Source organism: Trachemys scripta, chromosome 11, assembly GCF_013100865.1.
Source record: "Trachemys scripta elegans isolate TJP31775 chromosome 11, CAS_Tse_1.0, whole genome shotgun sequence".
NCBI lineage: Eukaryota > Metazoa > Chordata > Testudines > Emydidae > Trachemys > Trachemys scripta.
In genome coordinates, this window is record NC_048308.1 from 38,440,926 (window position 1) to 38,729,283 (window position 288,358).

The 288,358-nt window shown below is 40.7% G+C and overlaps 2 protein-coding genes and 2 long non-coding RNA genes across 10 annotated transcripts in view; all 4 read left to right on the plus strand.

Moving 5' to 3' along the window:
- Positions 1–12,231, plus strand: part of LOC117885092 — a 74,918-nt gene extending 62,687 nt beyond the window's left edge. For both annotated transcript variants that reach the window (XR_004647709.1, XR_004647708.1), the window contains one exon: positions 9,958–12,231. This is a non-coding gene — a long non-coding RNA (uncharacterized LOC117885092). The remainder of the gene's footprint in view (positions 1–9,957) is intronic.
- A 15,610-nt stretch (positions 12,232–27,841) lies between these two features.
- RAPGEF4 (Rap guanine nucleotide exchange factor 4) lies at positions 27,842–241,243 on the plus strand. 4 transcript variants are annotated; one of them, XM_034785742.1, is made up of 31 exons: positions 27,842–27,944; positions 52,168–52,310; positions 53,966–54,054; positions 70,232–70,378; positions 143,428–143,500; positions 144,536–144,600; positions 166,833–166,886; positions 167,197–167,303; positions 171,134–171,255; positions 172,980–173,163; positions 179,228–179,312; positions 179,772–179,832; positions 180,490–180,566; positions 186,178–186,324; positions 187,498–187,613; positions 194,221–194,309; positions 196,721–196,799; positions 204,637–204,787; positions 205,892–205,980; positions 206,836–206,866; positions 207,120–207,198; positions 216,688–216,834; positions 217,536–217,633; positions 220,939–221,064; positions 221,530–221,708; positions 226,007–226,097; positions 228,325–228,375; positions 228,942–229,029; positions 229,386–229,450; positions 238,052–238,106; positions 239,967–241,243. In XM_034785742.1, exons 1-31 carry the CDS (start codon positions 27,880–27,882, stop codon positions 240,092–240,094), a joined length of 3,081 nt encoding a protein of 1,026 aa, XP_034641633.1. In that variant the 5' UTR covers positions 27,842–27,879; the 3' UTR covers positions 240,095–241,243. The 4 variants fall into 4 exon arrangements, with proteins under 4 accessions (XP_034641633.1, XP_034641634.1, XP_034641635.1 ...); XM_034785743.1 differs by lacking the exon at positions 166,833–166,886; XM_034785744.1 differs by lacking the exons at positions 27,842–27,944; positions 52,168–52,310; positions 53,966–54,054; positions 70,232–70,378 and adding an exon at positions 73,747–74,087.
- On the plus strand, positions 82,380–114,395 carry LOC117884860. Its single transcript, XR_004647675.1, has 2 exons — positions 82,380–82,435; positions 113,951–114,395. It is a non-coding gene; the product is annotated as an uncharacterized LOC117884860 (long non-coding RNA).
- Positions 241,244–266,852: 25,609 nt separating the features above from the next.
- Positions 266,853–288,358, plus strand: part of MAP3K20 (mitogen-activated protein kinase kinase kinase 20) — a 129,977-nt gene continuing 108,471 nt past the window's right edge. Inside the window, exons 1-2 of one of the 3 annotated variants that reach the window (XM_034785402.1) lie at positions 266,853–267,053; positions 274,517–274,706. In XM_034785402.1, coding sequence (XP_034641293.1) covers positions 274,548–274,706 — 159 coding nt within the window. In that variant the 5' untranslated portion in view covers positions 266,853–267,053; positions 274,517–274,547. Of the gene's footprint in view, positions 267,054–273,962; positions 274,359–274,516; positions 274,707–288,358 lie in introns of those variants that run through there. The other 2 variants (XM_034785401.1, XM_034785403.1) reach the window with 2 other exon arrangements.

Genomic DNA, 288,358 nt, shown 5'->3' on the forward strand with positions numbered 1-288,358 from the left:
GATGAGCTTTTCACAAAAGAGTTTGTAACTGATGATCTGTTTTAATGCCCCAAATCTGCAAAGACTTTAGTAAGTGTTTAAGAACATGAGTGGTCCCAGTGACACTACTCATCTGCTGAAAGCTAAACATGTTTATATCTTTGCGGGATTGGGGCCTTTGTAAATTAAGTGAACTTTCCCCCCCATAGTAGATAAAATATTGTTACTTACTGATTTCACCAAATGTACAATCTTTTATTTTTACCAAGATATTTTTGGTGTTCTAGACAAAAGTTAATTATTCATCCATGATCCTTAATAGCTCTGGCCCTAGTAAAATTAATAATAATAATGAGAGGAGAGCTAAATCCCTCCAGCTCCTCCCTGTTGTTGTTGCTGTTTTGTTTTGGGGGCTTTTAAAGTTTTTTTTTTTTTTAGAGAAATCAAAACTGGAAAAGAAATCAGAAAAATAGAAATTAAGGCCCTGATCCTGCAAAGACATAAGCATATGCATAAATTACTCATCCGAGTAATTCCATTTACTTCAGTGAAACTGGTCAAGTGAGTAATGATGCTCATAAGTATTTTCAGGACTGGGGCCCTTAGATATTAGACGTATTCTGTCTTCCTTGTAAAATACCATGTCTTAACTGAGAATGGAAACAGTGTTAGGTAGATTAACAGTATCTGGTTTAAAATAATCCAGAATATGAATATTTTTCCATAGTACCATACAATTTTTAGCAGGACATTCCCCCTCTCCCCCTCAAATTTAGGCCCTGATCATGCAAACTGTTCCACACTGTTTGCAGCATTGTAGATTTATTTTTAAAAGCATCTTTTTTTTTTTTTTTTTTTTTGGTCATTCTTTTGTGGTTAGCTGGTCCCATTTAATCCCATTGGATGGTAGCCAGATACATCTATTATCTCAAGAGAGCCAGGGTTCATTGGCTTCAGGGTCCAAAGTACTGTTTCATCCACAACAAAAGCTGTTTTTCAGTTTCACTTGTCTAGTAATGGATAATAAAAATCTAATTCTGCCAGTCTAGCACTTGCCATTTTGTAGCAGAAATGTAAAAGCCTGACTTAATAAGTGGAGGTATTCAAATATTTTGTTCTGAAGTGGATTTTTGTAACTTTCACCATGCACATTTCAACATGCTCATTCTGTCACTGATTAGGGATTTTAAACAGTCTTTTTATTTTTGTTTTATAGGAAGTTGTGCGGTTCACCTTTTAAATGATCTATTTCTGTATCTACCATGTGGGAGGCAGAATTTAATTACATTCACCAAGTGGGGAATAAAAGCGTGGAACGTGGCATATGTTCATAGGTGACTCTGTAGTTCACTAGAAAATTGTTTTTTATGGTAATTTGGTAGGCTAATGTAGGAAGTGCTCAGTCTGCAATGTCACAGGCATAGGATGGTTCAAATGAATAATGGAGTTCTATTTATTTAATTGAAATACACCTCTACCACGATATAACGTGACCCGATATAACACGAATTTGGATATAACGCGGTAAAGCAGCGCTCCGGTGGATCAAAGCAAGTTTGATAGAACGCGGTTTCACCTATAACGCAATAAGATTTTTTGGCTCCCGAGGACAGCATTATATCGGGGTAGAGGTGTATCAAACAGCTAAAAACTTAGAGCAGTATATTATTTTTCTCAACTTTCTACAAAGCAGCACCAGACATGTAAGGTCTGTTGGCTATTTTCCCTCAAAACTAATTCACATTAACTTATGAGAAATATAAAAAGCTTTTTTTTTTTTTTCCAACTGCAGTGCACAAAGCAGGATTTTTTGCCCAAGGAGATACATGAGTAGTTCCCCTTAAAACTGGAGCTAGAATAATCAAAACATGTAAAACAAAAAGGCAAGAATTTAAATCTTTAGACTCCGATGTAGCACAAAAAGATTTGGCGAAAGCATTCGGAGAACAAATACAAATCTGGTAAGCTTCTTGCGCAACAAATTTAAGACAAATGAAGTGCAGAAACATATTATTGGTGTCAAATCCCTTTAGTATATTGTCTTATAAGTGAGGTGTCTGTTATGGCATAAAATCTTCTTCTGCAGAAAAATGTGTCATTCTTTAAAATTGTGCATCTGAAATAATTGAAAACTAAGAATAAATTAGATCAGTGTCACTCAATCTGAATTTGCATTTTAAATGTTGCAAGTGTGAAAGCTCCATGTAATTGGAGTATTAACATTCAGTTCCCCACACCCTGCAAACTGGTAAACTCCATGCTGGTGATTTTTGTACTGGGGAGGGAGTGCAGAAAGAGGGAGAAGAAGGAGAGAGAGAGAGAGCATCGTATTTTTCCCACCACCCCAGTGTGCAGGATTGCAGAAAGCTCCATATCTCTTTCTCCACAACTTTAAGCATTGTAATTAATATTGTGTGTGTGTTGGTGAAACTCACCCCTGTGCTGAGGGCCTACACAAGGCCCTTCTTCGTCAATTCAGCCCCACTAAAGCTCCGCATTTAGCTCCATTAATGTGCTTCCACTGAATTCAATGGCAAAAGCCTCATTGCCTTTTGTGGGACTAGGATTTGGCCCTTAACACCAGGCTGAAGCAATGCAAATGGATTGACACAGCTAAGGAGTCATATAGCACCCCAGGTTTTGCAATAAGTTGCTCCCCCTCCCTCTGTATATGAATAGTTGTATCCCTTTAAATAGCTTGTGATAGTGCTCATTGTGTTCTATTTTACAAACCAGTCAGAGCAGCAATGTGCATTTGTAGCTGATCTGGCATATTGTGCATATATAATAAACAGGGTGATTTTAACCCCACCATCCCCACGTGGTTCCTTCATATTACGTAATATAAAGGGCAAAAGATGACAGCAGTGAATGTTGTTTCACACCCTCTTAGGCGGCACAACTTCTCTTTCCTTCTGGAACTATGCTGACTTTGTGCCACTCTACCCTCCATCCTCCTGTAATTAGAGATTCAGGCAAAAGAGGCTTTTCCCCCTCTCCAATCTTCTTTATCTTGCTACTGCTTGAAGGAGCAGTTTCTTGTCTGGAGGTAGAAGTGGTTACAAAGGTTCTGCTGTTCACTCTACCCTCTGCTGCTGATGTGTAGTGCTGTCTGAGCAGCTTGTGTTTTTTTTTTTTTTTTTAAAGTGTGTAAACTTATTACAACTTTCAAGCATAAAATAAACTGAATTGTACTCCTAATGTAACCAACCAACCAACCAACCAAAGCTAGACAGGGCGTTCAGGTGGGTTTATAATATACAGCTGGGTGACATTCTTTTAGTTGAATAGTTTATTTGCCAAAAAATGTAGCATAGGAGGTGAACAGTTCCAGCCAAAAAGTGTTTGGTTTAGAAATTTAGCTTGATTTGTTTCCTTTAAAATATATATATATGGGTAAAAAAAACCTGAAACAAAAACTAAAACCAACATTTTTCAGGTGAAAGTCAAACTGCAAATGTAGGTTAGTTGTTGAGTGTGGAGCTGTATAATTTTATCTGGGTCTAAATCTGCAACATGCTGAGCCAGGTCAGCATCTCTTTTGAGGCACTGAGCACTTCAAAGAAATGGGCCTTCAATCCAGAAGTGAGACCCAATTTCCAAACTACTAATGCCAGCTGTCGGGCGAGCAAAGTGTTAACAGGGATCACAGGTCAGTGCATTTTGCCCCTTGAAAGGACTGTCTGCATATTCCCATATAGAAAATGCAAAGTTACAGCACATGTAAATAGTTTCTTTTCACATCCCTTCTTTTCCATGGATAAGCAGTATTTAAAGAGCAGTGAATGTTTTTCTAGGTGTATGACAGAAATTATTTTTTTGATAATTTTATAACACCTGTTAAAATATTTTTACTATGAATCAATATAGTAATTAATGTTGTGTTATCATCATAGCCTTCTCTCCTAGAGGCCTCAACCCCACACCTGTACAGTACACACCTTTATGAGGTAGCCTGAAACTTTTAACTGATGTACAGGGTTCCTGGTTTAGCTTCAGTTTAAATAATTTTTTTTAAAGGACCCTGGAAGCATAGGGACTGCAATTCATACCTTGTCCTGGTTTCTCTGCTAAAGAAGATTAACTGATGCCGCCACCTTTATGGACTTACATCTTCAACACGAAGAGATGCTGCTAGGGAAAAGACAACCTACAGGGATCCAATCTGTCTCCAAAACTGGGTGGTGTTGGCCAGGAAGGGGGTGTGGCTGGTCCAAGAGAATGTGTTCATTCCGTATACTTGCTCAGGAGCCTCAATCATCAGGAACCTCAGCTGAAAACTAAAACTGCTCCCCTCTATTCCTCCCAGAAGACCCTGAGGGTATGTCTACACTGAAATTAAAAACCTGCGGCTGGCCTGTGCCAGCTGACTCGGGGTCATGGGGATCAGGCTAAGGGTCTGTTTAATGGTGGTGTAGATGTTCAGGCTTGAGCTGGAGCTGGGATCTAGGACCCTGTGAGGTGGCAGGGCCCCAGGGCTTGGGCTCCCCCTGAGCATGAACATCTACACCATAATTAAACAGCCAGTAAATTCATTCTGTAGCACTTATTTTACTATGTTAAAAAGGCCCTAGCAGAATAACATAAATATTACAAAAAACAGATTTAGAATCTATTCTGGTAAAGCTAGTTAATAGACTGCTAACATTACAAGGATCTGGGTTACAAAGGAAAGCATATACATGTATTTTGGGCATTTTCTCTAAGTCATATATTACTTACAAAAAACTATATTGAAAGAACATTATTCTGGCTTCAAAGTCACTAACTTAAAAGTTAGGAAATGCTAGTGTTAAGGTTGCCTGTGCAACCTTAATTTGGTTTCTTTGTGCATATGCATTATGATATAGTCTCTAATTACATGATTAGATACTATATTTTCCATAGGACCCCTGTTTCATTCAGTACACAGAATGGAAGGCAGTCACTGGATGAGCAGCTATTCAATATTTTTCCCTCCTTACTGTTCAGGGTATGGCCTCAGGCCTTATCCACTGCACACTATTCAAAGACCTCTGAAGACAGAATTATTGACATCCTCATGAGCTTCTTTGTGTTGCTCCTCACTGTGGTATATAAGTGCTTCACAGACATGTTTTCACTACACCCTAGGAGGTTAGGAGGTAGCCCAATTTTTACAGATGGGGAGCTGAGGCCCAAAGAGATTAAAATTAAAAGTATCCACTAATTTTGCATGCCCAATCTGACACATCCAGGGACCTGATTTTTTTTCAGAGTAGTTAGCAGGGTGGATTGGCTTTAAATCTAGGTGATTTAAATCACCAAGTGGAAAGCCTCAATTTTAATTCACTTTTTCATTTATACTTCAGTTATTTGCTAAAGAAAGGTACATTCTCATTGGTTGATATAAACACTAAAACATGTTGATTTAAAACTAGATAGAGCCTTTACATTGGATTTGGTATATCTTTTTGCTATGTAGAAGGGTATACTAACTATATACATTTATTTAAGCAATTTTCAGATTCATATTGTACACTTTTAGTATGTTAGAAAATAGTGACCTGATAGTCTTATTTACTAGATAATTAACTTTTTGTTCCTGATTTGTGTCAAGCTGCATTAGGATGGTAACTGGAATTAAATACACACAACAGAATATAAGGTTTATTTTTATTAAGCAAAAATCCTTCAATGTTTTGGATACATAAACATCTCTTATCAAAACATGTTTCACATTTACCACTAACTGATTTACTAAACACAGGGATTAACTGTAGTCAGTGAATTAAACTGGTTGTTTCAGGTCAGCCTGGGAAAATTTACAAATATGCCTGTGAGGCTGTGTCTAGACTTAAAATGCTATAGTGGCATAGCTGCAGTGCTTCAGCTGTGCTGCTATAATGCTTTAGTGTAGATAGTCACTGCAGTGATGGGAGGGTTTCTTCAGTCACTGTACTTAATCCACCTCCCTGAGAGACAGTAGCTAGGTCAACAGAAGAAGAATTCTTGATTGATTTAGTGCTGATTGCATTAGGGGTTGGATCAGCATAGTTATGCCTCTCTCGGGGTATGGATAGCAGTAGTAGGTTCTCATCCTGTATGTGAACCAGCACTAGAGGAAGACGGGACACATTTTCAGTGGATTTCACAGCTATTTGCTTACAGCAGAGGAATGGTGAGACTCAGGAATCCTGGCTTTGCCCAACCATATTCAGTTCTCCCTCAACCTCCAAGCTCCTTGTCAGATATGTTTCCCTCCTCCCCTTCCCAACACCCCTGTTCTCTCCCAATCTCACTGGTTCTCATTGTGCAGCTAGTCCCAGTCATCCCCTTTCCTTCCTCCACACAACAAGCTGCCAGTGCCCCTCCCCCTTCCTTCAGTGGCTTTCATTCCCAGTCTCCCCTCTCTGACTCACTCTCCTTGCCCAGTCAAACCCACTCCCTCCCCCTACTCCAATCCCAGTCTTCTCTCCTCCTCCCCTGATCCCTCAGTCCCCGTGTCACCAGACTCCTTGTCCCCATCTACTACTTTTCCTTCCCCCTGGCCTGGATTTTGTTTCCTCTGGATTTGAGTCTGGAGGCTTCCTCTTCCGTGATGTCTCGTTGTCAGTGAGGGGTGCCATTGGGTGCACAGAAGAGACAGATTCCCTGCTCTCAGTTCCAGTGTCTGGCTCACCTTATCCTTGAGCAGCTGTGAGCAGCCATTACAAGGAAACTTCCTTGTCTGGTCAGCACAAGAAGCTGTGAGAGGCTGGAGCATGCTCAGTGAGGAGAGAATCTTAGAGATTTTAGCGCTAATCTCTAAAATGTCTCTAAGCATGTGAGAATTGTGGGGATTCCCTCTCTCCCCTCCCCCCAAAGCTTTATAACTTGGCCAAATTTGGGCATATTTTCACAGGACCAATAAAAGACAAATCCCTGACACAAAGGCTACCCTCCTGCCAAATTTCCTGTCCCTGTCCAAAGCATGAGGGTGTTAGAACTGTTCATATAAAAGGCTGCCAAACTATTTTTAAATGGCAAAATAGATTTTATTTTTCTCTAGCCTCATTAGTAGAAACAACCAAACTCTTTTGACTGGTACTTTACAATAAAAGTCAGCCTGAGGCAGACATCAGACATGGAAAATTTAACCTGGATGGAAGTTTGACAAAATTATAAGCAACTGAAAACAGGATCTTGTGAAGTGTTAGGCAACTTTGATAAGGCAGCCTATATTATCGCAAGCAGTCATAGGAGCTGGAATCTCAGAGAGTGAAAGCTGATTGTATGGGGTTCCCTATTTATGCCTTCAGTCTTCATCATTTCCTCTTTTTTCCTGTTTTCTCTGGAGTGCTCCAAAAAGTAATTCATGATAGGCTTCCCAAGAATAGTTAATCTAAAATGACCTCATTTTTAGGCATACCTTGTTGGTAGCAGAATATGTGGCATGATGTCACGGAATTTTGCCTTTCCTGTTGGGAGTTGAATGTTCCCTCCTTTATTTGTAGACAATCTGGTCAAAAGATTTAGCTTTGGAATAACAAAAGATCTATTACAACTTATTTTCAGTTTAAATGGATCATCTCGGTTGTTAAGTCATCTCAGTCGCTCTTAGGAGTTCAGAAAAAACGTATTCCTTTTTCCACTTTCAGATACGTTTCCAGTTCAGTAAGACTGCTAACATCAAAATGATAGAAATCAGGAATAGCAAAAACTGTATCCTTTCTGGGCTATGTTATGACAAGACAATGCTAGTACTGAAAGTTGAAAATGACACAATAAACCTTCTCTATAACTTAATCACTTACATTTCTAGTTACTTTTCAGGAACATTTTCATAAGAACATAAGAATGGCCATACTGGGTCAGACCAAAGGTGCATCTAGCCCAGTATCCTGTCTACCAACAGTGGCCAATGCCAGGTGCCCCAGAGGTAGTGAACCTAACAGGTAATGATCAAGTGATCTCTCTCCTGCCATCCTTCTCCACCCTCTGATAAACAGAGGCTAGGGACACCATTCCTTACCCATTTCAACTACCAAATGTCTGAAAAGCCAAGACAGCAATGAAGAGACTTGCACAATAGAATCTCTGCCACTACATCTGAGAGTCAAACTTTTGGCACAAGGTTAAGTGAATATCTAAGAAATAACTGTGATGCTGGCAGGCCAGATGCCAGCTCATTCCTAGGCTGCAGACATTAGCTAAGAACTGACAACCTTGTAGCTGAAGACCAGACTAGATCATCTGTATGTTAGTTTTGCTCAAAATAGGTATTAGTCTTAAAAGAATGTATTTAGTGTTTAGACTCTATGAAATGTTTGTATGTTGCTGCATGCATTAATCTCACTTATAATATCTGTATCCCATCTTATAAGATAATATTTACGTGTTTTGCTCTGAAACTGTAAAACCCAGTCAGGAGAGAAACATTACTAAGTGTGAAATACTAGTGTACCACAAGAGGTGTTATCTCCTGCCCAATAAAAGACCCATAGACACCAGACAAACCATTGTGGAACATCAGAGGACAAAATACTTTGATAGTTCCCCCTCTCCCCCCCCCCCTCCCGCCCCCCCCCCCCCCCCGCCACCCCAGGAAGAGGAGACGTACAAGTGAACTCATCCCATCATCTTGAACTCTGGGGGAAGAGAATAAAAATCCTGGAGAAGAAGAAACTGCGTCTTTTTGGCTGTTTGAACTCCGAAGGGCCAGAGACTGTAAACTGAAGTCAGAGATCCCAAGGGGGCTGCTTCCAGGGGCTGCCCTAAAAGACTCCTTGAATAGACAGATCACCACAACTCTGTCACTCTTAGGATTTAGAGGGTAACTGATTGGTGTGTATATTTTTTGCTTGCTTTAACCTCTAAAATCACTCTCTTACTCCTTATTGCTAGTTAATAAACCTTTAAATAGTTTATTACAGGATCCATTGGAAAAACAGACATTTTTAGATAATTTAAAAGCTATTGTCAAGCATGAATCTTGTTAATTTCAGGGGACCAGAGAGACCTTGAAATGGAAAAACTCACATCAGGAAAATAAGAGACCACTGAAAATAAGTGAAGGTTTCTGAAGAGTTTGGCTATACACAATATAGCGCAGTGGTCCCCAACCTTTTTTGTCTGGCGGGTGCCAGACAACGAGCCACGGAGGACCGTGGCGGTGGACGAGCATCCGCCAAAATGCCGCCAACAAGCGACAACGTCAATAGGTGTTGCCACCAAAATGCCGCCGACAAGCAGCGTCATCCAGAGACATCGCCGCTGAAAATCGGCGGCATTTTGGCGGCGACGCCTCTGGATGACGCTGCTTGTCGGCGGCATTTCGGCAGATGCTCGTCCACTGGCCACGCGGATGCACTTAGATGCCCCAGCGGGCACCATGGCGCCCGCGGGCACCACATTGGGGACCCCTGATATAGCGTATCTTGAAGCTTGTAGATTTGTTCACAATTTCCTCTAGCACTAATAGGAATTCTATGTGGAAATCTCTGTGCAGCAAAATGGGTGTTTATTGCATCATTTATTTTGTGATGTCTTATCACTAACATGTTTTAATTCATTCAGACTCCTCTCTTTGCTTGTACAAGCAGGTAGCACCTGATGGGTGCTGTTTTACTACAGGGCAGATTGTGTTGCACAACAGCACTCTACGGTCTGTTTGCTACCAATAAATGCCATCTGTTTGTGGCAGCCAGAACGAAGCCCTCAGCTGTGGCGTTTCTTAGTATTTATCCAGCAGCTCACCTTTGTTCTTCTTGGCTAGAACACTTTTCCCTCAGGGCTGTCTATGCTATAAACAGCTCACTCCTTAATCATTTAGTTTGACCATAACGTAAATGATTTTTGTACACAAGCCTGTAAGTGTTTGATTGTGAAAAATATTTAAGATTATAAAAAGAATCCTGTAAATATTAGTGTAAAATTTATTTTTAAGTCTAGTGTGTACAGTGTATGATTTTATCAGATGTAAATGTTGGTGTTTGTTTCTTTAGTTTTATTTACCCAGTTTCACTATTTGTTTTTAAGGATGTGTTGGTGCCCCCAGCAGGCTCTGAGGGAAATAAAACGTCTACCAAGAGGCTAAAGTTGGTTCCTTACTCCAATTCCTTATTTGTGGCTCCCAAAGGCCAAAATTATTTTAAGAATATCGGTGTAAGATTAAATTTCTAGAAACTTCATCAAATTAATGTGATTGTGACAAATGTTAATTACTAATTAATTAAATAAGAAGCTGAGTTTTGATAGACAGTATATGACAACATAAGTTTCTGATCACTTTTCTTGATTGTGGAAGCACAGCTCTTCGTACATCCAAAAAAGCTCCTCTTAAAGAACTCTCAATTTTCATTTACATTTTTCTGTCTAATTTTTCTCCCAATCAATTTCATTCATAATTTTCCTCAGCTTTGGGAGATTAGCCCTCTTGTAGAACCAAGTCTATATATATTACTGGTTGGGACTGTTCTCTGTGTTTGCCTATATTGAATGTAATCAGGTCATGATCACTGGTCCCCTACCACCAACATCCAGTGCAGTGATTAATTCACCATTACCTGTCATAATGACACCCAAAATGGAGCTACCTCCTGCTGTATGCAGTACCTCATGTGTTAGAAAGTTATCTATAATTTCTAATAACTGGAATGATGTTTTATTAGTGGCTGCATGAGGCCTCCAGCGTGTCTCCTAAATTGAATTCCCCCATAACAGCACCATTTCTGTCAACACATTAAGCATTGGTCTGTAAGGAGTAACTCATATTGTTCTCAGGTTTGATTTAGTGGCCTGTAACAGACCCTATCCTAGGCTTTATTAATTAGCACATTGATCCATGTACATGCAAGACCCTGTGGTTCTGAATTATTCTAAAACAGATAATGGTGTTTTTAAATTAAGGTGCTACTCCCCCCCTCCCTCCAAAACCCAACATATACCTCTTTTACCCACTCTATTCTTCCTAAACAGGTTAAAACCAATCATTTGGTGAATTGTGAATTGTTCAACCAGGTTTCTGTAATGCTAATTATATAAAAACATTTTTCTCATAGACTTTAAGGCCAGAATGATCATCTAGTATGACTTCCTGCACATCACTGGCCACAGAACCTCACCAACCTACTCCTGCAATAGGTCCATAACCTCTGACTGCGGTACTGAAGTTCGCAAATCTTGATTTTTAAAGACTTCAAGCTACACAGAATCCACCATTTACTTTAGTTAAAACCAGCAAGTAACCCATGCTGCAAGAATGAGAATTTGTAATTCTTCTTTTTTGATAGCTAGAAAGCATTGGTATATAAGCAATTGAAAAATTCCTCTTTGTGTTTTTTGCCATATCAGTTCAATTTGCTCATGACCTCTTAAGTTTGAGTTCTCCTTGCACTGGTAGTTTAATGTCTTCCTTGCTGCTCCAGGTAGTCTCCAGCCAAGAATGTCAGCCCCCTACCTGTGACATGCAGGCCCATACAGTTGTACAGTCACCTCTCCCAAGGGAATGTGGACCAATGTTCCACAAAATCAAAACCTTCAGTCTCAGACCAATTGTGCAGCCAACAGTTCACCTCCAGTATTTTCTTCCTTCCCTCACTCATTGGACCTGTAGGATCTACAAGACCATGTGAACTTTCCTTTTCTTCCACTCCATTCCAAGATGCTAGAGGTCTTCTATAATCTGTGTATTCCATGGGATACTCTGTCATTGGTTCCAATGTGTATCGCTGTCAGTGGAGACTTGCAAGACAACTTCATAAACCTATCTAATCCTGTGGTTACAACTCAGGGAGACAGCATGCCATCCTATTGTCCTTGTGTCCCTTACTGAATTCTCTGTCCACCCTTCTCAATATGTAATCGCTAGTGTCGATTGTCTGCATTCTTAGGATGACTGAAGAAAACCTCTTGACTGCTGCTTATTTCACACTGAAAGAACACACATCAGGTATGTTGCTGGCAGCTTTCTGTTCCATTCCTCCAGAGACAGATTCTTCCATAGCTGACTTGCTGAGTACTTGAAAATGTTTTGATACTTTTTGTTGAGTTAAATGTCTCCTGGCTCTCTTTCCTCTCTTGGTCACAATTGCTTGTCCACTTCTTTGGTTTCTACTTTCTCTAATTCTCTTATTGCCGATCTTTCCCCTGGAGGTATCTGTGATAATGATTTCCATATCTGGTTAAGAACATAATAATGGCCATACTGGGTCAGACCAATGGTCCATCTTGCCCAGTATCCTGTCTTCTGACAGTGGCCAATGACAGGTGCTTCAGAGGGAATGAACAGAACAGGCAATCAAGTGATCCATCCCCTGTCGTCCACTCCCAACTTCTGGCAAACAGAGGGTAGGGACGCTCAGAGCATGGGGTTACATCCCTGCCCAGTCACCCAGTTTTGTGAAATCCCTTTGTAACTCTTTGCAGTCTGCTTTGTCCAAGAAGTATTCATTTTCTCAGATGCTGCACAAGGTTGCAACTTATGCTTTCAGACCACATAACTTCTCCTTAAGTATGGCCACCAACTTGTAGAAATTTATTCTGTCTTCCAGAAGAAAGGAAAACATAGCACATCCAAGGCAGGTCACAGTAGTTTTTCTCTCACCATCCATCTCTCCCACTTGGTATAGCGACATACCTAAAACAGGAATAGTCTGCCCTCTGTAAACCTCCACTGAAACTCATCTAGTTTGCCAGTCCTGTTCACCTGGCAATTGACTAAGCCTCAATGCTCAGTTCCCACCCTCACAAACAGAGAGGGAACAACCACTCTGAGGGTATGTCTACACTACGGGATTAATCCGAATTTAGATAATTCGGATTTGAGAAACAGGTTGTATAAAGTCGAAATGAGTGCGGCCACACTAGCACAGTAATTCGGTGGTGTGCGTCCAAGTACCGGGGCTAGCGTCGATTTCTGCACCGTTGCACTGTGGGTAGCAATTCCATAGCTATCCCATAGTTCCCGCAGTCTCCCGCGCCCATTGGGATTGTGGGTTAAGATCCCAGTGCCTGATGGGACAAAAAACATCGTCGCAGGTGGTTCTGGGTACAGCCTCACTTCCTCCCTCCCTCCCTCCCTGCATGAAAGCAACGGACGGCAGACAACCATTTTCGCGCCTTTTTTCCTGGGTGGGTGAACACTGCAGACTCCATACCACGGCAAGCATGGAGCCCGCTGAGGTCAAGACAGCACTCATGAATATTGTAACCACCTCGCGCGTTCTCGTGGAGTTTATGCTCAGCCAGGACCAGAAAAACGAGGAGAGGAGGCAGCGGCGGCGGCAGCGCAGCGACAAGCATGATGAGGACATGGACACGGACACAGAATTAAGTGAAACCACAGGCCCCGGTGCTTTGGAGATCATGTTGTTAATGGGGCAGATTCTATCCATGGAACGCCAATTCTGGGCAAGGGAAACAAGCACAGACTGGTGGGACCGCATAGTGTTGCAGGTCTGGGATGATTCCCAGTGGCTGCGGAACTTTCGCATGCGTAAGGGCACTTTCATGGAACTTTGTGACTTGCTGTCCCCTGCCCTGAAACGCCAGAATACCAAGATGAGAGCAGCCCTCACAGTTGAGAAGCGCGTGGCGATAGCCCTGTGGAAGCTTGCAACGCCAGACAGCTACCGGTCAGTCGGGAATCAATTTGGAGTGGGCAAATCTACTGTGGGGGCTGCTGTGATGCAAGTAGCCAAAGCAATCACTCAGGTGCTGCTACGAAAGTTAGTGACTCTGGGAAATGTGCAGGCTATAGTGGATGGTTTTGCTGCAATGGGATTCCCTAACTGTGGTGGGGCAATAGACGGAACCCATATCCCTATCTTGGCACCGGAGCACCAAGCCACCGAGTACATAAACCGCAAGGGGTACTTTTCAATGGTGCTGCAAGCACTTGTGGATCACAAGGGACGTTTCACCAACATCAACACGGGCTGGGCGGGAAGGGTTCATGACGCTCGCGTCTTCAGGAACACTACTCTGTTTAAAGGGCTGCAGCAAGGGACTTACTTTCCGGACCAGAAAATAACCGTTGGGGATGTTGAAATGCCCATAGTTATTCTTGGGGACCCAGCCTACCCCTTAATGCCATGGCTTATGAAGCCATACACAGGCAGCCTGGACAGGAGTCAGGAGCTGTTTAACTACAGGCTAAGCAAGTGCAGAATGGTGGTAGAATGTGCATTTGGCCGTTTAAAAGGTCGCTGGCGTTCATTATTGACTCGCTCTGACCTCAGCCAAAGAAATCTCCCCATTGTTATTTCTGCTTGCTGTGTGCTCCACAATCTCTGTGAAAGTAAGGGGGAGACCTTTATGGCGGGGTGGGAGGCTGAGGCAAATCACCTGGCTGCTGATTACGCGCAGCCAGACACCAGGGCGATTAGAAGATCACACCATGAAGCGCTGTGCATCAGAGAAGCTTTGAAAACCAGTTTCATGGCTGGACAGGCTACAGTGTGAAATATCTGTTTGTTTCTCCTTCATGAAAACCCTCCCCCTTTACTGACTGATTTTCTGTAAGGAACCCACCCTGCCCCTTCCCCCAGCTTTCTTTCAAACCAAATAAAGTCACTATCATTTAAAAATCATTTATTCTTTATTAATAGATTAGAAAAAGAGGGAGGGAACCCGGGTGGTATTTGGGAGGAGGATTGCTGGGAAGGAAAAAGCCACAAAGAAAAGGTTAAAAAAATGACAGCCTTTTGCTTGGGCAGTCTACTGGGGTGGAATGGGAAGGTGTACGGAGCCTCCCCCCCCCCGCGTTCTTACACGTCTGGGTGAGGAGGATACGGAACATGGGGAGGGGGGAGGGTGGAACAGGGGCTGAAGCGGCAGTCTGTTTTCCAGCAGCCGTTCCTGAACCTCCACCAGACGCCGGAGCAGCCCCAGCGTTGCATCCTTCATCCTCTGGTCTTCCTGCCGCCATCTCTCATCTCGATCGTCCCTCCTCTCCTCACGTTGGTCCCTCCTCTCCTCACGTTGGTCCCTCCTCTCCTCACGTTCACTGACTTCTTTCCTATACTTTGAAACTGTTTCCTTCCACTCATTCAGATGAGCTCTGTCACTCCTGCTGGATTGCATAATTTCAGAAAACATGTCCTCCCGCGTCTTCTTCTTACGACGCCTTATCTGTGATAACCTTCGGGATGGAGGAGGGAGGCTTAAGGAATTTGCAGCTGCTGTAGGGAGGGGAAAAAAGAGAGAATTGTTTTAAAAGCTACATTTTGCAGAACAATGCTTATACTCTTTCACGGTGACCAACACTGTTCACATTACATAGCACATGTGATTTCTGTGCAAGGTCGCATTTTGCCTCTTAATGCTGAGTGCCTGTGGCTTTGCTGCTAGAGATCAATCACAGGTCTGGGCAACAGAATTCGGCTTGCATGCGGCCATGGTAAGCTTCTGCGCCGTGCTTTCCAACATACAAAGCATAGCTTGTAGAGTGCTGCAGAAGCCTGGCCAATCTCAGCCAGTTGGGGGGGGGCAGTGTGGTGGGGCTTGTCTGGGCCCCTTCAGGCAAGTAGAGTGCTGCGGTTTTTCTGTTAACATTCAGCAGCACCAGAAAACAAACTAACCCTGCAGGAAGATCCCTGCAGGCACCAAACTACCCACCCCCCCCCCCTCGCCGAACCCCCCCCCCCCCCATGAATTCTCTGGGATGATCACGGTACCCTCCCCCCACCGCGTGGCTGGTAACAGGGAAGATCCCTGCTAGCCAAACGCGAAAAACTCAGGGCCAATTTCCCATCTGCGCTTGGCTAACTGCAGGGAAGGATTTATTTTCCGCCACAGGCAAACAGCCCAGTAGGAACGGCCACCTCTGTCCCCTTAATTAAGTTCCCGTATTTCAACCAGGTTACCAGGAGTGATATCACTCTCCTGAGGATTACACAACAAGATAAAGAACGGATGTTGCTTGAATGCCAGCAAACACCGGGACCATACGCTGCCAGGCTTTGTCAGGCAATGATACCAGATTACTTGCTGCAAGCATGGCGTGGTCAAGTGTCCTACCATGGAGGAGGGAATAAAGATGCACTGCCCAGAAACCTTCTGGCAAGGCTTTCGGAGTACCTCCAGGAGAGCTTCATTGAGATGTCCCTGGAGGATTTCCGCTCCATCCCCATACACGTTAACAGACTTTTCCAGTAGCTGAACTGACCGCGAATGCAAAGTCAGGCAAAGTAATCATTAAAAACCGTTTGCTTTTAAAACAAGTTTTATATTTTAAAAGGTAAACTCACCTGAGGTCCCTTCCATGGGGTCAGAGTCTTGGGTACTGGCTTGGGAGGGTACTTCAGTCGGGGTGATAAAAAGATCCTGGCTGTTGGGGAGAAGGGAGTGCTGTGTGCTCTCTGCAAGCTCATCCTCCTCCTCCTCCTCCTCCTCTACCCCATCGGCAGAATCCTCAGGCGTCGAGACTATCCCCGACCCAGAATCCACGAACAAAGGTGGGGTAGTGGTGGCAGCCCCCCCTAGAATTGCATGCAGCTCGGCGTAGTAGCGGCATGTCCGCGGCTCTGACCCGGAGCGACCGTTTGCCTCCTTTGTTTTTTGATAGGCTTGTCTGAGCTCCTTGACCTTCACGCGGCACTGCTCAGAGTCCCTATTGTGGCCTCTCTCCATCATGCCCTTGGAAATTTTTTCAAAAGTTTTTGCATTTCGTCTTTTAGAACGAAGTTCTGCAAGCACTGAATCCTCTCCCCATACAGCGATCAGATCCAGTACCTCCCTCACGGTCCATGCTGGTGCTCTTTTTCGATTATCAGCCTGCATGGTTACCTGTGCTGATGAGGTATCTGTGGTCACCTGTGCTCTCCACGCTGGGCAAACAGGAAATGAAGTTCAAATGTTCGCGGGGCTTTTCCTGTCTACCTGGCCAGTGCATCCGAGTTCGGATTGCTGTCCAGAGCGGTCACAATGATGCACTGTGGGATAGCTCCCGGAGGCCAATACCATCGAATTGCGGCCACACTAACCCTAATTCGAATTGCTAAAATCGATTTTGGCGCTACTCCGCTCGTTGGGGTGGAGTACAGAAATCGATTTAAAGGGCCCTTTACATCGAATTAAATGGCGTCGTTGTGTGAACGGTTACAGGGTTAATTCGAATTAAAGCTGATAAATCCGAATTAAAGTCGTAGTGTAGACCAGGCCAGAGACTTGAAACACTGGTTCTGTTCAAAGGCCTTCACTGAGGCATAAACAGATCTGTCTCACTGGCCAGTTCAGGGGCACGTAGCCCAGCCACACAACCTTCGTGAAGAAAAATACAAACAGGGAAGAAACACAACACACACCAAGTCCCTCTATCTGCAAATGCAGAATCCACAGCTTCACCCTCTGAAACATCCCTGTTTTGCTAGCTCATGTTAGCCCTGCTAAAGGGTGTATATGTGTCATTGGGCCACCATTTTTCACAAATAAAGTTTCAAGTAAGGGAGTTCCATGTCTCAGATAATTCAAAACAGATACGAGTTGGGGGGATGTCACTTGGGGTGACCTGAGACTTATTTTGGCTATGTCTACACTAGCACTTACTGTGGTATAACTTATGTCAGTCGGGGGGGTGAATAAATCACCCCTTTGAGTGACATAAGTCACACCAACATAAGTGCTGGTGTGGACAGCGCTATGTCAGTGGGAGAGCTCGCGGGGGCTGGAGTTAGGTAAGCCAATGGAAGAGCTCTCTCCTGTCGGCTTAGAATGGCTATATTAGAGAGTTTACGATGGCGCAGCTGCAGCCCTTTGTCACACACACAGACAAGGTGGATGAGGCAATCTCTTTTATTGGAGTAACTTCTCTTGGTGTGAGAGAGAAGCTTTCGAACTACACAGAGCTCTTCCTCAGGTCTGGAAAAGGTACTCTGAGTGTCAGAGCTAAATACAAGATCAAACAGGCAGCTTGGAATAAGTAGTTAGCACATATTCTAAGGGACCATTCAAGGTGAAGTGGCCCATTAACACCCCTGTAGTCATAGGATAAAAAGGAAGGTTATTGGGTTACAGATTATTGTAATATGTCATAAATCCAATGTCTTTATTAAGACCATGATTTGTAGTGTCTAGCAAAGTTATGAATTTAAGCTCTGCACCTTGAATAGTCCCTTAGATGTGTGAAGGGTCACATTCAAATCCGTTCAGTGCAAGTTTTGCCTGAGCTGCTATTGTATAAGAATGTCAGGATTGGATTTAGCAAAAGTTAAAGGCTATCAACACTATGATCATAACAGCCCCTCAGTGCCCACAGGAGGAGGCCCCCTATACTGTAACTCATATCAGGCCTGACACTACCCCTCAAAATACTGTCATAATATGTATACAAAAGGTATCTTGTAATGTATCATATGTAAATGGTGAAATACTGGTCATGAATATCATTGTGTGATGTTTGTATGGGTTGTGTATAAATAATTATGTATGCTGGAAATATGTTCTTAAAATGTGTTTTGGAGGCACTGTATAAATCAAGCCCACTCTAAACAAAGGAATGTGGATTTCCCTGTCTGCCTGGCTTGATTGTCTGGAAGAAGACAATGAAAGTACATTGGCATACAAGGTAAACAAAGCAATCAAGCTAACAAGCAGGGGAGGAAACAGCAGGACACAGACTGAGCCCCCAGGAAGCCTTCCTGGTTCTGGAAGCAAAGGCAATGGACTTCGGATAATATAAAGAGAGAGAGTAAAAAGACATTTTAGTTATTTATCACTTAGGATACAAATTTCTGTGGAAAAGGGACTCTCCTACCTGAATGGATGGAGTTGCCGATAACTTGATGTAAGTTAAAAACCTCCTTAGGTAAAGAATGTAACTTGCTAAAATTAAGTTTTAGTCACTGGAAAGTGTGTAATAGTTTAGTTTCTAACCATAACTGTCTTGTTTTCTCCTTCTTAATATGACTTAAATCTCTGTTCTCTTTTAATAAACGTATTCTTTTTTATTACAAAACCACTTCAGTGCTGCGCATTAAAGTGAAGTGTGAGTCCTCAGCTAAACTAACAGGCCAAGGTTTGTGCTGCCTCTAAAGAGGCAGCACATTTAATTTCTGTGACTGTCCAGTGACAGGGACTGGATACTGCAGAGAAATGTCTCTGAGGAACTCGAACTAGAGTGCACTGTAGGTTACCAGCAAGTCAAAGTTTGAACTGGCAATCTTGAGGCGTTTGTTGGTGAGGTGGACAGACTGTGTGGTACGGATCTGACACAGTGCAAGTGCCAGCAAAGCTCTCTCTTGCTAAGGCAGAGGAGTAACACAGTGGCTTATGGTTCTGAATATCCTTTGGGGAACATCACAGGATTGGACACTTAATCCTATTTCTTCTAGATAGGCTCTTAAAATGGAATTTGCTAATTGGAAATTGAAAGTTGTGGGTTTTTTAAAGTAGTGCAGCGCATAAGATCATCATTGTATATAAGATACTTAGGACTTTTAATCTTCAGAGTGGTTTGAAAACACTAATTATTACAGCATCTGACTCAGATATGTGAGTTATCCATTTTACAGATGAGGAAGCTGAGGGACAGAAGGGAGCAACTTTAACTATTTAGAAGCAGCAGAGATGTGGAGAATACAGCTGGGCAGAGAGCAATACTGAGGACCTAATAGACCATAAAGATGTCAAATCATCTGTAGAGGGGGAACCCTCCTTTCTCACAACTCTGAGAACCCCATCCTCTCTGCACATCTCTTGAGAGTTTCTGTAGGGTGCTCTGGATGGTCCTCTACATAGAATTCTCCACATATCTCCTCCCTGCAGTGAGTTTTTTTCATGACCGGAGAGAATATAGTTACATATAAATCATCATAGGGAGGTGTGATTGCAGCCAGGCAGGGGTGTGCACCACACGCATCTTTTTAGCAATACAGAAATGTAAATAAGTAGAAGAATCTTGAAGTGAAGATTAGTGCATTTGCTTTTAAATGCTTATATATCAGTATGTTGTTTGGAAATAGAATTGCAGACCAAATGTTCTTGAATTCCTGAGCTTACTGCTGGCAGAGTGGGGGAATACTACACTTATGTCAAACTTATTTACAGTGAAGAAGGCCCCATTTTATTAAGATTAAAGTCAAATATATTTCTTAACTTAATAAAATGTATTTGAGGATGAAATCAATTTGAATTAAGTTTGAAAACAATATTGTAAAGATAATGAAATACATTCCTTGCTTTTTAACCATCTCATACTGTATAATATCTGTTAGTGACCCAATAGCTAAGAGGAGGCATAGTGAACAATAGGACCTTTCATGGAGGTATATAATGGACTCCCATTCTTGAACATAGTAAAGGTCTGCCCCACTACAATGAGACCCAAGCAACTGAAGGTACTTAACGCACTGATGTGGTGCTTCCGTGTAGACACTCATGACAGCAATGGGAGGGGTGCGCCCATCACTGTAGTAAACAGTCGCTAGGAAGATGTAAGAATTCTTCCGTTGACCTAGCACGGTCTATACCAGGGGTTAGGTTGATGTAGGTATGTCCCTGGGGGTGTGGATTTTTCACACACTTGACAGATGTAGCTATGCTGATGAAAGTTTTCAGTGTAGACCAGCCCTTAATTGCCTAATTTATTTTAAATGGTCACCTACAGCATGTGTAAACTCTTTATGCAAAACAGTCTAATTGGCTACTACAGCTTAAATTAATTCTATTTAACAATCTGTCCCAACTTGTATTTAGCTCAGTCCTCGTCTACACTAAAAAGTTAGGTCAACCCAGCTGCATCATTCACCTAAGTCTCTATGTAAACAGCTCCAGGTCAACAGAAGAATTCTTCCATTAACCTAGCTACCGCCTCTCAGGGAGCTGGATTACCTATGCCGACAGGAGAACCCTCTTATAGGCATAGGTAGTGTAGCACTGTCGTGTTTCTACAGTAGATAAGCCTCAGACACTCTGGTTTCCTTCTCCCAACCTGAAGCAGAGCTGTGTGTAGCACAAAAGCTTGTCCCTTCCACCAACGGAAGTTGGTCCTGTGACGGGTTGGATCACAGAAACCCCTTGGGAACTGCCACCTGATGTACCAATACTACCCCTGCTCCTGTTTTCCCTGCCAGCTCAGGACTCCAGCACCCTGTCTTGCTGAGCCAGACACTCCCGTCTCCTCCAACACAGACCCAGGGTCTGAATCACTTGCCCCAAAACTGCAAGTTTCCCTGAAAACAGCTCACAGAAGTGTGCTTGTCTTTAGCACTCAGATGCCCAACTCCCAATGGGGTCTAAACCCAAATAAATCCGTTTTACCCTGCATAAAGCTTATGCAGGGCAAACTCACAAATTGTTCACCCTCTATAACACTGATAGGGTGATATGCACAGTTGTTTGCTCCCCCAGGTATTAATACATACTCTGAGTTAATTAATAAAAAGTGATTTTATTAGATATAGAAAGTAAGATTTAAGTGGTTCCAAGTAGTAACAGACAGAACAAAGTAAGTCACCAAACAAAATGAAATAAAATGCACAAATCTATGTCTAATCAAACTGAATACAGATAATGTCACCCTCAGAGATGCTTCAGTAAGCTTTTTCTCAGACTGGACACCTTCCAGGCCTGGGCACAATTCTTTCCCTTGGTACAGCTCTTGTTGCAGCTCAGGTGATAACTAGGGGATTCTTCATGATGGCTCCTCTCCCTCCTTGTTCTCTTCCACCCCTTTATATATCTTTTGCATAAGGCGGGAACCCTTTGTCCCTCTGGGTTTCCACCCCCGCTCACTGGAAAAGCACCCACGTTAAAGATGGATTCCAGGTCAGGTGACATGATCACATGTCACTGCAAGACTTCATTACCCACTTGCCAGCACACACATATACAGGAAGACTAACAGGTAAACACAGCCATCTGCAGACAATGGTTCTGGTTAATGGGAGTCATCCAGATTCCAAACCACTATTAATGGCCCACACTTTGCATAATTACGATAGGCCCTCAGAGTTATATTTCTAGTTTTAGATACAGATAGAGTGGTACATTTATACAAATAGGATGATCACACTCAGTAGATTATAAGCTTTGTAATGATACCTTACAAGAGACCTTTTGCATGAAGCATATTCCAGTTACATTATATTCACTTATCATATTTTTATAAAACTATTCCAGTTACATTATATTCACTTCTTATTATGTTTTTATAAAACCATATAGACTGCACAATGTCACAGGTCCAATAAAAGATATTATTTCACTTAGCTTGTCTCATATCCTGGGATAAACACAGCCACAATACTGCAAACATAAAGTTATGGAAGCCTGGTAGTGTCTCCTTAGTCAATGTTGTTTTAAGGGCTTCTCTGTCTTATAATCCTTATTGTGACACCCACCCACCGTATCTTTAACCTTAGATCTGAGTGAATGATTTTGTTTTGTGCATAACATACATTAGGGGGAAACTTTTTCCAGAAAATTTCATAACTCTAGGAGAGCATTTTTACATATTAATTAATAAAAATTAGCACTTTTCAACATTTTGTTGCAATGCCTGATTTTTTTCATCCTCTTGTTTTCTCAGCATGACACATTTAACATCCCATATTGGCAGATGTATAGTTTAGTTTGCACACTTGGTCATAGCATTCTTTGTAAAGCTATTGCATTAGAGAAATAACCAAATTGTTGTGATTAAATGGATTTCTGTTATAGGAGCCAGTTTGTAAAGGTAAATATATGAGTCAACTGGCATTCAGGCAGCTCTAAATTGTGCTTGGGAAGTGACTGACATACTGCTGAATTCTGATCAGAGGTGCACAAAGATGACAAAAGTCTCCCTGGCACCTTCCCGCGCACTCCTCTATCCCCAAGTTGCCCTTTACTGTCCTTAGCTGCAGCTGTGAATTTGGGCTATATGTTTCAGTGAGAATTTTTCTGTTGGTCTGTTTTTTGTGAACTGCATGTAAAGGTTGATGTGAGAATTTATTTTTGTCACTGTAGGTTATTTCCCTAATTCTTAATGTTTGCAGGGGTTTGGTTGTGATGTTTTGTGGTTCTTTTATAAAGAAGTGTTTTAATATCTTGTCTTAATTTGTACTTATTTAGCAACCTTAACGGTAACCCTAAAAGGATTTTCTTTATTTGGGAATATACCACATATAAAAATACACTTTACTAACCTATATAGCATTCCTTATAGCATCCACTGTCAAAGGGTAAAGACACTGCAGGTGTGTATTTAGTGTGAAACTCTGTTCTTTCAGAAAACCATGAAATTTGTCTTTGTAATCTTCTGCAAACTAAATAATAATACTTGGTATCTAGAGTTATCCTGATAATGTGTTGTTTTTATTTACTAATAAATAACATTATAGCATTGGTGTTTGCCTGCCATGCATAAAGGGCCAGATCCTGCAACCGTTACATAAAAAAAGAAGAGTAAACAACAATTGACTGGTTGTATTCTATCTTATGTATCTGTTTATTGGTAAGTCTTTATCCACTATGGTAGCTAGAATAGATGAGTCCTGGAATTCATCTTTATATAACTTGCTGTCCATTTGAAAATTATGAAAGCACAAACCTACCTAATCCTGGATCTAATTATCATGCACCTTTATGTGTGGTCATATTATATTTTCTAAGTCATGGAATTCTGAAAATAATTAGGAGACATTTTATGCAAAATATGATAATAGAATAAAAAATTAGGAGTGTGACTGAAAATGAGCATATATGTTGTATAATAAAATCTTCACATAAACATTTTTTACTTTAATCGCCTGCTTCATTTAAAAAATAGAAACCCCCTCCCTTATCCAAAGTGGTTTAGCTTGCAGATTATTTCAGTGCAGCAGAGAGCTTTTTCTTTCCTTATAAGAACTGGTACCATCAATTAACCAGGAGACTTTACCCATGGATCCAAAGCTAAATGATATGATATTCCAATTATTCTTAGTTTCAAGATTGCTTTCCATAATAGCTGTGTGTTGTTACAAATACTGACTTTTAGCACATGATGACTGAAAGGTAAAAGTAATAATGGTACAAATTCAGTGCTTTTAACACTTAAATATTTAATGTTGTAAATGATTTTCCTGTTGTCATTCAACATGTGTTTAGGTAGGGCTGTGCATTTGAATTTCTGCCTACACCTATATAAACCCAAATGTGTTGATATTTGTGTAGATCCCAATAACAAAATAGTCATATTTATGTAGTGCCTTTCATCTCCAAAGCACTGTTCTCCAACTGTTTAATATTCATAACATCCCATGAGGTATGTAACTATGGATTATTAAGCATGACTCTAAATATTATGTAACTTTTTGTATTTATGGGCTCTTTTTTCTTCTCCATTTTAAAGGGGCCAAAATAATAGGACATCTAGCCTTTCTATCATAGTTCCATCATCCAGGGACTGAAATAGCCTGAGAAGACCCAAACCCACTTGGCTTTTTCTTCTCTATTCTATAAGGCTGTATCGAGGAGTTAAAAAATTCAAACAAAAAAATACAAAATTTGAAATAAAAATACTAAAACTCATGCATTTCCTCCATGTTGTCAATGTGTGAATATCAACATTATTAGTAGAAGCTCATTTCTTACCTTAATGTGGTTTCTCTAAGTTCTTTTATAACCCAGGATATGGGCTCAGTTCATGTGTAGAAATCAGATAACCCTCTGTTCAAAATGATACTTTACACAAAGGCTTTGATATTGGGCATCCAAAACTTTTGGCAAGAATGTCTATGAAATATCCTGTTAAAGTTCCTTCTGCCAAGTAATAATGCAAAAGGTGGTTCTGAGAACAGTTTTTGTTACTGAGGAATGACATCACAAACTTGATTTTAATCAGATGCTAAATATCTGAGAGATGATTTTGGTATTAAGGCATATTAGCTAAACATAGCCTTCTGTTGTGATTGGCCTCACTGACTATTGCATGAGCAAAACCCCTGAAGTTTTTAATTCATTTTCATTAGAAAGGGCAACATCAAATTAGGACAGGTAAAATTACTGCAGAACTCTACATAGCATAAGATCTGTATGAACAAGAAGTCCTCCTCTGCTCAGGAAAGCTGTACAAGCTGGGCGTATAGAAAATTACAGCCACAATACAACTCAGTTTAGGTTCTCCAGTTTCAGGAACATTCCAGGTCCCATTGAAGTCAATACTAAAATGCCCAATGATTTCACTGGCCAGGATGTCACAATTCTGGTTTAAATAGCTAATGAGAGATACACTATGCCATCCTTCCCCCCAGCATGACAGAGGCTGGAGCAGGCAGAGGGGGGCACTGGGGCAGCTCAGCTCTGCAGGCTGTCGTCCTCTCCAGCCACCCACGCACAAGGGGAGCAGGAGCAGGGACCAGCCAAGGACCAAGGGGGCAGGAGCACAGGTGCCTGAGGCCGAGCTGTGTCAGGGGGGGGTGCAAGGTGAAAGTTTCGCCTAGGGCGCAAAATATCCTTGCACCGGCTCTGCTCCTAGGCAGGAGAAATTTGCAATTGCTCTCATTAAACCAAGGATAGGGCTGCTAAGTGTCACACCTCTCACAGATCTGTCAAGCGCAGAGCTCTCAGGTGTGCCAGATTTGACAGGACATTCTGTATTTCAGCTGACTCAACCATCTGTAGAGTTGTTATGGAGGTTTGCAAGGCAATTGCGACTGTGAAGGTTGCTAATGTGTCTGAAATAATAGCAGTCTTTGAGTGAATGGGCTTCCCAAACTGTACTGGTGCCACTGATGGCACACACATGCCCATTGTCTAAACCACTCCCCAAGGTGTACATGAATATGTAAACTGTTGATTGATCTTCCTGCTGGAGTTGTCAGTCCTGCTCCCTCATGGCATGGTCGCAATGTTCTCTTTAATTTTTCCCATGCATGTGCAGAATGAATTTTATTTGCACCAATATGGAGGTGATGTGTGGTGAGGGGTGGGGCCGCGGGGTTTGGAGTATGGGAGGGGGCTCAGGGCTGGGGCAGAGGGTTGGGGTGTGTGTGGGGTGGTGAGAACTCTGGCTGGAGATGCAGGCTTGGGGGTGGGGCCAGGGATGAGGAGTTCAGGATTTGGGAGGGAGCCAGGAGCCGTGCCAGGGTTTTTGGCGCCCTAAGAGGGGGTCTTTCCGCGCTCCCGGTCTTCAGGGCACTTCGGCAGCGGGTCCTGGAGTGAGTGAAGGACCCGCCGCAGAATTGCCCCCGAAGACCTGGAGCGCGGAAGGACCCCCCACTGCTGAATTGCCGCCGAGGGCGGCAAAATGCCGCCCCCCCAAATCCTGGTGCCCTAGGCGACCGCCTAGGTCGCCTAAATGGAAGTGCTGGCCCTGGAGGGAGCTCAGAGCTGAGGCTGAGGATTGGGACACAAGAGGGTGAGGGCTCAGGCTGGGGCTGAGGGGTTCAGGGTGTGGGTGGGGGCTCCAGCTGGGAGTGTGGTCTCTGGGGTGGGGCTGGGGATGAGAGGGGTTTGGGGTGCAGGCTGCCCTGGGGCCGCAGCCAGGAGAGAGGACTCCCTCCAGCCCTCTCTCGCTGCAGCAGCGCTGGGGCTGAGGGGGAAGGGGGCCAGAGCCACGGGAGAGGCCCTTGATAGGTTGCTATGCGGCTGTGCAGCTTAGAGGGAACTTAGGTCATGGGCAATGTATTTGGCTACCGTTCTCTCATCCCTCTCCAACATCCTCTCAGTTGCAGCTGCTTCTGTTGGTCCTGTTCCAGCATCTCCTTCTACATTTCCAAGAACTATTATGATCTGCTGGCAAAGTCCCTCTGCATCTCCTGGAGCAGTTTGTCTCAGGCCCTCCTTTTCCCTTGGAGGTTTGGGGCCCTCTTGCTGACAGTCCATGACATCCTGGGGGACAGCCTCACCTCCACCGGAGAGAAGGCTCTGAAATGAAGTGCAACACTCCATTGCTTTTCTGTCTGGGGGGAAAAATGAAAAACTTCTCTCCTTTAACTTTCTGCCTCACACCGAAGAGAGCATTTCTCTGCTCAGAAACTGCTGTTTCCCAGTTCCTCCTGACTAAAACAATGGTGAATGCTTTACACTATATTTATGTACACACTTCCCCAACCCCATGGAAGCCAATTTTATTGTTAGATATAGCTCTATAAATAAACTGGCTTTTATGGGTTGGGGATGTGTATGATACCTCTCCCAGCTTTGGGCTCTCTAGCTGGACTGGCTCAGGTTACTTGACTCGCTTTCCCCTGACTTGGGGCAGGGGGAGGAGGATGACTTGCCAGATGTGAGGGGCTCTTCTGAGAAGGGGGGGGGTGACATGAGAGAGACTGTGGGGAAGGGTTGCCTGTGCAGTGGAGTGAGAGAGCAGATGCCCTCAGGAGGCGTGGGTGGGGCGCTGGAATGATTTATAGAATGGGGATACTGAGAGCCACTGACCCTAACTGTAAACCCGGTAGATCATAGACACACAGGCCTGGAACGGAGCTGGAGGGGGCAGCTACTCCAGACCCCTGCTCTCAGGGCAGGGCTGAGTATTCCCTAGACCGTCCCTGGCAGGTGTCTGTCTAACCTGCTCTTAACAATCTCCAGTGATGGAGATTCCACCTGGCCCCTAGTTCCAGCACCTCTGTTGCTGGGACTGGAGCGTCCAGGGCTGCGCTTGGCCCGTCTCGGGCCCCACACAGCCCTGCAGCGTCTGGCCGTATGACGCTGGTGTCGGCGCTATAGGGAGGCTCGGTCCTGTCCCCGGAGGTTTTCTCACGCAAGGTGACCCCCCCGCCCCCAGCTGTGCCTTTCCCGCCTGCTGGCTCCCAGCCAGCTCCGCTCTGCCGTGACCCACGGGCCCGCCCTGCGCAGAGCCAGCACCTGAGCCGCGGGGAGCCCGGGAGCGCTGGGCCAGGTGGCTTTGCCCACGCGGAGGCAGCGGGAGCCTGTGGCTGGGAGAGCCCATTGCTCAGCGCGGGGGGGCGGCAGCCGCAGGCGGGGGGGAGGAGGCAGGGAGCAGGGGAGGGGGCAGAGCAGCCGCCGCCTGGGTACGCAGGGAGCCGGGCAAACATGGTCGCTGCTCACGCTTCCCATTCGTCCTCCTCCAGCGAGTGGATCGCTTGCCTGGATAAAAGGTACCAGCATCTTCCCGGGAGCGGCGGCAGGAGGGCTGGAGCGGGCGTGCGAGGGGGGCCCGCTGTGCCTGCGGCCCCAGCTCCCCCCGATAAGCCCGGCTTACATAAGCAGCGTGCTGGTCGTAGGCAACCTGCCTGGGGGGAGCAGTGGGGCCGCTCGGGGGCTGAAAATGCCCATAGGAGGGGTACATGCACCGGCAGGAGAGGGGGTTTAGTGCCATTGTAAGAGCCCAGCGGGTCTCGTTGCCGTGGGATTCTGGTGCCTTGGAAATATTGCACGTGGTGGAGGTGAAATGTATCAAAGAACCGCCCCCCCACCCCCGTTCCTGATGGGTGTTGGTTTAGGGCTGCTGCTGGCTTTGCATAGGTTGCCGATAGGTGCAGGAGGCAGAGGAATCAGTAAGCAGCACACAAGCATACGTCCAGCACTGATGATAAAACTACTGTGGACATTATGGGAGAGGTTAAATCCTGCATTGATGGGGAATGGGACTGTGGTCTAGGTCTTTTCTAGCTCTAACTTCTCTGATCCTAAATAACATCAGGGTTGGTGCACTCTGGGTTAATAGCTCCAGTGGATGCTTTGAATGACTGCATATTGGGATTACAGCATAAACCTTTTTGTGAAGCTTTCAGTTAATAGACTGTAATGGTCTAAAAGTCAATTCCACCTACTTGCCTTTTGAATGCCTAGGATAGGTGAAACCCATCCATTCGGTTTGTTGGGTTCATAGGCCCTGTTCCACATCTAGATGTAGGTTTGCATGAAGGAACCCCATCAAGATCATCCTTCTCTCCCCACAGATCTCCCTTCCATCATCCATGTGGGGGGAGAAAAGGAGACCCCCCATTCTGCTACCCCTTTCACCAGGATGAAAAAAAAAAAAGATCCTCACCATCCTACACAGGCAGATGAAGGACCCTTGGCTTGTAGAGACTTGTTTAAATACAAGTTTTCTCTGCAGTCTCTTTAAAGAGCACATCAATGGACTGTAATTGTTCCCAAAACACTGACAAGATAATTTTCTGTTGGATCAGATTGTAGGCCTAGTAGTAAACATTAAAACGGTTAGTATTTATAGTTTAACATGGATTAAAAGGTGATATGTTAAAACTTTATAAAATGTAAATAAATAGTTATTAAAAAAACATTTTTGTATTTCACACTGGGTGTTGGTGGAGGGAAAAACGTAAGTCCTATGCTGTCAGCAGCTGTGTGATGTCTGATTATATGGTAGGTGTGGGATGTTATACATTCCTTACTATATTATCTTCAGATTTAATTGATCGGATTACACTGCAAGCTTTAAAGATATCCAAGAGAATATACTGCACTTAACAATATAGCAGATTATTGAATGCTTTTGTCAGTAGGAGTCATTTGGGCTATATTTTGGTTGGTCTTTTGTGTGTGCGCAAGGAATCTTCTTGTCCCTTCTACCCTTGTGCAGGTGCAAGCCATGGTGTCATTGGTATTAAAATCCCAAAGGAGAGATGGTTGGAGCACAAGTTGAGAGGATAGTAGATCTCCCAGTCCAGTGTAGACTCCTCAGATCCCATAGAAGAATTCTGGCTGAAACAGCCTCCCTGAGCCCACCACACCTACACAGTGCAGGCTGTTACTCAAAAGTATAACTCTCTTAAAAAATAATATACAGTATCTGTGAAAATTAGAACTACTGAGACAGAAATACAGATAAAACTGGAGTAGGTTGGTCAGACATATAAAATTATGGGCTACTTAAACTGAAAGAACATAAGAACGGCCGTACTGGGTGAGACCAAAGGTCTATCTAGCCCAGTATCCTGTCTACCAACAGTGGTCAATGCCAAGTGCTCCAGAGGGAGTGAACCTAACAGGTAATGATCAAGTGATCTCTCTCCTGCCATCCATCTCCACGCTCTGACAAACAGAGTCTAGGGACACCATTCCTTACCCATCGTGGCTAATAGCCATCGATGGACTTAACCTCCATGAATTTATCCAGTTCTCTTTTAAACGCTGTTATATCCTAGCCTTCACAACTCCTCAGGTAAGGAGTTCCACAAGTTGACTGTGCGCTGTGTGAAGAAGAACTTCTTTTTATTTGTTTTAAACCTGCTGCCTATTAATTTCATTTGGTGACCCCTAGTTCTTGTATTATGGGAATAAGTAAATAACTTTTCCTTATCTACTTTCTCTACATCACTCATAATTTTATATACCTCTATCATATCCCCCCTTAGTCTCCTCTTTTCCAAGCTGAAAAGTCCTAGCCTCTTTAATCTCTCCTCATATGGGACTCTCTCCAAACCCCTAATCATTTTAGTTGCCCTTTTCTGAACCTTTTCTAGTGCCAGTATATCTTTTTTGAGATGAGGAGACCACATCTGTACGCAGTATTCAAGATGTGGGCGTACCATCGATTTATATAAGGGCAATAATATATTATCCGTCTTATTCTCTATCCCCTTTTTAATGATTCCTAACATCCTGTTTGCTTTTTTGACTGCCTCTGCACACTGCGTGGACATCTTCAGAGAACTATCCACGATGACTCTAAGAACTTTTTCCTGATTTGTTTTAGCTAAATTAGTCCCCATCATATTGTATGCATAGTTGGGGTTATTTTTTCCAATGTGCATTACTTTACATTTATCCACATTAAATTTCATTTGCCATTTTGTTGCCCAATCACTTAGTTTTGTGAGATCTTTTTGAAGTTCTTCACAGTCTGCTTTGGTCTTAACTATCTTGAGCAGTTTAGTATCATCTGCAAACTTTGCCCTTTTTACCCCTTTCTCGAGATCATTTATGAATAAGTTGAATAGGATTGGTCCTAGGAGAACACCACTTGGAGAACACCACTAGTTACCCCTCTCCATTCTGAGAATTTACCATTAATTCCTACCCTTTGTTCCCTGTCTTTTAACCAGTTCTCAGTCCATGAAAGGACCTTCCCTTTTATCCCATGACAACTTAAAGCATGGGCCTGATTCTCTACTCTGATATTAACAGCAAGGGGGAAGGAATGCAAGCCAAAATAGGGAAAGAATAGATTAAATAATATTGAAAAAAAATTAGATGTATTCAAATTGTCAGAGCCTGCTGAAACTCATCCTAGGGTACTTAAGGAACTAGCAGAATCAAGCTTGGAACAGTTAGCAGTTATCTTTGAGAACTCCTGGAGGATGGGTGAGGTCCCAGAAGACTGGGGAAGGACAAACTTAGGACCCACCTTTAAAAAGGGGAATTTATAGATGAGTCAGCCTAATTTTGAAAGCTGGAAAGATACTTGGGCAAATTATGAAACTATTGGTTTGTAAATACCTAGAGGATAATAGGGTTATAAGGACAAATCCATTCGGGCTATTGAAGAATAAATCAAGCCAAACCAACCTTATTTCCTTTTTGACAGGGTTACTGGCCTAGGGGATAGGGGAGAAGCAGTTGATGCAGTCCTAAATTACATTCTCGTAAGCAAACTACGGCAATGTGGTCTAGATGAAATTACTATAAAATGGGTGCACAACTAATTTCCCTCTAATTTCTGTGGCTGCGCAGCAGGCTATCAAGGGCTGCGCAGGGGCAAGAGGCACCTTTCCTCTGGCCCCAGAGCTGCTGCGGCGAGAGAGGGCTGTGGGGTGTCCTCCCTACCCACAGCAGCCCCGGGGCAGCCTGCATGCCAAACCCCTCATCTCTGGCCACACCCCAGAGCCTTTATCTCCCAGCCAGACCCCTCACCCTCCACACCCCAACCCTCTGCCCTAGCTCTGAGCCCCATCCCACACTTTAAACCCCCACCCTCACCACACATCCCCTCCATATTGGTGCACATAACAAAATTCATTCCGCACATGGGTGTAAAAAATTAGAGAGAACATTGGTGCACAACTGGTTGAAAGATGGTACCCAAAGCATAGTTATCAATGTTTTTTTTTTTTTGTCAAACTGGGAGGACATATCTAGTGGGATGCTGCAGGGGTCAGTCCTGGGTCTAATACTAGTCAATATTTTCATTAATGACGTGAATAATGAAGTGGAGAGTACGTTTATAACATTTGTGATGACACTAACGTGGGAGAGGTTGCTAGAACTTTAGAAGCCAGAATTAAAATTCAAAACAACCTTGACAAATTGGAGAATTGGTCTGAAATTAACAAGATACAATTCAATACAGATAAGTGCAGAATACTTCACTTAGGAAGAATAAATTAAATGTACAACTAAAGAATAACTGGCTAGGCAGTAGTACTGCTGGAAAGGATCTGAGTTATAGTAGATCACAATTTGAATGAGTCAACAATTTATTGCAGTTGCGAAAAAAGCGAATATCATTCTGGGGTGTATTAAGACGCTTCTGTTATTTAAGACATGGGAGGTAATTGTCCTCTACTCAGCACTGGTGAGGCCTCAGCTGGAGTACTATGACAAGTTCTGGGCACCATACTTTAGGAAAGATGTGGACAAACTGGAGAGATTCCAGAGGAGAGCAACAAAAATCGTAAAAGGTTTTAAAAAAAACCAAACAACCCCTGACATATGAGGAAAAGTTAAAAAACAGGGCATATAGAGTCTTGAGAAAGGAAGCCTGAGAGGAGGAAGGGGGGTCTTCAAATATGTTAAGGGCTGTTATAAAGAGAATTCATCAATTGTTTTCTGTGTCCACTGACCGTAGGACAAGTAGTAATGGAGCTTAAGCTTAAGCAAGGGAAAATTAAGTTAGAAAGTTTTTCCTAATATCTAACGATCAGGATAGGTAGGTACTGAAATAGGTTATCAATGGAGGTTTTTAAGAATAGTTTAGACCAGTGGTTCCCAAACTTGTTCCGTTGCTAGTGCAGGGAAAGCCCCTGGCAGGCCGGGCCGGTTTGTGTACCTGCTGCACGGCCAAGCCGCTGCTTCCAGCAGCTCCCATTGGCCCGGAGCAGTGAACCGCTGCCACTGGGAGCCGCAATCGGCTGAATTTGCGGATGCAGCAGGTACACAAAAGCGGCCCGGCCTGCCAGGGGCTTTCCCTGCACAAGCGGCGGAACAAGTATGGGAACCACTGGTTTAGACAAACACCTGTCAGGGAAGGTCTAGGTTTACTTGGTCCTGCCTGACTGCAGGGGGCTGAACTTGAAAACTTCTCAAGATCTCTTTCAGCCCTACATTTCTGTGATTCTATGGTATGTTGACATTAGGTTGACATCGAAGTTAATGCGCTACACTACCACTGGTGTGAGGAAGTTGAGAATCAGGGCCAGAATTTTTAAATGAATAGTCTGACATTTATCAAGTAATTTAACCATAATAGTTTATGAATAGTTTATGTATAAAAGTACAAATTTCAAGTTTGACTAAATCTGAGGGCCTGAATTTTATTTCAGTGCGTGAAGAATAAATGTGGGTGGGGAATGGTAGTTTCTAGGAAATACACATTTTGGGTAGTAGGTTTTCAATTTATATCTATTATTATGTATGTTTCTTATTGGCAGCTTGGCTGGTACTTTATTTTGTGTTTGTTGCTCATTTAGAATAACTTAGCAACAGGTGTTTGACAGTTGAACAGTTTAGATTAAAACTGCTTTTTGAAGTAATTGTTTGAGAAGTGCACTTTCTACAGAGGCAGTGTTATTTAGTGGATATGTCACGAATCTGGAGGTGAGAAACATGGATTTTCTTCCTGGCTCTGCTACTGACTTCCTGCGTGACCTTGAAAAAACATTAATATTTCTTTTCCTCATCCCATCTGTAACTAAGAATAACACTATTTTAGTAAAGTGCATTGAAAACTACAGAGGAAAATGCTGCGAGATTATAAGTATTATATAGTATCAGAGGGGTAGCCGTGTTAGTCTGTAAAAAGCAACAGAGAATCCTGTGGCACCTTTAAGACTAACAGATGTATTGGAGCATAAGCTTTCGTGGATGAATACACTTCGTCAGACGCATGTAATGGAAATTTCCAGAGGCAGGTATAAATATGCAGGCAAGAATCAGTCTGGAGATAATGAGGTTAGTTCAGTCAGGGAGGGTGAGGTGCTCTGCTAGCAGTTGAGGTGTGAACACCAAGGGAGGAGAAACTGCTTTTGTAGTTGGCTAGCCATTCACAGTCTTTGTTTAATCCTGATCTGATGGTGTCAAATTTGCAAATGAACTGGAGCTCAGCAGTTTCTCTTTGGAGTCTGGTCCTGAAGTTTTTTTGCTGTAAGATGGCTACCTTTACATCTGCTATTGTGTGGCCAGGGAGGTTAAAGTGTTCTGCTACAGGTTTTTGTACATTGCCATTCCTGTTATCTGACTTGTGTCCATTTATCCTCTTGCGTAGTGACTGTCCAGTTTGGCCAGACTCTGTACATAGCAGAGGGGCATTGCTGGTACATGATGGCATATATAACATTGGTGGACGTGCAGGTGAATGAACCGGTGATGTTGTAGCTGATCTGGTTAGGTCCTGTGATGGTGTTGCTGGTGTAGATATGTGGGCAGAGTTGGCATCAAGGTTTGTTGCACGGATTGGTTCCTGCGTTAGAGTTGTTATGGTGCGGTGTGTGGTTGCTGGTGAGAATATCCTTAAGGTTTGCGGGTTGTCTGTGGGCGAGGACTGGCCTGCTTCCTAAGGTCTGTGAAAGCGAGGGATCATTGTCCAGGATGGGTTATAGATCACTGATGATGCGTTGGAGAGGTTTAAGCTGAGGACTGTAGGTGATGGACCTGTGGAGTTCTGATGGTTTCTTTCTTGGACTTGTCTTGAAGCAGGAGGCTTCTGGGTACACGTCTGGCTCTGTTGATTGTTTCCTTATTTCCTTGTGTGGATATCGTAGTTTTGAGAATGCTTGGTGAAGATCTTGTAGGTGTTTGACAGTTGAACAGTTTAGGTTAAAACTGCTTTTTGAAGTAATTGTTTGAGAAGTGCACTTTCTACAGAGGCAGTGTTATTTAGTGGCTATGTCACGAACCTGTCTGAGGGGTTGGAGCAGATGCGGTTGTACCTCAGCACTTGGCTGTAGACGATGGATCGTGTGCTGTGTCTGGGGTGGAAGCTGGAGGCATGAAGGTAGGCATACCGGTCGGTGGGTTTTTGGTATAGGGTGGTGTTAACGTGACCATCACTTATTTGTACTGTGGTGTCTAGGAAGTGGACCTCCCGTGTAGATTGTTCCAGCTGAGGTTGATGGTGGGGTGGAAGCTGTTGAAATCCAGGAAAAACATGACAGAGAGACGACAAAAAAAAAAAAGTCACAAAACCCTGTTGTGTTAAGAATTTTTCATTGTTACTGGACAGAATAGATCCTCAAGAGGAGGTGAACCCACATTCTTGTTGGGTACTGAAATAATTTATCTTTTAAGGAGCCTGATCCTGCTGTCATTGAAGTCAGTGAGAGTCTTGCCATTAACTTCTATGGGAGCAGAAGCAGGCCCACTCTCTTAGCATTTTTCCATATGTCTTATCTGCATACATCTCAGTAAAAGGTTGCTAAATCTGTTCAAATATATTTAATGTAGTCAGGCTATGGGCAGTCCTCCTGATTTCTTTTAACCCAATGTGTGTCGGTGAGAGAGAGAGAGAGAGTTCTATACTAACATTTTTTTTCAAATCTTTAATTTTAAATGAATATACAGTATGTGTTCAGGGCAGGCCGAGCATCTTTTACAGAATTCTATCAGTTCACAAAACCAGAGTACAGCTTTTATTCTGCGGGTTTTAATTTGATTCAGACATCAACTCTTTTTAATGATGTACAATGCTCACAACAATTAGATAACCCAGAGATTTCAGCTCTGTCATTATAATTCTGTGCTTTCCTACGTGTTCGATATAACCTGCAGTGCCTTAGCTGACTGGTATGTTTGACTGCAGGAGCAGATCACAGAGGAAATCATGTAACTTTGCTATCCTGGTGTGTCAAGAATGTAATGATCTTGGCTAAGCTGTTTATGAATTATTTAGATATGAATGGGTGTTTTGAGGGCATATTGTACATAGTTACTTTCTGTATCTTTTGTTACCCTGATAGACTTTAGGCCTCCATTATTTAGATCTAACAAGAATAAAATACCACATGTGGAACACTGATCTTGCAGTCCTTAATCAGGCAACATTTTCATTTACAGGCAAGTCTCATCTTACGCGGGGGTTCCGTTCCGTGGTTAGCGCGTAAAGGGAAAACTGCGTGTAGTGAAACACTCATTGAGTTCAATGGCGGGCAGAATTGCCCGCACTACAGATGCAGTTTTTATATTGTTGTTTTTCGTTTTTTCCCCCGTTTTTGCCGACCGCGCAAAGCTGAATTCGCGCATGTTAAATGCGCCTAAGATGCGACTTGCCTGTATTTCATTAGACTAAGACTGGACTATAGGGATCAGGCCAAACATTTGATTCAGGCTTTCCCATCTGGCTCATTATATTTATGTTTGGGACCTAGCCAGCTCTTTATACCATTAGTGAGAATTGCAAACAGGAGTAGCGCTGATAGTGATTGTGCAGACAAACTAAAGTGGAGAGCTGGGATTTTGAAAGGGGAATACATGGTGTTAGAAAGAAGGTAGTAGGAAGAAGAATGATCTCACTGATTGCCATCCTGGGCAATGTATCATTGCCTCAAGGAAGTAAGAACTTGATTGGCTTGTACTTAACCTGCCTGATCTATTTATACTATTGCTTATGACAACCATGTTTTATTTCTTTTAAAAATATATATTTTATAAGACTATAAGGAAGCACTTTGCTTTCTGTGTATTTGTCTCTAATCCAGTTTTATATTTATAATAATTCCTTGGAAGCAACATCACCATGTTTTGCCCAGTGTTTTCTAGTTTCTTGTTTAATACTCAGTCTTCTGACAGTGATAAATAAAAACAACTTTTCCTGTCTGTCACCTGACTAAGGTCATTTTACAACAACGGTAATTAATATTAATATAGGTTTCAGAGTAGCAGCCGTGTTAGTCTGTATCCGCAAAAAGAACAGGAGTACTTGTGGCACCTTAGAGACTAACAAATTTATTAGAGCATAAGCTTTCGTGGACAACAGCCCACTTCTTCGGTGGGCTGTAGTCCACGAAAGCTTATGTTCTAATAAATTTGTTAGTCTCTAAGGTGCCACAAGTACTTCTGTTCTTCTTTTAACATTTGAAAGGTCATTTGCATCCTGGGAAGGAAAATGCATTGGCCCGTATTATTCTATGCAGGAATAAACACTGCCCTAGAGCATTCCCTCAGCCTAGGAAGTGTAGAATGGACCCCTCCATGGGCAGATCTCCCTGCCTATGAGGAAGGTGTGTGCATACAGGCAGGGAGNAAAGAAGAACAGAAGTACTTGTGGCACCTTAGAGACTAACAAATTTATTAGAACATAAGCTTTCGTGGACTACAGCCCACCGAAGAAGTGGGCTGTTGTCCACGAAAGCTTATGCTCTAATAAATTTGTTAGTCTCTAAGGTGCCACAAGTACTCCTGTTCTTTTTGCTAATATTAATATAGGCATACTTTAATGTTGTAGCCTCTTTGCATTTTATAAGGTGCTGTGCTTGAAAATACCCATACCAAAGGCAGGAGTAGCAAGGTACTTCAGGTAAACTCAAGAAGGTTTGTTTTTTGTAATCACAAGATTAGGACTTTCATTTGCATCATCTTCAATTTTTGCACATACAGGATTACTAGTCTTCCTTTCTACCTTCCCTTCTTTACGCACCTACATAGGCAAAGTGAGTGCACAAGCATTATTGCCTTATGCATCTATTTAGGGCCCACGAGTACACTAGCAAATGATGTGTGGTGTCTTCTCCTGCAACACCAGGGTTTTTCTTTTCTGAATACATCTGGAAACCTGTCTGCACTGGATGCATCTGCAGTTGTCTGTGTTGCTTCTTGCATATTGATAGGATTTGACCATTGAAGTCTTGTATTCCAAGCAAAAATCCACATAATTTTATGTCATCTTGTTTGCTATTGCTCTCACCTTTCCCTTTGTCCTTGATACCGATGGCCTGGTTGTCTTTTATAGTAAGGTTTGTTTTACGCTGCCCTCGCAAACATGTTGGCATTGTCAGAGCAATATAAAGGGTAGCGTTGGCTGGAACATGAACTTTATTCCTTTTAATAAATTATTTTTTGGACTGTCAAAAACAAAATAAAAAAACTAAAATGTTTCATTTTTCATATTTTTGGGTTTTTAAAAAAATCCCAAATACTTTCATTTTTTCATTGAAAATGAAAAAAGTGACAAATTTCAGTTTTGATTAAACCACATTTTCCAACAAATTGTAATTGGAAAAGTTTTAACCAAATCTAGTTAAGGAGTCTTAGCAGAACTGAAAGTTGTGTCCTCAAAAACAAAGTGGCCATCAATGATCTTTATTTTTCACTATTCTAGATGGCATTATTTTTGTAATCATAGGAATGCAGGGCTGGAAGGGATCTCAAGAGGTAATCTAGTCTGTCCCCCATACTGAGCAATACCAAGTATTCCTAGACCATCCTTGACACGTGTTTGTCCAACCTGTTCTTAAAAACCTCCAAGAATGGGGATTCCAGAGAAAGGTTAACTGTTTTTTCAAGATCACACAGCAAGTCAGTGGCAGAGACAGGAAGAAAACCCATGTCCCTCAGCAATCAGGTTTGTGCCATCTCCACGAGCTATAGAAAGTGCACTTCTCAAACACTTACTTCAGAAAGTAGTTCTGTTCAACTGCCAAACACCTATTGCTAAATTATTTTAAATGAGCAACAGGGACAAAATAAAATACCAGCCCAGCTGCCAATAAGAAACATACATAATAGCTGATATAAATTGGAAATCTACTACCCAAAATACAAATTGGACATTGTAGGCCTGAATAAAGACTGGGAGTGGATGAGTCACTACAAAAACTAATTTCCCCTTGCTGATACTCACACGTTCTTGTCAACTGTTTGAAATGGGCCACCTTGATTACATTGAACTCATTAGCACTACAAAAGTGATTTTTCCTCCCTTCTTGTCACCTGTTGAGAATAGCCCACTTCTACCTTAATTGAATTGGCTCGTTAGCACTGACACCCTCCCCACTTGGTAAGGCAACTCCCATCTTTTCATATGCTTTGTATTTATACCTCTCTACTGTATTTTCCACTCCATGCATCTGTTGAAGTGGGTTTTAGCCCACGAAAACTTATGCCCAAATAAATTTGTTAGTCTCTAAGGTGCCACAAGGACTCCTTGTTGTTTTTGCTGAAACAGACTAACCCGGCTACCACTCTGAAACCTACCCAAAATATGTATTTCCTAGAAGCTACCATTCCCTACCCACGTTTATTCTTCATGCATTGAAATAAAATTCAGGCTCTCAGGTTTAGTCAAACTTGAAATTTGTACTTCATAAACTATTACATTTAAATTACTTGATAAATGTCAGACTGTTCATTTAAAAATACTGGCCCTGATTCTCAACTTCCTGACACCAGTGGCAGTGTAGTGCATTGACTTCAATGGATGTCTAAGCACACTATAGAATCACAGATATGTAGGGTGGAAAGGGACCTCGGGACGTTTTCGCGTCTAGCCCCCTGCAGTGAGGCCAGACAAAGTAAACCTAGACCTTCCCTGACAGGTGTTTGTCCAACCTGTTCTTAAAAACGTCCAATGGTGAGGATTCCACAACCTTCCTTGGAAACCTATTTCAGTACTTAACACCTCGATGGTTAGAAAGCTTTTATCTCCCTTGCTTCAGAATATGCTGATTACTTCTTGTCTGACCTGTGACTATCGAGAACAATTGATCACCATCCTTTTTTACATATGGTAAAACACCATCCTTAACATACTTGAAAACTGTTATTGGGTCCCCTCACAGCTTCTTTTCTCAAGACTAAACATGTCCAGTTTTTTAAACCTTTCCTCATAGGTCAGGTTTTTTTAAACCTTTTATTATTTTTGTTGCTCTCCTCTGGATTCTTTCCAGTTTGTCCACATCTTTTCAAACGTGTGGTGCCCAGAATTGGACATAGTACTCAGCTGAGGCCTCACCAGTGCCAACTAGAGTGGGACAATTACCTCCTGTGTCTTACATGTTGACATTCTTGTTAATACACCCCAGAATACTAGCCTATTTTGCAACCGAATTACATTGTTAACTGGTATTCAGTTTGTGGTACACTATAAGCTCCAGGTCCTTTTCAGCCGTACTACTACCTAGCTAGTTGTTCCCCATTTTGTATTTGTGCATTTGATTTTTCCTTATCTTCATTTCATCTTGTTGATTTCAGACCAATTCTCCAATTTATTAAGGTCATTTTGAATTCTTATCCTGTCATCCAGTGTGCTTGCAACCCCTCCCAGCTTGGTGTCATCTGCAAATGTTATAAGTGTACTTTCTACTCCATTATCCAAGTCATTAATGAAAATATTGAAGAGCACTGGACCATGCAAGACCCTTGCGGGACTCCATAAGATAAATCCTCCCAGTTTGACAACAAACTATTCATAACTACCTTGAGTATTTTCTTTCAACCTGTTATGCACCCATCGTATAATAATTTTATCTAGACCACATTTCCCTAGTTTGCTTATGAGAATATTATTTAGGACTGATACAAAATGCAAGTTGTAATTTTCTCTTTGTTTTTGCATCTTGATACTTATTGTACATTACAGCTCATTTTGTGTTACTCCCTTTATTCTGTTATCATTCTAACTGTATTTTGCATTATAGCAACTCTTAGTATTCTTACTAATTTTTTCAATAGAGTTAATCCACATTAACGTTAATGGCTTTAGTGGATGATCTTTGAATTAAACAGCTGTCAAAATTTATATATGGCAATGTAATCTTCCAGAAGTGATCTCATAGTTTCTGTAAAGTTAAAATATTTATTAACTCCAGCATTAAGCTAGACTATATATGGGTACAAGTGCAATGAGGATAAAGCTCTGTTCATGGATTCTCATGGCTAGAGTTTATATCGGGATATTTTTGTCACTAAATCATATTGTTTTGTTGTACAGTTCAAACAATGTTTATCTCCACGAGTCTTCACATTAAAGTCCTCAAAATGTCTCTTACATTAAATGGCACATTTGCTTTATAATATTATCTAGCTCCACTCCGATCAGAAGGAATGGTAACTGTCTTTGCAAGCTCTAGTTCACATTTATGAGAGCTCGTGTTTAATTCAATGACATTTGATCTGTATTTTAGTTCTAAAGTGTGCATTATGTGGAAAGGATATTTTCACAAATGAAACAGATAAGTTTCCTTATAATTTTAATCTCTCTTTAATATGGAGTATATTTGTGTTTTTCTTAAAGGTAATCTTATTATGAAAAAATAAAACAGATTTATATTTTCCTGTGCTTGAAACTCTTTTCCTGTAACTGCTGCACTATTCAAATAATGAATTTCTACCTGGAGATAAATCTCTATGAATGTCATTACTCAACAAATCTATTTTTCTCTCACAATTGTTACAGCTTGAATGCTGACCTTTGTGTTGGAAGAAAATTCTGTTTGTTTTTCAGCAGAATTGCTTGAGTGTATACAGTGTTTGTTTCTATGCCAAATGTTTTTTCAAGGGACACTGCCAAGTAGTTGGAGCTTAAAATGAGTGTGTTTAAGTTTTGCAATGTTAAAGGTGTTTGATACAAAATATTGTTTTTTATTGTACTATTCCCATTCAGTGTTGCAAATCCCAACACTTGAGTCCCGTGCTAGTGCTGATAAATCATTAAGTGAAAGGGGTTATAAAGAGACCCGTCTTGCTTTACTTATCTCATTGAGTCAAATGGAAAACATAAGTAAACAAACAGCATACATGGAAAAGAGTGTTTTTTTTCAGAAAGACAGTCTCTGCTATGAAATGCTTACATCTAAACAACTGAGCATACTGGTGTTTCCAATTCTCATGCGTTTATTGCAATTCTTGTGATATTTCATGTTTTTCATAAAGTTACAGCTCCTGGAGTCATGTGATGGATGATAATCTTAGGGTGGTTTTTTTGTTTTGTTTTTTTGTTTCCTGGTGACGCGGGGAAGGGAAAAGCTTGAAAACATGAACCCTAAAGACTCAGAAACTGAATGCAAATTACCCCCCCCCCACGCTTTGTTATTTTAAGAACATCTGATGATTTTGGGAGGCCAAACTCATCACTTTTTTTAGTGCTTGGGATTGGCAGTACTGCCACACTAGGTGCTGTGCACCTCCTGGGAGAGGCTGAGTGCCCTCCATTATGTTAAAGTTAACACCATCTCCTGACATGACATATTTCAAGTCCCTTCTTTCATTCTGTCCTCGTATACCTCCCTCTCCCAGAGCATTTATATATCCGAGAGCCAAAGGGAAAAATTAGCAGCCAGTCAATGAGCCCCAAAACTGTCTGGAAGAGAAACGTGCTTCATTGTTCTCCTACTCCCATGTGATGTAGGGGACGGAGAGCATTCTCCTACTGCTGAGATTCTGCTGCTGTTTCCTCCTTCCCTTCTCCCTGCCAGAAGGTGGTGGAAGTGGGTACGCAGGGCACAGAGAGCCGCATCTGGTAGAAAAGACTACCTTTTTGCAGCTACTTCAAAACAAAATACACCGCTACCCCGATATAACGCGACCCGATATAACACGAATTCGGATATAACGCGGTAAAGCAGCGCTCCGGGGGCGGGGTGGGGCTGCGCACTCTGGTGGATCAAAGCAAGTTCGATATAACGTGGTTTCACCAATAACGCGGTAAAATTTTTTGGCTCCCGAGGACAGCGTTATATGGGGTAGAGGTGTATATATTCTAATATACCAATAAAATGAGCAGGGTTTTCAGCTGTAGTGGTTAGTTGTACATGTCAGCTCATTCAGTTTGTGTTTATAGTGTTGGAAATAACTGTTGCAATTTTAGCCCATGGAAGGACTAGTTGTATTTGTGAAGGACCCTGTTGTGTCATTTTTCTGTGTCTAACAGATTGTAGACTCTTAAGGGCAAGGACTCTGATGATTTCTGTGTCTTGTACAGCACTGAGCAACATACAAATAATTAATAACAACACAGCCAAAATATTAAAATCTGTTTTATGAAAAGTGATACATGCTGTACACTAAGGGAAATACTCTCCCAGATTATGTACAGCTGAGTAGGAGCATCAACTCTCCCTTTTTGTGTGTTTTTTTTTAACCTTGAACTTGTGTAGCTGTTTTTGAAAATATAAAATATTCTCCTTAAGTTATGCTTCTAGAGTGCTTTTTCTAATGTCTGTTATATAAACTTCCTTGCAAGGAGAAATGTCAGGTATGTTACCTGAGATCCTGATGATCAAATAAATCAAGGCTAAAATGTTCTTTAGAGAAGAGAGATTGACATAATTGAGCAGGGTTATGTCATTAGTAATGCTGCTGTCACATGTGTATGCATGCTGTGAAGTGGTTATGCAGTCTAACCAGGCAAGAAACGGGGGGAGAGAGGAATAAGAGGATGCAGGATATGAAAATGTTACTGTCAGATAAAATCTGTGCCATTGTTATAAGAGGCAAATTAATTATGTAATATAAATAAATAACAATTAAAGTGTTCAGTGGATAAGCAAGGCAAGAGAGTGTATAGTGGACTGATAGGAAAATACAAAATTCTGACAATGTAAGTTTCATCATCTTGTGATGGTGTTTTTTTTTTTTTTAAACAATAATGTTCATATTGAAAAATTGCATGCATGGATCAGGGGTAGTCCTCTGACAGCCTTTTCCAGATTTACTCCCTTTGCCCGATCTTCAGGATCTAATAATATGAAGGAAGAACATCAAGGAGGCCTACATGCAATTTCCCTCATTTTCCATAACGCTGTTCCTGAACTGATCCAGAGAAGTTGTTACAGGATGGCACAAGATACTTTCTCTCGCCCCACCCCTCCAGGCCTAGGAGCAAAGAACCAAACCCAAATCTTGAACTGGGATGCATCCCTTAGTGGTGTGTTATTGCATGATCTGTAGACTACCAGCCTGATTTTTAGTATACGTTTTTTTATACTTTTCTATTAATGCTGAACAGTGTTAGCCTTCTCTGCCCATTTGTGGCTTCTGGGCTTTCAAGAGAAGTCTTTATCCCATCCATGATGTGCTGTTGCTCAGTTGTAAAGTTCCTTACTGGGAAGTCCCCTGCACACCCCCCCCCCCCCCGAGATGTTCCACTTGGGAGATGAAAAGCTGTATTGTTAAGCTAGCAATGAAGACAAACTTCAACATTTCTTCATTTATATAACTTACATTTTATTTTCCCTGTTTTCTCTAAGTGGGGCAACAGCTCAGCACTTCCATTGCATCTTGGATATTCCCAAAGTTGGAAATAATCCTAGAAGCTACTATACTGTTATCGTCAAAATAGAACAAGATTTATTGTTTGCTTTGTTTTGAACAAACAATTGGGCAGTATGAAGAATTGGACAATAGTAATAGGCAAACTACTAAAACGATTAGGGTTTTTAATTTCACTGTTAGATACAAATTGCAGAAATGCCTTGGATAGCTTCAGTCCATTTTCTGGGAGTGAAAACAGTATGTGAATTTGCAAATGCATTAAACTTTATTTTTAAGTGAAATTTTGTGTCAGAATCCTATGGTACATGTCAATGTGTAACCTAGTGTAGAATCAGAACTAATAGTTTGGAAGTTAGAACAACAAATATCGGAAAGAATCAATATTCAAACTTAATTCAGTTTTTAATGTCAGAAGATAACCTTCTCACCGATCTGAATTGTAATTACTTCTACACATTTAGACATGCTCTTTCTGGCTGTTTTTCATTTTCTTCCATGAGAAGTGCCAGAAATTGGCTGAGAAATACTATGTGCAAAATATAATTTCTGCTATGCCCAGTCTGCGCATTGACGCCACACAACTAGACGTAACTGAAAAATACTGTATGAAGAACCAGACTCCTGCTTTTTCTGGCTGTGATGTTTTATCATCCTAGAAATAGATTGTGTCAATAAATATTGGCTGCTAATGATCACAAATTCTCCTTTGTGGACTTAGCCAAGCATTTTTCAGGTGGCAATTTCTAAATTGTGCTACCGCCACCTTTTTTGTTTGTTTGTTTTGTTTTGTTTTACTGCTTTGCTTTGTGACCACAGTTAAAGTTAGGATGCCCTTATAGAAGTAAAGCACTGCTAGAGTCTGTCATGTGAAGTGTTTCTATTGCATGTCTTGCAATGGTGGAATGAAACGTATGCAGAACATGCTGTGCTTCAGAACTGTAGTTATTGCACTGTGTATATTGTAATACTCCTCTTCATTTGCCTTTTCGGGGAGGGGGAGAGGAGAGGAGAGCGTATCATATTCTCATTATAGCATTTACATTGTTTTTTCTATTTCTCACTTCACTCCATTAAATTCTTTAAAGCAGTGGTTTGTGGACAACCAATGGTCAACAGTGCATTGCTAGATGGTCCATAGGCCTTCTTTCTCTCACATCGGTTGAAGAGTCTGTCTTCAAGTGGTGATGCTATCTGATAGTTTTAGCCCAGTACAGGACTCTTTAAGGTTTGTTTAACACAAAGAAATACTATTCTGTATGTTGTATGGGTGTTATGTCTTTTCTGTGCTGTGTTTCTTTGGTATAAATTCAGACAATCAATTCATAGACAGCACCAATGCTTGTAGATGTCAAGGCCAGGAGGAAACCACTGTTATAATCTAGTTTAGTATAACACACTATAGTATAGAACTTTCCCAAAAGAATTCCTAGAGCATATCTAGGAAGAGCAGCAAACACACTAAAAGATAGAGACAAATGCAAAGTGACATGAACAGATTGGAATGCAGAGACTGTGAGGAGTATTGATTAAATGTGAAGACCAACATCCTGGTAGAGGAAATAAACAGCACATAGATACAAAATGGGGGAAACATAACCAAGCAGCTGGGACACCATAATAACACCCAGATACCATGGTGATGAACATGGTATAAAAATTCAGGAAGACGGAGTACATATCTCATTAGAGCAAGATTATTTTCATATTGTTGCCTTAAGAGCATTTTAATTTTACCCTCATGTAATCAAGCACCATAGTTACCTCAGGGAAAGGATGGAACTGGAATTGATGGAGGGGAAGAGAGGTTGGAGAGTATGTGGCATTTGGCTGCCTAGATTCATGGATTTTAAGGCCAGAGGGACCATTAGGATCATCTAGTACAGTGGTTCTCAACTAGGAGTAGTCTTACCCCTGGGGGTATGCAGAAGTCTTATAGGGGGTACATCAACTCATCTAGATATTTACCTAGTTTTACAACAGGCTACGTAAAAAGCATTAGCAAAATCAGTACAAACTCAAATTTTTATACAGACAATGACTTGTTTATACTGCTCTATGTACTATATACTGAAGTGTAAGTACAATATTTATATTCCAATTGATTTATTTTATAATTGTATGGTAAAATGAGAAAGTAAGCAATTTTTCAGTAATAGTGTGCTGTGACATTTTTATGTCTGATTTTGTAGGCAAGTAGTTTTTAAGCGAGGTATAACTTGGGGGTATGCAAGACAAATCAGGCTCCTGAAAGGGGTACAGTAGTCTGGAAAGGTTGAGAGCCACTGATCTAGTCTGACCTCCTGCATAACACAGGCCACAGAACCTCATTTAGTAATTCTTGCATCAAGTCCATAACTTTTGTTTGAGCTATAATGTGTATCTTTTAGTATCCAGTGTCAATTTACTTCTTAACCTTCACTGAAATGCCTTTTTATCAGTACTACTCTCCTCATCAGTTCACAACACTATGGCTTCAACAGCAGGGGGAATATTTTCACTTCAGCAGTGGAAGAACATCGATGTCACAATACACAACTAAATTATCAGTGCTCAGGGTGGATTTGATTTAAATCAAATTTATTTAAATCATGATTTACATCGCTAGTCAGGAAGACTCGATTTAATCATGATTTTCTACATAAAAGTGCATTCTTGTTGGTTGTCATAACCTTAATACGTATTCTTCACAACTCCGAGATGTAGGTTTAATTTTTAGAAGGTACACACTATACATTTTTAAATGGTGATTTATTTTGAAAACTTTTCAGATTAGTTTTACAGCTATATCAGAAAATGACTGATTGTTTGGTTATTTCATTTAATGAAGCAGATATTTATGAAGTCATTGGGAGGTGAACTATCTCCAATTCAACAGGTTAATCATTAATATTTGGAGGATTTTTTTGCCATGCTATATTAGGAGGAGAACATCACGAGACAGACATTTAAATTGTTTTATTTAACTAAAACAACAATGTTAAGTATTCTGGATTTTTTTTCTTCAACAGCAAACATATAATATTTTAACAAAACAAGCATATGTTCCTCGTTTCTCACATTTATTTCCAGACCTCTTCTCCTTGTCCAGATCTATTCCGTCCCCAACAATCTTCTATTCACTGAACTTTTTGAAACTTTGCACTTTTAGAGAGAGGTAAGGGATTGACTGATTGACTCTGTGTACACAAATTTGTAGAGGGACAATAGAGTTGAGGTCTGTTATTTCTCGCCTCTATATATTTATTTATTTAATGTATTTATTTATTTAAAAACATGTTTGCTGTTAACAAGCATGTTACCTCTGGAGACACAAATCCAGTCTGAGAACTACAAAACTAAGCATCTCTGATGGTATCTTCTAGACTGAGCACTGAGTCCATTGGGTGGATAGAAAGATTAACCTAAATAATCTATACAGAAGCCTGTGGAACCCCATAAAATTGGGTCCCTAATCCATGAACTATTGGAACTCACTCACAAAACTTTTCTTAAACATTACATTAATATATTGTCTCATACTATAGAATTAGAATTTATAATCCCTATTCCATTATGAGATATATTAGAGCTACAATGAATCTTAATTAAAACTATATTTAGATATGGTTTTTCCTCAAGAAGCATTTTATCAAAAAAAATCCAAATTTATTTATTTATTTTAAATCATTGATTTTTATCCACCCCGTCAGTGTTCCTTTTTAGATTGATATGAATGAGCCCCGCACTTGAAGCATAGTGCTAAACGTGATTGGACTCACATCTGCCATTAGTTTTTGCTTTCTAATTACTGGATCAATTATTAACTTTCTAAAGACAATGTCACAATAGTATTTAGTTAGATCCAACATTAAAATTTGCTTTATTTATTAAAATCAAATCAAATCTTCAACTCCTTAATAAGATAGCTTGAGAAAGGAAGTTAATTTATTTTATACTGTATTGACATTGTTCCTTGCTAGGCGGCTTGTACTTAGAGAATAGAAAACACTTGGTCATACATAGATTGTTAATATTTAATTTCATGATGATGATGATTTTGTTAAAAGACTTAAATGGTCAGTGTGATCAAACCTGAGTTTCACTAGTGTTTTAAGGAATAAGTAATTGAAGGTATGGCACTTAACTAGCTCCATTACAATTTGCTATTAAGTCAAACCATTCTTCCTTCAAAAATGAGTGCTATTGTTATAGTTTATAAATGCTTAATAAAATTAGCTTAAGTAAAACTATCATTCTTGTTATTGGACTGAAAACTGCAGAGACGTACTAAAGCTGCGGTGGAGCCCGCCATGCTTATCCTTGCCTCACTGCTACAGAGGCCCCTCTGTAGAATGGGCACTGTACAGAAATTTGGGTGCAGTTACAGGGGAGGGTTTAGTTAAGGCAGACCCCTCACATCCGAAGTAATATATCAAAAGCAATGCATGCAGACTATGCCTCCAGAATAGGGGACTGTATTCTGGAAAGTAGCGATTCTGGCATGGTGAATAAGCAGCTCGACTATCAGCTCCCAGTCCTTAGCTGTGTCAAAAAGAGCTAATGTGATCTTTGGATATATAAATGGGAGTAGTGAACAGGAGCAGAGAGGTGAACAGCATTGGTGAGACTGATACTGGAATGCTGCATACAGTTCTCGTGTCCACATTTTAAAAAGGATTTGGAAAAACTGGAGAAGGTGAAGAAAAGATCTACAAAAATGGTCTGAGGCTGAAGGAAATGCCTTGAGCCTTAAAGAACTCAGTCTGTTTGTCTTATCAAAAAGAAGATTGAACAGGTACTGACCATTGCTGCCTCAGAGTTCCTCTCCTTCCGTGACGATGACCTTTTGAGGTATAGTATGATGACCTTATGAAGCAACAGGCAAAGACTAGCTTTGTTGGAGAGAGAACTTTCACTGGAACTGGTCCAAGCCTATGGCATTCATAGCCAGACAGAATAAGAGAGACCCCCACTCATTGCATTCTTAGCCAAATGTAAAACCCATCTCTTTGGCTTGTGGCAACCCTTTTCAACAAATGAGCATTCTCACGCGTTGTCTTTAAAAAAGCCCAACAAAGCTGTTAAGCTTGTTCCTGCTACCGGGGCTGGAAGAAAGATGTTTCTTCTTACTTTTCATGAAAGGTGCTCAGATAACAAAGGTCGGCAATTTAAAAAAACCTAGATTGTCTGCTAACCCTTCTTACTTGCGTCTTCTCCCTTGATATCAACAACAACAAAATAAGGCTGCTGGTCCCATATGGAGCCCACGGCACTTCAGTGGGGCTCTCCAGGGATGCAACAGTCAACTTACATATAGCAAATTGTGGGATCAAGGCATTAAATATTTTGAAGTACCTTGTTCCCAGCACTATGCTTTCCCAACCCCCCAATACCGTCCTCTGATTTGTAAGTAGAACTGGGTGAATGCTGCAAAAAATATAATAAAATATTAATTTGACTTTTCAAGCACGTTTGCTTTGATTTGGTGTTTATTTTTTTGTGCCTGTGTAACCTACCAGTGTTTCCAACACGGAAGGAAGCAAACTACTGGAGGCAAAATTACACACATTTATTTTAAAAATTGAGAAAGTAACTTTGACATGAAGAGTTTAGGGCTTCTGTGGGGAAAGTGTGCTGTGCTGAGAATTATTATCATTGTCTTCCCTTTCCTTGTCAAACTTTGCTGTTAATGTTGGGGTACATGAAAGAAGTGAGTTGGTGTTCCAAGTGCCAGCAGAGTGTAGGTAGGGATCTAGTATAAATGGATTTTAATTCTGTTTTCAAGCTGCACTTCCTAATATTCTTAAAAGCATTTTGACAAGAGAATTAATACTTATTAATAACTGGCAGCTAGTGCAAAGATTAAAAAAAATAAGGAGGGTGAAAACCTTGCTTGAAAGAATTTAAAAGGGAGCAATTGTAATTGACTGTGGTTTGAAGAAGGTAAGAGGCTATACCTATGGTAGTAGGTAAGAGGATATTGCTATTATGTAGAAGCAACTGTATACACCAGGGGTGGCCAGAAGTTAATATGCGTCTCTTTGCATAGGCACTGACTCCATGGCTGGAGCTACAGGTGCCAACTTTCCAATGTGCTGGGGGGTGCTCACTGCTCAACCCCTAGCTCTGCCACAGCCCTGCCCCCACTCCACCCCTTCCAAATCCCTCCCCTGAGCCTGCCATGCCCTCGCTCCTCCTCCTCCTCCACAGAGCTTCCTGAACACCACGAAACAGCTGAGGGGGAGGTGCTGATCGGCGGGGCTGCCAGTGGGCAGGAGGCACTGGGAGTGGGGGGTGGGGAGCTGATGGGGGGCTGCTGACGTATTACTGTGGCTCTTTGGCAATGTACATTGGTAAATTCTGGCTCCTTCTCAGGCTCAGGTTGGCCACCCCTGGTATACACCATAGAATTATTACTCTCATCTGTATTAATAAAGGTAAATTGGAATGTAAATGAGGATAAAGGATTTAATCCCTCCCAGACACATTTAATAAGAAATGGAGGGCCAGTGAGACAATCTGAGAGGAGAGGGATATGGTATTCCTCACTGGGGCAAGCACTGGTGCCAGCATTGAATGACCAAAGAGGAACACCAGAAATCTCTTTGGAGGAAGAGCACTTAGAGTGTGCACATTGCATTGTGGTGAAAGACGGAAACAAATACATATATATAAATTAAGCTAAACTTTGTCCCTTTTTAGTCATGCTATTTCCATGTATTTAAAAGAAATTAGCATTTTGATCAGTTAAATTAACTGATTTGTGGAAGCACTAGATTCAGCGGGTAGACATGAAGGGCACTGAAAACGATTTAAATTTTCCAGACCTCTTTGTACAAGAATAATTTCAGCACCTGAATTTCCAACATAATTTCATAGAAACATTAAAATTGCCATACTATAGCATACCAGTGGTCCATCTATTGCAGTATCCCACTCTAAAAGTGGTCAGTTTCAGTAGTTCCACAAGAAGATGCAAGAAACCTTATACTGAATCTTCCATAATTGTCCTTCCTAATGCCTTCAATTAGTGGTCAGTTTATTCTCTGAATTACAGAGTTTTATAACTACATTTTAAAATGCTCTAGTTAAGTAACTATGGATGTTCACATTACCCATGTAAATGTCAAATTGTTTTTTGAACTTACTAAGCTGTTGGGCTCAATGCCATCTTGTGCCAGTGAGTGCAACAGTCTTGCCCTACCCTCCAATTATTTTCACTCCCCGTTGTAGGATACCTGTTATTTATGCTGTATCTGTTTAGAGATAGGAGCACTTTCATTTTTTTTCTTTTTAATGAAGTTGTTCATATCCAGCTTGCATAACTTGCATGCTTTTATACAACAGCATTTTATTTTTCTTATACAAAGAAAAGGACAGAAGTGGTGGAGCAGAGGAATGGGTTTGTTGGAATCATTTGTGTTTCTATATGTATGCAGAAAACTGAGTTGGAGATTCAGAAGTGCCCTGTAAAATCTAAAAGAGCGGGGTGGGTGTAATAGTTACTGAGCATGCTTACTAGCATTCCTTAAAGTAATATAGAAAACCTCCATTATGGCAAGCAGTTCTGTATGTCTGATGTATCCTCAGTCTTCAGAGCTGGGCCAGGACTCTAGGTTTATAGGTTTCAATGCCATGTTTACCCCTTGTTCCTCACATTGTGGTGTGGTTTTGGTTTTGCTCTTTGTTTTAGTTTTAAGATTGCAAGTTCTTTCGGGCAGGGACCATATCTTCATAAATATTTATACAGTGCTTGAGACAATGGGGATTCAGTTGTGACTGGGGTTGCCAGGCTCTATGATAATAATAATAATAAAGTTGGATATAGTGTTTAGGTGTTTTGATTATTTGGAATGTCAGCAAGGTTGTTGCATGCACCTACAACTTGCATTTAATGGGCTCACAAATATTAAACATTTTTTAACTAATAATCTTAGTTTTGGTGTATGTGGGTGGGAATTACTTGTTTCTGTGATAAAGCCTTTGTGAGCCATTCTTTTTCTCTTCATGCAGACCATTGGAACGTTCCAGTGAAGATGTAGATATTATATTCACCCGACTGAAAGAAGTGAAAGCTTTTGAGAAATTTCATCCAAACCTTCTCCAGCAGATATGTCTCTGTGGATACTATGAAAATCTGGAAAAGGGAATCACATGTAAGTTGTTTCATAATATATTAGACCAGGATTCCCTTCTAGGGACAGATAAGGCAACAGTATATATGGGGAATCCTGTTGAAGAAATCTACATTGCTGGGACAGAGTTGACTGAACTTCTATATGACATAATGCAGTTCTACTCTGAGTCCCTGGAGGCAGTGTTCCCTAGTGGATAGAACATTGGACCAGGACTCTGCCACTGGTTGGCTGGGTGGCCTTGAGCAAGTCCTGTCTCCTTCTGATGTCTCCATTATCCTGTCTGTAATTGGGGATAATGATGCTTACCTCCTTTGTAAAGTGCTTTGAGATGTACGGATGAAAGGCAGTGCATAACAGCTATGTATTAGTATGTGACCTGTAGTCTCCCTTGTTAATACAGAAGCCTTCAATCTTGCAGCAAGTTGCCAATGCAGCATTAGCTTGCGCAGACTTTTAGAACAGAAAAGATGCCACAAAAATACCAAAACAGCAAGCAGTAAAAATAAGTTATTTGTCTAAAATTACTTTCAGAGAATTACATATCCGATAGATTTATAATGTGTACACAGTATGAACACCATTTAAAGTAGGTATTAACACAAAAATGGTGATCTGTGCTACAGAAATTATTCACACAAACATTGACCTATTGCTTTTGCAGGCTTGTGTGCCTTTGCTTGGTCTTTTACAGTCATAAGATGGATTTTTTGTGTTTTGTTTTTGGTATACATCTAGTTAATGTATCTAGACCCATTCTAAAGCACACATCAATATAGTACATACATCCTCTATATTTTACTTTAATATTAAATAGCATGAAATAAAGTTGATTCTCAGCATAAACTTTATTAAAGCACAAGAGGAATCCACAAAAGTAGCATTGTAGATAAATATTTTAACAGTCTTTTCTGAAACAGAGTTATAGGGACCATCCCCAGAAAGAGAGAAGTGAATTATCTCCTTGTATTTCTCCTGATAAGGGTATTTTCTAAATATCTTTGGTTTCTATTCTCTATTATTTTTCCTGATGGGAATCAGATAATAGTAGCAACATAACAAAGACGTGTGGATCTCACTGTAATATAAAGTTCCATTTAGGAATGGTTAATAAAGGGTTAGCAAATGATCAATAGATGTTATAAGCATATTACAGATATAAATAGAATGTGTTATAAATTATTATACGCCATGGCTATAAGCAACCTGCTGATCTGTTGGACTGTATAACTATCTAAAAAAATTGATTAAGCATTTATTAAACATCTGTTAATAATTTATTAACCTTTTATAAAAATAATTTTCATATAAAATGTGACTGATGAGGGAAGTCAATAAATATTTCAAATTTCAGAGGCACCATGGTAAACGCAAGTTCAGAGGACCTTTTTATTAACTAGGATAGCAGAAAAAAGAAAAGCAAACAAGAAAGGTGGCCTGAAATATTGCTATCTATTTTCATTTGTACTGAGATTCTATGTATGGATACCCTAAAGCTGGTATGCTGCGGTTTCACTGGGTTTCTTAGCAGATAGATAAATAATCCGATATGGTATGGCGAATCCTATGGTGCTAGCAGTCTGTACAGTAATACATCAACATGAAAACAACGTTTGTCAGCATTGTTAGATATGTTTACAATAACAGTGTTTATTTACAATATTTCATCTTTCTAGTATTTCGTCAGGGTGATATCGGAACAAATTGGTATGCTGTTTTGGCAGGATCACTGGATGTTAAAGTTTCTGATACGAGCAACTACCAGGTAAAAATACAACTGTTCTTTAAAACAACCCAGTTGCATGGCACAAAGAAATATCACGACCTACATAAAAGGGCTAGATGAAAATGGTCTGCATAGTGTCAATACTTTGCTCTTTTGTCCATCATAAGCATGCTGGTGTTAGCCGCGTTTTCTTCTGTTTAAATTTACTTTTTGTCTTTTTTCTCCTATAAAAGGCAACCCATGTTCTTGATTTAGGGGAACTGAAATTTAATAATCTGGATCTGAATGTAAAATAGGAATCACCAGTCTGTCATATTGTGGGTTCGCATGAAGTGCAGCTCAAGGTCTAACTTTTTGAATTGAATTCCATGGAAAAAATGTATTTTTGTCCTTTACTTAAGAGGTTTAAACTGAAGCCCCAGCCATTGCAGTTTGCTGATCCTGACTGTCAGGAAGCAAGGCCTGCAGAGCCGCACCCTAATGAGCACAGCTGGCCTGTAGTAGGCTGCCTGATTGGTTGGAAGAGTCAGCAGACCAGCTCTTAAGCCTAGCAGCAGTTTAGTGGCTGCTCAAAGCATTTGCCCATGGCTGTGCTAGCAAGTCTGCTTGCTCACAGCCGTGTTCCTGCTTTATTCCAGCCTTGATTTAGTTTTTCCTTGGATCCAGTCCTGCTCCTGCCTTGGCCTTAGCATTGCCCCTGCTTTACCTTGCTCCAAGTAACCTGGTCTTAACCCTCAGCTTGGGTTGCCAACTTTCTGATTTGCAGAAAACCGAATACCCTTGCCCTACCCCTGCCCTGAGGCCCTGCCCCCTGCTCACTCCATCCCCACACCCGCGTCGCTCACTCTCTCCCACCCTTGCTCACTTGCTCATTTTCACTGACAGAGGTTGGGGTGCAGGAGGGGGCGAGGGCTCCGTCTGGAGGTGTGGGCTCCAGGCTGGGGCCAGGGATGAGGGGTTTGGAGTGTAGGAGGGGGCTCAAGGCTGGGGCAGGGAGTTGGGGTGTGGGCTGTGGACTGGGGATGCGGGCTCTGGGGTGGGTCCAGAAATGAGGGGTTCAGGCTGTGGGAGGGGGCTCAGGGCTGGGGCAGGGGTTGGGGTGCATGCTCCAGGAGGGAGTTTGGGTATGGAAGGAGGCTCAGGATTGGAGTTTGGGAGGGGGCTCAGGGCTGGGGCAGGGAGTTGGGGTGTGGGCTCTGGGTGGCGCTTACCTCAAGCGCTTATCTCAGGTGGTGGGAAGCGGCGACATGTTCCTCTGACTCCTAGGCGCAGGGGTGGCCAGGGGTCTCCGCACGCTGCCCCTGTCCGCAAGCACCGCCCCCGCAGCTTCCATTGGCTGCAGTTCCTGGTTGGCTGCAGCGGCCGGCTCTGCGTGGCTCCCGGAAGCGGCCGGCATGTCCCATTGGCTCCTAGGCACAGGAGCGGCCAGGGTGGCTCTGCGTGCTGTCCCAGGCACAGGCGCTGCCTTGAGCCCCGGCTCCGCAGCTCCCTCTGGCCGGGAACTGTGGCTAATGGGAGCTGTGGGGGCAGTGCCTCTGGACGGGGGCAGCATGCGGAGACCCCTAGCCGCTCCTGTGCCTAGGAGCCAGTGGAACGTGCTGGCCGATTCCAGGAGCTGCGCGGAACCGTCTGCTGCGGCAAACTGGACTTTTAGTGGCCCATTCAGCTGTGCTGACCAGAGCTGCCAGGGTCCTTTTTTGACTGGGCGTTCCGGTTGAAAACCGGATGCCTGGCGATGCTACCCTCAGCTCTGATTCCAGACTTCTGGCTCTGGCATCTGACCTCTGACTCTGACCATGGGCTCTGATTCCTGGCTACCGATTCGAGCGGTCCTGACTCCAGCTCCATCTGCTAGACATGACCACCCATGTGTCTGGTCTCTGACACTAATAGCACACTGCAGCCTTCACTGTAAGATGAGAAAGGTAGTGTAATAACATCAAAGTATTAAGACTGCTGGTGTGCTAGGCCAGGCACCAAGAAATAATGTATGTGCAAGACATGGAGAGAGGAGAAGCAGTAAAACACTAGGTAAACTTAGTAAATTCTCAATAACTTGGCACTCCTGGAAATTGCAAAATCTAAAGTTTATATTAAACACATAAAGGGGACCTTTTCTTCCAGAGTGTAATCAACACATTGAATTCTCTGCCTGAGGAGATACTGGAAAAAGCCACATATAGAGCTTATTTGTATTTGTTTTTTGGATTTGTTGCTCCTTTGTAGATACACTGACATAGAGACACTACACCAGTGTAACAAGTTCCTTGAGCCTGTGTAGCTTTCCCCAGTTTGAAACCCATCTGAAACCAGTTCAGGTCACTTTTTGCAGCAATGTGTCATGTACTCTAGACGTTTGCACCAATATAGCTACATCAGTGTAGCTACACTAGTGTAAAAATTTTAGTGTAAACAAGCCTGTGAGAGCTGGGATTCAAGAAAAAAAAAATCACCTGACAGTTACCTCCATATTTCCATATTCAATATAAAAGTGACAAATATAGAAACAGCTTTTCTTTCACTATTTTTAGTAACTTCTTAACTGTACGGAGTATAGAATGAGAGGGAGAACAATTAGCCTAATTTGAGCAAGTTGCTGCTCGGCTCTATCGGCAGCAGTATTCTCACAATACAGAATGATAATGTGCTCCTAGCTGTCCCCTTTCTGTGCACCTCTAGTGGATGCCCAGGTAAAAAAGATCAGTTTATACTTCCCAAAAGATGAGATTACTCCAGTGTTGAGGACAAAATTTCTTATCCTCTCAGTAAAATATTGAAAGATGGATCTGAACCAGAATCTTAGATATAGACACACTTTAAATGTGGACTCCGAATGTTCTGGCTCAATCTTATCTCTAGTGCCAATACCACTTAGGGTGGTACCACCTGAAAAATTCAGGATTTTAAAAATCTAATGTAAGTAATATTCCTGTGCATTCTAGCTGACTGGCTTCCCCTATCAAGACAATCAAATGGCAGATACTAGTAAACTTACATGATGCACTTATGATTTGGGATTATGTTTTTCTCATTTCTGATTATGACCTTTAAATGTGAACTGGAAAGTTTTTTGATTAAAAACAACAAACCATTTATTATCCCAGATCACTAACAGAATATAGATCCATAGATTCCAAGCGCGAAAGAGACCATTGTGATCATCTAGTTCAGTGGTTTTCAACCTGTGGTCTGCAGACTATCTAAGACTTCCAAAGGGGTGTGCACCACTATTTGAAATGTATTAGGTGTCCACAAATGAAAAAAGGTTGAAAATCAATGATCTACTCTGACCTTTGGTATAACATAAGTCATAGAACTTCCCCCAAATAATTCCGAGAATGTATCTTTCAGAAAAAAAATCCAATCTTGATTTTTAAAATTGCCAGTGATGGTGAATCCACTATGACCCTTGGTAAATTATTACAATGTTAATTACTTGCACTGTTAAAAATTTGTCTTCTTTCCAGGCTGAATTTGTCTAGCTTCAATCTTCAGCCATTGGATCGTGTTTATACCTTTCTCTGCTCGACTGAAGAGACCATTATTAAATATTTGTTCCCCATGTAGATTCATATAGACTCTGATCTAGTCACCCCTTAACCTTCTCTTTGTTAAGCTAAATAGATTGAGCTTCTTTGATTGTCACTATAAGGCAGTGATGGGCAATCTGCGGCCCGTGGGCCGCATGCAGCCCATCAGGGTAATCCGCTGGTGGGTGCCAGACCGTTGGTTTACATTTGCACATCCTCCCGCAGCTCCCAGTGGCTGTGGTTCGCTGCTCCCGGCCAATGGGAGCAGTGGGAAGCAGCAGCCAGGCCCATGCCACTTCCCGCAGTTCCCATTGGCTGGGAGTGGTGAGCTGTGGCCACTGGGAGCTGCGGGTGGATGTACAAATTTAAAGATTATCCTGACGAGCTGCAGGTTGCCCACTACTGCTATAAGGTATGTTTTCTAATCCTTTAAACATTCTCGAGGCTCTTCTCTGAATCCTCTCCAATTTATCAACATCCTTCTTGAATTGTGGAAACCATATTCCAGCAGCAATCGCACCAGTGCCAAATACAGAGATAAATAACTTCCCTATTCCTGCTTAATATTCCCCTGCTTATGCATCCAAGGATCACATTAGCACTTTTGGCCACAACGTTGCATTGGGAAAGCCTGTTCAACTGATTATCCACCAGAGCCCCTATATCTTTTTCAGAGTAACTGCTTCCCACGATAGAGTCCCCCATGCCATAAGCATGGCCTACATTCTTTGTTCCTAAATGTATGCATTTACTTTAGCTGCATTAAAATGTTTGCTTGCACCCAGCTACTAAGTGATCTGGATTGCTCTATATCAGTGACCTGTCCTCTTCATTATGTACCATTTTCCCCAATTTTTCTGTCATTTACAAACATTATCAGTGGTGATTTACGTTTTCTTCCTGGACATTAATAAAATTGTTAAGTAACATAGCGCTAAGAACCAGTTCCTGTAGGACCCCTCAGAAAAACACCTGTTGGATGATGATTCTCCCATTTACAATGACTTTTGAGACCTATCAATTAGCAAACTTTTAATTGTTTAATATGTGCCAGGTTAACGTTATATTCTAGTTTTTTAATCAAAATGTTGTGTGGTTCCAAGTCAAACACCTTACAGAAATCTAAATGCACTACATCAACATAATTCCCTTTTATCAACCAAACTTGTAATCTCATTGGAAAAAGATATCAGCATAGACTTAAACATGGCAAATCAACAATTTTAATTTAAAATGGGATAATCAGCTCTTCTTTTTACTTAGTTAACACCGGAACAGGCTCTGTGTTTCTTTTGTATTAGGCACTGATGATGTTAACTACTATCAGCAAGACGGGAACGGAACTGTATGGCGTTGAAATGCTTGATTCTTTTCTATTTTATTAAAACAAGATATTTCCCACATTGATTTAGACCTTTAGAGATAACAGGGAAAACACAAATTTAGGATTTGACAGGTAAAACATCTTGTTTTACCTGAGTTGGGATAATATTAAGCTATCTTAATATGTGCAGAACTCTAGTATATCACAAGGGGGCAGTGTTAGAATACCGAAGAAACAAGAAAAATTAGCTTCTGAGGGAACCTAGACTATTTCATACCAAAATGACTACCGGTAGTTTAAAAATCTCATCCAGCTATTTAATCTGTTCATTTTTTGAGTTTTAACCAGAATAGATTTCTCTGTTAATAGTAATTCTGTCCCTGTGAGACAGAGAAAGATGCTAGCTGCTCCCTACTTCTGCAATAATTTCACTTGCCATTGAAATGGGGCAAGACAATTATAATGCAGAAAAGTGACAGAATTACATGTCCAGTAAATTTTGAGTGGTGTATGGGCATTTCCATACAAATTGTTTAAGTGTTGACTCTGTATTTAGCAATGTGTAAGAAACGGAAGAAGATGTTTCTGTTTTAGTGATAAAAGTATTACACTGGAAGGCATGGAAGAATTTTCAGTGGATTTTCTTGCCCCTGTTCCTACTCCATTTATTCCCTTCTTTTATGGATTAGGTAGTTGCACCTACCCTGATAACACTTGTACATGGGATTTGTACATGGAACTCAGCGAAGACTCCTCCTGATAAACAACTTCCTTGCCCTTTTATGACTTCGGTAGAATAAGGTCCTTACTCACTGTTGTAAATGGATTCTGTTTACAATTTTTTTTTCTACAGTGTTTTTAAGTTGTACTGTGATAGCACCCAAAGGCCCCCATCATAATCAAGGCCCTATTTAGCTGGGTGCTATAGAAACACACAGGAAACCTCCACTTCTATAAATTTGTTAACTCCCCTTTGAAAATAGGCAAGTGTTTTTCAAGTGTCACAACTGTAATGCCTCAAAATGAAGCTGCGAGTAAGTGTTTGGTAAGAGAAGGCCTCTAAGCAGCCGTTTAGGATCATCTTTATTATTATTTTGTTTTTTATCGCCACAAAGTGTGCTAGACTTATAACAGCAGACATAAAAAGATACTAGGCCGGCCTGATCCTGCACCATTGAGCTTTGTCATTGACTTCAGTGGACACAGGATTGGACCCACTATCTCTTCCCACAAATGCTTACAATTTTAATGTGGACAAGACACAATGGAGGAAATGGGGCAGTGAAGGGCTAAGATATCTGCAAAAGAGTCACATAGGCCCTGATCCTGCTGCAGACCATGGGCATGAATCAGAATGCAGGACTGGGCCACAGTTACTAAGTTTAAGGCTTGTATACGTTTTGGTGGAAATTTAAAGACCATATGCAGATAACATCGATCAAGTTAAAAATAGTGAAAATAACTCAGTTGCTTATTGTAGGCATCAGAGAAGTGAATTTACAGGTGGGATTTAAATGATGAGGGATGGGGGCTTGGCAGACCAAAGTAGGGGAGGCACATCGATCATAAGCACCTAGAGAATAATAGGGCTGTAAGGAATAGCCAGCATGGCTTTGCCAAGAACAAATCATGCCAAACCAACCTAATTTCCTTCTTTCACAGGGTCACTGGCTTAGTGAATAGGGGAAAGCAATAGATGATATGTCTTGATTTTTAGAAAGGCCTTACATGACATTCTCAAAGCAAACTATGGAAATGTGGTCTAGATGAAATTACTATAATGGGGGTGAAAGACGGTACTCAAAGAATAGTGCTCAATGGTTCTATGTCAAACTGGGAGGTTGTATCTAATGGGGTTCCACAGTCGTGGATCCAGTACTCATCAATATATTCATTAATTATTTGGATAATGGAGTGGAGAGTATGCATAGAAAATTTGCAGATGATACCAAGTTGGGAGAAGTTACAAGGACTTTGGAGGACAGGATTAGAATTTAAAATGACCTGGATGAATTGGAGAATTGGTCTGAAATCTACAAGATGAAGTTAGATAAAGAAAAGTGCAAAGCACTTAGGAAGGAAAAATCAAATGCACAGCTACAAAATGGGGAATAGTTGTCTAGGTGGTATTACTGCTGAAAAGGATCTGGAGTTTATAGTGGATCACAAATTGAATATGAGTCACAATGTGATGTATTGTGAAAATGGCTAATACCATTCTGGGTTGTATGTAAGACAAGGGCGATAATTGTCAGTGTACAGTTCTGGGCCCCCCACTGTAGGAAAGATGTGGACAAACTGAAAAGAGGCCAGAGAAGAGCAACAAAAATGATCAAAGGTTTAGAAAACCTGACCTATGAGGAAAGGTTTAAAAAAAATAAAAAACTGGGCATGCTTAGTCTACAGACCTAAGTCTAAGACCAGAGCGGGAGTCTTCAACTATGTTAAGGGCTGTTATAAAGAGGACAGTGATCAATGGTTCTCCATGTCCACTGAAAGTAAGACAAGAAGTAATAGATTTAATCTGAAGCCAGGAAAATTCAGGTTAGATAACAGGAAAAATGTTTTGACTATAAGGGTAGTTAATCTTTGGAATGGGCTTCAAAGGTTGTGGAATCCCCATCACTGGAGGTTTTTAAGAACAGGTTGGACAAACACCTGTCAGGAGTGGTTTAGGTTTACTTCTTCCTGCCTCAGTGTAGGGGCTGGACTTGATTTTTTTTTTCCTCCAGGTCCCTTTTAGTGCTACATTTTTATAATTCTTTGATTTTTATAAGAGACTGCTTGCTCCAGTGTAAATGAAACAGTCATTATGTGATATATATATAAATGTATATCTGTGTGTGTGTCTATATGTGTATATATATATGTATGTGATAACAGACTATTTGGAACTACAAGAAACTTTCATGCAGTTTCTATTTAAATGTGAATTTTTACACATTTGCTGATCTGTGCATTACCAGAATTTTAGGACTGTTAGACTTCCATTTAAACCATGCTTGTTACACTTGAGCAAAGTGTATGAGATCTTTGCCTAATTTTCCTATGAAATATCAAAACTATCTCCTCAAGCCATCTTTCTTTGGAAAATATGATTATGCATATGTGACACAAGCCCTTTGCTGGATTCTATGTTAACTATGTAAGTAGCCCAATTGGTGTGGTATGTAAATACTTTAATTGGAAACTATAAGAGAAGTAGTGCTTCTAACAAACATATGATTATCTCCCAAAGCAAATTACCTTTCCCCATATAAAGAGTATTTCCCTAACAGTTTTTTCACAATGACCATATACTGTTTGAACTGCTATTCTAATATGGAAAATCATTGCCACCTTAGCTCTTACAGATAAGCCAGTAACTTGGTAAGAGCTTCTTTTCTTAGCAGTTTAAATGTATTCTTATGTGGATGATACTACAGGAACGTTTCTTCGTAATACTGATTCTTCTGGTTCATTTATATCCTTTTGTTTCTGTGATTTTATAAGGGAACTTGGCTTGAAGTAAACCTGAAATGCTACCTGAAATAGTCAGCAAGCCATGGTGTTTTTAACACATCACCTTTAAAAATATAAATATTTGTACATTTGTCAGAATGATATGTAGCATCCAAAGGGTTTAGGTATGGGATGAAGGTGCAAAGGGTGGGGAAATAATCCAAATTTTTTTAACTGAAACAACCAAATCACCTTTCCATCACAGATTCAAAACACTGAATAAACTTAACTTTCTAATTTAAAAAAAACCCTTCTGCCCCCGCAAAATTCTTTTTCTCTCTCTCATTCTCTCTCCTTCTGTGAGATTGCTCACCGAGAAAGGCACTACTCCATATGAATGAGGGTGCAGAATTTGGACCTTAGGGAATAAGTAATTCCCTTGTGCACACTACAGTCTGCCATGTTTGAAAAAGAGTGTTTCAGAAGAAGGGGAGGAGCATACATTGTGGATGTCTGGTGTTTGATGGTTTAAATTTGTGATTCTGATCGGTTCCATTGGATGTTACTACAGCTCTCTTATAACTGAGGATTTTTGAAACAACATCTTTCATCACATGAATCTTAAACCTGCCACTGAAATGCAGTGAACTTAAGTACATAGTCTGCGACCTGAACTCTCTATGATTTTACAGTGTGTGCAAAGAACATACAGCAATGGGAACAAACATATCTTTCCAAGTCCTTAATGCTTCTTCTTTTTAAATAACGATGTGAACCTTGGCTGGTACCTGGCAGATAGAACCTCCTGCTGCTTTTGGGATTTCAGAGGGGAACAGCAGCCTGAACTTCTAGCTGCCAGCAATCCTCAAGATAGTCTACATGAACAGCAGGAGATCCTTGAGTGTAACATTAACAGGCCCTAATAGGAAGCATTCCTAGGGGGTGGGAGATATATAAACAGAGAGAAGGGGGGGAAAATGGGACTCTGAAGCCTTGAAGAAGCAAGATGGGCTTGCTCTCTAACTGGCTCAGGGAAACCACTTCTCATGTAGAGAAATGATGGCTAGAAAAAAGCTGAAAGAACTTTCACTTGACAGAATCCTGGACTTTTCTTTTATGAACACATGATTCCTCAGGCTCCTTGACCTGAAAACCTATGGTGTTAATTTATTTCTTAGGTTGAACAGCTGCCTCATCAAAAGGTCTCTTAGAAAGTGACTCCTTAACAAACACATGTCCCTGTCTATCCTTCATCTATTCTGGTTTTAACAAGTCTTTCCTTTCATTGCTAAAACCCTCAAAATGTGGAGAGGTTTTTTACCCTATTTTTGGGAGGTAAAGAGAGAGTAATAGATGTAAAAGTTGCTCATAATCTGCCTAATTGGAAAGTTTCTATTTCTTCCATTCCATGAATTTATTTCTGCAGTAAGGACAAAACAGAAGCCATTTACTGAATTTAATAAATAAAGCTGAGAATATCAGAGTCCTTGAGAACAAAATCAGTATGGATAATAAAGGCATTTCTTTGTACCCTCATTTGAGTGCATTGTTTGATAATGGTTGGATAGTTACAGGACGTCACCTCTAAAAACATCATACAAAGCTTTCTCTAGGGAGAAATGTTGTCTCTGGGTATAATGGGACTGCTGTGTAACCGCTATCTATAGAATCCTATATGCTCCCCCCCCCCCCCCCCAAAATGCTCACAATTGCCTTCCTGGAAAATTTAGTACCAACAATTGTTAAATTTTTCCTAGATCCTTAATTCTTTTCCAAGGCTATACTTATTTTATTTTTCTGACTGTATAATTTTATATGGAAATATCTGTACAAAAGCAATTTGCCATGGTTCAGGGAGCTGGACTATTATGGATATTTGTCTTTGTAATGCGATTACAGAACCACTTACTTGGTCTTAATAACATTTGCCTATTATCACGTATTGGATGCATGAAAGGAAAACAATGCAATTTTAAGCACAGAGAATGATGCTGAAATATGCTCATGAATCTCCTCTGGTTTATGAGCCATGGGCAAGAAGTAGGTACATTGCCAGAAATTACTGATTATATTTTGTGGCCATTTCAAGAATCCTAAATTTTAGAATTAAATCAAACCGTGTTACTAATGTTATATCAAGTAAAATGAGCTTACATTTTCTGTTTCCCCAGTAAACTACAATATATGCATTTTTTTTATCAGACTATTGGGTGATTTGGGGCCTTCATTTCTAGTACTCTGCTTTTGTTTGGCTGCAGTAATGTCATTTATTTCAGAACTGTCCCAGGGAACTGGATGGTTAAGGAGACTGGACTATGGGTCTTTTCATTTCTAAGGGCCTGATCTTACAATGAGATCCATGTGAGTGGATTCCTGTGCTCATGTAGAATCTCACCCACTGAAGTCATTGAAGTGGATTTCACTGCAGGTTGGGGACCATAGTTATTAATCTGAATCCATTCCCAATTGTTCTGGACTTGTTACCTTAAAATGCCTGATCTGTGTAAAATGAGTTTATAGTTTTAGTACACTTCCTAATGTACTAAACCATTGGCAGATTTACTGGAAGTCTCAGTCGAAAGGCCAAGAATTGATTTGATTTAGAGTGCACTGCCATCAGACCTTGAAAGATAGACAAATATATTATACATACAAGAAGATATAAATCCATTATTATTGAAAGATGACTTTGTTGAGAAAAAAGTTGCAGTCAAATATTCCTTCTGTTCACAGCAGCCTAGAAAGGGCAGAAACTTTATATACAAGAATTGTCTTTTCTCTCCTAGTCACCTTCTGATCACCCCAGTCATTTTTAAAGGATCTCATTGTGACAGGTTGCCCCTCTTTAAGGTACCACCTGATGTATTGGGATACCACTGAGCCCGCCTGTTCCAGCAGCCTGGGCCCCCTTCTAGGGCACACACCCCTGTGCTCCCTAGAATGGAATCTGTCCCCTGTCAGCTGTGGGCTCACAACTAACAGCCAGAACAGACCCTTCACTGGAAGCTTTGTACCCTCCTCTTTCCTCGAATTGGGTTTGCCTCCAGTTAGAGTCCATGGAATCTGCACCCACCGCAGCGGTCTCTAGGATTCCAACACTTTTTTTCTTTGGGTTTTCTGCTAGGACACATTTTCCTATGCATTTTAGAGTGAGTTCTGTTCCTTGCTTAACTGCCACTTCCTGGCAGCCAGCAACCTGGACAGATTCTTTATCGTCAGGCAAAACACTCCCATCCCTTGAGGGGATAGCCACCAGACAGGAACTGGTTTTACCCACCCCCATTCCTTTGTAGCAAACTGCTTTGCAGGGCTGCAGAGGAATTAGAGAAACTCTCCCATTTCCTCAGCAGTTTCTGTAGCTTGGTTCTTTCCCTCTGGGGCTTCAGCACAAGATTCTTTCTTGCTGCTGACAGAGCTCTGGACAGCCTGAGCCACATTAAAAAAATCGTTACCCAAAAGAATTAGTGTAAGATTATGAGGAACCACGGCAACAGTTACTTCAGCTTGCAGATCCCCAGTTTCCATGTGCACGTTAGCCAAAGGCACAAGGATTTTGTGACCTCCTACTAACAAAAGCTCTGCCAGCTGTCCTGGCAGTATGTCTTTCTGTTGAACCAGGTCTCTCCTGACCACAGAAATTTCTGCACCAGTATCTCTCCATTCAGGGAATTCTGTGCCATTTACTCTAAAGGCTGTCAGGTGCTTACTGCCTGGCTGTGCAGTGTCAATCTTTAAAAACCCTGTATGATAAGTGGCAATTGCCTGGGGTGCCTCTGTGCTCTGGAAAAACAACGAGGAGTCCAGTGGCACCTTAAAGACTAACAGATTTATTTGGGCATAAGCTTTCGTGGGTAAAAACCCCACTTCTTCAGATGCATGGAGTGAAAATTACAGATACAGGCATAAATATATATTGGCACATGAAGAGAGTGGAGTTACCTTACAAGTGGAGAACCAATGTTGAAGGCCAATTTAGTCAGGGTTGGATGTAGTCCACTCCCAATAACTGATGAAGAGATTGCCTTCTCTTTCCTCATATCTACTCTAGCGACACCATCATAGGACCCAGCCACACCATCAGAGGCTCCTTCACTTGCACATCTACTAGTGTGATATATGCCATCATGTGCCAGCAATGCCCCTCTGCCATGTACATTGGCTAAACCGGACAGTCTCTACATAAAAGGATAAATGGATACAAATCAGACATCAGGAATGGTAACATACAAAAGCCAGTAGGAGAACACGTCAGTCTCCCTGTACACTCAATAACAGATTTAAAAGGAGCCATGCTTCCAAAAAACAAACAAAAAAACCCTTCAAAAACAGACTTCAAAGAGAAACTGCTGAGCTACTATTCATTTACATACTTAACATCATCAATTTGGGCTTGAAGCATCACTAATTGGCACCTTATTGAATATGTCCAGAGCCCTCCCAGTCAATTTTGCAACCAAAGTCATCATCCTTTGATCCTCAGGAATTGCATGGAGCATGCACGGCCTCTCAAAGGTGATGAAGTATTCAGCAATGTCCCCAGATTTGCTGTATGCCAGACACAAGCGCTTCCACTTGTGAATTTTTGGAGAGGTGGAGCCCCATGGGGGGGTTCTGTCTCCTCCACTCCATTACGGCCAGTTCATGCTTCATTTCTTTGTCTTTCAGTTCCAGGGCATTTTTCTGCCTGGCTGCTTCTGCTTCCATGGCTCTCGGGTGGTCTGCCTCTTGCTCATCAATTTCCATCTGTTTCAATTCTAGCTGTCTTTTATGCATTTTTTGCTTTCTTCTACTTGCAATCTGTAGAGCTCCAACTTTTTGGTAGCTTCACTTTCACTCATTTTTATGCTTTTCTTTTCCTTACTTCTCTTGCCCGAAATAAGCAAACAGAAAATAACAAACCAGTAACCACTTTCATAGACTATCAGGGTTGGAAGGTGTGACGTTGTGCAGTCTATATGGTTTTATAAAAACTTGATAATAAGTCAATATAATGTAACTGAGATGGTTTTAGAGAAAATACGGTAATAAGTGAATGTAATGTAACTGGGATATGCTTCATGCAAAAGGTCTCTTGTAAGGTATCATTACAAAGCTTATAATCTACTGAGTATGATAATCTGATTTGTATAAATGTACCACTCTTGTATCCAAAACTAGAAATATAAAATGTAACTCTGAGGGCCTATTGTAATTGTGTAAAGTATGGACCATTAATGATGGTTTGGAATCTTGATGACTCCCATTGTCTGCAGATGGCTGTATTTACCTGTGAGTCTTTCTGTATATGTGTGTGCTGGCAAGTGAGTAATGAAGTCTTGCAGTGACATGTGATCATGTCACCTGAACTGGAATCCATCTTTAACCTGGTGCTTTTCCAGTGAGGTGGGGGTGGAAACCCAGATAGACAAAGAGTTCCCGCCTTATGCAAAAGATATATAAAGGGGGGAAGAGAACAGAGAGGGAGAGAAGCCATCATGAAGAATCCCCTAGCTATCACCTGAGCTGCAACAAGAGCTGCACCAGGGGAAAGAATTGTGCCCAGGCCTGGAAGGTGTCCAGTCTGAGAAAAACTTACTGAAGCATCTCTGAGGGTGAGATTATCTGTATTCAGTTTGATTAGGCATAGATTTGCGCATTTTATTTTATTTTGCTTGTGACTTACTTTGTTCTGTCTGTTACTACTTTGAACCACTTAAATCCTACTGTCTGTATTTAACAAAATCGCTTTCTATTTAGTAATTCACTCAGAGTATGTATTAATACCTGGGGGAGCAAACAACTGTGCATATCTCTCTATCAGTGTTATAGAGGGCGAACAATTTATGAGTTTGCCCTGCATAAACTTTATGCAGGGTAAAATGGATTTATCTGGGTTTAGACCCCATTGGGAGTTGGGCATCTGAGTGCTAAAGACAAGCACACTACTGCGAGCTGTTTTCAGGTAAACTTGCAGCTTTGGGACAAGTGATTCAGACCCTGGGTCTGTGTCTGGAGCCAGACGGGAGTGTCTGGCTCAGCAAGACAGGGTGCTGGAGTCCTGAGCTGGCAGGGAAAACAGGAGCAGGGGTAGTCTTTGCACATCTGGTGGCAGCTCCCAAGGGGGTTTCTGTGATCCAACCCGTCACAGAAGGGACCTCAGGAGGTCATCTAGTCCAACCCCCTGCTCAAAGCAGGACAAATCCCCAGACAGATATTTGCCCTGATTGCTAAATGGCCCCCTCAAGGATTGAGCTCACAACTCTGGGTTTAGGAGGCCAATGCTTAAACCACTGAGCTATCTGTTCCCCCTTTGTCTGTTCGCTAGCCAGCACACTTCAAACTTACTTAAAATCACCACCAGTGTCTCATAGCAATAAACTGCGCATATAATCCTGCTTGACTACGCCTCAGTGATAGGTTTTCCCCCCTTTAAGGTGCCACCTGATGTACTGAGATACCACTGAGCCTGCCTGTTCTGCCAGCCTGGGCCCCCTTTACCCTGTCTTGCTGAGCCGGGCTCTTAAGCCTCCACTAGCACACGCACAGGCAGGGCCAGAGCCGGCTCCAGGCACCAGCTGAGCAAGCTGGTGCTTGGGGTGGCAGATTGTTGGAGGCGGCATTCTGCCCAATCCTAGGGCGGCACGGCCGCTTTTTGTTTGTTTGTTTGTTTGTTTGTTCTTGTTCCGCTCCGGCTGCCCTGTAGGGGGCGGCGGTGCGGAGAACCAGAGCGCCCTGCAGGGCAGTCCTCTTCCTTCCCTCCCCGCCGACCGGAGCAGCGGCAGGCGGCAGGAGGCGGTGCAGCGGGAGGGGCCGCGTGGCAGTGCCCCTGCTGTAGCCCTGTCCACCCCCTTCCTGCCCGCTCCCTCTCCCTCCCCCTAGTCCCCTCCCCTGCACCCGCGCTGCAGGTTTTTTTTTTTGCTTTGCTGTTCTGGCCGCCTGGGTTTTTTTTTTTTTTTTTTGTTTGGGGCGGCCAAAAAGCCAGAACCGGCCCTGGGCAGGGCCACACCCAGCTGCAGAAAGATACAGACACTGAGATCAGCTCTGGGAAGGCTCAGTTTAAGGGACTTGCCCCAGCACTCAAGTGCCCACCTCCCTTGGAGTGCAGACCCAAAGTTTTTGTTTTCTTGCGCTGTATAGAAAAATCTGCAGGATTACCTAAGGCAGGAATCCTTCGTTTGATCCCCACCCCCCTACAGAGGAAAAAGTACCAGCAGTGTCTAAGGTGGTACGTTGTATCAAGTGATCTTATCACCTGACCTGGTAGTGTCACAGCTACATCTCTTAGGAAGGAGAGAGATTAGTAGCCTGCCACAGTCTTTTTGTTTCTTCCTAATGGATCATTGAGGGTGATTGCCTACTGTCTGGTGGGTGTCCCCCCCAAGTACACACACACAATTGTAATTGTTACATAGTCAATATTCCTAAGTCTAGATACAGAAATGATACATGCATACAAATTGGATAATCACATTCAGTAAATCATAACCTTTCCAATGATACCTTAAATGAGCCATCTTGTAAAAAGTATATCTTAGTTATGCCATATTCATATCATACACCCCATATTCTTCATAGAAATATGGTTAACCTCACACTCATCATCACAGCTGCCTAAAGGGATACATGACCAGAGATCATGACTTTTTCTTCCAAAGATGGTGGTGACTCCTGTGCTGTGTAGTTTACAGCAAGGCAGATCTGATCCAGCTAGTGACAGGGAAAACAGAAGTCCTAAGCACATTCTGAAATCAAGGCTTCCTGCACCACTGGACCAACCCAGCCCTATCCTCCCACTCCAATGTTAAAATGCTTATCCTAGAAAATTAATTAAGACTCTAAGTCTGTGCTGTGTAGCATAATCAGCTGATAAGTGAAATGAAACTACAGACCCCTTCAAAAGCCAGGAATTTAATACATGTCCTTTTTTATTTTTGATTCAAAGGATGCTGTGACAATATGTACCCTGGGAATAGGAACCGCTTTTGGAGAGTCAATTTTGGATAACACCCCTCGCCATGCTACTATTGTTACCAGGGAATACAGTGAGCTCCTTCGAATTGAGCAGAAGGATTTCAAAGCACTTTGGGAGGTAAAGCCAAAAGACTTATTGAACAATTAATATAGTTAGAGAAAAGTGAAATGTATGTATATAATGACATCATGATTGTGTCTTAATGTGTTCAGTTTTAGCAGAGGAATATAATTTTGTAAACATTTTTTTGGAGAGTGAGTTAAATCCACTTGTCCCTTTTTGATACTTCATCTTCTGCAAGATTACATATCCTTATTAATATTTCTTCAAAGACCATCCTGTTTTTTTGTCTTGACAACTTTGCTTAATAAGTTACTCCACAAATGCATTAGTCAGAACTTACTTTAACTGCTGTTTACTTCTCTCCTTAACTTATTTCATAAAATGAAACTAACTCAGATTAACATATTCATTTGAGCCCTCCATTTGCTGGTTTGTCAGATTTATATTTACATTTGACACCAGCTAGTCGAATGACATAGAGCCAGGCCCCGGCTCTGCAGCTGCACTGCCCCTGGAGCTCGCAGCCCCGCCGCCCACAGCATTGCGCTGGAGGCGAGGCGAGCTGAGGCTGCGGGGGAGGGGGAACAGCAGGAGAGGGGCCAGAGAGTAGCCTCCTGGGGCTGGCACTCAGGGGCTGGGCAGGAGGGTCCCGCGGGCCGTAGTTTGCCCACCTTTGTACTATAGAATGGGCAGGGCATCAGAGTGCCAAGGTACTGTTGAAACATGTCTGCCGCTGAACACACTGATAGTGGCAGACTTTGCTTCATTGGTTGTGCTTCTGTAACTTACAGCAGAATTTGGCCCAACGTCTTCAGCTCAAATAGAGCTGTAGGAAAATACTTGAGCAAATATGTGAAGAATGCTGTTCCTGCAATACTCTAGGCTCCATCTCACTACAGATTTTACAGTGTTTAAGTGCCTTGCTTAACTACCGCATGCTTTGACCGTCTTGTAACTTGGTTTAGTGTTACGTTTACAGATGGCAAAACTTGTAATGCAGATGGAGTCTTGGATGTTAGTGATGGAAGAAAACAAACCTGGGCTCAGGTTTTGTCAGTTAAAATGTTTTTAGTTCACCTTTCCCTAGATGTAGGACAAGAGGTGTCATCTGTGGTATCCAAGGGATTTCCTTTCTAAAAACAAAGTAATTGGATCTCATCTTTGATAAATGGAAAAAAACCCCAAACCTTTAGCATATGTTTGCTTTTTTCGATTCTGAACGTTGCATGCTTTTAAAAATATTTTCCTCTGTCAGAAACACCTTAAAGATGTTCTAACGAGAATTACAAAGCACTGTAAAAATGTTTTTCCTTTGACTACTCTTACTTAAATGGTTGATACAATGCTGTTTATTTTTACAGAGCAACTTTTATTTTTTATAATGTTTAAATTATAACAACCCAATACAAAAATGGTAGCTGCCATCAAGAGAGAGCTGTCTTGGGAGCGTTTAGCAGTCACTTTTCAGTGTATTTCTGACTTGTCAAAATTTTATACAAAGAATACTGGACATGCTGCAGGTGTCACTCATAGACTGTAGGTCGACTGGCATGTGCTTTCTGTGCGCTTTGCAGTCAAATTCTTTCTGAATCTTTGTGAAGTCTCTCTTGTGGGCAATATTCCTGAACATCCTGTTCAACAAGAATGCTGAAGAAGTTAGCACTAGTTGGTAGTTTAGGATGTATTAGCAGGACTTGAAAGGGGTATTTGGGTTTTGCAAGGCTGCTTTTGTCTCTATGCAGTACATTAATTCCAAAGCCACAACATATGTGGCAGCTAAAAAATAAAAATATTCTTTACAAAGAAGATAGATATTCAAAATATATGTGACTTCTTTATGAAAATCTCTGAAAATATTAGTAATATTATAATGATATTTTCATTGTACCATAAGTGCACATCTTTCCTTTTACAGTACCTTTTTCATGAGTTGTGGGATTGGTGTTGTTCAGGGCTTGTTCTAAGATCAGGTCACCTTTGTTTAGCCAAAGCAGATTTTGGCAAACTTATTCTGACCATGCCGTTCCATAACTTCTATATTTGCATTTATTAAAATGATCTACATAACTAAGAATGGTCTACAGATTAGTTTTCAGTGGTGTCCTGGGAAAGACAAAAGAGGGCACCACGTCAGCATCATTACAGCAAATATCTTCAGGAAATTAATATTAAAATCCACTACATACCATTTTCAGCCCTCTGGATAACTAGAGCTGAACTGCAGGGGTGGGATGGGAGAAACTGTTTAATTTCCTTAACAAATTCAGGAAGAATTTTAAAGTAAGGCTATCTTTATAAAATCACACCGTGGTGCCAATTTTGAATCAGTGCTATTTTTGTACAATTTTCTCTGTATATTTGTTTAAATCAAATTGTAAATTGGCTCTATGCCTGTATAAAGTTATACCACTGTAAAAAACAGTATTATTGATCTTCTATATTGCTTCATATCCCAGGACACACACAACCTGATAACATAGTTAATGTGTATTTGGCTTAATACAGAACCTGTCTTATTTTAATTAGTGTAGGACTTCATTGAGAATACTTGACCTGAAAAGTAATAGATTTACTTCTATACAGATTTGGGGGGGGGGGTCTTTTTTTCCTCCCTGAATTTTATAGACTTTGTATATATGGAAATACAGTAGTTCTACCAGATATGTGTAGGAGGAAAGGCAGCTTGTGTTTCTTGGGAAAGAATATTTGAAAAAAAAAAAAAAGGATATTCTTTCTGCCCTTTAAATACGGACAGGATCTTCTATGACCTCCATTTTTAATACTCAGGGAATAAGCCAGTCAAAACAGATGATATCATCCTGATAAGAGCAATTACCAGTGAAAATGGTCTAGTCTTTTCTCTAATGACTATGTCTGTTTAAGCAGCACCCTGTTCATGAACATCTGCTCAGCCTCAGAGTGTGCTCCTCAGAGACGTCTAGTTTTACACCAACAGCTGCTGCAGCACATTGGAGAAGATGAAATCTCTGGCTAAGTTCTTACAGTGATCTGAACATTATTGCTTGACAAAGAAGCTCTAGGAGGAGTCCAGAATCTCCAGTCATGCTTTTGTGCACTGGCTTATCTCTGGTCTTCCTCTTTAAGGAGTGTTAACACAGTCAAAAAATATTCTTCATGTGAGAACTTATTAGTCGCTCTGTTAGCACTAGACTTACATGGTGTTTTATGAACGTATACTAAGAGACATTCCCTATCCCAAAAAGAACTTACTTTTCCCCTTTGGCATTATCAAGTTAGTACAGAGATACTTCCTAGCCCTGAATACTGCAAAGGACTAAGAAAACCATATCCAAAAATAAACATAGAAGCAGAAACTACACACCAGGAGCTCTGGTCACGCATATCCTGTTGGGTCTGTGGTTCACTCCGCCTCCAATGTTCTGATTCTTTTAGACAGACAAGGAAAGAACTACATTTATTTGTATGGTGTTATAGGAGTTCTATATCTGTTATAGGAGTTCTCACTACTCTGTCCTCAAGCTTTGTTCTTTCATGCAGTTACGAACTGACTCAAACTAAGACAGGAAGGAAGTGCATCTGCTGGGAGGTGACTTATTTTTAGAAGTCTTTCCTACTACTGTGAATTGCTCAAGCTTCTTGGATAATGCACAAACAGCTAGTTTCCTCTTCTGTGGAATAACATACATTCCCTGAGAGATATTTGATCATGATTAAATGAAGAACTGATCTTTACTTGGCGTGCAGTAACGTTGGAGAGAGAAAGAGAGCTGGCCTCTACAAGGTCAGAATGAATACTTTTATTCTTTTTATTTGCATTCAGCAGCATTATACACATTACAGCCTGATAAATAATAGTGTAACTTGTGTCCTGCTGTTGCCCTTCCGATGGTATTCTAGCGGACCTCAGTGTGTCTCACTGCATTGAAATCAGAACTTCTGAAAAAAAATGCTTTCTCTTGGAAAGTGCTAATGTTACCATTTAATGAGCTGGTCAAAAATGGATCCTCTGTGAAAACACAGGAATTTACAAGTAGATGCAGTGGAAATTTGTTTAAGAAATACAAATATTGAACTGTGTAGTGACTTGAATGTTCCATAGTATTAGATGTGAACTTTTTGAAAGGGTTGGTTAAGTTCTCAAATAATCAGATTAACGGCAATTACTTTGCCCTCAGTGCACATGTACATGATGTCTGTCTGACCTTTCTAATGCAGTCTTCATTTTAGGATGTAGGCACCAATTTTATGTCAGTGGGCCTTCTGTGTGGATCTTAACAACAGGCTGGATGTGTAAAGATTTTCATTCATTTATATTTTCCATTTGATCATTCTTCTTAAACACAGCAAATGAGTTATTTATCTAAACAGTACTGTGTCATTATTAATTGCATTTAAGTGTTTTGGAATTAAATACAGTAGGCTATTTCTGAGAGGTAGGATTTCCCTTTCCTCTTGATAAGTGGAGAACATACATTAAATATTGGTACAGAAGAAGCTTATGTTTTCTCTGTAGTAGAACCTTTATCAGAATACTGTTTCTTGTGTAAGGAATACTGGGAATCTCGAGTCAGTATCAGCACTTTCTAATTCACCTTTTCACCATTGAGTATTGCATAGCTGATATGTTTCACAGTTAATTTGAGAGGGAGAGTAAACTAGATACAGGAAATGAAATATTGAAATAAAAATGCAAGAGAAAAATCAGATTCAAGTCCAGACACTAAATGATTTGGTTGATTTATGGTATACTATTTTGACAGTTTATTGCTCAGTAATCAGTTGCATAAATCATTACTATAATTTATTAATTTCCACTATGCAAGTACAGTACAGATATAAAACCATATAATTAATAAAGTGAAGAATATTTAGCTTAATGGGATGATCGGGTGATTTAAAACAGTGAAGTGTTGAGACCCACATAAGTATAAAAAATATATGTATGGAATACTCAGCTACATGTAACCACTTAATGGCATCCTCTTCATTAGCTGCTGAAACTCTACTTGGATAGTTCATTTCTCTCATATGGGTTTATTTAAGAAATGGAAAGGAGATCAGGTTATAGTAGATTGCCGTCTGAGCATAGCATCGGGCAACCTGTCAAATACTTGTTTCATCAGACTGAAGAAGAAACAGTCCATGTAATAAGGCAGACAACACACATTACAGGAAAATAAAAATATGGAGAAGTACAAGCTTGTAAAATCTAGTGTCTTGTGTAGTTCAGAAATACACACTTGACCATGAGATGCTTGTGCAAAGGAACAGAGCTAGTGTGAGAGATGCTGAGAAATGTAGTGGTGATTGGCAGACAGAAGATTGTTGCTGGAGTAACACATTAAAAAAGTCAGAGCATAAGCTAATTAATAATATGACAGTAGACACAGATTTGGCAGAAAGTGGGGGAAAAGCTTCTTAGGCAGCCAACAGCTCACCTTCGTATCTTGCATAGTACGCCTCTTATGTGTTTTACCAACATGAACAAGGAGAGCTTCCGAAATATTTATTACACTCAAATTAGTGTCAGATTTTGCTCTCGGTTACACTGGTATAAATTCAGAGTTACTCCCATGAAGATGGTGAAATAATGCTGGATTTACATAGGTATGACTGAGAGCAGAACTGGCCCAAAGTGTTGCTGTTACTCTGGATTTGATTATTTTGCAATATGCTTTTACAGTTTGTTCTTTAGTTTAAATGTTTATTTTCAAAGAAAAATTCTTAACTTTAATAAATGATGCTCTGTCTGGTAGTGCAGATGTAAATTAATATGGAATGAAATTCTCGCCAAGTAGGTGAATTGAAGAGTACACCAGAAGAAGCTGAAATTGTGTAAGAACACAGCAATAATGGAGCTGTGCTGGTGGAAGGTGGAATGCTGAATACTTGCCCAGCTTTTGTGGCTTTGTGGCAGGCCATAATGGGTCATAAGAGTGTACCTCAGTGAGGGGCTTTGCTTAAGCAAAAGTCTCTCTAGCAGTATTTGTTCCCAAGCCCTCCTCAACTGCTTTTGAGATAAGTTAAGAGACTTTTAGTAAGGGAGCAGACATAAGATGGAATCTTTCTTTTATAAAATCCGTGAGAATGGCAGGAAAAAAATAGGCATCTATTTGAGGTTGGGATGTTTTCTTTATGTCTGAGGAGACAGTACATGACAGATATCAGATGTAGTTTTGTTTGCAATCAGAGAACTATATGGAGTCCTATCACATGTACTATGTATATATTTATGGCTGTTTCACCTGAAAGGTGGTTTAATACTCTTTACCTCTATTTATGGCTTGAATTAAATGTTAACAGATGAATTTTTATTTCCGGTCATCGATCTGTCATCTCATTAGATTTCATTAACAAAGTAAGGTCAGGTCTGGTCAGTTCTTGAGTGGGAGACCTCCAGGGAAAACCTAAGGTGCTATCCAGAAATGGTTCGGAGTATCTTAATATTGTCCCTCTGAGACTTTAGCAAACCAGAGGTGCCTTTATAGTGCTCTTTCAGATCTATAAAGATATAAAGCTGAAGCACTGACCACTGTGGTTATGATAGATCACATGGCACATTTGAAAGAGTGGGCAAATTATATTCTGCCTTCCTGGGTAGTTTTATTTGGATGTATTCATCACTTCTTGTAACAAAATTGCTGTATATTATATAACACTCTTTATGACAAATCTATCTTCTTCTGTGAGGACTTTACTGGTAATTGTCTTAGAAGAGAAATCACCAACTGTTCAGAATTTCCATGGCAGTCATCCAGAGGAATTTTTCTGTTGGAGCTGATGGTGCTGGTGAACATGCTGAACTGATTTTGTAAATGCTTACAAATAATGTAGTGGGATTATGTTCAGTAAGATCATAATCAATGGTGATCTACTCTATTTCAATTGATGCGCTGTGTCCTTATGTATGATATGGAGTATTGCCATGCAGATACAATTTATGCGAAAGACTAAAGGGGCCAAGTGGCATTAAATCCACTTGTCTACACAAACATTTTAGTTTGTGGCAAACTGGGGTGTAAATTTACCCCACTCTAGCCTGCCATGCACTGTCTGTGTGGGCCCTGCTACTGCACACTAATAGTTACTTAGGCACTTTGAGCTACTTCCATTTCAAAGCAGAGTTTCCATTTCACTTTAGTTATCCTTGGTTTAAGGTGACAGAGTCTTGGGAATCTCCTTAAGCAATTAAAAGGGTGGTCTCTGCAGATGTTTTGAGGCTGCTATTTCTCCTGGAATTTGTACAGCTAAAGTTGCATTTTACCCAATGAACTTGTTTTATTTTTAATTAATGCTAAAAGCACTTTTGATCCTGAGCAGCCAGCTAATATTTGTAAAATGGCATTTCTATCATTGTATGTTATTCCTTCATTTAACATATGACACAATTCCCATTTTGAGAAGCATAGTTGTGGACTTCAGTTGATAGAAAGTAATGAATGAAAGAAAGATTTGCAAGACTCACAAGAGACTTTCAAGATTTGCAAAACAGTCTCTCTCTTTCTTGCCAAATGTTAACTTTTTTTGTTAAATGTTTGCTTCAGTGACAAACAATGCAGCACCATGCGTACACAAGAAAATCGCTGTATTAAAATTTAATTAATCTTGTCCAGAATTTGTGTTAAATTGACTGGAGCTTTGGTTCTGACTGGATTTGTAGTCGGTGAGGACTTTCATCGCCTTAGAACGGATACCAAAGTAATCAACTGCGAAAGCTGTGCTTATACTTCTGGACCTTTTGATTTAACACAGTTTATCCATTCTTCTGCTCAAGCTCATGGTTATGGGGATGAGGTTATTTTGGGCATTGACACTTCCTAATCTCTCAGTCAATGTTGCCATCTCAGTTTTTGGTTTCTTTACAAATGAATCTTTCTTTTTCATCTTGCACAAAAGATTAATCTGTTATCCACCCCAGAGACAGTTCAATTCCTTCAGGGTCTCAAGTAAAATATATTCATTGCTTAGTTAGAGCATTCCTTTTAATAATGAGATATATTGCTGTTTTATGTAACTCTACAGTACTGGGTATTTCAATGTGTCCCTTAAAGGCATTGCTTTAAAGAGCATACTACATCTGTGCGCTTGGTGCTTATGCTTATAATGGACAAGACAAATAATAATATCATTTATTACATCAATATATGTTTTAACATTTACATTTTTAATTCATCAGTTTCAGATACTGGTAGTTAAAAAAATTAATATACAGGTCCTTGATAATAAACAGTGAAAGATCTTTTTGCAGATTAATGAGCAATCAAGCAAACAGAAAAGCAGTGATAGTGCATCAGATTGTACCCTGTTCACTTTTCTGATTTTTTTTTAGTTTTTTTAAATATTTTTATAAATTTTTGTAACACATAAGACATGCCTTATAAAACCTACTTATTGTTGGTTTCCCCTACCGAGAGGCTTGAGTAGCCAGCATCTAAACAAATCCAACTATTTAAATCTAGTCTAGGTGTGCAGTATAAGAAATGGTCTAATTTTTTTGTTAAAGATCTTGGTCTGTGTAGGGTATAACAGTTGAGTTAAAAGCCTTTCCTTTCCCCAGAATATATTCCAAGTTTTAAAATAGAAGTGCTCCCCTTCTAGGGTATAAGCAGGAGACCCTTTGCCCTTTCCATGAGGCTAGTTTCTCCCACTACCATGGGTGAAAACCTGACCTTATTGAAGTCCATCGGAGTTACTCCATTTCAGTTGGGCGAGGATTTCATCCCAGATTACCACTTCTTGTTTCCTTTTAGGACCTGCAGTTTGGCCATCTCATCATCTATGAGGTTTATGTTCTCTACATCTTTTGCCACTTCTTTGCTGTTTCCACATCTTTACCTAGGTGACAGGAAATGAGAGGGTTGGGCTGTCAAGTAGATTTGAGGGCCAGTTGTTCAGGGGCTCCATGTAAATCAGACAGGTATAGGCATAGATAGATAGATAGATAGATATAAATTAAAAGCAATAGATATGCTCAGGTAAGTCAAATTAAAGATTTACAAATTATACAAATTCCATATGCACCAGAATAATCTAACATTTAGAAATGAAATTATATCAAAGTTAAAAGCAAATCTCTTCTTAATAGAAAGATAATTGCTATACAGGATCCATCCAGCGGGCCATATTCCAGTATTCTGTCTCCAATTCTGCCCTGTACCAAATGCTTCAGGAAAAGGTTCAAGAATCCTTGTGTAACAAGGCATGCTGGCACTATTCTGTTCCTGTTTCAGCCCAAATAAGAAGGTAATTCTGAGACTTGTAGTTTCCAGGGTTGATGGGAGATAGAGGAACAGCAAGAAATGCTGGGGAGACATGCAGTGGGATAAAAGAGTTATATGTCATAGTCATTTGTTTGAGGGCAGTTATATAATCGGAGTTTAAAATTGCCATCCTGCGTTTAGTATTTATTAATATAAATTCAGACTGCTTATATATCAGCCTCCAGTCTTCTCCTGAGTAATCTGTCTTTAATTTTACATTCCACCTCCTGGTTGAACTTTGAAAATATCCCTTTGACTACCAATCAAAAACATCATCTTGGAGTATTAATCACTCAACTTTCCAAATATAGCTGAGACTCATTCAGTTATTTTCCCAAACTGTATTAAGATATCGTTTGAGTAACAAAAATGGGCAGAAATGACCAGCTGTAATATCATATGTTTTGTTTTATCATTGAAAAAGATATTGATATTTCTTTATCAAACACATCAGTCAACCTAATTATGCCTTTTCTACACACAGTTTAAAATAGATACCTAAATAATATACTAGTTGATCTAGAGTTTATATTAGATATGATGTTATGTAACATAACATTACATAACTATAATTATTACTATTGGGTTGTATAATCTAATTTTGATGAGTTAATCTTTCATATTGGAAAATTTTAATATGTTTAAAAAAATAAAATCAACATGATGAATCCTCACTACAGCATTCCGCTAATAATATTTTGTTGAGAAGTAGGCAAAGTCCACCTTCTGTATCAGGAGTTTGATTTGTCTTGTGCACCCCAAGTTTCACCTCACTTAAAAATTACTTGCTTACAAAATCAGACACAGCACACTATTACTGAAAAATTGCTTATTTTCTCATTTTTGCCATATAGTTATAAAATAAATCAAATGAAATATAAATATTGTAATTACATTTCAGTTATAGTATATAGAGCAGTATAAGCAAGTCAATGTCTGTAAGAAATTTTAGTTTATACTGACTTAGCTAGTGCTTGTTATGTAGCCTGTTGTAAAACTAGGCAAATATCTAGATGAGTTGATGTACCCACTGGAAGACCTCAGCGTACCCCCCAGGGGTACACATACTCTTGGTTGAAAACCACTGTTCTATATGATGTATTGGATCTGGGATTAGCCTGGTGTACAGTCTTCAAAAAATATATATTCCTTCGTTATCCCATGTAACCATGTGTGTAATATCTATATGTATTGTGTGTGCACACGTGTGTGATTAATACAATATGCATGTTAAATATAAATATAACTATACATATATATATGTATGTTAAATGATATAGCTTATGCTTGCTCTCACCAACTGATACTGGAAACCATAAGCATGAAAGGAAATAATCCTTATTGGACACCTGACATGTAGCTTTGCAAAAACTGGAACCAGCAGTTGGAATCTGCAGGATGAAAAACAGCTCCAGCTCTTCATTCCACCAGCAAAATGTAGAGCACCATTATCAGAAGATGCCACCCATCTGCCAAGTGATTCCAGCACTGTAGACTGACTCTCTTAGAGCACTGGGAAATAATAAACCAAAATGAACATTGTCCTCAAGTAAAAATAAACCCTCAGCCTTTGGCTATCTTACTGCTGTTGCCCCAGACCAATCATTTATTTTTTTTTATTCTGTACACATTCATATGTGTACATATTCAGAGGCATGTTTTGGGCTGTGCAGTCTGACTTATCTGAATTGGATCCTGGCCAACTAAATCTTCCTATGGCACTACAAAATATTGTATTTTTCTTAAATTTAATTTTCGGGAATTTTTTTTTTTTTTTTTGGCTGTGTATGCTCTTTTGTTTAATTATCTCTGGAGGTAATGCTATAATCTCTATCTAATCTATCTATTTTAACTATCTAATCTATCTACACACACTCAAAAGCCTGTTTCCTTTCTGCCTCCATTTCCTAGACAACCATTTTATTGGTTCATTTTTCTTCCCCAAATGAATAAATTTGATTTTTAACTTTGAAGTCAAAGCCAAAATTCCCATTGACTTCAGTGGTGCAGGAGCATGCCCTGAGCTCTCTGGCAATCCCTGGCTGCTGGAAATGCCCTTTGGAACCAGTAAATGGGTGTACAGCAGTACAGTCCTGAGGGCTGAAAAAGTCCCTTAATTGTCCCAGGATTCACACTCCCCCACCGGTTAGACAAACCCTTGCACTCTTTCAGCTGTGTTGCCTGTGGGAGCAAAAAGTAGTAAAAGTTTAGTCGCTTAAGTAAGCAGACATGACAATGAATACACAGAAGTAGCAGATTTGATTATTTAGATTATTTATTATTTTACATAGTGCCTTTTCAGAGTAGAATCACATCTTACACTATCCTAGAGCATAGAATGGCTGGAGCATTTATCTTTGAGTTGCTGTATTACTGTGAGCTGTGCAGAGTGCTTTGAGCCATATCAAGTATGACATGAAACCTATGATAGAAAACCAAATTCTATTCTATAAATAACATTAAAGTTTACCAGTAAATGCTGGCAATATGAATGAATCACAGCTCCAATTTCTTTACATAAATGTGACCCAATTCTAAAATATATCAGATGTATATCAGCGTGTGTTATTTTTTCGAGTTGTTAGTGCCTGAGGTATGGTTGTTTAAAATATTATATATTGTCAGATGATGGTAGAAACTCACATTGAAACTCTTAGCAGGATATTTCTGTCAGATGTGATTATATTCATTTTGTACTGGGAGTTGCCCCATGAAGAATGATAACCCGTTTTAATAAATAAATATCTTACACTGAGACACGGACTTCTTTTGTTTTTCCTCAACAAAATGAAGGGTTTCCTGCCTCTGTGCCTTTCTGATGAATAATATAATGAGACTTCAGGAAGTGACAGATGATACCAGTCAGGTTGTAAGTATTTGTATTTTAACTGAATTATTGACAACTTTGTGCTCTCAAATCATATCTAATTTCTATACAGTTGAGACCTGCAGGACATACTGGAAATATCTCAGGAATCTAGCAGAGCAATCATAATCTTACATGATGGTACTTGTTGGACCCAGATGCCCTATATTATAATATCACCTACTTTTTATATAGCACCTTTAATCAGTAGACCTCTAAGCACTTTACAAAGGAGGTCAATATCGTTATCCCTATTTCTACACATGAGGAAAACGAGGCACAGAGAGGAGAAGTGACTTTCTCAGGATCGCTCTGCAGGCCCATGAAGCCCAGTCCAGTGCTCCATCTACTATGTTGCTGGTATCCATTAACTGGGCAGTGTCTTTGGGCAGGATTGTCAATTAATCTCTCTTGAGTAGTGCATAGATGTGCTGCACAGGAGCAGACAAGAGCCCATATGGTTCCAAGGGGAAAGTGATCTGCTGTGCTGACTAGTTTATTGCGTGCGGGATAGTAGCCCAGCAGAAACTACTCCCCAGAGAAAGTGCTCCTGTTGCCCAGTCTGTGCCCATTTGAAGTCAATAGGAGTGACAGGTGCTCAGCATCACTCAAGATTAGACCCTTTCATTGTAAACTGTCTCTGGAGCAGTGATTGCATATATCCATAAAGTACTACATACACTGTTGCTGTATACGTGTTGGCTATTATTCTCTGCATCCAACCTGTGTGCTATGTTTCTATCTTGTTTCAGAGTAAAAAATATCCTGCATAAAGATTCTCTCTGTGTGGTTAAAGATTTATATCGTTCTTTCAGTGTTCATGGCATGCATAAAGTTCCATTAACATTTTAAGGGCCAAATTCATACTTGGCATAAAAGTCTGTCTCAGTTACACTGGGACTCAGTTTGGCCCATAAAGCGTTAGTTATGACTAGTTCTTTTGTGCAAGGGAAACACATGTTTAAAGGTCAATGGAGCCTTTTAAGAAAGATCAATATCTATATAAGCCAGATTCTAAGATGGTGTAAATAGCTTGTTACATGATGTTGTTCTAATTTTTATATTATCTCACTTCTTGGGATTTCACTTTCACTGCGGAAGTCAGAGAATTCCCTTGCTTTAGTCTAGGAAATTTGCTGCAGTTTTCTGTATGTACAGAAAAGCTTTCTTCCCCCTCCCCCTGCTCCCACCCTCCGCTCCCCATAAGAAGTGAAAGAGGTCACTCTTCCTGAGTTTATTTTGGAAAGTTTTTGATGGACCAACTTAACCTGTGGTTTACTTAGAAAATAGCAGTCCTACTGTGGGGATTAGGCCGATTTCCATGGACCTTCGTAACGACTAGAGCTAGGTCTGAATTGAGGAGTGGAGGCACAGCCAGCATCATTACATAGCATGGGGCTTTTATACCAACCCTGAACTTCTAAAGGTCAAATTCTGCTTTCAGATACATATGAACAGCTTCTAGTTGAAGCCAATAGGTCAAATGGAATTATGTTTGCTTACGCCAGTGGTGGCTTTAGCCCAATGGTTGCTGCTCATGTGTCCAAGGCAGAATTTGTCCCATACTGTTTGCAGGGTTCTAGTGATGAATTTCAATTGTGAAGGATTGATTACAACTCTTTGAAAAATGGATCCCATATCATAGTGATTTTTTATTTATCCATTTTCGTATTATCTATCCTATGTTTTTATAAAATCTTATAGACGGAATAATTGTATAGTGCTTTTTTGGTGGTTTTTTTTTTTTTGCTTAAAAATGTAGCCAAAATTCTATTAAATTACCTTTGTAACAGGCAGCTAAATGTCCAAATTTAGCTAAAATTAACAGAAAATCTTGCAAAATTCAGGTATTTTTATTTAAGTTGTCCAATACTTCATTTATGAAAAGGATGTGTGGGGGCAACAGAATACTGACAAAATTATTGCCACATTGCAGAAATGCAGTATAAATCATATAGTCTAAAATCCAAAAAAGCTTTTATAGTAAAAAGAAAAAGCAACCCTGTTTTGAAAACTGTTAAAGAATAATGAATAGTGTCTGTATATTAAATATATTCCTTTTTAAATGAACACATTTGAATGGCTTTCTTTGTATAAGAATGATTTGCTGTAATAGAAAACTCTAACCATGTGACACTCCCCAAAATCAGGACTCCTCAGTATGAAGAAAATAAATAGAAATATATATGGAAGTTTTTCATAACCAGCATTTTCTTCTGAATAGTATCTTAACTAAAAGATTAACTATAAAGATTCTGCTGGGTTAGAAGGACTTGAATCTCCTGCATTGTGGACCTGCGTCTTGTCATTTTTACTGCCACATCAAGGCTCTTCTTTTGCACTTGGCATTAATCAGACTACTCCATCAGGAGAAGTGGGATAGAATTCTTATATTGTCAGTTGCTCTGAGTGGCAAGTTAAGGAGCAGCAGCAAATATCCAAGGCTTCTTGGACTGCGCAGGCTGGGTTCTGGCAAATTACATCATCTTAAAAACTGTCTTCCCAGTAGAAGCATAGGGTGACATTCTTCATTTACAGTACATCCATGCAATCCTCTTGATTTCATTGTGACTGGTGATGTAACTGAGGGTACAATTTGGTCCATAGTGTTTACTCTAGCACAGCGGTTCTCAAAATGTACGTCGGGACTCCAAAGTGGGTTGCGACCCCGTTTTAATGAGGTCGCTAGGGCTGGCAATACACTTGCTGGCCAAAGCCTGAGCGCTACTGCCCAGGGCCCGAATCCGAAGCCCAGGGGCTTCAGCCACAGGTGGTGGCACTCAGGTTATAGCAACCCCCGCCTGGGGCTGAAGCCCTTGGTCTTTGACTTTGCCCCCCACCCCCACCTGACGCAGTGGGGCTTGGGCGGGCTCAGGCTTCAATCCCCCCTCCTGGGGTCATGTAGTAATTTTTGTTGTCAGAATGCTGTTGCAGTGAGAACCCCTGCTAGCACATCATACAAAGACTTCATCTAGTCCTGTGTCCAATCTCCAGCAGCGATCAATATCTGATAGCTTAGAGAGGGGGGGGGGGGGGGGGGAGGGACCTTTAATGAACCTTGCCATTTATTTATGCAGTACTAAATACAGAGGGAAACAACATGCTGAGAGAGAATCCTGGAATTGGATAAACAAAAAGACTGGCATGTTTCTTTCCTCTCAGCCCTCAGGACTTGATTCGGCCTTATCCTGACTTGTAGAACTAGAATACAATTTTTTTTTAAATCAGACTTGTAATTAATTGAAAACAAAGAGGATCATAGCACAGAAGATTGAAATGGAAATGAAAAAGGCCTATTAGATCATGCTTTCCATCTCCCTGCCAGAGGGGGATTGTTTCATATATAGTTCACTTTCTAGTGTTTAGTTTAGTCTAATTTTAAATATCATAAGTGATGGGAGCTGCACTTGGGCGAATATTCCACAGTCAAATGCATCTCACATTATTTAAGAAATTTATTCTGATATTCAGACTAAATTTTCTTTTTTAAAATTTCATCCTATTATTCCTACTTATATCACCTTATGGTTCCTCTCTGTCATCATTTACGGCCTTCAAGTATTTGTATACTGTTGTCTCCGTTTTGTCATCTCTCAACAAATTTTACACGTGTGTTTTAATTTTACTGAAAAGCTAATTCCTCCAGCTCTGGATAATTTTTGTTGATGTATCCTGAACTCTCTTCAATTTGTCACTGTCTTTGTTAATATGGTGCCTAGCAATTAACACAGCATTCCAGATATGGTCATAACAGAGCCACAAGGAGTGTGATTGTTACTGCCCTACTCTGTGACATGATGCTTCTTTGAATACAGCCCAATATTGCATTGGCCTATTTGCAGCCATATCTGCAACACGTCTGATTTGCTGTCTACTATCTCCCCTGCAGTGGTCACCATTAAGCAGTCGTTATTTGCCAACAGTTACCATTCACTAGTGTTTAAGATGATAGCATTTGCCCCTTATATTTAGAAAGGCTATAGTTTGGTAACTGTTGTGTCTGATAGTAAAGGTAGAAATTTGAATGGTGACCGATGCACTTTAGTTCTTTTTCAACATTACTGCTTCCCAGGTTTCTCTTTCCCATTGAGTATCTCTTTCAGATTGTTTGTTTCTCCAGAAAAAATGTATTTTTCCAAGTTGAACCTCAATTTTGTTGTTTTCTCCCAAGGTTTTTGATCTCTCTAGGTTCCTTTTTATTATTTTCCTGTCCTGATAGGTGTTCACAACTCCTCCTAATTTAGGATAATTTGTATTTCATTAACAAACATGTTGTTTACTCTCTCTTGATAAATTATTAATGAAAATATTAAATGGGACAGGATCGAAAACTAATCCATTTGGTACTCTGTTAGATACCCTATCCCCCACACTCCGTATCTATATGTTGCCATGTTTAATCACCTTTCGTTTTTGTTCATTTAGTCAGTTTTTAATCCCGATAGTGCTTCTCTCCAAATCCTTGTCAGTTAATTTTTCAGATGAGATTTCATGATATTAAATATCAGATACCTTAATGAAATGCAAATATATTATATCTACTGCATTTTCTTAATCCACTAATTTGGTGATGGATTTTTATAAAAGAATCTCTCTTTCCCCAACAAGTTTGTCGGTAAGATTTATTTAACTGGTTTATGAATTAATTAACATCAAGGCAATGTGGAGGAACCTAAGTCTAAATGCAATGGTATCCGTAAATATTCACCCATTAGATAATTTAAATACTTTCTTGTTTGTTTTTATGTTTACTGTAAGGTGCCTAGACATCTTAAGTCAAATGCAGCCTGGAGTGAACTGGTGTCATTTCCATAGAAGTCTTTCGGCCAAATCTTTTAGTGCCAGCATTGGTGGTGTAAATTACTTTTGGCTGTAAACTGTTAGAAAATGGGTGTAAGTGGGGAATTTTCACTGATTTGGCATTTGAAGATGTGCAAAAGTGAGTGTAACGTCATCCATGGGGTGGAGGGAAAGGTGCAGAAAAAGCTGTTGACAGAAGTGCATAATAAAAGCAGCCCCACTGATCTCTTTCCCTCCCAACACATGCTTTACCCTATCCCTGCATTACCCCCAACAGTCCCAGAACCAAATTCAACCCTGGCATAAGCTGAAACAACTTTTATTGCATTCTTGTTTTGCACTCCCACCGAGTTCCAAATTAAAGCAAGTTACACTGTTTTGACACTTACCCCTGTTTCCCAATCACCTTCCATTATGAATTTGGTTCCTTGGCAACAGGTGTGCTGTATAAACTTTTAAATAAGTAAACTAAATTAAATTTACTAACTGATCTTCTGTGGCAGTGAATTCCACTGATTAACTGTAGGCTGCATTACAGGTTACAGATGTATTGCCTGGCAATTGAATGTTCTCTTGTTTCCATGTTTCAGGGCTGGGTAAAGAGGAGGGAATGATCAATTTCTATTATACCTCTTCTTCATTTGGCATGACCTTAAGTTCACCTTCAAAGTTTCCCTTTTTTGCGTCATTGCCTGATTTTTGTTCTCCTACTGAAAATTTGTCTTGGCTTTTGCAAATAAGCATTTAAAGGTCTGGAATATAAACAGAAATAGAACAATTGCAGCCTGTACACTGGAGAAGCTGTGATTTTTAATGCATACGTAGTGGATTTGAGTGAACAGCTGAAATTTATTTTCGAAAACATAAATTTGCTAAAAAAAAACAACCCCTACACTCCATCCCCTTTTGTTTGATTTCTGTAAATATTCATGTGAAAGTTTATTAAACAAGATTGTTCACCAAAACAGTGAATTTAGAACTCATAAATGGGAACATGCTCCCCAGAAGCCAGATTATAAATGTTGCACCCATCTGTCTCTATTACTGACATAGCTGAAACAAACAAGTCCATTCTCTGTGTTCTAGCCTGAGGGTCTCCATAGTGCTAGCTGTTCCACTTCCTCCCAATTGCCTTGCTTCCCTAAAAGCAACAAAAATAAGCCACAGAAGCAAGGAAACTTCTTCAATCTGACAAGAATGGCAAAATGCAGGGGTTTGCTCAGGCTGGGACAGCAAAGAAGAGGACAAGGTCACAGTAGGGAAGAGTTGGAGGCCTGGATCCATAGAGCTTTAGCAGCTCTTAAACTTTACTGTATAGCAATATCACAGGTTGGGTGTGGAGCCGGGCCCTTGTTCCAGCCTGCCTTAGCCTTTTGCAATGCACCTCCCTTGGGAGAGAACACTAAAGCCCCAAGCTCATTGACTCTGAAACTAGAGTGAGGGTTTAGGTTCCAGAAACTTTTACCACTTTAGTATCTCTCCTTAGAAGTTGCGGGATGCAGTTTTCCTCTCAGATGGACTGAGTGAGAATCCCCCCCACAATATTAAATCTCTTAGTAAAAAGTTTTATTGGGGAAAAAAATGGAGTAAAATAAAAAAAAATCTAGATTTTATGCTTAGTGACAGAGTGCTGGGCAACAGCAATTGAGCCAGCACTCTGTTCACTGCAACTCTAATTAATTACTCTAGAGCAGACCTCAATAAGAAGAGCTGTGCCTAACTGATGGGCTGAGGAGATCTAATTAGGCCATTAGGCTGATTGTAGGAAAGGCACAGGAGGGAAGTAGGAGAGGGAGAATGCAGAAAGAGAAATGAGGAAAGGAAGAGAGTCATTGCTCTTCCCTTCTTGTCTCAAGAATGGAGGGCTCCCTTGGACTATAGGGGTGAGGCTAGAGAGTATAAGGGTGATGGACACTAATATTGTAAATAAACCACACCAGGCTTTTTACCAGCAAAAAAGGTCTCGGAGACATTTGTGAACTTGAATAGAGGCAGGAGCAAGCAGGCCCCACCACAAGCTTTTCATAAATTAGACAAGAACTCTAAGATATAGAAAAACATGCATTCACATATGTAAAGAACTTTTCCTGGCATTCATCTCCCAGTCAGAGTTCCAGCCACATGCTGTCCAGAGTGACAGATATCCCCCCTCCATCCCCCGCCCTCTTTTGCTGTGCCCAGAAGATCTCTCTTTGGGTTAGCCTGCAGGCCAAGACATGCCATTTTTCACAGCAGGACATCAAAGTGCACCATGGAACTTCTAGTGCACGGTAGCAGGGTCAATACAGCTAGTTAGCATGAGGTGGGCTAGAGTGCTATAGTGCGTTGTGCACTAACAGATTGTGTCGATAAGCTCTTGGGCAGTTTATCCCAGTTTCCTACACCCACAATGGGGTTTTGGACTCGCTGCTTTCTTTGAGGCTTCGTCTAAACAAGACTCATAGACTCATAGACTTTAAGGTCAGAAGGGACCATTATGATCATCTGGTCTGACCCCCTGCATGCTGCAGGCCACAAAACCGTCCCTACCTCTTCCCTTGACTCTGCTGTTGAAGTCCCCAAATCCTGTGTTAAGCTAAGAGCTAAGAGGTGGCCCATTAAGGATAAAGTGGCCTTTAGTATCTGACTTTCAAAGACTTAACATCTCTTATCTCAGAGACCACTTTTCACAGAGCAGTGTGTTCATCAGAGTGGTTGCTGATGGGCCATGCTCACCTTCCATGGAGAAAGGTAGTTTTATTTGACTGTGTGGAGGATTTTAAAGCTGAACTCATGTCCTTTGATTATTAAATATAAATTTAATGATGGATCAGGTTCAATCTGTCACAGATTCTTTAAGGGAAAGTTTAGGGGAAAACTCATATTGTTATGTTATGTGATATTTTATGTTGTGATGCATCCTGATAAGTTGCATCTGTCATATCATGTTTTATCTGTCTTTAACCTTCGACATGGACTTATGCAACCTAATATGACATGAGAGGTTAAAAAAAAAATGTTTTCCAAAACTGCCATTAAAAAAGAAGCAGACTTACAGGACAGTTTTGGGAAAAGCAAAGCTTTAGCTTGGTTTACACTAACAAATATGTTTCAGACTAGACATTAGCTGCCCAAAGGGTAAAAGCCAATAGTGATAGCAGAATGAGATTGACTAATATTGCATCTTATTTCAGTAGTTCTCAGTATTTCACTGTTTTGGCACAAAGTGGCTTCCGTGATCCATGTGACAACATACTAGCTTTCCTGTTATGGTCACATTTCATCCTTAGCTCTACAGAGACATCTTTGTGACCCATGAAATCTGCAGCTGCCAGTCTCCCTTGATTTCATTCAGAAAAATGTTCTTGCCAGTTTCCTCGCAAGGAAAGTCTGGAAAATGTAAACTGATCCCTGAGAGTTGAAATGTTGTTACTAATTGATTTCCCTTAAACATCACTGATTATTCGTGCTCTTCCTAAAGTCACCTAGGTCTGGTTTACTTGTAAAAGTTTTGTCGGCATAGCTGCATCTCCACTACGAGGATTTGGTAGTATAACCATTCTGATAATTCCTTCTAGTATAGGCAAGGCCTGTGGCTGCCCTTTGGGACCAGTGAAACCCATGGTTATAATCCCTTGATTTTCTGGGGGACTTCAAACTAATTCATGGCTGTTTTGGTAGTACTGTCTGGGCTGTCACTGGTAGTGTGAACTTCCTCTCACCTCCCAGGCAGTTGCTTGCAGTTTAGTTGGCTCTTCTGCTGAGAAGATCCCTGGCCACAAGGAGAAAGGTGGTCTAATATGATTCCTGGCTCTGATGTGGTCTCCCTCTGTGACCTTAGTCAAGTCAATTAACCTTTCCCGCATTACTTTCTCCTCAACAAGTAGAAAGTACTTTCTCTACCTTCTAGGGGTGATGGTGGGTTCATTTTGCAAATGCTGTAAGTGTTAGAAATCAGTGTATGCAAACACACAGCTCTTAAATAGGCCACAAACTCCAATCCTCTGTGGCAAGTTATCATTTGGACATTTTTAAGTGTTGGCCCCCATGCCACGTACCCAGCAAAAGCAGCTGGGTTCCATTTCTGTGGCAGGAGTCTGATTATAGCCTGAAGAATCTGTGCATTTTTGAAATATGATGAAGAGGTCCCAAAGAATCATTTCACTGGTCCCTTTACCCCAAAACTTCCTGCCTGTCTGTATATATCTAATATTTGATCTTGACAGCAAGCCCGTCACCTTTTTATAAGCACTGTTGTGTCTTAGGGATTTGGTTTTGTGAATCAAGAATAAGTTGGAAAAAAACCTGAAATGTGGGTTTTTATTTTAATTATTATTTTTTCATGCAGCCAAGCTTGCTTGTTTTCTCAGTTGGCCAACTTCTTCTGTTATGAGATTTTAATGTTTTTCTTTTCAGCAGAGAAGTCATGTTTAATTAAAGCTTACTTGCATGCATTCAATTATAGATGATAATTTGTTTGACTTTACACTCAAAATTGCCTTGAGTAATTTCCTGTAGATGTACATATAATCTATATACATGTTAGAAGTATTAGTGCTATATGCATTTGCATAGCTTGTGTGTAACAAATCACTGGGGCTTAGAAAGGACAGATGACTCTTTTTGGGACAATTGGTGATGCGATGGTCTTTCTTTCTGCTCCTTGCTATACGTATGTGGAACAATATTTCTTTATCCAAACCAACTTTTCAGTAAAAGATTAAAGCCTTCAAAGGAAATTTTTAATAAATAATTAGGAATTAAGCAAACCGGAGATCGGATGGCTCAAAGCAGTGGTAATGTGATACAAATTTTTTTACATGTAGTCAATTTGCTTCAATGCATGCTGGGGTGTGTAATGAGATACTGGGATTTTAAGGCCAGAGGAGGTTGTTTGAGAGGCCAGTTACCCCATTCTAGGTGTCTGAGGAAGGTGAATGAAGGCTGAAAGAATAACCAAAACGTACACTGGTTGAGAGGAAGATAGTCTCAAGGAATAGTTAGTGTCTGGGATAGGGATGATATAGGAAAACCAGGCCATTGTTCCTTTAAAGGACCAGGAACCTTGTAGAGTGGACTGAGCAAGGCTCCCCTTCTCCCAGCTGGCTCAGACAGGAGTTTGGGGTACTGTAGAACCTTAGAGTTACAAACACCAGAGTTACGAACTGACCAGTCAACCACACGTCTCATTTGGAATCAGAAGTATGCATAAAGGCAGCAGCAGAGACCAAAAAAAAAAAAAAAAAAAAAAAAAAAGAGTGGAGGGACACAGTACTGTGTTAAATGTAAACTACTAAAAAAATAAAGGGAAAGTTTTAAAAAAAAAGATTTGACAAAGTAAGGAAACTTTCTGTGCTTGTTTCATTTTAATTAAGATAGTTAAAAGCTGCATTTTCTTCTGGATAATAAAGTTGCAAAGCTGTATTAAATCAATGTTCAGTTATAAACTTTTAAGAGAACAACCATAATGTTATGTTCAGAGTTAGGAACATTTCAGAGTTACAAACAATCTCCATTCCTGAGACGATGGTAATTCTGAGGTTCTACTGTAATTAGAACCACCTCGGAAGGGTCAGGGGAGTTGTCAAGTAATGAATGGGAAGAGAGTGGTGACTCAAAAGGAGTCTCCACACTCTGTCAGGAAAAGCTTGCTGAGAGGAGGACTCTACCACAACAAAGTCCCAAAAGGAGGGCTGTGGCAATCCTGAACCTCAGGTTGAGTGAAAGAATCTCTCTCTTGGGAGCTGGACTATATAGAACAGGGGCGGGCAAACTTTTTGGCCTGAGGGCCGCATCGGATTTCGTAAATTGTATGGAGGGCTGGTTAGGGGAGGGGGTCGTGGCCCGGCCCCCACTTCCTATCTGCCACCCTGCCCAGGACTCCTGCCCCATCCAACCCCCCCCCCCGCTCCCTGTCCCCTGACTGCCCCCGGACCCCTGCTGCCCCATCCAACCCCTCCACTCATTCCTGACGACCCCCCCAGGACCCCAGCCCCATCCAACCACCCCTTCTCCCTGTCCCCTGACTGCCCCTGGAACCCCTACCCCTGACTGCCCCTTGCCACCCCATCCAACCCCCGCTCCTTCCTGACTGCACCCCCAGGATCCCTGCCCCCATTCAACCCCCTGTTTCCCTCCTGACCGCCCCAACCCCTATCCGCCCCCCTGCCCACCACCCTGAACTCCCCTGCCCTCTATCCAACTGCGCCCCCCTCGCTCCCTGCTCCCTTACTTCACTTCCTGGAGCACCGGTGACTGGTGGAGCTAAAGCCACGACTCCTGGCAAGAGCTGGGCCATGCCGCCGCCGCCACAACGCAGCACAAAGACCGGGTCAGGCAGGGCTCTGCAGCTGTGCTGCCCCAGGAGCTCACAGCCCTGCCACCCAGAGCATTGCGCTGGCAGCGGAGTGAGTGAGCTGAGGCTGCGGGGGAGGGAGAACAGCAGGGGAAGGGCCGGGGGCGAGCGACCTGGGCCAGGAGCTTGGGGGCCGGGCGGGACAGTCCCGTGGGCCATAGTTTGCCCACCTCTAATATAGAATAAATTAGACTCCAAGAGAGGGGAATATTATTTTAAGGATTTTTGGATTTGAGTGGATTATTTCCATGAACCTGAAGGGAAACTGAGGCAGGCAACTGCAGCGGCACACAAGGCCACAAGGAGGATACATGTTTGGAAACTGCATCCTTTCTACAGATAGTAACAATGACTGAGTCAATCTGATACCTAGTCTACGACCTACATTATGGCCATGTCTATTGTACAAAAAAAGGTGTGTATTTAACGTGTTGAAATACTAATGTAGACAAGATAGTTGTAGTTTTAATGCATGTTAGCTTGTTGAGCTAAACCTAGTGGGAAGCCTAGGATTTATCTCGACCAGCTCACAAATGTTAAAACTTGTCATGTCTACACTACAGTTTCAGCATGTGTTGTTTAACACACCATTTTTCCTAATGAAGACAAGGCCTATATGAAATTTAGATTCTGGTCTCAGTCCACTTCCTAATGAAAAGGTGTTTACATCACCATAATTGTCAGTAATTGGCACCCTTGTTGGCAGTATTAAACCAAGGACCTAATGGGCCTGGAGCCTTATCTACCATCTCATCCCAAGTGGTGATTTCTCCAGACCAGTTTTGGGATACAGAGATAGGTCAGTATCAGAAAACCTACACCACAGTTTCCTGTGCTGTACTAGTACTGTGGTTAGGTAGAATGCTCAAACTCCAAGGCTGTAAATCCAGTATAAATCACAAACACTGAATTCATTTTTAAGCTGAAAAAGAGTTAACCTAAGAAGTACCATTATTTGGTCAGAAATTGGGTAGAGGTGTAGTAAATCATGTAAACTTCCTTTGGTGCTGTACCGGCCTAGTGTACACTAGAAAATTTTGCTGGTAATAACTATAGCAGCAAACCCTTTGTGTAGTCACAGTTTATACTAGCATAAAAGTGCTTTTGTTGGTATAGCGCGTATTGGTTCAGTCAACAAAATAACTTGTGCTGGCAAAAGCACTGTTATACCAGTGTAATTGCATTTACACAAAGGTGTATGGCTGTATACATCCCTACCCATGGTGCAATACCTGCATAAATTTCTAATGTAGATATGCCTGAAAGCTTTTTCTAATTTAGTTTGTGGTCCTGTAGTAATTTGAGTTCACTGAGTGTCAATTAGCTCAAATTAACTAACACCTTTGTAGATTCCCCTCCCCCCCCACAATATTTATTCCAGGAGTATCTAAATTAGCATTTACAAAGGAGTTAGGAGCTACCCCCCGGCTCCTCCCCTGCTGTTCCCCCTCCCCCGCAGCCTCAGCTCGCTCGCTCCGCCACCGGTGCAATGCTCTGGGCGGCGGGGCTGCGAGCTTCTGGGGCGGCGCAGCTGCAGAGCCTGGCCTGACCCGATGCTGCGCGGTGGTGACGGCAGGGCTGGTTCCAGCCAGACAGCGCAGCTGTAGCGCCACCAGCCACTGGTGCTCCCGGCAGCACAGTAAGGGAGCGGGGGAGCAGGGTTGGATAGAGGGCAGGGGAGTTCAGGGGGTGGATATGGGTCGGGGCGGTCAGAGGGCGGGGAACAGGGGGGTTGAATGGGGGCAGGGGTCCCGGGGGGGGGGCTGTCAGGAATGAGAGGAGGGGTTGGATGGGGCGGCAGGGGGCAGTCAGGGGCAGAGGTTCCGGGGGTGGTCAGGGGACAGGGAGCGGGGGGGAGGGTGGATGAAGCAGGGGTCTCGGGGGGGGGGCAGATAGAAGATGGGGGGCGGGCCACAACCCCCTTCCCTAACTGGCTCTCCATGCAATTTCCGAAACCAACTGTGGCCCTCAGGCCAAAAAGTTTGCCCACCCCTGGTGTAGAGATACCCTAAAGGACCACACTTCTGGTAGGTAAAGATGTATTGTATAACACTTTCATTCCAAAGAGTCTGCAAGTGTTGTACTGTATTTGTGCAGGTGAATAACTATGGATATAATTTGGACTTAATGCACCACTGCAATGCAATAGTAACTGGACTCTGTTTTTAGTTTTGCACAATACTTGTATGGAAGAACTTCCAATGAAATCTTAAGTGCTGAAGAGAGTGGTATTGGTGATTCTTTTGAATCAATATTAAATCAGTGCCCTATTAAGTTTGAGTGCGCTTGTCGCTGAAGGATACCATTTTTCAAAGGGGGAGGGCCTGTTTACTTGTGGCCATTAAAAATTCTACCATGCCTTTTTGCAAGGGTAGAAGTGTTTATCTGTCCAGGACAAATTCCAATTTGGATAACCACATTGTGCCTGCTTAAAATTCCTCCATCCGTTTCAGCTGGATATAGTCTTCTTCTGTATTTCCTGTCCTAAAGCGTTGTTTAGTGTTGCTGCATGCTTTTGAACCATTGTTACATCCATCGGTGTACGGGCTGCACTTCATTGGTGGGTGAATATATAAAATCTGTGTATATATAAAATCTGTAAAGCACTTTGAGAAGATGAAAGGTGCTGCATTTTTAATTGCTATTATTATTTAAATAAGTGAACTAAAATAGCAGCTTTTTATGTTTTGTTTTAGGGCTTATCATAAAATAGTAAATGAACAGTAAAAGAATTGTAAATCCTTTTTTGGTGTTTCATGCTTAGCCTAGAAAGCTCCATATAACTTGTATTTAAAGTTAATGCTGGTAATAATCAGAGATTAGGGCTCCAAGAATCTTGTCTGCTACTCAGATATTCCTAGTGTTTAAGTGACATGAATTGGATGCTTATTTAATAATATTCAAGAACCATGTTTGTTTCTTAAGGGCAGAAAGGAATACTAATCCTTTTCTGCATTCAAGAGGAGAAACCATCTAGGAAGAGCAGTGATATGAGCAAACTTGTCAGCATGTTCAAAATTTCCATGAATAAATGTTCTCAGACATTTACTTTTTTCCTAAACAGTTTTAAAAGTCTTTATGGAAATTTAAACTATTGTGTCTCAGGGTGGCTTGAACTGAAAACTTCATGAATTAAAAATGGTGTTTTATTGATAAAATACTACTTGTTTACTGGAAAGACAAAACCGGTCATTCAGTTTGTTCTTACAACATTTTATAGCGAAGTATGCTGATTTCATCATTTCCACAGTGTAAAATATTCCTAACCTAAGGGACAACATGAGAAAAAATGTGGGGGCAAATGTTTAAAAAATACCATTTTAGAAACAAAAAAGGAGCAAGAGAAAGAGAGTTTATAACAAGCACATATATTGTAATATAGTGAAATCTCCCTTATTCACATGAGTTCATTTCTCCCCAGCATCCTTGATATTTTAAAAAACCTTGTTTGTCTAAATTTCATGTTGGCCATGTCCTCTGGATAAACTAGATTTCACTGTATATGTACATATTGTGTTACAAATAGTGAAAATCCTATGTTTCTATATTGCAGCTGTTCCGTTGTTTGGGGCAATCTGCACAAGAATATATTCCTTGTAATAGAATAAATCATAAAAAGACCTTTGGACTACAGCAGTCTTATTGGACCCACCCTTCTATGTCTCTGACTGCCATTCTCAGCAGGGATATTGAAAAGGAGGTTCAATAGATTAAACAGCGGTATTCTTGTGTGAGGCTAACTGCCTAGCAGTTGTTTCACAGGAAAAAAAAGTCTGGGCTACATTTACTGGCTCTTTAATTTGGATTGCCAATGATAACGCAGAGCCTACTGCTAAAGAAAGGTAGGATGCAGAAGCAGAAACATTAGTGCTAATCTGCTGCAGAAAGACTAGATAAATCAGCACAGCTCTCATACATCACTAAGAGAGAAGCTGATTGCAACTTGACCATGTGCCTGAATAGTCACATCAGAGAGAAGAACAGAGCATGGATAAAAAATCTAAAATGTACCCTTAGGGCTACTTGCTGTGCTGGACTTATGATAACCCATCATTGTAAGTTTAAGATTTCTTAATTTTTTTTCTCTGTGTTGTAATTACAGGTTTGAGCCTGTGATTTACAAGCCCGTGTTTTTAGTTTACACAAATTTAGGGTAAATGTCCTGGAGTAAAGTATAGTACTTACTAGATAATAGTTTGATGTTGTGTATGTCTGTAAACGATAAATACTTTAGTGTTGCTGTCTGTTTCAATACACAGCTCACTTAGAGGTTACTTGGACATTTTTCATTAGCAGCTCAGTCTTTTAATATATTTTAGGGGTACCTCATTTTCACCATTGTTGTGTTATATTTTAAAATGACTTAAAATACAAGTAGAATGTCTCAAATGTATTCTACTTTTACTGTGAGAGTGTTTGTATTGTTTTATTTTTGCTATTAGGAAAAATAATCATTGAAGGGTGTTTTCTAAGAACCTTTTTGAATTCCAGAATTAAGTGTGGATGGTAATTTTCCTGCAGTTCTTAAATTTTGTGCAATTGTTTAATTTAACGTCACTTGAGCATCTGCAAAGCGAGAAGACAGAGATGACATGGAAACTGAATAAGCATTGATTGCTAGGCTGAAAATTACATTTAAAAAGTTTTTGCAGCAGATCTGATTTCAGTTCATTTTTCACCAAATTGGATTATCATATTTAATTGTTGGGGATGAACATAGCAAACAAATGTGTGAAACTATCCTGCATATCCCGTGTTTCCTGCTGTACCAGACTATAAAGCTGTTGTTGATTGTTGCTCCATGGAAAACCCTAATGCTAGAATTCAGAGCAGCATGCTTAAATAATGCATAGGCAAGTGAAAAGGGAAGGATGAATTTTACTGTTCAGATGTTGAGGTGGTGCTTTTGTTCAAAGATAGAAGTATGAACTTAAAAAGGTACAGAAATGTAAACTTAGAGTTTCCCTTACTATTTCAGAGAAAGATGAGGGAAAGTCTATAGATGATTTTGCTGTGCACCTCAAGGGTGGAGACATTTTTGAAATGTATTTAAGAAACCGTTTGAATGATGTGTTGAAATATTCTTTTAGGGTGGGGTAGTGGTTCAGGGAAGCTAATGTATGGAGTGTAAAAAGTAGAACTGAGGGGGAATTCATGCTTTTCTGGGCTTCTGTGGAAGGGAATTATTTTTAAATAATTGCATTATCCTTTTTAATATGAAATTGGGACTACTGTTTTTATTATTTAGTAAAAAAACAAACCTTCATCCAGCTAAAATATATTCAATGCCTTTGATTCTGCAGACATATGCTTCCTAATTTTTGGAACTGTTGATGAAGTAAGCCCGGAGTTATCTAAAAATACACGAGAGTGTCCATTTATTTTACAATGGTATGAGTGTTGCCAAATATAATAAACAAAGAAAGCTTAGAAACAGAGAGAGCCTAAATGTATACACCTTTACCCCGATATAACGCGACCCGATATAACACGAATTCGGATATAATGTGGTAAAGCAGTGCTCCGGGGGAGGGGGGGCGGGGCTGCGCACTCTGGCGGATCAAAGCAAGTTCGATATAACGTGGTTTCACCTATAATGCGGTAAGATTTTTTGGCTCCTGAGGACAGCGTTATATCGGGGTAGAGTTGTATTTTCTAAAATTGGCTTCTCTCTGAAGCAGTTGGAAATGTTGTGGATGGTTGTGAAGCTGTTGCCCTATTCACTTTCAGCAACTGCATTTTAGCCTCCCATCTTCTCTGTCTTGTGTTTGGTTTGGGCTAAGCGTTAAGCAAAGTGAAGGTGCTGCTTTTGATATTTTCACCATATTTACTAAAACTAGAATGGACAAGGGGGAAGTAATGTGCTATAACATAGTGGTAGCTTGTTCTCCTTCCCAGCAGAGTAAATGGCCAACTTGGGGCAAATGTCGAATGAGGTATGCATCAAGTTAGGAAATTGGCTTTAAAAAGTGTGTGTGTGTGTGTGTGTGTGTGTGTGTGAGAGAGAGAGAGAGAGAGAGAGAGCGAGACCGAGAGAGAGATCATCAGTTGCCTTAATCCCTTTTCACTGTCATTCTGATGCTCTAATGAGGTATTAAATTAATAACTCCATGGGGCAGTCCTCTATTTTTATTTCTTCTTTGAACTGCCATATAAATCTGTGGCATAACATCAAATATATAATAATGGGTTAGACTTGTTTTGTCAAGTAAAGAACAGAACTAGGGCTGGTTGAAAATTTTCTGTTCTTGAATGGAAAATTAGATTAAATTATTTTTTTGTGAACAGTGTCTGCTTTCTTTGGAATTTGTTGTTGAAAAACTGCAACCTGAAAATTGAAACTAGAGCATCATAGAGGATTCCGTTTGACCAGGTAGCCTGGCCTATCGAGGAGAGCAGGAGAATAAGGCAGGATGATGGTTTTTCTGAATGGCAATATTTTGATAAACTTTTTACCAAAAAGTCGGGAAAAAAATTATGGGGAAATATTTATTTTCTGATCAGCTTCCTCAGCAACAAACAAGGGACCGTGCTGTTACTCAGTCACAGTATGGCCAATTTGGCCTTCTACTGACACTGCCAGAACAGTGCCAGTTAATGCCAATAGTGATGGTGTTTTAATAATGTTCATACAGTTCCTTCTTGTTGGGAATGGCCCGAGAAGGACACATTTCACATAGGCCAGTTAGTATTAATTTTTAACATGCATCAGTAGTATCCCAATACCAGCCCCTGAGTTATTCCATCATCCCCTGAGTTACCCATTTCTCTAGGAGCTACAGAATTAAGCCAAGGATTGCCTAACAGAATGAACAAGAGATCAGCCACAACACTGGCGTGACCAGTCTTGTGGACTCTCAGTTCAAGATTCAAGTATATAACATACAGGTATAGAGCATTATTAGGCAGATCCTGACCTCTACTTGGACTGTTTTGCGCTGCTCCAGCAACACAGAGCCAATTGTAAAACTGGTTTAAACTGCTGTCTGAAGAATCCCCCTGCCTAGGCGAATCCCTGGATGGCATAGAGCCCTGGCTGGCTTATATGTAGCAGCTTCCCATGCTATCCTTTCCTGGCCCCTGGAGCAAAAGGCACAGAAGGGGTGCCAGCCCCTATGCCTGACTGATCCCTGGCTTCTGGAAAAGCCCCAGGGCTGCTCTGACTATAAGGTGGGAACAGACCCACTCACTTCCTGGCTTTTGGATCAGGGGAGCCTGAAGGTGGCTAACCATAAAGTCACCTTTTTTCTCCTCTTCTGTCGAGTACAGTTCAGGCAGTGCCCCCCAAGCTCGGCACCCCAGGCAGTCACCTGGTTCGCCTGCCCCAAAATTTAGCCCTGGGTGTAGATGTGCTTGCACTAGCTCTGTTCCACCTACCTCCTAAAAATAGCAATGTGTCTGTAATGGTACAGTTGGCGGCTTAAGCTAGCTGCCATGAGTACAGTCCTGCCCGACCTGGCTAAGTACTCAGACAGCTTGGGCTGCCAGGTCCATGCTGCTGTATTGAGGCGCTAGCACAGAAATGTCTTCGTGAGCTGGGGGTCTCATCTCTCAGATCAAATGTAGAAAACCCCTCTATTGTAAAGGATTAGATTCACTAAGCAAACATATGCTGAATGTAGTGTACCTCATGCAGTCTATGCTGAGTGCACAAGTGACTCTGAGGGTATGTCTACACTATGGGATTAATCCGAATTTACATAATTCGAATTTTGGAAACAGATTGTATAAAGTCGAATGTATGCGGCCACACTAAGCACATTAATTCCTCAGTGTGCGTCCATGTACCAGGGCTAGCGTCGATTTCTGGAGCGTTGCACTCTGGGTAGCTATCCCATAGCTATCCCATAGTTCCCGCAGTCTCCTCTGCCCATTTGAATTCTGGGTTGAGATCCCAATGCCTGATGGGCCAAAAACATTGTCGCGGGTGGTTCTGGGTACATCCTCCCCCCTCTCCAGGGAAGCAACGGCAGACAACCGTTCCGTGCCTTTTTCCTGGGTGAACAGTGCAGACGCCATACCACAGCAAGCATGGAGCCCGCTCAGCTCAAGACAGCAGTCATGAATATTGTAAACACCTCATGTGTTATCGTGCAGTTTATGCTGAACCAGAACCTGCAAAACCAGGTGGCGAGGAGTAGGCTACGGCAGTGCGGCGGCGAGAGTGATGAGGACATGGACATGGAATTCTATCAGACCTTGGGCCCTGGTGCTTTGGAGATCATGGTGTTAATGGGGCAGGTTATAGCCAAGGAACGCCGATTCTGGGCCCGGGAAACAAGCACAGACTGGTGGGACCGCATCGTGTTGCAGGTGTGGGATGATTACCAGTGGCTGCAAAACTTTCGCATGTGTAAGGGCACTTTCATGGAACTTTGTGATTTGCTTTCCCCTGCCCTGAAGCGCCAGAATACCAAGATGAGAGCAGCCCTCACAGTTGAGAAGCGAGTGGCGATAGCCCTGTGGAAGCTTGCAATGCCAGACAGCTACCGGTCAGTCGGGAATCAATTTGGAGTGGGCAAATCTACTGTGGGTGCTGCTGTGATGCAAAGCAATCACTGAGCTACTGCTACGAAAGATAGTGACTCTGGGAAATGTGCAGGTCATAGTGGATGGCTTTGCTGCAATGGGATTCCCTAACTGTGGTGGGGCGATAGATGGAACCCATATCCCTACCTTGGCACCGGAGCACCAGGGTACCCAGTACATAAACCGCAAGGGGTACTTTTCAATCGTGCTGCAAGCACTTGTGAATCACAAGGGACATTTCACCAACATCAACGTGGGCTGGCCAGGAAGGGTTCATGACGCTCGCATCTTCAGGAACACTAATCTGTTTAAACGGCTGCAGCAAGGGACTTAGTTCCCGGACCAGAAAATAACTGTTGGGGATGTTGAAATGCCTATAGTTATCCTTGGGGACCCAGCCTACCCCTTAATGTCATGGCTCATGAAGCCATACACAGGCAGCCTGGACAGGAGTCAGGAGCTGTTCAACTACAGGCTGAGCAAGTGCAGAATGGTGGTACCCTGTTTCCCCGAAAATAAGACATCCTCCGAAAATAAGGCCTACTTACAGTTTTGCCTCTCGTTGTAATATAAAGCATCCCCCCGATAATAAGACCTCCCCGATAATAAGGCATCCACCGATAATAAGGCATTTTTCATTTCTGAAAAATAAGACATCCCCTGAAAATAAGACCTAGCGCATCTTTGGGAGCAAAAATTAATATAAGACACTGTCTTATTTTCGGGGAAACAGGGTAGAATGTGCATTTGGCCGTTTAAAAGGTCGCTGGCGCTCGTTACTGACTCGGTCAGACCTCAGCCAAACCAATATCCCCATTGTTACTGCTGCTTGCTGTGTGCTCCACAATCTCTGTGAGAGTAAGGGGGAGACCTTTATGGCGGGGTGGGAGGCTGAGGCAAATCGCCTGGCTGCTGATTATGCGCAGCCAGACACCAGGGCGATTAGAAGATCACACCAGGAAGTGCTGCGCATCAGAGAAGCTTTGAAAACCAGTTTCATGACTGGCCAGGCTACGGTATGAAAGTTCTGTTTGTTGAAAACCCGCCCCCTTGATTGACTCATTCCCTCTAAGCAAACCACCCTCCCCCCTTAAATCACAGCTTGCTTTTAAAGGAAATAAAGTCACTATCATTTAAAAATCATGTATTCTTTATTAATTGATTATAAACATAGGGAAAGAACCAACAAGGTAACCTGGGTGAGGTTTGGGAAGAGGATAGGAGGGAAGTAAAAGGCCACTGAAAAAATTCAATATAATGACAGCCTTTTGGTTGGGCTGTCCACTGGGGTGGAGTGGGAGGGTGCACGGAGCCTCCCCCCCCCCGCGTTCTTACACGTCTGGGTGAGGAGGATATGAAACATGGTGAGGGAGGAGGGAGGTTATACAGTGGCTGCAGCGGCAGTCTATTATCCTGCTGCCATTCCTGAAGCTCCACCAGACGCCGGAGCATGTCCGTTTGATCACGCAGCAGCCCCAGCGTTGCAGCCTGCCACCTCTCATCTCGAGCGTCCCTCATGACCTCACGTTCACTGGCAACTTTCCTGTATTTAGATACCGTGTCCTTCCACTCATTCAAATGAGCTGTTTCATTGCGGGTGCATTCCATTTTTTCCGAGAACATCTCGTCTCGCGTCCTCTTTCTCCGCCGCCTTATCTGAGATAGCCTTCGGGACGGAGGAGGGAGGCTTGAAAAATGTATAGCTGCTGGAGGGATGAAAAAAAGGAGAGAAGTTTTTAAAATGATACATTTTATAAAACAATGCTTATACTCTTTCATGGTGAACAACACTATTCACGTTACAAAGCACATGTGATTTCAGTACAAGGTCGCATTTTCCATCTTAATATTGAGTGCCTGTGGCTTTGGTGTTAGAGATCACAGACACAGGCCCGGGCAACAGAATTCAGCTTGCATGCAGCCATGGTAAGCCATTGTCTTTCGGCTTCTGCGCTCTCCTTTCCCACATACCAAGCAAAGCCCATTGACTGCTGCGGATTTCCTGTTAACCTTCAGCAGCAGAAAACAAACTAACCCCCCCCCACCATCCAATTCTCTGGGATGATCGCTTTATCCCTCCCCCCCACCGCGTGGCTGGTGTCAGGGAAGATCCCTGCAGAAACCAAACTAACCCCCCGCCCCTCCCCCTCCAGCCATGAATTATCTGGGATGATCGCTGTACCCCTCCCCCCACCATGTGGCTGGTATCAGGGAAGATCCCTGCTAGCCAAAGGCGAAAAGCTCAGCGCCAATTCTCCCCCGCACCCCCACCGCGCTTGGCTAACTGCAGGGAAGGATTTCTTTTCAGCCACAGGCAAATAGCCCAATAGGAACGGCCACCTCTGTCCCCTTAATTAAATTCCCTTATTTCAACCAGGTTACCATGAGCGATATCACTCTCCTGAGGATTACACAGCGAGATAAAGAACGGATGTTGCTTGAATGCCAGCAAACACCGGGACCATACGCTGCCAGGCTTTGTCATGCAATGATACCAGATTACTTGCTACTAGCATGGTGTGGTCAAGTGTCCTACCATGGAGGACGGAATAAGGCTGCACTGCCCAGAAACCTTCTGCAAAGGCTTTTGGAGTACCTCCAGGAGAGCTTCATGGAGATGTCCCTGGAGGATTTCCGCTCCAGCCCAGACATGTTAATAGACTTTTCCAGTAGCTGTACTGGCTGCGAATGCATCCCAAGTCCTCAGGGCAAATTAATCATTAAAAAACCCTTGCTTTTAAACCATGTTTTATTTTTTAAAAGGTAAACTCACCTGAGGTCCCTTCCATGGGGTCATGGTCTTGGGTACTGGCTTGGGAGGGTACTTCAGTCAGGCTGAGAAAAAGATCCTGGCTGTTGGGGAGAACGGAGTGCTGGGTGCTCTCCGCAAGCTCGTCCTCCTCCTCCTCCTCTTCCCCATCCGCAGAATCCTCAGGTGTGGCTGATGAGATTACCCCTGCCTCGGAATCCACGGTCAGAGGTGGGGTAGTGGTGGCAGCCCCCCCTAGAATTGCATGCAGCGCAGCGTAGAAGCGGCATGTCTGCGGCTCTGACCCGGAGTGACCGTTTGCCTTCTTTTGTTTTCTGTTAGGCTTGTCTGAGCTCCTTGACTTTCACGCGGCACTGCTCTGAGTCCCTATTGTGGCCTCTCTCCATCATGCCCTTGGAGATTTTTTCAAAAGTTTTGGCATTTCGTCTTTTCGAACGAAGTTCTGCTAGCACTGAATCCTCTCCCCATATAGCGATCAGATCCAGTACCTCCCGTACGGTCCATGCTGGTGCTCTTTTTCGATTATCGGCCTGCATGGTTATCTGTGTTGATGAGCTCTCTGTGGTCACCTATGCTCTCCTGTGCTGCGCAAACAGGAAATTAAATTCAAATGTTCACGGGGCTTTTCCTGTCTACCTGGCCAGTGCATCCGAGTTCAGATTGCTGTCCAGAGCGGTCACAATGGTGCACTGTGCGATAGCTCCCGGAGGCCAATACCATCGCATTGCAGCCACACTAACCCTAATTCGAAATGACAATATCGATTTTGGTGCTACTCCACTCGTTGGGGAGGAGTACAGAAATCGATTTTAAGAGCCCTTTGGCTTCGTTGTGTGGACGGGTGCAGGGTTAATTCGATTTAACGCTGCTAAATTTGAATTAAACTCATAGTGTAGACCAGGCCTAAGAAACTAAAATAAACAGTACTGTTACTGGTAAGGTTTCTGATTTTACAGTTTTACTTGGCTTTTATTTACTGTTATTCCTATAGTACTCATCTCCTCATAGTATCATAACATGTTATAGATCTGTGAGTCTCAGAACCCAGTTGTGCATACCTTGCCGACCCAAAATTCCCCTTTATTTCAAAGGGAGTTGTGGCTATGTAAGGCCTGGTCCACACTAACCCCCCACTTCAAACTAAGATACGCAACTTCAGCTACGTTATTCACGTAGCTGAAGTCGAAGTACCTTAGTTCGAACTTACTGCGGGTCCAGACGTGGCAGGCAGTCTCCCCCGTCGACTCTGCGTACTCCTCTCGCGGAGCAGGAGTACCGGCGTCGACGGCAAGCACTTCCGGGATCGATTTATCACATCTAGACAAGACGTGATAAATCGATCCCAGAAGATCGACTGCTTACCGCCGGACCCGGAGGTAAGTATAGACCTACCCTAAGGCATGCTGAATCATGAAGGTTGTAGTAGCATCCTCCATTCAGTCCAGAGTTAGGGTTAGAAAAGAGAACTTTAACATTTTTTTGGGGAAACATGACTTTGTTTTGAAGTGACCTGTTTGGACCTATAATATCAGTGTACAGTATATGAGTATACTGCACTACTTTTAGAGGAGAGTCAGAAAACACTGCAATATTCCCCTTTTGCAGACACAACAGTAGTATAATCAATCCTGGTTTACATTGATGGAACAGGGTTCTGTTAGTAAAGTAAAGCAATCCTACTTTCTGTGACCTGCATTCACTTAAACTTTGGGAGATTATGCTGGCTTTTAAAACGTACCGCAACAATTAAAAGCTTTATCTTCTCTTTTTAGTTCTGTAATCAGCCACAATGTGTTTAGATTTCTGCCAGGATTATTATTTTTAATGGGTCAGCAATTCTGCATTCTCCAAAGTGGAATACAGCTGCTTTCACAATGAGATTTTTAAATAAATGTTTGCCACTGTGGGTTTTCTACAAAGCTTCATAAAATAAGTGGACTTCAGTTAGAGCCACTAACTAACAATGTACTGCTTTGCACATTGAGAAAGCTGGTATTCAATTGCTTTCCCACCAGATTTCAGGGATTTTATTTTCTAACCCAAGAGACTGGAGTTTACTGACTTTTTTTTTTAAATAAGATGCCTGTCTGTGGGCCAGTTTTGACCTTGGAATGAGTGTGTGCACTCCCATTAGTGAATGAGAGGCACATCCTCTTCCTTCAAAGCTGAACTCTGGCCCATGTATTTATTTATTATGCTGAGTGTTTGAGTGTAAACAGTGGCTATTTCGCTAGACGCACACATGGCTTTTATTTCTGTTTTCTGTTTTCTCAATACTTGAATATTATCTAAATATAGTTTTGCGTACAGTGTAGAAAAGAGAGAAAACGTGGTAATGGACATTTATTGCAGTTTCAGAGCAGCAGGTGACTTATTGATGTAGCTTTTGCATATAAAATTTGCTTATATCTGTGCTATTCATCCAAACAGTCTACAGAACATTCCTGCTCCCACTGAGCTTAATGGAAATGCTGGCATTGACTATAGTGGAATCAAGAGGGCCCAGAATCTTAAAGGAGCACATGTCCCACACCAATAGATCCTGTGACCAAAGGGCTTTATAGTGAAAAATGTATAATAATAATCGAAGTTCAGACTATAATTGTGAAGCATGTTTTGGTTACACAGCATTTCTTACACATTTCTGTCTACAAAAAAATCAACAGTTTCATTTTAAAATTGAATCCATGAAGGTCTAACCTGTACCATTTTAGGCTCTTGAGGGGGCCTTGCATTGGAGGTCCCTCCTGCACAAATGGAGTGTTTGCACTGCTACTCTGTTTGAGGGGCACAGCATGTTCCCATCATGCAGCCAATCAACTCTGCTAGCCAGCAAGGGGGGGTGCAGAAGCATGGTTTTGTCTACTTTCTCCCTCTCCCTGCCTCTTTTGGGCAGTGGGCCTGATGGACTAGTTGGGGAGCAGTCCCTGTTCTTAGGGGAGTCAGGGGCTGCAATACTTTCCAGCCCTTGTATGTACAAGGTGTGGGGAAGTCTCCTTACTCCTTCTTTTCTCCCCTTCTCCTCCATGCACACACAAAAGAGGAAGGCAGAATCCAGGCCATAATGACTATCATTTATTAGGTTTCAGAGTAGCAGCCGTGTTAGTCTGTATCCGCAAAAAGAAGAACAGGAGTACTTGTGGCACCTTAGAGACTAACAAAGAAGTGGGCTGTAGTCCACGAAAGCTTATGCTCTAATAAATTTGTTAGTCTCTAAGGTGCCACAAGTACTCCTGTTCTTCTTTTTATCATTTATTATTGATGCAGCAGTAGTCTCTTGGGGCACTAGCCAAGGATGAGGACCCGATTGGGCTAGGAAACATATGGACACGCAGAAGATACAGACAGTCCCTGACCCCAGATACTCAGTCTAGATTATGACAAGGTGGGGCAGGAAGGAAGTAGGACAAAGCAACAATAAAGCATGTAAGTTATTGTTCATTGAGCAGGGGCTGGGACTCACTGTCTGCCTCACCATTGTCCCTTTCCCCTGTTGGTCTGTGATATAATCTCGAATTTGTTAACCTTCAGGGCATGTGGCAAGGCCCATCTATTACTGGGGATGGGTGTTGGGTAGGGCTGGATAGTGGCGCTGGAACTCAAGTGGGGATTCTGTGAGGAAGTTAACTCAGTTTTGTTATCTGTATGTTGTCAGTGGGTGTTGATTTAAGCTGGGGTACTTGGTGGGTCAGTTTGTTTATTAGTGTATTTTAAAAGATTGTTGAGAGGACCCAGAGCACTAGATCCGTACGCCGTTATAGTAGAATTGCAAAAATCCAAATAAATATCTAAAGTAGGGTGACCAGACAGCAAATGTGAAAAATCGGGACGGGGGTGAGGGGTAATAGGCGCCTATATAAGAAAAAGACCCAAAAATCGGGACTGTCCCTATAAAATCGAGACATCTGGTCACCCTAATCTCAAGAATGAGAGAGGGAAAACTACAGTAGAAAGAAGAGGAGAGTTCAACATAAGTGTCTGTGCTGGGGATCAATACTGACTTGGAATTTGGAATATGCAATGTGTGTCAGAGCTTTACGCTGCTGCAAGAGAATGCAGTGTGGCACTGGGTACTGAATTTGAATAATGGCCCACTTAAATTCCCCATTGAGGACCACAGGTGCTGTGCTGTCAAAAGTTCTTTATTTGCCATAGCAGCAAAACTACCAGATGACCAGTGCTCAGTTTACATGCATTATCTGTATGTGCTTTTTGTTGTGTTAGTGCTCGTAGGTGAAACTCTTAGGAGAAGTTTCAGAGTAGCAGCCGTGTTAGTCTGTATCCGCAAAAAGAACAGGAGTACTTGTGGCACCTTAGAGACTAACAAATTTATTAGAGCATAAGCTTTCGTGGGCAACAGCCCACTTCTTCGGAAGTGGAGCAGAAGGTCCTTCACTGTAGAAGCCCAAGTTTGAGGATTTTTTCAGATCTCCACACAACCACCTTGCCTCCTTTTGTAAAAAAAACCTTGTGTTAGCAAGGGCTGATGAATAGCCTGGCATCATTCTCCCTGGATAGGCAACGATGGAGGGAGCAGGAGGAGGAAGATGCAGAGAGAAAGTGGGTGGGGCTTGAAGAAGACAAGGGGAAATATCACTTCTCAGTAACAGTGGCAAAATTCAGGGAGTGGTGAACTTTAATGGACAGTTCTCTTGCATTTCTTGTTTGGTGCTTAGCTACTTTGGTGACAGGTACATTAGCAATACCAGCGAGAGAGAGAATGAGAACCCTGTAATACCAGTACAGGGATACTGAGGCATTAATGTAACTATGCTGAACTGTATCAGTGTTACAGTAGAAATCTGGGAACAGTTTGAAATCCTAAGGCTCTTTCTTTTAAAGGCTCATGTTTTTTGTCATAAGCTATAAAGTCTCTAATAATCAAAACAAGAAAGATTCAGATGTTTTAAGTGCCAGAATTTTTTATCCAGCATGGGGACTTGAGAAATGCCTAGGGGGCAACCCTACTCAGAGTAGAGTTGGCTATTTTATTGTCAGAGGTTACGTTTCTCATTTTGCTCTGCTTGCCAGAAATTCTTTAAAGATCTAGTAAATTGGAAACTCTGTCATTTGAGCATTTCTCTGTTTCTGATGGGAAGGAAGTTAGCCATCCTAGTAACATCACCATCCTAACAACAGCAGCAGCAGCAACCACCACCTGCAGACAGTGCAATTTAGGGAAAACTGATAATTGCACACAAATGCATGTCTTCCCTAGGCCATGATAAGCAGAAGGAGAATTGCCAACTCCATTTTACACTGGAATGTTACTTCATTCCAGACCCATGTCTGTAATATTAATAGTTGGTGGACAATTCAGAATTAGCTAGCTGTTATATATTTATTTTATGTTTTTACTGCTTTTTGGTGCATTATGCATATACAGTTGATTGTTATGATCAGTATAAAAACCCTAAGTCTGCTCATTAATTGATGAAACTACCTCTGAGAAGGTGCTGTCAAATCTGGGTTAGATTATTCAAATATTCAGCTACAGGTGGCCAGATTCTGTCCTTATTTATGCAAATATATATGCACAACTCCCATGGTCTTTAGTGGAAGTTGTACTTCGATTGTAAGTTCTTGGGGGCTGTTCTGTGTTTGTACAGTGAGGTCTTGGTCCATGACCAGGCACTATGATGATACAAATAATAAATAATGTGTGCATATCTGAGTGCAGAATTTGGCCCAGTATGTTTTTGACTTATCAAACAATCTGGACTTGTCTTACACACTTACCACTGCTCTAATACAGATAAGACTGAGCACACTTCTTTGTACATTATGAAAGCAGTATTTTAAATTGATGAATTCTTTATTCCATATACAGAGTATGCTGTAATAATGAGCTTTTGAATATAAACATGGAGTTCAGCTTTCGGGGCGGGGGGGAAATAGTATGCATTGCCCAGTACTCAAAGAGATCTCTTTTTAGTTCCTGTTGTTGCTGGCTATTTCGAGAATTACTGCTGTGGTGAATGGCATCATTCCAGATTGCATCTTAGTCAGATGGATTATTCTTCAGAGTAGTAGTTTCCTGGCGAAAGGCACACCCAGAGGGCAGGATCTGAAGGTGGTTTTTTTTTTTTTTTGCAATTTCAAGAGACTCAGATCTGGATAACAGCCAATATTTTATAAAAATTTCATTGACAAAAGTCTGTAATGCACATGCAATCTACTCCAAAAGAAGTCTGGTGAAAACTAACACTAAGTATTATAGGTGGAGAGTAGAGCTGTGAGAATAACTGATTTTTTGTTTCACTGACAGTTCTGAAAAAAATGAAAAAAAAATCAGTTTTGGATCAATATTTTAGAAACTTTGGATAAATGAATAATTTAATATTCATTAGAAAAGGGACTGGAACATATTCCCACTGTTCCACTTTGTATAAATTAAATATTACTTTAATTAATAATTGAAAGCAAAATGAGAAACGATTATGCTAAGGATCAAAATAGTTAACATATATATATTTCAAATTAAGGTCCAGATCTTGCAGATAATACAGTTATTGTGCTACAATAAATATTTTATTGTGAAGCATTGAGATAAATATTATGACCACTTTCAAAAGTGCTGAGCAGTTAACAGATTCCATAGATGTGAAGATAGCTTCAGTAATGGCGTTTCAAAGTATTTTGAAACAATCTGGCTGAACTTAAGGTGAACCATTTAGTTTCAGGAAGAGCAGACACAGTGGAAGAATAACAGAAAGTTATCAATGAAATATAAGTTTCCTCACAGAGGGAGTGCTCAAAGGTACAGACCTGCATTATTTTCCAACATGGGAGCATTTGTTTCCAACTGAACATACTCCTCTAGGATAGCAATACTGTTTTCTACACAAATATTCTATTTCCAACTCACTGGATTTTTATTCACACAAATATATAAATAAATCTGTGCAGAAAGTTTTATTTTTTTAATTTTAAATAACGATTCAAAGGAGACTATGGGATCTCCTGGGATTAATGAGTGGCTGGGAGGAGTTGATAGCCTGAGGCACAACCACTGACCCTTAATTCCAGCCAGTCATTAATCCCTATGTAAGGCCCTAGGCTGAGGTCATTGTTGCTATTATATGATGGAAATGAAAAAAAAAAATCATAGATGTGTGGATTTTGATGGATAATATTCTTATGATGATTACATACATTTCTAAATTCTCCATCACCCTAGTGTCTGATATATTTTCTGTTGATATGCTGAGTGCCGTTCTAGAGAGGTAATGCCATGTATGTTACTCATTCAGGAGGCTTGAATGGCTCTTCTATTCTAGGCTTTAAACACAAACCGTGCAAAACATTCCAACCCATTTGAAAGATGTCTGATGTAGTGACTCTTGTGAAAAAAGCAATTTGATGTTGGTAGCCTATAAAGATAATTTAGATACATATTTTCAAAACAGTATCCAGGGAAAACAGAGAAATTGGACCTATGGTTCATCTGCTGTGTATTTGACGTGAAAGATACTTACGATGTGTGCAATTTCAACTGAATTTATTTTATAAAAACTAAAATGAACCTGACATTTTGAATAACATATTCATATCGAAACATGAATAGTGATAGCAGATTTGGCTAATTATTAAGTAGTATTTGAAACCAAAGACTGCCCATGCACAGTACTTTCATGAAGCCATAATGCACATGATAACATACCCTGGTCTCATATAACGGTGGGAAGAGGCACCATCTCGATTCTCACCCTTCAGACCATTTGAACAGGCATGACAGTTAGCCACCTCAGGGGTTAGCTTTCAAACTGCAACTGAAGAAAAGGTTTGCAGAAAGCCAGAGACTGAAAACTCTGGCTTAAATTGTACTCTAACATTTCTCAAAAAGATGGTTAATAATATTGTCTTTGTATAGCACCTTTCATTATAAAGGATCCCAAAGCACTGACATCCCTACTGGGTAGTGGTGGGATGATGGACCAGTTGATGTTTGTACAGCACACTGAAAATGCAGAAAGTGCTAACTATTGTTGCTATTATACCTTGGGTTATATTATTATGTATCTACCACTGAAATGAGATATGGCCACTGTTTAAGAGCACACAATAATACTACATAAAAATTTAGGCTGGGAAGTGAAGAATACTGTATCCAGCTGAAACTACAGCAGAATTAGCCAAGTTTATATTTCTCTAAGACATGGTAAACTAGTCTAAAAAGAACAAAAAGGAGTTGGGGTGGGGATAGCCATAGTATCTCTAATTACCACTGGTTCTCAAGACATAAATCATACATGCCAACTGAAAAAGTCATCCCCAACACTACAGCAACCCCTAAAACCATGATGAGGTGGTTTCAGTACTGATGCAGAAGGAAGGATGTTATCCATAAATTACACTTCCTACAATGCTCTAAGCATTCAACGTTGACTCCTCTGGACCATGTTTAGCTTACAAGTTCCAAGTGGCTCACAGCACAGGGTCCTATAGCTGCAAGTTTAAGAACAAATCTCAGACAAATGTTTAGATCCTACAATGATAGAAGAGAAGTCTTGGGTAGACTGATCTTGGTGTCAGTCAAACAAATAAATTACAACCTCACACCTCAGAAAAGATTTTCACAGGAGCACTCCCTTCCCTAGTATTTAAAAATTCTTGAGAGTATGAAAAGGACAAGTTAGTTCGTTCATCTCTTTTTCCTCTATAGATGTAACTCCCATTGACATTAGTGATAGTTTTATTTAGGCATAGGGAGAGAAGCATAGATGGATGGTGAACAGTCGGGTGTGTTGGAGCCTAGCTCCAAGGCTCATTATTATGATAGAGTTTGAGTATCTCATACAAAAGCAAGCCTGAGGTACCATGCACAAGCAGTCCATGTAAGAGTGACTGGGAACCACTGCTTTAGAGCAACCAAAGGATGCATGAGACCCATCATTTCATGTTCTGTGTTCCATGGAGGGACTAGGGATCTGTATATTGTTTCTAAAGCAGCATGATACTTAAATATGATTGTTAATTTACTATTATTCTAATGTATCTGACTTGAGTTTCCTTTTTCTTTTAAAGGATTTTTTTCCAAACATATTTTTTAAAATTTCCTTCCTGATGTCTGTCTTTTTTCCAGATTCCAAAATTAGAACAAGTCACATTTCCTCATGGAACTTCTGGTGCCAGGAGACATTGAGTTTTTGCAGCCCCTAGTCTGAAGGTGCCTGCGCCGGCGGATGACCTGCGCTGTCACACATGCTAGCTGTCCCTAAATTTGACAATGGCAAACTTTAAAAAGTTAATGCATGTCCCTTTGCCCCCTCATCTCACCCCCCATCCCCGGAAGAATCGTTGTCTGTACATTTTGAGTCTTGCTGAATCTTCTTTAAGAACCTATTTAATCTATTATTTGCTTGCTATTTATACTTTTAAGATGTTAACTGTTAAATCAAGCAAAGTTTTGTTTTGTTTATTTAAGAATGGGCTTGTCAAAGTGATAATATCTTCCTTGAAGCCTAAGGGTCAGTGTTTGATTAAAAGGGTCAGTGTTTGATTAAAAATGACAGCAGTGTTAAAATTGGTGCCCTGTGTCTGCCTCTTTATAAATGACTGACTAGTGAACTTGTGGATGGGCTAGTTTTTAACTGGTGGATTGTTTTATCATTGTTTTGGTGGGTTGATGGAGGGGGAATGGGGAACCATTTTATTAATAAATTCATTATTATCTTTGACATAATGTCAAGATTAACAAGATGCAGTTTGGGGGGAAATAAACTAAAGATACACATTAAATGTGTGGTTTTAAAATTTCTTTCCAGTAATGGGAAAAACTCAGACCAACATCAAAAGAGGATGCTGGGTTTGTGGTGAGCTTAGTCATGAGTGTATGTACAATATGAACATGCAGTTGTCACACCATTCCTCTGCTCTATCTGCCCCTTTCTTTCTGAACCCCTGTGTCCTGAAACTGATGGAAATCTGATCTTGAAAGAGCCCAGAGACTTAAATTCTTGTCCATTTCAATACTTGTATGGCTCACAAGGACAGAGTGGTGCTTACACACAGTGATTTGCTCTATAGAAAGCGCTAAAATAGAGCAGGCAGAGGAAATGGTTGCTAGATTTGTTGTCTTACAGTGCAACTGGGACTTTAACTCTGTTGCAGCCCACTTTAGGGGCTGATCGTGGTGTGGAATTTAACTGTTGGGCCAGTCTAGAAACAAAAGTATAACTGGAATCTATTCACCTCTCCATTTTTGTAACTCCCAATAGCATGAATGGTTTTGAATTTATGTAAAATACATATGTCAAGAGGAGAATATCTCCTTTTCATGTGTGCCTGGGCCCAATTTTATAATCATTGTTCACATGAGAGGGATTCCTTTCAGGAGTAAGAGTTCCATAATTGGGCCCTGTGGTTGTGTGTGTGGCAAAGAATGCTGGGTTTGTCAACCTTGAATGTGTCATTTGAAACATTTTGTTTTCTGAATATATTTCTGCTGTTGAGTTGATACAGAGCGATGTAGACTACTACGAAATAGAAGACTTAAAACTAAAGGACAGCTGCCAATTCCTAGGTGCTCTTGATCCAGAATCTGAGCACTTCTTGGAAGTGACATATTCAGTCTCTGGGAAGAAAGGAGGCAACATACAGTACCTAAACACTCCTCATGAGAAGGCCATGGAACGGTAGTGCCAGCCAGAGTCTGAGGCACTTGTGTGCTCTGTAAGGTGGAAGAAAGCCAGTTGGTCTTGGCAGTCCGTGTTCATGTGTGTACAAATTGGTGAAAATTAGATGTTGTGGGACAATTCAAAGAGATGGGAGAGTCAACTATTTCCTTAGCTTTTCTTTCAGTGGCAAGGGGCCTCTATTTTAATAGAAGGAAAGACCATTCAATCAAATTATTATATTAAGCAATAATCACATACTCCATGTTGTGGCACTGGAAATACCTTTTCCTTTCCTGGCTGCTAGTTATCAGATTGTTTCATTGAATGATATGAATGTTCAGTGAGAGATTCTAAAATGTTACACGTATTGCCAAAGAAGCCTGCACTCCAAGAGCTAGGTAATGGAGAGCTGTTTTAATTTCCCAATGGGTATTTTTTCACTGAAAGAATTTTTATGGGTCTGTTGTTAGATATAAGTTGTAAAAACCATGTGCTATCATGGAATCTGCTGCCAGGGACTCTGTTTTTATTAATTTTATAATCTGTGTATTACTTTCATTTATTATTTATGCAGAACCATAGCTGGGCCAAATTCAGAGGTAATGTGTAAGGGCACTGCAATGGAGGCAAGCTGGTATAATGTATACCATCCGGTGGTCCTTCTGCATGTAAGTTACACAAATTGAGACTGATAGACCCACTTACAATGTTGCACTTCATCACAGAATTTGGTCAAATTCTTTGCTGCAAATAGATTGTAGCCTAAATTTAGAAATTATATGCTGAGGGAAGGTAAGAAACTTTTCAGGGGAGAGGAAGTGATTGCCAGGGTTATGGGATCCTGTAGCAGCTTCAGTTCTTAATGTGTGTGTTCTTGAAGAGTAAGGGAGGTTTGTTTCTCTTTAAGCTATTTCTCAGAGAAAGGCTAGAGTTTGGAAATGTTGCTGAAGAAGGCCCTATTCTGTGATGGGGGATAGGTATTTTTAAAAATTTATTTAAGTGATATTATTCATGGTACAGGATAGGACATGGTACAGAACTTCTATTGCCAGACTTACATGATGTTATTCAGTACTGCTCTGATGACCTTGTCCAGTTAACGCTGCGTTATGAAAAGTCCATATGTTTGTTCCAGGAGCAGTCAATCCCCTAGTACTCCCTGATCCTAGCAATCAGCTTTTGATATTCTCACAGCTTATGACCTGTGACCTTCTCGCAGAGTGACATTGGACAGCCAGGAATGAGTTTTCCAGCAACCCATCAAGGTTTGTCTGAAACTCACCTCAGGATTGGCATTGTGAATCGCAGCAACCCTTTTTCAGCAGACTCAGCTTGACTTTAAGATAGGTAACAAAATCCCAAATCAGGCCAGTTGGGCTTCATTATTGAAGACTTGCACAGTTCTATGGTAGTTTTTGATTCTCCTGGAAATCTCAAGGGTTTCACCTATGGTCCTTGGATGGCAGCAGGATGTATGATATAGTGTCCAGTGCAGAATAGCCTCAATAGTTTTGGTGCATCATTGGGTGTGTCTGACATTGGGTATGAAGTGTTCCCTTTCTTAATTTTGTAAAACTTTGTAACAGGGATGTTCGACTCACCACCGCGGCACTGCCTGCTGGCCATCTTGGGAATTAGGTCAGGGTTGTCCGTGCACCTTCCTCAGGTGGTGTCTCACCCATCATCACTTCTGTCTCCATCTCCGGGACCCGCATCACTCCCCGGACCACGTTGTCCTCTTCTGGACACAGCCCTGTGGCTGTGCCTTCCAGGGGACCGACAGTCCTCAGTCCAACCACTTGCCTCAGTGGCAAACTGCAGTCCATACACTGGCCACTCCCCTCTCGGTGGCAAGTGTGGGGGTGGGACCCAGGCCCGCCTGCTACTCCGGGTTCCGACTCAGGGACCCTATAGCTGGCAGCCGCGGGCTGCCCCTCCTCCAACTCCACCGTCTCCTTCCCTGGGCCACTTCCCTGCAGCCCCGACACCTCTCCTCTGCCCTTGTATCCAGGCCTCAGTCAGGCAGCCATCAGCCTGGAGCTTCCTCATACGCTGCTGACCCTGCCTAGCACTGCTCTGTCCATGGTGCTCCAGCCCTCTAGGTAGCCAGTTCTCCTCCCTCAAACTTCAGGGAGCGACTACCTTCTGCTCTGCTCAGCAGCCCCTTCTTATATGGGCCAGCCTGGCCTGATTGGCTCGTCCAAAAAACCTTCTCCTAATTGGCTAGCACTCCAAGCTTTTTCTTTATTGGCAGTCTCCCGTGCAACCTCCCCAGGGTTGCTTTACAAGTGAGGGGCAGCCATCCCATCACAAACTTAAAAAAAAATCACACCTCAACAAACAATGAAACTATATTAGGAATAAAATACATTGTAGAATAAGTTACTAGATTAATTTAAATTCCCAGATATGTCTACTATAGATTTTGAATTCTGAACAAATGATGGAGATGGGGAGGGGAGGTTGGGAGGAATGTGAAGGCCTAGAAATGTTGGCCTAAGAAGCTGAACAAAACTTGTTTCCGCTGTAATAGAACTGTCACTTATAGAAACTTCTTCTAGTGTCTCCTCAATGTTCCTGGGCAGGGCACTCCTTTCTGTGCAGAACTCTTCTGAACTTTGATTTGCCCAAGTCAAACTAGGTTTCTCTGACTTTCCAACAGCTGACCCAGTAATGGGGACAGGTCTCCCAGTCATGCTAAAGGTCCTAGTCATCTCCCTGCCCTCAATAGTTCCTGTGACTCACTCCCTATTTTTGCTTCTAGAGTCAGATTTCTTGCCCTCATGCTCATAATTACCAAAGTGCAGGTCTGCCAGATGGGAGTCACAATGAACAGCTCTTCCACGTTGGAGGTGGGATTTGCAAAAGCTCTCAGCTTTAGGTTAACTCTGCTCCCATTGAAATCAGTGGGAACCAAGTTAGCTAATGCTGAGCACTTTGGAACCTCCAGACCCCTCCAAGTATATCTTTCATTGAACTTCCCTGTGAATAAAACATTAAATTTGCTTCTAGGTCCTGAATATGACTATATTGCACTTAACCAAACACCAGTACCAACAAAGTAACCTCATTCTTTCATGGCCCTTCACAGGCACACCGTGAAGTTCCAGTATTTCCAAAAGTTCCTAAGCGGTAGGTTTTTAAAGGTGAAGTTAGGTGCCTAGTGGGATTTTCAGAAACACCTGGGAGTTAGGTGCTTCATGGCTTTTGAAAATTCTACTAGGAACCTGTCTGTATCTTATGGCACCTTTGAAAATCTGTCTCTAAGTGACTTAAGAACCTGAGCCCCATTTTCAAAAGTGACTTCGTCACATAGGAGATTCATTAATGTTCAATGAGACTTACATCCCTGAGTGCCTGAGTCACTTTTGAAAATGGGGCTTAGGTTCCTATAGCATTCAGGTGTTTTTGGAAATTTTACCCTTTCTTCTTGTTTGCCATGTACTCGTGGAAGGTTATTTGTTGAAAAATTTTGTGTATGTTATTATTCAGTATATTTGGATTAGGAAGCCTCCTGCCAGATTTCCCTTGACAGTTTGCATTTAATGCAGAGAGAAGCAGATTGAGGTTCATCATTCAGTATTTGTTGGAAGGCTCCATCACTCAGTGCTCTATATCTGTACAGCAAACCAATCCTGCATACAGTATTGTATTCTGCTAAGAAATCTGCTAACCTTTTATTTAATATTTAATAGGTTTTATAGTCAATGCTGCAAAAGCCTTTCATACAGAACGATATTCAGCTATTTTTCTGCTGTCTCTGATGGGATTTGCAGTGGTTCTCACTACCACGCCAGATGTGTAGGTAAAGCAGGACATTATATAGTCACTTCTTGCTTATCCTGCAGGAGAAGAGTATCTTTCTTTTAAAACCTATTTGGACAAGTTTTATAGACGTGAGATTAAGTAGGCAGATGAAGTGTGGGAGATAGGGAGCAGTCAAGACAAACATTCCTGAATGTGATAATGAATAGTAAGTCTCAGACCATGTGCTGACATTACAGTGAATACACTGAATGTATAATCATCATAGATATATGTATGCATTTTTGTATTATTTGAGAATCAAATGAATAGCTCTTTGTACATACATTCACTGACACTGATGTGTATCTCACTGGAGTTCTATGATGTATATTTAAAAGGATATCACTCCAATTATATATTTTTGTGTATGTCTGTCCCCTAAGAAATTCAGTATCATCATAATAGTATTTTGCTTAGCACTTCTGCTAGCACCCTTCATCCAAAGAAGTTGGAGTATTTTACAAATATCAAGCTAGCCAGCACCCTCAAAAAAATTCCCTAGGTGATGATCCATAGACAGACAAGTGCTTTAGTCAAGTGTTTGCTTCTTTGTAGGTCATCACTAGGGAAGTTTTTCTTATGGTGTGTTTGGGAAAGGTTTCCATTGACTGTTTTGGGGAGGTTATTTTAATCAGCCAAATTCATTCTAGTATAAAACCATTTAAATCAATAGAATTACACTGAGATGTATTTGGTCCAATGTATTGCTTATTTTTAGTGTATGTCATGCAACCAGATATCATGGGGAAGGGCACATAAATATGATTATACTAAATAAAAACTTGATTCCCCAGGGTAATTATTATACACAAATGCTGGAGCTAGAATCCAAGAGTCCTACCTCCCAACCCCTTGCGTTAACCGCATCCAGCACTCTTCCGTGTGTGTCATGAAAGAAGAGTCCTGATGGTGCTCATCAAAGCAAAAAGTAACCATTGAGAAATTGCAAACTAAGGATGTGTTATCGTTGAGACTGTCTGATGGATACTCTTATAGTTTAGAGGGTTTGGGAGGACCACAGCTAACAAGATGACAGTAATGTCTTTGCTATGTGTGCATTAGTACTGACCATATGTGAGCAGGTCAGGCTTTTGACTATAGCTTTCCAGTGTTACAATACTACATGGCAAGTATTTATGAAGCCATTAGTTCTTCCTTAAAGAAGTGAAATGAACATCCTCACTGAGAATTCATTTCCCTCTAAATTAAAAATTGGTTGCATGTATGGTGATGCAGTACCCTGGGATCTTCTCATAAGATCACTGTATTCTACAGCTTTCTCCCTCCAAACAGAGTGTAGCTCTGTCCTACAACGAAGCCTCCCTCCTCTTGTGAGAACTCATAGAATATGCTGATAAATATCTTAATTTCAGAGAAGCTCCAGCACCTTATTACACAAGCTTTTTCTCAGCCATACTGAGAACTGACTATGTAGCTCTGATAAGTAAACAGAGAGATATGTATATTTGTCATAGCCATTTTATTATCCTTTATTCACGCAGGTTAGATTTTTTAATAGAACACAGTTGTAAGGAAAAGGCCTTTGACTTATTTCCACAAGATCTGCTCCTCCAACAAAGGCACACGAAGCTACATAGTCCATTTCAGTGTCTTGTTTCTGACACACACCCTTTTGTTTATTAGCTTAAAACAGTTCCTCTTGCCATCGCCACCTCTCTGCTCCCAGTATGCACTCTAGATGTAGGAAATCTCTTCTTTCCAATTAAAGGCTCAATGTATCTAATTAGCCTGACGTATTAGTGGCTTGATTCATCTCTGTGTTGCTTGAGTTGTATACCAGTGCGGCTCCAAAAGAAATGGGAAGAAGTTTACATTGGTGTAAAACTGGATGAACACATTGATATACCAGGCCCTTAGTTTCTGTCGGTTGGAAAAGCAGAGAAACAGACTGTTATATTGGTGATTTATGAAGATTGTGCATTATAGTTAATTTCCACCTTCTCTTCATTGCCCACTGCTTTGTTGAAATGGAACTTTTGGACACTGTCTACTATCTATTAGAAATTCTGTTTTTCCTAAGAGGACTTGTTTTATCCTTGCCACCATTAATGGGTTTCTGTTCACTATGCAATATCCTAAAACCACCGCCTTTTTCTACATCCTTAATCTACCTACTTGTTTCTGTTTGTTTAAATGAATAAACATATCTAAAGTTGACCTCACTGACACTCTGGTCAGACAATGTGGTCTTTCATAAATCAGTAGGCCTCCCAATTCACTGTGCTCTTTGCATTTTTTATGACATCAAGTTTGTGATACCTACCAAATTCATTAAGCTTTGCTCTTATATTGATTATGCTAAATCACTGCATTCTGCTGCCAGGCAAGGTTGCTGTATAAGCTCCTCATCTGAACCAGAGTCAGAAGTATTTTTAATACTTGTTCCATAGAGATTGATAATGGCCTGATTTTGGAACCTGCCATGATTACCTAAATTGCTGAAGAGTTAGCACAGATGAAAGTAATACCTGACACTTTTATGTAGTACCTTTCACCTAACACAAAGAGTGAATTCTTCACTCCACTGAAGTCAGTGATGAAAACTCCTAGTGACTTCAGTGGAGCCAGGATTTCACCCTGATCATCACAACAGCCATTTAAAGTAGGTCTATATTAATATACCTATTTTGTTTTGGTACAAGTGCAGACATGTGTAGCCAGTGTTTTTATTATTCATTTATTGTGTAATGATATGATTATTCAACATGTTATATCATATACACCTCTACCCCGATATAACGCAACCTGATATAACACGAATTCAGATATAATGCAGTAAAGCAGTGCTCTGGGGGGGTGGGACTGTGCACTCTGGCGGATCAAAGCAAGTTCGATATAATGCAGTTTCACCTATAACACGGTAAGATTTTTTGGCTCCCAAGGACAGCGTTATATCGGGGTAGAGTTGTATATTCATTGTATGTGAATTAATTTGTAGAGTTATAGAAGTAAAAGACTGATCAGTATTCAGAAGAATCATGTAATAGACATAAGTAAAACAAGCTGAAATACAAGAACTTGTAGGCTGAGGGCTGAACGATTTTAGCTTAGCTAATTTAGGCCTTGGCGACAAGAAATGCTGACATAAGTTAATGACCAACAAATAACCCAGTGCTCTAAGATTATGAAAAAAGAAGTACCATCTGGTAATATTGCAAAAGTCTAGCTGGAAGATTAAATTTTAAATTATAAAGTGCTATAACAGCAAATATCGTCTCCAACATATGTCTTAACCACAGGATAAAGGTGATACATCAATGTTAATGAGAACCTACACTGCCTATAGAATTCAGGGTCCCTTATGTTTCTAGGGGACACGGACCAACAAAAATAGAGGGTTGACACTTTCAAGTACATGCGCAGAATGCACGTATAGACAGAATTACATTCTAAAAAAGGGTGCCCAAAGCAGAAAAATTGAGCTTCCTATGGGAAACCTCCAGCAGGAACCCCTCCTGTATTGATGATCAATCCATAAGAAGGCCATCAGACTCTAACACCATCTAGGAGGATGTGAGTATGTCTGTAGTTATAACTGGTACATGGATATATTTAGGAATTGTATATGCTGTGACATTTATAACTTTGTTGGTAACTTTAATAAAACTACTAAAAGATAGTGAACCTTGGTCTTGTGATTGTATGTGTTACCTGTCTCTGGTTTCATGTGTTCCTATGGGCTCTAGATCCAGAACAAACAGAGATAACTCTATTGAACTTAAGTCTGGAGCTGCCAGAGCCAAACCCACTGTGGTATAATTAACATTAAATAAAATAAAAGGCTACATATGATTTACACAGGGTTAGGCTCAATCAGTGGCACACTTGGGAATAGAATGCAGAAGTCTAGATGCATAGTCCTCTGTTCTAATCATTAGACGATGCTCCTTCCCACTCAGATGACTAATTATTTAGCTTCTTTGGGCCAGATTCTCAGTGTAAATCAGTATAGGTCCATTGATCAATAAAGCTATGCCAATTTACACCAGCTAAGGGTCTGGTCTGGTTTACCTATACGTAATGGAATTTGCTTTTATTGATGAGATTTTAAGGTGTTAGACAAATTAACTTGTTTATAAGATCAGATAAAACTGTGACAATCGTATCTAAAAGCTATCAATGTTTGTCATGAAATCCATAAAGTTACAGTTTCAAAATGTTACAAAGTTGGAGAGACAGGTAGAATTGTGGTGATGATATTTAGAAAAAAAAACCCATGAGTTGGAAACATGATGTGTGTATTCATATAGCTCTTCTTCAGACACATTCGCTTTTTCTTTCCTGTGTTATCAAAGGAAAACAAACAGACTTCATAAACGACAGTTACCATGCAATAAGCTCTTCTTTAAATATATATATATATATAAAACCCCTTCAAATGTATAACATGAGAAACATTCTTGTCTTACTTTCAGTATTACACTGGCATTTTTTTGATAAATACATACTAGAAACATTGTAATTTTAAAATTGTGCTAGAAACTAATATCTTTGGCAGAACAATTATGTAAGAGTGTGTGTAAGATAGATTTAAACATGAAGGAAACATTTTGTCTCTTTTGATTAAACCTTTCTTTGAGGCCATTTCATAATTACACTTGAGGCCTGATGAATAATGCCTCTTTCTCACAGGCAACTCATCTGATTCCTCTTGTGCCTCATAATGCACAAAAAGCATAGATTCTCTTGCAGCATGACGCATGCTGTAGTTTATTTACTGCATATTCTTTACAAAGACTTTCTTTGAACAGTAAGTGGATACTTGATATCAAAATCTGTTAACTTGCTCTGTCAGTCCTGAGTCACTACAGGGAGGAAAGCTAATAAAAAATAAATTGGCATTTTGTTCATTTGAAATTGAGCCACCATTTAGCTCAAGAAGCATTCTGATATTGTATTATCATTGGCTTCCTCTTATACTGCCTTCCAGAAAGAAGAAAATTCACATCTCAATGTATCTTGCTAGAAGTATTAATAATATTATAATTTCTTTTTGCTGTCAGTTACTTTAGAGAAAGTATGTATTAAATTACTTGACTGAGAGGCACTATATATCTTGGAGATTACATCCATGAATATATAAGAATGTCCATGTATATGTTTTATTACAGCAATAACAGACAACAGAAGACTATGCTCTTGATCCAGAACTGCATACCTCAGGTGCCCAATCCCTTCAGGAACCCGAGAAGTGTGACTATAGGACAATAGTACCTGGTGACAAGTGCCTTATTGCTGCTCTAAAATGGATCCTGGATATAAAAAAGAAAAAATGACTAATGAAGATTATAAAAATAAATTCAAAGTCTCTATGCAGAGAGTCAAATTCAGGAGATTCTAGCCAGTCAGGTACAGCATTATAACTGCATATGTAAAACTCATCATAGTCACCTAGGTCACTCTAATTCCTAATGCCAATTTATAATAAAATAAAAAGACCCAATCTCCAAGTCCATGTAAGTTGCAATTAGTGTAAAACCAAAGGTGGGGGAGAGGGAGGGGAGTAATGACTGTATGTCATCATTACAACCTGCTGATCTTGGATTGTTGGGCAGTTGAGCCCTTGGTGCAAGCGCAGCTTCAGGGCTGCTCCAAGTTTCACCCAGCTATTCCAAGTTACATCCAGCTGTAAAGGTAGCAGTGCTCTGGCTCCTCCACCGGTCCCCAACTAGTTTATCTGTGCTTTGGATGTGATAGGGTTAATATAGGGCTAACTAATCCATTTCTGTGCCACTAGAGGACTTCTCTATACAATGGAATCTCAGCTAGCCAATTAGGTCAGTTTCAAGTCTGAAGCATCACAGATATAATGAGTTTGGATCCAGCCCTATAATTTTTTTTGTACTAACATGCATAGGCCCTGAGTTTTCTTTTTTGTCAGGAGTGTTCCACACCTGCTCTGCTACAAGGCCCTGCCCCATTCTGCCCCTCCCCTGAAGCCCTGCCCTCACTCCACCACATCCCCGAGGCCCCGCCCTCACTCCACCTCTTCCCGCCCTGTTCCAACCCCTCCCCCGAGGCCCTGCCCACCTGCTGTTTGCTGTTCTCTGCCCTTCTCCAAGCACCTCCCCCGATCTGCTGTGGCTGGTGGGTGCTGAGCTCCCACTCCTTTTTTTTTTTTCTGTGGGTGCCCCCACCCCGGAGCGCTGATGGAGTCCGCATCTATGCTAACATGTATTTATTCATAGATTCTAAGGCCAGAAGGGTCTATTGTGATCATCTAGTCTGACTTCCTGTATTACACAGACCACAGAACTTCCCCAAAATAATTCCTAGCGCAGATATTTAAAAAAAAACAACATCCTATCTTGTTTTAAAAATTGTCAGTGATGGAGAATCTGCTACAACACTTAGTAAATTGTTCCAGTATTTAATTACTCTCGCTGGGTTTTTTTAAAAAAAAGTATGCCTTTTTTACCGTCTGAATTTTTCTAGCTTCAACTTCCAGCCATTGGATCATGTTATACCTTTCTCTGCTAGATTGATGAGCCCATTATTAAATATTCCTCCTAGTACTTATAAATTGTGATCGAGTCATGCTTTAACTTTCTTTTTGTTAAGTTAGACTCGAGGAGCTCAATTTATTTATCATTATAAGGCATGTTTTCTAAATCTTAATCATTCTTGTGGTTCTTCTCTGAACCCTCTCCGATTTATTAATACCCGTCTTGAATTGTGAGCACTGGAACTGAACACAGTATTACAACTATGGTCACACCAATGGCAAATATAGAGGTAAAATAACCTCTCTATTCCTACTTGAGATTCCTCTGTTTATGCATTCTAGGATTGCATTAGCTCTTTTGTCCATAGCATTATCCATCATGACGCCCAATTTTTTTCATAGTCACTGCTTCCCAGGATAGAATCCCCCATCCTGCAAGTACGGCCTATATTCTTTGTTCCCAGATGTATAAGTTTACATTTAGCTGTGTTAAAATAATATTTGCTTGTGCCCAGTGTATCAAGTGATATAGATTATTCTGAATCAATGACGCGTCCTCTACATTATTTACCACTCGCAAATTTTGGTGTCATCTGCAGACTTTATCGTTGATTATTTTATGTTGTGTTTATTGTTTTTTTTTTTTTCTTGAAAAGCATCACCTTTTGAAAATGTCTTTTTTGCTAGGACAATAATTAGTCTGAATGTGTGTAACACAGAGTGTACATCAAGAAAGGATCTCCTGGTAGCAAATATCTAGTCACTAAGTCTTAAGAATGCTGTGATGTCATTAGAAATTGTTCTGATAGGCAAATTCAGCTCTGGATTCAAATTTCTCCGAAGTATGATTATATTTGGTTAGGGGGCCGTGGTGGAGACCGTTATACAAAGAAAGGATTGTGATGAAGTTTGGGTCCAAATCAGAACTTGCTCAAAGTTCAGGAGAGTTGGGATTTAATATTTTGGTTGAGGCCATAAGTTGAGTTTATAAGATACAGATTCAGGTTTTAAAATACAAAGAAGTGCACTAATAAAGGTAGGTAAACACCACTGACGTTAGAGCCAAAAGATGCAAGCATCATTAGTGTCTTTGTAATTTAAAAACTCTCTTCTGAGACTCTGAACAGTTCATACTCACATTTGGTAGTGGTAGTGGTGGCTCTGATGTGTGGAGTAAAAGCTCATTGTGGCAAAGAAATGAAGTGACCCTATCTAAGGTCAGACACTGAGTCTGTAGCCAAGGAAGGATTAGAACTCAGGATTTCCTGAACCTGAAGCTCATAGGTCTTCCTCTAGGAATGTACAGTGTGTCTTCATTAAATACAAGGAAGGTCTTGTGATTAAGGAACTGAAATGGGGCTCAAGCAATCAGGGTTTAATTCCTGGTTCTACTACTGTGTGACTTTTGGCAAGTCATGAAGGTCAATGGGCCAGGTTTTCAAAGGTATTTAGGCAGCTAACGATGCAGATAGGTGCCTATGGGATTTTCAGAAGCACCTTGGCACCTAGGACCTAAATATTTCTGAAAAACTGGACCAATTTTTTTAGAAAGTGGCCACTGTTTCTGGGTGCCCAATTTGATACACTCGGGGGCTCAGCACCCCCAGCTTCAGCAGAAGTCAGTTGGAGCGTCAGATGGTCAGTACATCTGAAAAATGAAGCCCCAGGCATTGCAAATAGGGTAACCAATATTTAAGGTGCCTCAACTCAGTGGCCATGTTCAAAAATTTCATTCCTAATTTTTCTGTTTCAGTTCCTCATCTGTAATGTGATTGTAATAGTCTCCTACCTCATGGGGATGTCTGAGGATAAGTTCATTAAGTTTGTTTTGAAGATGCATTTCTGCAGTGTTCCCTGCAATAAATCGAACAAACTTGTATTAAAAAAAAATCCCTACTTATTGTTTCTCTTCCCCTAACCTCTGTCTTCTTGCCTCTGAGTTCCTCATTGGGGGAATTTCTCTTCTTGAATGTCTAGAAAGCACCCAGCATATTGTGGGCATGATCATAACATAAATGATAATTAATGTTTGTTCAGATACTATGGTCATGGGGGCCATCTAAGTTCCTACATATGTAGGCTTAATGGATGTTATCTGTAACTCTTTGTCGGAGAAATTAACAGGAAAAGAAATGGAAAATATTTCCCATCCTAATATATCACTGCAAACAGAACCTCATCTTACTTATTGTACCTACCCTTTCTGCCATGTGATGTGTAGGTGCTGTGCTGTGTCACTCACCCAGGCCTCTGCTCTGAGTTTCTGGCGGGGGGTTATCACATCAGTCTGGACTTAAGAAGCTCAGCTGTCTGGCTGAGTCCCAGATAGTCCATCCCCCTCTGGGTTTGTCAATAAACACAAATGAGGTCAACACAAACGAACATCCCACAGGTGGATTGGGGGGTTGGAGTAGCAAGAGTCCTCTTTTCTCAGAGGACTTCCTGTAAAGCAGTAAGCCTTATCTAGGCTCATAGGCTAGTGTCAAAGAATAGTCCCATCATAAGTGGATCCATAGCAGGTCCTCCCTCCCTACAAGGACGGGTTGCTGGGCAGCGGGCAGTTGAGGAGCCCTTGCCTTTAGCCAGGCTTTGCTCCTGGAATTGAGGGCTGGGAGATCTGCTCTCCTCAATGGTCCACCACCAGATGAGCTCCTCCCTCCAATTCTGACATCTCCTGGGTGCAGGGGGGAGGGCCACTTGAGCCAACGTTAGCTCGTTAAGCCTGTGTTGCCCAAGATGGGGTTTGTATACCCCCTCACAGTGCCCAGAAGAAATGTGTTTGCTCTAGAAGAGCGAACTCTCAGAAGCTCAAAATAGGAGTTTCATTTCTTAGCCATCTGTTTGTCTAATTTAGCATTTATCAACATTTTTAATCAAGCACAATCTTTGAAATATACATTCAGTGACTCAGAATAGCAAACCAAACTCATTAATGCAGACAAGTTCCATAGACAGCATCTTCTAACTAGCTACTTAAAAACTGACTCCCACCTGATAGGCTAATACTGGGGTGCTCGTGCTATCAGACCCTAGATTTTGGGACAGGTGGTAGGGCATTCTTCCTGGACCACTCCTAGTTTTGGAACCTGATTCCCTCATTGGTAAGTCCAAGCCTGATACTAGATGTGGAGTTCCCTTACCAAATTGATTTGCATAGCTACTACTTTGTCATGCACCCAATACAAAAATAATGGTCAGGCATGGTGGCCTGTGAGTGATTCTTTATCTATCTTAGAGTTTTATACTGTCATTCCTCACTATTGTGTCTGAGCTCCTTCTATGTAAATGCATTGGAAATAGCGAAGTCCCTAGTTGACTTTGTGTAGTCTCTGGCACTTCTACCTTTTGAGGATCAAAACTCTGCTTCGTGTAGGACTTATTTTCTTTTTAAATTCCTCTGGGGTTTTTTTTGTTGCTCAGGGCATAAGGGTCAAGGGGGTGGCAGGTGTCATTCTTATGGTGGGAAGGCTTTTTCAAAGAGGAAGGTTTTGCAGCATTTCTTCAGATGGTTAGATTCCAGTTTTACCTGATCTCCTCTGGAAGTTTGTTCTATAGCTGGAACCCCCTTACTGAGAATGTATTATGCCTGCCTTTCATGTGCCTCATCGTGGGTTTTGTTCTTGTTCACTTTATTTTAAAATAAAAATTTCACATTGACCTCAGCCATCTGTGCAACCTTGTGTTCTTATAGCTATCACCCTTGTCTTCCTCCTAACTCCACCAATTGTGTCCCACCCCCACCTTCTGGGTCTTGTCCCTAATTACACTGTAAGCTTTTGCAGGCCGGGCCTGCCCTTTATTCTTTATGTAGAGCACAGCACAGTGGGCCCCCCCGATTCTGTTTGTGGATTCCAGTTGCCTCAGTTGGGTGGAAGGATAGGTTTTATGTCACACTCTCTCTTTTCCTTTTGTTCCTCGGAGAAAAGAAGCAACAGTGAAATATTCAGCATATGCACCATGAGATGTGGTTAGAGCATGTTTTACAAATCAGTCTCAAATGAGGTTCTTCTCTTTATTCTTAACTATTATGTGAATTGTTCCAAGTTTTTCCTATTTCTCTTGTTATATTTTTTATGTCACATTTGGATTCTGGTTTCATTTCTTTTCTTTTTGCTGCTGTTTTTTTCCTTAAGAAACTTACAGTGCTTCCTCATTACTGTGACCATCTGCCTATCACCAAATGCCGTTCTGGTCTTAACCATGACAGATCATAGTGAGACTGAAGGCTGATTACAAGAAAGGAAAAGAGAGTGACCATTTTGTGATTATATAATGCACAGTGAAAGGAAACATCCAGTAAAAGAAAGAACATGGTACTACTTAACTCAGAATTCTTGCCCGCACTGGAATACCAACCCTTGCTACATCCATGTTCAAAATCTCTTGTCAATTTTAGCTATGCTAGCCAAATGCTTTCAATCAGTGTTGTAGCTGGCATGGGTTGATGCTCTTGGCCAAACTACTCTACAAAAACTGACCAAAGTAATTCTTAAAATATATCTCAGTTGTGTTTGATCCATCCCATTAAAATAGGACAAATTATTATCGATAGGTTAAATGCATTCTGATGAATGTTACTGTATGTTATTTTTTATATGAGCATCTGCCCAAGCCCTCAAAACCGATACTTTTTTTTTCAGATTTCTCTTGAGGATCTGAACTCCTACTATATTTCTAAAAAAATCCCCTATGCCCTGCATTCTCTGCCCCATATATTATATTATAACTTTGCCTTAGAACTTGATGTTTTGCCATGATGATACATTGTAAAATTATACATAATACACTGTAAATATATAAATTAAGCCAGTGATGGGAGAACTTTCAAAGGTTTTTGAGCAGTATCTTATGTGGATGTTTATCTGGACCTATAGAAACCTCCCACCTGGCCTCAAAGCCATCTCACACATAGCCAGTCTTAACAATTCTCCTACTTGTCTGGTTCCTTCATTCACCCTCTCATGTGTAAACATCCTTTCCCCAGTAGCACCATTAGGGGTAGATGGCAGGCCTGTTCCTCCATTTGGCATATTTGTGGGTCATCTCAACCTTTTCCCCCTCTCTCTTCCCATGTTCCCTGAATTCCTTTCACTCTCCATGGTGTTTCAGTTTTTCCCTCCTTCAGCCAGCTGTGGTGTCTCCTTCTGGAGAACCCACTTCCTTTCAGTCTGCTTATCTTAGGATTTTCCATTGCGTCCATCACCACAGGATGTGAATTCCCTCCAGGTAAATTAGGTATGCCTGGCAAGCCCCCTACCTGATTTCATGTTTCTTCTCATCTCCCTTCTCTAGTAAAAGAGGCTCTGCTTAAGTTATACATTTTTTGCCTTTCCAAGCCTTGCCTCAGTGGGATTTCCCTCCTTCTTCGCAGTCTCCAAGACCTGCTTTCTTTCATTGCACCCTTTCATGATGGGAGCTGAAAATGCTATTTGGGCTGGGGAGAAACAGGTGAAGCTGCCTACAGAAAAAAACACTTAAGGTAGGCTGAGAGCCTGCATCTAGTCATGCTGTTTCGAGCTGCATAGCAGTAGTGAGTGCAATAGCTTTAGTAGCTCAAATGGATAACTACAGTATAAATTAAATGTTTTCAGGCTGAGGAAGTTGCCTGGGTGGACTGGAGACAGAGGTCAAAAACTTGGGACTGCCCCATCCAAATCAGTACGGTTGGCAGTTACTTTGTAGGTTACAACACAATTTGGCACTCTTCATATGTTACAACACACTTGAGCTGCAACCAGATTTAACCACCATTGTTAATGTTGGTTGCTTTGTAGTGAATAATGATAATACTTAGCATCTATTTACTCATTTACATCTCTAGATTTTGAAGCCTTGAGGCCTAATACAGACAGGGCTTTATTACAAACAAACACATTAGAAATAGTAGAAGTAGAAGAAAGAAGAAGGGGGGGAGGGATAGCTCAGTGGTTTGAGCATTGGCCCCCCTAAATCCAGGGTTGTGAATTCAATCCTTGAGGGGGCCACCTTGGGCAAAATCAGTACTTGGTCCTGCTAGTGAAGGCAGGGGGCTGGACTCAATGACCTTTCAGGGTCCCTTCCAGTTCTATGAGATAGGTGTAACTCCATATATTAGAAACTGTACTTCAGACTGCTTTCATAGGAGGATTCAAGCATGGTTTATCAACATGGTTTCTAACTATGAATGTAGATGGTACAACCATGCTAGGGCTTAACTGTGGTAGAAAATAGTTGAAATATGGTTGCAACTTGCAAGCACTATTGTGGAAACACTGTGAGTGGCACTAATTACTCTGCAACCTATATAATGTTTTGGGTGTGGTGGGTTCTGAGCCACCTGAACTGGCAAGTTAACTTCAGTGGTGCTATAATAGTGACTGTATTTTTGGTGTGGGGCCCAGGCATTACAGGATCCTCTTAAATAATACTTATCAGATTTTTTTGAATTGTTTGTCAATGTCACACTGTTCTCCATGCACTGGGCAGATCAGGCATGCACACACAAATTGCAATATAATTGTACAGTTTGTACTCAAGTGTTTGGGTTTTTTTGCTTTGATTTTCCTATAGTATGTTGAGGTTTTGCAACAACATTGAGAGATATGTACAAACTTCTATTAAAGCTACTCATGTTATAATTAAAGTAATATTTTAAAAAAAATCATTCAAGAAAAGATAATTCAGTGAGCTGCACTCGGAGGAAAACACATTTATATTTTGCTTACTTGCACTTACCAAATAAACTCATTTTTGTTAGCTATAATCATCGCAGAAATTGTCTTCTCATTATGGGATTACCTATCAAAAGAACTGATTTTATAGTAGAAGGACTTCAGATGGCAGATGGTTTTTATGAGAGGTAAAAGCTCAAGGTGAAGTCTTGTCCTATTGAACTCATCATGGGGTTTGCCATTGATTTCAATGATGCTAGGATTTAACGCATAGTTTTCTTCCAGCTGAAAACAAGCTTGTTGAAGAACATTTCTCTGTTTGGGAGTTGTAAATATGAGCACCAATATTACACATCAGCTCACTCTGTTGATCTCTAGGGCTCTCATGAGACCCCTATGCACTATTTGCGTCCTACTGAAGTCCTATTTTTAGGATTTAAGTGCTGCATAGACCTTGTGCTGACTCTATAGAATTTCACTCTATAAGAGCACAATTTATACCTTCCACTTCAGCACGACTTTCACTGGATACTTTATATAAATAACTTGTACTTAATTACCGCTCACTTTTGTTCAAATCAGCCCTCTTTTTCATAACATTCAAGCACAGGCCTATTAATGTATATCATCCTAACACATTTGGAAGAGAACATTGTCGTGGTGGAACAAGAGTTTGGTTCAGAGAATGTTACGAAGCTCTCCAATACACATTATTCCCTATTTTACATGCTAAAGGAAATCAGAAACAATTGGGCACATTACAATAATAATACTTGCAATGCTTTCAAAATGCTTTCCAAACAAAATGCCCCTGTTAGGTATGTCGATGAGTGCTTTCCCACCCCCTTTTATACATGTGGGGCAAACAGAGGCAGAGGTGTTAAGTGACTTGTCACGGTCGAGGGATGGAGTGAGTGTCACAATGAGATATAGGTTATGTAATGTACCTTGGGCATGATGATTGTTAAAGTTGGATGAAGAGGTAGGTCTCTTTACTGCGCTGTAGTGGTTATCTTTTAGATAGTCATGTGATCAAGCTGTGGTCATTCTTCCAGAAATTGGCATAACTCAACACAGTATGCTCACGTAGATGGCAAATCAGCTGTTGTCTTTTATTTCCCCAGCTGCTGGTACCAATATACATTTGGGGAGACAGGACAGAGGGGGACACATTCAGGCTACTCAGTCTTAATCTACCCTAGTCAACATTACTACTATTGGAAAAAGAGCTATATAAATTTTGCTTGCATAACTTTATCCATGTCACTGGGATCTTGAAGTGGACCAGATCCTATACTCCATTGCTACATTGATGGATACAGAAGAACATGAACATTAATAGAGAGTAGGATTTACCCAACAGCTGTTATGAAATATAACAACAATAACATATTTACTATATTTATATTACCATAGTACCTAGGAGCACCAGGCAGGGATAGGGCTCCATCGTGCTAGCCACTGTACATATGTACACATAGTCCCTGATCTAAATCTAAGATTGCAAATGACATATGGTTGTAGAGGAGACAGGATATGATCAAATATATATATAATTTTTATATGAAAATACATACTTGATTTTTAAAATTGTGTATTTTCATATAATGCCAGCTGTATCCCTAGCTGTCCTTCATCTTATCCATAATTAACGGGCTGATTTCTTAGAGGTGTCTCAGAAGAACAGTAATATGGAGGAGGAGTAGATAGAGGGGCAGATCCTTACGTGATGTAAACTGCCACAGGCCCATTGGCTGTGACACATTACACCAGCTGAGGATCTGCTCCAGGAAGGGACAGATGGATCAGTTCAGAGAGGGGCTCCGTGTGTTAGATGTAGCGTAGAAGGCAGCCCATAGATATTTGTCAGGACCTGACAAATGCCAGCCTCATCTAGTGGCAGCTGTAGCCATATGCACGTTATGTATGGTGTGTACCATTGGCAGTGGTGAAGAGGAGCAGCGCTGGGTGTCCCACGTTCAGGTTCGGCCCTGCTGGCCCTCTATCATGACTGGTGTTGGCAGAGCCAAAGCTAAGTGAGTGGCGTTGCAACCTGGTGCACGGGGGCAGCAGTGCCACTCACATTTGGCAAATTTGGCAAACCCAAGTGGCACTGCAACCGCTGTGTACTAGATTGCAGCACCTCTCACTCTCAGTTTTAACCCCACTGCATGTAATGCTGGAGAGCCGGTGGGGCCAATCTGAGTGGCAGTGGGGCAGTCAACGCAGTTCCTTCTTGCCACTGCCATGGAGCCAGCTTACACAACAGGGCCTCCTCCATCTCCCTTGGAGGCCTACCCAACCTCTCCCCACCTTCCAGCAGCCCACGTCCCCTCTCTGGGATGGGGAGTAACACTGCACCTGGGTAGGCCAGGCTGAAAAGGGGGGCTGAGGCTGGCACAGACTTGGTGGGCAAGGCACTGGGGCCAGCAGCTGCAGCAGAGATAGCTCCACAGGGATTGGTGGTGCATACCATGTGAAAAATTTCTGGGGGTGCCCCTGGCCTCATCCACCTATTTGTTAGCTTCTCACAAGAGTCTCTGCACCTTCTTACAGGCTACCCACCCACATCAAACTGACCTGAAGAGCACTTCTTCAGTACTCTCATTATTAAAGCAATACGTATGGAAAAAGGAACTGCACCTGCCTAATGTCGAAAGGAACCCTTTTACCCAACAAATTGAGGAAACTGTTCCAGACTAGCTCACCCCTGTGAGAATCGGACCCTAGCAATGTTGTCAGACTTGGCGAGATCTAAGGTGTTCTGCTGAGTTAGTGCTGTGCATGGAACTGAAAGAATGACCATTGTCAGAAAAACGGTTATGTTAAAACAGCACTTTCCGACTCAATAGTTCTGCTCGGTGTGTGTTTTCAAGTCATATCTGTTGACTTCACTGTTAAAAACAGTTTCACAATTGTTAGCACTCAAGAACAGCTTGAAGAGGGAGATAGATACTGTTCTGCTGCATGCATCATTCAGAACATTTCCCGCTAAGTTGTGATTTGCAGAATCTTTACAAGTTATAATAGAAGAGGCAGAAAGAACACAGCTTGATTTTCAGATACTGGGTTAAGATTGCAGCCAGGGCACTTAGAGAAATCATCATCTGATTTGTCTATTGAACAAATTCAGTATGGAGATCATTGAGAGAGAATATATATGGAATCCCATAATGTTCTTTTTTTAGGTACTTTCTACTTGAACTGCACTCTAAAGATATTTAGTTGTAACTTACTTAGTATAAGTAAATTATTTATGTCACAATTTTAGAAGTGTAGTGAAAGAATGTTGCAGAAGGGTCATTTTTTTCCCTTTATATATTTTTTTCTGCCCTCATTTGAGCATGCACAATCCCCCTCAAATCCATTTACTAAGTGGATTCCTCTAGGAAACAGAATTAAACATGCTGAGTTTAGAATCAGAGAGCTGCATGATGTCATTTCTATATTTAAATTAGATGTAGTAGAATAGAGCTGAGTAATTTGTTTAATCATTGCTCATGCATTAATTTCCTGGGAGCTGATTTTTTACAGTGCGCTTTTATCTAAAATTTATATCTCTTAGCTACATCTCTTATTTGGCATGATTTCAATGCACTGGGCACATTTTTCTTCTTGACTTAAACTCAAGGAGATTCTGTGATCGAGCAAATTCTGCACACAAAGTTTTTCAAGCACAGTAAATTGATTTAAGCAGGAATGTGGCAGAAAAAATGTACCCCCAAGACACAGAAGTGAAATAAACGCGAAAGCAAATTTGATTAGAACCAAGCCGAAAACATTTTGAAAAATGGTAAATAAACAAGGGAAAATGTGCAAGATTAATTTTGTGTGTACATGGTACAATATGTACTGGGTTAATTCTGCGATCAGAAGTCAACTGACTTTTGGCCGTGAGGTTTTGCGAGTAGTGCTGACATATTTAGAGAATATTTGAATACAGAAATGTCTGCTTTATACCTGTCTAATAAAACATTTTAGTATAACTTTTTATTTATTCTCTTTCTGCATTTCAGGAAAAATATGTTTAATCTTTACTTGTTGCCTTATTATTTTCATTTAATTTAGTCTCCATTTTCCTTTCTAATTTTTTAAAATTATTTTAGAAAATACTTGAATTTCATTATATTGGCTGCATGGTAGATATGCTAGTATTTAGGAATATATAATAGATTTTAAAGCACTGTCCAACACAAATCATGTATGTCTGTATGTAGTTTATGTACATAACTTCCTATTGTACTGAGATAAAAATTATCCCATAGTACAGTGTATGCGCTCCATAACATATGCAGTGTGGTGATACAATAAGTATTTCACATTATTCTATCTTATTGTATTACCACCAATAGCTGCTTTGTATTTGTGAACAAAGTTCAAACTATTTTCATTAGGTTCTCTTGACTGTAAGTCACATGGATACTACCAGGAGATGGAATTTACATCAGCCAATTGGATTTCCGCTATGATGTGTGATGTTCAATACACATCTATAAGTAATGGAATGACACAGTTTAATCCCCCTCTTTGGAGATGTGAGAAAAATTAAATTCAGACAGCACATTTTAGAGTGAAATCCACACAAGAATCCCTATTCATTTCTTACATACCTGGGTTACTTCCTTTGCCACTGTCTTGAAGCCCAGTTTAAGGGAGCATGGAGCGTGTGGTGTGAACAGTTTTTTGTTCTGGAGTCAATTTTGCTGTAAAAATCAATTTTAAAATAAAGTCTAAATTGCTTAATCAGTAGGTGAAGTTTTGGACCGTTGACGCTGAGGAACCCAAGTTGCTTCACTTCCTGAAAGTTTGCCCTTATCTGAATAGATTTTCAGGTGCTTATCACCACTCCAATTTAGATTGGGTTAACATCTGAGTCAGTTATGGCAGTAGTAGTAATGATATTACTGCAACCTCGGTCAAGGATTTACTTTCCAATAATAAATAGCCCTTGGGCAAGTCCTTTTTATGACATTCAATTAAGTGGCATTGACTTGCAGTGTGGGTTTTTTTTTCTATTTGAGCTTGCATTTACACTTACTAATTACCCTAATATACTGAGCAGGCAATATCTTAAATCAGAATCATGCCAGTGAGTTTTCTGCAAGTCTCAGAACATAATATTGTACAAATGTGAATGTGTCATATGGTTTTTCTTTAGGAACAAGCACGGTATAGAAAGTGAGAAAATGCCTAATGTTCCTGCATAGCTTTACCATAATCTGCTGGTGAATGCAATGTTAATCCAGAATATGCAGATATGTTAGGCCATTTATCCAAGACTTGGGGTCTGCCTTTAGTCCAATGAAGAGTGACCTTTGGAACACAAAGAATATTAGCCATATGGTAAAAGTTTGTTTTTGAAAAGAATGATCTGTGCTTGGTGTTGTAGTAAGAAGGGGGACTTAATGCAGCTCGTTTGGCTATTTTCCATCATTCAGTATAGTTTTGGAGAAAATTCAGTTTCCATATGAACACAGGAAGTAGCAACATACCATATAAGCCTGAATTGTTTGTTTTGCCTGGTACGAGTAGTATGACCAAAGCTCAGAAAAAGCAGTTTTTGAGGGCATCGGTGCTGATCAAATATTTATCATATTAAGAAAATAGACAACTCAGGCTAGATCTTTGAATATGATCGGGCCCTTTTGTGCCATCCAGGGACCAGATTGTGCTTGAAAATTGGCAACAGGGAAGTCCCCTGATGGAAAGGAACTCCCACTGACATAAAGCTGGTGGAGCCAGTTCCTGCGACCAGCTGTTCCACCAAACTCCAGCATAGAGTTCCACTCTGCTGAAACCAATTGCTAGGGTGCTCCAGTCGGGGTAGCACTGGCATAGATTGACCCGCCACGTTAAGGAATTGTAACTAGCTCCTGATGCTCACCACTGCAGAGCCTGAATATCTGACTAGTATAAAGTAATGAGTGTTCTGTAAATCTGGAGAAGATTTCAAAGCCTAAGAAAGATTAGTTGGGGATTTGATCTTTTGTTTCTGAACCTATGGACTCTGTTCGATTCTCACACTCATTCACTTGCAAGGAAACAACCTAAGGAGAGCCATTTTTGAACAGTTGCTTCTCTGCTACATCCTCCCCTCTCCAGGGCTGGCCAGCATTGGCATTGGCTTCTATCCAATACCTGAACTCTGTATTTTCCCCCATTTGTCAATCCAGGCTCCAGTAATGGTTCCTGTTTTGGTGCATAATGTTTGGCTCATAGTGGAAAGAGGAACATACCATGTTGGGTGACTGTTCCCCAGTTACATCCTTTCCCCTGTGATGTGTGCCCCTCTTTGTTGATTTAGAGCTGAGCTTTTTCATAGTTCTTGTAGAAGGCAAGCTATGTGCAGTAGAATTTGCCATCAGCATGACCCCTGTTCACAGGATTTTTGTGGCTCTGCTCCCCTTTACATATTATAAAGCAATGGAGGGGGGGAGCAAACATAGGATCTTATACTTAGACACATCGTTAAATTGCATATGATTTTATTTGTAGTGTTTGTGCTAAATAGGTGACTTTTGCTTACCATGTATCCTTTCCATTCTTTGCTTCACAGGTTTGCAACAGAAAAGGGAAGGGAGTGGGTGGTAATTTAGCACATTTTATTCTCCAGGTATCCCCAAATAGTTCACAATCATTGTCCTTCCTAATAGCATTGAGTGGGCTTGTAAAGAGTTTACATTGGCACTAAAAATAAACAAACCTCTTTTGAAAAGCTGTTATGTAAGAGTCTTTTCCAAATTATGTTAATGCTGTGGAAGGAAATCTAGTTATAATGAAAACATAATTTGAGACCAGCAGCCAAGTACCACTGAACACGATCCAACTAACAGTGTGGGGGGGATGCTCTGAAAAGCATGCTTGTGTGTGTCTTTAAAAACTGTAAGCATGTGAAAATTCACTAGCATCATAGCCCCCAGCCCCCCATCCTGAAGAATATGTTGTCCTCCTTAGTTTTCCCCTAATGTTTGCACTTTAAAACTCTCCTTTGCTTCTCAACTGCATGGACATTATGGAAGTGATCTGGTTAAAAACTGTAAGAAAAAATAGTGTCTTTATTATTGATGCTAATCTGCAGGTCCTGAATTTGCACAGAAGATGCAGGGAGGCTCTAATCTTTAAACCGTTGCAACATGGAGTTTGTAAATTGGTAGATTTAGAAAGTGTAATGAAGACACGATGAATAGGTCACGGAGTGTAGTTTGAAAACCTGCTGTCATGTTGGTTTTACAGATTTTCAGGGCTCCTAGTAATAAGCAGGCTGCTGGTGATTTGAAAGCTACTCTTGCCTTTTGTAAGACACTTTTTCTTAGGCTCGTGCCACAAACGGAATGCATTCTAAAAAATCTTATGTAAATATTTGGTTCTTTTAATCTGCGGAATCATTGCAAATGTTCCCAAGCAGAACACTTTTGTTTATCACATTTTCTTTTTATTTACGGACACTGCAGTAACAAGCTAGGTCTTGCATTTAATATTGTATTTTCCTCATTATCTCAGCTTTGAAAGATGGCATGCTTGGGACTCCATTACTCAGCCGGATATTGTGAATCTCTATGCAGCCTATCCTTAGCACACACGCTTCCTCAGCGTGGGATAATCTAACCTCTCTGCGACTGAATGTTTTTTGACTGAGGAAAGGCTCCTTTTTAGTTACATTGAGCAATATTCATCCAAAGCCAATACAAAGTGGTGTGAATTGCACCTCCTTGTGGCAACCTGCACGCCAGGTGGGAGGGGGTTATTCTGACAGGAAAGCACTGATGATACTGATGCCTGCCTTCTCTCAAGCTTTCTGCTGTAGTGGGGAGGGCAGCTTTAGTTGCTGCTGAGGCCCTAAAGTCGTTTAGAGCGGAGATTTCTAAGGGGAGGCAGTGAATCAGTGCCTCCCCAGTAATGTTGGCTTTACTGCCTTGCTGGCCAGCAATACCCATTGCTGTACTGGTCCCCTGAGCAGGCCCACCCCAGTAGAATGGGAGGGTCTTCTAGTGGCATAAATCCGACTATCTGCCTTCCAGGCCTTGTTTGCTGTGGATTCCTCTGGTGTAACACTGGGCTGCGTGTGGCTATGGCTGCACATAAGCAAGGAAGATAGTGAATGATATTCCAAAGCTTAAGCATTGTGAACCCAAATAATTAAGCAAATAATATATGAGCTGAGCCTGAAATATTGGACATGTTTATACTGCTAGAGACCATCTACAAAGTTTGGGGGTACTTAAAACTGGGGTTGTGTTTTAAATAATGGTAGGTTTCTATAATACAGAAAGCCACATGGGATTCTAGCAGCCGTAACGTATCAGCTCCCGGTGGTATTAGGTATCACTGGTTTCTTGTGTGTGATTATATCTCTCCCTTTGTGGCTGACCCTAGCAATTATTCAGGCTAGTTACATCTCACAGCAAAGAGTTCTCAACAGAAGTGTAAAACTTGCACTTTTGGTGCTGAAGGTTGAATGCCTGCTGACAGCAGTAGTGTCTGTGTGTATGTGGATGTGGTTCATTAAGAGTTCTCTGTGTATTTTTCACTGAGTTAGTCCCAAATCATTTTTGGAAATGACGTATATTACCTGTTTCCTTTCATAAGCAAGTTAGTCAGGAAGCATATTAAAGAATTAGCCAGAGAACAAACTACAGTGCTGCAGTTGACAAGGAACATGATGTGATGGTGAGAAATGCACATTTTTTTTTAAAACTAAGGGCAAAATTCTCATCTCTGCTGCTCTCTGTGGGTCTCTTAGTGATGTCATTGGAAGTTTCATTCACAGGACAAGAGCTGAATGTGGTATGCAGAAGAGATACACAATGTGGAAGAGAGGAGGATTTTGTAAGGGCTAAAGCCCCGGGAATACTTAGTTCTGATTGCAAATATTTTGCTCCTAATAGTTTGTAGGTGGCTTATGTATGAGGTTTAAATAAAATATTACTAAGCTTTTAGTGGTAAAATTTGGCTAAAAATAGGGTTGGGTTATTAAGATGAATAAACTTAAACATAATATATAAAATATACATATATACAAGTTTGTAGCTTTTGTTACCAGTTAGAATACAAGGCATTCATTCTTTAGAACCAGAACTAATGGCATTTTTATATCCAATTCCATACAGAAGAAATTTTGAAAAAGTAATTCAGGCATCCATTAAAATCCAGCAGACAGCATATTTAAAGCGAATACTTCAAGCCAGTCCCAGAGGGCAAAGAATAAGCCTTTTTAATTAGAATTGTATTATAAGAGAAGTTTTGTGGTTCAATTGTTAATGTATACTTAGTTGAAACCTACATGCATTTAAACTAGTTATTTTGTTCAACTTCAACTCAGTGCGTAAATAGCCAGGCTACAAGATACATCCTACCCTATTAATTAGTGTTAGTATTCCCATCGGTACAAGCTGATTGCCTGCCAATTCCAAAAGTTTACCCGTAAGCATGATGGCACTATATGATTGAAAACAAAACTGCCTGTAGGTATTCCCTATATGTTTTTGTATTAAATAGGACAGTGTTTCCCATAATATTATTTCCCAGGTTAGTGGGGAGTTACTTAAATCCCAGACAGCAAGTTACGTAAGCTTTGAGTGCTATTGATCATGTCTACACTATACCAGTATTCACTGAAGAACAATATAAATTACTGTACACCAGTTATGATTATAAAGCTTACAGTGATGTAATGGACACTATTTTCATCAATCTAAAATTCAGACTGTTACTGCAGTTTAAATATTGAAACAGTGTATTAATGTGTGTACTATGCTTTTGTGGTTTTGGAAACCTCTGTTTATTTAATGTGATGGAATAAATAATTCAGAATTGTCACCCTCAATTTACAATTTGTTGGGATCTATATTTTAAACTGTGTCTAGCCTAGAAACTGTAGGCAAGATAATAATATGCAGTAGAAAAATTCTTACTGATGAACACCATATTAATTCTTCACACAGTGCACAGTCAACCTGTGGAACTCATTGCAATGGGATGTTAAGATGGTCAAAAGTATAACTGAGTTCAAAAAAGAATTAGATAGATTCATGGAGAATAGATCTATTGTTGGCTATCAGCCAAGATGGTTAGGGACACAACCCCGTGCTCTCGGTGTCTCTAACCACCTGACTGCGACAAGCTGAGACTGGATGACGGGTGGATCACTCGATATAGTGCCCTGTTCTGTTCGCTCCCTCTTAATGATCTGGGACCGGCCATGGTTGGAAGACAGGATACTGGTTAGATCGGGGTAGGCAACCTATGGCACATATGCCAAAGACGGCACACAAGCTGATTTTCAGTGGCACTCACACTGCCCGGGTCCTGGCCACTGGTCCGGGGGGGAGGTCTGCATTTTAATTTAATTTTAAATGAAGCTTCTTAAACATTTTTAAAACCTTGTTTACTTTACATACAACAATAGTTTAGTTATATATTATAGACTTATAGAAAGAGACCTTCTAAAAACATTAAAATGTATTACTGGCACGTGAGACCTTAAATCAGAGAGAATAAATGAAGACTCGGTACACCACTTCTGAAAGGTAGCCAACCCCTGGGTTAGATGGACCTTTGGTCTGACCCAGTATAGCCATTAGTATGTTATGTTCTTAATTAGTGGCCTTCCCTCCTCCTGCTAAGATAAAACAACTTGTTAAATTTGGTTTAATTTCAAACAAGCCTTACAAAAAGTTGCATAAATGTTCATGTGTCACACTTCTGTATCAACTATATCAACTTATGCTGGAACCCAAAATCATACACTCTGGGTAGGTCAGGAAGGGAGGTGAGTGGAAATGCATTATGACTTTTGATATAGCCAGTGCAATGAACACAGATCAAAAGAGCAAGCAATTGTTTAAATGATAAAGCATTTATTATAGCTTTATGATATGATAGGGCATTTCTTACTGGCCATTAATATACAGCTCAGGTGCATGTGAAGCACAACAGAGCAGACCTCATGAATGCAAACATCACTTCACCCAAGGAATGGAATGTATATCTGTATCTTAGTGAATTTGTCACTGTTTTTCAGAAATATCGACAGTACATGTCAGGACTTCTGGCTCCTCCTTATGGTGTTATGGAAAGTGGCTCTAACAATGACAGTAAGTAAATATATATATATATATTTGGAAATCAGTTTTTAAAAAGTCCCTCCTCCTTAGATATTGGAGTTTTGTTCTCTTTAAGCATTGTGATGCATGATCTTTTTTTTAGTGTGGACAGGAAGTGGTGTCAGTGTCCACCGTAAAAAAAAAAAAAGGGGGGGGGCAACTTTCTTTCTTTTATCTACCCGTTTTTCAGCTGATAGCAGTGAGAAGTGGGGGGATAGCAAGGAACAATTATCTACTACACACCAGTCAATTTGAGGACTGCATTCAATTTTTCTGTTAAGTGCTGAGGGCAACACATCCAAACTTGTGTGCCTAACTAGGTACCTAAATCCACACTTAGGTATCTAAATTGAAATGAAGTCTTTGGGAGCTGTAGATACTCAGCACTTCTGAAAATCAAGGATGTTTATTTAGGTGTCTGAATATGGATGTAGGATGTCTAACTTTAGTTGCTCAAATCTGCTAATGTTGGCCTGTACGTTTATACATTTGGTATATTTGTTGTATCTGCGGTACTCATTGCTGCATTCCATCGGATTCATATGACATCTTAACAGAGAATGTTCTTCTAAAGAAACACATACCAATGTTATACTATATATTATGTTTTATAGAAGAATAGGTTGTTATGGGCAGTGCTATTTTTGTTTTTAAATATTAAAACACAATGTAATCCCTGGGCACAACAATTTCTGAGTTTTATGTGTGCCCAGCCAAATGCCCATGTACAGTCTTGAAATCTTAAAATTGGGAGAGGTAACCTGCCGATACATGTAGGATTTACACATTTGTTATTCTTAATGGGCATTTCATCTTTATAGCCTTCATAAGTAGGTAGGAAGTACATTTTTCATTTCTGAATAATGTGGATCAAACTTACACTAACTACTAAATCTCATAAGTAAATGCACATGTACTCAAACTGCTAAGACCCTCCTAATTTTTGTATTACTTTTATGAATGGTTGCTTTAGTATTTAGAGAATGCACAATATGCTGTATTGATGTATTCCCTGTTTTCTTTTAGGGATGCCTGACAAGGAGAATATGTCTAGTAATGCTCTTTGCCCAGTATCTAAAAACTGTAATAAGGTAAATCACACATCATTCTTCACTACTTTGAAAATAAAAAAGAATAAATATAGCATTAAATTGGAAAAACAGTAAAACAATAAAAAGGGATGGAGGGAAAGGTCGCAGTCCTACAAAGGCCTAAAACACATGTGTAACTTTATCGCACATGGAAAATCCCAGGCTACCACTGGGCTTTAGTCTTTGCACGATCAAAGAGCAGTGGCTGAACTTTTCTCTCTCTCATTGCTGGTCCAGGACCAGGACATAAAAAAAAAAGGTCTGTTATCTCAAATATATTCAGCTACTGTTGAAATTGGCAATAGCTTGTGCCTGGATCAGAACTTCACATCTGGGGCTCGTCTCTATAATAAAGTCACTGGGATGGAAGAGTATGTGGGTGAAATGCATCCCTGTGAAGAGGGCCAATGCAAGCCAAGGCACCATTATAGTCCTAATTCAGACCTACTTTGAGGGCTTAAGTGGGTTTTACGTAATGCATAGCCCTTGTATTGTCCCTTTACACAGGGCTGAATTTTACCTTATCTGCACAGAATAGCCATAATCTCAATTCCCTTTCAAAAAGTGCTTCTCTGCCTTCATACTAACCAATTGGAACACACATATGATAATTTATTAGTAATGCTGTTTGGGTTTAAAATAACCACAATAGCAGGAAGAAATAATAGTAGCAGGGTCTGTTCCTGCTGGGGCCTGGGTGGGAGAGTTACATGGATATATAATGTTGCTTGGATGTTTTTCTTTCTGGACATAGTATTTTAAAATCATGCATTTATTTTATGTCTTTAAAAAAATAATAGAATTTTTAAGTGGAAATTGAAAATATCTCTTGACAGCAGATAAAGCAAAAGAATACTTTAGCCCATTTCATTAATGTGAATATAACTAATTGAAAAAGGAAACCATTTGTTCTTGTTCACTTCCACCTCTCCCTGTCTGCCTGTCCCTCTTCCTCAGAGATAGTAACCTTTCTTAATCATGTCTTTTAGCCTTTATTAAGCATACAGACACTACTGCATACGCAGTTCCTTTTTCCGCTCTGTTATTCACTAACAGCATAACACTTCCTGACCCAGCCTTATCCTGCATGAAAATGAACACTTTTCCATGAATTTAGTAATAGTAATCCTACGCACTCTGATAGCACCTTCCATTCTAAAAGCTTTCTAAAAACATTTATGAATTAAGGTCACAACACCTCTGTGAGGCATGATCATCTCCATTCTACATATGAGGAAACTCAGGCACAGAGAGGCTAGGTAACATACTTGAGACCACACAGGAAGTCGGTAGCAGAGCTGAAGCGAAGTAGTAGAGCGGAAGTTCACTTGTGGAATCCCACAAGGATCAATGCTCTCTCCTGTCTTATTCAACATCTGCATGTAGCCACTAGATAAATGTGGACTCAGGTGCCAGAAATATGTAGGTGTCACACAGCTCTACCTATCCTTCACCACATATGGGCATATGACTACCACCGAGATGGTTCAGTGCTTGGATGAGATCAGCTCATGGATGATATCAGCTGGTTGAAATTGAACCCAAGTAAGACACAGGTGATGCTGGTGGGCAAAGGAAAGCATTTGGAAGGTTTGCAGCAATGGTGCAATCACCTTTGGTTGAAGGTACACATTCACAATTGGTCAATTCAGTCTGTAGCTTAGGAATGCTCCTGGATTCCTCACTGCTGCTAAGCTTTCACATGGCAGCATCTGTGAGTAATGCTTTCTACTGTCTCCAGTTGACTAGGAGACACCATCACATCCTGTCAAAAGATGACCACGCCTTTGTCACCTCTTGGTTGGCCTACAGCAATACAATATACCTGAACATGAAGTCTTCAGCACTATGATGGCCTTCGCTCATGGGGAGCATTGCCTCATAGTCTGGACTTAGGCCCTTCGTACTGTGGAGGCAGGGTTTGGTAGGGGAGCCCAGGCCCTCCCACTCCACCAGACTCTGGCTCAGGGCCCTGTGAGGCCTATCAAAGGTCTGACACCTGGGAAACCTTACGACTGCCCTCCCTGAGCCACTTCCTATCATCCCAGGATTGTCCAGAGTTCGCTGTCTGTGGCGAGGAGATGTGCCAGGAGGTCAGCTCACCGCTTGGCACCTCCTTGTGGCCATGCGTGATGTGGTGGCTCCTCCTCACGGTGGCAGCTGCCCCATCTGGTGGCTTTGCCCTGGGCCAGGTCAGTCCTCAGTCTCTCCCCTGCTGGGGTAGTCCATAGACAAAAGAAGGGGAATTAATGCAATCATTGAGCCCATATGAGAGAGAGGGGAGTGCCTCCCGCTCAGGGAGTATCTGCAGCAGGTAGGGTTGCCAATCCTTCAGGATTAGCCTGGAGTCTCCAGGAATTAAAGATTAATCTTTAATTAAAGATTGTCATGTGATGAAATCTCCAGGAATATATCCAACCAAAATTGGCAACTCTAGCAGGGCCTCTCTTCCCTCAGGGAGGCACCTTTGGGCAGTTGTTGCAGGGAAAAGTCCTTTCTTCCCTCAGCTCTTTTCTCAGGTCCAATCTCTTTCCTGGCCTGCTTGCAAGTGAGCTGTTCTGCTACCTTTTAGCTCCTCCTCCAGTCCGTGCATCTCTTGCAGGTGTGGCGGGGTGGGGCTGGCTAAGCCCAGAGCAGCTCATTAATCCTCTGTTACCATTGTGGGGTTTGTGTACCCCATCACAAGTTCTTAGGAAATTCCACTCGGTCCAGAATGCTGCACTACTCTCCTCAGCAACACAGACTACTGTGAACACCTCAAACCTGTCCTCCACACGCTACACTGGCTTCCCATAGAATGTCAAGTCAAGTTCAAAGTCTCAACCCTTATCTTCAAGTTGCTCAATGGCCTGAGTCCAAGTTATCTAAAAGATCAGCTAAAGCTCTGGGATGAAGAATGTGGCTGACAATTTCACTTCTCTGGCACAATGTAACTTTCTGCAATGAGGGTTAAGCTCCTGTGTGCGAGGCCCAGATCTTTCTTGGGGGCCAGTCAAGACTGGGGATGAACTCCCCCAGGAACCAAGGACCATCACAAATTATATCACCTTCTTCTCTAAGTGAAAGGAACCTTTCTTTGATATTGACTTTTCTGACATAAACATATAGCAACACATGTATATATTTAAAAACATTCCAAAACAAAACACTTTACATACAGTTCTTCTTCAGGTAGATGAGAGAACAAACATGAGATGTTAGTCACTTTTCTTAGTGCACTACTGAAAGATGGTGATGAGTGTGGTATAAAAACCTATGTAGAACAGAATAGCTCATGACTCCTAGTTCTATGCCTTTGCCACAAGTTCATAGTTCTTTTTACTTACAGGAAGTAAAAAAGCAAGTGCACCAAACAATATGTAAATGCATAAATGTTTAGTTTACTGCATGTCAGATTTATTTATATATGCATTTATGAATTATACCAATACTATAGAACCTGAACAACTTGTACCAGTCTCATATCCTGCTATCAATTAAAGATTTGATTGACCTGGAAAATATGCCTGCAGGTCCAGATTCTCAGATGTGTGGGGGTAGCTTTACACTGATCCAGGATGCAAAGTTGCCCTAAATCCAGCATTAGCAGCTAGAGGAGGATTCCCCCTGTATAGATGAATCTTTGGGTAATGCAGAGCCACTTGAACAGCTACTAGGTTTGTGCAGAATCGCATGTCTGGAGTATCCTTATGCCACAGTTAGCCTTGGCTACTGGAATGACCCTAATGATGCTGGCGGTAGGTGCAGTTTAGAGCAGGGTTCTCAACCTTTTTCTTTCTGAGGCCCCCCCAACATGCTATAAAAACTCCACAGCCCACCTGTGCCACAACTGGTTTTCTACACATAAAAGCCAAGGCAGGCATCAGGGAGTAGCAAGCAGGGCAATTGCCTGGGGCCCCATGCCACAGGGGCCCCCGCAAAGCTAAGTTGCTCAGGCTTTGGCTTTAGCCCCAGGTGGCAGGGCTCGTGGGCCCAGGCTTCAGCCCCATGCTGTGGGGCTTCAGCTTTCTGCCCAGGGCCCCAGTGAGTCTAACACTGGCCCTGCTCGGAGGACCCCCTGAAACCTGCTCATAGCCCCCCAGCAGGCCTCGGACCCCTGGTTGAGAACCACTGGTTTAGAGCACCCTTCAAAGATCAGCCAAGCGCGGAGGTGGATGAGGTTTAAAGGAAGCTCTTTAAAATACTATGTTCTGTAAGAAAACATCCTGCACGGATCTGATATATTTCCAATTTTTTTGTTTTTATTATTTTCATAGAACTTGCTTGTTTTAATTTTGCATGTAAATAATTCACAAATCTTTTCATATGGCTCATAAATTTGCTTCAAATTAAATAGAATATATTCCACTCTTTAAATATGAAATGTATTCATCTCTGATTCGGTTTATGTTAATTCTTTTAATAGCTCTAGAATAGATGATTTTCCATATTCACCATCTAATTATTTGAGCTGTATGTTCATAGCTTAATTTTTTTCTCTTGTCACCTTTTTCTTTTTTGATGAGTAACATAGATTTTTCTTCTAATGTATGCCTTCCAAGTATCCCACCATATGGGAGCATTTGGTATTCCTGGTTCAATTAAAATGGATCAAAAATGCGTTTCTGTTTGAAGAAAGCTGCTAAGTGATTTTTTCGTACCAAACAGGAATTCATTTGCATTTGGGGTTACTTTAGTGCACATCATTTAATACAAAGACACAATTAAACTGAGCATAAAATAACTGAAACAAAATATGCAATGATTGTGTTAATGTCATCAGTTATATTTTGGGGAATGGAAACAATCAATTCTAGACTCTCTTACCTTAGAAAAAAGAACATAAATACTTTCTGTTGGAGTAGTTAAGTTTAATAATTGTATGATAGTGTCTCTTGAAATAGTTTTGAAAATTCTTATAGAACTAAACCTAGATATGACTGGGTCTAGTAGTTGAGCTTAAATTTCCAGGCTAAATGACAAAATCTATGGTCATCTCAGATACATTTTGGAAAAAGTTACAGAAGAAGAATAAGAAGACAGGAGACTCCTGATTGTGTACAGGTGCAGCTGGGAGCCAGGCCTGTATTTAAGGTTGCCTGATATTTTCCATCATGGGACCCTATTTTTAATTGCTTATAACTTTTCCAATCTTTAACTTTTTGGGTTGAAATTTTCCAGGCCATGGGTCTGCCTGAGGCTGAAAGTTTCAGCTAAACTGGTTGGCCATTTTGGAGAATGAGGTTGGGGAAAAATATGTTGTTTGTCCATGTTAAAAAAAATAATTCTTAGTCTTTTCCTGGAGAAGTTCTAGCGCCTCCATGCAGGGACTTGAAATTTAGCAGTGGATGTCACCCTGGCATCAGGGATGCACCTTTTGCCATCCCAATAACACTTTGTCCAAGATATAAGCCTCTGAAAAATCTCAGTTCACACATGCTTGCTAGAGAGATTTGTTAGAGTTTGACAGCTAAATTCTCCAAAGATCCCATCTGCACTGGGCGCATTCTGCACATGCATGCCAGCTCAGGGCTGCAGGAACTGAACAAGCCTTTCTCTGCAATTATTTCTCCCTGCTCAGGGGTGGCTAACCTGTGGCTCCGGAGCCACATGCGACTCTTCAGAAGTTAATATGCAGCTCCTTGTATAGGCACCGACTCCGGGGCTGGAGCTACAGGTGCCAACTTTCCAATGTGGCAGGGGGTGCTCACTGCTCACTCCCTGGCTCTGCCACAGGCCCTGCCCCCACTCCACCCCTTCCCGCACTCTCCCCTGAGCCTGCCATGCCCTCGCTCTTCCCCCACACCCTCCCCCCCAGAACCTCCTGCACACCATGAAACAGGTGATTCGGAGGTGTGGGGAGGGAGTGGGAGGCGCTCATCAGCAGGGCTGCTGGTGGGTGGGAGGTGTTGGGAGCCAGGGGCTGGGGGGGGAGCTGATGGGGGGCTGCTGATGTATTACTGTGGCTCTTTGGCAATGTACATTGGTAAATTCTGGCTCCTTCTCAGACTCTGGTTGGCCACCCCTGTCCCAGCTGCTAGGGGCCTCTGTGGAGCCAGGCACTGGAACTGAGAGGAGGAAGACTGTCTCTTCTGTGCTCTCAGTGCATCTCCTGCTGTCACCCAGGCAGTGAGAAGGAGCAGGAGGAAACTGGCTGAATATTCCCAGGGGTTATGGAGACAGGGGAAGAGGGAGCTGCAGGATCAAGACAGTAGGGAGAAGAAGGCAGGATGGCACATAGAGTCTCTAATCACTCTCCTACAGAACCTGGAATTGAACTCAGAAGTCTTCAGTCTTTGGATTTCTTTCCTGTCAGCAATTAACTGTGAAATCCTCTGCCAAAGCATGTGTCTTATCCTCCTCTAGTGATGGTCGCATAGAGGGTAACAGCCTACAACTGCTATCATTTACTCTGTTAGCTCATGTGGAAGAGATCTGTGCTGCAGACCTAAAGATCTCAATCCTGTTGGTGTCCTATGCTGGGGCTCAATATGGTTTCTCATGTTGGGATTTCTGGGGGAGGCGGGGGTTGTTTTTGAATTAGGGAATTAAATCCAAAAAACTATGTGCAATTGTCAGAATGTGCAATTTTAATTAGGCCCCCTTCTGTGTATGCATTATGTTATGGGCTTTAATTACATAATCACATATTATTTTTTTCCGTGGGACCCCTTAACAATATAAATTCTAACCTCAGACAGTAACATTGACACATTGTTTTTGTTTTGGTACAGCCTAATTCCTCTAACATTGCATAGAAAATTAATTTAATATATGCCTTATTTGTGGAAAAATATATATCCCAAAAGTAGGAAAGTTCTTATTCTTCATTTGTCTTCTTCTCACTGCTTTTGCAAAATAATCTATATACACAATAAATTAGATGTAATTGGCATGACTTTTTGCATGTAGATCTTGATATGAGCTTGGGAGTATACTTTGTTTGAACTCTCTGTTATGTTTTATTTTAATGTGTTCCCATGCATATAGTTCTACTATACTGAAATAACAACATGGGCTCCCTCTGGTGGTCAAAGTAATACCTTTAAATACCCTTAACATTAGGTAATGTCTAAATAGCACAACGGCTAAACTGTCTGCTTTTTCTTTCAAAGGTAATGCATTCAAATCCTGCTGAGTGTAATTTTTTCAAAAATTTGTTTATTTGAGGACATTTTTCTTACCAAGACCTTTACAATATATGCTTATAAATCTCTTTGGAAGTTATCTTTTTGTTTTGTTTCCTCCATGATTTATTTGACAGACAATAATTTAAAATTGTTTTATATCTTTAATAAATTATAGCATTTCTGGCTTTTTGGCTGTTGTCCTATATGACTTCTCACTTGCTAAAAGTTAGGCATGTGCTTAAGTGCCTTGCTAGATCAAGGGTCTAGGTTGGTGTAATTGAGAACAGAATTTGGTCCATTCAAATAATTGGAATAACATGGGTGGAAAAGCAGTAGTTGGTATTTTGTCAGCCCTAGATCTTTTTAATAAAAATATCTAAAACAACTTTTAGTAGAAAGAAAAAGTATAAGCTGAGTATTAATCATTTAAATTATAGCTTTTCTACATAAACAATCAAATTAATATTAATTTATTTTAATTTTTAAGCCCTTATTGGTAGCTCTAGGCACTTTAAAATAAGTAAAATGTACTGTTTACAAAGCTAACTTGAAAATTCACCAGATACACAATACTGAACAGCCTATATGGCATACCAGTAATGGTCATGCTGGGCTACTATAATAACCACAGTAGTAATAAGCACAGAAATTACACCTCTGGTTATACTGTCTCTCAGTTTACCATTCCCAAATGCCTGAGGAGAATGCTTACCTTTTAACATATCCAATAGGTTAACAAATCTGGGGTTTGTCTGACTCCTAGCAGAATTCTTATGGAGAATTTTGACACTACTGTAAAATACTGAGTTTGTAGTAAAAGAGAATGTGTGAAGTATTGTAGCAAGATTGTAGCGGTGATGACAAAGTTTTTTTGGAAAGTGGTGATCTCAGTGTGGCACTTGAATGAAATTTGTGTGTTGTAGTTTTGAGTGAATTGATTTTCTATGGTCTTGTCTACTTAGTGTGGCAATGCACATGAGACAGGTGTGAATTCTAAAGTGCACCAATGTGGTTTGCACTAAATAGCTCGTGTAGTCCCTGCTGGAGTGGACTAAAAGTTCCCTAGTGCATGTTCGTGTTCTTCATTTATATGGTTTGTGTTAGTGACCTACAGTATATATGCACTGTTATAAGTCCTAACCTTTTTGGGCTGTGTGCCAAAATCTATTATCCTATACACTGTCAGCATAGGATAGCAAAGGTAATAGTTTTGTATTTTCTGTTTTAAAACTGTTACATATGCCCTTTACACAATGATTTCTAAATAATATTTTTATGCAACCCGAACTATAATAGTTCTTTCTGGTGTCTGCTATAATATTTTGGCATCCATTATCCGATATATGAAAATATAATTTTCTTAGATGTCTAAGTTCTTCGTTTTGCACTATGTGGAAATGCTTTGGGTTCAATAATTATCAGATTCCATAGCAATTTGGCTGTTTTAAAGACTGTGTGAGTGAGTATAGTCACTTTGCAGTGAGTCACACTGGAGGCAGCATATGGTGGGAGAGATAATAAATACCGAGGTGTGAAGTGTGAAGGCGTTTGTGACAAATGCATTTTTATACATTAGAAATAAACTTCATCTTGAAAAATGTGCAGGTCTTTATATGTCGCCAGATCTCTTTACATAAGCTACATTATTAGAAAGGCTGCAGTTTTACATAAACTTGTCTTACGTAAGCTAAATTGTTAGAGAGTCAATAGGGAAGACTGAAAGACACCATGGACTTAAATGTCAGCAGTATGCAGATGACACACAGTTGTACATTTCCTTAAAATCAAATGCAGAAGCCATTTGTCCCAAAACATACGTGAAGTCAGTATGTGGATGAGAAGCATCTGGCTGAAGGTGAACCCAGGCAAGAAAAACGTGATGATTGTGAGAAAAGAGGTGCTTCTAAGAAGTAGCTAGCATTCTTTCATCACCTGTCATCCAATTCAACTGACAGATCATCAAAAAAGGTGTGGGGCTTTGGGGTCTTTCTGCACTCCTCACTGATCCTGGAGACCCAAATAGTGATGGCTGCCATGAACAACTTCTATTTGTAGCTGACCAGGACACTAAGCTCTAATGTGACAGACACCTTGCTGACCAGTGTATTCCATCCTGTTGACACATGCAGGTTTAATTATTGATTGTTACTTGATTATTGCTATACCAGGAATGAACACAAGCTTTGAAAAAACTCGGGCTGGTCCAGAATGCCACAGCATGCCAGCTAACCAACATGGATGTTAATACTCACTAACTTGCCTCTTCATCAAATACCTGATCTAGTTCAAGATCATAGTCCTGATCTTCAAAACCTTCCCCTGAGTAAGATCACCTCTCCTTCTACAATCAGGACTTTCCACCACAGCTGCACTTCTGAGGAACAATGGAGCTATCTACAGCAAGAGTAAGACTGATGAGAGATGCTGACAGAACATTCTTGGTGGCTGGTCTTCAGCTATGGAATCTTTTTTCCTGAGGAGGGAAGAACCTCACAACACTCAGGTTCAAGTGAAATACCATTTTCTTCACTTTTATTTTCTCACAACAATCACAAACAAGATCAGAATACAATTAAATCTGCATAGGTGTGTTTGTGTATATACTAGTTTAAAAACCAAGTACATTTCTACGTTGGGAAGTTCTGGCAATGAACCACTGGTCTGATTTTTCTTCTGTGCCTTCAGCCACCACAGCAAGGTGCAATAGAAGCACCTAAAACTGGTTGCCAAACTTTTATAGTGTGGGCCACAAACAGAGAGATTGTCTTGTAACCATCTCCTCTCCCATTCACAATTGTGAAACATCTTTGTGGCAACTACAGTTGTTCACAAATGAAAGAGTAATAAGTATAGATGTATTTTAGCTGTCGTGCTACAAGCATGTTGTTTTTTGTGCTACAGGCATGTTGTTTTTTGGCACAAAGCTAATCATACTGTCTTCTTTTGCTTTTTGTTTTATCTTTCCTCTCTCATCGGTTCTTTTTTCTGTCTTCTGCAAATAAGAAGAGCCAACATCATGGGACTACGTAACAGGGTTCCACAATCCGCCCCTCTTCCTGGGGCCCGTTTGCCCTCCCCAGTAAGGCTCGGAGAGGCCTCAGGGTTGTGCAACACCCATGTCTTTATTTACTTAATGTTGTCCCACCACCAGTGTCCATCTATATACAAGCTTTACAGGTTTGGTTACCTTCCTTACAGGCAGAGTCAGCCTTCAGCTAGGAGGCCTCCAGCTCCCACCCTGACTGACTTCTCCCTGGCTGCCCGTCTCCATCTGGCTCCCTCCCAGCCTTTATAGCCCTTGGCTTGTCAGGCTGGCAGTTGTTGCCAATCCTCAGGCCGGCATCAGGCCTTTTCTGTCAGCCCTAATCTGTTTCCCCCGGTGGTCTGTAGCAGGGGCTAATTAGGTGCTTCTGCACCAGCACCCTGCTACAGACCATCACCAAGTGCTCACCTGCTTCTCCAGTTTGGGAATCATTGGCCTGAATACATAGGATTGCGCACAGTTGCTCTTTTCAGATACAATGGGGCAAATTCATCCCTGGTGCAACTCCAGTGAAATCAGTGAAGTTACTCTGGAAGCACACTGGTGTAAATAAGAGCCAAATTTGCCCGTCTGTTTAACAATGTGATTTAAGCTAAGTAAACCATCCTTTTGTAATGCAGGAACTTAGGCCCAGATTGTCCTCTATGCAGGAAAAACCCATGTAGAGAACAGTAAACCATGGCTAGCTGATGAACTTTCCCTTGTTTCGTTCCCTTGCGGAGCTGGCAGAGTTTACCCCCTTCATTCCCTGGTGGCATGTGGTTTAACCCTCCAACTCCACACCCATTCCAAAATCCATGGGGATCCACTGGAAGGATGGGCCATCTGTGTGGAGGCCCTGCCCTCCACCTGGCTCCCTGGCAGCACAGCTCCATTGGAGACCCCACTGGCAGGTCCCAAGCTGCTAACTCTGTCTTTATAAATACCTCCTCCCACCCATCACTTCAGGATCTCCCCCGCGACTTCCTTTCTCCCCATCAGCTCAAAATCTCCTGCCTTCCCTAGGAATCCCCTTCTCCTCCCTCCCCATCCCTCAAGATCCCCACCCTTCTCCCAGGACTCTCCTCTATTCCAGGGGACTTTTCCAAGTGCTGCTCAGGGGTCAGTGTCCCCTGCCAGGACTGAAGTATCTAGCTCCACCTGCCAGGAATCCAGTGCACAAGCAGGGCCCTCACCCTGCACTGCCTTTCCCCCTGCCTAGCCCTAGGGCCGCTGGATGTGGGGCTTCACCTGCCAATCTAGGCATGCTTGTGGGCAACAGTGTGGCTCAGAAAACAGATTTAGGGGGGCACCTTCTAGCCCTAGCTACCCACGGCCTATGATTGTTTTAAATGAATGTCACAGACAGAAATAATTTCTTTTTTGTCTTTTATGTTCCGTGTTTGTACAGGAAAATAGAGTCCTGGTCCTTGACTAGGTTGCACAGGCATTATGGTCAGGGCCGGCTCCAGCATTTCTGCCGCCCCAATCCAAAAAAAAAAAAAAGCCGCGATCGGTGGCAGCGGCAGTTCAGCGGCAGGTCCTTCGCTCCTAGAGGGAGTGAGGGACCTGCCGCCCCCGAGTTGCCGCAGGTGCCGCCCCTCTCCCTTGCCCGCCCCAAGCACCTGCTTGTTAAGCTGGTGCCTGGAGCCGGCCCTGACTATGGTATTACAAATAAATAAAATAATAATAAAATCATTTCACAGCTTCCTTCCCCCCACCCTTAATTATTAATCCATCAAATCTTTGTCACCAATATATAAATGAAGAAGGGTCTCACCAGTTATTACCTCAGTGTCATCATTATTCACTGGCTCAGGATGACATTTGATTTTATGGAATACAAATTCCAGAATGCATGTATATTACTTGTAAGACAGGTAGACAAAATGCTCTGCAGGAGATGATATGACTGACTATAAGAAATCTGATTTTAAGATCCCCGATTCAATTTTTCTGCCAAACTTGAGAGAATAATTACAAGATTCAAGAAACTCATTTTGCTGTTTCAAATCTAAGTGCGAAATGTGTTACTTGTGTACGCCTGACTTGCCTGAAGGCATGAACCTTGAGAAGAACGACCCTTTTCCTCACTGTAATCACCCACTCTCTTTTCCTGCCTTTCAACTGCAAGAGCTAAATTGAGCATATGTGCATGTCTTTATGGGTTGTGATGTGTAACAGTGTACCCTTTCTGAGACACCACATCCAGTGGTGCCAGGGGCAGGGCCTCACAGGGGGAGGGCCCCGCCTGTCTGCGGACATGTATGTCAAGTGATGCTCTGGTGAGCTCCTCCGAATCTGTGAGCAGTGAGTGCCAATGGGCCAAGCTGAAGCTTGGGCCCAGCTCTGCAGGACAGGAGCTACCTCTGTAGGATGAGTGTGGGACAAGGCTCAGTCCAACTCCCCAAGAATATTTTCACTGCCGCCTATGAGAAAAATTCTGATAAGAAGTTACAAATGTTAGATAGAACTGTCAGATGTCTAAGACACAGTTGAACATGTAGTTCTAGCCTATTCTTTCTAGTGATGGTAAAGTGCTATTCAAGTATTTAAAGATTTATGATTTCTTCATTATTTATTCTTTTTGTAAGTGTCTGTCTAGAGGAAAGCTTGACATGAGAGCCTTAATGTGTTTGATGTCTGTGTTGGGGCTTCCTCATCTGTGAATTGAAGATTAAACTGAAGATATCAGTTAGTGAGGAAGTACAAATACACATAGGTACGTGAGTTTGCAAGTACAGAAGTGAAAGCAGTGCATTTGGTTCCAGAACAAAAGCGATAAAGGAAGAAGTCATGTTCCCAACACCAGTTACTGTACAACAGTACAGTTCTAACTTGGGGTTACTGTACTACGCATGTTTTCATCTCACAGAAACAGGGTTTTTATAATTTAAAACAATGGTACAATGCTGTAGAAGGCACTTGACCCATTGAAGAATCAATCCCCAAACAAGGATGCACCATTACCTTACATTATAACAGGGAAGGAAGAGAGAAGGGAGCAGCTTAAAGGAGTGAGAACAAAACTGAACTTCGAATATACCACCGCATATCACAAAATGGTGTTTAGTCTTTCCTCACTCTTTGAAGCTGCTAATGAGCCAGGTGTTAGTCTGAGGAAGAGTAAGGAGAAAGCCCTTTCCACCTTTCCACTCTTCTGATGTGTTTTTCTGTGTAGCAGCTTCTGAAAGCCCCTTAGCCCATTAAATACCACAGCTTCTTTATGGGAGTACAAACCACCATTAAATCTATCCCTTTAATCTGATAAAACTGCAGTAAATTCCCCGTCACTGTCTTCGTGTAGGGATCTGAAGCAAGGACTCTTGGATCTAAAAGTCCACTTCAACTAAAGGAGGACTTTTAGTAGTGGAAAATCCTTTTGTCAGGCCTCCAACCACCAGAGGACAAAACCATTGCAAGTTGCAGCTAAATAGCAGGTTAAACAGCATAGTATCAATCTCTGGGCTGTGTCTAGATTCAGGTTTTTGTGAGGTTTTTTTCCGTTGTTGCTGTAGTACTGGCTCAGATGTGGGCAAAGGTGTTTTTACCTCTGTGTTGTCTAGGGTTGCTAATATTGGCTGGCTGTATGTGGAAGTTTAATCACATGACATAAGCTTTAATTAAATATTAATCTTTATTTCCTGGAGGGTTGGCAACCCCAGGATGTCTAACCCTGTTCAGAGCAGATCTAGATGACATGCTGGTAAAAACAAACAAACAAAAAAAACCATTGGTGAATGGTCTGTACCAACCACTGCTGATGCTAGGAGAGCTGTGTTTATACCACATCAATGGTGGGAAAATTTCACAAAAACTTGATTGTAGGCAAGACCATAAAAGTCTGCCCTAGAAGTGGGGTTTTTAATGCATCTTTTACTTGAAAGTTTCAGCAACAGTTCTCTGACACTCCTGGGACTAATGGTACAATATAATGACAATTTCATGGTCCAAATATACACATGCAAATTGCAAGGAAGGACAAGGAGGTTACTGTGCTAGAATCTCTAAATATTAGTAATATCACAAAGGAGTCTGTTAGTTTCTCAGCAGCAATCACTTTATAAAACTCTGTCCTTGAACTGTCATCGTGTGTGTGTGTGTGTGTGTGTATTTGTCTTGTCTATTTTAGAATGTAAGCTCCTGGGAGGCAGACAACGTGTATTACTGCTTGGAAAGTCTGTGAATCTGTGGCAATTTATACACATTATTTTCCATAATAATATTGTAGTATACTGCACCATGAGGCATCATGTTACTTCATGACAGTCTCTCAAGCACACTTTGTAATTAGAGGGACTGTTTAGTGCAGTGTTGCAGGAATTATGATTTTTAGATTTATGAGCTAGTTGCAAATATTGCATTTGCATTCAATATTTTCACTCAAGTTGTTTTAGTTTGCAGTAATTAAACTTCACATCTGGGACAGCAGACATTAATGGTTTGTCTTCACAGTATTTGCTTTGAGTATAAAATACTTAATCCAATCCAGTATGTTTTATCTAGTATCCTTTATATACAATACCACAAAATTCTTCACTAAAAAAACCAATCATAAATTAAGGAAGGGTTTAAGGTTAGATTTAATGAGGGAGAGAATGTCTCAGAGGGAGAAGGAACAGAATTCCAGTTGCATGGAACAACACAGTCTGCAATGATATTAAAATTAACAATGAGATTAAGTAGGATAAGAAGAGACAAAGATTGTAGGTCATTAACTGTCCCTCAAGGACAGGTGTGATTCTGTGAAATTCTTGAAAGCCAGACTGACAGAATTTATAAAGTTTTTGGTAGGTACTGGGAGAGATAAGACAAAGCCACATTTTTCACAAACTTGCTAAACTTGTAGTGGAATGTAATGGGGTAACAGTGAGTGAAAAAGTGTCAAATTTTGTATTGTATCAGAGGGGTAGCCGTGTTAGTCTGAATCTGTAAAAAGCAACAGAGGGTCCTGTGGCACCTTTAAGACTAACAGAAGTATTGGAGCATAAACTTTCGTGGGTGAGTGCCCACTTCATCAGACGCAAGTAATGGAAATTTCCAGAGGCAGGTATAAATCAGTATGGAGATAACGAGGTTAGTTCAATCAGGGAGGGTGAGGTGCTCTGCTAGCAGTTGAGGTGTGAACACCAAGAGAGGAGAAACTGCTTCTGTAGTTGGATAGCCATTCACAGTCTTTGTTTAATCCTGAACTGATGGTGTCAAATTTGCAAATGAACTGGAGCTCAGCAGTTTCTCTTTGGAGTCTGGTCCTGAAGTTTTTTTGCTGTAAGCTACCTTTACATCTGCTATTGTGTGGCCAGGGAGGCTAAAGTGTTCTCCTACAGGTTTTTGTATATTGCCATTCCTGTTATCTGACTTGTGTCCATTTATCCTCTTGCGTAGTGACTGTCCAGTTTGGCCAATGTACATAGCAGAAGGGCATTGCTGGCACATGATGGCATATATAACATCGGTGGACGTGCAGGTGAATGAGCTGGTGATGGTGTAGCTGATCTGGTTAGGTCCTGTGATGGTGTTGCTGGTGTAGATATGTGGGCAGAGTTGGCATCGAGGTTTGTTGCATGGGTTGGTTCCTGAGTTAGAGTTGTTATGGTGCAGTGCGTGGTTGCTGGTGAGAATATGCTTAAAGTTGGCGGGTTGTCTGTGGGCGAGGACTGGCCTGCCTCCCAAGGTCTGTGAAAGTGAGGGATCATTGTCCAGGATGGGTTGTAGATCATTGATGATGCGTTGGAGAGGTTTAAGCTGAAGACTGTAGGTGATGGCCAGTGGAGTTCTGTTGGTTTCTTTTTTGGGCCTGTCTTGCAGGCAGGAGGCTTCTGGGTACACGTCTGGCTCTGTTGATTTGTTTCTTTATTTCCTACCTGCCACATGGGGCTACAACAGGGGTACCCCTAACTCACCCAGCAATATCGTCAATTTATCCAGCTACACACTCAACCCAGCAGAAGGGTCTGTCCTATCTCGGGGACTCTCTTTTTGCCCCAGCACCCCCACGAACATGATACAGTTCTGCAGTGATCTGGAAGCCTACTTTCGCCGCCTCCGACTCAAAGAATACTTTCAAGATAACACTGAACAGTGCACTGATACATAGATACCCTCCTTTATTTACAATATCACAAACTTCTTGACCATAAGATTGTGGTCAGGTTTTATATAACAAGCAAGATTTCTCCCTAGCCTTTATAGCTGATGTTTTCCTACTAATATGTATTGTTAGAGTTAGGGCGACCAGATAGCAACTGTGAAAAACTGGGACACTTTTTTTAGAGGTAGGGAGAGAGGAGAGAGTTGCATATATAAGAAAAAGCCCCTAATATTGGGATGGTCCCTATATATTGGGACGTCTGGTCACCCTAGTTAGATCTCATCCATTAATCCACATGTAGCCACTGCAGACAGAAATGATGACGCTGAAGAGAAGTTGTACAGAAGATCTATGTTAGCTGTCTTTTTGGGGCCAACTCTCCCATCTCTCTGTCAAACCTGATCATTCAAAGATAGGCCTTCACTGTCTACCTGGGCTCTGACAATCAGAGAATTCTTCGTATTGTTTATTTGTATTACCGTAGCACCTAGGAGCCCTAGTCATGCACCAAGACCCTCCTGTGCTACATGCTGTACAAGCACAGAACAAGTCCCTGCCTCAAAGAGCTGACAATCTAAATATAAGGCAGGAGACAACCAAAAGATACAGACAGACAAGGAAATAATGAGTCCGTATTGGTCAGTGTAGATGGCTGTGGTCTCAGCATTCCAACAGCCTAACCATTGCCACATTTTTTGTAGGTGTCATGGAAAAGGAGGGTTTTAAGAAGGGATCTGAAGGAAGATAATGAGTTAATTTTGTGGATGTTTACCAAACCATAATATTTGGTTTTAGGCCATTGTAACAGGAAAAAAAATACTGTTCTGAAAAGTCATGCCTGGCTGAAAGAAGAAATTGCGTCTAAATACACCTCTACCCCGATATAACGCTGTCCTCAGGAGCCAAAAAATCTTACTGCGTTATAGGTAAAACCGCGATATATCATTGTAAAGAATTATCAGATCTACTGTACATAAAAAGGTGTAATATGAGATCTTGAACCAGTCGGATTCCTTTTCAGCTTCAGTGTTTAAAAGATTGTTTTATTTTTAAAGAATGTATTTGTAGGAAGGTAAAGTTTACCTTTGACAGAGGAGAGGAATGAGGAGTCCATAGGACAGCTAGAATCTGAGGCAGGTGCCTTATACCACCAGAATGTTTCTTCTATCTATCTTCATTTCACACAGTGTGGCAAATTGAAGCTGGGCAAAATGCACTGTTGTAAACTGTGGGGAATGGGAGCCTGGATTCACCAAAGATGGCACAAGGAGTTGTAAATTATGCTCCCTGCACCAGCACTGCCCTGTCTGCTAAAGGAGAGATTTACCCCGCAGAGGGCAGACAGTGTTACCTTTGGCGCCTGCTGCTCAGGGATTTGTAGGAAGCTTTTAAAGCTCGGGGATCTGTCTCACTTTGATGAAATTTTCTTTGGCAAAACTCACTGTAAGCTTAGGGTGAAACCTGACCTCACTGAAATCATTGAGGCCGATGATTAATTGATAGTGTTTTTGATCCCTAGATCTCAAAAACAAAGGTGGTTGATTATCATTATCCCCGTTTTACAGATGGAGAAGTTTTGCTGGCCAATGTAGTGGGAGATCCCAGGAAGCAAAGGTGGCCTTACATCAGTAAAGTCAATGGAAATTTTGCCACTGATTTCAGTAGGTCCAGAATTTCACCCCTTGACTCCTCCTCTCCTTAATCCTTGGTGCAGCCAAGCATCAGACCAATCCTTGGCATGAGCCTGCTTAGACTTATATCCACCTCCCTAAGGCTTAAGGAGCAGTTCTGGTATCTAGGGATTGCCAGGGTATGGGGTGCCTCATCCATGCCCACTTCCCCCCCCCACATGCCTCTTACAGGGTGTGGGGTATATAGGTGGCGGGTGTCCAGAGAACCCAAGAAGAATCTCCATATGGTTAAACAATAACTTTATTTTAGTTTGCCAAGACCAATATTTTGAATATTTGTTATAAATCAAAACATGTTTGGGAAATGATTCTTTAAAAAAAAATCTCTGCCTTATTTATGACTTTGATTTTTCATCTGCAGTACCATATATTGCTTTTGGAGATGTAAATGATATCAGGTAAACCAGTTTGCCATTAATAGTGCTGCAGAGATCAAGAAAACACAGCAATGTTAGTGAGATACGATGGAAAAAAGTTTCATTATTCTTCCTTAAGTTAAAAACAAATGCTGTGGCAGACAAACAAATCACATCTCCTAGCTGAGTTTGGCCATGACAACTGTACGCCTCTATCAGACTATCCGGTGCATTCTCAGTGGAGTTAGCATTTTGGGACATTTTATTCAATGCATTCAGTGTAGTTACCGCAGATGTTTCATTGTAGCAAGGAAGTAGAAAAATGACAGGAAAATAAGACATCATTAGCTATGTTCTCAAGTTTTTGGTACACTGGCCATATTCTGCTTCAATATTCTTTTTTCCCTTTGACATTTGCAGTAAAGTATCATTTTTTGGTAATGGCAGAATCATGTTATGGTTTGTCAAAGAGACTGTGCAAAATGCTAAGTAATGCATGCCTAATTGAACATTCTAATATAAGTGTGCCGCACTGATTGCACTTCAAGTATTTAAAGAGAAAGTATTCCTACCTGTGCTATTAATAAACTTAAATTAATATGCAAACAATGTTTAAACTAATTAAATTTGCACCATTTATGCTGTGTATTTTTTGCATTTTGCTAAGATTCAACAATAAAAATAGATTTTAAAGTAATGCTAAGTATCCTCTAGCAGCTTTTTAAACCATATTTCTCAAGCACTTTTCAAAGGTAGATAAATATCATTATCCCTCTTCTACAGCAGGAGAAACTGAGGCACAGAGACATGTGATTTGGCTATGGTCACACAGCAAGTTAATGGCAGATTCCTAGTCCTAACAATTTTAATTAGTCAATGTCATTTTTGTTTAGTTTATAGTTAGTTATTGCTTCTGGGTATCATGCATTGCAGTGTTTGGGTTACACACACTGCAGGACAATGTGAAGTGATTTATGGTCCAGAAGGTTTGTGTGAGGTGTAATTTTGCTGTCTTGGTGGCAGTGCCATAAGTTTGTAGAAACAGTTTGTGTCTGTTCTCAGACTCTGTTCTCTGCTACCAGTGCTGAAGTTTTCTTCCTTCCTGCTTTTTTCAGTTACAGGTCCTTGTCTGAGAACCATGGTGGTCTGTGGTCCAGGAGAAGGTGCTTGGGTGCAAGCGTGTCTATAGCTATATTCAAAGACTAGTTGTAGCTCCTCACTTATTTTTCTCTTCTTTGGACTCTTGGGTAGTTTTCTATTATTAAGTTTTGGAATTTGGCAGGGTCCAAGATTTTTTGGAGTAGTAATAAAGATCAGGTATCAGTGATAATATTATTAGATCTATCATTTGCTAATCATGAGATGTTGCTGACTCACCTGTGGACGTTAGCAGAAATACCGAGGCTGCTCTTTGATGGTTTTGTTCTTTTCTCGCTGGTAATCTCAAATGCCACGCTTAACTCCAATAAATACAGCAAGTTGTTATTTGAGTTTTTTTTCAAAGATGGACTGGACTAGGTCATGGGGAAAATATGATTCAGTGGATTTTATTTTATTTCTTCCTAACTCGAGTTCATGTTCCCAACCTTTAAATCTGAGGGTGTAAGTTATGACCCCGCCATCATTCCTTTATTTGATTCTGCTTTTGTATTGCTGAGTTTCCAAATCCTTATTCATTCATAAATTGAGCTTAGCTAATAATCGATTCTTTAGTTCAATGGCTGAACTGAAAAATCTGAAAAAAAGAATCTGGTTAGTTTAAAACAAAAACTGTTTTATGTATGTATGTGTGTTTGTATTTCCTGGTTTCTCTCTCCAAAACAAAAAATGTAGGCCATATCAAACATGCTTTTGATCCTACTCCAAAAATACATTGTGTAGAAAATAAGGGGGAAAATGCCCAGAACTTATATTGGATAGATTTATTTTTTAAAAGAAGAAAGTGTGTATAACTTGACCCAACTCTTTTGGCAAATGTTTTTGTCTTATTAATGGGAGAAAAATATACAAACCCAAATTCATTTTATTAATTTACCTTTGCAAAGGCTTGTTGTAAGATATAACCATAATTAAAGAAGTTGAAGTTGCAATGTTTTCCACCTCTATGGAAGTGACTTAAATAGTACTTGATTAGTGGGCCTGTGTGACTAGATCATCTTCCCTCCTTTAACTTCTGGTCACATGCTTGCCTCCATTTCCCTACTCTGGTTGACTTGCTGTCTCCCTTGGTAGTCCTTCAGCTCTCAGCACTATTGTCTCACTGAGGTGAGTTAGCCCTTTGGAAGAGTCTACCCCATCTGGAATTAACAAACAGACGTCCAACACAACAAAACAGACATCCATCAACCTTGCACTGGGTCTGCCACTTACTCCAGGCTCAATAGCCCTTCTGCCCAACATCTAAGGGGCTTTCTCACCACCTTCCTTAGTAATGTTGTAGGGAATGTAGACCCTCCCTCTACTCTGGGTCCAAGGCCAGGCACTCTGTGGTAAGTGGAGAAGGTCCAGCGTCTTTGATTCCTTGCTACACTTCCCTGGACCTTTCTTTCCCACAGACTTTCCTGAGCCTCCTAGTGCTTCCTACCACCCCTCTGATTTATTGTAGGAGACCCTTCCTGCTCCCTGCCCTTAGGGTAGGTAGGTCTTTTTCTCTCTCTACCCTAGTCTGCTGGCCAAAGGAGCTGAGCTGGTACGGAGGAAGGAGATTAGTAATTTGGTGATAGTATAGGCCAGCAGCAAATTACTAGGTTCTGTGGAGCAAGTAGGGAGCAGGGAGGCAATTGTGTCTCCCTGAGTCAGCAGCATGCTGTCCCTTCTGTGAGCCATGTCCTTGTGGTACAATCCAGCCCTTAATCTTTTACAGGACTCCCCCCAGATTCATCCCTGATATAACTTCAGACGATTGAGTCTTAGGGGTCCTTACAAAACAAAGGATTTTCCTGCTACTTAGAGATGGTTGCTGGGTCTCACTTATTTTTTTTTCCTTATCCTTCTTCCATCATTTTCAGTCCTGGCGGCTTTCCCAATTTTGTCTCTGCGTTTTTCTGAGGTTTGCTTCCCATTTTTTATTCTTATTTTTCTTTCTCCTTTTTTTCTCAATTTCTTCATGCTTTTCTCCCATTTCACTCCTCTTCTCTCTCTCTTTCTCCCTGGACCTTCTCCACTTCCTTCTTTCTGTTTCAGGATTTTCTGTCCTCTTTCCTCTTCCCTTATTACTTTGACACCTTCTCATCTCTTGTGTTTCTACCCCACTTTTTACCAGAGGAATCCATGGATACCTGAGACATATCATGCTCCTGTAAAGCAGAGAAGCTAAAATAAGATTTGGCCACACTTTGCTCCCTGAACTGCAGAGCCCCTCCTCAGTGGGAATAATCTTCTTCTCCATTCCCATTTTTCATCCTGCCTCATGTGGGTTAATGAGAGAAAGGAGCTGAGGGAAGAGACAGCCCTTAGAACTCAGAAACCCCCTTTGTTTATTTCTTTACAACCAGTGCTGTGGGCTGAATGGCAGAGACAGTCACGTGTAGCTGGAGCCTCTGTTTCCCCTGAACCAATCTGGCACCCCCTTTGGGGGACCCAGCACCTAAGCCTAGCACCATCACTATAGTGAGAGTTGGTGCCTAACTCCCTTGTGGCTTGGCTTTTGAACTGTTATGATGATCATTAAGCCCTTTGTTACATTTTAAAAGCCCTAAAGAGTAAATAACTGTTTGTACATCTTCACATTTCATGTAATTTGTTTTAAAGTGCTCAACATTAAAGTTCTTCTTTGGGATGCCTGTATGTGGTTTCCATACTTCACTAGGAATCTTCCACAGACATCCAGGGGCAGAGCTTGGCCCTAAGCGTTGTTCCTTACATTGTTCATCCTTTTAGTTTTAATCAATTAATCATTTTTAAGCTCATTTTTTTCTTCTTACTTTTTATTATTATTTGTGTCATTTACATTTTATTTTTCAGACACCACTCATTGAACCTCACATCCCACTTCGTCCTGCTAAAACTATTACGCAGGTAATGGGTACCTAGATGTGCCGGGGAGCTAGGCTGCTATGCAAATTGAAATAACTGATGGTAGCAGTTTTCCAGTATGGGGGCATGATATTCAGCTAATACCATGGTGATGCTTTGCTTTGGGCCTTTGAGTATCTTAGACTTAGAGTCCTCACTATTTTAGTGTTCTTCACAGTTGACCATTTGTGCAGAGGCTTTTATTTTATGGGGGTTTGGATGGTATTTTTTCTTTCAGCAAGCTGTATAGTCAGATATTAAAAATGTTTAACATCTGTTCATTTTGTTCCCTTTATTCTTCATCTTCACCAAGGTGCCATCAGAAAAGATCCTCAGAGCTGGAAAGATTTTACGCAATGCAATTCTTTCCCGAGCACCTCATATGATAAGAGATCGTAAATATCATCTGAAGACTTACAGGTGTGTGTGAGCTGATTGTGTAAAGGGCTTGGAACCTTTACATCTACCATCCTCTGACTTGTGATTTATACCTTACCATGCCTGCAGGTCTCAAAAGGTCTGAAATTATTCTGGGTGTTATACAGTGTTTAATGTTCTTGGTAAATCCTTTCTAGGTAATTTGACTGGAAATTGATTGTGAACGAAGCATACATATAAAACCCCTATAAAAGTTAATATTATGGTTAGCTGGAATATTTTACACATCAGGGTGAAAATATAGATCCAGGTCTTTTGGTGTATCACTAAATAATGAATGAAAATCTCATTAAAAGACTGTGCTACTGTATTGATCCCAAAAGAGCTGCACCCATTTTGCTCAATGTGGAGTTCTGAAAGTTCACATAGTGAAATGCGGTTTTCACATCACATAAATTCTCAGGTCTATTTGAAATTAAACTTTTCAGTTTACAGTCAGTCTTTCTGATCTTCCTTTTGGTGGCAGCACTGTCTTGCTGAAAGGGGACTTTTGTGACACTGGCAAGATAGGCGTTGAAAGTCCAGAACTATAAATGATTCTTCATCATATTGTTTTGCTGGATTAGGAAACATTTGAATAGCTTTACTGTTTAATATTTAATCCAAATGATTCATACGTGATTCTGAGTGTACAGAAAGTGGTTTACAATCTCTAAGTACTTCCACTCTTGATAGTTAATCAATGTATCACTGATCTACTTTTTCAGAGAGATACTTTTCCATTAGATTTCAGTCTAAAATTGACTGACATTAATTTGATGTATTATAAACCAGTGAGAAATTTGGAAAACTTGTGTTTATCAAAATGATTGTAGCAATAAGAGTTTCTGAGGTTATAGTTCCTTATTTCAGAATACGTATGGGAGAGATACCCTGGCAGCATGCACGGTGCATGCAGGTCGGTGCTGTGGAAGCTCCTCCATACAACTCTGCCAATTTACCTTAAGCAAAAAACACTTGCTATTCTGTTCTTCAGCATCTTGAATAAAGACTACCAGTGCTATAGAACTGTGTCAAACTGGGTGCTGTTTATGTCATGGGGGTAAATCTCTAAGATGAGAAATATTTTTTTCTTGTGATCGAATTGGGATACAACAGGGGTCGGCAACCATTCAGAAGTGGTGTGCCGAGTCTTCATTTATTCACTCTAATTTAAGGTTTTGCCTGCCAGTAATACATTTTAACGTTTTTAGAAGGTCTCTCTCTATAAGTCTATAATATATAACTAAACTAGTGTTGTATGTAAAGTAAACAAGGTTTTTAAAATGTTTAAGAAGCTTCATTTAAAATTAAATTAAAATGCTGATCTTATCAGTTTAGTACAGTGGTTCTTAACGTGGGTGCACACACCCCCTGGGGGTGCAAGATGCCCTTTCTGGGGGTGCGAAACACGTGAGCTTTTTTTAGAAGGTAAATCATCAAAACACAAATTAAGCACAGGCACATAAGTACAACTACTTGGTTTCATCAAACCTATGGATTTAACATTATACATTTTTTAACTATTACTGTAATATATAAAGTTTTTAAGTTTTCAAGTTGTTAAGCTAATTGTAGTGTAATTTTTGATAAGGGGTGTGAGAACATATTTTGAGAACTCCAGACTGTTAGCGGGGCCAGGTGTAGTGTATTAAATTGCTCCCCATAGGAATGTGCTACGTACGGTGTACTACTTACGGCTGCCAGTCCTGGGGGCGGGGGGTCCCGGGAGGGGGCGGTCAGGAGCCAAGGAATGGGTGGGGGGGTTAATGGGTGGGGGGTTCTGAAGAAGGCAGTCAGGGGGTGGGGGGTGTCCGGGGGGGGGGGTGGATGGGTCAGGGGTTATGAGGGGGGGCAGTCAGGGGGCAGGAAGTGGGAGGGGGCAGATAGGGGGCAGGCTGTTTGGGGAGGCACAGCCTTCCCTACCCAGGTGTAGTGTATTACATTTCTCCCCGTAGGAATGTGCTACTTACGGTGTACTACTTATGGCTGCCAGTCCTGGTGCTCCGCAAGTAGCACATTCCTACGGGGAGAAATTTAATACATTACGCCCGCAGACAGAACCCCAGACCGCCGGCTCCTGCCAGCCGGGGTCCCAGCTGCCGGCCCTGCTCAGCCTGCTGCCAGCCTGAGGTTCTGTTCACCCAGGCCGGCAGCGGGCTGAGCGTGGGCGGCGGCCGGGACACCAGCTGGCAGCAGTGTGCCAGTAAAAATCGACTCAGGTGCCGCCTTTGGCACATGTACCGCAGGTTGCTGACCCCTGGGATACCTAGAGCAAGTCTTCAAAAACAAGTCACTCTCTAACCTAAATACGAGTATTTCAGAAGCCCCATCACCTTCATATTTAGAAGCTGTACATGAATTGTAGAATAGTGATATTTATCCAGATGGACCAGACAGTCGCTGTTTTATATGTGGTTATTTATAGGCTTTTCTAGCTTTGATCATGCTGCTGGAGTTTCTTCTGCTCTGATGCTTTATCTGTTGTTATGACGAAGAGTAGGCCTTTACATCTGAACATGGTCAGAGCCAGGGTCTTTCTGATTTCCTTTGGGGGGTTATTCCAGAGCCTCAGGACTGCTGTTGAGAAGGGTTTTCCTCCAGCATAAGACCTTATATGTGGGATGTGTCAGTCGTGATCTGTTAGATAATTACATCTAGCATGGGGTAAGCAAAATTCCTCAAAAGGCTTTGTAGCTCAATTCCAGAAAATCCAATAGTGATCAGGGAACTAATGCAGATTGTGGAGCACCATTATAATAATCTGTCTTCAGCTCCTCCTGTGTGGGCTCCATTGGTTAGCAAAGTGCTTGCGGCCTAATGTATCTGTCTTCACCCAGGGCCCTGCAAAATGTAAGACTGGCCCCATCCAAAGGACAAATGTACTTTATCAGCCAACTGCCTCATATTAAACTTGTTACATTTGATATCTACTGGAGTAAAGCGTATTCCCCCTCCCACCCCCCCTTTTTTTTAATGCCTGATAATTTGTAGAAAGCTTTCTTAGTCAGTGTGCACATGGAGTTTGGAACTCTGTTCTGGGTAGGCCTTGAAATTCTGAGTTAGTTTGTTTCTTAGGAAAATTATAGAAAGATATGGCTACAGTGTAAGATAAATCTGTAAAATTTACTGGTAAAAGAAATGTAGTAAGTGTAAAAAGAATTGAACATTTCTGTGAATAAGAATAGTATCTAAAGTTACATTAGCTAGGCTAAAAATTGTTATTGCTGTTGTTAATTAGATAGTACCTCAAATGTGCATGGCTCTTCAATTTCTCCACTTGTAAAATGGGGATCATAATACTGACTGCCTTTGTAAAGTGCTTGGAGATCTACGGATGAAAAGCGCTGTGTAAGAGTTAGGCGGTGTTATTATTTATTACTTACAGAAATAAAAAAGATATAGTCCTTTACCAATACAGCAGTCATTATGCTTTAAGGTAAAAGTCGATCATCAACTAGTGTCATCCCAGCATAGTATTGCAAATGTAGGTGCTTTATGTGTGGTATACTTAAGGCTTCCTTTGAAGTATGAGGCATAAGATACTGCACTAGGTGATCTAGTATGGCACAGGGTAGCTCTTATGTTCTTAGATTTCCATTTTCCAGAAGGTTTGGATTGTTTTGCTTAAATAATTCTTTCAAAACTAAGCATTTTTGACAGGTCTTTCAAACAGGTATAAATAGATGATAGTTAATGCTTCAGCATTGTTTTTTCTATAATGGGGTCTGACTAGTCCCGCTGATGCAGGTTGCTGATACTGCTACTCTTGATAGATGCTTTAAGCAATCTCCTTTTACTGATCTGTTTTAATACGATTTTTTGACCCTCAGGCAATGTTGTGTAGGAACAGAACTGGTGGACTGGATGATGCAACAAAGTCCTTGTGTTCATTCACGAACACAGGCTGTCGGCATGTGGCAAGTATTGCTGGAGGAAGGTGTTCTTAACCATGGTAAGATAAACATTGTCAGATGCCAGCTAATGTGTTGGAAATGCCTCTCATCAAAGTCTTTATGGGTCTCCTTCATGAAAAAAGAATGATGATCCCATTAGAAATACAGCAGACTGTGTCTTAATTCATCCAGCTAAATGCAGCAGTATTGACTTTGTAACTCAGGAGAATGTTAAAAAAGTAAATGAAATTGCAATCTAAAGGTGGCAGGAATTCTAATTATGTTTATTAGTGTGTATTCAGGGTTCATGGTTAATGTGATTATATAGTCATCTTTGTATATATTGAAAAAAAAAACATGAGATGTGCTGGCACAATGACATAAAAGTAATGGATTTTGAATAGAGGTGGGCCTGGATCCAGCTACAACATTTGGACCAGATGTTTCCAAGTGTTTGGATCCATGGCTTTGGGTTGGCCTGTTATAAAGACCACTTAAAAAATTCAGATCTGGATCTCAAACATCCTAATGTTCAGATCTAGATTTTGGTTTGGGTTTATCTCTGTTTTCCCCCCTGCCTTTACATATACCATTGGTATGTTATCTACGGAAATAAATTTTTATACAACACCCCTCCCGTCCCCTTCTTTAACATCACAAACACTTTCAGATCAGGTTCAGTGGCCAAGGTTTTGTGTGTGCAAATCACTGAACTTCCAAACTGTACCTCCATCTACTTCCTGTGTCCCTTGCACCCCAGAGAGGATTCATCCCTGTAGGAGGGCAGAGTGTTTTCTCCACTGCCCTTCCCTGAGGGGAATTACAGCTCTAACGTCTGACAAGGGCTACCCAGAACCTGCAGTGTTTGCTGCATGGATGCCTTGAATCAGCCCACCACCTGGCCACCCTGGCCATGCCCGCTGTTAAGTCAGCATTTCCCACATTTGGAGTGGAACTGCCTGCTTGCTTGGATGGGAGATTGTGGGTGGGTGTTTTGCCCTGTTGTAATCTTATCGTGACAGACATTCTGCTCTCAAAGGCCTTCCTTCCACTAAAGTCTGTGCCAGTGAATTTGGCCCTGCCAATATACACAGTAACCTCCAGGGACCCTTGTGGTCGTTAGAGTAGCTTAGAAGGAGTTTAGATACTTCTCAATATATTACCTTTAGGCTGTGGCCACACTGACTGGGTAAGGAAATCAGACTAGAGGGTCTTGTTGGAACAGGGGGAGGGATAGCTCAGTGGTTTGAGCATTGGCCTGCTAAACCCAGGGTTGTGAGCTCAATCCTTGAGGGGACCATTTAGGGATCTGGGGCAAAATCAGTACTTGGTCCTGCTAGTGAAGGCAGGGGGCTGGACTCAATGACCTTTCAGGATCTCTTCTAGTTCTATGAGATAGGTATATCTCCATATATTTAAAAAAAAAAAAACAGCTTTGTTTAAATAGAGTTGTTGTTAATACAATTATTGGTCCAGTGTGGACAGTTTCACTTGAATGAATTGCTTTGGGAAAAAAATGTGTGTGAGAAAGCTACAAGTATAGAAAGCATTTGTAGTGCAAAATTAAGGAAAAGTTCCTAGACCTGCAGTTTTGTAGAAACTATTAACGTATATCAGCAAGAAGGCGGCAATTCACTCTCTTGGTATTTCTCTGCCATTTTCTCTTGCTTGTTAAACTATTATGTCTCTGCCACACACCACATAATATACCATTTCTGTGAAGGTTCCTTTTTAATGAGGAAAGTTTAATATTGATACCTGATGTCAATGATGTTGCTTGCAGTGGATCAAGAACACCATTTCCAAGACAAATACTTGTTTTATCGATTTTTGGATGATGAGCATGAAGATGCCCCAATGCCAACGGAGGAAGAGAAGAAGGAATGTGATGAGGAGCTGCAGGATACTATGCTTCTGCTGTCTCAGATTGGTCCAGATGCCCATATGAGGATGATTCTCAGAAAACCGTAAGCAGATTAATAGGTTAATATTTTGATCAGTTTCAACACCCCTGAACTTTGCAACACAGTGGGATCAAAATTTTAGTCCAAATCTATAGCCAATTTTTGTTGCTCATGCCTCTGAAAAAATCTTTATATTCTGCAAGCCTTTTTCTCCATATAACAAGAGAAACTATGAGGCAGCTATAGCATATTGATAGGCTTCCTTTTCACTGATTACTCCATTTCAGCATCAGTCCATTGCAGCTGTACAAAATGTAAAAGTGTCTTATAAGGATATCCCATGAGGTGTTCGGAACAGAGAGAACATATTTCATATTTTCAGCCTATGGTACCATATTAACGACTGTTATAAAGCTCACTTTTCGTACATTACATTACTGGAAGTTGGGCATCCTGTCTGTGCTAAGATGTATCAATGCTTTTGAAACCTCAGTGAATCCTCAAAGGCCTAGCAGTTTTGATTAGACACCACTACATCTACCAAGAGTGCAAGGATGTGTCAGGGCCTCAGGGACATTGGCTCTGCGTCAACCTGAGCAGGACCCCCAATTTTCAAACCAACACAGCTGCTTTTATAATAGTCACCGTTTCCGGAGAGGTTGCAAAGCTCAGATAATTACCATGAAACAAATAAGACAATATTCTTTGATGAGAAAATTACTTTGAGAATTTGATTGTATAATGAAGCTGTTGCTTTGAAAGGTACTTTCTATTGTTCGCAATCTGAAACTCTCCAGTAAAAAGTGTCGCTTGTTTTGACAGCCGACTTAAAAAATTCTCTGTTTATTACATTAACTGCAGCATTTTAACTGTCAAACTATGAAAGAATGTTCTATAGTTTAAAAAACAGAATAGAGCTTCAGGGAAATTTTTGACAGGCTCTTGTTGCTATTGGTATTTGAAAAAAACACACATACATTGTGAATCTGAAATTAGCTTTTTGTGAAGCTGCAAACATAGCTCCCTGCTATCTCACAGTGCCTGCTATCACAGGTGAAGACCTGTAGTCGGTTCTTGGGAAAATATTTTAGGTCTAACACAGCTCTAACTTGCAAGCTCTTCAATCCTTCAGTATGAGAATGACATCCTGAAACTGTTTTTTTTTCCCCCTTTCTATTTTTTAGTTTGTGTTTAATATGTTTAGCTGTAGCATGAATGATGGTAGGACCTAATTAAACATGGCAATATAGTATAAAGCCAAACACTAATGACAGAAGTCTGTCTATAAGGTGAAAATATGCCTTAGATTTAGTATTTAACTTAGGAGGTGATACTGTAATATATATTCTCTTTTGGACAGTGTTTTGCTCCAATTTGCAGTATGTTAGCAGCATGACTCTTCAAACAATAAATCTGTGCTACAGATTTCTTCTTTGTATTCATAAGTACATGAGTACACATGTGATCACTAATAAACTTTCTGTGTCCTGGGGACTTTACATTGGCTCACACTTTTAAAAATATGGTGGGTATGCATCATGTTATAGAAAGGAAAATAAAAGTATACTGTAAAAGGAAAATAGAAGAGGACACAATATATAGCAAAGTAAATGTTGCTGTTATTGCTAACAACCATTTGTATAGCACCATGAATGTACTCTCTTACCCTGAGAAAATTTAATTCTAATGCCAAATTCAGCCTTGTTTTAAGTGGACACAACTATAGTGATTTTTTCCCTCAAAGGCCATATTCTGATTCTATATAAGCCAATGGGATTTTTCACCATTAACTTCTATGAAATCAATCAAGAATTAGCACTGAGATAAAATTCAGATGTCTTTCTGCATTTCCTCTTACTGAGGTTTGCATGATAATACAAGATAAATATGTGATAAAATGGAATTTAAGGGAATTGTCCAGGAGCCCTGAATCAAGAAGACAGATTTAGATGGCCTTCTTCCATATGGTGAGAGAACACAGACACACACCCACATATATATTAGTGACAGCTAAAAGTAGCCCATTGTTCTGCTTTCACTGTGAGGTCATAGCACGGAAAGATACGATATTTAGAATCATTAGGGAAAAGATATGAACCTTTATGAAATCTGTGTTCAGTTTTGCTGCCATTGTAATGTGTTTATATGTTTATGTATGTGTAAAATAAAGTTAAAAACAACAAGAAGTCTGGTGGCACCTTAAAGACAGATTTATTTGGGCATAAGCTTTCATTGCATCTGAAGACGTGGGTTTTTTACCCACGAAAGCTTATCTCCAAATAAATCTGTTAAAATAAAGTTATATTTGGCTCTTAGCTAGTCCCATCCCAGTTTTTATCATCTCAAAGTTTGGGAAGTGTAATAAAAATGGTAAGTGATCTTTCCAGCACATACATGGTTTCTTGATGGTTAAGTAAATTCTGTATTTTTGTCCACATTCTAGTAAAGAGAAGCTCAGTGTCTCTGACCTTGATAAATTCCCCAAACAGTGAACAGAATTTATTGATCGCTTAATATCACCTGAGGTCTCCCATTCATTAATGAGTAGTCTGGTTCTCCATCTATCCCCATTTATTATCCTGTATATAACCAAGCATTGCTGCTAGAATGTGTCCCCTGCAGAAACTAGGTCTTTACACAGCAGGATCCTACAAATCTATATCAGTGGGGCACCACATGGGTTTAACTGAAGCAGTGATACCTAATATCTCTCCATGTGACATCTGGAGAAGCAGAAATAAAGACTGGGTACATCCACTATAGATTTCCACTCCTCCCCATGTCATGTGTGATACTCTTAGTAATGCTAAAGGGAGACAAATGAACACGTTGACAGAAGAATATATCCGTTTCTCAGATTAGATCTCATGCAATTGGACATAATCCTTATTTTTTAATTGATGTACTGTATATCTTTTCCCGTTTATCCAGACATGCTGCTTTGTACACATCAAATGTGATTAATGCTACTGCTTACTTAAATAATATATCGGTTTTAACTGTTAAAGCCTTTCCTCATGTTGTCTTATTATGGCAGATGAATACACAGTGAAAGACACTATGTACTAGCTTAGAATAAAGAGCTTGTTTTACTGAATAGGGCACACGGAGCTGAGTTATACTCTCACTTATACTGGTGCATCCCCACTGAACCCAATGGGGGCTTCACCCTTGTACTTGAGAGCAAAATTTTGACCAGCAACAGGAGGGTGAACATTTTATGAATCACTAAAAGGCAGAGCAGTACCAAATCCATTTCTGTTATTCCCTGTACAATTTATTCTGTTCTGTGTAAGAAAAGCATAATTCCATCCATGCTACCTTTATGCTAAGGTTTCCTTACGTGCCATTGGTAAATGTAGAACAAATGAAAAATTTAGCTTGCCTGGCAGACAAGAGAGGTTGATTTATCTTATATTTCGTGTGATCTCTTCACTACTACTTTTAACCAGTAGAAGTTTCCAACCAATTCCTTTTTAGTGAAAAGATTGCTAGGTGCTTCAACAAATCTCTCCCTCCCCTCTCTCATAAATGATTTAGTTATTCTGTTGTTCTAACAGGTGATTAGACAGAGAACTTAGAGGAATATATTAATTTTTAATGTGATTCTCTGACCCTCTAGATACTGGCATCTCCTGTTGTACTGAATATTTTTTGGAAACGTTTCTTTCAAAAAGCACCATTGTTACATATTTAGAGGGCTGTTCAAAGATTCAACTGTATTGTTAACACTTTGGATGTTTTATGTAGCAGAAAGCTAGAGTTAAGGACCCTGCACTAAACTGTTTTCAATACTGATGTGGAAAACTTCTCTGCGGCTCCTGCCATCTGGACCAGGCTTTCTGTATCACTCTACCTGCCTCCATTTTTCAAACCTAATCTTAAAACCTTGCTTTCCTCCCCTGCTTATACCTTCTGATTGCTCCCTCCCTCTGATGTTGGCCCTATGATTGAATAATTTATTTGCCATGAAATGTATTTGTATCACTGCTTTCTGTGATTTATACCATATACTGTCTGGAATTGGTGCTCTAAAGTAGTGATTCTACTTATAAGGGGAACGTATAACCTTTGGGGTACACAGAGGTCTTCTATCTAGATCAGTGTTTCTCAACGTGGGGGTTGTGACCCCCGGGGGTGGTGGTCATGGGATAAGTTTAAGGGGGTCGCAAATGCAGGGCCAGTGTTAGGGGGTAGCTAGCAGGGCAATTGCCTGGGTCCCTGCACCACAGGGGGTCCCTTGAAGCTAAGTTACAAGCTTCAGCCCCGGGTGATGGAGCTCAGGCTTCAGACAGGCTGACAAGTGAAAAACAGGCTCAAGTATCACACTGAAATATAAGTACAATGTATTCCAATTGAATTATTTTATAATTCTATGGTAAAAATGAGAAAGTCAGCAATTTCTCAGCCATAGTGTGCTGTAACATTTTGGAAATTTTATGTCTGATTTTGTAAGCAAGTAGTTTTTAAATGAGGTGAAACTTGGGGTACGCAGGACAAATCAGACTCGTGATAGGAGTACAGTAGTCTGGAAAGGTTGAGAACCACTGCTCCAAAGTGTTTGTGAAACAGTTTTTGTGCCATATTTGTCTGTGGTGTAACTCCATTGGCCTGAATGGAGTTACATCACAGAGGAATTTGGTCCTGTACAAAATAAGGTTGTGGTGCACATTTAAAATTAAGAGGTTCTGGTGAGGGGAAATGAGTTGGAATATACTCAGAGGTTCCTACAGCCCTTAATCATAGTCAATTTAATGTATCCTTTAGGTGTGGAGTTCCTCAAAGGTAACCTCTCTAGCATACATCAGTCCTGAGCTCTTCAGTGTTAGTTGTTAATGTCCCCAAAATTATCCCAATTACATGTGCTTTCCAGAAACTCAAAATACCCCAATCAGTGTGAAGACTCTCTTTCGCTATTGCATTGCAGGGGGATTGTTTTCTCATCGAATATCCTCCCATTAATATTAATGGGAGCTTCCTGCATAAATTGTCCAAAATAGAGTCTAGTGGAGGTAGTAAATAAAAGAGGTCCTTATCAACATACAAAACTAAAGAATAGTGCTGTGAGCTAACTCTATTTGGGAGTCTTTTCATTGCTATGAACATACATAACCAAACTCTTGATGTGGAGGATGTTAGGGTATAGAACTCACTACTTCAGAGCATCTGTCTCCATCTGATTCCCACTTTAAAAAAAAAAGGTTAAAAACACTTTTTTTCAAAAGTGATATTAGTCTTCCACTGTATTTTAGGATGTTTTCATTAAAGTTTATTGTTTCACACTTAAATGGTACAAATGCTTTTGCAAAATTCACCTTGAAAAAGCTCATTAGGTTCTTTAGTAAATATTGTTTTGTGTAATTTTTAGAGCTGAAAATTTGCAGAAAATGATTGATTCAGCAAAGACGTGCTTTTTTTTAATTTGTTTGTTCACAAGTTGTCTCTGAGCAACTTACAAAATTTATTCCCTGTTCAAGTCATTTGTCGACAAATTCATAGTCTATGTATCTCTGAGAAGCTTATTGTGAGTGTTCAATATTCACAATTCAAGTTGTGTGGGTTGGTTTTGATTGGACACACAGGTCACATGATATTTTTGTTTACTGACTTGAAAAACATAACACTTAGAACCTGGTTTCTAGTATAAATACTCTCATACACACATTCAAAATTCACTCTAAAATTCACTGATTCCATAAACATACTTCCTAGAAATTAGTTGACTAGAATATTAATGGATAGTGAACACATAAGTGGAGCAAAAACCGCCAAGGAAATTCCTTTTATTCCTTTTTTCCCCCCAAGTGTATATTCACAGAACAGTTTTAAGGTTCTCTTCCATTTCTAATTAGTCACACAAATTGAAGGATGACTTTCAAATGTACAGCATACATAATATTCTTCTTTCCCTGTTAGTTACATTTTGTTTCCCAACAAGAAACACTTTAAATAATTATGTTAGAGTTTATTATGGTATAAAGATTATCCAGGGCAAATTTATTTTTATAGTTAAGAAATGTCAAGGCACTTAACTGACCCCTTGAGCTCATTCTGCAAACATTACTTATTAGGAGTTTGTTTTGGGGTTGTTTTTTTGTATTTTGTTGGTTTTGTCTTTTCTTTGTAGACCTGGCCAGAGAACTGTTGATGATCTAGAAATTATATATGAAGAACTTCTTCACATTAAGGCCTTATCTCACCTTTCTACCACAGTAAGTGTTTTGGTTGTTTTTTTTTAATGTATAACTCATTGACAAAAAAGGGCTGAATAGTGGTTGGCCCTTTGTGGATGCACAAGGAGTGGAGGTTGAGGTCCCAGGACTCTTTCCATCCCATGCCAAGAAGCTACCCATAGTTGGGGCATTGAGCACAGGCACTGTGTGTTGCCAGTGCCACTTCTAGGTCTGGAAGTGGACTTTTGGCTGAGTCAGCTAAAATTCTTTTGGGGACTTCTGTTTCTGCATAGTCCTTCCTCATCTCCCTTATTTGTGACCAATGGCTTAAAGCCACAGTCTGGCCCCAAATCCGTATGTAATTTAATACATGTTGATCCTGACCCCGCTCCCAGTTAAGTCAATGGGCGCAGAAGGGTGCCCGTTGGCATACTGTTACATTTAGCACCAAAAATGCAGTACACAGAAAAACTATAATTCTTCTCTCTTTATTTTAAGGTAAAGCGAGAATTAGCAGGTGTTCTAATCTTTGAGTCACATCCCAAAGCAGGAACTGTTTGTAAGTAAAAGGGATCCAACTATACCGTTTTTTCTCATGTGTGGTATTAGATGACTATTTAAATTATTATGCAAAACTTGAATATTCCAAAGCTGGCTGTTCAGAACATGCGAGTGGCCAGTTGCAAAATGTCTCTGGACTGCTATTTGAACTTCTGCACCCACTAATGAAACGCTAATGAAAATGTTATTCTCATGGTATTCAGAAGCCCAGCTTTGTGTATAAAAATATTTAAAATAGGATTGTTTTGAACTTTTTATATGGAGAAGCACTGGAAAATTAATGTCAGGTTCTCAGCACTTTAAAGATTAGTGTTATATCACTCAGCACCCTGTAAGATCCAAATCTATGTATCAGTTAGCAATTGATAACATAAAGCCCATAGAGCAAGGAGAAATTACAACTGCTTTTAGTATTGTCTTAGAAAAAAAGAGGGCTTCATACAAATATTATAAAATGATTAGTATTCGCTTTTTCATCTCCAATCAAAAGAAAATTGCTTTTAAATCCAAATGTGACCTTTTTCAAGATGGTAATACCCACTAAAATGACTTCAGTATAGTTATTTTATATTGGTGTAACTGATGGAAGAATTTGGCCCACTTATGCTAAAAGGCACCTATATTCTCAGCATAAAATCTTTTCTCTTTTTTGTAGTATTCAATCAGGGAGAAGAAGGTACTTCCTGGTACATTATCCTAAAGGGATCGGTAAATGTAGTCATTTATGGCAAGGTATTTTTGAAGACCTTTTATTATTCTTTTTATTAGTGGGACTGTAAGAATAAACTTTACTGGAATACACTTTGACTTACAGCAAGATTATGTTGCTTGGGGTAAAAAGTAGAATACTGTTTTCAGTTTTTAATCAAGAAATGATTCCAAACTGTTTTATTTATTATGCTTTTACGTGGCTGATGAATAATTTCAGGACTATAATTTGTATGTATATGTACAATTTCAAGACTATAGGCCCCCTGAATATAACTCCGTGCAGTTACATCCACACTTGTACTACAAAATGGTTTAAATCAAACACAAACAATAAAGCATTATGGCATAGCACACCCTCTCCAAGATACTCAGTGATTCCTTAGCTAGATAGATCACACACACATATTTAGCACTTAGCAATAGTTACTACTTTAATTTCAATAGTAGCTGTCACACCATAATGCTGACATTGTCTTAATATAGCTTTGTTCTCATTCACTGATAGCCAACTACTAAACTGCCCCAAGTTATGCCCAGAAGGAGGCTGCCAGACAACTACAGATTCAGACTAACATGGCTACCCCTCTGATACTTGACACCATGCAAGGCAGTGCATTTAGCCATATGGAATGGAACACAGGCAGAAATTGTGGAAAAACAATGCTCCCAATACTTCTGTTAGTCTTAAAGGTGCCACAGGACACATCGCTTGCCTCATAACCTAAGTCATGCAGAACGCAATGCCCAGAAGGAGGCTGCCAGACAACTACAAGTTATAGCATTATAATCCCTATGTAGCTACGTTCAACACAACAAAAAATAATGCCCAAATTCACATGTAGGCTACATCTACACGATGAACTGTGGTGTGATTTCCCCTGCTCACGAACACATACTCGCACTAGCTCTCATCGAAGGCTAGCAGTATAGCTGCAGCAGCATGGGAACCGGCAGCGGAGGCACGGCTTTGCTGTGCTAAATACGTACTCACTGGTTTCAGGCAGGTTTGTACTTGGCACAGCTACCTGTACCTCCGCTGCCGCTACCCGTGGCACCGTGGCTGTGCTGCTCTTTATATTCTTGCTGGCTCTCGTCGAGCTAGCGCAAATACGCGTACATGAGCAGGGGAGTCACACGCCTAGCTCATAGTGCAGACGTAGCCAAGTCCCTTTGACTTTCCCAGCCTTAGCTAAGCCCTCTGCCCACATCATGGTTGCCACAGTCCTTTGGGGATGTAAGATCAGCTGCTTCCTTCTGAGTTGTTGCTTTAGTCTAGTATTACAAGTATTACCGTTTGTGAGCACGATCACATATGAGCCATCGTATGTTAGCTTAAATTTTATTATCACTTCACAAAATATAATAATTTGTATACAGGAACTTTAAATACAAAAAAGTCTTCTTCATCTTACCAACCTTTTACCATAATATGGAGATACAATTCTGTATTTCCTTTTATGCCATTTCATGTTTAATTATTTAAGCATGTATAACTAATGTTGAAGAAGCTAGATAGGTATTTTCAGTGTAATTAATGTGTCACCTCTTTTTAGAATATTTTTTAAATGTCCATTGATAAACATTAAAAATGATCCCTTTAAGTATGTTTCCATTTTAAATAATATATATATGTATTGTACTTTTTGAATAAATTGACATAGATTGATGTGCGTTCCTCAACCCTCCCCCACAAGGGTACTCCCATTAAGTGGCTTCAAATGGTCTATTCATAGAAGTAAGGATGACTCACACAAGTAAAGGTTAGAAAACTGAGCCCTTAGTTTTCCTTCTGATTTAAGGCAAAAATGTCCCTAAAGGAGTGAAGATATCTACTACATAGTCTGCTTTCGTACCAGATACTTTGGAGAAAGGTACAAGAATCCCTATGGTGGTCAGATAGGAAATAACCTGCTTATAGAGGAAGTTACTTCCTAATCCCTGACAGTTAGTAGTCAATTTATGACCCAAAGCATAACGATTCATATCCCTTCTAAGAATTTTTTTATCCTGTCTAATGTAACTGTGTATTCTCTCCTTAACCATGTACATGTAAAATCCTTTTAGACTCCTACTGATCTTTTTGGCCTCAGTGATACACTGTGGCAAAGAGTTCCAGAGATTAATTATAAACTGTGTAAAAGAATATTTCCTTTTCTCAGTTTTAAATATGTTGCCTTTTGATATTATTAAATTCTCCTTCATTCTTTTGAGAAAGGGTATATAGGAGTACCTGATTTTTACCGTCTGTATGCCATTATTTTCTATATCACTGTCATGCCTCTTTGATTTCTCTCCTCTCTAAATTAAACAGTCCTAGTGTCTTTCTTCACATATAAGCTTTCCACACATATAATCATATTTGTCTTCCATCTTTGGACTCCTTCTACTGGGCAGTTCTAAAGGAATCAAAGAAAGTTACTTTTGTAAAAAGGATAACTGGGATGACCTGGGTAACTATTGGCTGGTTGGCCTGAGATTGATCCTGAGCAAAATTCTGGAACAGCAGATATGTGATGCAGTCAGTAAAGAATTAAAGGATGATAGCATAACTAATGCCAGTCAGCAGGGTTTTATGGAACATAGGTGGTGTCAAATAAACATGATAGCATTTTTGATTGACAAATGTCACTGATAAAGTATCTTAAATTTCTGCAAGAGAGAAGGTGGGTCCGATATCTTTTATTGGACCAAATTTCTGTTGGTGAAAGAAACAAGCTTTTCAGCCACATAGAGCTTTTCTTCAGGTCTGGGAAAGATACTCACTCAGAGTGTCGCAACTGAATACAAGGTGGAATAGATTGTTTAGCATAAGTAGTTAATCGATATTTCAAGGGACCCTTCAAGGTGAAGTGGGGCATTAACACCCTTCTAGTCATCTGAGAAAAAAGACCAGCAAGTATCCTGGATTGCAGTGACACTGAAAAGGATTTTTCTTCTATGACTGGGGAGGTGTTAATGGGTCACTTCACCTTGAATGGTCTCTACGAATATGTATGCAGTGGTGTTGTAGTCATGTTGGTCCCAAGATATTAGAGAGACAAGGCAGGTGAGATAATATCTTTTATTGGACCAACTTCTGTTTGTGAGAGACAAGCTTTTGAGCTCTACAGAGATCTTCTTCAAATCTGGGAAATATTTCAATGGACCATTCAAGGAGAAATGGCTATTAACAACTCTCCAGTCACAGTGGGGGAAAGGAGAGAAAAAAAAATATTACCTCACCCATCTTCTCTCTCTTAGAATATGTGTTAGCTACTTATGCTAAACAATCTGTTCCACCTTGTACTTAGTTGTGACACTCTGAGTACTTTCCAGACATGAAGAGCTCTCAGTAAGCTCGAAAGCTTGACTGTTTCACCAACAGAAGTTGGTCCAATAAAAGATATTATCTCACCCACCTTGTCTCTCTAATATCCTGGGACCAACACAGCTGTAGCAACACTTAAATTTCTGCTGGTCATTTGACCGAGTCCCACAGACATCTGATAAAGAAATTAGCACTATACAAAGTCAGTGTAATCCATATTAAATGGATTAAAAGTTGGTTAACTGACAGAAATAAAATAATAATAAATGGAGAATTGGTATCTCTGTATATGGCAATTGTAAGATTATTACTGGAATACTTTTTAAAAAGTTGAAAAATTGGAACAGGTTCAGAAAAGAGCTTCAAAAATGATTTGAGGTCTCAAAAACATGCCTTCTAGTCAGACACTTAAGAAGCTCGGTCTCTTTAATTTATGCAAGAGAAGGTTAAGAGGTGACTTGATCACTTTCTCCAATTACCTCCATGGCAAAGAGTTTTCTGATAGAAGATGGCTCTTTAATCTGGCAGAATTGTGGGGAGGAGGACCTGTTAGTACTCTCCCTAAATTGTTGTTATTTGAGAAAAACATTTTCTTATAGGAAGATGTTTGTGAGACACTGAGGAATCTGGATTCCAATAAACCTACATTTTGAAAAGTTAAGGAGACAAATGACTTTGAAACATTTTAATGTCACCACTTATTTCTTCACACACACAAACTTCCATATAAAATCCTCCACACTGAACTCTAAGCCATGCCTCAGAAAAACTAGTACATCAATAAGTTTCTCTGTAGAAAGTTACAAAAAATTGTACTGTACAGTGGAAAACAGTAGACTTGGCAGCTCTGCATTCACCCAGCACTGAAGAAAGACTTACTAGTCTGTAATTCGCAGGATCATCCCATTACCTTTTAGAAAACTTAAGGCACTGCACTGGCTACCTTCCAATTCTCTGGCATTGTAGTTGATTTTAATGAGAGATTGCGTATTTTTATTAGTAGCTGAGCCATTCTGTTCTTATATCCTTCAGAACTCTTGAATGAATACCATTCAGTCCTGGCGAGCTGTCACTCCTCCATTTCATCAGGAGTTTTTGTCCAGGCCTTTACCACCACTTATATTGGCAGATGTCTTTATCTGACCTGAGTGCTCCTCTGTATCTGTCAGTTTTCCTTCAATTCCTACTTTAAATAACCCTCCAAAACTGTCAATTTTTGTGTCAGCAATGTGTTCTCGGTTTAGTTAAGGTAAAGCCCAGAAAGTGTCCCAGTGCCTAATAAATTTCCTCTTTATGAGGGAGATTTTCACCGGTGAATATGGGAGCCCTTAAGTCCTTTTAATGGTAGTTTGGCACCTAACTACACTTTATGCCTTTGAAAATCTCCCCTGACATTTTCTCATGCTGGACCTGCATGTGGAACTCTAAGCATTTCAGTGACTGCTACCATAGAAGTCCCAGTATTAAGCCTTTTTCTTATTCATCCAGATTTAGCTTCTAGGTCGTCTCTCACTCCAGCCTGTGAGCCCAATTTTCAGCCAGTTAAATTGGTGTAGCTCTGAAGTCAATGGAGCTATGCTGATTTACACCAGCTGAAGATCTGGTTCTGTCTCTTTAGTGTCACTAGATAAAATGACCAAGCAACTCTCCAGCACTCTAGATGTCTTGTGAGCTCTGTCACCTATATAGCTAGTAAGTCACTGAACAGTTCTCACAATCATCACATATCCAGTTATTCATGTTTCTAATGATCAAATCCTCTACCACCACAGTCTGTTGACTTATTACAGTGGTGTTCCCACCTCCTGTGAGGACCTCCTTGGTATATGAGGAATGATCAGCCTCCTTTACCAAAACTGGAAGATGGAAATTTGTACCTCCATTCCACTTAGATTCTCCTATCATTAGATCAGGACACCCATCATGGGCATGTGTATTATGGAAAAGAGCAGAATAGGTAACAGAGACACACTGTTGGAGAGGAGAATTTCTATTCCAAATCTGTTCTTCAGCAAACTAGATCTGTATTTTTCATGGTCTCTTTTTTTAAATCAACAGCCTGCTGTTATCAGCAAGGCCAGAAGAGTCCTTCGCTCTGAGTCTAATTTCAGAGAACAAGCCCATTCTTTTCTATTCTTGCCTTTTTCTAGTAATAGTAATAAGCAGTTATCAAGTATTGTTTCCTAGTCATTATTTTAGCTGTTGATTTCCTGCCAAATACATTTGTTTTAATATTGGATTTTGAAGTCTGGTGTTTGCACATGGCATTTCAATGGGATGAACTATAATGATGATTTTTGTGTATAAATGTTTTGCTGTTTATAGGGTGTGGTATGTACCCTACACGAAGGAGATGATTTTGGCAAGTTAGCGCTAGTGAATGATGCTCCGAGAGCAGCGTCCATTGTTTTAAGAGAAGATAACTGCCACTTCTTGAGAGTAGACAAGGAGGACTTTAATAGAATACTTAGGGTAAGTGTTGGGTAAGACATGACACTAACACTGGTCCTCTCATATTTGCCACATCCAGTGGCCTGCTTTCTCACCTTGCAAACATTTTCAGAACCTGTGTCATTAGTATCAATAAATGCAAATCAACCCAAAGCATCATTTGAAATAACTTGTAATTAAAGAAGAGAGATGTAACCTCCTAGGAAAAAAACCCTCAAAAAAACCAAGTAGTACATTAAATAAACTACAGGTAAATACATTGACCCCTGCTCAAAGGATCTGGAAAGATGTACTGGCCCAATTTTTGTGGTTATTAATGTTAGAAGAAAAGTTCAGTTGTGGTGTTTATAATGTGGGCCCAGATGATCTGATTGTGATTGTTTGGAAACATCCCATAATACCCAAGGCCAGAACCCTTATTACCTTCGATTGGAATGTCTACGTGCCTACTGGAGTGATGACAAAATCAGCTCAGACAGGTGCCACTCAGTGTTGTACTTGAAAAATGTCTTGCTGCTGCTGAGTGGCTCCTGAACTAATAAGTAGTGAGATGCTTTAGGTCTTGGAGACTCTAGTTGAGTTTTATGTAGCTCTTGCTGTCTGATTTTAGCAGGATTTCAAAGACTGCACTGATGTACTAAAACCTGGGTGCCAGATTACTTTTCATTTGTGTTTAAATGTGCACCAGTTTTGGCTCTGGCTTTGTTTTACTTGTATATAATTGTTTCCACCCTAGACTGTGATTAGCTATAACAGTATTGGGCTAGGATTTATAATTCTTCTATAATCCTTCCAAAAGAACAGTATTTAAAAATGAATGGCCAACAAATGCCAGATTATGGATAATGATGATCATGGAAGGGCAGGGGTTGAAATGACTCTACATTTTAAAGGTGTGGAGAAGGGTTGGTTCTGGCAATCTGCTTTCTTCCCACCACACACCTGTGATCCCCTTCCTGGAGGCTGCTGTGCTAGACTTCCCCATGCCCACCCGGGGAGTCCAGTTGCAGATCCTCTTCACTCTGCCTGCAGGGAGAAAGGGTGCTGAGAGGGAAACCAACACGGGAAGGACCAGCCATAGAGGCTTGGCTCCTCAGCTTTTGTTGAAGTTATTTGAAAGTCATTCATTTTTAAAAAGTAATTAAGCAGCCAAGTCAGGTGCAGTAACTGTATTAAAAATAACTTGTCTTGCAGGATGTTGAAGCAAATACAGTAAGACTCAAAGAACATGACCAAGATGTCTTGGTATTGGAGAAAATCCTAGCAGGAAACAGAGCTTCTAATCAAGGAAATGCACAACCTCAGCACAAGTATGTTTTCATTCAATAGTGCAAATGTCAGACTGTGATTAATCTTTTCATATGGTATTATTATCTAAACAATAGCATATTCTCCCTTTCTGTGGAAAAATTCAGTGTATGTAAGGGTTGTTGGTTTTTTAGCATCAGCTAATCACATGCCCTGTAGTGCATAATATATCAATTTCCAGCCGCGCACTAGGTCTACAACTTTACACAATAATTCTCTAAAGCTCTAACTGTAAATATTCATTTCATGGATGGCTTTTAAATAGATTGCACATAGGGAATGATGAAACCCCATTAAGCAGCGCAATTGTGTAAAATACATGGGGAAAGTACATTGTTTTGTTACTAAGTACAGATGTTTCTCTGTGGATTTCAGATTCAGGATTCTAATACAAATTTGCTAGGTTCAATTTACACACAGTGTGAAGAATTCAGACAGGAAAGTAACTCCCTGAATAGGCTTGCATTCTTTTCTATAATATTCACCACATTTCCCCTGCCTTCTTACCTAGAGGCAGGAAGCACCGTTCTGAAATGAAGTAAGGATGTCCAGGGGAGTCAAGTTATCAATATTTCAAATGAACGGAACTGCTTGAAAAAAATCCCCAAGATAGGGGCTGTGAAACTTACTGGTTTTCTACACTTGAAAATCGGTCTGAATCCTCCATTGAAATACAATCAGGTTGGATTGTTGGCTCCGTTATTCCAATAGTTTAAATTCCCCAGTACAAAAATAATGACCTCATGCACACACATTTGCATGCACATGCATATTTTGCACACCCATGCATTCACATGTAGATCTGGGCAAATAACTGGCAGTTCTGAAAAAAAAGAATTTGGGTTGAACTAAAACTGAAAACTTTGGGGAAAAAAAAGTGGTGAATTGAAAAAGTTGATAATAGTTTTTTTCTGGTTGAATGATTTAATTTCTGGGCATTTTCAAAATAAAAGCAAAGGAAAGAAAGCATGATGTTCACAAAATGGCCAGAAAAGCTGGTGCCTCCTGTGACGGGTTGGATCACAGAAACCCCCCTGGGAGCTGCCACCCGATGTGCAAAGACTACCCCTGCTCCTGTTTTCCCTGCCAGCTCAGGACTCCAGCACCCTGTCTTGCTGAGCCAGACACTCCCGTCTGGCTCCAACACAGACCCAGGGTCTGAATCACTTGTCTCAAAGCTGCAAGTTTACCTGAAAACAGCTCACAGTAGTGCGCTTGTCTTTAGCACTCAGATGCCCAACACCCAATGGGGTCTAAACCCAGATAAATCCGTTTTACCCTGCATAAAGTTTATGCAGGGCAAACTCATAAATTGTTCGCCCTCTATAACACTGATAGAGAGATATGCACAGTTGTTTGCTCCCCCAGGTATTAATACATACTCTGAGTGAATTACTAAATAGAAAGTGATTTTATTAAATACAGACAGTAGGATTTAAGTGGTTCAAAGTAGTAACAGACAGAACAAAGTAAGTCACCAAGCAAAATAAAATAAAATGCACGAATCTATGCCTAATCAAACTGAATACAGATAATTTCCTCACCAGTTCCAGAGTGCTCCCTTTTACAGGCTAATCTCCTTTTAGCCTGGGTCCAGCAATCACTCACACCCCCTGCAGTTACTGTCCTTTGTTTCAGTCTCCTTCAAGTATCCTGGGGGCGGTGGAGAGGCTCCTTCTTTAGCCAGCTGAAGGCAAAATGGAGGGGTCTCCCCTGGGTTTAAATAGACTCTCTCGTGGGTGGAGACCCCCCTCCTCCCTCCTCTGCAAAGTCCATCTCTAAGATGGAGTTTTGGAGACACCTGGGCAAGTCACATGCCCCTGCATGACTCAGTCTTTGCAGGCTGACGCCATTGTCCACATGGCATCTTGCATGTCTCCAGGAAGACTTCTCATGTGGATTGGAGCATTCCAAGATGCATTGTTCCCTAAGTGTCTCCTGATCAGGTACTTAACCTGGTGAATTCCTTCCTAAAGAAGCTGACCAAATGCCTCACAAAGCTTACTTAGAAATCAGGCAAGCATACAGCCCATATTCTTAACCTCGAGTAGAAAATGATATATATGTACGAATAGGATGAATAGATATAGTAGATCATAACCTTTACGGAGATATGTTACATGGCACAGGCAGCACAAAACATATTCCAGTTATGTCATACATACATTTATAAGCACCCCCTCCCCATAAAGCCTTATGGGGTACACTGTCACACCTCCCTTTTAACCTTTAGCCCAGTGGTTAGGGCACTCACCTGAGATGTGGGAGACCTGCCTCAGTTCCCCTCTCTCTGCCTTATTTGGAGCAGGGAATTGATCTCGCACATTGCAGGAGAGTGTCCTAACCACTAGGCTGTGGGGTTTTCTCATTCTCTTCTGTTGAGGCTGTTCCACTTTGTGTAAAATACTCGGCTAATCATTGGGCCAGAGAGGGCATGCATGAGTGACTCTGTAGCCCACTGGGTAGAGCGTCCACCTGTGATGGGGGAGGCCTATGTCCATGTTCCTGCTTCAATGTATGTTCAATTATGTTTATACAGTGGAACAGCTTCAAGAGGAGAAATCCCTGTTCTGCATCAGGCAGAGGGGGGCATTGAACCCGGGTCACTTGTTTTCCACGTGAGGACGCAAACCACTGAGCTAAAGATTATAAGGGAGGCACCATCACCCTTCTCCTCCAGCCATTTTGTGCCAAAGTCCACTTGTGAATTATAGCCCACAAGTCTTTTTGGATGAAACTATCTGATGAATTTCTGTCAAATTGGCAAATAGTTTCAGGTTAATTGAAACTGCATTTTTCAGCGAACAAACTGTTGGTCTGAAAAAGTTGACCCAGTTCTGTTCACACGTATACGCACTCAAATGCACCAGTCATCTAATGCACACTTATAACAAGAACAACAACAACAAAATAGCAAAATACAGCAGGAGATGGCAGTACTTTTCATCCCCTCAAAGTGTTGTCATTTCACAGGAATGTTGTGCAGATTCCTTGGACAATAATGGATGGCCCTTTGCCATCACGTATCCAGTATGGTTAGCATCTCTAACACAGCTAACATTATATATTGAGAAGTACTGAAACTTCTCTTCTGCTCCTCACTTTTACCCAGATAAGGAACTTATTTTCCTCTATTTTGAGGGGTTTTTTTATTAGTGAAGATAAGACATAAGGTTAGTGCTAGCACTGCCCATTATTAGTACAATTTTCCTCTGATGTGTGATTATCGCCCATCTGTTATTACAGTATTTGTATTTATAATTAGATATTTTATCTATGGGGATTTAAATAAAGCATTTCCTTATATTTTTTCAGGGGCAGGAGGCACCCACCTCTCATGGATGGCTCCCTTTCTCTCTGTAAGGTGTGAACCTGCTTTCAGGTTTTTTGTTCTTTCAGTGGGGTGCCACCTGTCTCGCAAGCATCCCCCAGCATCCCCTTCTGGCCGAGTTGCATACACTGTCCCCCACTTCTGGGGTATACAGTCCCAAGTTCTTATCACGGCCCTGGTATGGGGCCGTAGCTCTTAGGCCTCTTCCCAGAGGCACTGCCTTCTTCAGACACCTAGCCGGGGCCCATATTGGTACCTTCAGCTGGCGTCCTTCTTAGCAGACCTCCCTGGGTTCAGTCTGCAACCAGACCAGCAGAGCCCATCTCGGTACCCTCCTCTGGTCTGGCCAGGTTTTGTGCTCAGTCCCCTGGGCTCAGCCTGCCCACAGTGACTTTTCGATGGCTCTGCTGCTATACTATTCTAGCCAGCAAGGCAGACGGTCTTTAGCAGTCTTCACTGGGCTCTGTTTGGTGAGCTCTCTGCAATGAGCTATCCACGGTACTGCTTTGTCTAGCCAGCCAGGCACCCAGTCCTCCCTCATCAAGCTCCACACAGCAACTGAAGCCTCTGCTCTGTTGCTTGCTTTTTATCTGGCCCTTCTGGCCCCTTATTGGTCGCTCCAGCAGCCCCTCTGAGTGGCTGCTCTTCTCTAGGCTGCCTAGAGGACTCCTCACTGCTCTATTCTGGGACAGGGTGATTCAGGGCTGCGAGGCCTCCAGCAGGGGGCCTCCAGACCTAGTCCACCCTGCCACAGTGCCAAATTCTTTAGTAGTGTAAATGAGTGAAAATGTGCATTTCTAAAATGGTTCAATTAATGTTTTATGCAAACATATTTCAAACACTGGATTTTTTGAGAACTCTTTTCTACTCTTTGCTATGAGTATTACTTCTAGTATCTGGCATTTAACAATTAAAATGTGAACAGATAAGTCACATGGTATGTTTGTGCTCCCTGGCTAGATGAGGGTAGTTTTCAAAATCAAACTTCCAGGGTGAATACTTTCAATGAAAATTCAAAGTTTGCTTTTCACAAATATTTTATCAATTTGCTTAAATATATTGTTTCTGTGACCACTCCTGGCAGTGAGCTGTCACAGAAAGCAAACACAAAAGGGGCAGAAACTGAGAAAAAGCAAAATAGCTTAAAAATTTCAGCATTCCCAAATAATTTTTTCAGAGTCCAGCTTATTTTACTGACAGTATGTTTGTTAAAGTATTTTTATTTTAAATCTTTTAAACTGAATTAGTACTTGTGAGTGTGACCTCTCTAGTTTCTGCTATAAGCTAGTAAATGGAGTGAGAGGCAAACGTTACGTTTCAAAGTCCATATTTAGACACCCAAATAAGTGGCTTGATTTCCAAAATGCTGAATCTTTGGGAATTACTCAGTGCTTTTGAAAATCAGGCCACTTATTTAGATGCCTAAGTTAGGAATTTAACTGTAAGTATCCACCTTTGAAAGTCTTGGCTAAACCATTCTGTATATCCACAGAAAATATAAAGCAGAGGCCGTGCAACCTTCCCCATACTGCCCCAGCAGGATTGCTCAGGCCTGAGCCGGAGAGCTCACCTCTCTGGTGGGAGGGTGTTTCATTCTCCAGGTCCGTTCAAACCTTAGCTTCTCTTCTGAGACTGTCAACAAAGGTACCAATTTTGATGTGGGCACTTTCTCACTAGGAAGTAAAATAAGACCAGCAAGTGACTTTTATGAGATACTAAACTACCTTCAGACTTTTGATCCCTACCAAATTATATAGAGGTGAAACACTGTAGTGTATTGTTAGTTCCCTGAGCCATCCTGTCAAGAATTATTTTTTCCCTTCTCTTAATCTTAAGAAAAAGGCTTAATTTTGGGACCAGATGCCCTGAACTGCGGTTTGGGTCCATCCCCACCCTCTTGACTGCTGCAGCTCAGTGAGCCACAGTTTCAAAGAATGACAGGCTTGCTACGAAGAGGTAACTCTGAAGTTCTGTCTTCCAACCTCTAACTTCTCTCTTCGTGGGTGATCACACACATGCGGTGTTACTGCCTGACACCTCACAGAGCATTGCTACAGTCACTGTAGGCCACTTCACTGCTTCGTTTTCACTTTCATATTCAAAGTGCAGCAAACTGGGTTCTCTCTGCCTCGCTCACCTACAGACTTGGTTAGTATCTCTACAAGGATGTGCACTGGCTTAACAAGTGTTTGTGTTCTTGGGACATCAATACAGTTCTTCCAAAGGGGCTGGCAGGTAAAAGAACTGTGATGGTCAGTGCTCAAAGTGAGGGGGAGCTCCCAGGAGCTCAGTTCCACCACTTATTTCTCAGCAGGAGCAGAACACCTACACTTCTCCTAGGGTTTCGGTTTTTTTTTAAGTTTCATACTTTTTCACTTCAACGTGGAAAAATGATGCAAAGATTGAAAGAATGAAATGAAAGATAAAGAGAAATCCTATTCACTAGGAAAGAAGGAAAGAGAGGACAGTTAATCAGTGCAGCTCTATTCTGTAATATCCTCTGCTATAGTGCTGGTACATAAATTTTGCCAATGTTCCCTGCAATACATATGATAACCTCACTATATGCAATATACCCTCGTGCTGTACCTCTCTAGATTTACTGTTAGAAATGGTGTAAGTACTGAAGTTAAGCAGATACTTATTTACTGCAGTTACCTAAGGCAATTGGCAAATTTTGAAGTTCCACTACTATACATTACTGTCTACCACCATGTCCTTTCCCCCAGCTCAGACCTGCAGTACTGCAGGCATTCATTTACTTTCATTGTTTTCCCTTTGAGCACTGATGATGATAAATAGTGGTGCCCGTCTCATCCTAAGAGTTAATCTCTTTAAATCCATCCAAAGCCTACATTTTCAGAAATTTTTCTGATATTTTTTTCCTTAATAATACTTAGCACTGACAGCGTTTTTCATGTTTTCCATTTCTCTGCTCCAGTTTTACACCAGTGCAACTCCACTGAAATCAATGGTGTAAAACTGGGTATCGCAGTGGAGAATGGGCCCTTTGTCAACTTAGTCCTCATGGTAAGAAGGTAAGTATTATTGTTCGCATTTTACAAATGGGGAACCTGAAGCAAAGAGGTTGAGTAATTTTTCCCCTGGGCCACACAGAGTCCATGTCAGAGCAGATATTTGCACTCTCGGGTTGTTCTTGACTTCCATTCCTGTGCTCAGAAGTCTTAGGTTCCACTTCTCTCTGGTACCAATTATTTCTTCAGTTGACATTTTCATTGTGCCTTTAGAAAATTAATTGCTTCTTTTCTCTTCCACAGGTATACTGTGATGTCAGGAACTCCAGAGAAAATTTTAGAGCACTTTCTAGAAACTATGCGCCTTGAATCAACTTTAAATGAAGCGACAGGTAGAATTATGTGACAAAGGCTGTATTTCTATTCATAAATAAGATAGGCTCTTGAGATGTAAGTGAAAACGTCATGCTTGGGAATGCAGCCTTTAATTATCTGCAGAAATTAAGCTAATCAATATTTAGATACAAATTTTAAAAAGCTAGGAAATTCAAAATTTAAGGTGATAATCCACCATCCTTATCTTGCCCCATTGTATTTAGGGTTTGGAGCGTCTATTGATAGCAAAGTCTCACAAGATGTTGTAACACAGGCAATTGCTTTTATTGGTCACAGCTATGATGATAAATGGAGACATGCAATAACCCAGTTACATTGCCACCACATAATGTACTTGTCATGATGCATGCCACATAATACATAATGCACTAACCTTGATCCCTCCTGCGTCACTTTAAATTTCTTTATTATACTTTTCCAATGGACTCTTATTCAAACAGAAGGAATTCAGCACATCAAAGGTAAATTGCCGCAGCTTCATTGAAGCCTATGGAGCTGCAGCATTTTACACCAGCACAGTCGTCAGATCCGAGAACGTGTCTCTTCCATCTTATTCCTTGTAGGTCTTTTCATTAAAGAAAAGTCAAGAAAAAAGGATTTCTCATAATAGTAGTTGTAAACTGGCACAGACAATTTATATTATGTTACTGTATATCAACTAGGACACCCCTTCAGTAAGCATGTTTTTGACCTTACAGATGGTTAGGAAGCATGAGTGTAAAAACATTCTTAAATAATCCATAGATCAGTAGTGATACAATCAGTACATCAGCCCATGTGCTGAAAGACTGCATGATGACTTTTAACTTCTCTGTTTTAATTGCTTCTGTGAATAAAATAAGCTTCCTATACAGTTGCATAGTCATCTAGCAGCAGACGCAGGGCATAGGGACTTCATGTCTGCAAACATTTGATGGCAAGTTTACCATCCCTATCCTTTAACTTTCTAAATAGTCTTAAACTTTTAAATTGTTTCAAAACATTTCTTTTCCAAGATGTCCAATAGCAAAATTCCATATTTCAGTCTGATGGCCTGCAAAACATCAGATTTCACAAACAAACAAAGCTGTTCTGAAGTGGTAGGGGCACAAACTTCTGAAACCACTGATTTTTCATTTGTGCATTCTCGTAAATTAAAAACAATGAAACCAGTTTGTTTTGTGAATTATACAAAGAAAAAATACTCTGGCTGAGGTCCATAGGACTTTATATACTTCCAACAGAGAGACATTTCCAGATGCTGAATTATATAAAGAGTGGAAGCGATGATACAGTATGGCTGTCACAGCTGTCACCCTATGTTTTCCCTCATATCCCTCCATTACAAGACTTAAATTGTTATTACACTAAAAAGTGGCTCTATAAAAATGGCTCCCTGGGGTAATGGGTTTATTGTGTTTCACTGATTCCATATAAAATTTGCTTCGTTTACAATTAAAACAAACTGCCAACCCTCAAACTTATGTCGGGCTCTAAAAGCCATTCCAGATCATCCTCCTTATACATCATCACAAGTATAACGGGTAAAAGACGCCCTCATTTACACCAGTGCAACCCCACTAACAGCTCATTTGGAGGGAAGAGGTAGCTTCCATAATGCATCAGTTGCCATAATGTAGTGAATGGTATAGTAGACCTTCATTTCTTTCCAACCTAAAAATGTTTTATTTGTATTATTAATCTCATTATAAATCTGTTTTCTATGTTTAATTCAAATGTCATAATTGTGAATTGATTTGAATCAAAATATACATTAGATCTTTGACTATCAATCTACTTATTTCTGGTCTTTTGCTGATTGCCAGCTGGAGTCAGCAAGGAATTCTTCCCCATCTTAGTATACTATTTGGAATTGTTATGCTGATACACCCTGTTGACAGGTGCTTCCTAGGTACTGAGATGTACAGTGCCTGATTCTCATTACACAGAAGATCTTAGTGTACATGAGAATTATGCCCACATATTTCACTGTTGTACAGAAGTATTGTGATGCATGGGATGCCTTCTTCTGAAGTATTTAGTATAAGCCCATTGAAGTCAAATGGCTATAAATGTATGCTTAAAGTAAGGCACATGCTAACATACCTTGCTGAATCAGAGCCTTAGTGCAGTATTTCATGGCAAGGATTCATTTGATGCAAACTGAGTACATCTACTAAAGCCAGGTACCTGTCAAATCTAGAAGCATAACCACAGCAGAATCCATTCCAAGAAAGCAAACAAATCAATATTTCATGATAAATACATAGATTCTCTGTACTCAAGTTTAATACTGTAGCCAAAAAATGACCTCTTCACAGTCTTCAGGAAGCTAATGAGATCTTTAACTGAAAGAAGCATCATTGTTATGAACCCTGAGTTGTTTCAAGAGCTTAACTTTCTGCTTTATTTGTTTTTCTTTTCACAGATTCTGTTTTAAATGATTTTGTTATGATGCACTGTGTTTTTATGCCAAATAGTCAGCTTTGTCCAGCCTTGATGGCACAATATCCTTTTTTGATTAAAATTTTACATTCCTTTTAAGACTATTCCTATTAGAAAGGAGACAGACACACTCTGAAAAACTCCTAGCTCTCCAAAGACAAGTAAAGTTTAATGGAGCCTCACTTTTATGGCCAAGCTCCCAGTGTGTGAATGACAGAATACTCATAATTAGGCTTGGAAGGATTAGATTTTTATTGGTAAATGTTGGCAATGTAGATTTCACTGTACACACACAAACCGACAAAAAATATTTCCATCGATAGTAATCAAAATTGACAGATAGACAAAGTAAGAAAAATGCTGCTTACGACTGTAAGAGTTTGATTTAAGGATATTTACTTTGTAGGTTTAGATATGTGATGTTGATAATTTGTGTTTTAATGGCTATAATGCTTTAAGTTTTTGAATCTCAACATCTGCAGTCATTAAATAATTGTCTGCCCCATCACCATTGCCTGACACATGCCCCATAATTTCTTGCAACTGTGAAATTTAAATAGACAAAAAAATTAAAAAATGCTTAAAACCCATAATTTTCTCAAATGTGAAAATTTAAATTGATAAAAATAAATGCTCAAAATAAACATTAATATTATCTGTCAAAATTATTTAAATTTTTTTTTTTTGCCAAGCCTACTCATAACTCACAGTTTTGTGTGTTTAAGCTGCCAGCAAGTGGTACATGTGAGGGTCCCCCCTGGGGTGCAACCTGGAACTGGGGTACCACTGAGCCCTCTGACTCACCAGCCTGGGTTCATGCTCACATTGTGATAAGCTACAATCCTCTCCAGGACTTGCACTCACACAGACAAGTACACACCCAGCTGCAGTTTATAGAATCATAGAATATCAGGGTTGGAAGGGACCTCAGGAGGTCATTAGTCCAACCCCCCGTTCAAAGCAGGACCAATCCCCAGACAGATTTTCACCCAGATCCCTAAATGGCCCCCTCAAGGTTTGAGTTCACAACACTGAGTTTAACAGGCCAATGCTCAAACCACCAAGCTATCCCTCCCCCAGTTATGTGAGTGCTTTTCCTCAGTCACTCATGAACTAACAATAGAGAGGCTATAGCCAGCACCCCCACCCCAGCTCCAGAGCTAGGACCCCAGAGCTGTTCCGGCTTGCCCTTGTCAAAAGCCTGATCAGTAAAGATTATTACCTAGTCCCACCCTCCCTTGATGTGGGGAGGACAATGCACCAGCCGTGGTTCCTGAGCAGATTTCCCTTTTCAATTCAAAGACCTCACTGTTTTAGGTAAAAAACAAATGTATTAACTACAGAAAGATAGATTTTAAGTGTTTATAAGCAATAACATACAGATCAAAGGAAATAAACAAAAACACAATCTAAGTTCTCTAAACTGGATAGGATTTGAACCAAGCCGTGTCTCACCCTGTTAGATAGTACAAACAGTCCACCAAGCTTCCATACACAGGCACGTTTCCTTGTTTCCCGCCTGGGACCCCCCTTCCTCAGTTCAGTCTTTATTCCTAAGGTGATTCCAGGTGTTGTGTTGTAGGGAGTGAGGCCCAGTGGTGACATCACTTCTCCCTTTTATAGTTCCTTCCATGTGGAGGGAACTTCACACACACAGTTTGTGGAAAAATACAGGCACTAAAATGGAATCCAATATCACCTGATCTAGTCACATGCCCTTGCATGCTTTGATGAGTCATGGTAACTATTATCCATATGCTGACTGAAGTGTCCACAGGTGAGGATAAGCTTTTCCCATATCCCATTGTTTTCATTGATGGCCCATTACCTTGAATATTTCCTTCAGAATGTGCTGGCTAGACTGGATGTAAACTGACCTGTGGGAATTATCCAGAAGCAAACACATTTGAAATACAGATGCATAGTCAATATTCATAACTCCAGATACAAAAATGATACATGCATACAAATAGGATAATCATATTCAGCAAACCATAACTTTTCTATTGACACCTTACATGACATATGTTGTACAAGATGCATCATAATTATATTATAACCATATCATAATCATATCATTATAGTGAATATGGAGCACAGAGTGCCACAATACATACTCATACTATGGTGAAATAAAGAGTCTGAAAACTCCTTCTTTCCTGCTAGAGATTTCCTATCCTGCAGGCTGAATTCCACTGAGTGACATTACGTGCCTATAAGTTAAAACAATCCCTTCTGGCATGATAGCTGAAGTCTTAAGGCACCTGGAGTAAATGAAAGTCAGTGGTTGCTTCAGCCAGCAGTTCGTTTTTTGTGCAAAATGAAAGCAGAATAATTAAAACATCAGAACAAAAGTATCCCCAGGGAAGGTGAGTAGGTGAGTGGTTGCTGTTAAAATTGTCAGCATTGTCCATGTTACCACACAGTGGTATCTGTAATGCCATTTTTCTCCATACATGGAATAGGAAATAGCTGTGGTTGTATGTTAACTGTAGACAAATGTTGATTGTTTTAATGGCAATCACTGTTATAATTATTTTATTCTAAGAATATGAATTACAAGTAGCTGAGTTTATCTGACTGTATTTTCAGAAGGTGCCAGAAGTTCTTGCCAGAACATTGCTTTTTCAGTTAAATTTAATGACGCTAAACAATGAAGAAGAGCAGAAACACATTTCATGAGTATTTGTATTCTGTACTTCCTCTGTGACAAGTGTGGACATTTCTCATGTAATTCTGGTCTTCTGTTTTTTTCACTTTACTTCACTTTTCCAAATGACTCCGTTACTAACAATTCAGATAACTACAGCATGTGAAGACGAATGGGGTAGTTTAGATTCAAGTTGGTTGCTGCCACTCTTTCACTGGTTCTGTGCCTTTGGGGTTGGCTTATGTGATAGTTTCAGCTCCTGAATATGCAGTCTGTTAAATGAATAAGCAGCATTTCTTTAATTGCCTTCATTCTTCTTTTGGCAGGAAAGAGCCAGATAACTTTTAAATTGAGTTTTAACTCTTTCTTTTAACTTAGAACATTTTATGAATTTATTAAAACTTTTATTAGAGTTTGACAGGAAATGAAATTCTGTTTTCCAAAATTCCAAACACTCCTGGAAATTCATATAAGAGCTTTCAGTTCTCAAAACAATCTTTCAAAATTACATAACTCCTGGAAATTCATTAGCCTAAGTTGTTGACTCTACATGGCAATTTTTGGAATGATAATTTTCTTGTCTTCCTGCACTGAGTGAGGGTTTGATTGCGCACTGCCAGTAATTCATTAATTAATTCCCCATTAATGTAAATATTCTATGGTTAAATGGCTTCTTACATTAGTAATTAGTCTGGCATCAAATGACCTTACTATATTAGTAGATAAAACATCTTACTATTCCTATAACAATGATATCAGGCAGCTATTATGAAGACTTGCATTTACAAAATACAAAATCTTCAGGAAAACAAATAGCTTTTAGAAGTTCTATGTTGGGGTCACTCATTTTTGTTTCTCTCTCTTAATTTCTCAACTCTCTCTTTTCATAAACTCACACAAAATTTTCCATCCAGAATGTGATCATGATGCAGTGATCTTGTTTCAAATATTACATCAGTGTCAACAGCTTCACTGACTTCCACACCTGAAGCACTTTACCTGCTTTACCAACAACTTAGTGACATAGATTTCAGCAGATTGTTTTGAGTTTGCTCTTCAATGCACAGATAAATTGTTGTGAACCCACAAGCCTAGAGGGGGGTGTTTTTGATTTCACCTGATTCTGAACCTCCAATGAAAACTGTAAAGTAGCTGTAATCATCTGATCAAAAATGTGTCTCATATAAACACAACAACAGTTTAACCATTAGACCTTTATACTTACATTGTGCAGCTACAGAAAATACATTGTATGTTTTGTTAATTTCATTTACCATCATACCAACAAGAATTTATACTCCATCACAGTGATGCACATTGGCTTTAAACAATTATTAGTTATTAATGGAGTGAAATTTTGATTTCATGGATGGAAGAACAGACTCAAAACTTGCTTCTGCTTCCTAGCAAAGAGATCTTATGCCAACATAACTAAGATCTAAGTACAAAGCTGTAACCATGTTGGTGTCGATCCATGTTTCACAATTAACTGCATATCTGACACTTTCTTATTGCAAAAATAAATAATATTGTGTTTCTGATTGCAAACCGTAACGCATCTGCAACATGTAGAATTAGGAGGTTTTCAGTAACTTGCACCATGATAACATTAATAAAGGAGCCATTATGAGCCAAATTAAAAATAAGCAAATGAGCAGTAAAAATTACTGGTGCCTGTGGTGAGTCAGTTAATAAGTAGGTAAAAATATATGAAATAATAAGTGTTTGAAAGGTAGAAACTGCATGAGGAAAATGACTCAGTGGAATGTTAAATTTGCTGCTTGAAATGTTAGAGAGCATAGTCTGCAATATATTATTTACTTCCTATGATCCTCGGACTTACGCACTCTCATAAATAGGTTGACATGTTGTTTCCCTAGTCACGTTAAATCCGTTCTAAACTAAATTAGAATGCAGATCTCTGTTCATACTCAAAAGCTTAGCAGTCATATAACTGTCCCAGTAATCCTAGTGAAATGCCTAATCTCTATGGGTATTTTTGGTCAGAGGGATATTAGAAAATTCCTTGTTCATAAGCCCATCCTTTTTCCAATTAATGCTTTATTCATATAATGCTTTAATGTGGAAAAAAACAAGAGCCCTTGGTGTCATTTTCTAATGAAAAGATTGAAATATAGATCTTACAGATGATTTTGATTTCTAATGAAGAGTTTGAAGACTCCTGAGTGAGCTCTTGAAAGTGTCCTGAATGAACCCCAGTCTTTGATTTGATTGAAACAATGGAAATAAATGAATTCTTAAAGTTCACTATGTCCAGATTCATATCAAAGCTATCATATGTAGGAGAGGCCATGGCTAAAAATTCTTCCATGGAAGGCAACTCCAACTTACCACCACAATCATTCTCTCCCTAATTCTCACACAAACCTCAGTGTATTGGGAGCAATTTTTCCTCCCACAATTTATACTATTAACCTAAAATCAACGAGAGGCAAGGCAAGTGCATGAAGGGTCTGATCCTGCTTCCACTGAAGGCAATGATGAAATTCCTATTCAGTTCAACAAGAGCAGGATCTAGGAGGGCCAGGTGTCCAGGTTTCGACCAGAAAGTCTAGTTGAAAAGGGGACCTGACTGTCCAGTCAGATCTACTGAGCAGACTCCCAAAGTCCGGTTACTGCGGGTGGAAGAGGCGGGGAGGCACCACGTCATCACCCATGCCACTGCCAGCCCCTACTCAGCCAGGGCCACCTCCTACCTGCATTGGGTGGCTGCAGCTCCTAGCCCCGGCTCTGCAGGTGAGTCTCTCCTGACTCACGAGGTGGGGGGAAGGGGAAAAGCAGTGAGCGATGGAGGGAGAGAGAAAGAGGAGTGAACAGGGGCGGGGCCTCTGGGGGAAGGGGCAGGGCAGGAGCAGGGCCTTGGGGGAAGAGGTGGGGCATGGGTGGGGCCTAGGAGAAAGGTGTGAGGCAGGAGAGGGGAAGGGGAGGTTCCAGCACTTGCCGGAGTGTCCAGTTTTTAAATATTACGAAGTTGGGAACCCTAGCAGGATCAGACTTGAATTAATGTCAGCATAAGGCCTATAATGGGGCATACAGGCAATTTAAGATTTATGAGGCCAGTATTACCCCATGCCAGGTTTTCAATAAAGGACATTTGGGACAGGAAATAAGGTCACTGAGGAGAAGTCTTGGGAAAGCCATGTGGGCTGCTGATACCTTTGGTTTTAGTGCCCAGGGTGGATTTGTATAATCAGAGGTGGGCTGGAACTTCCCTCTCCCTTCAGTGGTGAGAGATCAAGTTGGTTCTTGGTGGGTCCTGCCTGTCTGTCTGTCAGAACCGGAGAGCACTACAGGCTTGGAAGTGTAATCCCTAGGGCAGGGTAGTAGTGCAAGCATGGGGGAAGACCTGCTGGGATATAAGGAGACTGTATAAACCCTGCCTTTCCTAGAGGTATTTGTTAGTCTCTAAGGTGCCACAAGTACTCCTGTTCTTTTTGCGGATACAGGCTAACACGGCTGCTACTCTGAAACCTTTCCTAGAGGTAATAGACCAGGAGGCAGGCAAGCTGTACTGATGGTCTCTCCCGTAAGTTACGGACAAGTAGACCTCTCTGTATTTATTATGTGTGAATTTTGTTTTGCTTTGTCGTGATTCTGAGACAGACTCTTCCAATGAGATTCGGTGAGACCATGTAGACATCTTCACTGCCCCCCCCCCTTTTTTTCCTTTTTGCAAATTGAAATAAAGCTTCCCTGGCCCCAAACTTCCAACCCCAAAAGGGAGCGTTTTCTGTTTACAATTCCATGGACGTGCTTTCTAGTTATTTATTTATGTATAAGGCCCCTTATGTGGCTAAGCAGCCTGAGCTTAAGCACAAGCTGAATGAAGCCTTTAAATAACACTCAGGCCAGTTGAATTTACAGAGTACACAAATTATATACCATTACGTGCTGCACTTTACATTTGCGTTATTTGATCTAATCCTGCATGATATGATTCAATACAATATTTAAAGAAAATGTTTTCCTAAACCTAGTCTCAATGGGCCCAATTCTCCCCAGTGGATATCTGCTCATTACAGTGGAGGTACACCAGAGGTGCATTTGGCTTAATGTTACTAAAATAAAATCTTGATTCAATAAATCTCTTGAACCTTCCTCCCTCTGGTTGGGGAGAGGGTCCACAGGCCAATCCCCGCTCTCTAGTCTGCTCCCCATAGATGTATAGAGGCATCAGTGCAGTCTTTTATACAAGCCCAGTGCTCTTTAGATTACAGTTGTAGGTACAGGAGTGAGCACCTGACAGGTGTGCTGTCCTTTGTGATACTTACAAGATATGTGCACGCAGAAACTATGCTTTGGTGCAGTTTGTTTATATCTTTATCTTTTTCTACGTTTTTTTTCCTTTTCAAAAAAAAGTTTTTGCATCTAATTTCCATGTTTTTGCAATTAAAAAGTTAAAAAAGTAAAGCCACCATTTGTTAAATATGTAGCTTTATATTTTATTGTTTATGTTGTTAAATGCATGTCACAAAGTGCTGTGCACAGGATACGATACGCGGCTAACTTATGTGACAGAGTCGAGACTTCCTGAATGACTGTAGCCAAATCAGTTAATTCCTCTATGCCTCAATTCCTCATCTATAAAACGGGCATATTTCCTTTCTTCTACCCTTTGTCTGTTTTGACTGTAAACTCTTCAGGGAAAGGACTATCTTTCAACAGATGTATGTATAGCATCTAGCACAAGGGGACCCGACTCAGTTGGGATTCCTGGGAATATTGTAATAAAATTAGAAATAGGAGTAATAATGCCAAAGATTTACTGCATGTAAACAGGTGGTAAAATCTCTTGCAGATAGAAGCTGAAATAATTTGTAACTAAAGAGGGGGGGGGGAGTTTTATTCTTTTATTTCCATGATTCCTTCTTATTCTACCAGAAGAACAGGACTAAATGTTCTCTTTAGATGAAATGATTAACCATCATTTCCCTGGCTCTTAAGTGTCATCTCTCTTGCTCCATTATAAAGCTATGACAAACAGTCTGAGTGTGATTCTTGATACATTCCTTAGAAAATGCCCTCTATTGTTTCATGAATGATGCTACTGAGAGGCTTCATTATACCTTTATAATATGGTAAGAAACAAAAAAGGTGTGTAAATCTGACCCTCCAACCTCACTGATCATGAAATTCCTGTTGGAAAGCCCCTGAAAAGAGTAGTTTCTTCAGTTCTTACTGTATTGGACATCTTAACTCAGTAAATATTTTCCTTGACACCTTGGCACTTACCATGCCCAGCCTTCCCAAGGTTCAGAGCAGGAGAAAATGGATTATGCACTTAATAATAAAAGGCGAGTCATCCGACTGGTTCTACAGTGGGCTGCTTTGTATGGAGATCTACTACAAGAGGATGAAGCAGCAATGGCCTTTCTGGAGGTACAGTGGGATTGCTATTGTATCATTATACTGAAAAGCAGCTACCAAGGAGGATTTGCATAAGTCCACTTCACAACCTTTAGAATTCTGTTAACAAGTGTGTAGATGCCATAGATCATTTTAAAGTGCAATGTTCTGTTTGTGTTTTCTTTCTCAGTTTTGGCTGCAGAGTACACACGTGATTGGTTTTTATTTTAATGCACAACAATTATAGAGCCAGCAGGTACAAATCCATGCTTTGTGGGTATTTGTACAATACTCTGTCGCACAGTGAAGAGGGCTCTGACAACAGCAGAATCATTGTAGTTCTGCTGTGCAGGGGTGAGAGGCAGGATTTTGCCAAGGGAGAATAGACCCTCTGCATGCCACAAAGGTCTACCTAAACCCTGTCATGTAGATTGTTTGTTTGAATCTTGTTGGTATGTGCCAGGGAGGGGCTAGAGGATCTGTCACTATGTGAAGCCAAAGAGCACTCCATCCCCAACTGAGGCTACCCTGCAGCCACACTGGCTGCTGTAGCCTGGAGTCCTTGCCCCCAAGGTCCTTGCAGATCTCCCATACACACAGCCCAGCTACAGCATTTGACCCATAACAATGTCAATTGTTATGAAGATTGTAAACTCTTTGGGGGCAGGTACCATGCCTTTGTATTTGCTTTGTAGTGCACAGTACATTTGGGATGTCATATAAGGAATAACAACAACAACAATAGTGAGATTGCTCTTTTAAAACAAAGTGACCCAACTGTAACAGTGTTTCACTGCATTATGTATAAAATTATCAAAAATGTGGAGTATGGGTTTTGGCAGGGCAGTGCTTAACTAGAAAAAGCACATTCACATCTGTCTCACATTTTTACTATCATGCTTCCTTCCATGTAAAGTTTTAATTTAAGTCAGCTGGAGTTACACAAACAGAAGGGATACAGGAATAGGCCCAGAATTTGAGTGTTGTGGGGCATCTTATTGTTCCCCTATTCACTAAACTGGGTCTCACTCTTAGTAATCAGTAAACTAGCATATGTAAGCTCACTAATCCTTTATCTTTTTAGGTACAACTCATCTATTGTTTTGTTGTTCAAAGACTGTTCTGTATCATTTACAGGAATTTTATGTATCTGTATCAGATGATGCAAGAATTATTACAGCACTAAAAGAGCAACTCTCAGAGCTAGATAAGACTGTAAAACAAATGTAAGGTCTTTTCTTTTTTGGTTCATTTTACAACTAAATACCCAGTGAAAAATGTCTATCTTACAGCTGGTTGGAAAGTGTTCCCCAAGTCCATGGGAAGCTTTCAAGATGGCTGCTCTAACAGAAAAACACTTCCATGTTCATGCATGTTCAGACAAGCATATGTGACACTTTTTCTCTCTATGAACATTCTTGCAAATACCAAATTCACTCATAAACGTTCACAGACAGAATATGAAAGGAATTGTAAATTCCACTGAAGCAAAGAGATCAGACTAGATCAGGGGTCGGCAGCCTTTCAGAAGTGGTGTGCCGAGTCTTCATTTATTCACTCTAATTTAAGGTTTTGCGTGCCAGTAATACATTTTTCTTTTTTAGAAGGTCTCTTTCTATAAGTCTAAAATATATAACTAAACTATTGTTGTATATAAAGTAAATAAGGTTTCAAAATGTTTAAGAAGCTTCATTTAAAATTAAATTAAAATGCAGAGCCCTCCAAACCGGTGGCCAAGATCCAGGCAGTGTGAGTGCCACTGAAAATCCGCTCACGCGCCGCCTTCGGCACGCGTGCCATAGGTTGCCTACCCCGGACTAGATGATCTAATGGTGCCATCTGGCCTTAAAGTCTATGAAGCTATGAACAAAATTGCAAATTAATTGTGTACAATTTTTGCAATATTTGCCCAATCCTAGTTTAGACTATGATAATCTTCCTTTATTTTCTTAGTATAAAAAATGTATGAATACCTACATACAATAGTTTGGAGAGTGGTCAATGTCTAAACTGATATATTGTAGAAAATATCTTCCAAAATATATTCAATGATACAGTATGCTTTTTTCTGCTTTGTATAGTTCAGAAGAAACTAAGGCGCCACAAAAGAAGGTAAATGGACTTTATTTGGCAATCTTCTAAAACAAAGGCTTTGCTTTAAGACTTATTGACTTTCCTCTTTAGTAACATACACTTTATTAGAACAACACATATTGAAATATTTTCAAGAATTAAACTGCAAATGTATTTGTTTTACTTTTTCACCTGCATCTCTGATACAGTATGTCTGATTAGATCTACTCCACATTTCTTCTTGCATTTATGATTATGGGTTTTTGTTTGTTTGTTTGTTTGTTTCTGGCAGCACAAAGTACTTTTGCAGCAGTTTAACACAACTGATGACAGAGCTCAAAAACGCCAGCCAATCAGGGGGAGTGATGAAAGTAAGTATGCAAACAGGGGTTTGCGGCACTCTGTTTTCTGATGTTTGTAATAAATGTGTCAGTTCTGTGGCAGAGATCAAAATAAACATAAGTATCCCCAATTTATAAATCTGGGGCAAAAACATGTTTGCATTTCCTTGCTTAACATGGTGCTTAGTCACTGATTTTAATATAACTTCCTCAGAGGAAAAAATACACTTCCTCAGGCCCTTTAAAATAATTAATAAACAAAGCAGTTTGAAAAACAGCACTAGCAATATGTAGGTGTGTAGTACGTGTGCAATGAGTGATCTGTAACACACATGACATTGGGGCCCTTATTCCCCACTAGTTACACACAGGTGTAACTCTGTAGATTTCATTGGAGTTATATTATCATAAAATATGTGTAAATAGAATGGAGAGTCGGGTTCTAGATCTCTGGCCTATGACAGGAAGGCCTATTAAATAGAAGCCTTTGTTTGCTCGAATGAATCATTTTGTCTTTAGTTTGACTCCCATGCAGAGTTGAAAATAAAATTTACGTCGGTGCCTCAGACTGAGACTTTTAGCTCTACTCACTTTTCAGACTTTCTTTTTACTTTGGGCTGGAGAAGCTCCTCTGTATGGAGGCAGATTGGAGACCTGGCTCTGTGATTTATCCATCGTAACCAAAGATATTTTAAAAATCCCATAAATCCTGGCACCTTTCCCCAACTGTTAGTCAACATTTCAAACAGGTGTTAAAATTTATCTTCACAATAAAAGCTGCCCCAGCTTCGAACCCAGCATTGTTCTGTCAGTCAAGGGACACTTTGGATAACTGTATGAACAATAATAGTAAAAATATAGCCAAATGCAAGATTGTACATCTAGGATCAAAAAATGGACTTATAGACTGGGAGACTGTACACTGGAAAGCAGTGATCTGAGAAGGACGTCATTGTTGGTAAGCAAGTGAACGTGAGTTCCCAGTGTGATGCTACAGCAAAAAAGGGCTACCATGATCCTTAGCTGTATAAAGTGAAGAATATTAAGGAGGTGGCATTATATCTGTACATGACATTAGTGAGACCACTACTGGAATGGTGTAACCAGTTCTGGTATCCAATCTTCAGAATGAATGTTGAAAAGTTGAAGAGGGCTCAGAGAAGACCTACAGAATAACTCATGGTCTGGAAATCATGCCTTACAGTGAGAAACCTAAGAGTTCAATCTATTTAGTTTATAGAAGAGAAGTTTAAGAGGTGACTTGATGATGGTCAATTAGTACCTACACAAGGAGCGGTTATCTGATATTAGAGGACTATTTAATCTATCAGACAAAAACATGGCAACATCCAGTGGCTGGAATTTGAAGTCAGCAATATTCAGACTAGAAATGAGATACAAGTTTTTAGTGGTGTGGATAATTACCTATTCATAGATTCATAGATTCTAGGACTGGAAGGGACCTCGAGAGGTCATCGAGTCCAGTCCCCTGCCCTCATGGCAGGACCAAATACTGTCTAGACCATCCCTGATAGACATTTATCTAACCTATTCTTAATGGAGATTCCACAACCTCCCTAGGCAATTTATTCCAGTGTTTAACCACCTGACAGTTAGGAACTTTTCCCTAATGTCCAACCCAAACCTCCCCTGCTGTAGTTTAAGCCCATTGCTTCTTGTTCTATCCTTAGAGGCTAAGGTGAACAAGTTTTCTCCCTCTTCTTTATGACACCCTTTTAGATACCTGAAAACTGCTATCATGTCCCCTCTCAGTCTTCTCTTTTCCAAACTAAACTAATCCTATTCTTTCAGCCTTCCTTCATAGGTCATGTTCTCAAGACCTTTAATCATTCTTGTTGCTCTTCTCTGGACCCTCTCCAATTTCTCCACATCTTTCTTGAAATGCGGTGCCAAGAACTGGACACAATACTCCAGCTGAGGCCTAACCAGCGCAGAGTAGAGCGGAAAATTGAGTTCTCGTGTCTTGCTCACAACTCACCTGTTAATTCATCCCAGAATCACGTTTGCTTTTTTTGCAACAGCATCACACTGTTGACTCATATTTAGCTTGTGGTCCACTATAACCCCTAGATCCCTTTCTGCCATACTTCTTCCTAGACAGTCTCTTCCCATTCTGTATGTGTGAAACTGATTGTTCCTTCCTAAGTGGAGCACTTTGCATTTGTCTTTGTTAAACTTCATCCTGTTTACCTCAGACCATTTCTCCAATTTGTCCAGATCATTTTGAATTATGACCCTGTCCTCCAAAGCAGTTGCAATCCCTCCCAGTTTGGTATCATCTGCAAACTTAATAAGCGTATTTTCTATGCCAATATCTAAGTCGTTAATGAAGATATTGAACAGAGCCGGTCCCAAAACAGACCCCTGCAGAACCCCACTCGTTATACCTTTCCAGCAGGATTGGGAACCATTAATAACTACTCTGAGTATGGTTATCCAGCCAGTTATGCACCCACCTTATAGTAGCCCCATCTAAGTTGTATTTGCCTAGCTTATCAATAAGAATATCATGTGAGACCGTATCGAGTGCCTTACTAAAGTCTAGGTATACCACATCCACCGCTTCTACCTTATCCACAAGACTCGTTATCCTATCGAAGAACGCTATTAGATTGGTTTGACATGATTTGTTCTCCACAAATCCATGCTGGCTATTCCCTATCACTTTACCACCTTCCAAGTGTTTGCAGATGATTTCCTTAATTACTTGCTCCATTATCTTCCCTGGCACAGAAGTTAAACTAACTGGTCTGTAGTTTCCTGGGTTGTTTTTATTTCCCTTTTTATAGATGGGCACTATATTTGCCCTTTTCCAGTCTTCTGGAATCTCTCCTGTCTCCCATGATTTTCCAAAGATAATAGCTACCTCCTCTATTAGCTCCTTGAGTATTCTAGGATGCATTTCATCAGGCCCTGGTGACTTGCAGGCATCTAACTTTTCTAAGTGATTTTTAACTTGTTCTTTTTTTATTTTATCTTCTAAACCTACCCCCTTCCCATTAGCATTCACTATGTTAGGCATTCCTTCAGACTTCTTGGTGAAGACCGAAACAAAGAAGTCATTAAGCATCTCTGCCATTTCCAAGTTTCCTGTTACTGTTTCTCCCTCCTCACTGAGCAGTAGGCCTACCCTGTCCTTGGTCTTCCTCTTGCTTCTAATGTATTGATAAAATATTGACAAAGGTTACTAAAGGATATTGGAGTCTTTAAATCAAAACTGGATTAAAAATGTGTTCTAGCCCATCAATTGACTGGATTTGCTGCAGGAATTACCAGGAGAAATTCCGTAGCTTGTCTCATACAGGAGGTCAGGCTATATGATCATAATGGTCCCTTCTGGCCTTAAAATCCATGCATTTATGAGTAATGGCATTTATAATGATGAATGCTACGGTTAGAGTAATCAAATCTCATGGCTGAAGGTGTTTGCTGTTTGCCACAGAGAACACTAAGGAATTCCCCCCTTCTCCATGTCCAGCACTGCCAGTTGGCCAGGTGCATTATTGATAGAAGGGAGTTGCCTTCCTGGAAGTAGGAATGGGCACTGCAGGAGCCAGGATCCTGTACTCAATGGATCAACAACCTGATCTCATTTGTCTGTGTTCTCTCCTTACTGAAGTCAATGGAGCTACTCCAATTTACCCCAGCTGAGGATATGACCCTTGATTTTTTTTCCTGTGGCTCCTCTGCTATATGCTCAGCCTGAGCTAGTTTGCATTTTATGTGGTTGTATTCAGCTCTGCCCAGGACTCTCATGTGGATAACGGGCGAAGGAATTCCGTAAGAAATTTCAAAAATTACTGTTTCAAAATAAAAAACTGGAATAAAAATGTTGCCAGGTAAGTGTTGCAGTTTGGCTTTGTTTCATATTCCGTGAATGGTGTGAGTGAGACCGAGACTGATGTGGGGACGGTTGTAATAGCTGCACAGTGGCAAGAATGACTGTACAGAGTAAAAAGTGGGGCTCCTGAATGATGGAGCCGTTCCTCTTGCACTTCCAGCAGAAGTGGTCTACTTATGTAGGCTAACGCAGCCCAGGAACAGCACTAATGTGCACCGTTGGCACAGAACCTACCCTGCAGCTGAGGCACACTTAGTACTGCTCAGGAAGAGTGGGTGGAAAGGTGTCCTTAAATCACCTTGCATCCCCCCAGTCCTCGGATGTATCTGCACCAATCCAGCCCCTCAATGCAACTTAGAACAATTTACAGCCTGAACTAAGTTGCACCAGCTGCTTATGGCCCTAAGTGCCATTACAGCAGCTAAGGATTAGAAGAGCTTAGAGACACCTTGGCCATGCTGCCTTTCCTCAGCCGTGCTTCAGGCACTGGTCTCCTGATTGTATGCATAGGAGCCCGAGAGCAGTGCGCCAGCTGAAGGCCCCTGTCCTCTGGAAGCGGGTTAAGCTGGCTTTAGGGCACTTTGCCCTGGGACCATGGGCCATGACTGCCGTATAGCAGTCTAGCTCTGGGTTTCTGACTTTTTCACTTCTAAAACTATATTAGCATGGACTCCCTCTTCTTTTGCCCTCCTTTAGATCTGCACGTTCTTGACCAAATATCAGCTGCCTCTCCCTTTCCAGCATGGAAAATCACAATAAGGAGATACTAGGCTCCTCAAATTTTGGTGAGATCAGGTTCTCACCCCAAAAAATTGAAAAGCGGGGACCCCATTCTGTCTTTCCCCCAGTTAACTCCTCACCTCACTCTTCCCCCGCATTAGCCTCTTTCACACTTTCTCTGGTTTTGAATCATTTTTTTTAATTAGGTCAAGACACAGTTTAAACAGTGCCGTACCCGATACGATTTTCTTTCTTAACAGTTTCTCCAACCTGAGATAGGGACAGCATTTCCAGCAAGTGAGCAGGTCACTGAGGCAGGGACAGTAAGAACATCAGGCAAGATGCAGGGTTCCCAGGCATCCTTTTTAGTGTATTGGTCTGTGCTCTCTGAAGAAAATAGTGCCCTGCATCACTGTATATCTCTGTGTCTCTCTCTCTTCCCTGCACCCCAACAACACACTGTCAATACAAAGTGACAAAGAGTCCTGTGGCACCTTACAGACTAAGGTGCTACAGGACTCTTTGTCAGTTTTTACAGATCCAGACTAACACGGCTATCCCTCTGATACTTGACTGTCAATACAGTCACTCACACTCTTACCCTACCACCATTCATCTCCCATTTAGCTATGCAGACACCAACTCATTCACCGTCCCCCTCACACACCGTCATGACCAGAAAGGGCCCTAATAGTATCCTGAATTATTAAGGTTTCTGTCCCTTATAGATGATGAAAATCTTGATACATTTGATTGGGAAACTGGTGTCGGTCTGTTATGATTTAATGCCCATCCTAGGCAAGAGTGTCACTTGTGGAAATTTCTAGCTCTCTGTAGTAGATTGCAAATCTCATGTTGATTCACGGAAAATACTTTGTAAATTACACATACCATGCCATGTTTTAAAAACTAGGCAATGTAGGAGGTACAGACTTCTAAAGAACTTTATCTGTAAGACTTACAGATGCATATTGTGGTGACATCTTGTGTTTTACTCTGGCTGTTAATATACTAGTCCGTCTTCTGAGAAAGCTGGCAGCATACAGGGAGCCAGAGCAAGAATTATTTCCAAAGATGAGTTGCAGTAGAGCTAAACAGCAGGTGCACAGCACATCTTTTATAATTTAATTCATCTCCAAATCTTTAACATTTGAGAGAGAACATCCAGTTCAATACTCCAGCAGTGGATAAGGTACTTGAAAACGAAGTGTCTGGAAAGATCTGATTACTCATAGATATTTTCCATCTCTGATGTCTTGTATTCTGTGATCATTCCGTCCTTCAGAACAATCTGAAGGCTTATTCCAAAGCCCACTGAAATCAATGGACAGATTGGCACTGACTTCAGTGGGCTCTGGATCAGGCACTCCTTTTTTTTCTATTTCTCAAATCTCATCTTGAATCTTTTTTCTCCAGTTTAGCTGACAGTCAACATTAAATTCTACTTGCCTTTCTTTTTTCCATTGCTGCATCCTTCCGCCCCCCTTCCCTCTTTTACTAGTTTGCTAGGATATTTACTTTCATCTCTATTGCTTTCACTTGTCTTCTCCCTTGTTCCTTTTATTCTACTTTACCTTTTATGTCATTTTATATAGTATGTTGCTGTACCCAACTCCTGTATTATCTTTCTGTTCCACCTCTCATTGCAAAGTGTTTTATGATGCTAGGTATCGAGGATGCTATATGTAAAATGGATAGTGTTTTATTAGAGCCAGGACTCTAGGTATGTCCTGCTGATAGAGCAAGCATCATATTTTGATTAAATCAGATATTTTAGAAAATTAATTGGTATTGTATTAAAAAAATCTCAACAACTACAAAAACCCATTGGCTCTGGCCTCTGTGGACTCCTTTAAAGTAGCATTGCTAAAAAATACAGCACTAGGCCATATTATCTCATTCTGGGAATCTCCACCAGACTGGAAGGGGGACAGTGTCTGTACTCTTTGACCCTCCCCAGCCCAATCTCTGCCCTCCCCTTAGCACGGAGCCAGATCTGTGGAGTAGGATTAGTGGGAGTCCATTCCACATGTGGAGGCAGCTGGTCACTCTCCTCTTCTGTAGGAATAGGAGAAGAGTCATGCATGGAAGGGGCCCTCCATCTGGGGATCTGTGAGTGGAAACAACCATGATATTGTGTATCCACAGGCTTTGTGCTGATAAACCAATATCACACGTGGATCAATCTGTAGAAGTGTTCATCCGATATATGTATATCATACCTCCATAGGACTCTAGGGGCATCTCGCCATGGATGTGCATCACATATTCAGAGAGCCATAATTTGGGTGTCTCTCCTTTGGATTTACATAGAGTCATAGAAAATATAAAGCCAGACGGGACTACCAGATCATCTAGTCTGACTTCCTGTATATCACAGACCACTAACCACCACCCAGCCACCACCAGCAGCCATAAGGCCAGTCAGATATTGCTTCCATGGAGGAAGCTCATCACATTCTAAAGGGTTATATAGCAATTGAGCCCAAGGCTATATATTTCTCATTGATAGGACAGGCACCAAAGTGAACATAAGCTATTTGGCTTGGTTTGGCAGTTGGGCTAAAGGAGTTCTTTGCTTGCTTCCTCTTTTGGCTTGAATTTATGCCACTTCTCTCCTGCTCTTTACTGGCTGATGTAACATCATTACAGTCTCTGCAACAATGTGACTTTGTATTTCCTATTATTTTATGGGGCAATTCTTACTATATTGTATTTTTATAGGGCTGTCGATTAATCGCAGTTAACTCACATGATTAACTCAAAAATATTAATCGCAATTTAAAAAATTAATTGTGATTAATCGCAGTTTAAATAATAGAATACCAATTGAAATATATGAAATATTTTTGGATGTTTTTCTATATTTTCAAATATATTGATTTCAATTACAACACAGAAAACAAAATGTACAGTGCTCACTTTATATTATTATTTTTGTTTACAAATATTTCCACAGTAAACATCATAAACAAAAGAAATAGTATTTTTCAGTTCACCTCATACAAGTGCTGTAGTGAAATCTCTTTATTGTGAAAGTGCAATTTACAAATATAGATTTTTTTTTGTTACATAATTGCACTCAAAAACAAAACAATGTAAAACTTTAGAGCCTACAAGTCCACTCAGTCCTACTTCTTATTCAGACAATGGCTAAGACAAACAAGTTTGTTTACATTTACAGGAGATAATGCTGCCCACTTCTTATTTACAATGTCACACGAAAGTGAGAACAAGCATTCGCGTGGCAATGTTGTAGCCAGCATTGCAAGGTATTTACATGCCAGATGTGCTAAACATTCATATGCCCCTTTATGCTTCGTCCACCATTCCAGAGGACATGCTTCCATACTGACGATGCTCATTAAATAAGTGTTAATCAAATTTGTGACAGAACTCCTTGGGGGAGAATTGTATGTCTCCTGCTCTGTTTTATCCACATTCTGCCATATATTTAATGTTATAGCAGTCTCGGATGATGACCCAGCACATGTTCATTTTAAGAACACCTTCACCGAAGATTTGACAAAACGCAAAGAAGGTACCAATGTGAGATTTCTAAAGATAGCTACAGCACTCAACCCAAGGTTTAAGAATCTGAAGTGCCTTCCAAAATCTGAAAGGGACAAGGTGTGGAGCATGCTTTCAGAAGTCTTAAAAGAGCAACACTCTGATGTGGAAACTACAGAACCCGAAAGACCAAAAAAGAAAGTCAACCTTCTTCTGGTGTCATCTGACTCATGATGAAAATGAACATGTGTCGGTCCACACTGCTTTGGATTGTTATCGAGCAAAACCCGTCATCAGCATGGACGCATGTCCTCTGGAATGGTGGTTGAATCATGGAAGGACATATGAATCTTTAGCACATCTGGCACGTAAATATCTTAGCGATGCCGGCTACAACAGTGCCACACAAATGCCTGTTCTCACTTTCAGGTGACGTAAACAAGAAGTGGTCATTATCTTCTGCAAAGGTAAACAAACTTGTTTGAGCAATTGGCTGAACAAGAAGTAGGACTGAGTGGACTCAGAGGCAATAAAGTTTTCCATTGTTTTATTTTTGAATTAAGTTATTTTTTTGTACATAATTCTACACTGGTACGTTCAACTTTCATGATAAAGAGATTGCACTACAGTACTTGTATTAGGTGAATTGAAAAATACTATTTCTTTTGTTTTTTAGGATGCAAATATTTGTAATAAAAATAAATATAAAGTGAGAACTGTACATTTTGTATTCTGAGTTGTAATTGAAATCAATATATTTGAAAATGTAGAAAATGTCCAAAAATATTTAAATAAATGGTATTCTATTATTGTTTAACATCACGATTAAGCACAATTAATTTTTTTAATCGCTTCAGAGCTCGAATTTTTTACAATTGTATGTTTGTTGCGAGGCCACTTCCTCTCATTTTCCGAAACATTCTTGATTTCTCAATAATATATTTAAATATAAAAAGGGTACTAGAACAAATGCAATGCAGCTTAAATTAAGCTTTGATTGTGATCATGAATCTCTTATCAAATCTAGTTTTGTAAATATGTAAACTCTCTATATTGTGTGTAGGGCATTTATAGCCAATTTTTCTTAACTTTTGAAAAAAGAAAAATCACTTATTAAATATTTGACTATCCAGTGGCCTGAAACTTAAGGAAATACCAAGTGATACTACCTTTTATGAATAATATGGTAACATTGGAATTTCTGATATCTTATAATTTGCTAGAAGTTCCTGCAAATCAGTTATTGAAATTAGTCAAACTTTAGAACAATTATTAATCTTGGAGCTACAGTACCAAATAAACTTGTGGCAACCTGCTGGTGTTTGTTATATCTGTGAGCAATGGGTTATTGAAGTACAGCAAGTAATTTGCACAGTAAACTGTATTCGGTTATGTATAGTATTCACAATGCACTCTTTTGTCTTTAGTTCTGTTTAAGGTATACTGTATAGATCACACCTATACTACTATCCGCGTGCCGGTGATGGCCTCTGTTAAGGAAGTTATCAGCGCGGTAGCAGATAAACTGGGTTCTGGAGAAGGCTTGATCATAGTAAAGATGAGTTCAGGAGGAGGTACGTTTTTTGCATGATCTTTAATGCTTCTCATTTAAAATGAAGCACAAAACCAATGCTAGTTTGGTAAAGGCTATTCCAGTACATTTTAATACATGTTCAACTACTATGAAATCTCTTTCTTAGGAGCAAATCCTGTCCCACTTTTTTGCAGTTGCAGCATTTTTTGTTTCAAAAGTGGGTGACAGCCCAGGCAGCCTTCTTAGCATACACAGGGAGAGAGTGATTCATAAATCAATTTATAAGCTCTTCTTTACCTGTGATCTGCAATCCGTTTTTTAGGACTGCCATGATTGCCTGAGGGTGTGGTGAAATGCACTTACTTACTGACTTTCAAGTCAGTTTTGGAATAAGAACAGCTATCTAATCTCTCCCTGCTCAAGAGAATGGTGATCTAATTATTGTTGGGTTTTGGGGGTTTCTAAAGGTTTCTATGCACGATCCCTGACTCTTGATTTCAGTCTGGGGGTTAGGATTCCACGTCCCAGATCGATGGGAGTTTCATTTGAGCTTTGCTCATTTATATATTGATGTCACTTTTCTTCAGTAAGTGGGTTCTTATAGTCATCTACCTTGTATCTAAGGCATTCACTATACTCATTCAAGTAATGCACATACCTACTAATTTGTTGTTGTTGTTAGGTCGCTGCTGTTAATTCCACATGCATTTAATAGGCAATCATATGCTTTCATTTTTATAGAAAAGGTTGTGCTCAAACCTAATGATGTTTCAGCATTTACGACTCTCAGTGTTAATGGACGTCTGTTCGCTTGCCCACGAGACCAATTTGATTCCCTGGTATGTATGTGTACTGTTCTCAGCATTGCAAATCAGAGAGCTTCTTTGGAACTTAATTTTCCAGATACAGTAAAAGCTTTATTATCTGGCATGTTGAGGAATGTGGGGGGAGGGGAGGGGAAGTACCAATTAGTCAAAAATTCCAGCTAACTAAGAGTTATACTTACCAATTTTCAAAGAATTAGAATATAATTAAATGAATAACAGGTACTCACCAATCCAGTAGAAGTACTGCACTGCAGAGTGGTTGGTTTCTTGAAGCACTTAGGTGTATACAGGTAAAGTTTTCTATACAGTAGGTTATCTTATAACACTACATATCACTATGTGCAGTGCATGGCGTACAGCTACATCACTAAAAATACACTTAACACTAAAACTATACTGAACATAATTTAATATTTCTTTGATGATTCAGAAGACACTTCAGGATCTTGCAGTGCCTCAGGGCCATCATTATCAATAGCAATTATCATCGTAGATGTAGAAGGTATAGGGGATTGGGCTGAATCTGTAATGACCCTACGACACATCCTGGAAGCTGCTTTTTTTTAATGAATCCCTGATATCAGGTTGCTTACTTGTCTTCTGCCTCTTTTGCATAAAAGTAGAGTGCAAAATGTTCAATTGCATAACTTCCTGGGCAGTATACTAGTCCCAGTTACTAGACTGAAGATTTGTATTGGGAGATATCAGAAATGCGGGTTGATAGAGCTTTCTGTTTGATCAAGTGCTGGATAACACAGTTTTTACTGTACTTTGAACACTAGTAGCTCAAAAGTTTCTTGCCCCATTCTGCCTTTTGAATGTTTTAGCTCATCTAAGAGAGTCAGAGCTAACATTTTGTCACAGTGCTGTGGGAAGAGCGTCCATATATATATATATATATATATATATAAAGGGTAATAGTAAATTTCTTAAACTAGAGCAAAAATTGTTCTCCTATCCACACAGCAAATTTTGACTCCAATATTCTAAATGGAATTGAGTATGTAGGCAGAGGAAAATATTATAACCCAGATTTGTGGTGCGGATCTGATTATAGAATTCTCTTCTCCCCCCCGTCCCTGTATGTATAAGGGGAGTTAGATGTTATCAATTGAAGTATTATAAAGACTTGATTCATGCAGTAAGTGCTTTAAAACCATTTCTGCCTGACCCCCACAAATACCATGAGAAAATCACATATGATTCTAACTTGAATCACAGAAAATATTCTATGTAGAAAGTCTGGATTTCCTTAAGTAAAATTGTTCATAAGTGCTTATTCATACAGTAACTTTAACAATGTCCATGGGGCCTGCTTTTATAGTGCTTGATTTTTACTGTACTTTTTGTTCCTTTTACTTCATTAAAAACAACTGTCATTGCCAAGCCATGTCAGCATAAACTCTATTACTCCAGACCTCCTGTATGCTTTTAACAAGTTACTTAGTATGTATGCCTTCTTTCTTTTATAGATATTGCAAAATCTGAGTTTTGCTTCTGCTTTAGATTTAGAAACTTAGTTGTAAATTTTCAGTCCTTGGCTGCCTTTTCCATCTTTGCTATCTCCAGTTAGCATGGACTGAATATGTCAAATACACTTTATTGTACCATTCAAATGTGACAAAGTCCCAATCCTGTGATGTTCTGACAGTCCTCAGCTCCTGTTGGCTTCAGGAGGAATAGAGGGCATTAAGCATCTTATAGTTGCTTCTCAGCTCTCCATAATAGAAGTCCACACATTGACTGTTCCTGCAGTATTCTGAAGAATGGTATTAATAACTAGCAGAATCCTACAAAATGAAACACCTTTTACCATTTAAGAAAGCGCTTTCTAACTTGTGAATTTGTTGATGTTTTGCTTGGCAAGCCCCTTGTGAAAATTAGGGCGTTATTCTGGAATGGATGAATTTGCAAATATTTTGTGTGTCTAAGTCTAAATGTTTCTTTTCCAGCATTATATATATATTATATAAAATATATTTAGGGCCAGCTGCTTGTAATGGTAACACAGTAAAGTGTTGTGATAGTCTCTGAATAGGAACAAAAATCTATTTCATTCTGTGCAAAAGTCACTCTTCCCTGAAGGTAAAAATGAAAAGCTAGGCTTGTAGAGCCATAATGCCAGTAGTTTACTGCAAACTGTTTTGGATCAGTTTGACGTGATTGTATCATTTATGTTGTTTGTGACGCAAGTTTATCGTAGAGAACAAAAAGTAGCAACTCTGGCAGAAAGAAATTTACTATATACTTATGTATTACTTAAGGGCCTGCTGGTATATTAATCCAGAGAGCTCTATATATTGTTAAAATTTTGCAGCCATAATTTCTTTTGTAAGTGCAGAATAATGTAGTAATCGTAACTTTCTTGTTTGGAAATATAGTCTGTTGAAATATGGGACCTGATCTTGCAGCCCTGGTTCAGGTTGGACTCAGGATGGGACCTGCTTTGTTCACAGCACATTTTTCTATGATAATCTGCAACATATTAGATTATGGTCATTAAAAATTAAAGACAGCATGGAGGAATTTGAAAAATGTAAAATGTAAATGAACTACACTGCCCTCTCCTGGAAGCAAAAGCAATTTAAAATGTAGGTTCACGTGAAGCACTATTTAAGAAGTCCAAGGATGTGTTTACACAGGGTGCATGTGAATTGGCAACAGGTATATTGTTTGGCAACTGAATAATTTTTGCATGAATGGTTTAGTGTGTTTGACCCTAATATATACAGTAGATGACTCCAAATATGGAATCATCCCAGCCTACATTTTAAATTGATTTAGTTTAAGAATTATTTGTGTTTTGTGCAAAACTGCAGCTCACATCTTTTATTAGATTATATGAAAATCCATTTAAAAATTAATACTTTAATAACTCAAAGGAATGTATTCTGTGAACACATAAAACTCCCAATAACATAACTGGGAGTTATACAATCACAAATGTCAGATAATGATCCGAAGACTGGAATATATGCAATGTATACTGAAAGAGAAAGTATGAGATACACTTCTTAGATTGTTACAGCTTTCTAAATTATAATAAAGAAAATAATTCACATCACTAAAATCTGTTTGTTGCAAAAACATTAGGTTTGTATGTTGTGGTTTGTATCTGTGTGCATGTAGAAATGGGAATTGATAATAGTGGCTTTATTGCTGCCTATAGTTGAAAGCAGACTCCAGCTATACTATCTGAAACCCCTTCAGAAACTGGTGACATTGGAAAAAGAAATCAGGAGTTCTTCAGAGGACTAAGCACTGGTGGTGCAAATTATCATTCTGAAATATTCTTGTATCATTATTCTTATTGACAGACACCTCTGCCAGAACAAGAAGGCCCATCGACTGGAACTGTAGGAACTTTTGAACTCATGAGCTCCAAAGACTTAGCATACCAGATGACAATTTATGATTGGGAGCTCTTCAACTGTGTGCATGAGGTATGGGGAATCTAAATAACATCGTAGTATTTATTATTAAACATTTAGCTGTTCAGTGTAGATACTGATACTGTTTGCCAGATTTTCTCTGAGTTTAACTTGTAGATCCTTAGCCGTTGTAAGCCTTGAAACTATTAAATACTATTCCAGCCACTGCAAAAATATGAAGTATATCAAAGAAATATTGCCTAATAGTGCATTCTGTATTGAATTACTTTGATATGTCTCATTGAGGGTATTAAACTGTTACTACATAGTCTATATTTATGCTTTTAATGTGCCTTAGTGGTTGTCTACTGAATTTGCAATGGAAGCTGAATCCTTGTCAGCTGTATCATGCACACATTTACTGCACAGCAAGTTTCAAGCCTGAATAATTTAGAAACCTAACAGTGACTTCTCACTCTTCTCAATCCCCCCCCAAAAAGAAACATCTGAAAACCAACCCTGTTTTTTCTCTCCTAGCTGGAGCTGATTTACCACACATTTGGAAGGCACAATTTTAAAAAGACCACAGCAAATTTGGACTTGTTTTTGAGAAGATTTAATGAAATCCAGTTCTGGGTGGTCACAGAGATTTGTCTTTGCTCCCAACTCAGCAAGCGTGTTCAACTGTTAAAGAAATTCATTAAGATAGCAGCCCAGTGAGTATACACTAGTATATACAGACAGAGGCTGAAATATATGCCAAGTTTTTAATATATTTGTTGTTTGTAATTTTTACAGAGAATCAAACATAGCTGAAAAAGCCTAATTAATCTTGCCCATCCTTGTTAATGTAGGATTGTTCCCTGTTACTGTTTGTCTTCCCCTTTTCTGTTCATCTCCTCTATTTACCCTTGTTCCCAGCATTCTTAGAGCCCAGTCCTGCAACCACCTACATGAGTAATTCATTGAGTTCAGTGGGACCAATCCACTTATGTTACATGCAGGATAAAGTCATTTACATTCTTCTGGGGTAGAAGTCCCTCAAGCAGAGTGAAAGTAGAGCAAGAGAAGAGCAAGGTGAAAGTGTAGAGCGGCTCCTGTTAGCCTCACTCTGTGGTATTTTTTTCAGACATCCAAAACGTTATTGTCTCTCTCTTTCCAGCTACCAAGCTTAAAGATGGATGGCAGCAGGACACATGGAGAAACAACAGTCCTTCATAATTAAAGCGTATTATAACATTCTGTAATACTCCAGCTGAGTGATACATTTTGGGTGACTCATTATAAAAACTAAGTATTTGCACATTTTGCTGGAAAATTGCAAATTATCCTAGTTTTGCCCCCCCAAAAGTATGGCTCAGTGAAAACAGATAAATTTGTGAGTAAAAACAGACAATTGACCCCAAAAATAGGCAAAATGTAAGCTCACTTTCAAGCAAAGTGTATTTGGCTAGGTAGCTGGCCAGTGGGGATTGCTGATCTCTAACTTGTTTGTTAATATCTCATCATTTAAAATAAATTTAAAATTACTTGGAACCTTCAATTTCTGCTTTTAGGGCTTGATTTCTCATCATGGAATTCAGTAGAAACTTTCTGTTGACTTCAAAGGGAGCAGGGCCACAACTAGCCTATGTAATCAGAGTTCCTAGCACTGTTAACCTCTTCTTCCCTCCTCCCAATCCCTGCTATTGTTTGTTACACCCACCTGTTGCTTCTAAACTCCTCAAGGGAGGAACTGTGTCTTTCTATGTGTTTGCACAATGCCTTGTATGATGGACCCAGATCTTGACTGGGGCCTCTGGGTATTATTATAATACAAATAAGTAATTTACACTTAAAACATGAAAAAACATTTTTGCATTTTATAAAACAAATCCCCCATTTTTAGAAGTGTCATGAGGGAGTGGGGGAGGAAAGGATTACTATAAAATAAACTCTGAATTCTGCTCCAGAAATCATAATTTTTCATATTCCAAACCCATGCCCACATACAAATCATACACAAGCACTAGCATGACCAATTCTGCTGCATAGAGGGCCTGATATTGCAAGGTACTGAGTTCCTTCTGGAAATTGCTGAGTGCTCTCAACATTCACTAAAGGTAGTGGAAGTTTAAGGCACCCAACACCTATAAGATGCACTCAGCACCTCACAGGATCAGACTCATAGTAAGGTAAATAGAACATACTCCTCTCCAGTAGTCTCTAAAAACAGCCATTCCATTATCTGGTTCTTTACAGGGAAATTGTAAACCAGAAAGCAGATTTGACATATTCTGTCCAGTAGAGGGCAGTAGGATACATACACACAAATGAATAAGGTTTATTCCTCAAATCAGCAGTGTGAAATGGGAAAATGCATAAATGCAAGTAAATGAAGATATTAAGGTAAATTTAATAAACCTTTAAAATCAATCATCTTCAAAATAACAGTTAAACTTCACCTGAAGAAAAAACAGGGAAAATAATCAATCATAAAGTGCCCCAGACCCATTAGATTTCCCAGGGTTAACTTGTGCTATTTAGATCAGCTTGATGACCTGTTTACTTCCATGTTTCTGGTCTCACTACAATTCTAAAAATAAATGGCTAAACGTGACCTGCTCTACTGAGACCTCTGTGTCTCCTAAAGGCAGGGAGTTCTGAAACACAAGATTTTCCTAAATAAAAACTGAGCTGGCAGATTTATTTTCAGTGGCTGCAAGAGAACTTTAAAAATTATGGGGCTCTTTCTTACCATATAAATTGTTGCCATGGTAACAGGTGCTACAGAACATACTGAAACAAATATCATGTGCTGAAGAGTTAGAACAGAAAGAGCCAAGGGATTGGGTTAAAAAAAGGTAGGCCCAGACCTTGATATAATATTCCCGTCTACATTTGCACATGAAGAGCCTTGATAAACTAGTAACCGAATGAGAGTCGAATCATTCCTGGGAGCAGAGGAAGGTGCACTGGACTCATTAGGGAGGGCACTCAGTTCAGTACAGCACTGTTACTCTTCCAAGGTAGCTGGCGGTGAAATTGTGTGGCTCTGCAGCTTTCCTGGCATACTGATATTCAGAGATAATGGCTGCCGAGCCCTTTGTTTCTATGCTGTGACTGAGGGGTCCCCACTTTTCCAATAGACATGCTCTCTCTGCCCCACAATGAGCCCTTATTGGTGCTCATGCCCCCTAGGGGAAGTTGCATAATCAGATGCGGGCTCATTGTGGTGAGCCTGGTGTACTTTCGGCTTACTGTGCAATGGTTGCCCCTACCACTTGCTGGGTAAAAGTGCTCAGCTCACCAGGTCACAAACCCGGCATCTCTACATACACATTATTTAAAAGAACCTCTTTATGTGTATCCACAAAAGAGATTTACTCACTCTTCTATGCCTCCTCTCTCTCATCTCGATACACACTAGTTCACACACAGTCATTAAAAATCTCTCTCCATATGCACACTCACAAAACATTCCCTTATTTCAGACAAAGGGTAGTTGTAAATTGCAAGTTGCAGCTTCCTTAAATAAGCCCATACTACGCTTGAACACTAGTATTTTAATATTTATTATTTCTACAGAGCCCAGATTTATGCTTGGTGTCTCCCAGAACAAGTAAAGACATGTTACCATCATCAAAGCAACATATGAGGGAAATAATTTTGGCAGCAGCATTGGAAGGTTGGAGGGTGGTAAGGTTGTTAACAAGAAGACCCGAGAGCAGAAGAGGTCACAGTAGTCAGTAGATGATTAGGTTGTGGACAAGTGATTTGACCATCAGGAAAAAAAAGAAAAAGGTGTGGTTTTTTTTAAATGTTGTGAAGGAAAAGCTACAGGACGTGGCTATGGCTTGGACGTGAGGGGAAACAGAGCCAAGTTAATCCCCAAGGCTACAAACCTGGGTGACGGGATTATGGTAACTGTTCACTGGTATAGTATTGGGAGGAGAGAGAGTTTTCGGAGGCGAGACTATGAGCTCACTCTTAGTCATGCTGAGTTTAAGGTAAAGATACAAGATGAGATATCGGAGAGAGGATAAAATATTCAAGATTGAACTTCTGTAGGTAAAGCTGAAGTAGAGAATTATATTTGAGAATCACAGTTTGAATCTCTTGCTTTTATAGTTTCCTTAATACCACCCAACCTTTGCAAGTCAAATAGCAAAAGAAGCATAGGCCTAAAGCTTTCTACTTTGGGCAATTATAGTAACAAACATAGCAAATCATTTGCAAAGATGTGGCATATCAGATATTCTGTAACATGCAGTTATATCCTTCAGTCTCTCCTCAGCGCTAATGAAGGAGCACTCTTGTATTGGAGGGTAGGGCAGATTTAGTGCATCTAATATGTGGGGTCTTCAGCAATGGATATGTTGTAAAGGGTCTTTATAATGATGAAGATGACAACTGGCACTTATTTAATTGAAAGATCCCAAAGAGTTCAAGAAACCCGCACAAATTGATTACAGACTATGTATACAGGGGTCACTGAAACACAGCCATCTCTGGTCATCTGCCCCTTGAATCTGGAGTAAGACTCTTCTGGGATGTAGACAACCTGCCAGCCCACCAAGTTCTGCAGCAATGGGAGTGTAAACCATGCTTCTCCCAGCGTTTTTAGCATTCCTTGGGCCTTAACTTAGTCTAGTGTCAAGAGATAGTGCACTGGTGGGAGGGAAAGGTGTTAAAAGGCCATGGATTCCCGTATGCCAAAGATGACATCAGATAAGAGGAAAACTGGTGGCCAATTTTGAGGCGTGAGGGGAGAGAAGCTTCCAGGTGAATTTGATCAGTATAGATACAATTATCCTGGGTTTACCAAGCTTCTCATTATGCTTTGAGTTTGAGGTTCAAACAAAACTCAGGGGGAGAGGTGTTGCAAAATGATGTCTCAAGCCCACTGGTAAGGTTTGCTAGAAAGTAATCAAACTCAAACCAAACACTTCTATTCCACTCTCTTCAGGACCTCAGTTTTACTTCTCTCTGATTATATGCATAACATTAAAAGTCTGGACCTTTTGTATTTCAGCTGTAAGGAATACAAAAATCTTAATTCCTTTTTCGCTATTATCATGGGACTGAGTAATGTTGCTGTGAGCCGCCTTTCACTAACATGGGAGGTAAGTGATAGCTACAGTCCAGTTCCGAGACCTTTGGTTGTATTTCTGCTTTTAGTAAGCAACAACATCCATCCATGTTATTTCTAGAATTAGGGTTGAGAGGGAGGCTTGCCATTCTTCAAGACAGTAATTCAGCTCCTGAGAGGAGAGGTTACTACTGTAGGCTAAAAGCTTGGAGACATCCCACACCATTAATGAGCATTTGTGTAACACAATACTGAGCTGCTGTGTTGTGTTTTATTTTACAAAAAAGGTGAAGAGGGAGGCAAAATCATTGTGGGAAGCAAGGTGAAATGACATTTCATGGGCCAAATTCTCCTTTACCCCAGTGTAGCCCTGCTCCAAAAATTCTGAAAGATTTTTCATGAAATTTTTTAGCAAAACATTTTCATCAAAATTTCCATTTTTATAAAAATGTTGACCTATATATGCTGGTTGAAAACAGAAAATGTTTGCACATTTTTTGGATATTTCTGTGAACATTTTTCATGAAAAATAAAAAAATGTTTGGCCAGGTTGCTGTGATATGTCAGTGATATGTTACTGGTGTAACTGAAACCAAAATATGACCTATTGCATTTAACACGTTTCTAAAATCTGGCCTGAAAATGGGGATTTGAGGTACCATCAGAAGGCAGCAGTTTACAAAAAGACCTAACCTGAAATCTAAATGTACACCTGCAATTCGCAGCCAGAGAAGCCTATATTGATTTTTCTAAATACCAGCATAAACCTTCTCACAATTAATGTTGAAGGCATGAATTTGAAGGCTAATTTCTAAATAAATGGCCCTTTATTTCTAGCTACTAAGATTGGGGGTTTAAAAGAGGGCAGGAGTTCTAAACAGACAAGAGGTGGAATTTAAATTATTTACTGTGTACAACAAACTGGAATTTACAATAGATATGGGGATTGAGCTGGAAGGGGGAAAAATTTGTAAGTGAAAGAGGTATGATACTGAATTCAGATAAATGTTTTCACATTCTTTTGTTCAGCAGAGCAGTCAGGTTATTAAAGCATAATCTAAGAGTATCTCTGCTGGGTTTTTTCAGGATATATACAGTGAACATCATTAAAAATAAATATTTAGGACCCGATTTTTACTAATGTTCATATGCAGGTATGTCAGTCGCACACACAAATCAGGTATTTGCAGGTGCATATGGCCACTTCATTCACTAATACCTAATTTGTATGCGTATAGAAAATAGGCACACAATTGTTCATGTCCATCACTAGAAATGAGGCCCTTGCTGTGGTACTCTGCCTATAACATGCCTATTAAATAGAGGAAAAACTTTGCTGCAGAATCGACTTTAAGGAAATATTTCTTTATTGCTTATGATGCCCGCTAAATGTTGTAATGTGATTTGATCAGAAAATATATTCAAATTTGTAATGCAAATTAGAAAGCTGACATGTTTCAATTTGATATATGAAAGTTACTGTGATCTTTGAAGCTGTCTTTTTCACATACCAGTATCCAGTTCCAGTAAATTTGCTCAACATTTCTAGTATAATATGAGATAGAAAGCAACTATTTAATAATGTTCCACCATATCCTTTGTTCACTATAGGCATAGCTGACAAAAGTTCATTTTCAGTGTCTATTGTGAACTGAAAAGTTATTAATTAACTTAAACCCAAACAAATGAACACTGACCCTTGGATTCCACGCGAATCAAGGATTTGTGTAATAGCTGATGATACATTTGCCTTAACAATAGCTCCTGGAAATGCCTAGGTGTGGTTTGACTGACTTGTGAATATTCCAAAAGTCCCTTCTGTGAATGATCTAGCTGAAATAATACTGCCCAAGGTATTTTTGTGAATTGCTTTGGTTCAAACAGGCTGTCATTAAGGATGGGCCTGAATTGGAAAACTGAATTAAACTTTCATTTCCACTTTGGATCCAGATATGAATGTGAATTACTTGGCTGCAGCATGTCACTGTAATGGGCCAATTCAACATCTGAATCTGAACATCTCAAACTAGGTAACTTCAGGATTGGATCCAAATCAGGATCCAGGTTTTGTAGCTCAGTCCCATCTCTATTTATAATCTGGTTGCTAGGAGACGTGCTGTATTTTACATTACCACATTGTTCCAAAAGGAACAGTTTTTCCTGCTTTATGGATGTTTACAAGAAACATATACAGTTAAATGATTATACTGAATGCAGATTGAATTTAACACAATTTTCTGTTGTTTTTGTTTTATTAACAGAAACTTCCAAGCAAGTTCAAGAAGATCTATGCAGAGTTTGAAAGCTTGATGGTAAATGGCAATAGATCCTTTATTCTGTGCACAATCTGTACTAATTCAGTTTCTGAGTAACTGATTTGAATTCCTCGATTCAGAACATTTTATATGTCCTTGTTTGAATTTAAGAAGTTTATGATCCCATTTTAGTGCTGCTAAAATAAGCATGTATGACTAATAAATTATACTCTTAGGAACTTACTCTGACAGAATTTATGTACCACTTAAGGTCAATCTGGGAAACTCCGAAAAGCTTTATAACATGTTTTCCCATTGTACATATGGGAAATTATATTTTCTAACATGGATTTTTTTTTTTCCGGTGTCTGCAAATCCATTAGAGGGAGGAAAAATATGATGTTTCTATTCAAATAAGCTCTTTTGTAATCACACTTATATCTTGTCATTTGATAGGAAAACTGTTAAATTTAATAAAAGCTGTCCTTGTTTTGAAGCTTCACTTTTTAAAGCTGCAAGACAAAGTAATTACATTTAATAAACACCATGGCTTTTAAATGAAGCTATACAGTGTCTGCTTTTTGATCCATGTTAATAATTGTCTGATCTCTTCTTTTTTTAAGGATCCATCAAGAAACCATAGGGCCTACAGGCTTACTGTAACTAAACTGGACCCTCCTATAATTCCCTTCATGCCCTTACTCATAAAAGGTAATCTAGAAAATCTACCAGCCTTATTCATGTGAAAGTTAGTTGTCAGATATTTGAAGAGTGAAAGGCAGTAAGAGAAAGTAAAATTCAATCTCAGTGGAAGGTGCAATCCTCTTTTCCATTTAAAAAAAAATCATGACATGAAGATAGGTGAAGGAGTTTTCAGTAAATCTGAATGTCAGACTCCAATTGCACTAGCCTCAGTGAGAAATCTTTCAAAGTTTCACTCTAATAAAAGGAGCATGCTTTTTAACAATTAAATGGTATGATTGTTGTAACTGAAGAGATAGAGATACAGTGCTGTGCTGTTTTGTATGTCAATTATCTATAAGACTTTTGCATTTATTTCTATGCAGACATGACGTTTACTCATGAGGGGAACAAGACATTCATTGACAATCTAGTAAACTTTGAAAAAATGGTACGTACAGTATGTTCTCAGCTATGGTTGTATGTTGAGATTTACAGTGGTGCAAAAGAGAACTGATGGTTTTATATCAGAGATTTCTAGGTACAAAATAGGCACACAAATGTCATTTTCTTCTGAAACTGAGTTGCATTGTTGGCACTTTGAGGGCAAATTTCCAGGCTTGGTAGCTCTCTTTCCTGTTGGAAGGGAAATCAATGACACAAAGTCAGGGTTATGTTCCAGTGTAATTTATGTATGAACAATTGTAAACAAGTTCTGTTTACCTAGAAAAGAAGTGGCAACAACTGCACGCAGGCAATTTCCTTTGCAGAAATCTCAACTCAGAGCCATCTTCCTGCTACTGAGAAGTGGGGGTTTTGTCATTGTCCGTATTGGTTACTCAGGGTATGTCTTCACTTCAGAGTTAACTCAGATGATCAAGCCTAGCCCTAGTGTAAGCCCCCACAGTGCAAGGCCCTACCCAAGTTACTGTGTCCTCCTCTTTGCTGCACTCAGCCATGTGTGCTGCTAGGACTAGTGGGAGCATATTCCATGGTTCTTTGTGCTGCAATAAGCTGAACCACTCTGATTCTTTCCCAGTAAATTGTGGGAGAACTTGTCTGCCCTTCAAGCCCTTGGGGGAATTGTGGGGAGGCCTATCAGCATTTGAGTGATTAGCCTGTGTGCTCACTGCAATGTGGGCAGATTATCAACCCAACTGAATGCATCACTCAGATTTTAGCCTACAGCCCCAGACAAGCCAACTAGCCTGGGTTAAAATCACCACCAAATTCAGGTGAGAGGTTCTTTTTGCGGTGGAGAAGGCGTAGGGGCAATGCCAGGTAGCAGCCTGAGTTAGTTCTACAGTGAAGGCATACCCTAACTGCATATAAGCACTCCCTGTTCCCTTCTTCTGCCTCAGCCCCGAGCTTTCTTCCTGGGAAAGAACTGTTTGACCAGGACTTCATGGTTTAATTAGGTGGGCATAGGTGCTAGCTCTCCTTTCTGAAGTTGTTGTGAAATACACAGGAACCTCAGACAGGTTTGCCTGGAGTTGGCTTCTGGTCAGTCCCTAGTCTGACAAAAGAAAGTGCTTAATCCCTTAAGTGATAATCTGGGTGTGGTTACTGAATGGTATCTCTAGGTCTAGGCCATCCAGTTAATTCTTGCTATGCACGGTTTCATACTGAATGCTTATATATCGATGACTCATAACGTGCATAACATTAACACCTTCTGCCGTGACGATATATATTTGTGGTGTTAATTATTGTAACAGCGAATCAGGACAGCATTCAGATTTTGTGTGTGTATGGGTGTACGTTGGCTGCCTATTGCTATAATATACAGTTGTCGATTCCAAATGGACGACTGACTTCATACCATTTTTTGTCTCAAGACTTATAGAGTCTGCCAGCCATAAGAAGGAATTTTTCAAACGCGTATCTCCACAACCTGTTTTTATTATTAGTAGCAGAAGATTTTAGAGGTAGTTTTATACAGCAATACAGTGTTGCCCCTTTTGACCCAAGCAGTTATCCAATATTTAGGGTCTTGTGGATTGTTTCCGACAGGAGGGGAAATAGATGATGAAGTCACATATTTCTTTGATGTAGTTCTGTTCCCCTGAACACAGTAAGAATCAAACAGGAAACAGTTTGTGTGCTCACAGTTCCAAGCCTCTTCTTCAGCCCACACTGTACCCAAAAGTGCTCTCTCTTGGGGTATGTCTACACTACAGCTGGGAGCGTGCTTCCCAGTGCGGGTAGACAGACACATGCTAGTTCTGCTTGAGCGAATGTGCTAAGAGTAGTAGTGTTGTCGGGGTAGCAGGGTGGCAGGTTGGGCTAGCTGCCCACATACGTACCTCAGGGGGCTGGCCCCGGTGGGTTTGTACTCAGGCAGCTAGCCCAGGCTGCACTGCTGCTTTTAGTGCACTCACTCAAGCAGAGCTAGCATGTGTCTATCTACCTGTGCTGGGGAGCACGCTGCCATCTGCAGCTTAGACATACCCTCAGGGTCATGTTACAAGCACTTCTCTGGATGTCTCTGGGGCTTCCTTGCGGCTTTCTCTGTCTGCTTCTGTAGTGTTTCTGATGCTTCTTTCCACACACACAGCTCTCTCAAGCAATATGCAGCCTCCAGTCAAAGCTCTCCCACATATCTCAGTTCACTGGCCTGGCATGTAGCCTATGTTTTGGGCTCCTGAGTACAATCCCGTGGGAGACCCAGGTACGAACTCGGGGAGTTAGCCCCTCCCACCGCTCACATGGCTGCAGTTACTCATTTTTAGCATGCTAGCTCGATCCGAGTTAGTGTGGGAATTTCTACTTAGGCTGGAAATTACAGTGTGGACGTACCCACAGTGCAAGTAGTAAGATCTTGAGGGGGAAAGAAGGACAGATTAGGAAGGTAGGGAGAAAGCATGGGGAAGAGAGAACATATGAAGAAAGACAAGAAGAGCACACAGAGAGAAGAGACAAGAAATTGGGAAAGGAAGGAGAAAAAATTTTAATAGATGGGAGAGAGAGCAGGTTAGTGCAAAGCTATAAAAGGCACCTGGTGAACAGGGGAATATCCACAATAGGAAAAAAGGTGATTCTTTTTTTTTTTTTTTAGCATGTGCTAGCTAACACACTGTAAAATTCTAGTATGGACAAGGCAGTTTGTAGTTTTTACATGTGTTATCAGGTCAAGATAAATAAATGGGGGAGGGAGACTATTGTTTATCTCAGTCTTTTAACTCATGTTTCAACTACAACTGCCTGGTCACGTATTAATTGCCATGTCTTAGCTAACACAGGCTAAAAAATACTTTTTTTTCCTAGTGAAGACAAGGCTATGCAGTCACATATTACTGGCTAAATTCTGCTGTAATTTACACTGGTATAAATTCTGAGCAACACCATTGTCAATATTCTGCTACTTTCATGTAGTTTTAGATAGAAACCAGAAAATAGGCAGTGGGAGATTTTCTCCAGGAGCCATATCTAGTGATTTGTCATTTCTAGCTATATAATTAACTCTAGTTGCTTCTGATGGTTAGGAATTATTGGTCTGTCCTGAATTTCTTCATCCTTTGGAAAACAGTTTCTTTTGATCCATCCTGATTAGGAGATTTTAACTTTAGTTCTGCTTACAAATAAAAATCTCTTGATGATCCCTACTGAAATCCTTGTTTATTCCAAAAAGGGATGTTCCTCTGCTTCTGGCATAACTACAGCGCTATGTCTGAATTCTCACCAAAGAGTTTCAGTTCCAACAGCTGATAGGTTACCGACAACTGTCTGCTTGTAATTGGCCACCCAGACTGGAAATAGCATAATAAATGACATCCTTCCAACCAACACAGCTTTCTTATTCACTCTCATCTCTGTTTAATGTTTCAACTGTATTTTTAAAAAGACTGACACCTTTTCAGACTTGTGAGAACTCTTTCATCCATTATTTTCTCACAAGTCTAAAGTACTAAATCACAACCTGCTCTTTGTGCGCCCTTCTAATACCGAAGCTGGGAGGGGGCAGCAGATAGCAGGAGTTGACCCCTGGGTTTATGGGGCCATGATCAATATTTTTGTCAGTAATTAGATGTTTGAATTATTAGCATAACAGTAGCATTACTAGTGCTTTATAGACTTTGTCTTCACTACCAAAAAGTTCTATTTTTACAGTAACTACCATGTGTTTGCTATCTTGCTGAAAATCCTAGCGGAGAAAAGTGCAGTGTAGTTAGACGAGGTCAATATTGTACCCTCTACCCAGATTTGATCTCACCTAACTACATTGCAGTAAAAGCTGTCTGTGCCTTATCTCCACTAGGAGTTTTACATAATATGCATTCGCTATTGTACTGTAAAAACACACCTTTTTTGGCAGTGAAGACAAAGTCATAATTATCAGGGGGGAACTAGCTTGCGAAGTTGTAGAAGTGCTGCTGTTGCAAGGTTGAGAACATACAATTTGGGAGCTGCAGGAAGGTAAAGCAGTAGTGAAGAGGACTGTAGTAGACCACAAGTGCAACGATTGGGCACCTCACACAAGTTTCTCTCTCAACTCCAGAAACAAGCCTCTATCCTTTGAGGCAAAGGAGAAATCCCATAGCTGTTAGTAGTAGTAGTAGTAGTAGTAGTAGTTCCTGTTTACTCCCTGTGGGATAGCCACTAGAGGGCAACATGCAACCTACAAAGCCAGTACATAACAGTATATTACATACAAGTTGTACTGCTTTTGTACCTGTCAATTTTTAAACAGTTTCACAGGTTTTTGGAAATAGATGGGATATGCTAGGCAGGCCCTTTTCTAGAATGGTTGTTCTGTGGGAGGCTCCAGGGGCTGGTTCTCCATGTGGAGATGCTATATTCCATACCACATTTGTGTCCCCAAATGAATTCAAACATGGTCTTTATCTTTTCCCTCACGGTTCATTTGAAAGTCATTATTTACAACCCTTTCTTCCCATTCTCTCTATAACCCGAGTACATGTGGCTGTCATTGCAGCATCGTGTCTTCATAAGGGAAGGCAGGGGACGCACTTCCTTTGGAGATTATGTCAACACTATTCCTTAAATCATCTGGCAGTGTGATCAGAGATCAATTTACCTGGCAGCCTCTGCACTCGCTGCTTACCAGTAGTGGCACCTGCAGAGGGAATAGAAGCTGCAAGGTGGCTCTGAAACCTAGAGCCCACAGTACCATCAGGCTACAAAGCTGGTCTCTGGTTCTTCTTTTGTTGAGTCTCTTCATCCTTGAGGTGTGAAATGAGTATTAGAGAATTTGTGCATATTGGTTTTCAGGTTTTGTGGTTATGAACAAAAGGGATTTCACATTCTGATCCTTATGCAAAAAAAGGGTAAACATTCTTTCATTTTTGGAACATAAAGATTATGCAGAAAGTGTGTGACTAAAGCCCCTGGTAGTTTTCTATGGCATATATGAATATTTATAACATTTAGAAGCCTAGGTTAGGAATGGATTAGCAGATAATGTGCTGGCCTGCTGCCACTCTTCTAGGCAGCATAAAACTTGAAACGGTATTGTTGTGTGTATATATAGCATGCTGATAGTAGCAGTTGCTATTGTGTTACATGGTTGGTTCTATTTCAGATGGCTCCATATTTAGGTTTATATGGCTTTTCAATAATGGCCTTTTGTAACATAGTGAGTAAACAGAGGCTAATTTTTGGAGATATTAACCTGAGATAATCCCAAAATGAAGAAAAGTTTAAGGTGCTAACAATTGAACTTCTGTGTTAATGTTTGCTCAGTAATACAACCCTTCATCTACATGTAGTAAAACTCCACTATTAATGGATCAAAAGAAGAGAATCCACCACATTTGCAAGGCACTGGTAAAATAAATCTGTTTTTTCTTTATGAGCCAGTGATATGTCCAACTCACACCTTTTATGTCAATACTTGTGAAATGTATAGGACATACAAAGAGCCATGTGAATGGAGCTTTTTGTAGGATGTATGGTGTGCTTCTGGGATCATCTCATTGGGTTGAAGCAACATATTCTGCTGTGTTAACTCCCACTTCCAAAATCCTTGCTGTTGCATCACTGCCTTCATCCTTCTGAATGAAAAGGATTGGATGAGACTATCTTTAGAGCCATGCAACACCGCTCCTTAAAATGGAATCCTTCAGACAGTTCAGTGAGAGAAGATACTCCTATCCAAACAAGAGGCTAAATGCACAACTTCCAGTTTCCTAATTTTGAATAGTCCATAAAGGGAGAAGCTTAGAGTTAGAACTTTTGGAAACTCATACTCCTGATTTCTTTCATCTTTCTGAACTGCACACAGTAGACTTGTCCTGATCCCAAATGTTACTCCAATATACAGAACATCCCCAAAATAAAGAAAATACATGGGGTGAAAAAGTTTCAGTGATGTTTGTCTCTTACCGCAAGGTAAGATTCTCAACCATAAAATTGGATCCAAAACTAATCAAACTTTGGAGAAATTTGAACATAGCTCTAGATCCAAACTTCATGGCTCATTTCAAATTTTTTGTGAAGTGAGGCCTAAGACACTGAAGATTTGTAAGTATAGAAAGATAAGGATGCATGTTTCCAACAAACACCCAGCAATATACAGGTCAAGCAACTTTAACCATCATCTTGAAAGACAGAACTTTCTGAAGTGCCTCCCCTAAAAGAAGTAATTCTGGAAGTTGCATCAAGGCATTAGTCAGCCAGCCTTGTTCAATGCTATGATACCTCTCCTGGAAATACTTATTTTAAGGGAGTATTTCCTGAAATAGTATGATCAAAATAGCAACACCACTAGTAATTGTGTTAGCCAAAACTACATGGCTTCCACAGAAGTATGTAACATATCTGTTTCCAGAGCATACTCAAGTGTTTTCCAGTTTGATTAGATTAGACTTCCAGGCTTGATCCTACAAGGCACTGCGCACTCTGGGTTGATCCAGCACAACTCTTAGATATGTCTTTATCGTTAAGTATCTGAGTAGCCTTAGTGAAGTCAGTTGGATTACTCATGTGCTTAATGTTAAGAACATGCAAGAGAATTTGCAGGATTGTAGCCTTAGATTGTAGACTCCTAAAGGAGAACACCATGCACACCTGTAATACTAGACAAGTAATAATAATTATTTGGAGAAGTGTAAAAAGAACTAAGGTAATGTAGCATTAAATTTATTTTTACTTTAGGGCTCTTTATCTATTTAATTTTGCATCTGTTTATCTAGAGAGTATAAAAAATAATCCTTGGTCCTTATGCCCCAAAATGTTGGCAAAGTTGTGATGTACACTCAGGCACCTCTTGCGCACTATCACAGGCTAGTTACATATTGTGTAGGTATTAGATTTCTCGTGTTGATCAACAGTCATGCCAGTCTTGGTATACTTTACATGCTGCATTAAAATGTCTGAGATTACTCCATTCATGTGTATGAAAAATGTCAGTTACAAGCCTGTTCTGGAGTAGTGCTTACTATTTTCCTCTGAGCTGTTGGGTTAAGAACTATTTTATTTTCACATAACAGCCTAATCTGTGGATTTTTTTTGTGAGGCATCTAAATTTAACCAGACAATTCTCTCACTACTCACTAGTTGGAAATAGGCTATTCCACTGTATGGGTTTATAATTTTCTTGATCATCTTAATTTCCAGTGTGTGTAAAACAGCCTTTTGAGAATATGCTGTGAAAGTATGTTAACATATAACTATTAGAATATGTTTTAACATGTTAAATGTGTTGGAACACATGAGAACAAACTTCAGATTCTTTGTAGCAATAGCAATTTTGCCATTTGAAACTTTTTTCCTACTTCTTCTTAATTTAAATAAGTAAATTAAACCACAAGCTTTCATGCCTAAATCAAACTCCCCAACTATGGAAATTCAGATTTACTCCTGAAGTTGTAATTTAATTGATACTTTGCTCAGCCAGGAGAACATTATCTATCAGGTGACAATTGAGCCAGTGAGTTAAGTTTGGGGTTGTAGAATTAGATTTCAACTTCCTTGCTTTTTGTTTAATCAGCAGCAATTCTACTCTGAAACATTACTGTAAAATAGCACTTCTTCCTTATCAGATCTACCCCCGATGTTTATTAAGTCACTGTGGCTTACTTTAGGGACTGCAATAATTTTTTACTACATTTTACTCTTATTTCCACTGCAAAGCAAGCACATCTAGGAGGGACTGAGTTGGATTCTGTTCCTTCCTGTGAATTATCAACAAAAGTTTCAACTCCAGCTGTAGAAAAAGAAAAGAATCGAAGCTGGATTTGCAGGACTGGGTGAAATTTTGGCGCCACTGAAGTCAATGGCAAAAATTTTCTTGATTTCAGTAGGGCCAGGTTTCCACCCATCAGCTTTTTAATTATAAACTGAGCACACTTCATCAGGAAATCAGTAAACATGGATCCCCAGGATGCCATTTTTACAGCCATTTTTCAAAGTGGAGTTGCATTTTAACTCAAACCCGTAATAAAATTTGAAATATCTAAAAGTGCTCAGTAATTTAATGGAATGTGCTCTAGAATGTCCTTGCTGTTAGGAACTAGTGATCTTAAAATTAAAGTTGAGTATTGGTGTGCAGAGGGTTTGGGATAACCCTTTTGTTTCATGTGAAGGTGGGAGCAAATCTGGGGGGGGAGGGATAGCTCAGTGGTTTGAGCATTGGCCTGCTAAACCCAGGTTTGTGAGTTCAGTCCTTGAGGGGGCCACTTGGGGATCTGGGGCAAAATCAGTACTTGGTCCTGCTAGTGAAGGCAGGGGGCTGGACTTGATGACCTTTCAAGGTCCCTTCCAGTTCTAGGAGATGGGATATCTCCATTAATTATTATTATAGCAAGGTTAAATATTAAAGGAACTGATTCTCACTTATACTAAGGCCCCTTTACACCACTTAGAAAATGGAAATCACATTTATGCCCACTTTGAGGCCCATGTAAATGAGAATCAGACCCAAAATGTCAGGGCAACGTTAAAATTCTGAATCTTTAACATCATTTGAATGTTTTAATTGACTTTGTCAGTATCTTCAGACCTGTGCTTAGTTCAAATGATGAAATACAATGTTTGTTTTCTGTTTGCATCCTCCACCAAGAAGGACACTTAAAATACATTTTCTTTTCAGCGTATGATCGCCAACACTGTAAGGACAGTGAAATTTTGCCGAACCCAATCTTTCAGTAAGTGTATTGCGATATGTGCATTGTCAGAATTATCATTGGTAATTGGAATGTTAAAAATGAGTTTGTTGTGGATGATAAAGACATACTGGATAATGCATTTTGAGGCTATTGTTTCAATAGTTTCACCATACTTTGTGGTCAGGCACAATGACAGAGGTCTGATCAACCAGACTGAATAATTTCAGCCTCACTTTGCTAAAGAGCACCACTCAGTCTCTGATTTTCTTTTTAACACAGCAGCCTCCTATCCTTCTTCACAGAAAGCAGAATAAAAGAAACACTTATAATGGAATAGATTTTTTTTCCATCCTAGCACCAGAATCTCTTGTTGACTAAACTTTTTCTTTGTTCCAGGCAGCATCTCGGTTGGACATCTCTCTTTTTTAATTTTGATTTATTAGGCACTCTGAGACCTTCAGATATAAATGATTTAGAAATTAAAATATACTCTCATTATCTTCTAGATGTAAACACACACACATATCTTCAGTTAAAGTCCATGGACATATGCACATACATTGAGAATAAAGTAGTTTGCACACAGTGTAGATTCTGCATCATCTTCTTTTCTAACAGAAGAGTGAACGTTTGTAAAGCACTTAGTGCATATTGCTGTGAAGCAGCAGTTGCTCAGCTCTGAAGTCACCAGTCTGTGGAACAATATATAGCAATACTTTAATAAATATTGCAGGAATGCCTACAGTGCAATGACATTATATTGTATAACTACAGTAAAAAAGTGATTAAATTAAACACAAAAGACTTGATTCTCCCCTGGCAAGCGTCTTGTGTGGTCATTTAGGGAATGTCTAGATAAATTGCTTTTAAAAATCAAGTTAACTAACTTGATTTAAAACAGCCCTTATACCTCATGTAGACACAGTTTAATGCCTTTATAATTGTGTTACCCGATCAAGTTGTAGCTTAGGCTCTGCCTATGGGTTTGTCTACACTGCAAGAGAAGGTGTGATGGTAGTGTGGGTAGGGGTACCCATGCTAACTTTAATCTAGCTACCATCTACCAACGTAGATGTGATGGCACAGGCTTCAGCAAAAGCTAGCCACCCTAGTACCTGGAGCCTGGGTATGTACTCAGTTTCTAGCCCTTGCTGTAGCGCATGATGTCAGATTGTTCAAGATATTTAGACATCTAAAGATGCAGATAAGCAGTTAGTGGGATCTTCAAAAGCATGTGAACACCTAACTCCTGCTGAAACCAATCAGTTAGGTGGTAGTCACTTTTGAAAATCCCACTAGGTGCCTATCTCCATTTTGACAAATCTGGCCCAGGGAACTTTTAGATTGTAAGCCAGTGACTGTCACTTATTATATGTTTTTACAACACCTAACATAATGGGTCTGAAGCTGCTTGGCCACTAAACTCCACCACCTTGCAAATGTTAAATAATAATGAATTAAGGACTACATTGATTCATAAAGGGCACCTAAAGCAATTTTACAGTTTGGGGCCAGTGTGAGCTCTCCTAGGTCAACAGTAGATATTACTAAACTGTTAAACTATACTAACTAGCTGTGTAATTATTACTATTGAGTATTAAGCTAGGTATAAAACTTCACCCAAGGGCCATCAATTTGAGAGAATGTAGCCAAGGACATCAGGAAGCAGAGTTATTCTATGGGGAAAATAATACAAGATAATAAAAATATAAAATACACTGGGGAGAGTAAATTCAAATGGAGGAGAATAGTTGAAGACAGATTTCTAAACATTTTATTTTTACTGCACCAGTATCTGGTGTTTACTTATAGTAGATTTCTGAAAAGAAGAGTTATATATTCTACTCAGATTTTTGTTTGACCAAGTGTACCAATCCTACATCATTTCTGTTTCTTCAGATCCTGACGCAGCTCTAACTAATAAGAACCATCAGGATGTACGGAGCTATGTACGACAATTAAATGTGATTGACAACCAGAGAACTTTATCACAGATGTCTCACCGACTAGAACCACGTCGAGCATAAACATTTAAAGTGACTACAAGAAATGATTTTTTTCCAGTCAAGGTCATCTATTAAGAACTCCACTTATTCTGCTACTGCATTGCCACTACAAAAATAAGCAAAAACATATTCTAAAATCCTAGGTAACGCACAATGTACCAGCCCTCAGAGAAGTTTGACTAATGAAGAGTTTATACATTGTGACTGTGAGGGTGCACCTTGGGTACTGTTCATTCATTTTAAGGTGAGGCAAAATTCCTGTAACTAGTGAAAATAAAAACAAGAGGTAAAATAGCCAGAAGAGCTGGTGAAACGTGCACCAAAAACTCCAAATAGTTCTAAGGAATGTAACAGTGTTTCTTTTCTCTAATTAAAAATACAATATTTTAAGATTTATTATCCAGTTCGAGGCCAAAATCTGCCATTAGTTTTGCATGTTCAGTTCACATTAACTTCAATGAGAGATGTATGTAAGAAACCAGTGGCAGAATTTGGGCCCAAGCTAGGTCCAATGGTATATTTCCAGGGTTTGGTATTCAGGGAGCTATTGAAAAAAATGTTTACTTATTAAACACTCATGTATTAATAACAATTTCACACCTTAACCACATTTGCATACAACTGTAAAGCACTCTGGCCATTTAAGTTACCCTGGCAGGACTGAACTGCCATGTTTTGAATTATATATAGATTAATATTTGTAATTTTACTTCTTTTGAGGTTTTCTTAAACTACCAACCAGGATTTTAGAAAATTTCAATTTGAAGCAATGAGCTTTATAAAATCAGTAGCATAAAGGTAGCAAGAGACTGGTTCCAAAAGAGCACAAAATGCACAAAGACAATATTTTCCTGGACATTATAATCTTAAATATCAGCTACAATTAGTTGTGGATTATTAAAACATACTTTCTGGACTTAAACATTTACAAATATTTCAATTTTTAGCAATTGTTTTGCACTTTCAAATAGACTGTAAATAGAAAAGTTAATTCCTCATGTTCTAGAGTATTTATTTGTTTATGTAATAGCTATTGTGCCAAAATAATTGCTTTTTATTTATTTTATTTAGCATGTAATTGAAGTACAGTTTTTCTGTCTTTATACTTAGTCTGTACTTTATGTGTAGGAATTGTGTAAGGTATGTTTTCTGTAAATAACATGCAGTATCTTAATTAAATGTAATTGCTTAAAAAGATTTGTTCACTGTCTTTAACATCTTTTGTGTGTACTCCGATCTTCATTCCTGCATAAAAACAGATGATGTTAGCAGGCTGGAGGAGTGAACTTCAATTGAACTTTGCTAGGTATTGAACTGCAATGGGGTCCTCCCGTTTCTATACACAATGGTCAATTCTGTCCTCATTTAAACCTGTTCAGCCCCATCACTATCTTTGGGAGTTGAACAGCTTGAAAAGAGGCTTGTTTAGCTAATTTGTTTGGGGTTCCAGAGAAGACTCCCCCTCTGAATCAGCGTGAGGCTAGAAACCTTATAAATTTCAAGTATTCAGAAATAATCAAGAAATAAACAGTATCCCCAATAATGTCACGGCAAACCTGGTGGCTGAACTTTGTGACTTTGTCCTCACCCACAACTATTTTACATTTGGGGACAATATACCTTCAAGTCAGCGACACTGCTATGGGTACCCAAATAGCCCCACAGTATGCCAACGTTTTTATGGCTGACTTAGAACAACGCTTCCTCAGCTCTTGTCCCCTAAAGCCCCTACTCTACTTGCACTACATTGATGACATCTTCATCATCTGGACCCATGGAAAAGAAGCCCTTGAGGAATTCCACCATGATTTCAACAATTTCCATCCCACCATCAACCTCAGCCTGGACCAGTCCACACAAGATATCCACTTCCTGGACACTACAGTGCTAATAAGTGATGGTCACATAAACACCACCCTATACCAGAAACCTACTGACTGCTATACTTATCTACATGCCTCCAGCTTTCATCCAGACCACATCACATGATCCATTGTCTACAGCCAAGCTCTCAGATACAACCACACTTGCTCCAGTCCCTCAGACAGAGACAATCACCTACAAGATCTCTATCAAGCGTTCTTAAAACTACAATACCCACCTGCTGAAGTGAAGAAACAGATTGACAGAGCCAGAAGTCACCTACTACAGGACAGGCCCAAGAAAGTAACAGAACGCCACTAGCTGTCACCTTCAGCCCCCAACTAAAACCTCTCCAGCACATCATCAAGAACTACAATCTATCCTGAAGGACGATCCCTCACTCTCACAGATCTTGGGAGACAGGCCAGACCTTGCTTACAGACAGCCCCGCAACCTGAAACAAATACTCACCAGCAACCACACAACAAAAACACTAACCCAGGAACCTATCCTTACAACAAAGCCCCTTGCCAACTTTGTCCACATATCTATTCAAGGGACATCATCATAGGACTTAATCACATCAGCCACACTATCAGGGGCTCGTTCACCTGCACATCTACCAATGTGATATATGACATCATGTGCCAGCAATGCCACTCTGCCATATACATTGGCCAAACCAGACAGTCTCTACACAAAAGAATAAATGGATACAAATCAGACGTCAAGAATTATAACATTCAAAAACCAGCCGGAGAACACTTCAACCTCCCTGGACCCTCAATTACAGACCAAAAGTCACAATTCTTCAACAAAAAAACTTCAAAAACAGACTCCAATGAGAAACTGCAGAACTGGAATTCATTTGCAAACTGGACACCATTAAATTAGGCTTGAATAAAGACTGTGAGTGGATGGGTCATTACACAAACTAAAAATATTTCCCCATGCTAATTTCCCCCCTACTGTTACTAGCACCTTCTTGTCAACTGTTTGAAATGGGCCATGCTGATTATCACTACAAAAGTTTTTTTTTCTCCTGCTGACAATCGCCCACCTTAATTGACTAGTCTCGTTAAAGTTGGTATGCCAACCCCCATTTTTTCATGTTCTCTGTACAGTAACTCCTCACTTAACGTTGTAGTTGTGTTCCTGAAAAATGTGACTTTAAGTGAAACGATGCTAAGCGAATCCAATTTCCCTATAAGATTTAATGTAAATGAGGGGGTTAGTTTCCAGGGAAATTTTTTTCGCCAGACAAAAGACTATATTATATATATATATAGTCTTTATATACAATCATCATCACTGTGTACCAGTATTAAATTGTTTGTTTAAAACTTATGCTGTGTGTGTGTGTGTGTGTGTGTATATATATATATATATATACTGGTACACAGTGATGATGACTGTGAAGCTTGGTTGAGGTGGTGGAATCAGGGGGTGGGATATTTCCCAGGGAATGCCTTGGGAAAATGATGAACTAGCATTTGGCTGAGCCCTCAAGGGTTAACTCGTTGTTAATGTAGCCTCACTCTACAAGGCAGCAGGCATGGAGGGAGGAGAGACAGCATAGCAGACAGAGACAGAGACACACACCGTGTGTGTGAGAGAGATGCACACTTCCCCTTTAAATTGCTGACTCCAGTCTTAAGTACACTGCCTTGTTAATTAAATCAGCTTGCTGAGACCGCAACTGCTGCCTGGAATCTCCCTCCATCCTGAACCCTGTAGTGTCCCCCCCCTGCTCTATGGAAATAGGGTAAGCGGGGTGCAGGAGCAGGGGGGAGAGGGACACCCTGACATTAGACCCCACTTCTCCCCTTCCCCCCGTACTGCAAGCAGGAGTCTCTGGGAGCAGCTCCAAGGCAGAGGGCAGGAGCAGCACATGGCACTGGGGGAAGGGACAGCTGAATGCCGGCAATTGCTAGCCTGCTGGGCAGCTGCAGCACAGGGAACTTAGGAGAGCGGGGAGCTAATAGGGGGGCTGCCAATCCACCCTGATTCCAAGCCCCCACCAGCTAGCTCCAACAGGCTGCACTTCCTGCAAGCAGTGGACAAAGCAGGCGGCTGCCAAACAACGTTAGAAGGGAGCATTGCACAACTTTAAACGAGCATGTTCCCTAATTGATCAGCAACGAAACAATGTTAACCGGGGTGACTTTAAGTGAGGAGTTACTGTGTGTGTGTGTGTGTGTGTGTGTGTGTGTGTGTGTGTGTGTCTATATATATATATATATATATATATATATATATCTTTCTACTATATTTTCCACTGCATGCGTCTGATGAAGTGGGTTTTAGCCCACAAAAGCTTATGCCGAAATAAATTTGTTAGTCTCTAAGGTGCCACAAGTACTCCTTGTTCTTTTTTCAAGATACTAGATTTTTATATTATAGAAAGAGGAAAATTATTAAAATATCCCAAGCCAAATCCTTGCAATGTAAATGTAAAAAGAGTGTGTTCTTAACCTGAGTGAGTTAATTCTTTAACTTGACCTGCTAGCTCATGTGAAAACTACAAACTGCATTAGGAGTTTGCCTTGAGTTAACTAATTCAAGTTAGAACATGCTTTTTCCCCTCAGTGAAGAGAAGGCCAGGGAGGCAACCAAGTGAGTGACAACAACTTCTCCATCTGCTCTTGATTCCCACCCTGCATGGAGTTTACATTCTGTAGGTCCTCTGCAGTCAGAGCAACAGACTAGGTTGTGATGGGAGTGGGGAATGTGTTTTGCCATGTATCTGTGTGATTGTCTATGCACTTTCCCTCACTGGGATCATTTACGGTAGCATGAATAATCCATGGAGGCAGCTGCACAACTGCTGGGCTGTGCAGGCATTAGTGGATGACCAAAAGAAGGGTACAAAATCGTGCTGACATTTGACATAATGATATTCTTTTCTCTTCCACTCACATCACCGCTACAGTCTCAGAGTAGCTGGATGCTTGTGATAAATGTATCAACTGTGAATTAAAAGTGACTATTATCATTATTCTTCAGAGCTGGCTGGAGTGGCTCATGAACGTTTTGTGTTCTATCATTAGATTTCACCAACTAAGTATCAAGTGTGAACTCCCAAGCACTGTAACAACCTTAACATGGAATCACAGACAGTCTATCTTGCCACTCAAACAAGGTTGCCTTTGTGAGAGATGGCCCCTCACATGAAAAATCACAACAATATTCAGGTTATTTCCAGTCCCAAAAGACCAGTCACTTACCCCAGGTCAATTGCATCTCAGAACACATACCAAAAACCGTGCTTGTAGCCAATCCTGTAATAAACTAACTAAAGATTTATTAACTAAGAAAAGGAAACTAGAGTTCTTTACAAGTTTAAAGCAGGTAAACATACACACACCCACAAATGAGTTCCAGTCTTAGGATCCAAAACATAACAGCAGCTGCTGTAATATGCAAGCTCTGTATGTCTGTTAGAGCTAACCCAAGCTAAGCAGCTTGGGGATCCCTTGCTTATGCTTAGAAATATTGCCTTCTTTGAATTCCAAGCAGCATATTGACGATAATTTCTTCTTGACAGGGTTTTTAATGCCCTTCCACCAGAGTTCAAGCTGCAATGGGATGAGTATTTGTGCATGTCCCCTCTTCATGGGTTGTGGAGAAAACAATCAACAAAGTCTTTTGTCCACTGATGTTCCCCAGCAGTTTGTCTGGTGTCTATAGGCCTTTGTAGGGCAGGAGATGACATCTCTTGTGGTAAACTAGTATTTCACACATAGTAATGCTTCTTTCCTGTTTCCAGTTTCATAGTTACAAAGCAAACACTTAAATACTACTACTGTGATGGGGCACCTGCCACACACTGGCCTATTAGGGGTTAATAGACCCCTAGGGTGGCTGTGCAAAAAGCAGCCAATAGGAAAGGGGCTGCAAGGAGCAGCCAATCAGGGCTAGGCAGGTCCATACAAGAAGAGCTGCAGGGCAGAGCAAGTCCAGAAGCTGACTGGAGCTCGATGAGGGAAATCAGGCTCCTGCCTGGCAGAAGAGAACTAGCATCCCGGACAGAGCAGTGCTGTTAGCAGTGACTGGGGAGAGCTAAAGATGGCTCCTGATTGGCTGTAGGCATTTGCAAGCTGAGGCCCTGAGCCAAGGGCGAAGAGGGTGCCGGGAGCTGCAGGGAAGTGGTCCAGGGAAATGAACTAAGGAGTTGGAGGGGACACAGCAAGTGGCAGCCATCTACATAGTCCCTGGGCTGGGATTCAGAATAGTGGGCAGACCCAGGTCCGTCCCTGCCCCCGCTTGCCACTAAGGAAGTGGCCAGACAATTGACTGCAGTTGCCACTGAGGGAAGTGGCTGGATAGCAGACTGCAGATCCCCCGGAACGGGAGAGAACAACACGTGACATGGCCGGATGGCTGTGTCATGAAGAGGACGCCATGGTCCTGCGAGTAATGTGGGTCCTGGAGCAGAAGTGATGGTGGTGAGAACCACCAGAAGATGGTGGACTGGCTAGCAGAGCCAATCCCCAGGACAGCCAGCAGGAGGCGCTGCAGTGGTGAGTGAATACTGTCACAACTACCTTATAACATAGGATACAGATATTATAGGTGAGATAAATGCATGCAGCAACTCATAAGCATTTCATAAAGTCCAAACACTAAACACCTCTCTATATATCTAATACTATTTTAACTAACAGATGAGTCAGACTGGTTTCCAGCTATGCATTTGTCAGTGTTCAGTGAGGCCTAGGGGCCTTGGCATGAGCTGGCATGCCAGTGTCACAGCAAATATGGGGACATTCTACACCTTTAAAAAAAAAACTTGGTATAGTAATATGGTATCAGTACATGATATGAAGGTTATCTTTGCACCCATAAAGCCTAGAAACTTCATTCTTTTACTCAAAGCTTAAATGCTACAGAAACTGATGAGACCACAAGGAAAGTGCTGAAGAGATAGACCAGTAAGTATCTGCTCTGTCCCTGGATACAGCAAGTTAAGCAATTACACTGCTAAGAAATTCTCTATAGTAGTGCACAATTATTAGCATTCTAACCTATCACCTAGACGCTATTTTAACTTACTGTCATCTTCCTAGACATTCAAAATGATCTAGAAAAAAATCTGCCAGTAAGATACAGTGGAGACAAATGTTCAAAAAGTGGCCTCTTTTTTCCAAGTGAAAGCTATTTGCTGCTTTATATCTATATATATTTATATGACTCAAATCAATACAGAGATTTGTTGGATACAGGACATGCCCACAAGCAACGCATGTGACAACGTGAACTAAAACAAGTACAAACAGTTTAAAAATCAGATTTTTGTCCTCCTTAATTTTAAATTGTAAGATTTCTGTCAGTTCATCATTTTCTTCAATCTTTTGTCCAAGGCTTCAGTCTAGTGTCTGAATGCATTTATTCCTTGCGTATATTGGTTTTTAATGCTGCAGACTCAGGCCAGACTTTGCTCTGTATCTGGCTATTTCCTCATTTGCTCAATATGTTTTTTCCTCAGCTTACCCTGTTCTTAAAATCTCTGGGAGGGTTTCTTTTTGTAATCTTTCTAGGATCATCCTTGTGATGTGGCTCTGTTCCAGTGGAACATGAACAGAGATCCATGTGGCATCTCCATGGTAACACACAAATGCAGATCGCATGCTTTAATTAAAGAGGTATAGAGCATTTTGAAATCCTCCACTGGAAGGTGCTATATAAATTATAAGTAGTATTATCTGAGGGTCTAACTCACCTCAAGTAGCTGAGATATGATACTGCTGCTCACAGTATAAATACCTAGACTGAAATTCAATAGACAGAACTCCAGTCTGGCCATGGAAAGACACTGAGGAGATATTAGGGTTCTCTGACTCCATGCATTGCGTTTGCTGCTGGAAGTCCGACCAAAAGAGTGTTTGGTTGCTTTTACTTACTGTGCAGCATCTGAGTAACTCATGGAGTGGTGAAAAGAATGACTGGAAAATCTGGCCTAAGGAGCAATTCCTGTGTCTATGCTACTTTGAACCTGCAACTATAGGATGCAGCCTGACTTTGTGGTCATTGTCATGCTGTCTGGAGTGGTTCATGACCATGAGTGCCAACCTCAGGGCAGACGGTCAAAAAGCAGGGCAAACACCCAGACTGGTGGGATGTTCTATAATTAGATTTCACCAACTCAGTTACAGATGTGAATGCCTGGATGACTGTAACAATCTTGCCAGGGAGTCACAGACAATCCCCTTGGGCACTCCAGTCTATCTTACCACCCAGGCAAGCTGGATTTAGTGATAAATGGTCACATATACCAAAAATCACAAAATATTCAGGTTGCTTCCAGTCCCAAGAGACTAGTCACTTACCCCAGATCAATTTGTACCTTAGATCTCACACCAAAGACAACGCTGGTAGCCAATCCTATAGTGAACTAACTAAGGATTTATTAATTATGAAAAAGAAATGAGTTATTTACAAGGTTAAAGCGGGCAACATATAAGCACAAATGAGTTACAATCTATGGTTCCAAAAGGTGACAGAGCTGTAGTAATCTGTCAGCACTGAATGTCCTTTATGGGTAATCCAAGTTGACTCTGGGGATCACTGCTTTTGTTTCTTAGCTCCAGTCACTTGAGAGTCCAAACAGCAAAGAGATAAATGTTTCTTCTTGTGAGCATCTTTACCTGATCTTTCCCCAGAGTTCAAACTGATGGGATGAGAACTCCTGCACGTAACTCCTTCCTGGGTGGATGGGACAATCAACAAATTTTTGGCCCATTAAGTCTTGATAGTCCATTTTGGTGGGTAGGGGAACCACTCCTGCTGCCCAGGTTCACAAGTTCAGAGCAGGCATTTTTACAATTATAAAGCAAAACTTTCATATTACCTTACAGCATGTACCTTACATTACAAGTAAGATTAATGCACACAGCAACTTACAAGCATTTTATAGACTAAACACATTCTTACAAGTCTAACACCTATCCTGAACATACATACAACTGAACTAGACTGATTTCCAGCTATGAATTTGCCTGTACTCAGCTGATGCCTACAGCCTTGGCAAGAGCAGGCACCTGGACTGCCTGTCTCGCAGTCATTAAAACAGAACCCTCAGAAGTGGACACATAGCCCTTATGGATCCATCAAACCTCACCCCAAAATAGAAGGCAGTGTCTCTAACTCCACCCTCAGGCTCTAGGGTATATGATCCAGAAGAGAGAGTGCATGCTGACCAACAACTGCTGAGGACCAATTAGATTGTAAGATCTGCAGAATCTTGTGTATTTTGAACAGCATTTCGCATAATGAGGCCTCAAAATTGATTGTGGCTTTTGGGCACTACCACAATACAAATTTTGGGGACCAAACTGATAGCAAAAAATGAGGCTGTCTCTCACACACATTTTGCTGCTGTTGGTGGTTGGTTGGTTGCTTTGTTTTTTTTAAATTTTTCTGAAAATGTCAGGTGTTAGCCATTGCTGGGTAGGACAATGGAACAAGGGTTTGATCCATTACAGCACATCCAGTGTTCTCACGGTGAACGCAGTGTCCAAAATATTTTCTCTGGACACCTTCCTCAACTCTAACCTGTCATAAAAATGAGATAGCTACAGAGAAAATACTGCAATGGATTTGAATGAATTCTAGACTATCACAGTTTTCTGCTGCTAAGATGCAGTCAGTGAAGCACACAGATGAAGCACAAACAGAGAGAGAGTGCAAGAGAGACAAAAATTGATTTCCTTCTACTCAAAAAGACTGGGGCGAAACAATTCTGGAAAGTACAAGAACTTTTAATACAATTTAGAAATTGTACAAAATAAGTTGGAAAGAAATCAAAAGGTTTAACCTGCAGGAGTACATAGAGAGATAATGAGTTTTGCTTAAAGAAATGAAATGAAAAAGAAATATTTTAACAACGTAACTGCAGAAAATTGTAAGTCTAAATTGTTAACATAGCTTCTTAGCGAGGTCAACGGCATAATATACAGTATCTTAACCTCTTGCAGCAATTTTTAAACATCATGCAGCTTAAATAGACTTCTTCTGAATACAGCAGTATTTCTTCTGGGAGACCTGAATGCAAATCAAGAGGTAATAGTGGAAGAAAATTAAAAGATGTGCTATTCTCATTTCATTTTTTGTACTGATAATAAGAAAAGCAGCATAGAGTGTGATATGGCAAAGTGAACCTCGCCCTTGAATAGGTTTTCTTTCACTGTTAATCTGAAATGCATTACACCCTGCTTTTTCAGATAATCATTATGTTCTTTACTGTATTCTGCATTAAAGTTTAGCAATCACAAGCAGCAGCTGTCACCAAAGGTCAATGTATTAGCAATCAAAGAAACTAATGACCAGATTTAAAAGTTATCATTAAAAATACTATCAGAAACCTCTATAACATCCAATCTTCACCTTGAGCATAAACACCCAGTGCAGTACTTTATATTTGAGATGAGGATAAGTTAAAACCAAGTAAAAGGGAGATAAGAATCTATTAAAACTTGATTTGTTTCATAAAGGTCAGAGGTGCCAATAAAACTGTGATCACCCCTATATTAGTGACACAAAACATTATGATAACATGAGTGACATCAAATCGTAAACTACAAGACCTGTTGAGACAAACTACTCTCACATTCTGCTCTCAAATGTGCAAGTACCACTAAAGCTGCATACAATATCCGAGGGCAGACTTTGGCCTTTTGGGTGAATATGAGCCATGTACAAAGTGCTTTCAGAATTTAGGGCCTGATCCTGTGCCCATTGACATTCAATGGCAAAACTCCTATTGACTTCAAAGGAAGCAGGATCAAGCCTTTATTCCTTAGGACTATATTGTGGAGTTAACCTACCAAGAGCTCTGAGTATGGGGTCAGCACACACTTATGCTTTCCTAGGAACATACCACGGACTGACTTGTGATTCAGCAAGACTCACAGTTTGGTCCCAACTTTCCTCCCTGCTCCAGAGTGGCAGTGAGCTGTATCAGCCTTATACTAGCACCAGCTCAGCCGTACTCTCTCTGGCCCAGAATGCCGCTGACTACTTATGTGAAAAGGGGGAATGGCAGCTGCTCCCACTCCCGACCCATCTGCACCAGCATGGGAGTTGCCATTTTCCCAGCCCACAGTGCAGGTATCTCCTGCAGAGGAGGGCGTCTTTCGTTTCCTGATAGATCTGCACAGCAGCTCAAGAGGAATTCCCGGAGAATGTGTGATTACACTATATTTGCCTTTGTGTACAATCTTGTTTCCTGTTTCTTAGAATTACAAAATACTGTGGTCAGCTTGATGCTGTGAGCAGTTAGTACATGTCTCACATATATTTACCAATTAGAATGTTAGGGGACAGTTCAGAAAGAGCCATTTGTTTGTTCCTAGGTTCTGCATTCCCATTTCACTTATGAATTTTAAATAAACTCAGAAAACAGAATGAAAATGCATAAGAAATTCATTCTCATGGATGCAAGTTGGGACATTTTTCTTGAAAACCAAGTACTAAATGTCTGACACGCAGGGATGCTAGTAAGAAACTGACCTTAACTTCCTGCCCCAATCCACATGGGTCAGATTACAAAAAGCTATCCCCTTTTACATGGCAGGGGGTCAGTATCCTCTGCTAGTGGCTAGCGTTATATCTACCCTTTTTAAAATGCAAATTAAACATATCACCAACTGAAAATAACAATCACAAACCAATACCGTCAATTAACAAAACGCACATGGAAATGTCAAGGATAAAGGTGATGGTAGACACACGAGCATTCTGACAGACAATAATCTGCTTCTTTTTTTACTTCTGTGCCTAACCACAATCTTTCAGCCTCTCCTGGTTTCCTCATTACACCACCACTTCTTATTTTTAAAACAATTCCGTCTGCAGAGGGTTGTCCAGCCATTGAGATGAATCTGCCACCTGAATTTGCTGCCCCTGCTGTTTTTCATGGTCACTGATTTACTGAATGTGTGGGTTACTTCTGTCTGCATAGGAGCACTGTCAGTAGCATTCTGGAGATGTCCTTCAGAAACAGAGCCAGTGTCCTCCTTGGTTTTCTGTTGTTGTCTTCTGTTCCCTAAGGAGTGACCCTCAGGTCCTGATATGTTGGCAGATTGCTGGTCACCCCTTCTGTTCAGAAACTAACATTCGCTCCCACTTATAATGGGGGGAAGCTGTCATTCCTGTCTAGTGTTTCTTCTATTCTAATTTCCGGGCATATAACTCTCCTGTATTTACTCAGGGTTAATTGTCTTTGATTCCAGAAGCTGGCTAGATGCTGGCACTATGTTTTCTGCCCATTAGTCTCTGAATTGGTAGTCCTAATAAAGTATTATGAGGTGATTATGATATATTCTAACTGCTAAATACGGATATGATGGCACTTTTTGAAAAACCCGGTTCTTTGCTATTACTGCTTTACTGACTTTTCTGCTCACCTATTTTTAAGTACATGGTAAAGGATTGTATGCAGTGTTGTTGTAGTCATGTCAGTCCTGGGATACTAGAGAGACAATGAAGTAAGATCTTTTATTGAACCAACTTCTGTTGGTGAGAGAGACCAGCTTTCGAGCTTACACAGAGCTCTTCTTCAGATCTGGGAAACTTACTGAGTATCACAGCTGAATACAAGGTGGAACAGATTGTTTAGCATAAATAGTTAACACATATTTCAAGGGACCAGCTGACATTATGTACCTGAACAGATATATCAGAGACAATTGCTGTACTCAATTGTCCCCTTTTCTATTGACAGCTCATCTGTAAACCCATGGTGAAAAAACTGATTTATAAGGTGTTATTACATCACTATTCAAAGTGTTGTGCATTGGACAAACAAAAAATTGAAAGCAAGTAGCCCACTAATAAGAGATAATCTTTCCAATTTAATCCATGTAGAATCTATGCCCAAGGTCACATGACTCCAGTGGCTACTGTTACATGCCAGGGAAAGCTAATATACTAAATATTGAGTCAAAATATACTAAATGATGTATGAAACAGTATGATGCTTTAAAACATAAGCTGTTAAATGATCTTTGTTTGATCTTCCCTTGGTAGTTCTTAGCAGATGATAAAATCTGATACTTAGCCAGTGGAATTACTCCTGCTTATATCCGGGCTCAAATTTACGCAACCTATTGGAAAAAGAAGATGGGTGGGGAATCAATGGATTGTTGCTTGCACTAATGCAGATTAGAGAATGCAACCGGATAAAGCAATGATAAATTCAGTATAGATTTAAAACAAAGAACACTGTTAAACTGTAGCACATCTTGGGGGAAAAACTTCTCTGAAATTAGAACAGCAAATTAAGTCTATTGGACCACAAAATTTAATATCAGAAATAGCATGAGGACTATATATATGATTAAAAATATGTAACAAAATGGTAACTGACCAGAGTACAAGATGCCAGATTACAGCTGAGTAAAACGATCGGCTAAAAGAGATGCCCATAAAAAAAAGTACAGTAAAGATTACTGTAATTTTCTCACATAACATTTTTCTATATTTCTTGATTTTTTTATCTTATTGTTATTGATATTAGCTCTTTTGTAAAGTTTGTGTGTGTGTTTATAGTGAGCATGTGCCTAGAGAATAGGATAAGCACATTTTATAAACTGAAAAATAAATGTAGAAAATGCATATGCACAGAGCACACCATTAATCTAGTACAGAACAGAAAGTTATAAAAAATATACCAAAACACACATAACGTACCTACCACAACATGCATGTACATCTTTGCACTTTATTATCTGCAATGTAAATAATAACCTTTTAAAATGCTGACATATTTGTACATTAAGCTCAATTAATAACTTTCACTCTCAAGTCACTTGTTTTTCTCTGTAATATTAAAAACTGTAGATAAATAATATGAAAGAATTAGAGAAAATATCCAGGAGCTGGGTGAGTCAAGCTGACTTTTTCCTTTACTACAAAGTTGTATTTTCCTTTTTCCTCAATGCCCCCAGCAATGTGGATTAAGAATAAAGGTTAAAATCCTGGCCCCACTAAAATCAAGAGGATTTTTGCTATTGACTTCAGTGGAGCCATGATTTCACCCATTGAGTCAAACTGAATTTTTTTCAGTTAATATCACAAACTGATGGGGTGTATAAACCGGTTGAGGATTGGTGGAGAAATCTTTAGTGGTGTCCCTTATGGTACAGAAGAGACAGGAATGGGTTGTCATTGCTGGGAAGAGGATTCTTTACTGAGCTCAGTAGGACATGGACAACTCCGTAGAACTTTCTGACTCTGGCTCACAGAAAGACTTAATGCAGCCTATGCTCCCTAGAGTCACCACGTAGGGTCTCCTTTAGTTCTGAACTAAGCAGTCATGCAAGGGGACATATGACTGCACTACAGCTTCCCAGACAAGAAAGCCCCCCATGTTTCTTGCAAAGGGTTCCAGGCAATATAGAACAGTGATTCTCAACCAGGGGTACGTGTATCCCTGGGGGGTACTCAGAGGTCTTCCAGGGGATACATCAACTCATCTAGATATTTGCCTAGTTTTACAACAGGCTACATAAAAAGCACTAGCAAAGTCAGTACAAATTAAAATGTCATACAGACAATGACTTGCTTATACTGCTCCATATACTATACACTGAAATGTAAGTACAATATTTATATTCCAGTTGATTTATTTTATAATTATATGGTAAAAATGAGAAAGTGAGCAATTTTTCAGTAATAGTGTGCTGTGACACTTTTGTATTTTTATGTCTGATTGTGTAAGCAAGTTGTTTTTAAGTGAGGTGAAATTTGGGGGTATGCAAGACAAATCAGACTCCTGAAAGGGGTATAGTAGTCTGGAAAGGTTGAAAGCCACTGATATAGAATACAGGCTATCGGTGGCAATCTTAATACTGATCCTGATTTGAAGGAAAATTCCTGAAAATTATTGAGCAGGATTCCTCTTCCTCTAGTCTCCCTGAGGCAGAGGGAAGGCAACGAGGCTTCACTGCATACTCAGGCTGGCAAGGAGACTTCAAACGACAATTTAAATGGATCCTGGCAACTTTAAACTGAGTCAATTAACAAACATGGGTTAAAAGCAGACAAAGGTACTACGCTTGCATTAGTCACCCTGCCAATTTGTGTGATGTGTTTCTTATTTTAAACGTGTTCTCTTTCGCCTGTTACACTGTCAGTGGGGCACCACAGGTGGAGGAGTCTGCACTAGCATATCCCATATTAGGGTAAGGTCCCGATTGCCTGACGCTGGGCCTGATTCTTCTCTCTCTCTAGTCTAAATCAGGGGTATTTCCATCGAAATCAATAGTTACACAAGTGTAAATGAAAAGAGAATCAAGGCAAATGTGTGACACCGAGAATAACCTGAAATTTGTACAGACACTAACTAATCCCTTTCCACAGCCCTTATTCCGTATTGCCAACTCTCCTGCTATCATGTCTTGTGATTTAAAAGCTTTAAGCCAACTTCATCATTTTGGAGGCCTGACTCATGATTTTTAACACTTGGGGTTTTCAATACTGCATCATATACCCATAATTGCCAAAGGACTTCTCATTCACTCAGTATATAGCTGGTGCAATTACATATTATATATAGCAGCGTGTTAATAAAATTGCTGATGAAGAACATCATGCTTGTGCACTATAAAAAATATTCCTGCTAGGATTTTTGTCGTTTGTGCACTAGTGGAACATTTGACATATTCCTTTCTATAATCAGGATGTAGAGTTAGAAATTCTAAATCTCACTCTGTCTATATGTTACTGGGGAGAAAATGTCAAAGACAAGAGGACTCTGATGGGGTGCACTCACCCCGCACTGGACGGAGAAGGGTTAAATCCCCATTGTGGGCAAAGGAAGCCATACTCCCACATTCCTACTGGGCATGCTCAAGGGAGGTATAAGAGGGAGCAACCTAGCTCAGTCTGGACTAGCAGCCAGAGAGGAAGGATGCATGCTGCAGGCTCCAGACTGCGGGAGCCAGAGACATCAAGACCCAGGCTGATGCCCAGGTGCAGTAACTCCTCACTTAAAGTCATCCTGGTTAACGTTGTTTCATTGTTATGTTGCTGATCAATTAGGGAACATGCTCGTTTAAAGTTGTGTAATGCTCCCTTCTAACGTCGTTTGACAGCTGCCTGCTTTGTCTACTGCTTGCAGGAAGAGCAGCCCCTTACAACTAGCTGGTGGGGGCTTGGAACCAGGATGGACTAGCAGGCCCCTATCAGCTCCCCGTTCCCCTAAGTTCCCTGTGCAGCAGCTGCCTGCAGTTCAGCTGTGTCCCTTCCCCCACTGCCAGGTGCTGCTCCTGCCCTCTGCCTTGGAGCTGCTCCCCGAGACTCCTGCTTGCTGTGCAGGGGGAGGGAAGGAAGAGGGGGGGCTAATTCAGGGTGTCCCCCCTCCCCTTGCTCCTGCACCCTGTTTACCCCATCTTCCATAGAGCAGGGGGGACAGACCAGGCCTCAGGACGGAGGAAGCTTGCAGCAGCTGCATCTTAGCAAGCTGATCTAATTAACAAGGAAGTGTACTTAAGGGAAATGCACATATCTCCCTCCAATCCTGCTGCCTTGTGTAGAGAAAGATTTAACCCTTGAGGGTGCAGCCAATTGATAGGTCATCATTTAGCAGTAAGGAAATATCCCACCCTCTGACTCCTCCACCTCAACCAAGCTTCACAATCATCATCACTGTGTACCAGTATTAAATTGTTTGTTTCAAACTTATACTGTGTGTGTGTATATATAATATAGTCTTTTGTCTGGTGAAAAAAATTTCCCTGGAACCTAACCCCCTCATTTACATTAATTCTTATGGGGAAATTGGATTCGCTTAACATCGTTTCACTTAAAGTCGCATTTTTCAGGAACATAACTACAAAGTTAAGTGAGGAGTTACTGTACCTGAGGAAAGAACAGGAGTACTAGTGGCACCTTAGAAATTAACACATTTATTTGAACATAAGCTTTCGTGGGCTACAGCCCACTTCTTCGGATGCATAGAATGGAGGAGCCACTCAGAGATGGGGGCCCTGGGACCAGCACAGCCTGAGGAGACCAAAGACCCAAAAGATGTCTAGACCAGGACTGCAGGAGTCATGGTAGGAAGTAGCCCCAAGGAGGGACAAGCCATTGTCCCTACAACAGTCAGTGTGTTCGGGTGGGTCCCTGCTGACTAACTGGTGAGCCCACTTGTCACTACCAGGCCCCTGTGCTGAAATCTGGTGGAGCAGGGAGGGCCTGGATCTCCCTACCCTGGCCACCCCCACCTCAGGAGGCTGCCCAACCCTATTGACTCCAGCCACTAAGCCTAACCGCCCTGTGGACAAGGGCAAATCTATTGACTCTGGCCATTAGGCCTCACTGTCCTGAGTCTGGGTGTTACTACTGACTCTGGCTGGTAGGCCTCACTGCCCTGGGAGTCAGGGTTTTGCTTGTGACTCTAGCTGCTAGGCCTTACAGCCCAGGGAGTCAGGGGACCGCTGTTGACTCTGACTCCTAGGCTGTTTGGCTCTACAACAAATTGCCATTCACCCCGTGCTGGACAGGGAACCCCATCACAAGGCCTCTGAAGGGAATAGCATGGGCAAAGTTGTCTGAGGCAATTGCCAATGAGTCAAAAGATTTCATATTTAAATATATTTTCAAATCATTTGAATAACTGACAATTGCCTAGACAGAAAGGATAAACATGTTACTCACTGTATTTAAAATATTAAATATACAGCACCTCTCCTCTCTCAGAGCATGAGTTTCATGTGATCTGCATGTGCTATTAGCTCTGGTTTATCCAATGCAGCACAATATAATTCTTGATCATTTATTTTCTGGTGGTTTCACCAAACCTACCAACAATATCTCAGTTTTGATGATCTAGAGTAAGCTACAGCCAAGTAGCCCTCATCCAGGTCACAGTGTCCTGTACACACTGGATCATTCATTTCATTGCCCTGGCAAGGTTGGATATGATAGAGCAGGGTAGGGTATCAGAGACACTGCAACCCATGTGTACATGTTGACTTTCCCAGCAGTCTCATATAGATATAAAACTCATGAGTTTAGGATCTTGATGGGATGTAGGGTAATCACTGAGCTACACCATAAGGATGAGGGTAATCACTGAGCTACTCCATTAGAAATATTCTTCACTCCTGCCCCCACATACGTAAGCTTGCTCATCACTGTTTTATTTTTCTGATTGACTCCAGATAAATAAAATATCCTGGGTAAAGGACATTTTTATATGTGAAACCATTGTAATTCATAATCACCTGATTCACCTGTTCAGTATGCTGTCTGTTCTTTGTGATTCATTTCAATACCATACAGCTTCGTGAATCATTTTGATGGACAATGAATGTATATGATTCCATGTGATATTGTACATCTCTTTATGGTTCATCATGGTTTTTTTAATGTACTGTAGTAATATATAATGCCTTTCAGCTCAAGAGATCAGGAAACACTTCACAAAATGTATAGATTCATGGATTTTAAGACCAGAAGCAACCATTATGACCAACTAGTCTGACCTCCTGCATGGCACAGACCATAGAACCTCGTCCAGCAATTTCTTCATCAAGCCTGTATACACAGAGCACCATTGAAATCAGGACCGGCTCCAGGGTTTTTGCCGCCCCAAGCGGCGGAGGGGGAAAAAAAAAAAAAGCCACGATCGCAATTGCAATTGGCGGCACTCCAGTGGCAGCTCCACCGCGCCGCTTTCTTCTTTGGCGAGAATTCGGCGGCAGGTGCTTCCCTCCGAGAGGGACCCGCTGCTGAATTGCCACCGAACAGCTCAATGTGCCGCCCCTTCCCCTTGGCCACCCCAAGCACCTGCTTGCTGGGCTGGTGCCTGGAGCCGGCCCTGATTGAAAGGCAGCTACCTCTGGAATGTATGGCATCAACCAGGCAGACAAAAGTCACACAGCTCACTGAGCAAGAAGGAGAGGGAGCCCAGGATGTCTCAGCAAACACGTGCTCTTATACAAAAGGGAGGTGGGCTTTTTCATGTCTACACAGAGCAGGCAGAAGCTAAGTATCTCATTCAAGACACATTGACATATATCACAGAGAGTAATAGAACTCATTGCATGAAACGCAATTTACCTTTTGCCAGAGAATGAAGGGCTAAGCAAGTCTGTCTGTCTATCATGTTAGGATGTTATACTCTCGCTTGTCACTGTAGTACCTCAGCTCCTTCCATGTAAAATCACTAGCAATAGGAAAGTCCCTAGTGGACTTCATAGAGTCTCTGGGTATGTCTACACTGTAACATAAGACCAGGGTTAGTGGGACTTGAGTCCACGGACCCTGGGTTTGAAGGCCCAGGACTTGAGCTTCTGTGCAGTCATTGGTGACTCTCTGTTAAGAATTTTTGAGCCCAGGCACCACACCAGGGTTCCAGCATCACATTGGGGTATGAAGACCTGAGTCCAACCAATCATATTCCAGATTATCTAGCACCCTTCCAAAATGTGGCTGCTCTAGCCCTTTGTGGTGCAGTGTGGGAAAACTTGACCCTCACACATCACAGCAAGTTGTCACAGTACGTCACACATCCTGCTGAAACATCATTTTATCTGCCCTCTCCCAGCAACCAGAGCCAGCAACATGGAGAAGCCACCAGCTGAAGAATTTCTCTTGCATGGGCTTTCGCTCCTGTTTCAGGGAAATGACTGAGCTTCCATGAGATGCTGATAGACATTTTGGTGGTATTTTCTGACTCTCAGAAGGCAGTACTAATGATGGAGTAGGGGGAGGAGGACAATACAGACACAGAAGACTCAAACTGGCTGATGCTGCTTGTGACTCAGTATAGCCGCTGATGCTCCCTATGTAGACTGCCACTTCTGGAGCAGGGCCAGAAATGCAGACTGGTAGGATCACATCATCATGCAGACCTGCGATGACCAGCGGTGGGTCCAGAACTTTCACATGGAAAAAAAGTACATTTCTGGAGCTTTGTGAGCAGCTTGCCCAAACCCTCCAGCATAATGGCACATGCATGAGGGCAGCCATATTGGTCCAGAAGCACGTCTGGAAACTGGCTACTCCAGATGGCTACAGGTCCATTGCTAACCAGCTTGGTGTTGGAAAGTCAACTGTGAGTGAAGTGATGATGGAGATTTCTGAGGCAAACAGCCTTTTACTCAGCGGTAGTGGGCATAAACAATATTCCTGAAGTAACTGCTGGCTTTCTTCACTGTGCCAGGGTCATTGATGGGACTCGTGCCATTAGTTTGCCCTCCTCAGATTGAAAATGAGTACATTAACCACAAAGGTACTGCTCCATTGTTATGCATGACCTTGTGGATCACAGAGCGAATTTATGAACACCAGTGCAGGCTGCACTGGAGAGGTTCATGATGCCAGGATTTTCTGCTGATCAAGAGTCTACCTTCATGGCAGGTTGGAGTTACTGTCCCTACCATTATTCTGGGGGACTGTGACGGGGTGTACCAACCCCACACTGGTGAGATGAGGATTAAAGAGCTGCTCTGGGCCCAAGAGATCACACCCCCTCACCTCTGCTGGGCATGCTCCCAGTGGAGGACGCATTTAAAAGGGAGCGAATCAGCTCAGTCTCGGCTGACTGTGGAGGAGAGCAGACAAATGCTGCAGCCTCTTGCCGGGAAGCCACCAGGACCTCATAGCCAAGCCACTGGAAGCCTGTTGACTGCAAGAGCTGAAGGTGCTGACTTGCCATTGCCAGTGGAGGAGACTCAGGACATGGATCAGCAGGAAACAGGAGGGATTCCAAGTCCAGTCCAAGATGCCGCTGGAGGGACTGGAACAAGGGTAGAAAGTGACCTAGGGAGAGTGTTTAGGGGTATCAGGCTCTAAGCCCTGTACAAGGGCTACAGTGTCGAAGGGCCCTGCGTCAGAATCTGGTGGAGTAGGGTGAGCCCAGGTTCCCCTGCCACCCCCTTAGTCTCACCAGTGGGCGACACTACCCTGAACTGTAGCTGCTAGGTGGAGCAGCCTTTGGACTCTTGCCAATAGGTGACACTACCTCGAGCTGTAACAGCCAGAGAAATCGACCCTTGGACTCTCACCATTAGGTATCATGATTCAGAGTACTGCCACCAGACAGCACTGCCAGCCCGGAGCACACAGCCAGCCCCCGACGAGGACCCCGTGTAACCTCTTTTGCCTTGGCTTATGAAACCATATAGTGATTTCAGAAGGTCTGGCAAAAGAAGTCTTAATAGAATGGTGGCTGAATGTATGTTTGGCAGATTGAAATCCCACTGGCGCTGTCTATAGACTGGTTTGGATTCTTGTGTCATCAAGGCTGTTCGTATTGTTGTGGCTTGCTGTGCTCATCTCAATCTTTGTGAAGACAAAGGTGAACCATTTGTCCCTGAATGGACCTATGACAGTAATGGATTGCTGAATCAGTACACTCAACCATAAAGTGCACTGAACATAGCTGGAGCAGAATGCACCTGGGCAAAGGAAATCAGGGATGCTCTGTGCTCCCATATTATTGACTTGCATGGGCCCATGGAAGAGAGAGAATAGTAAGTTAGAATGTTTCTGTACAGCAATGCTTGCAGTAAATGAGGTACTGTCACATACAATGAAATCCGGGGGGCATGGGCAGTACACTGTCACTGTAAACAGTAAATAGAGGGTTTTGATTGTCATGAATTTTTATTTTGGATAACATGACCGTTAATGTAATGTTGGGGTGGAACTGTGCATTTATATTATTGATTGATATACATGGATGCATTGAGAAATTGTGTTTGGATACAATTACCCTGTACTTATCTTTAGTATTCAAAATGCACATTATAAGATGCCATGTAGTGATGGCAATAAACTTCCTTAATAAAATAAAATCCTTTATTTATATTACAAAAATAACAATATTAAAGTATTGCCAGGCAGGCCAGCTGCCACTAGAACACCAAGTAATAAACCAACACCACAACCAGTAATAAAACAAGCTTCTGGTGGCAAGCCAGCCATCTATGTCATCAAAGTAGTCAAACTTAAGGTGACTGAACAGCACACACACAAGTGCTATGGCCTGATCAGCTATGAAGGTGGCCCTGGAAAATACGCCCTTCCCTGAAATGTGGCTATCTATCTGGAGTTCCTGCTATTGGAAAAGTTTGCAGTTATCAGCACCCAGGATTGGGCAAAATTCATGGGACAATCAACAGAATGCTTTGTTAGCATCTGCATGGATTACTGTCTCCCCATGGCTTTCGATACAGCCTTTTATGGCTGCATGCAAACACACATGCTAATAGACTTGTAAAGAACTCCACAGCTATACCACCACCATCCCCAGCACATTTCTGGACAGCATCCAACCCCCCAGCCATATTTCAGACAAATGATTTATCACACTATATACTACTTTTAGCTTAAATGGACTACATTTGAACCTCCTGCCAGCTGTTTGCGGCGGCTTGTTACATTGCTGTGTTAGTATGGATTGGTGTACTAACAGGAAAGGCAATATGAGGTTCTTATTTTTAAAACCCTGGCACATTTTAGCAAGAATGTGCAAGTTTCTAATAAAAAAAAGTTCTGTCCCTTCCATTTCTGCTGTCAGCTCTGTGGCAGGCCGCTCTTTGGGCGGGGCATCAAAAAGCTCCTCCGAGTAAGAACCCAGGATGTGTTGCAGCTGCTTCAGCGGTAAAGCATCCTTAGAGCCCGGTTCCAGTACTAGAGTCACTTGGCTAGTTGGTGTCTTCTGGTTCCCCTCCAGTCCTATACTGGATTCTGGACAGAGGGTTGCCATCCTGGCTAACCAGGCCATCATGAAGCACTATTGGCTCTGTGCAGTATCCAGCATCCAAACTCCTTGTAAAAGGGACAGGATGATGGTGAGCTCCCAGAGGTGTGGTTCTCATCCCTGGCTTTCCTAGTTTTATCCACTCCCTGCACTGGTCATCAGTCTGGTGAATCCCCAGTGCCACCAGCTTCTTTCCTACCTCCTGGTACATGTGGTTGTTCCTGGAACTCTTACCAAAAATGACCAGGAAGCAGCCAGCTTGGCAAAGGACTTCTTCCAGTTGGGGGCCATGGCAACTGCACTATGTCTGCAGCTCAGCGATCAGAATAAAATGGAAAGGTTAAATGCTGAGATGCTGTACATGAACAAGGAAGGGGGCTTCCATTTCCTGGGAGTTGATTGCTACTCTTGGGATAGAGAGGACAAAGAACACATTGGTGGACTCTCAGGGCCAGAGTGGGGGGGCCCAGGCCTGAGCTGCATCCACACTGCAGAATAATGGAATGTGGGCCTGAATCCTAGTGGGACCTAGGCTTGAACCCCCCCTGGTCCTGAGTCAGACAGAATTGTGTGCAGACAGAAGCGGGATTTGGCCTGAGTCTGAGCTGGGGCTTATATTGCAGCACAGACATACCCTTTGGCGCTTTTCAAGGTCAAAACTCTCCTTGGGGTAAGGTTTGTTTGTTTTGGGGTGTGAGTTGGGAACATAAGGAGGTGTTTGTTCTGTCACTCATGGTGGAAAGGCTTTCTCAAAGAGGAAGGTTTTGCAGGTCTCCTAAAGATGGTCAAACTGGATTCATTTGATCTGCTCTGGAAGATTGTTCCACAGGCAGATCCTCTCACTGAGCATGCTTTGTCCCCAGCTCTCACAAGCTTCATCACAAGCTTTACCACTGTTGTTCCAGAGAATCTAGTTATTTCAAATATGATGCTATTTTCATATTGTTCTCTTGAATAATATTGAGAAAAATGTTTGTACATTACTTAAAAGCTATGCTACAATATGAGTTGGAATCTTAACTATAGCTTTCTGCAACAGCTGTAATGAGTGTGAAGGGGTAAAAGAAAAGGAGGAAAAAATGAACATTTTATTTTGTGTGTTTTCGTCTTCCTTGTAATAGAATTTGAACCAAACACAATATGGTGTATTTGTGGGGTCACACAATCAGGAAGAGCCTTTGGACTGGCCCTCATTTTAGATCCAATTTGCCTCTGTCCCATACTGTGGTGTCTGAATGCCTCATATCCTTTAATGAATTTAGTCTTTCAACATCCCTTCTAAGGATTACTATCCCATTAATTGATTTTCAGAGGTGCTGAGCAGTCTCAGTTCCCAATAACTTTAATGGGAGCTGTGAGTGCTCAGCACCTTTGGATCAGGCCTTTTGTGATTTACACAAGGTTACATAGGAAGTCTGTGGCAAACCAAGGACTGGAATGCAGAACTCCAGAATCCTAGTCCCATGCCTTAATGGCCACACCTTCCTTCCCTCTGGTACACATACGCCCACTTAATGCAATTGCCTGACTGGAAACAATTTTCTTTGCTTCAAACTCTTTTGTCACCTCCTTAGAAATGTGACAGCTTAATATCAATTTGCAATAAAGTTTCCCATTTATCCATTTATTGTTAATTGAGAAAAACTATGTTTTTCTGAGCCAAACAGCATCTGCAGACAGCTGACCAAATTTGTATGTTCATTTCTGTGCTTTGTGTAGAGAGAAATGAGGAGGCTTATTGCAATGTAAGCTATAACTGTGAAACAAATTTTACCTATAGCTTCTCTGTAGTATTCAGTCCATAGTATGGGTTTTTTAAACATGTGCAGCTGCTATACAGGAAAGTGAAAATTGATATATGAATAATAAGTTATAAACTTAAATAATAGGAACATGATCTTCATTCACAACCTTAAGTGGTTTCAGCTCAGTTTCCTCTTATTTAACATTTATATCAATGAAAGGATAAAATGTCCTGGCCAGAGGGATGGATAATAGGTGTGCTTGACTGCATACAAATACAAAATCTGCCACACTGGGTTAGGCCATGGTCCATCTTGCCCAGTATCTTGTCTCTAACAGTGGCTCATGGCAGAGTTTCAGAAAGAGTGTACAGAATAGAGCCATTATAGAGTGATCCATAGTAAGGGTTGCCCCGAGATGGGATGGCATTCCTGGCCATCTTGGCTAATAGTCATTGATTGACTTATCCAGTTCTTTTTTTAACCTAGTTATACTTTTGGCAATCACAACATCTCATGGCAATGAGTTCCACAGGTTAGTTGTATATTGTGTAAAAAAAGTACTTCTTTTTGTATTAGACGTTCTGCCTATTAATTTCATTGGATGGCCCCTCGTTTTTCCATTGTAGGAAAGGGATCATAGACACTCTTCTATTCACTTTTTCTACACCACTCATGATTTATAGATCTGTCATATCACCTCTTAGTTGTCTGATTTCTAAAATGAACAATCCTAATATTTTTAGTCTCTTCTCAGATGGACACCATTTAATACCCTGGATCATATTGTCTGAACCATGTCCAGTTCCACTATCTTGATTCTGAGATGGGATAACCAGAACTGGACACAGTATTCAAGGTGAGGGCACACCATGGGTTTATATAGTGGCATTATATTTTCTGTTTTATTTTCTATCCCTTTTCTAACATATTGTTAGTTTTCCAAAAAGTTCCACTCAGTGTGCAGCTGCAGTCAAAAATGCTATCTGTCATGACTCCAAGATCTTTTTTGAGTGGGAACAGCTAATTTAGAACCCATCACTATATATGTATAGTTGGGATTATTTTTTCCAATGTGCATTAATTTGCATTTATCAACACTGAATTTCATCTGCCATTTTGTTGCCCAGTCATCCACTTTTGTGAGATCTCCCTGTAACTCCTCCCTGTCTACTTCGGACTTAATTATCTTGAATAATTTTGTATCATCTGCAAACTTTGCCATTTCATCGTTGACCCCCTTTTCCAGATCATTAGGAAATATGTTGAACAGCACAGGTCCCATTACAGATCCTTGGGAGACCCCACCACTCACCTCTCTCCATTGTGAAAACTGACTATTTATTCCTACCCTGTGTTTCCTGTCTTTCAACCTGTTACTGATCCATTAGAGGACCTTCTATCTAGTTCCATGGCTCTTTAATTTCTTTCAGAGACTTTTGTGAGGACTTTATCAAAGACTTTCTGAAAATTCAAGTACAGTACATCAACTGGATCACTCTTATTCACATGCTAGTTGACTCTCACAAATGTTTCTTATAAGATTGGTGAGGCACAATTTCCCATCTTGACTCTTCCTCAACAAATTGTGTTTATCTATGTGTCTGATAATTCTGTTCTTTACTATAGGTTCTATCAGTTTCCCCAGTACTCAAGTTATGCTCACTGGGCCGAAATTGACAGGATCTCCTCTGGAGTCCTTTTTAAAAAAACAGCGTTACATTAGCTACGTTTCAGTGATCTGGTACAGAGGCTGATTTCAGTGCTAGGTTACATACTACAGTTAGTAGTTCTGCAATTTCATATTTGAGTTCCTTCAGAACTTGTGTGTGAATACCATCTGGCCCTGGTGGTTTATTTTGATTGGCTTATCAATTTGTTCTAAAACCTCTTCTATTGACACGTCAATTTTGGACAGTACTTCCCATTTGTGACCCAAAAAGTACAGCTCTGATGTGGGTATCTGCCCTAGTACAGCCTTTCAGTGAAGACCGAGTACCACTTTAGCACCTTTGTTGTCCACACTGCCTGTTTGGCAGGCTTCCTGCTTCTCATGGACTTTAAACAAAAGTCACTGTTAATTTTTGCCTTTTCAACACATTGCTTCTCAACTTCTTCCTGGGCCCGCTTTAATATACTTGTACAGGTTACTTGCCAGAGTGTGGGTTCCTTATTTTCCTCAGCTCTAGTTAACTCCGGGAAAACAGTCACTTTGAAAACAAGACTCAAGTCTGGGACAGCTGAAGACCTGTCAGCTTTGAAACTTCCGTGTGCTGTTCCTTGGCCGTATTCTGCATGTGGAGGATTCTCTCTCGCCCCCATTTTGTCTCTGCCCCACAGTTCAGTGTCTCTCATTTCAGGGCTGGGCTGGTGGGGGTGACTTAGCTCCTCGCTTGATGGGTTTCGCTGGTGGGGCTGTGTGACAGGCGTGGTGCCCGGGCAGCGCGGGCCCCTGTCCGCTGGGGCAGCGCGCGGGGTGGTGCCAGCCGGCTACTCGGAGGCGGGGTGTGGGGCTGACTCCTGGACGCGAACCGGAAGCGTGGGAGACACCCAGCCAGCAGACGCGGTCACGCCGGTTCCAGCCTCCCCGCAAGCGCCCGGGCGAGTGGTTCGCGGTTGGCTGCACACGGGCACCGCGGGCCGGGCTCCCGGGGGGAAGGTAGGGAGAGGAGCGCGCCGCGGGCTGCTCCCGGCACGGGGCCGGAGCCGTGCGCTCGCTGGCGGCGGGGAGCCCCTGGCCGCGGCAGCTCCCAGGGGTCCGCGTGGGACACGGGGCGCTCGGCGGGCCTCCGGGCACAGACGCTCCGCAGGAGCCAGCTCCCTGCCCCGCACGGTGACGAGCTGCGGCTCCACTGCGCCAGCAGAGGGCTGGGGTCAAACTGCTTCAGTTCTGCCCCTGGGGTCGCGGCTCTGTCCCGAGCCCACCTTTCCCCTGGGGAGGGCCCGGGGGCGGGAGGGCGCTGCCCTGGAGGGTTTGTGGCTCCATCCCAGCCCCATGCCAGGAACGAACAAAACTCCAGGCCTGCTCCCCTGTAACTTTCAGCATTGGCAGTCAGAGCGAGGGAGGCAAGAGCTACGCTTCCTCAGCAAGCCTGGCCTTTCAGTCACACACAGTTAACTTTTGTATGATTGCTTCCCCCTCTGGCCGCTGGTCCTGGTTCTGATCTCAGTTGCATCGTGTAAATCTGTGTAACTCCACTGACGTCTGGATATAAAGTGGTTCAACTGAAATCAGAGTTCAGCACAAGGATGCTATTTGCTGGTCCCTCTTCTTGTTCTGACATGTCCCCCCTCTAAGCCATAGCAACTTTGAAAGTCCTTGCAGATATTTTAGTATGCCGGTATGTGACCTGACCTTTTCCTCCTTGGAGCCCAGTCCTGGGCCCAGCATCCAGAGGAGGGCAATTTCTTTGAAAAACAGAAACCTTGCATTCGGTTTTGCTTTTGGTAAGGGCACATATGTAATTCCCCAGAACTGAATTAAAGTGTAATGGCTTACATTATTAGTGTTCAGTCATATTCATGTTTCATGAGTGACAGAGAGAGTATGCTAGCATACAGTGATATAACAAAAAATTCAGAATAAGAAATTTGGCTTTAAAGATAACAACATTTATTTCTGATTATATGCAGGACTTGGACAGTTAACATTTAACAAAGAGAAAGTCCTCTTTTTAAATCAGATTTCAAGTGAATTCATTTTATATACACATACTAAATACACTGAACAGATGCTGCCTTTCCCGATTTTGCACTCCCTCAGTTCGAACACTTGAACTTAACATTCCTGCCCCCCCCCCCTCACAGCAAAGCAATATATTCTTTCTGTCATTTTTTTTCTGTGTTGTGCTATTTCTACATCTATACTATTTCTTGCCTCGACTATGACTTTATTTTTATATTTCTTCCATAAACCCTCCATCCAGCATGATTCTCTTAGAGGTTCAGTGGTTAACCATCATTATGCAATGGATATTTAATTTTTTATTTCAGAAAGCAGAACTAATTTGAAAATACTGGATTAACTGGGACAGATGTAGCTCGGTGGGGTGGTGATTTGGAAACATCTTTAGGGCCCAGTCCTGCATGGATGAATTTAGTGGGAGTAGGATCAGGCTTCTTGAGACTAATGAAGCTAAACAAATCAATACTCTGACAAAATATGTAGATGTTGATCCTGGAATCAGATGTGCTGGTGCCTGTGTGGAGGCCCATCGCTCCACAGATCTGATTGCAGAATCAAAACCTTGTATTGTAAACTCTTTAACCATGTTGTGTACATTGGTGACTACATTGTTAGGAAATAATAGTGTAAAGTTGTAACTAAAATGGTGCAAGTGACTTAGTATCTCTGAGTGTATATTTTCTTTTTAAAATGAAACATGCAGAGTCTTTAATCTCCACATGCAATGCTATATAGATCTAAAATAGAATTGTTCTGAATCATTTAAACTAAGCACTAAATTGTGCGATCATTCTCTAAAACTAACAGATATATAAACTTCAGCTATTCAGACAAAATTAGAAATAAGTTACAGAAGTTTTATAATTCCTTAGTTTTCAGACAGACGAGATTGCAGAACTATAATTAAGCATGTGATGAAGGTGTGCAGAACCTAGTTTTAAATCTTCGCTACTGTAGTGCATTATTAAACTGATTTAGGAAGTTTGGTAGGTTGGGAAATGTAGCAGTGTTGATTTTGTCTCAATTTATTGTAAGAATTAGAGGAAGATTAGCAAAATATTTATTTTGGAATATTGCATGGAATTTACATCTTATCCTTTAATTTTTATCATAAACAATGGAGTGATGATGGCTCTGTTTTATATACAAAAAGTTTCTCCTGCATTATTTATTTCTTTATGTAATGCCCCGGTTAACAGATTACCACAGTGATTCCTTGCCCCTTTTCCAGTCAGACAAAGCAATGGACAACTCCTTTTTATGTTTTTATTTTAATTTTTAAATTTTGCTATTGAATGGAATATATTTGACCTCTTCTAGGACTAGAGACGGTATCAGAATACAAAAGCTTGAGGATAGTCTAAAAATGGATGGCCAAAGATCTTGAAAGCCAAGGAACTGTTTTGCCAAATAAGGAAACTTGGCACATGCTACAGTGTATTTTAAGCTAGTACAAATGTAGTCTTACTTTATTGGCAATATGTTGGCAGTGTGCGACCCCAAAAAAGCACTGAAATCTACTTCGACCATGTTACAAAATCAGAAAGTTCAGTAAGGGGAGTGAATAATTTAGTAGTTCCCTATGATAATTTGTAATGGGATCGCTAGAAGTAATCCAAACAATTGAATATTAAAATAGCTCCAGGGATGTGTGCAACAGGACAGATTCAGTACTCTGTTTTATAAACGCACACAAATCTAACACAGGTATATTGGGACCCAGATATATTATGCAAGTTGTGCTAATCCTGTTCCTTTTTTGTGTCTCTCTCTTACTTGTAAACCGTCAGTGGCAACTCGATCTACAATATGAGTAGTAACTGATAAAATATTAGGGCTCTGTCTTCCCTGTGCACATAGTGAAGAGGGGAGTTCTTCCTCTGTAGTATTTCCCCATCCAACATATGCAAGCTCTTTTGCAGAGTTGGAGAGGACAGGTGAAGTGGGTGGGCTTCATCAGGTTCCATACGCTAACAATGAAACACAGCACAACCTGAGGAAGAATTAATTTGCACTGTTTCCCATTCAGTGCTGCAGGGCTCCCCCATTCATTAGAGAAGATCCAGGGAAAGCCCCAAAAAACTTCTCTTTTTGTAGGAGCTAGTGAGGCTTGATGACAGAGTGAAGGCAGAGAGTATCTGGCAGGTGCCTTTTGTCTTCTGTGGATCCTGGAAGATCTGTGTGTTAAGGGAAGATGGGAGAGAGCAAACCACCCTTCATGCCTCCGTTCCCAATGGAAGAAATTGGAGGAAATTCTGAGTTTCAAAACAGAGATTTTTCTTTCGTAGGCTGGTTATTCCCACTTAGAAATGAATGAGGCCCATAGTTAAATGTGGACATTAATGGCTAGCTATCAGATGGTGTTGAGCATGCTGAGAATTTATTACTGTATTGAGCTGAGCATGCTGTTGCCGAACAATTTGGATACAAAGCGACATACAATAACAGACTGCTAGTCACTGAATTAAAATAGAAATCTAAAATACAACTGCATGTTTCTTAGATCCTCTTCTCTTTGGTGGAAAAGTCAACAATTTCTAAGATCGCTGCAGAAATTATTGTAAGGAGGGGAAAAAAATCTTTCAAAGGAGAAGATGGCTTCAGTTCTTGGGTTGTATTACTTCCAGCTCACGTTAACTGATAGAAATCAAAATTGAAGTTCAAGAAAGGAAAACTCTTTATTTTCATAAGGTGATGGCTACTTTGGAAATACCTGAGAGAGAGAGAGAGATAATGACTGAACCATTGCTTCAAATACTTATCATTCACAGTATTACTGAGCTGCCACAGCTTCGCTTCACAGACAACAAAGCCAATTAACATAGTTCCCCCCGCTGCTATAGTACAATAACAGCCAGAAGCTCTAAAAATGATAGAACTGTAGGGAGTACAAAGTTTCAGGCTATTGTGGTGGCTCTTTTTGAAAGAGGCAAAACAGAAGACTGTTACAATGAAAGATGCTCTTGTCTGAAAAGATCTGAAAACGCAGTGCTTGAGAGTAGAAGAGTGAAGCACTTGTTTTGGAGTAGAAGTATAAAAACTCAGTCTGGGGCCTAATGAACTATAAGAATTTTTTGTTGATCCACTGTATAAACCCAGATTTGGCACACAATTGTAAAGTGTCTCTTAAAACATGATGACAAGTTAATTAATAACGGCACGTGTAATGCTCATATAGTAGTAACAGATATACCCAAACAATTGTTTTCTCCCACAAAACAAAGGGATTAAAGTTTCCAGTTGAGGATTAGCTGTTTTGTAGCTATACTGTAGATATGAAATAACATTCAAATAGGTCTATTCTCTCATCCAGAAGAGGGCGACTGTGCATAACTCATGTTGGCATTAATTACAGATACCTGTATTAATAGCAGTTACCTGCATAAATTTCCCATGAGCTCATTGGAAAATATATTTTGAAGAATGCAATATGAACCAGTGTGTCATCTTTAAAATATATTAATGATATAGTATGCCAGTGACTCAGATGTCTCTAGGCTTGTAGACAGTAGTAGATAAACTGTTTGCATTGGAAAGGAGTAAAGTTAGGGAGACATAAAATAACTTTTAGTAATTCTCATTGATGGGAAAGACCCACTGTGGATTTTGGGAATTAGTGAGTGAGTAAAGCAACATCACAAAATATACATTGTTCACTTATGTGACAACTGTAATTCAGTTTTATTTATCCTTTCTAGTGTACTAGTAAACGTTGAGAGGTATATATTGTCTAAGTAACAAAATCTTAATAGCATAAGATCTTGCTCTGTGCTAGTAAATCTTTGAGAAGCCAGGTGAGTCATTTATTCTGTGTGTATGGGTTATGGGATCTGTAGGTTCTACAATAATTTAAAATAATTAGGTAGCTCTGACAACTATTTAATGCAAATGGTAAATACAGGAAATAATTTACCTGTTTCCCCAAGAGCATTTTCCCTCTCCCTTTGTTTCTGTTCCTTCTGTCATCTCCAGCTCAACCATTTGTCATCACCTGTTTACGATTCTCTGTCTAATTTATGGTCCAATCCTGTATACGTTTATGCATGCAAGTAACTTTACAGCAATTAATAATTCCATTGTCTATAGTGAGACTGCTCACGTGAGTGAAGTTAAGTAGGTGCATTAGTGTTTGCAGGATTGTGGCTTTATGATATAAATCCTCAGCGTAGGAAGCTTGTCTTTTCATTTGTCTGTAAAGCACCATGTACCCCTGTAGTATTGCATAAACAATAATAATTAGCTGTGAAAACTGTTGACGCGAAGAGCAAATGCGCTGTTCCTGGACACAAGAAAATAAGGGGCTAATGGCAAAGAAGCAGGAAGATAAAATTGAGTTTATCCAAAACAGGCTGGAATGTTGGGAATAGGGTGACCAGATAGCAAGTGTGAAAAATCGGGACGAGGTGGGGGGTAATAGGAGCCCATATAATAAAAAGCCCCAAATATCGGGACTGTCCCAATAAAATCAGGACATCTGGTCACCCTAGTTGGGAAGGTTGACCAATCTCTGTTCTCAAATACAGCACACTTTCAAAGGATTTGAACCACATAAGATTAATAAACACCAAAGTAAATGCAATAACAATAGTCAACAATAGACCTGTTTAGGGAAGCAACCAAAAAAGGTTGCCACATAAATAAGATTCATCCCAGCGCACAACACACCAACAACAGTGCACTTCAGCTCAGAGGATTTGGTAAGAAAAAGAACCCATATCCCCTCACAGATGGTCTGGGAGACAAACTGTTTGTCGCTAAATTCTGTGTCCCAAATTTGCCTCTTGAAAAAAATGCCTTCAATAAAAGTATTATGTTGTATCTTACATCATGGACTAAATAGTTAACCAGTGTTTTTAGCCTTGTAGGACTTTGTCAGCGGATAGTAAAGATGTTTAAAAGTAAGCAAGAAAACTGAGAGGACACTGCAGGTAGACCCTAGGCAATGTTTAAAGAACCAGTTGTTGCTTCACATCTGGAGACCTGCAGTAACCAAATAGTGACTGAAACTGGATTTCTAGTCAGCTGTAATCTAAAATCCATAGCACAGTTGTATTGAAATCTTGGGGGGGAAACCATTATCATTTTTAGTATTACAGTAGATCCTAGGAACCCCAGTCAGTGATCTGGGCTCCTTTGCGCTAGGCACCATTCAGATATGTAACCTAGAAGATACTCCAGGCCCCACACATTACACAATGCTTAGATGCTATGTTGATGAGTACTATAGAAAACGTAAGGACTTGTCTAAACACAGAGTTGCACTGGTTTAACTCATGGTGTAATTTTAATTGGTGCAGAGGCTGCCTGGACACGCTTATTTTGGTTTAGTTTAAGATAATCCATAATCAAAAGACACATAATTAAGAACTGGTTTAATCTAAACCAAAATAAACCACTCTTAAACTGAAATACAATTTTCCACAGAGGGATTTGCCCTGATTTATCTAAACCTGTTTAATTAAACTGGTGCAAGTTTGTGTGGAAACAAGCCTCTGACAAATCATCTTACTGAAACCTTGCAAGAACTGCAGGATCCCACATGCTCGGCAGCGCCACTGAGGATCAAAGCCTTTTTAGCTTACACTTCTATAAAAAGAGATTCAAAATCAATCCACAAATGTGATGGCTCTGAGTGATCAGCCACTCACTTAGGTGATAACATTTAAAAAAATCTGCTACAGCCATAGGATTTATCACTTTATGATCTACTGGAAGGACAGTCTGTTCCTCTGACAACAAATATGGTATGATCTCTTAAAACTGTAAAATCCATTCTTGGCAGTATGCACAGGATTTCACATATTATAACTGAGAAATTATTTTCCACTTATGCTTTGTTATAACATGCAAGCACAACTGAGTTACTTTGGGAAGAGATTTTTATTTTGGCCATCTTTTTCCACGTCTTTGTGACAAGTACTTCTACCTTTCTCAGTGTACGGAGAGTACATGGGCCTCAGGCTTACAGTTGCACTCTTGCCAGAATGTTCAGTTGCTTAGGCTATGTATATTTTGTGTGAAGTGATCACACAACATGGAGAGATTGCATGCTCCAGATTCCAGAACTCCTATGCAAGCTCCAGTTGAAAGTGCATTTCCCGTTTGTCAGTGTGCTTCATATTAGGGGACCTGTTGACGCACTAGTCTTTTGTAGTGCTACTCCAGTGTGTTCAGGAAACGTCACTAAATCCAAGGAAAATTTCTAACCATTTCTCTACAAACAGCTGCTTCTCAGAGTCTGTACAAACTCTATAAAATGTTTGCATAGGCTATTGGCATGTGAGTTTCTTAACTTTATTTTCCCTTTGATCTGTTCAGTGGTTTTTGCTGTAACTTGTTTATGGCAATCGGTTCTTGCTTTATGATATCTAAAGCATGATTAGGAGTGTAATAATTCTGTGGAACAGATGTATTAATTAGACCTTTTCTCCTTACAGATTTTGTTGTGGTATATTTTGTCATTATGAGATGTCGTCTCTCAGTGCTTCATTTGTGCAAATTAAATTTGATGACTTGCAGTTCTTTGAAAGCTGTGGCGGAGGGAGTTTTGGGAGTGTTTATCGAGCCCGATGGATATCACAGGACAAAGAGGTGGCTGTAAAGAAGCTGCTCAAAATAGAGAAAGAGGTAAGAATTCACTTCTGGTTTTTTTCCTGTTATGAAACAAATTACTGTAATAATATCTGAATGTTTTCCTCTCAGTTGCTGATCAAGGAAGACCTCCTGGGGATTTTTTTGTTTGTTTGTTTAGTTATTTAAGCCAGATGAATGGTAGTTGTTAAGAGTTTAAACATGCTGAGTGTCTTCTGCATCTGTCCCACAGGATTCTCCCTTCTTGCTTTATTCTGCCCTGCTCCCTCTTCCCTCTCTCAGAGCTCCCTTGCCACGGTGACCCTCTGGAGCAGGGCCGGATTAACGCAGGGGCTTTAGGGGCTGCAGCCCAGGTCCTCAGGCCAAGCGGGGCCCTGCAAAAATAAATCCATAATTATATATAGTTCAGTGGTCACCAACCCGTCGATTGCGAACAACTGGTCAATCCTGGAGCCTCTACCAGTCTATCACAATCTCCGGGCCGTTAAAAGTCCAGCAGCGCAGCACGGCTCAGGCAGACTACCTGCCTGCCGTGGCCCCACGCCACTCCTGGAAGTGGACGGCTGCTCGTATGTCTCTGCAGCCCCTGGCGGGGGGGGAGGAGGCGGCTCCGCACACTGCCCCAGCACCGTCCCCGCAGCTCCCAATCGCTGAGAACCGGCCAATGGGAGCTGCGGGGGCGGCGGTTGCAGGTGCAGGCAGCGCACGGAGACGCACTGTCCACCTCCCCGCAGGGGCGCGCAGAGATATGCCAGCAGCCGACCGCTTCCAGGAGCCTGAGCCCTGCTGCACCGCCAGCCAGGAGCCACCTGTAGTAAGCGCCTCCCAGCTGGAGCCTGCACCTCAACCCCCTGCCCCAGGTAAGAATCCCCTCCTGCATCCAAACTCATCCACAGCCCGCACCCCTCACCCTCTCCTGCACCTCAACATTCTGCCCCAGCCTGGAGCCCCCTCCTGCACCCAAACTCCCTCCCAGAAATAAACTAATATAACAGCTGTTCTAAGGTAAGGACTGAAATGTAACCACAGAACAGCTTTGTTAATTAAAAGGCAAGTTTAGCATAGCGTTAATAGCCTCGATGCCATAATTGTGATCATTTTGTTTTAAATTAGGAAAAATTTGTATACAGGGCCCCCACAAAATCTAATAGCCCCGGGCCCACAGGAGAGTTAATCCGGCCTTGCTCTGAAGGAGAAGAGCAAAGTGCATTCTGTGGACTACTAGTCCCATTCAGTACTGTTGGCCAAACAGATCACCAGATAGTAATAGGAAACAGTTGCACTCTCCTCTTTTGCCCTCTTAACCTTCTGGCCTGTGATTGAGGGAGCAGCCTTGGTCCTGCACCCTCCATGGTGTAGGTCTTCATAGAGTTAGCCCCAGCTTTTAGTTGGGTACTACCCCTAACTCCCCTCACGTCCACACAGTAAAACCTCACCCAAATTCAATGGTGCTTTCAACTGATCTGGCTGGGGGTGCAAGTTAGAGACTAGGTTCCACTTTCAGGCTCACTTTGCAGTGAGGACACAGTCCTAAATCACTCAAGCGCTGATAGTCCTCCAATGCCTTCCCACAATTCCTCCTCCCCCAACCCCAAATGACCAGAAGGATGGACAAATGCTCCCATGATTCACTGAGAGAGAATCATAGACCGACTCAGCTTACTGCAGTATAAAGAACTATGGAATATACCCCTAGAAGCCCTGGTGACACACAGGGGAGTGCAGCACCAGTGAGAATGCAGTAACTTGGATAGGGTCATGCAATGTAGCTGCTCACACTCAGGCTAAACTAATCTGGGTGTCGATCAGCTGGATTAACTCTGCAGTAAAAACATACCCTTGTAGAAGGGAATTGTCTAATCCGTAGGTGGCCTTTCCAGTACTAAATCCTTCTGATTTGCACACAATCGTCTTACTCCACAGAATAGCAAAATGCGTTATAGAGTCAGTTATCAGCTAAAGAGGAGAAAAAAAGATTTTAAGGGTATTATATCTATTAAATATTCAAACGTGATGGTGTCTTGAATGTGATAGCATTTGGAGAGCATGATTGTTTTCCACTTCAGATGACAGTTCAAATTAAGATATCAAATCCCCATATCTCCTGTGGTCAGTGATGTGGTCAATGGGAGATACAGATGCTCAGTTGCATTGAAATTCAGGATAGAAATTCAGTTTTTAAGAAAGTTAATGAAAAAAATTAATACGAATTAATTTTATTTAAATAGAGCTGTGGGAATAACTTAATTTTTTTTATTTATTTTTTTTTGGTTCGCTGGCCATACCAAAAAATTGAATCAAAATTTCATTTCAGGTCGATCCATGACAAAAAAATGTTCAGTAAACCAAAAAAGTGTTGATGTTTTTTAAAAATGTCTTCCAGATTAAATAAAACCTTTTAAAATTAATTCTTAAATAAAATTGAAGTAAAACTCAAAACATGAAGTTGTACTGAATTTAAAAATCAAAATGTTTCATTTTTAAAAGGCCAAAACAAAACATTTTGATTTTTTGGGATTTTGTTGTTTGTTTTGTCAATGGAAACCATTTGGTGAATTGTTATCAATTTCACAAAATGTTTCTATTGACCCAAACCAGCATATTTTGGCAAAGAAAAGTTTTGTCTGAAGATTTTGCCCAGTTCTAAAAAATAAGTAAATTTTAAAAAAAAAAAAAAAAAAGGATTTTTTTTTTTTTTTTTTTTTTTGCTTCCTGGCTAAGACCAGGGTTGCAAACCAACACAAATATATTGTGACTGATTTAAAATTTGAAAAAACCCTGACCTTTGATAGCAATGGCAAATGTCATTGTGCAAACATGAATTGGCAGCATGTATCATGATTTGCTAATTATTTGATGCAAACTATTTAAAGCAATTATTAACCATGGTAACTATAGGCTGGTTAGCCTGACATCAATTCTGGGCAAAATAATGAAAAAGCTTTTATGGAATTCAATTAATAAAGGAAGGGAACATAATTAATGCCTATCAACGTAGTTTTATTGAAAATAGGTCCTGTCAAAAAACTTTGATTTCATTCTTTGATGAGATTGCAAGTTTGGTTGATAAATGTAACTACATAGATGTAATAGACTTAGACTTTTGTAAGACTTTTCTGATTTAAAAAAATAGCTCTATACAGTGTCAGTGAGACACACATATTAAATGGATTAAGAACTGGCTAACTGACAGATCTCAGAAAAATGATGGGCGATCATCATGGAATGTGAATGTTTCTATTTGGGTTTTACAGAGTTTGGTATTAATCCTGGTGCTACTCAACATTTTTCAACAGTGATCTGGAAGTTAATATAAAATAATTGCTGATAAAATTTGCAGATGACATAAAGATTGGTGGTGTGTTTAAAAAATGACAGGGAAGTCATTAGGTGACCAGATGTCCCAATTTTATAGGGACAGTCCCTATTTTTGGGTCTTTTTCTTATATAGGCTCCTATTACCCCCACCCGCTTCCCGATTTTTCACACTTGTTGTCTGGCCACTTTAGAAGTCGTACAGAGTGATCTGAGTAGCATGGGCCCATTCAAACAAAATGTATGTTATTGCAGTCAAATACAGGAATGCTGGAATGCAGGAAAGAGGAATGCTGGCCATACCTATAGATTAGGGGACTGTATCCTGGAAAGCAGTGTCTCTGAGAAGGATTTAGGGTCATAGTTGACAAGCAACTCAACATGAGTTCCCAGTGTGATGCTGTGGGAAAAAGGACAAATGCAATCCTTGTATGTACAGTAAAAGCTTTATCCGGCATGTTGGGTGTATGGGGGGTGCCAGTAAGTCAAAAATTCTAGTTAACTAAGAGGAAGGGAGTTTGGGTGCAGGAGGGGGCTCAGGGCTGGGGCACGGGGCGGGGCACAGGCTCTGGGAGGGAGTTTGGATGCGGGAAGGGGCTTGGGGCTGGGGGTTGGGCGCAGGAGGGGGTGGGGGGTGCCTATCCGGGCGGTGCTTACCTCGGGCGGCTCCCTGAAAGCGGCAACATGTCCCTGCTGCTCCTAGGGAGAGGTGCGGCTAAGCGGCTCTGCACGCTGCCTCCGCCCACAGGCACTGCTCCCGCAGCTCCCATTGGCTGTGGTTCCTGGCCAATGGGAGCTGCGGAGCCCCTGTTCGGGGCAGGGTAGGGGCAGCGCACAGAGCCCCTGTGGCCGTTCCTCTGCCTAGGAGCAGTAGGGACATGTCACCACTTCCAGGGAGCCACACAGAGCCAGGTAGGAAGCCTGATGGCCACGTGCCAAATGAACTATAAACCAGACTTTCAATGAAGATTAGAAATGCCAGTTTATAGAGCTCTCTGGTTGATAAAGTGCCGGATAACACAGCTTTTACTGTATATCAGGAAAATAGCAAGTAGGAATAGAGAGGTGGTTTTACCGCTGTATGTGGTATTGGTGAGACTGATACTGGAATACTGTATTCAGTTCTGGTATTCAGATTTTAAAAAGAGCCACAAAAATGCTTCAAGGGCTGGAGAAAACGTCTTCTCTTGAGAGACTTTAACAGCTCAATCTGTTTAGCTTATCAAAAGAAAATTGAGAGGTGACTTGATTACAGTGTATAAGCACCATCACAGTGAGAAAATACCAGCTACTACAGGGCTCTTTAATCTATTGGAGAATGGCATAACAAGAATCAATGGCAGGAAGTTCAAGTCAGACATATTCAAACTGGAGTGAGGGTGATTGACCATTGGCACAAAATACCAAGGGAAGTTGTGGATTCTCCTGCTTTTGATGTCTTCATATCAAGACTGGAAGACATGCTTTAGCCAAACAGAAATTATTGGGTTCAATACAGGGGAAATTGGTTAAAATTTAATGGCCTGAGATATACAGGATATCAGACTAAATGATCCAATGGTCCCTTCTGGCCTTAAACTCTAAATCGTAGGCTTATCTACAAAAATACTCAGAAAAATTAATCTGAATTAACTAAAGGTGTGGTTTTTAAGTGGATTAGTTAATGTCCACATGGGTTAAGGGAGTTTATTTAGAATTAAAGTGGCCTTAAATCAGTTCAGCTTAATCCACTGCCAAAGTAGAGTCTGAAGAACAGCACTCACACAAGGATTTAAAGCAGTTTTACCATTCTACTTTAAATTCACATCTTCTGTTAACCTTTCTGAGTTCCCTGTATAGACAAGCTCTGTGATTGTTAAGATTCTTTTAATATGTTGTTCAATTTATCCAAAATTATGATTGAAAGCCATAAGGTCTTATCTTTCTGAATATAATCAACAGCAACTTGTTATAACTGTACACATTTATGTTGTTTAGTTGATGTTTGGACAATTTGTGTTTTAGCCGAGAAACTAATTGTTGCTGTTTATGGTATCTTTGGAAGTAAACGTTTTGGTAAATTTCCTTTTAAACTCCATGATTGATTCTCTTTTGTTTCTATTATTTGGTGTCAGTGATCCAAAACAATTGATTAAAGAAAAAAAACCATAGAAGCATTTTGGGTGAGCTTTCTCATAAGTGTTTTGTCATTGCTAGCTGTGATTCCAATGGTTGAAGCCAGGTCAAGAGCTATAGTATCTTTCTCTTGAGTTATTTTGAGTTCAAAAAGAACAAAAAATAAACCAAATAAATAAAGCCATATAGTAAAGTTACAGTTTCTTTTTAATTAAAAATAAAAATAAAATAAAGAGTAGTATGGGATGAGCTCTAGTTGTACATATCTTAAGATAATGCCTAGCCAAACCTGTACCTACATATCTTAATTAAATATGTATTCAGAGAAGCTTAGTTATGAACATATTAATAAACATTTTTCAATGTTAACTCATAGAGTTTCATTATAAGCCATAATTAAATAATTGTGAGAAATGGGAAGAGCTCTCTAAAAACCAACTTCTGACAGACATATAATAAAATATGACTGCATATAAGGATGTATATGTGTGAATGAGCATAGATAAATAGGCATATTGAGAAGAGAAAATATTCTACAAGGCCTTGATTTGAATACCAAAGCTGAAACTCAGTGATTCTGTAAACTGCAAAACTGCATCTCAAATGATTATAAAATAGCAGCAGAAACAAAATTAATTTGCAGCTTTACTGTTCAATCCAGAATACTGGGAGGTGGTTGGTTATAAATAGGGACCTGTTCTATGAGTTACTTTTCATAAACTAGTATTTAATGATTCAGATGAGTAGTATGATGTTTAAAATGTGTGCAGGAAAAATAGAATTCTTTCCTATACTATAGGAATGTTGCTAGTCTCCATGATGAATGCCTGTTGTTTTTGTGCATGGTCAAAATGAATTAAGGTCTGGGTCCCTGATTTGACTTCCATTTAAGGCCTTGTCTACACTTCCACTTTACAGCACTGAAACTTTCTTGCTCAGGGGTGTGAAAAAATACCCCCTGAGCGATGCAAGTTTCAGCGCTGTAAAGTGGTAGTGTAGACGGTGCACCAGCGCTGAGAACGCCTCGTGGAGGTGGTTTTTTTTTTTTTTACAGTGCTGGGAGAGCTCTCTCCCATCACTGATGCCGCGACTACACAGCCACGTTATAATAGAACATTGGTAGTGAAGACATTCCCCAAGTCAATCAGAGTTGCATTGGGCCCTAAGGGTCTAATTCTGCAAAGTGCTGCTAATCCTGAAATCATCCCTAACTCAACCAGCACAGATTTCCACCAGATGGAAATGTTCAAATTCACCTATTGTTTTAGACATTGCCTTTTTACATTTTAACTGAGCAGCATCTGCTAACCAAAATCCCCTCTGTTGTATTGTAGAACTGGGCAGTTCAGTCATTATTCATTGCAGGTCATGGATTACTATGGGGGTTTTGAGTAACTGTTCTCAAACTATGCATGTTCAGAAATACATTTTTATATTTTAAAGTTGCTGAGATGCTGCAGCTCATTTCCATAAATATCTTTTTAGCAGACTGTGATGATTACAGATATAACTGTTAGTGTTGGAAAAAATTAATTTGAAACCCTATTTTTGCCAACCAGTAAACCTGCAAATAAAATAAAGAGCCTTTGCAAGTTAGAGAGGTTTAACTAGCTCTTATGTGCAACTATTGGTGCACTACTCAGATTGTCTTGGTGGAATTTTGCCTGAAAAATGCTTTGATTTAATTTTAACATCACTGTTCTTTAGCAGTATTTTGAAACCTTGCAGACTATCCTTACACTATTGATGAACAATAGCAATATGTCTAGTTTGTTTACTCAGTTTCTAGCATATATAAACATTGGTTTTTATAACAGGAATACTAACATACACAAAGAATAATTCAGTTTTATGCAGCATACCAGTAGTAAGAAAACAGCCATTATAATATCCATCATAGGTGCTGATGGTGGTCTGTACAAGCTGCAGTGTAAACTTTGAGGGTGAAGATTGGGAATTGTTGCTAAAAGAAAAGCAAATTAAACCGAACTATTACTGAAAAAATATTTCTGGAGAACCAGAACCAGCCTTACTACTTGTGAATCAAAAATGTTATTTTTGAGAGTGCTATTAATTCTCTGTGTTTTATCCTGTCAGTCATGCCTGGATAATGTGTTTTTGTTTTGTTGAGCATCAAGTATAAAAATATGTTTTCACTAGATCTGATGCTGTGGTCTTTAAAATCTGGCTCCTCGCCATGGAAATGAGTTTAATATTGTCAGGTTTTCCAGTTTAGATTAGTTTATGCACGGAGCTTATGCTGTTGTTTTTTTAAAATTGATTTATAAAAGTGAACTTGTTACATGGTAAAAAAAAAAAAAAAAAGACAATTTGTTTGCATTTTTATTTTGTGATACACCTCCAGAGTGGGTCTCTCCCATAAATGCTGCCCATATATGTAACTTCCAAGCTAGATGAGTTCAATTTAATCACATGAATGTCACGAATGGTTGCAGTCTTAAAAGAGAGTATGTGTAATGCTAAATCTGGGACACAAGAGTAGGAACTGCAAATGACTTTCATGAGCAACAAGAGAAAAGCAACAGAGTAAAACAGAATAAAACAAACTGAAATTGACACTTAACTCAGACAGGACTAAAAATAGAGGTGTTCTTTTTGCTTGCAGTTTATAGATATTAAAGATACTCCGTGCCAGTCTTGACTGGATCTCCTTTCTGGGAGGCTTATGTGATGAAGGGAGATTTTAATGTCATTTTATCAGCTCTTTATAGGAACTATTTTTTCCTTTCATCTCAGTATCTGCAAATAAGACTTTTTTATAGAATGTTTCTTCTACTAAAACTTCTGAGAATCTCCATTTTAATTCTTTGATTACACTTAAGAGGGGGGGAAAAGGCCATCTTCTTGGTAACCAGCTCAGTTATGCTAATGGTGTCTACAGTCATCCTTGCCTCCTGCTTCATTTGTCTTTTGTGAAAAAGAAATAATTTAAGACACTTAACTTGACTCTGAGGAGAATGGTGCTGTAGTCTGTTACACCTCAGCCACTGACCGGTGGCATTTGTTGGGCAGGGAACTCTGGCTACTAATCTGTCCACTTCAAACGTTCTAAAATGAATAGTTGTGGTCTAGTAAGAATCTTTGGCTGTGCCTGCTGCTGAAGTTGTTCTTCCACTCTTTTCTCCAGGAGATTCATAGATTCTAGGACTGGAAGGGACCTCGAGAGGTCATCGAGTCCAGTCCCCTGCCCTCATGGCAGGACCAAATACTGTCTTGACTATCCCTGATAGACATTTATCTAACCTACTCTTAAATATCTCCAGAGATGGAGATTCCACAACCTCCCTAGGCAATTTATTCCAGTGTTTAACCACCCTGACAGTTAGGAACTTTTTCCTAATGTCCAACCTAAACCTCCCTTGGTGCAGTTTAAACCTATTGCTTCTTGTTCTATCCTTAGAGGCTAAGGTGAACAAGTTTTTTCCCTCCTCCTTATGACACCCTTTTAAATACCTGAAAACTGCTATCATGTCCCCTCTCAGTCTTCTCTTTTTCAACCTAAACAAACCCAATTCTTTCAGCCTTCCTTCATAGGTCATGTTCTCAAGACCTTTAATCATTCTTGTTGCTCTTCTCTGGACCCTCTCCAATTTCTGCACATCTTTCTTGAAATGCGGTGCCCAGAACTGGACATAATACTCCAGTTGAGGCCTAACCAGCGCAGAGTAGAGCGGAAGAATGACTTCTCGTGTCTTGCTCACAACACACCTGTTAATACATCCCAGAATGATTGCTTTTTTTGCAACAGCATCACACTGTTGACTCATATTTAGCTTGTGGTCCACTATAACCCCTAGATCCCTTTCTGCCGTACTCCTTCCTAGACAGTCTCTTCCCATTCTGTATGTGTGAAACTGATTTTTTCTTCCTAAGTGGAGCACTTTGCATTTGTCTTTGTTAAACTTAATCCTGTTTACCTCAGACCATTTCTGCAATTTGTCCAGATCATTTTGAATTATGACCCTGTCCTCCAAAGCAGTTGCAATCCCTCCCAGTTTGGTATCATCTGCAAACTTAATAAGCGTACTTTCTATGCCAATATCTAAGTCGTTAATGAAGATATTGAACAGAGCCAGTCCCAAAACAAACCCTTGCGGAACCCCACTTGTTATGCCTTTCCAGCAGGATTGGGAACCATTAATAACAACTCTCTGAGTACGGTTATCCAGCCAGTTATGCACCCACCTCATAGTAGCCCCATCTAAATTGTATTTGCCTAGTTTATCAATAAGAATATCCTGCGAGACCGTATCAAATGCCATACTAAAGTCTAGGTATACCATATCCACAGCTTCTCCCTTATCCACAAGACTCGTTATCCTATCAAAGAAAGCTATCAGATTGGTTTGACATGATTTGTTCTTTACAAATCCGTGCTGGCTATTCCCTATCACCTTACCACCTTTCAAGTGTTTGCAAGTGTTTGCAGATGATTTCCTTAATTACTTGCTCCATTATCTTCCCTGGCACAGAAGTTAAACTAACTGGTCTGTAGTTTCCTGGGTTGTTTTTATTTCCCTTTTTATAGATGGGCAGTATATTTGCCCTTTTCTAGTCTTCTGGCATCTATGCCGTCTCCCATGATTTTCCAAAGATAATAGCTAGAGGCTCAGATACCTCCTCTATTAGCTCCTTGATGCATTTCATCAGGCTCTACGTTTTCTAAATGATTTTTAACTTGTTCTTTTTTTACTTTATCTGCTAAACCTACCCCCTTCCCATTAGCATTCACTGTGTTAGGCATTCCTTCAGACTTCTCGTTGAAGACCGAAACAAAGAAGTCATTAAGCATCTCTGCCATTTCCAAGTTTCCTGTTACTGTTTCTCCCTCCCCACTGAGCAGTGGGCCTACCCTGTCTTTGGTCTTCCTCTTGCTTCTAATGTATTGATAAAAAGTCTTCTTGTTTCCCTTTATTCCTGTAGCTAGTTTGAGCTCATTTTGTGCCTTTGCCTTTCTAATCTTGCCCCTGCATTCCTGTGTTGTTTGCCTATATTCATCCTTTGTAATCTGTCCTAGTTTCCATTTTTTATGTGACTCCTGTTTATTTTTTAGATCATGCAAGATCTCGTGGTTAAGCCAAGGTGGTCTTTTGCCACATTTTCTATCTTTCCTATCCAGCAGAATGGCTTGCTTTTGGGCCCTTAATAGTGTCCCTTTGAAAAACTGCCAACTCTCCTCAGTTGTTTTTCCCCTCAGTCTTGATTTTCATGGGACCTTACCTATCAGCTCTCTGAGCATACCAAAATCCGCCTTCCTGAAATCCATTGTCTCTATTTTGCTGTACTCCCTTCTACCCTTCCCTAGAATTGCAAACTCTATGATTTCATGATCACTTTCACGCAAGCTGCCTTCTACTTTCAAATTCTCAACAAGTTCCTCCCTATTTGTTAAAATCAAGTCTAGAACAGCTTCCCCCCAGTAGCTTTTTCAACCTTCTGAAATAAAAATTTGTCTGCAATGCAGTCCAAGAATTTGTTGGATAGTCTGTGCCCCGCTGTGTTATTTTCCCAACATATATTTGGATAGTTGAAGTCCCCCATCACCACCAAATCTTGGGCTTTGGCTGAGATTTTTATGGAGGGCTTAAATCCTATAGGGTGTGTGTGTGTGTCTGTCTCATTTTCCCTGGGGACTGTAGACAGATGATAGTCTTCGATGATGCATTGATCACAAGTGCTACTTAAGTCTTCAGAGTTATTGTTGTCACAACCAATACGATGCCAAAACACTATCAATATCTAGTAGAGACACTGTTGGTAGAGATGGTATGACCTCCTTAGAATAGGCTGATAGCTGGAAAAAATAAGCTTTATTTTTTCATTGTGTATGTATGTATCGTATAACTGTATCTTCTAATCCAGTGGTTTTCAAACTGTGGGTCACGACCCAGGACTGGGTCGTGGAATGGAAAGTACTAGGTTGCGGTGGCTGTAGTCAGCACCTCCAGCTGGGCCATTAAAAGTCCCATTGGTGGTGCTGCCCGGTAAGGCAGGCTAGTTCCTACATGTTCCAACACCATTCTGAACCCCAGAAGCGGACATCAGCAGGTCTGGTTCCTAGGTGGGGGAGCCATGGGGCTCTGTGCGCTGCCCCCACCCAGAGCACCGGCTCCACATTCCCATTGGCCAGTTCCCAGCCAATGGGAGCTAAAGGAGGCGGTGCCTGCAGGTGAGAGCTGCACGGAGCTGCTTGCATGCTTCCACATAGGAGCTGGATCTGCTGCTGGCTGCTTCTGGGGTGCAGCGCGGTCCGTGGTGCCAGGACAGGCGGAAAGCCTGTCTCTGCACACCGGCTGCACCACTGACTGAGAGCCTCCGGAGGTAAGCTCGCGACCCAACCCCATGCCCCAACCCCCTTCCCCAGCCCTGAGCGCCCCCCTCAAACTTGGAGCCCCCTCCTGCACCCCAAGCCCCTCATCCCTGGCCCCACCCCAGAGCCTGCTCCCCCAGCCCAGAGCTCTGACCCCCTCTCATACCCCAAACCCCTCATCCCCAGCCCGACCCAGAGCCCTGCCCCCCTCCTGCACCCCAACCCCCTGCCCCATCCCAGAGCCCCCTCCTACACCCCAAACCCCTCATCCCCAGCTCCGTTGGATGGTGGGCATCAACAATTTTCTTCAACTGGGTCGCCAGAAAAAAGTTCTAATCCCTTGTGCCAGCCTCCCCAAACGGTCATGAAAATGTATCACAGCTCAGGCACAAAAATCTAATTGTCTGCATTTTATCACATGATTGATCTATTTATAAATATGGTATAGCCCCATACATTGGTAATTTCTAAAGTAATGTCCATGATAAGGTACATATTAATCTCATGCCTCTTACCTAAGGTATTTCTACTACATGTGATAGCAAAAACAACAAGGAGTCTGGTGGCACCTTAAAGACTAACAGATTTATTTGGGCATAAGCTTTTGTGGGTAAAAACCTCACTTCTTCGGATGCATAGAGTGAAGTGAGATTTTTACCCAAGAAAGCTTATGCCCAAATAAATCTGTTAGTCTTTAAGATGCCACCAGACTCCTTGTTGTTTTTGTAGTTACAGACTAACACGGCTACCCCCTGATACATGTGATAGGTTATCCTATCCCATGTGGCATAGTGAATCTAAATTATACAGCAGGAACCCTAGATTTGTATGTGGTCCTGTGTATCCTCTCCCTTTCCTATCTTCCCACTGCCCATCTTGTCCAGTACAATCAGTTACAATCAGTATGATATTCTGTCTATTCTTTATTTTGAAAATAAATTTAATATATGCTGCCTCAATTTTAAATTTCCAGTATGCAGCAAATTTTTGGATGGCTAGTGAATGAATTACAGAAGATGTGATAGGAAGACTAAGGGATTGGCAACTTGTTGGAGGACAATTGGGGCTTTTGGGGAGATGGTTTTGGTCTTTGGTGTCCCGCAGGCTGTTGAAGCTTTTTGCAGAAACATATACATCTCCCTTTTCCTTCTCCTTTTATGCAGGTGCAGATTATTTTAAATTTGGAGGGAAAGTTGCATTACTCGTTTCTCTCTATTGGCAACCCTTGACACCAAATAGCTGCCCTGCTGTGTCCCCTCCTAATATTTGCCATGGCATTTAATGACCCATGGCTTTTGCTGAAATTATTAGCTGTTAGTTATTGTTGACTTTTAAGGTATCCTCAGACTTCATTGTTAATGACTCAGAGATATTAATAGGAGAAATTCATGCTTCTCTCAGGTTGTTTGCAGACTCAGGCAGACATCCTTGTGTCATTTTACACTCAGCTCACATTATGAGTGTTCTCTCTGCAACTATTTAGACTATAGACCAGTGATATTCAGACTGAGGCTTGAAAGCCACAAGTGGCTCTCTAATGTCTAACGTGCTCTTTGCAGCACATGATATTAAAACACTGTGTGATTTAATTAGTAACCAGTCTAAGATAGTGACCAATCAGGATGCTTTTAGTATGTTGTTAGCCAGTTATAAATGATAAAATAATACTTGGTCAGTCAAATTTCTCGCAGCAAAATGACTGACCAACTAACTAAACATTTCCCCTGTCATACCGTTTAAATATGAATTTATAGTATTATGGCAAATGAAACAAAAAATTCACATTACTGTGCTCTTTTGTGTAATGTTGATTGCCAATTTGGCACTTGAACCACAGAGGTCTGAGTATCACTGCTATAGACAATTTGTTTAATGACAATATAGAGTAGCACAAAAGGCCCTGGTTATGGAAAATTATTTATTTATT

Coding starts and splice junctions, on each gene's coding strand:
- RAPGEF4 (XM_034785742.1), top strand. CDS start 27,880: ATGGTCGCTGCTCACGCTTCCCATTCGTCCTCCTCCAGCGAGTGGATC. Junction 167,304..171,133: donor TATCATCTGAAGACTTACAG/GTGTGTGTGAGC, acceptor TTTGACCCTCAG/GCAATGTTGTGTAGGAACAG. Junction 187,614..194,220: donor AATGCACAACCTCAGCACAA/GTATGTTTTCAT, acceptor TCTCTTCCACAG/GTATACTGTGATGTCAGGAA.